The sequence below is a fragment of the Oncorhynchus mykiss genome, chromosome 16, assembly GCF_013265735.2.
Source record: "Oncorhynchus mykiss isolate Arlee chromosome 16, USDA_OmykA_1.1, whole genome shotgun sequence".
NCBI classification, from domain to species: Eukaryota; Metazoa; Chordata; class Actinopteri; order Salmoniformes; family Salmonidae; genus Oncorhynchus; species Oncorhynchus mykiss.
The window spans coordinates 56,682,457-56,970,814 of record NC_048580.1 but is presented as its reverse complement, the minus strand read 5'-3'; the positions used below and the strand labels follow the sequence as shown (position 1 = coordinate 56,970,814).

Here is a 288,358-nt window from a genome sequence, read left to right as displayed (position 1 = left end):
CATCAATAGTTGTACAATGCCTTTAAGTCCAGGGATTTTCAGTGAAGTACCAATCAAGATCACCTTTCTGTCTGTGAGAATATGACTCAGAGGCAAAAATGCAACTGATTGGCATTTGATCTGTGATGTCAGTGATGGCCACTCTTCCATAGAAGGTCAGAGGACTGGACATGTCTGGTATTTGATGCCTAATCTCTTTCCTTGATATCCCCACCTATAATATAGTAATAATAATAATATATTCCATTTAGCAGATGCTTTTATTCAAAGCAACTTGCAGTCATGCAGGCATACATTTTACATATGTGTGGACCTGGGAATCGACCCCTGACGTTTCAAGCGCCATGCTCCAACAACACACACACACACACACACACACACACACACACACACACACACACACACACACACACACACACACACACACACACACACACACACACACACACACACTTCACCTCTCCATCAGAGTTTTTCTCTCCTCGTTGCGCAGCATTATCTGTGCTGGTCTGTCTGGTCAGTTAAGCCGTAAAGTCGTGAGGAGCTCACGTGGCTCAGACCGTAGCCACAGTGACATTTCAGCTCTGACTGTTTTTCCATTAATATTCCCCTTATGGGACTGAGCCAGGGTTATTTTCCTCCAGCAACTCCACTCGCTCTCACTGAAACACATTGAAGCACACTATTATACTCTGAAACACACTGAAACACTCTCGAACACTCCGAAACTCACTGAAAAGCATGGAAACACTACAAAACACATTGAAAGACACTGTTACACTCTGAAACAAAATGAAACACACTGCAAATGCTGAAACACACTGAAAAACATTAGCTTGAGCATATGGGACATTTTGTTCAAGTTAAAATCATTAGAATCTGACATTTGAAAGTACATTTTGACCACTAAAATTATGACATTAAGCTGGAACTACACTCAATGTAATGAAAAGCAATGAATCGGCTTGCACTGTATCATACTGAACATCAGTGATGACAACGGCAACAGCATACTCAGTTGGTTCATCATGTTCTCTCTTTGTACACTCTCTTTGTACACTACATTCTCTCCCTCCACATCTCACTGAGAAAAAGAGAGAGTCATGAGAGAGAGCTAGAATGATGGGGAATGAGGGTCAAATATCTAGAAGGGAAAGAAGGGGGGAAAGGAGACATGGAAGGAAATGTATCTGCTCACCAAGCGCTCACTTTCCAATACGTACCCATCGCATCTGCTCAATCTCTCTCCATTATGGCTCAGATGTCTCCCCTGGCCTGTGAAACACTGATATCACACAGTCATCTCCCCCCAGTCGGCTCTCGCTTACCTCAGTCGCAGCATCTTCACAGTGAAATGACAGAAACTGAAGACAGAGAGAACTTTCTGTTCCACCCGCCCGCAGCGCTGAGAAAATTGCCCTCTCTTCCCTATACCCATTCTCTAGAAAATCTAGGTGATTATCTTTCCTGGATGCCGAGACTGAGAAGGTTCATTTTCATCACGACAGCCAGACTTTTGACCTCTGTGAACTCAAAAAGATATCATCGGGGCAGCCGTTGGAAATCTGATGTCTTCTTACATTATTTTGCCAACATATGCCGTTATGTGTATGAAGGTTAGTGATTTCCTCCAGACCAAGGCGATGATAAAGGTGGATATGCCAAGTCAGAAGGCGAAGCTCAAAGTAAGCGTTATTCAGTGTTTAAATCAAAGTCAAGGGATTAGTTCTCATCCTCATTGTTTCTCATGTCTTTACATGTCTAAGGGGTTACACTATAGTAGGTGAGGTGAGGTGCTGGTCAGCTCGTGCATTCATCCCTCAAGAGCTCACAGAGATACACATTGAATGACATCTACATGCTGCACAATTAGATTGTTCCATTGTAGTAAAGTATCTTTGTCACCCAAAAAAGTGACATTTTCTCAGACAGGCTTGCTTGAAACTCTACCTGATGCGGAGATGAGATTGTTGGAGCAATGAGTAAAAGTCAAATCAAAGTTTACTTGTCATGTGCGCTGACCTTACAGTGAAATGCTTACTTACAGACTCTAACCAATAGTGCAAAAAAGGTATTAGGTGAACAATAGGTAAGTAAAGAAATAAAACAACAGTAAAAGGACAGGCTATATATAGTAGCGAGGCTATAAAAGTAGTGAGGCTACATACAGACTCCGGTTAGTCAGGCTGATTGAGGTAGTATGTACATGTAGATATAGTTAAAGTGACTGTGCATATATGATGAACAGAGTAGCAACAGCGTAAAAGGGGGGTTGGCGGGTGGTGGGTGGGACACAATGCAGATAGCCCTGTTAGCCAATGTGCGGGAATAGTCCGGGTAGCCATTTGATTACCTGTTCAGGAGTCTTATGGCTTGGGGGTAAAAACTGTTGAGAAGCATTTTTGTCCTAGACTTGGCACTCCGGTACCGCTTGCCATGCGGCAGTAGAGAGAACAGTCTATGACTGGGGTGGCTGGGGTCAGCATCAACTAGCCAGACACTGATACACTCTTAGAAAAAAAGGGTTACAAATTGGTTCTTTGCGGAGGGATAGGGTTCTACCAATAACTGTTTTGATCAGAATAACCATTATTGGAAGAGAAGGGTTCTTTGTAAGGAAAAGGGTTCTACCTAGAACCCTATACATCCTAAGAATGATTTTTGGAAGAAAGGATTCTTTGATGATTCTTTGGACTGCACGAAGTGTTATACATAAACTCAGCAAAAGAAGAAACATCCCTTTTCAGGACCCTGTCTTTCAAAGATAATTCGTAAAAATCCAAATAACTTCACAGATCTTCATTATAAAGGGTTTAAACACTGTTTCCCATGCTTGTTCAATGAACCATAAATAATTAATGAACATGCACCTGTGGAACCGCCGTTAAGACACTAACAGCTTACAGACGGTTAGCAATTAAGGTCACAGTTTTGAAAACTTAGGACACTAAAGAGGCCTTTCTACTGACTCTGAAAAACACCAAAAGAAAGATGCCCAGTTTCCCTGCTCATCTGCATGAACGTACCTTAGGCATGCTGCAAGGAGGCATGAGGACTGCAGATGTGTCCAGTGCAATAAATTGCAATGTCCGTAATGTGAGATGCCAAAGACAGCGCTATAGGGATACAGGACGGACAGCTGATTGTCCTCGCAGTGGTGGACCACATGCAACAACCCCTGCACAGGATCAGTACATCTGAACATCACACCTGCGGGACAGGTACAGTATGGCAACAACAACTGCCCGAGTTACACCAGAAACGCACAATCCCTCCATCAGTGCTCAGGCTGTACGCAATAGGCTGATAGAGGCTGGACTGAGGGCTTGTGGGCCTGTTGTAAGGCAGGTCCTCACCAGACATCACCGGCAACAAGGTCGCCTATGGGCACAAACCCACCGTTGCTGGACCAGACAAGACTGACAAAAAGTGCTCTTCACTGACAAGTCGTGGTTTTGTCTCACCAGGGGTGATGGTCGGATCCGCGTTTATCATGGGAGGAATGAGCGTTACAGCGAGGCCTGTACTCTGGAGCGGGATCGATTTGGAGGTGGAGTGTTTGTCTTGGTCTTGGGTGGTGTGTCACAGCATCATCGGACTGAGCTTGTTCTCATTGCAGGTAATCTCAACACTGTGCGTTACAGGGAAGGCATCCTCCTCCCTCATGTGGTAGTACCCTTCATGCAGGCTCATCCTGACATGACCCTCCAGCATGACAATGCCACCAACCATACTGCTCGGTCTGTGCATGATTTCCTGCAAGACAGGAATGTCAGTGTTCTGCCATGGCCAGCGAAGACCCCGGATCTCAATCCCATTGAGCACGTCTTTGACCTGTTGGATCGGAGGGTGAGGGCTAGGGCCATTCCCCCCCAGAAATGTCTGGGAACTTGCAAGTGTCTTGGTGAAAGAGTGGGGTAACATCTCACAGTAAGAACTGGTAAATCTGGTGCAGTCCATGAGGAGGAGATGCACTGCAGTACTTAATGCAGCTTGTTGCCACACCAGATACTGACTGTTACTTTTGATTTTGATCCCCCCTTTGTTCAGGGACACATTATTCCATTTATGTAAGTCACATGTCTGTGGAACTTGTTCAGTTCATGTCTCAGTTGTTGAATCTTCTTATTTTCATACTAATTTACAAGTTAAGTTTGCTGAAAATAAACACAGTTGACAGTGAGAGGATGTTTCTTTTTTTGCTGAGTTTAGAACCATACATAATATTTGTTATGCAGAGTGGAACAGGGGAACCCAAGAGCAGACTCAGATGAGGAGACTGGGATGAAGTAACAAAGGTATTTATTGACACACAGGGGGAGATGGATTGCAGGTCAGGGAAACCAGGTGCGGAGGCTGAGGCTGGAGCGAGAGGGGTTGGGACAGGGTAAGCAGATCCGGAGGGGAATGCAAGGGAGCAGTAGAGTGTGGAATCCAGGGCAGAGTAGCAGGATGACGAGACGTGGGACTGGAGACAGGGACCAAAGTCAGAGCGGGCAGAAATGTAGCGGCAAGGAAAACAGGCACAAGAGGATCTGAATAGTAACAAACAGCTAGGAACATAGACTGACTGAGCAGAGATTACGATCTGGCAGCGTGGAAGTGGTAGGGCTGAGTATTTGTAGAGGTCTTGATTAGAACAGGTTGCAGCTGGTGGGGATCTGCTCTGACTCCAGCACACCTGTCTCCGCCCACACAATCTCACACACACACACAGAGAGGGAGAGAGAGAGAGCACTGGGGGAGTGGTGGCAGGTCAAGGAGACACAGGATGAGCGTTTCAGGAGCAGATGTGACAATATTTCCCAGCATGCTCTTTTGCAGGGAGATTTTCAGAATGGTTTGTTTGACTGTATTATCTGTGTTTTTACATGTACATTTATTGGTTGATTAATTTTATGTTACACAAATATAAATAACATGCTGTTTTCTAAACTAATCCAATCTATTAATAATTTAATTTATTGCACCAGTTACTGAGATGGTTGTTCCAGTTTAGATGATTGAGGTAGTCTCCATTTTCAAACCTCCTTACCCTGATAGTCATTTTAAATGCAGGTTGCGGGTGATTAACAATTCCACTTGTTGGCTATCCTAACTCTGGCTGGATTCCAATAGGAATTACACATCACTTTACAAGCCAGTAAGCCAGCGTAATGTGACTTGCAAACCTGATGTGGCCTGTAAACCAGGAGATTCCTAACACCACTGTGTTAGGGTATAACTAGGCCCTCAAAGAAAGGCCTTATGATATATTGAATGTATTGTCATAAATAATTTAATTTTAAAGGCTAATAAGGCTGGTGGAACCGTTCATAGAGGGTCCTAGGAAGAACCCTCCTAAGATAAAATGGTTCCAAGTAGAACCCTTCATAGAGGGTTCTAGGTAGAGCCATATACAAGTGGTTCTTTGAAGAACGCTACATAGACGGTTCTAGATAGAACCCTCTGCAAAGGGTTCTACCCATCACCAAAAAGGGTTCCCCTATGGGGACAAACTGAAGAACCCTGTATGGTTCTACTTATAACCTTTTCTTCTAAGAGAAAGCGACTTTACAACCAAACTGTTTCCATCAGTTCTGTATTTCTCCACTCCCCGTTTACACTCAAGAGTATGTGAAAAAGAGAGAGCGAGATAGAGAATACTCAGGGTTTAATGAATGTACTATCATAGTCACAAGCTTATGAATTCCTCATCATACGAGTGACAAGGTTGAAAATGATACGGGATGTCACATTTTAATGGAGAGCGAGCTAACGAGACAAGAGAGAAAAGAGGGTGAAAGAGAGAGAGAGAGAGAGAGAGAGAGAGAGAGCGAGCGAGAGAGAGAGGGAGGGAGGGAGGGTTGCCATTGGCTCTTCTGATGATGTGGTTGTCACGCTGATAACAGCTGTGGCTCATATGGATCATATTTTATATTATCTGCTGTATCTGTTGTTGGAGGGGACCAGAGGGAGGAGTTCATTGCCAGGGAGTTGACCGTGTCTCCAAATAAAACACTAGAATGATTTATGAGTCTGAGCTGCTGGAGGGGAGACACACACATACTCACACACACACATGCACACACACTCACGGGCATCTGCAACAAGCTTTTCCTAAGATGTACTATACCGGTAGACCCTCCAACCCCAGGATAGGACGAGGCATCAGGAGAGGACAGAGCGAGAGAAAACACAGTTCCATCACGTGGAGCCAGAAGCCTTATCTTGCACACAGACTACACACAGACACGCCAGTGGCATTCGGTGCAGTTTAAGATGAGGGAGGACAATACATTTTTTTATGAGCATGGCCTTATTTCTATTACAGCATATTGGATGACTGTCATTCATATTCCGTTCACCCAGTTCAATGTAACATCAGTAATGTTTATCCCTGCTTCATTCCATTTGCTTCCGTTTAAGAAATAGTTTTCAACAGTATCGGCAGAATGAATACAACACCCTGATCACATGTTCATGTTCATAGCCACATACAAACAGCTTGTTGCATTCCTTCTCGCATCTAAGCGCTCTCTTCCTCTCACCTTTTCTCTTCGTTTGTAGATTTCAATGTACAACGCATCAGCTGTCTGTGACCAGGCATAAAAGCCTTTACAAGCCAAACCTTCGTATCATAACCTCTACACGCAGCCAACATCGTTGTCAATGTCACCATATTAGCTAAATTAACGTCATAGTCAATATAGCTAATAGAAGTAACGCATTAGTAATCCAGCTACAATCATGCAATACACTGTACAATCAGTAAGCAAGTTAGCAGTTACACTGGCAGGCCTATAAATAACACCAAAAGCTTACCTTGACTTAGAAGAGTTCCAGTGTTGGATAGTCATAGCTAGCTAGCTAACGTAGCATCCCTCTGTCTTAGCTGGGTATTTGAGTAGGCTAAACTAGCTAGCTGCATTTGCTAGCTAAGTAAGTGAAAGTGAAAGCCCCCCAAAAAAGACTGAATATAGCTAGCTCTCTCTCTCTCTCTCGCTGAAGAAAATTATTTGTTTATAACTGTTCAACTATTGTCTTTCTCTCTCTTTGAGTCAACTACTCACCACATTTTAAGCACTGCAGTGCTTATGCTTTCAATACTAGATTCCTTATCTGATCCTTTGATTGGGTGGACAACACGTCAGTTCATGCTGCAAGAGCTCTGATAGGTTGGAGGATGTCCTCCTGAAGTTGTCATAATTACTGTGTAAGTCTATGGAAGGGGGTGAGAACCATGAGCCTCCTAGGTTATGTATTGAACCAGAGGACGGAGGAAGCTAGATGTCCTCTGACTAAACCATGGTGCTACCCTACAGAGTGCTGTTGAGGCTACTGTAGACCTTCATTGCAAAACAGTGAATAAAATTATTTGGTGACGTGAATATATTTTATGTAGTTATATCTAAAAAGGATACCTTTTAAAATGTTTTACTATTTTTATTTTTATGAAATTCACTTAGGAGGATGGACCATCCCTGCTCTGAGGAGCCCCCACTGACGCACGCACAGGTGCACACACACACACACACACACACACACACACACACACACACACACACACACACACACACACACACACACACACACACACACACACACACACACACACACACAAGCAAGAAGAGGAGGGCAATACAGATGGGCATAGAATGAAGGAGGAGAAAGTGAAGTGCTAATAAAAGGAAATAGCCTTTACTTTCTCTCCCCTTCAATCAGACCACGTCTGGGCTAGGGAAGCAGAAGAGTACTGTCACTTAGGTGGAATTCATTCCAAACTGTCTTTCGGCTTGAGTTCCCTATGTAACTGTGCCGCCACAAATTAATCTAATTCAAAGTTAACTAAAATGTACCAATGTTGATTGCCTTGGCAACCAATCATGCCATGTTTTAGTGATTGGTGCATTGTGCTGAAATGTTTACTAAGAATGCAGACTTGTGGTTACCCTGTTGTGTGGAATGACAGCATAGGGCACAGAGTCCCTGTGTGTAGGACTCTTTACTGATTCACTTTGTTATTTCCACTGATCTCTGTCTGCATCGTGACAGTACCAGGAAGTAAACATTCATAGAACAACAAACGTATACTCATTCCCTGGAAATGCTCGTTTAAAAAGTCAAACTGACGTGTTGTTGACACTCCAACTCAAGACTGTGCATGCCCGCGTTTCTCCTCTACTCTAATTTATTTAACGTTTCACTCAGATTTCATTGAACGCAAAACAAATGATTGGGTTTCGTGCTCCGTCTTCTGCGCCTCCTCTAACAATGTTTTATTTACACAATTTAGATAGGATGCATTCGAGTGGAGACGTGTGAACACACACTTTGATTTGTGATCCATACGTCTACACCAATCATTATCCACATTTAACACCCAGTATTGATAGCGGATCTATTGGCTGATGGCGAAGAAGAAAAAAAAGCAAACAGGATTGACTAGAATTGACTCTGGGCTGAAAGAATATCTAAACAAAGCCAAGAGGCCAATTCCATGCCAACTCTGGAAATTTGACATGTTTGAAAAGTATATTGTTACAAACAATACATGTACTGTGCCTTCGGAAAGTATTCATACTCGATTTTCCACATTTTGTTATTCTAAAATTGATTAAATAGTTTTTTCCCTTCATCAATCTACACATAATACCCCATAATGACAAAGCAAAAACAGCTTTTAAGACATTTTTGCATTTTTTACTCAGACCCTTACTCAGTACTTTGTTGAAGCACCTTTGGCAGCAATTACAGCCTCAAGTCTTTTTGGACATGACGCTACAAGCTTGGCACACCCGTATTTGGGGAGTTTCTCACATTTTCCTCTGCAGATCCTCTCAAGCAGGTTGGATGGGGAACATTGCTGCACAGCTATTTTCAGGTCTCTACAGAGATGTTAGAACGTGTTCATGTCCAAGCTATGGCTGGGCCACTCAAGGACAGTCAGAGACTTGTCCTGAAGCCACTCCTAACGTGTCTTGGCTGTGTGCTTAAGGTCGTTGTCCTGTTGGAAGGTGAACCTTCGCCCCAGTCTGAGGTCCTGAGCGCTGTGCAGCAGATTTTCATCAAGGATCTCTCTGTACTTCGCTCCATTCATCTTTGCCTCGATCCTGACAAGTCTCCCAGTCCCTGCCGCTGAAAAACATCCCCACAACGTGACGTTGCCTCCACCATGCATCACCATAGGGATGGTGCCAGGTTTCTTCCAGACGTGACGCTTGGCATTCAGGCCAAAGATCTGCGTTTCATCAGTCCAGAGAATCTTGTTTCTCATGGTCTGAGAGTTTTTAGGTGCCTTTTGGCAAACTCCAAGCGGACTGTCATGTGCCTTTTACTGAGTAGTGGCTTCTGTCTGGCCACTCTACCATGAAGGCCTGATTGGTGGAGTGCTGCAGAGATAGTTGTTGTCCTTCTGGAAGGTTCTCCCATCTCCACAGAGGAACTCTGGAGCTCTGTCAGAGTGAACATCAGGTTTTGGTCACCTCCGTGACCATGGACTTTCTCCCCCGATTGCTCAGTTTGGCCGGTTGGACAGCTCTAAGAAGAGTCTTGGTGGTTCCACACTTCTTCCATTTAAGAATGATGGAGGCCATTGTGTTTTTGGGGACCTTCAATGCTGCAGAATTGTTTTGGCAGCCTTCCGCAGATCTGTGCCTCGACACAATCCTGTCTCGGAGCTCCACAGACAATTCCTTCGACCTCCTGACTTGGTTTTTCTTCTGACATGCACTGTCAGCTATGGGACCTTATATAGACAGGTGAGTACCTTTCCAAATCATGTCCAATCAATTGAATTTACCAGAGGTGGACTCCAATCAAGTTGTGGAAACATCTCAAGGATGATCAATGGAAACAGGATGCACCTGAGCTCAATTTCTGTTTTTTATTTTTAATAAATTTGCAAACAATTCTAAAAACCTGTGTTTGCTTTGTCGTTATGGGGTCTTGTGTGTAGATTTCTGATGATTTTGATCCATTTGATCCATTTTAGAATATGGCTGTAAAGTAACAAAATGTGGAAAAAGGCAAGGGGTCTGAATACCTTCCAAAGGCACTGTATGTCTGACAATAAGCAACATCTAAAAGGGTAGATTTAAGATATGAATATGTTTTATGTTGAAAAATGAATGTTAGAATGTGCATTTCGGGAAACTAGACTTCCTCCATATTTGAGAGAACACTGTAAGGAGTATAATGACACCATGATGTTGTCTGTATCATCTGCGGTTCACAGATCATAGGGTCTCATAGGTCTAAAGCGGGATTTTCAACAACAACAAAAATGTTAGGGATAGAAATGTATAAAGCATGTTAAACATCCTTCGTCCCAATTAAGCATCTATGTGAGAATTGCCAGAATAATCTGAGATCACAAAAATATTTGACGCTCCAACTGGCATGGAATCGCCCAACAGTAATATGTAGAGGTGTGAAGGACAGCCTGCCTCAACCCAAGAACATTACGCACCTGTATAAGTCAACCAAGACACTGCAGCGCCAAGAGAGAAAAGCTCCTCTTCTCCCCAAAAAAAGTATTTTTAGCCCTAACGATGAGTGCCTGTAATTCTTGGCACCCAACAGCACTTCAGAAAGCTAATTATATAACCCATTAAATTAGCTAGACCTTTTAAATGAAGTGATTCTGGTAGAGAGCGCTAGCAATTAATACAGTTCTGAGAACAGCCCAGACACTAACGAAACAATCCCCAAAAAATCTGCACAGCAGACTGTAAAAGTGATAGTCATCTTGAAAATGAAAGCTTTAAAGCCAATAACCTGACGCCTGAATGTTTGGCATTTCAGGAGACCATTAGAGCTACAGAGGTTATGATAATGTGCAATCTGCATAGACATTATCCATGTTTTATCTAGGAGCATGGTGGGTAAAATGCTCTATGTCAACACTTCCAGAGGCCATTAAGCGTCATTAACAGAGAGAGAGGCATTAGCAGCCATAGAACATTCAGCGAATCACAAATGTAATAGTCCTTGTTTATTTGAAGAAAATGAATGTGATTATTGTTTACATTTGTTTCACTGACGTTTTATGCATAATGTTGTTCGCTTCTGAAAACATACCAAAGATGAGGTCAAGATGTTGAATTTCTTACATATTGTATAAAAGCACTGCAGCAAAGAAGGAAAACAGTACCCAAATACAAAAAATGACAAGACTCCACTGAACAATGTAAGAAACTATTCTCAAATCAATTTCCTGATAATGAGAGATTATCTATGGTAGTGAGATGAGAGAAAGCATAGAAACGTGTTTAGTCTCTCTCTTCTATTGTTTTGAGAGCTGAAACTGTGAATAATTCTCATAATTCCATTTTCAGTTTTTTTGCCTCTGACTTTTTTGAATTTTTTCCATGGCCATCATCTCCCTTCTCTTTTCTTTCCATTTGTCTTTTTGTGGGAGGAGAGTGAATGCATGAATTATCTTTCAGTGTAGAATGGTTGTGCTTTAATGAGTTTTATCTTCCCTCGCTACATTTATCGCTCTCATTCAAACTCAGCCGTCGCTGCACTTTAAAAAAATGTGTTTCCTTAATATATGATATTTCAAAAGCCGCCTAGTGTCCAACAAAAGCCTTCATTCTTTTCTCTTTTTTTCCCAGAAGGAAAGAGTTTCTCGAATTCCGAGCAGAAAACAATAGAGTTGCCGAATGAAAGGTCTCCACTGCTGCGTACAGGATGAATAGAATAGGAACAGTCCCTGGCGTTGCCTCTGAGCCACTGTAAGAAAAGCTAAGTCTCCTACTCCTGTTATTACTTCTATTAAAAGCAGTGAAATACTGTCCTTTACCCCTCACGACTAGCCCCAGGAAGAAAAGCAGGTGTGAATGTGAGTCTTAAATTCATGTTCACATTTACATAATACAGTATGTATGGAGGAGGATGCATGAAAAAATACCATTTCAACAATTGTCCATAGTTACCAGGTTAAAGCTAAGAACCAATAAGCAAACAATCAAAAATGTAAAAGTGCATGCCTCCTCGCTGAATGACCCTTGCATGCTGACATACTGACTGAAATGGGTTCAAAAAGGACAGAACAAAGTACTGTGGCACTTTGAACTGTGGTACTTCATTGTTATACATTAATAATTGATTTGATTCATGTCAAGTTTTTCCATTGCCAAAATTGCATTGTGACATGCCATGCCTTACAAACAGTGTCAAACATGTCATTACAGAATTAAGAGTAGGATTTTGTTGGACTTTGTTCAGTTGTTTGCATGTTTCCTCTGGGAATAATACATGATTCATGTAGTGTTCAAATTTGATTTTGTATTTATTTATTTATGTATTTATTTATTTTATTTAACCTTTATTTCACTAGGCAAGTCAATTAAGAACAAATTCACAATGACGGCCTACCAAAAGGTAAAAAGCCTCCTGCGGTGACGGGGGCTGGGATTAAAAAATAATAAATAAAATAAAAAATATAGGACAAAACACACATCACGACAAAAGAGACACCACAACACTACATAAAGAGAGACCTAAGACAACAACATAGCATGGCAGCAAGACATGACAACACAGAATGGTAGAAATACAACATGGCAGCAGCACAACATGGTAGCAGCACAAAACATGGTACAAGCATTATTGGGCACAGACAACAGCACAAGGTGTAAGAAGGTAGAGACAACAATACATCATACGAAGCAGCCACAATTGTCAGTAAGAGTGTCCATGATTGAGTCTTTGAATGAAGAGATGGAGATAAAACTGTCCAGTTTGACTGTTTTTTGCAGCTCGTTCCAGTCGCTAGCTGGTGGCAAATCTGATGGCCAAATGGTAAAGAACATCTAGAGCACCCTTACCTGCCGATCTATAAATTACGTCTGTATAATCTAGCAAGGGTAGGATGGTCATCTAAATCAGGGTTAGATTGGCAGTTGGGGTGAAAGAGGAGTGATTACAACAGAGGAAACCAAATCTAGATTTAACCTTAGCCTGCAGCTTTGATGTGTGCTGAGAGAAGGAAAGCGTACAGTCTAGCCATATTCCCAAGTACTTGTATGAGGTGACTCCCTCAAGCTCTAAACCCTCAGAGGTAGTTATCACACCAGTGGGGAGAGGGGCATTCTTCTTACCAAACCACATGACCTTTGTTTTGGAGGTGTTCAGAAGAAGGTTAAGGGCAGGGAAAGCTTGTTGGACACTAAGAAAGCTTTGTTGTAGAGCGTTTATCACAGAATCCAGGGAGGGGCCAGCTCATTATAAGACTGCACTGTAAATGATTCATGTAGTGTTAAAATTTGATGAGTAATCCTATCCAGGGTGAGCAGTATATGACTTACAGTATTTCATGTAAAAGACAAACTCCAACTCTGACAGTTGAAAGTGGAAGCTCGTGATGTGTTTAAATCAACAAGCTCATTCTTAAAATGTAATTATAATTTGATTACATCTCTTATGGCGCACCAGTAAACACAATACATCACTTAGAGAGATATTACCATCAGGCTCAGTGCCTCTTCAGAACAAGGCTACGGCAGAGCCAGTCATCTGAACACCATTCAAATCTACATCTTCAGGATGCCAGCATGGGTGCCATGCCATCATGAGTAATGGTGCTAATTTATATAAAGTATTTACAATCTATTTGTAGACTGTCATGATACGCAACTTCAAAGGTGTGAGGACGAAGGGGAGGACTGTCCTATTCAGTGAATTACAGAAGGAAAAAAAATATGAAACCTTATATCAACTTATCCTTTTTAGATAAAAATATACTATAAAACTATACATTCTGTGGTTGCCATAGTGCCATGAGGTAACCTGGGCAGAGAGCTCTGTAAATATTTTACATATTTGATTGCTTTTACGTGTTTTTTAATTGCATTTTTGTGTCAACTTTTTCGTTTTTAATAACTTGTTGAACGATTAACTGTAATATCTGGAACCCACGGAATTGGAAGAATTATTTTTTTAATTACATTTTTATTTCACCTTTATTTAACCAGGTAAGCTAGTTGAGAGCAAGTTCTCATTTACAACTGCGACCTGGCCAAGATAAAGCAAAGCAGTGTGACAGAAACAACACAGAGTTACACATGGAATAAACAAGCTTACAGTCAATAACACAATAGAAAAAAATAAAGTCTATATACAGTGTGTGCAAATGGCTTGAGGAGGTAAGGCAATTATGGCAAGTCAGTTTATTTATGGCTTCGCTAGCTAGCTAGCTCGATTTGAATGATGCAGCAGCAACACCTGATCATAGGGGGATTTTCAGGACTGCTGTTGAGGTGTGGTGGTCTTACTGACGCTTTTACAGTCGCCGAAGCATCACCCAGGTGGGTGCTACATTTCAGAGAGTGAAATTGACTACATTGACTTCAATACAAAACCTAGGAGGCTCATGCTCCTCACCCCCTTCCATAGACATACATGGTAATTATGACAACTTCCAGAAGACTGCTTTTGCAGTATCGACTAACATGTTGTCTATCCAATCAAAGGATCAGAGACTGAATCTACTACGCATGTGTGATTTAGAAGCTTGGTGAGTTAGTGACAATGTTGGATAGGTTGAGAGATTGAGATAGTGAGTAGTGATAATTGAGCATTTTTGGGATATTATGCCATTCAAATTAGTCTCTTCAAACTACAGGAGATGGAGGAGGTAGATTATATATAGTTTTTCTTGGTTTTATAACTTTATTGTTGTGTCGAGTTAGTGCAGTTTTTTTCGCCAGAAGGGCTAGCTTAAGCTAATGACAATGTAGTGGATTTTTTGTTGAAGAACCCCTTTATTTGACCACATTAGATTTATGCTTCTGGAAAAAAAGACCTCATGGATCATGTAATGAAGGTCTGCGTATTCAAACTGCGCAACACGACGAGAAAGTAAGAAACAGGAATGTTCTCAAGCAGCTTATCGACTCTACTGTATTTTTGGGCATGTAAGAGTTGGCTTTTAGGGGCACGATGAGAGGGAAAGTCTTGCTAACAAGGGCAACTATAGTAAAAAGAGCTTGTAGAGTTAATTGCACATTATGATGCTTTACTTGCTGAGCATATGGATGTTTCTACTGTCTTCTCTGGGATATCAAAATCATTTCAGAATGATTTGATAGCTTCCATCTCACTAACTATTAAAAGTGAGATTAATAGAGAGGTTGACAGAGCTTTTTTTTGTGGCAATTGGATGAAACCACAGACATCAGCTGTCAGCCATCGTTAGGTATGTAGATGATCAGGGCTTTATTCAGGAATGTTTCTTGGGCTATTTTGATGTGTCAAGTGGGCGAGATGCTCAGTCTCTCTATACGCAGTGTTTGACTGTGTGAATTCTGAAGATTAACTTCATGAAGAAATGTGTTGCCCAAACCTGTGATGGCGCTGCTGAAATTGAACTTATCTGCTATTTGTATTCCCCTCCTGGTCCCCGATTTAAGAGGGGATGACCACTACACTCCAATACCAGTGTCAACTCTCTCCTGACATGAACTGAAGCCATGTCTCATTTGCCCTCTCATCCACTGGCACATTGAATGTTTCCTCTCCAAGCACTGTGAGTAGCCCTATCAATTTTCTCTCATTACTGTAGAGTGTATCACACACAAACACAATCACATTATTAGAGATGAATGTGATTTTAATCTTTGCTTGGACTAACAAATTCTTACCGATTTTGTGTCTAACTGTGTTGTGTTATTGTTTTGTGTCTTCCCAGTCAGATCCTGCCCTCAGTGGAAGAGTTGAGCTCTTCGGCAACAACCATCCATGATGACCATGAAGCCTCTGAACACCTTAACTCCTGTCCTGTCCTGAAGTCAAGCCTCTGAACACCTGAACTTTTGCCTGATACCCTCATTCAATAACTGCTGTGATCCCATCCCAACACTGTGTAAATAGACCTCTCATTCCCATTCCCATAATATTTTACTATAAATGACTTTATTAAATGTTTTAGGTTAAAATAATTTGCCTTTGACGTTTTCTGAAACACACTTTGTTGTCACTGTGTGGTCCAAGCCTGTACCATCAGTCTCCTATCCTCCTACATTTTTTGAGCCACCAGCCTCCAATGGTTTCAAGATGGGAGAGAAGGGGAGGGGTGAGATGGGGCGAGAGATGGCTTTGATGGATGAAGAGAGAGAAAATGGGATAAAATAAAAACGGATGGGGAGAAGGACACAGATGGGGGATAATGGAGAAAGTCAAAGAGAGAGAGACAAAGAGAGTCTGCAAAAATAAGAACAATTCTGAAATAGAGAATAGATGATGGGGGGCTGTGTGAATGTGTGTGTGTGTGCTTGTATGCGCGTCATGTGTCCATTTATAATATCCATCATCTACACAAAGCTATTGTGAATCATCTCAATTCTCAATGCTCTGCATTGTCATCTACTCTTCCTTCCAAATGTACTTAGCAAAACAGAAATACCTTTATTTAGCAGACTGCCAGGCAGAAGCTGGACTTATTTACTGTAACTGTGACCATGATTGGTATTCAGCTAACTTTCCATTCCTATTGACTAGATCCTATATAATCCATGTCCATCCTCTTTTACCTGTTAGCTGGAGTTGGAGCTGTTCCAAATCTGTTGAGTTTTGTTTATATCTTGCACAAAATTGAAGAACTGAACCCCCCCCCATTGCATCCTGTCATTTCCCGAACCATCCTTACTTCTTTCCGCTCTTGCACCCTCAAAACACTTTTGTTGTCACCACCTTCTCTCTCCCTCATCTCCTCCCATTCCTCCCCCTCACACCCTCTTGTCTATGAACAAGGTTCACTGAAGATCACATCTAAGCAGGAAGCCATTGATGCATACGCTATCGGGGCTGCACTGTGCGCGACGCATGTGGAAATGTGGCATTTGAAGAAGAGGAGCTTGCGTGTTAAAAAAGACAAGGGATGAGTGTGAAGGGTGGGGGAAGAAGCAGAAGAGCGAAGGAAAGTATGACGGCGTGTTGCTTGCCAACAAAGCGCCTAGTGTCTGTCTGCTTCCGGGGAGCTGCGGCAGCATGCGGGAGCGGGGAGGGAGACGTGACCTGTCAGGGAGTGAGGGTGGCTGGCTGAATGACTCCATATCACCCTTTCAGCTCCAGCAACTTCCCATTTATATTGTAATGCAAATCCAATGCGTATCCCAGATGGTGCTTTTCCAGCATCGTGGGTGCATAAAAATATGATTATTTATCCACAGCGCACTCGCGGAGTCCTTACTCCACCCTCCCTCTCTCTAACCCCCCCCCCCCTCTCCTCTCCCCTCACACTCGCAAAGACAAACCTGTGCTCTGTATTGTCTCTCATTAATGATAGAACTTCAGGTAGACAGTGAGGAAAGGTGGATAGAGAGAATGGATGTAGAAATAGGAAGAGAGGGTAATGTAGAATTTAGCAGAAGAGAGACAAGACAGAGAGAGGTGAACGAGCAGCAAGAGTGTGATAGAGAGAGGGAGGGAGTAATAGAAAGACACAGGTAGTTCCTCTCCTCCTCTCCTCTGGCTGACCATTAGGCTGAGGAGCGTGAGCAATAACTCTCCCAACTCAAGTGCTCTGTTAATCATCTCCAGTGAGAAAATACAGCTTCCTCCTCAGCGCATATCGCTGTTAAATGTCACGTCTCTGACACAACAAGGTGGGAATCCTGGTGGAATAATTCACCCTTTGTCTCTGTGTGTGAGATATGGCTCACCAGCTGTATGTTGCCTGTTAGAATAACTCACAGCTTGTTGGTGTTACATACAATAACCAGTTTTGTCACAACATGGCCATAAGAGGGCTTTGTTTGTTTTGTAATGGCTGTTGCATGCAAAAAAAAACGTTGCATATCTGTCTTAAAATGAAATAGAATGGTAACTCATTAGACTTTTGAGGCCTTGGTCAAAAACACCAAAAATATCTAAGGCATAACCTGAGTGAAAGTCTGAGACAAGTTACATTACCCGAATGTAGTGAATATACTGTCTGCAAATACAATCCCTTCTCATTTCCAGTCTCTTCTAAGCCCCTAACTAACTAATGTAATAGCATTATGGTGTCATACGTGATGGAACTTGCTCCTGTTGAAGTGAGGGCACACAGCACAGTGAGCAGTGTTTTGCTGTGAAAGTGCAGCATCATAGGGGATTGAGTTCTCTGTAATCAGCTCTGTAACTCAGCCTGTTGTGTTGTCATACCTGTGCTTTTATCACACAATCCTCACCATACCTCCCTGTCTGTCTGCCTCTGAGATTGTTTTAAAGAAGCCTTCAGTGCTGTCATAGCTGAGTAATCAAATCCCATTCTGGTGTCAGAGCAACTCATCCAACCCCATCACCTCCTTCAATTAGGAGTTTTGACAAGGTGCCTCTCACTTGAACTCCACTTACTTAAAGCACAATGTTTGAGTGATGCAGCAGCAAGTAGAAAATAGAGGTAATTATGGAATATGATGAGCAGTACAATAAGGATGTGTCTGACAGTACAGACATGATGTTTGGGAGGGGTGCGAGATGGGTGAGAACTAATCCTTAAAGGGTAACAGATGTTTTCTTTAACATCGTTTGGCATATAACAGTTTATTCGCCTGTATCAGCCACAACACGAAGACGACTCCTTCATGTTCTTCCCCATTTTTCAAATTCAAATTGTTTCTATAAGGCAGAAGAGTATTCACGTACAAAGATCGTGTAGGTTTGTTCATGAGTAAATATGATGATACTGTTATATATTTCAGCCAGGGAGGGCATCCCGGTCTAATTCATAATTAACCCATTGCCTATCTCTCTGGAGTGGGTGCTCCTACACTCACCTGATTGATCACTGATAATTAGTAACACAGCACAGTCATTATGGTTGGTCTGCCTGCTAGCAACTTCTCTGTTTCTGTCATTTAGTGTTTCCAAACTCCATAGTCCTCCACAGTTTTGTGTTATTTGTTAACGTTAAGCTAAAATGACTGACAATCTAAGATGACTTCCCTCTTGAATATTTGCAGTGTTGCCAAAATAGAGAAAGCAAGAGAGTAACAGATGGACACAGAAATAGCCAACAGGGTCAAACAAAGAGAGAATGTAGAGAAACTCTACACATTAAATCAGCAATTAAGATAAGTAGTTCCTCGAAATAAATCCCATATAAACCACAGGTTCTCTGAGCTCCTTCGGGCTTACATCTATAATGTGCATCTTTGTCTTGTCGTACTCTACTACCCAACCATCGTCCACAAATAGAACAGATTCTAGGTAATCTAATTTAGAGCAATGTAAATGGTATAATGGAATCTATCTTCGGTAATGGCCCTACTCAGCCAAGCAGTCATTAACCGCGAGTAGGGAAGAGCTGGCTGCTTTCTGCCATAGCCTACTGAAGACAAAGAGTGACAGATCTCCTCCTCGTGAGATGATTCTCTCTTTGTTGCTTTTTCTGTTTGAGAGCAAATTACCTCTTCAACTGTGTGATGGGGAACATGAAACTTGGAGTTGACAGGGAATCAGAAGATCACAAAGTTCATCATGAACTTCTGTCCTCCTGATGTTTGTCTCTGCCTGACCCCTTTCTCTCTATTACGGCCGACCGAGCTCAGACAATGAATTGTGGATATTCATGGCTGCACTGACACTCGGATGAACTGCACTTATTGAACATCTCAAGCATGGGGATCAATTGTTAATTGGCAAAGGTTCTGCTGGACTTTCTTTTTTTGCTGACGATAGATGGAGAGATGATGACTATTCACCACAACAACGCAAACCATGACGTCTTTCTTCTGTGTAGAATATTATTTCTTCATAACAGTCAAGCCCATTTCAGCTCTGTCCCTGACCAATTGTTGCGAGAACTAAAACATTTCAATCGGCTTGAATTAATCACCCTCTTTGCAAAAGGATCACGTCTTGCTGATGAGACCATTGTTTATTTCCAAATCTAATTGTTTGTTTTCCAGATCATGAGATTAGAACATTCCTCTGTGATAACTGTACTTTTTTCTGAATGATTTATAATTTGGTTGATATTGTTGTATTCCTGATCTCTGCTGGTTGTCATAGTATCTCTACTCTTTACCTCCAGACGCCCACACAAAGAGGAGCTAGCAAGCTAGCAGTTGGCCATTAGCCTGGGTAGTCCATGTAGCTCCCTGTAGCTCGCCATCTGTGCTCAAAGAAAACCTTCACAATGATCACCTCAGCCAGAGACAGATAAAAGAGACAAGAGTGTGAGGTGACTGGGAGGTCAGTGTTGGTGGTCTTTGCCCAACGCCAAACTAAACGTAGGGAGGGAGGGGAAACATTCCCTGATTAACGAGTGAAGCAGAGAAAAAGAAGGGATGAAAAGACAAGCAAATAGAGAGAGAGAGAAAGTGAGAGGTGAGAAAGTGAAGAGAAAAAGTGAAGAGGCAGCTAGAGTCATAGGACACTGGTCGAGTCTAAAATAGATACACAGCTAGCATTGTTGGTCATCGACTTCCTTAAATCTGCAGGACACATTAAATAAATACACAGATGAGGGGTTTACTACGAAAACTCAGGGTTTTCTAAAGCCAGAGAGTTTCAGTTAGCTTCACACTCCAGCTCAGGCTTCCTCCGTACTACGAAGGTGGATATTACTCATCCACCTGACCCTAACTCTAGCAGGCTTGTAACTGCATATGCACCTCGTATGTGGCTAGTCGAACGCCATATTATTCATTAAGATAATGCTTAAACATCAATCCATGGGCCACATTTTCATTTGTGCTGAAATCTTGCAAGTTCAGCAGGCTATGGTGTGAAAAAGGCTTGTTAAAGTGCCATCTTTATTGTGTTACTTTTATGTGGTTTGATGTGGTTATCAATGCAACTACCTTTTAACTCCTATTGATAAAATATCTTGTTAAAGACAAAAGTTTTACTGTTCTTGAAGTTTCAAGTTTACTATTTTTTTACACATAAAAACACATAAGTTTAATAAAATATTTAGTCAGTTGTCACCGGCTTCAAGTGCATTGACAACGTCGTCCCCACAGTGACTGTATATACATATCCACATCATCCCAGACACCCTGGACCCACTCCAATTTGCATACAGCCCCAAAAGATCTACAGATTACGCAATCCCTATTGCACTCCACACTGCCCTTTCCCACTTGGACAAAATGAACACCTATGTGAGAATGCTGTTTATTGACTACAGCTCAGCGTTCAACACTATAGTTCCCTCTAAGCTTATCACTAAATTTAGGACCCTGGGATTAAACACCTCCCTATGCAACTGGAGCCTGGACTTCCTGATGGGCCGCCCCCAGGTGGTGGGGGGTCGGCAACAACACATACGCTAGCACTGACCCTCAACACGGGAGCCCCCTACCTGTTCACCCACGACTGTGTGGCCGTGCACAACTCTTCTCACCATCATTAAGTTTGCTGATGACACAACAGTGGTAGGCCTGATCACCAATTCCGATGAAACAGCATACAGGGAGGAGGTCAGAGACCTGGCAGTATCGTGCCAGTACAAGAGCCTTTCCCTCAACGTCAGCAAGACAAAGGAGCTGATCGTAGAATACAGGAAACGGAGTGCTGAACACGCTCCCATTTACATCGATGGGGCTGTAGTGGAGCGAGTTGAGAGCTTCGAGTTCCTCAGTGTCCACATCACTAATGACCTATCATGGTCCAAACACACCAGCACAGTCGTGAAGAGGGCACGACCACGCCTCTTCCCCCTCAGGAGGATGAAAGATTTGTCATGGGCCCTCAGATCCTCAAAAAGTTCTACAGCTGCACCATTGAGAACATCTTGACTGGCTGCTTCACGGCTTGGTATATCAACGGCTTGGCATCTGACCGCAAGGCACTACAGAGGGTAGTGCAAACAGGTGCCGAGCTCCCTGCCGTCCAGGACCTCTATACCAGGTGGTGTCAGAGGAAGGCCCGAAAAAGGTTAAATGACTCCAGCCACCCAAGTGGCTACCGCACGACAAGCGGTACCAGAGCACTAAGTCTGGGACCAAAAGGCTCATGAAAAACATCTACTCCCAAGCCATAAGACAGCTGAACAATTAATCAAATGACTACCCAGACTATTTTCATTGACCCCTTTTTTTTTGCACGGACTCTCTTGAACTGGCTCTATGCACACTCACTGGACTCTACCCACAAACTCACACATACTACACTGACACTCCAACGAACACATACACACACATATGCATACTGATGCCACACACACTCACACATAGACACACCTTCACACTCTTCACACACGCTGCTGCTACTCTGTTTATGATCTACTCTGATCTATGATCTAGTCACTCTTACCCCTACTTACAGTGCCTGCCTTGCAACAGTATTCATCCCCCTTGGCGTTTTTCCTATTTTGTTGCATTACAACCTGTAATTTAAATAGATTTTTATTTGGATTTCAAGTAATGGATGTATACAAAATAGTCCAAAATGGTGAAGTGAAATGAAAAAAAATAATTGTTTCAAAAAATTATTACAAATAAAAAACGGAAAAGTGGTTGCCTGCATATGTATGAAGCCCCTAAATAATCCCCTTTGCTATGAAGCCCCTAGATAAGATCTGGTGCAACCAATTACCTTCAGAAGTCACTTGATTAGTTAAATAAAGTCCACCTGTGTGCAATCTAAGTGTCACATGATCTGTCACATGATCTCAGTATATATACACCTGTTCTGAAAGGCCCCAGAGTCTGCAACACCACTAAGCAAGGGGCACAACCAAGCAAGTGGCACCATGAAGACCAAGAAGCTCTCCAAACAGGTCAAGGACAAAGTTGTGGAGAAATACAGATCAGGGTTATAAAAAAATATCTGAAACTTTGAACATCCCCCGGAGCAGCACCATTTAATCCATTATTAAAAAATGGAAAGAATATGGCCCCACAACAAACCTGCCCACTAAAACTCACGGACCAGGCAAGGAGGGCATTAATCAGAGAGGCAACAAAGAGACCAAAGATAACCGTGAATGAGCTACAAAGCTCCACAGCAGAGATTGGAATATCTGTCCATAGGACCACTAACCTATACACTCCACAGAGCTGTGCTTTACGGGAAGAGTGGCCAGAAAAAAGCCATTGCTTATGGAAACAAATAAGCAAACGTGTTTGGTGTTCGCCAAAAGGCATGTGGGAGACCCCCCAAACACATGAATGAAGGTACTCTGGTCAAATGAGACAAAACTTTAGCTTTTTGGCCATCAAGGAAATTGCTATGTCTCGTGCAAACCGAACAACTCACATCACCCCGAGAATACCATCCCCACAGTGAAGCATGGTGGTGGCAACATCATGCTGTGGGGATGTGTTTCATTGGCAGGGACTGGGAAACTGGTCAGAATTGAAGGAATGATGGATGGCACTAAATACAGGGAAATTCTTGCGGAAAACCTGTTTCAGTCTTCCAGAGATTTGAGACTGGGACGGAGGTTCTCCTTCCAGCAGGACAATGACCCTAAGAATACTGCTAAAGCAACACTCGAGTGGTTTAAGGGGAAACATTTAAATGTACTGGAATGGACTAGTCAAAGCCCAGACCTCAATCCAATTGAGAATCTGTGGTATGACTTAAAGATTGCTGTACACCAGCAGAACCCATCCAACTTGAAAGAGCTGGAGCAGTTTTGCATTGAAGAATGGGCAAAAATCCCAGTGGCTAGATTTGCCAAGCTTATTGAGACATACCCCAAGAGACTTGCAGCTGTAATTGCTGCAAAAGGTGGCTCTACAAAGTATTGGCTTTGGGGGGGTTAAGAGTTATGCATGCTAAAGTGTCCAGTTTTTTGTCTTATTTCTTGTTTGTTTCACAATAAAAATATTTTGCATCTTCAAAGTGGTAAGCATGTTGTGAAAATCAATTTTTATTCCAGGATGTAAGGCTACAAAGCATGAAAAATGTGAAGGGGGGTGAATACTTTCGCAAGCCACTGTACTTGTACATATTACCTTAATTACCTCAACCACCTCGTATCCCAGCACATTTACTCAGTACCGGTACTCCTTGTATATAGCCTTGTTATGTTATTGTGTTACTTTGTAACCCTGCATTGTTCGGAAAGGGCTTGTAAGTAAGCATTTCACAGTAAAGTTTACACCTGTTGTATTTGACCCCTGTGACAATTTTCTTTATAGATTTTTATTCAAATGGGCAAAAATAGCTTTTTAGGAAGAAAAAACATTGCAAGAATTTTTCTGACTGTCTGGGTGATCTGAGTGGGAGGGGGAAACTGAAAACTAGCTGTTATTGGCAGAAATATTTGGAACTCTCTTTGTTATTGCTCTATTAATCAATTTACCGCATGGTGATGTCACAATGGAAAGCTGAAATTACACCCATGCAAACCTGCTGATTAGAAGGTCCTGTGTAGATTGTATTTTCAACCAGCAACTACTGTATCAGGAACAAACTTTTACAGTGTTGGTTTTGGCAGCTGATTTTACAACACAGGAAAAACTGCATTTTGACTGCACTGGGCCTCTGTTACACTGGCATTGTTGGTCATCGACTTACTCCTTAACTCTGCAGCACACATTAAAGCTTAATCCATAAGAGCCCCTACCTGTAGCTTTTGAACACCCTGTGGTCCATAACCCTTTCCTTTGGCAGCTCTGACTGAATACCCTGCAGCTTCAACTGTAGGCCGTCATTGTAAACAAGAATTTGTTCTTAACTGACTTGCCTAGTTAAATAAAGGTTAAATAAAAAATAAAATAAATAAACTGTGAGGTTACCAGGAAGTCTTTTCACAGAGAGGAAGAGTACCACCCCCATCCACAGGCTTAAAGAGTAACTACAGCTTCATAGTCACAGAAACAGCAACTGCCTGCTCCACATTGCCCGCTCACCCAACCAGCAGCAAGCCACACACACATGCTCACAAACGCATCCATCACAATCAATTACTCACTCAATGCAGGTCTCACAACAGTTCGTTAATGTTTAATTACCAGTAAATGTTCGATAGCGAGCCTAAAACTGGGAAAAAGTTGCAACTCTGACAAGAACCATTAGAGTAAGTATGATAATAAGAACGATGATGATAATATTAAGGATGAGCACAAGAAGAGCACAAATAAATGCCCTGAAGCAGATGTACTATAAAAAAGGATGTGTTGTAACAACACTTGAACTAATGGCAAATTCTGTATTAAAATTATGACTACAGTATGTAATAATTATGAATATCCTTGGTATTATTATTAAAGTCCTGTAATCTCACTGTCCTAGTTTAATAACTTTTTAATTTAATAGACAAAAATGTGTGGGCTGTCCTAAATTTCAATGCCTGCTCAGCAAAAAAATATATAATTATTTTGTACATTTGTCTGAATGTGATCTTATCTGCAATTGCTATCTCCCCTCCCATGTATGCCTCTATTCTGTCTTTTGAAATAATTTATGACCGTGACTTCCCATTCATCTAGCTGAGATTTTGCTTCTGGCCTCAAGAGCAGCCATTTGCAATGATGGCACTTTGCCATCAAACTGAAAACCTAATTTCATGAAACAAGGGCCAAATGCTTCACAACCCCTCAAGTCCCACTAATTATACAGTAAAATCACTGATGTTTTCAGTATAGGGGAAAAAAAACATGCCAGTACCTCTAGCTCTTTTCTCATATACCCAGACTTCGCAGGAGGTTGGTGGCACCTTAATTGGGGAGGACAGGCTCATGGTAATGGCTGGAATCACATGTTTTCCATGTGCTGTCCCCCCCTCAGCAGCATCCACTGCCAGACTTTGACTCTGGATGTTGTTTTGCAGACACAACTGGTATACAGAAAATGCATAGTTTAAGTTTTGACTGTTTATTGGGTTTAGTTGTGTTTTTCCTGTAGTAGTGTTATGTTTCATCATCATCCTCCACATCCCCAGATCCCAGAGATTCTCAGCCCCTAGAGAAGCCAGTCCTAGCACTTGCCTCAAGTTTCATCAGATGGTATTTGAGGTAGCCTAGTGGTTAAGAGCATTAGGCCAGTAACTGAAAAGTTTCTGTTTGAATCCCTGAGCTGACCAGGTGAAAATCAGTTGATGTGCCCTTGAGCAAGGCACTTAACCCAAGTTGCACTGGATAAAAGCATCTGGTAAAATGTTTATTGAAATTAGAAAAAAACTTTTCTGAATAAATAAAAAATGCTTCAAGTGTTGACTGAAAGAAAATGCCTTTTGATCTCTATCTTGAACTCTTCTGTCTACTTTATGTTTTTAGTGGGAAAGTTCCCATTTTCTCAAGGTCTTACAAAAAGCACTTGAGTTTGAGGGACAAACAAGAGTTGGCCTACTTCTTATAAAAATACACATGACAAGTCTATTTCTGCATTTTCTCAAGGACATTTAAAAGTAGACTCCGCTACATGACATAGCTGCACAAAGTAAACAGTATTGTGGGTCATATTCCGCAACAACTAAGAGTGTTGAAACATGAAGCTAATGCTCTGACAGTGTGAAGCGAACTAATCCTTGCACATGTGCAGATACTGTGTGTGACTGTGTGAGCGCTAAGTCTTGCAACTTGCTCATCGCAATATCTGCAGTGCTGCTCGTGGCAACATAATTTAGATGATTCTACATATAATAAAGAGCGGCTGAACTAACCGATTCTGCATGTGTTTTTCTGTGGCTCATTAAGAAAATGTGAGTCTTTGGGGTGTGTAATGTTCGCTTTATCATACCCTGGCAGTTACTGCTGTTTGTCCCTCTTGAGTCATGGTAGCAACCACATAGTCACTACACTTCTTCAAAATAGTCAGATTTAACATAAGATAAATCAATAAATCTGTGATGAATTTTGACAATGATTATTTCTTAGTCATGCAATTTTACATCTAGCTAAGGAGTTTGGTGCAGTATTTCTCCCCAAAAAATGTGCATGAAAAAATGAATCAGTGCACTGCAGACAGTATGGAGTCAGCTTAGTCATGCAATTTTACATCTAGCTAAGGAGTTTGGTGCAGTATTTCTCCCAAAAAAATGTGCATGAAAAAATGAATCAGTGCACTGCAGACAGTATGGAGTCATCTGCTGCTGGCTGCGTGCAGGACTGATTTCTGAGAACATGTCAACAACTTCATCATCAGCAAGCTGTCAAACTATCATAAATAAAGCACAAGCGGCTACACACTGTTTATCTGTGCCCAAAATCACTAGCTAGCTAGCTACGTTCCATCTCTGTGATTGTCAATGAAGTCAGGGATTTTCCTTCCATTGAAATCCATTGAAATTCCATTGAAATCATCTAAGCATTTTTCCAGGGGAGCCTAAGTCCAAAGAGTGTAAACTGGGTATTGACAAGTGGCAGTTGGGATGCAAGTGTCCATCTTTTCAGGACTCGTTTTGTATTGTCTTACGTAATCAAGTCAGATTCCAAGGTTCCCCACTGGGCACAGACGTCAATTCCACGTTGGCTCAACGTAATTTCATTGAAATTATTTGGAAACAATGTTGATTCAACCAGTGTGTACCCAGTGGGTCTGTGTAATGGGCAGGTCTGCCTTGACTGTCTAGAGCAAGGGTATTAAACTCTTACCCTACGAGGTCCGGAACCTGCTGGTTTTCTGTTCTACCTGATAATTAATTGCACACAGCTGGTGTCCCAGGTCTAAATCAGTCCCTGATTAGAGGGGAACAATGAAAAAATACAGTGGAACTGGCTTCTAGGTCCAGAGTTGAGTTTGAGGGGTCTAGAGGTTTGCTGCTATGACTGGACAGAGCGTACGTTTCTAAGGGCATTAAAATTCTCCCTAGTTGTTACAATCCTGTGTTAGTGGGCAAGTGGGCATGATTGTAAATCAAACCCAACCCTCATGTATGTCGTGCAGCGAAATGTGTAGCGAAATGCTTGTGCTTCTAGTTCCAACAATGCAGTAACAACCGACGAGTAATCTAACCTAACAATTCCACAACTACTACCTTATACACACAAGTGTAAGGGGATAAAGAATATGTAAATAAAGATATATGAATGAGTGATGGTACAGAACGGCATAGGCAAGATGCAGTGGATGGTATCGAGTACAGTAAATACATATGAGATGAGTAATATGGGGTATGTAAACAAAGTGGCATAGTTTAAAGTGGCTAGTGATACATGTATGCAGTAGATGATATAGAGTACAGTATATACATATACATATGAGATGAGTAATGTAGGGTACTATGGGGATAAATGCTGAGCTGTAGTCGATGAACAGCATTCTCACATAGGTATTTCTCTTGTATATCATATTAAGTGCCATTGTTTAAAGTGCTAGTCATACATTTTTACATCAATTTCCATCAATTTCCATTATTAAAGTGGCTGGAGTTGAGTCAGTATGTTGGCAGCAGCCACTCAATATTAGTGGTGGCTGTTTAACAGTCTGATGGCCTTGAGATAGAAGCTGTTTTTCAGTCTCTCGGTCCCTGCTTTGATGCACCTGTACTGACCTCGCCTTCTGGATGATAGCGGGGTGAACAGGCAGTGGCTCAGGTGGTTGTTGTCCTTGATGATCTTTATGGCCTTCCTGTGACATCGGGTGGTGTAGGTGTCCTGGAGGGCAGGTAGTTTGCCCCCGGTGATGCGTTGTGCAGACCTCACTACCCTCTGGAGAGCCTTACGGTTGTGGGCGGAGCAGTTGCCGTACCAGGCGGTGATACAGCCCGACAGGATGCTCTCGATTGTGCATCTGTAGAAGTTTGTGAGTGCTTTTGGTGACATGCCAAATTTCTTCAGCCTCCTGAGGTTGAAGAGGCCCTGCTGCGCCTTCTTCACAACGTTGTCTGTGTGGGTGGACCAATTCAGTTTGTCCGTGATGTGTACGCCGAGGAACTTAAAACTTACTACCCTCTCCACTACTGTCCCGTCGATGTGGATAGGGGGTGCTCCCTCTGCTGTTTCCTGAAGTCCACAATCATCTCCTTTGTTTTTTTGACGTTGAGTGTGAGGTTATTTTCCTGACACCACACTCCGGGGGCCCTCACCTCCTCCCTGTAGGCCGTCTCATCGTTGTTGGTAATCAAGCCTGCCACTGTAGTGTCGTCCGCAAACTTGATGATTGAGTTGGAGTCGTGGGTGAACAGTGAGTACAGGAGAGGGCTCAGAACGCACCCCTGTGGGGCCCCAGTGTTGAGGATCAGCGGGGTGGAGTTGTTGTTACCTACCCTCACCACCTGGGGGCGGCCCGTCAGGAAATCCAGTACCCAGTTGCACAGGGCGGTGTCGAGACCCAGGGTCTCGAGCTTGCTGACGAGTTTGGAGGGTGTTATGGTGTTAAATGCTGAGCTGTAGTCGATGAACAGCATTCTCACATAGGTATTCCTCTTGTCCAGATGGATTAGGGCAGTGTGCAGTGTGGTTGCGATTGCGTTGTCTGTGGACCTATTGGGGCGGTAAGCAAATAGGAGTGGGTCTAGGGTGTCAGTTAGGGTGGAGGTGATATGGTCCTTGACTAGTCTCTCAAAGCACTTCATGATAATGGAAGTGAGTGCTACGGGGCGGTAGTCATTTAGCTCAGTTACCTTAGCTTTCTTGGGAACAGGAACAATGGTGGCCCTCTTAAAGCATTTGGGAACAGCAGACTGGGATAAGGATTGATTTAATATGTCCGTAAACACACCAGCCAGCTGGTCTGCGCATGCTCTGAGGACGCGGCTTGGGATGCCGTCTGGACCTGCAGCCTTGCGAGGGTTAACACGTTTAAATGTTTTACTCACATCGGCTGCAGTGAAGGAGAGTCCGCAGGTTTTGGTAGCAGGCCGTGTCAGTGGCACTGTATTGTCCTCAAAGCGAGCAAAAAAGTTATTTAGTCTGTCTGGGAGCAAGACATCCTGGTCCGCGACGGGGCTGGTTTTCTTTTTGTAATCCGTGATTGACTGTAGACCCTGCCACATACCTCTTGTGTCTGAGCCGTTGAATTACGACTCTACTTTGTCTCTATACTGACGCTTAGCTTGTTTGATTGACTTGCGGAGGGAATACCTACACTGTTTGTATTCGGTCATGTTTCTGGTCACCTTGCTCTGGTTAAAAGCAGTGGTTCACGCTTTCAGTTTTGCGCGAATGCTGCCATCAATCCACGGTTTCTAGTTTGGGAATGTTTAAATCGTTGCTGTGGGTATAACATTGTCAAAGCACTTTCTAATGAACTCGCTCACCGAATCAGCGTATTCGTCAATGTTGTTGTTGGACTCAATGCGGAAAATATACCAATCCACGTGATCGAAGCAGTCTTGAAGCGTGGAATCAGATTGGTCGGATCAGCGTTGAACAGACCTGAGCGCGGGAGCTTCTTGTTTTAGTCTCTGTCTGTAGGCTGGAAGCAACGAAGTGGAGTCGTGGTCAGCTTTTCTGAAAGGAGGGCGGGTGGAGGGCCTTATATGCGTCGCGGAAGTTAGAATAACAATGATCAAGGGTTTTACCAGCCCTGGTTGCACAATCGATATGCTGATAGAATTTAGGGAGTCTTGTTTTCAGATTAGCCTTGTTGAAATCCCCAGCTACAATGAATGCAGCTTCAGGATATGTGGTTAGTTCAGGGCCATAAATGTGTCTGCTTGGGGGGGAATATATATGGCTGTGATTATAATCGAAGAGAATTCCCTTGGTAGATAGTGCGGTCGACATTTGATTGTGAAGAATTCTAAGTCAGGTGAACAGAAGGACTTGAATTCCTGTATGTTGTTATGATCACACCACGTCTCGTTAATCATAAGGCATACCCCCCCGCCCCTCTTCTTACCAGAAAGATGCTTGTTTCTGTCGGCACGATGCGTGAAGAAACCAGCTGGCTGCACCGACTCCGACAGAGCCTCTCGAGTGAGCCATGTTTCCGTGAAGCAAAGAACGTTACAGTCTCTGATGTCTCTCTGGAATGCTACCCTTGCTCGGATTTCATCAACCTTGTTGTCAAGAGACTGGACATTGGCAAGTAGTATGCTAGGGAGTGGTGCGTAATGTGCCCGTCTCCGGAGCCTGACCAGAAGACCGCTTCGTTTGCCCCTTTTACGACGCCATTGTTTTGGCTCGCAGGCTGGGATCCGATCCATTGTCCTGGGTGGAAGGCAGAACACAGGACCCGCTTCGGGAAAGTCATATTCCTGGTCGTAATGATGGTGAGTTGACGTTGCTCTTATATTCAGTAGTTCCTCCCGACTGTATGTAATGAAACCTAAGATACCAATGTAAGAAATAACACGTACAAAAACAAAATACTGCATAGTTTCCTAGGAACACGAAGCTAGGCGGCCATCTCTGTCGGCCCTGGAAGTACAGGTCAGAACCGTCCAGAGTAGTGATGCTAGTCGGGCGGGAGGGTGCGGGCAGCGATCGGTTGAAGAGCGTGCCCTTAGTTTTACTAGCATTTAAAAGAAGTTGGAGGCCATGGAAGGAGTGTTGTATGGCGTTGAAGCTCGTTTGGAGGTTTGTTAGCACAGTGTCCAAAGAAGGGCCCGATGTATACAGAATGGTATCGTCTGCATAGAGGTGGATCAGAGAATCACCAGCAGCAAGAGCGGCATCATTGATATGTATAGAGAAAAGAGTCGACCCGAGAATTGAACCTTGTGGCACGCCCATAGAGACTTCCAGAGGTCCAGACAACAGGCCCTCCGATTTGACACACTGAACTCTATCTGAGAAGTATTTGGTGAACCAGGTGAGGCAGTTCTTTGTGAAGCCAAGGCTATTGAGTCTGCCAATAAGAATGTGGTGGTGCAGTGGTCTAAGGCACTGCCTTGCAGTGCTAGCTGTGCCATTAGAGATTCTGGGTTCGAGCGCACGCTCTGTCGCAGCCGGCCGCGACCGGGAGGTACATGGGGTGACGCACAATTGGCCCATCGTCGTCCGGGTTGGGAAGGTTTGGCTGGCAGGGATATCCTTGTCTCATTGTGCACTAGTGACTCCTGTGGTGGGCCGGGCTCAGTGCATGCTGATCAGGTTGCCAGGTGTACCGTGTTTCTACTGACACATTGGTGCGGCTGGCTTACAGGTTGGATGTGCATTGTGTCAAGAAGCAGTGCGGCTAGGTTGGGTTGTGTTTCGAAGGACGCATGGCTCTTGACCTTCGCCTCTCCTGAGTCTGTACAGGAGTTTCAGTGATGAGACAAGACTGTAACTACTATGAAAAGGGGTAAAAATAAGAATGTGGTAATTGACAGAGTCAAAATCCAGGTTGATGAAGATGGCGGTTATGATATCGTTTAGGACCTTGAGCGTGGCTGAGGGGCCCCCATGACCAGCTCCAAAACCAGATTACATAGCGGAGAAGGTACGGTGGGATTCAAAATGGTCGGTGATCTGTTTGTTAACTTGGGTTTTGAAGATTTCAGAAAGGCAGGGCAGAATGGATATAGGTCTATAACAGTTTGGTTCTAGTGTCTCCCCCTTTGAAGAGGCCCACGGGAGCTTTCCAGTCTATGGGTATCTCAGACAATACTAGTAATAGGGGTAGCAACAATTTCAGCGGATAATTTTAGGAAGAGAGGGTCCAGATTGTCTAGCTGAGCTGATTTGTAGGGATCCAGATTTTGCAGTTCTTTCAGAACATCAGCTGTCTGGATTTGGGTGAAGGAGAAGCGGGGTGGTTGGGCAAGTTGTTGCAGGGGGTGCTGAGATGTTGGCCAGGGTAGGGGTAGCCAGGTGGAAAGCATGGCCAGCCGTGGAAAAATGCTTATTGAAATGATTGATTATCGTAGATTTATCGGTGGTGACAGTGTTTCCTATCCTCAGTGTAGTCGGCAGCTAGGAGGAGGTGCTCTTATTCTCTATGGACTTTACAGTGTCCCAAAACGTTTTGGAATTAGTGCTACAGGAAGCAAATTTCTGTTTGAAAAAGCTAGCCTTAGCTTTCCTAACTGATTGAGTATATTGGTTCCTGATTTCCCTGTGGCATAAGATACTACAAATCAGTCAGATCAAACTCTGAAGTAAAAGTGAAGTTCAGCAGCTCCTGATGATCATATTCGATTAATTCCTTCCCTCTAACATGCATGAACTGTAGTAGGCCTAGAAACTTACATGTGCGCACGCACACATACTTGCAATCAAACATATCAATGACATACAGGAAACTATCAATTGTGCTCAAACCATCATTCAAAACTGCTGTTGCCCTATTGAGTACCTTGAGAAATGAGATGTCACTTAGCAATATTCCACACCTTCTAACCACCCTCATCAGAGCAAAAGAGGGGGAGGGAACAGGTGTGTCCAGGTGAAGGTGTAATTACATTTAGCAGACACTCTTTTCCAGAGTGACTTACAGGAGGAGCAAGGGCACATTGACAGATATTTCACCTATTTAGCTCTGGGATTTGAACCAGCAACCTTTCAGTTACTGGCCCAATGCTCTTAACCACTAGGCTAGGTTACCTACCTGATTACCTGAGAAGGGAATAAATGTTCATACAGGGAGACATTTTCATTGGAGAATCACTGAAGAATATGGAGATACTCAAAGCCTTGCGTTACAACCTCTTGGTGAGTACAATGTGTATGTGTAGGGTTGGAATAATCAGTTACCAATTGGTTATTAGTTAGATGGGGCTTTAACCCTGTCACTCAGGCTTAAAGTAAAGTGTACTTCATAAACATTAGACCTTAAACCAAAGTTTTGCAACGGAAGGCAGTGGTCAGTGATAATGTAATACATGAAAATCCTCTACTGTTCATGTAAGAACAAAGAACTTCCATGGTGTGTTCAGTGTTCCGTGAGAAACAGAAATAGAGGTGGTTGTGTGTTACTGCTTAAAGCCATTGCTGTGTATATATAAACACGGCAGTTGCCCTACACAGTGATTGGTGTTTAGTATTTTTTTTAAGATGTCCTTTGACATTGTAGACGATATAGGGTAAGTGCTAGTGTGTAGAAATATATTACAATGACGTATGATAATATATGCCAATAGCACTGTGTATCATTACCAGAATAAAAGAGCAGTGTTGATGGGAACATATTGTGGGAACATAATATTGTGTTCTGAATGGTTTGTCTCTAGTTACTCACTTTCCAGTATAGTTAATGATGTCAATTCGTTATGGAGGGCTGGCAGATATGTCAATTCTATATTAATCAGAACATTTTCTGTGGAAAGAGATGCTATTAGCTGCCATTATTCCAGGGAAAAGAGGGGTGACAGATCAAGGTGATGATAAAGCTGTTATCAGTTCTATTAATGTCGCTATTATGTAAAAGAGATAATGGCTTCCATTTGTTATACAAGACACAGCTTCAATTCCACACTGCTGGGAAAAATATATATTATGCAACGATTACTTAATGGATTCATCTTTCCCAGAAGTTTCCTTTATAAAACAGTAAAATCTTTGTAGGATATAAAAGGGAAATGGAATAAATACATTATCAATCTGAGAACTTGAAAAATCAAACAACACAATAATGTCACAATATTGGATTGTTTTTGAGAACACTGTGCATTTGATCACTCCTTCCTATCAGTCCAGAAAGACTATTTCCTTCCTCACACGGCTCCCTGCAGAGAATGGCCTGAGAGTAGAGAAAGAGAGAGCGAAAAAATGTTTTTTAAAGAATGACACAACTTGGCTGGCAAACGTTTGTTTCCCCACCTCCGTCTATCTGAGCGCCCAGCCAAGATGACCATATTGTGTTTCTACACAAGCGCAGTCGCTGGCACTGTGACAAGCGAGTCTCTGCGTGGCTTATTGCCACACAGGCAGCACGTCTGTGCTCCCCTATTCGCAGGTCACCGCATGCAGAAAGACAGCAGGGAGCTGTTTACTGTACATTCGTGTGGAAACCATTTCATTGATTTATTCTTTTTGGCTGGGACTGGGAGGCAAAGGAATAGTTAGAGAAGAGTTCAGTGCACTTAAACACTTGATACTGTATAGTTATTATGGATTATAGCTTGCACACTAACCAAAGTTTTTCTGGTATTTGGAACAATACCAGGCATGTACTCTCATCCCTATGTCAAAATGTGTAGAATATCAGGAAATTTGCTTTAAACGGCAAAATGAGCTTTCAGCCTTATGAAAAAATTGTAGAATAGCATTAAAAAATGCAAATCCTTCTCTCGGCCCCATGGCAAAATGTGTTGAAATGCAGGAAGCTATTTTCCCAAAAATCTGTTTGGGGGGGCCCCCTGGAGGTAGGTGCCCCGGGACCCCAAATGCATAATTCCAGCCCTGTGCTTATGGTACATTTTCAAACATCAGAACATAGCTTTTGTCCACCAGAACTGAAGAAGACCATTACCCATAGAGCAAGCTATTGAGGAAAGAATGGACAATCATAAGCCAGTTAACTGACTGTAAGGCTTTGTGTTGGCTATAGATCCATAGGGAAACCATTGCACTGAAGTCCTGATGGATATAGACTGTGAAAGTACACACAGTCACAAACACACACACAAAGCTCAGCACTCTAAAGCTGTGATTGCGTACTGCAGCCTGCCAGATCAGCAGAAGGATGCAAAAAGCCTCTCACTATGGGAACAGAGAAGGCTACCCTCGGGGTTGATGAATGTTCTTTAAGACTGTGAAGTAAAGAAGCACACAAACACACACACATCCCCACAGACATATACAGAGTGCATGCGTGCACGAGTACACACACACACAAACACAGTAAAAACTCCTTTTCTCTCTCTCACACACACACAAACACACACACACACACACACACACACACACACACACACACACACACACACACACACACACACACACACACACACACACACACACACACACACACACACACACACACACACAGACACACATCCCCACTCAGACATGCACACACAGACACAAATCCATTGCTGTCTCCCTACAACAGCCCTTTGCAGAACAACAAAGGGTATTAGTGTTGGTTTTAAAACACCTTCGGTTATGGGTGTCGGACAGCCAAAGCCACCAAGCACTTTCCAGAGAGGGATAAAGGAATTGATCAAGAAAAGAGGGAGAGAGAGGAGGGAAACATGTAGCACTGTGCACTCAGTGGAATGCTAGTTGGCTAATTGCTTGGAGACCAAAGTGAGGAGCAGCGATGGAGAAGAAGAGAGAAAGCAACGCAAAATCGATTGTTGGAACTTTGAGTGATGTCTGATGGAACTCTGAGCTGTCTTCCTACTCCTCTCACCAGGTGTGTGTGTGTGTGTGTGTGTGTGTGTGTGTGTGTGTGTGTGTGTGTGTGTGTGGTGTGTGTGTGTGTGTGTGTGTGTGTGTGTGTGTGTGTGTGTGTCACACAGGTCAACCGTGTCAGACAGGCCTCACCCTCATTCCAGCGGATCAATAGTAGGGATGAAGAGAATCAGGAAAAAGATTTTGAGATTGTCGAAGTGGACAGTCTTCATACACAAAGACGGTGCCTTTCAGACAGGCAGGATTTAGACTACCTCAGCTCGGAGGACCCAACGAAGCCTGAGCTCACAGACCAAAGCAGCCTCCTTCACATTGGTCAGCTATGTCAGGTATGACTTCCAGCTCTCAAAGACAGTTATGTTTGCCTGCTTCCTAGTGGCCAAATTCAGAAGTTAACCAAATGCAAGTGACACATAACAAAATATGCTTGGTGATGATAACTGCAATGCTTGACTTGAGTACTTAGCTTGACATAAATATGGCTACAACATTGGTTTGGTCAACTGAGCAACTACATGTTAGTATATTAACACTACAAACAATGCCAAACTATATACTAATGATGAGTTCAAGACAACTGAGGACTGAAAAACCTAGGTCAAATTATAATGTCAGTGATCTTTAGGTTGGAAAGTCAAAGCTCTACAAATAGGTTTCTCGAGTTTCCGACTTGGAATTCCGACATAGATGACCGTTCAAAACGAATTCTTCCCAGTCAGTGCTCATTTTTATCGAGTTTCCACCCACTGGGCAAAAACTGGTTGAATGTGATAACTGCAAAACTGATTTGATTTGAAAAAAAGTGTTTTACCCAAATGTTAACCTAAATCCAATGACATGGTGCATTTTTTGTTGATTTCACGTTGAATTCAGGTCAGTTGACTTACAACCAAATGGAAATCAAAACTAGAGGTTGAACTGACGTCTGTTCATAACCACGAGAAGTATGGGTGCTAATAATTCAGAATTTAAAAAATTGTGCCTGGCCCTTTAATACTCGGTATGAGTATACCCTTTAATTTCTCCGTATGAGCGGAGAAAAAAAGTCAACAAACAGCACACCCACCCCTAAACATCTTCCTCCAAACCAGATGAAGCAAGACGGTGGATGGTAATTGGAAGAGCGCACTTGTTTGAAATGGAAAAGCGGTGTGGTAGCTTTTGATAAAGAAGGACATCAAGACAAAGCAGCTGCTTTATAATTGGGATGCACTGTTGAGCGCTACATCCCGAGGGTACAGAGATTGTGACAGCCAGTTAAATGGCGTCCCTCGAGAAGGCAAGAACAAGATACATATCAGGAGAACTACAGTATTATCATAAGGAGACGTATACTTGGAATATGGAGAAGGAATGGAGGGAAAAAGAGAGGCAGAGGAGGTCTAAAAGAGAGAGGGAGGAAGAGGGTGAGCTTGAGTCGGTTAAAAAGGGCAGGGAAAAGGGAGATGGTTTGTTAAAGAAGAATGGTAGAAAGTGTAAGTAGAGTGAGCTGAAGACAGGAAGAGAAATGGAAGTGAATGAGGCCAAAGTATCGGAGGTGGTAGGTGTGTTAAAGTTCTCGTAGTCCGAGGCTTGCACCGAGGGTCAGGATAAAGATAAGTATGTGACAGTAGGAGTAAAGTTTTGGGAAAAAAGTGGACCCTTGCCTTTTGGCTGATCCATTTGTGGTTTCAGGGTGGGTGAAAGCAGAGTTGGGTGCTGTGGAATCGGTGAGGGTAACCAGAAGTGGTCTGGTGATAATTGTTTGTGTTTCTGCTGGTTAGAGGGAGAAGGCGTTCCGCGATAAATGAATGGGGGCAAGAAATGTGAATTGTTTTGCTCTCAGGAAAAGGACGCCATTGAAAGGAGGGATTACTAGGGTAGAAGTAAATGTAAAAGTTGACCAACTGAAGGGAAAGACTTCCGGTGTTTGTGATGGTCGTCGTTTGGTGTGACGCACCCAGGGTGGCGTGAGTGGTGAAACATAAGTGTCATTGTTTGTTCTTTTGAGTTTTGATGTTGAGTCTTTGCCCGACAAAGTGATGTTAGGATATTTAAGTTATCCTGTACAAGCTTTTGTGCCGAATACATTACTTTGTGACAGGTTATGGGCATGTGGCAGCTGTGTGTAGGAGGGAGGTTCCTAGGTGTGAGAAGTGTGCAGAAGGTCATTAGGCAAAGGTAGCATTGGGGAAAGTAGTGGTATGTGTCAATTGTAAGGATGCCCATGGGGCTGGGAATCAGAAATGTCCCGTGCAAGAGCGGCAGGTTGAGGTTTCCAGGGTTAGAGTAGTGCAGAAGTTGTCATATGCTGAGGCAGTGAAGAAAGTAGAGGAAGATGGGTCAAGGGGGAGGGTTCCTGAGAGGAGTGGTGTCAGTAGTAGATCTGTACCAGTGCAGAGGGATAGGCCAACAAGAGATATACACTACCGTTCAAAAGTTTGGGGTCACTTAGAAATGTACTTGTTTTTGAAAGAAAAACACATTTTTTGTCCATGAAAATAACATAAAATTGATCAGAAATACAGTGTAGACATTGTTAATGTTGTAAATGACTATTGTAGCTGGAAACGGCTGATTTTTAATGGAATATCTACATAGGCGTACAGAGGCCCATTATCAGTAACCATCACTCCTGTGTTCCAATGGCACGTTGTGTTAGCTAATTAAAGTTTAGCATTTTAAAAGGCTAATTGATCATTAGAAAACCCTTTTGCAACTTTGTTAGCCCAGCTGAAAACTGTGGTCCTGATTAAAGAAGCTATAAAACTGGCATTCTGTAGACTAGTTGAGTATCTGGAGCACCAGCATTTGTGTGATTGATTACAGGCTGAAAATGGCCAGAAACAAATACCTTTCTTCTGAAACAAGTCAGTCTATTCTTGTTCTGAGAAATGAAGGCTATTCCATGTGAGAAATTGCCAAGAAACTGAAGATCCCTTCACAGAACAGCGCAAACTGGCTCTAACCAGAATAGAAGGAGGAGTGGGGTGCACAACTGAGCAAGAGTACATAAGAGTGTCTAGTTTGAGAAACAGACGCCTCACAAGTTCTCAACAGGCAGCTTCATCAAATAGTACCCGCAAAACACCCATCTCAACCTTAGCAGCGAAGAGGCGACTCCGGGATGCTGGCCTTCTAGGCCTTCTAAGATTGGATGTTTTGCATTTATAGCAATGGTTATCAACTGTACTGCAGGGATGGAACGTAAGTCGCAGAAAATTGGGGTCGTGGTGGCAGCTGCAGATGTCACGACTTCTACCGAAGTCGGTTCCTCTCCTTTTCGGGCGGTGTTCGGCGGTCGGCGTTACCGGTCTTCTAGCCATCGCCGATCCATTTTTCATTTTCCATTTGTTTTGTCTTGTTTTCACACACACCTGGTTTTCATTCCTTCATTGCGTGTTGTGTATTTATCTTTCTGTTCCCCCCATGTCTTTGTGTAGTATTGTTTGTTGTAAGTGCTTGTGCATATTGTTGTCTGGTGTGTGACGGGTTTTGTACCCATTCTTTATTATTCTGGATGCCGGTGGTTATATATATATATATTAAACTGCTCCGGTTATTAACCAGTTCTGCTCTCCTGCGTCTGACTTCGCTGCCACCAGTTAAACCATTAATAAGCTAATTAGCTACCACATGTTCTTGTCAAGCTGTCAACAGAGTAGATAGCAAGCAACAAGATATGACAAATAAGTCTAAAAACCTCTTCAGGGCAAATAAATCAGATTTGAACATTCAGATACAAGTTGCATGGCCAGTATTCAGATTTGGATCTGACTTCAAACTACCTACAAAGGTGGTTTGCAATTTGGCTTAAAATATCTGATTCTATGTGGTTTTTGGCTGTACTCTGAGTCAGACTCGAGTCACAAATATGATGACTTGCAACTCGACTTTGAGTTGACCAATGAATCGTGACGTGACTTCGACTTGAGCCTTATGACTCGACCTGACTTGATACCATCCCCAAGCCCAAATATAAAAAATTGTGCTATTAAAAAAAGTGTGCAGCGCATCAACTCTTCATTTAACAGATTAAAGTTTGAATCGGACAGCAGCCGATCAAATTGTGCCAGCTGAGAAAAAGTTGTGCGTGGCAGTGTAGAGGAACGTCGGCGGATTAATTCAGATGGAGCCCTTGGAAAGATGAAAAATGATACCCAAAATTATTATTTTCGGATATAAAGACGACGCTGTATCAACAAAAAATGGATTGCAACTTGCAAAACATGCGGGAAGAAAATGGCAGACGGAGGCGCAACAATTTCCAACTTTGTTCGACATTTGAAGCTGCACAAAGAACGGTAGGTCATGGCTAATATAGCAGACAGCAATATATTTTATTACTTTACTAGTGTATCATGTAGGCTAACGTAACGTTAAATCAATGAGCCTCCACACAATCAGTCAGTGTGGGAACGTGATCATTGCACCCAAGATTGAGCTACAACTGACTAGGCAGTTGGTAGCCTAAATCCTGCCTGATGCTACTGCTGTTCCTAAAACCATTGACATACATTAGCCTACTGTAACCACACAGAGAGCGAGAGAGTGTGTGTTTGTGTCTGTGTGTTAAGGTTGAGCAATTGTGTACAAGCCTACATCGTCCGATTGCGCCCCGTAGCGATCCTTGATAGTCGATCACTATGGGGGGGGGGGGGGGGGGGGTCTTTCTCATGGCTACCCAGGTATTTCCATGGAAATATAACGTTTATTTGGAAGGAAATAAATATATAGATATTTTTAAAAGCATTCATGATTTGCGTAAATGTAATATACTAACAATTACTCTTGTTAAAAATATGTAATGGTATTACATTTGGCGAAGAGCACATTATAACTTGTTTAGGACTCGAAACTCAAAGTTTAAGACTTGAGATTTGACTTGATACTTGACGGTCTTGACTTGAGACTTGACTCAGACTTGTCTGTTTTGACTTGGGACTTGAGTGCGAAGACTTGAGACTTACTTGTGACTTGTAAAACAATGACTTGGTCCCACCTCTGAGTGACTGCCAATGTGAACAAGGCTTTAGACTTTTTAATAAGAAATCCAGCCTGGGCCAAGATTAGACAAGCTGACTCGTTAGCTGATTGTCAGCTATTTAGGCATTTGAGAAATAGATGCACTGCCTCGTTTAAACAGGCCAAATCCAACTACTTCCTTAGTGCTATGACAGACTGTTAGTGATCCCTCTAAATGGAAAACCGTTAATTCACTGAAGAGGGGTAATTGCTCTACTTCCCTGCCTAAGCAAGTAGTTTTAGGCTCCTGCATTGTTACAAAAAAAGTTCAGATTTGTGATGCTTTTAATCAGCATTTTATCTCAGCTGGTTTCCTATTTGAAAGTAATGGTGGTCATGCTGGTCTTGGCCAGTCAGTTGACTGTTCTTCCCATGTACAGCCTCCAGTTGCCTCGATGGATGATCATTCAACCTCACGTGACTTGGGAAATGGTAGTCAGGGTTTTTCTTTTGGGCAACTCACAGAAACAGAAGTTCTTGCTGCCTTATTAGCTATTGACACCAAGAGCTTTTGATACTGTAGTGTAGACCATATTCTTCTGTTGAATAAGCTGTCCTCGATAGGGTTGGGTACTGATGCTTGTCAATGGTTTCATAATTATCTCAATGACACAACTCAAGCCTTCAAGGTAGCTGGGGTCAAATCTGAGTTCCTTGTATTACATAGAGGAGTGCCCCAAGGTTCGATACTCGGCCCACTACAGTTTACAATCTATGTAAATAACATTGGGAATGCTGTAAAAAAAAATATACAAATATATATACACACACATTACCAGTTAAAAGTTTGGACACACCTACTCATTCAAGGGTTTTTCCTTATGTTTTTCTATTTTCTACATTGTATAATAATCGTGAAGACATCAAAACTGTGAAATAACAAATATGGAATCATGTGGTAACCAAAAAAGTGTTAAACAAATCAAAATATATTTTAGATTCTTCAAAGTAGCCACCCTTTGCCTTGATAACAGCTTTGCACATTCTTGGCAATCTCTCAGCTTCACCTGGAATGCTTTTACAACGGTCTTGAAGGAGTTCCCACATATACTAAGCACTTGTTGGCTGCTTTTACTTCACTCTGAGGTCCAACTCATCCCAAACCATCTCAATTGGGTTGAGGTCGGTGATTGTAGAGGCCAGGTCATCTGATGCAGCACTCAATCACTATACTTCTTGGTCAAATAGCCCTTATACAGCCTGGAGGTGTGTTGGGTCATTGTCCTGTTGAAAAACAGATGATAGTCCTACTAAACGCACACCAGATGGGATTGCGTATCGCTGCAGAATGTGATGGTAGCCATGCTGGTTAAGTGTGCCTTGAATTCTAAATAAATTACAGACAGTGTCACCAGAAAAGCGCATCCTCCTCCATGCTTCGCAGTGTGAACCACACATGCGGAGATCATCTGTTCACCTACTCTGCGTCTCACAAAGACACGGTGCTTAGAACAAAAAATGTCAAATTTGGACTCATCAGACCAAACAACAGATTTCCACCGGTCTAAAGCTTCTTAGGGATAGGGTCTATTTTTCTCCATTTCCGCCTGACTGACATGCCCAATGTAAGCTGCTTGTTACTCAGGCCCAGAAGCCAGGATACGCATATAATTTGTAGCATTGGATAGAAAACACGTTGAGATTTGTAGAAATGTTAAAATAATGTATGAGACTATAACACAATTGATATGGCAGGCTAAAAATCCAAAAGAAAACCACCAAGAATGATTTATTTTTTGTTGAGATCCCAGGCTCATATAATGGAAAGCTATGAGTCCTATGTAATTCCAGCTCCCAGATTGCAATTCCTATGGCTTCCACTAGATGTCAACAGTCTTTGTTCATTGTTTCAGGCTTGTTTCTTCAAAAACGAGCAAGAATTTTGTGGTTTTGTAAAAGGGTCCTGGTACAATATCAGTCTGTCGGCATGCGACGAAGAGGACGAGCCCTTACTCATTTTACTTTTCTATTGAACATACTTCTTTCCGAATGAAACATTTGTTTATTTACATTTTAGGATACCTGAGGATTACATAGAAATGTAGTTTGACTTGTTTGAACAAAGTTTAGAGGTAGCTTTTTGGACTCCTTTGTTTGCAAGTGGATTACTGAAATCGATGGCGCCAACTAAACTGACTTTTTGGGATATAAAGAAGGATTTTATCTAACAAAACGACCATTCATGTTGTAGCTGGGACCCTTGGGATTGCAAACAGAGGAAGATTTTCAAAAGTAAGTGATTTATTTAATCGCTATTTGTGATTTATAAAGCCTGTGCTGGTTGAAAAATATGTTGATGCGGGGCGCCATCCTCAAACAATCGCAAGGTATGCTTTTGCTGTAACGCCTATTGTAAATCGGGTAATGCAGTTAGAATAACAAGAATTTAAGCTTTTAAATGAATTAAGATACATGTATGATCATAAATGTTTAATATTACGATTGTTTATTTGAATTGAGCGCACTCCAATTTCACAATCTCCTCTGAACAGTTGATGTTGAGATGTGTCTTTTTAATTGAACTCTGTGAAGCATTTATTTGGGCTTCAATCTGAGGTGCAGTTATCCTATGCAGCATAGGTAACTCTGGGTCTTCCTTTCTTGTGGCGGTCCTCATGAGATCCCGTTTAATCATAGCGCTTGATGGTTTTTGCGACTGCACTTGAAGAAACTTTCAAAGTTCTTGAAATGTTACATATTGATTGACCTTCATGTCTTAAAGTAATGATGGACTGTAGTTTATCTATTTGAGCTATTTGAGCTGTTCTTGCCATAATCTGAACTTGGTATTTTACCAAATAGGGCTATCTTCTGTATACCACCCATACCTTGTAAAAACACAACTGACTGGCTCAAATGCATTAAGAAGGAAAGAAATTCCACAAATTCACTTTTAACAAGGCAGACCTGTTAATTGAAATGCTTTCCAGGTAACTACCTCATGAAGCTGTTTGAGAGAATGCCAAGAGTGTGCAAAGCTGTCATCGAGGCAAAGTGTGGCTACTTTGAAGAATCTCAAATATACAATACTCTTTTTTGGTTACATGACTCCATATGTGTTATTTCATAGTTTTGATGTCTTCACTATTATTCTACAATGTAGAAAATAGTAAAGGAGAGGGCAACATTTTCTTGTGTTTATCTACAAAGCACTCATGCAGAAACTTCCAATGTATCTATCATCATTAATTCAATTTAGACTTAGAAATGACCTAACTTGGTCTCAGGCTTGGATATCACTGGAGGCCACTTCGGTCTCCAAAGAGTTAGAGGTAGCCTAGTGGCAGGTAGGCCTTGTGGTTAGAGGCTAGTGGTTAGAGCGTTTGGCCAGTAACCGAAAGGTTGCTGGATTGAATCCCCGAGCTGTCAAGGTAAAAATCTGTAATTCTGCCCCTGAACAGGCAGTTAACACATTGTTCCGCAGTAGGCCATCATTGTAAATAAGAATTTGTTCTTAACTGACTTGCCTAGTTAAATAAAAAATAAGCAGATTTGAGTTTTTTTTGTGCCCTTTATGTGGAACAACTTCCATAGCCCTCTGAAATTAGATGTTCTGGTCCCCCTTGGTCAGTTCAGAGTCATGATTGGAGACCTCTATGTTGATGTTTATATTTCTTTGTTTTGTAATTTTGTATATTGTATGTGTTTGATGTATTTATGCTGTAAAAGAGATCCTAGTCTCAGTATGACTTCCCTGTCAAAATAAAGCTTAAATAAAAAGTTTTATTATATGGAGGTTGGAACCAATGTTATTATTAATGACGCATTACCACCAAACTCCCGTAAACCAGGGGGATTATTTATCAAAGGTGCATGCGCACAAAAAAGACTCTAAACCTTGAGTGCGCCAATTCTCCCGCAAAGGTTGGTATTTATCCATTTAGAATTTGACAGTAAAGTGTGTATCTCCACGCAAATCTCAGACCATACGTAAGCACAACTTCTAGTGATTGATCAACTGTATTGCAAGCAAATACTGTTATTTTGGGGGAAATTGTGGTGTTTAATGCACAGGAATTATAATCATGGTAGGGTAATAAACATTCAAACGTAGGCCTAATGATAAAACAGATAATTTGCCATTGGTGAGAAGATTACATTGCAGGCGTATTGCCTAATATATTTATATTACTTTTATTATATAGGCCTAAATCATAATCATATTTGCAGAGCATGTGTCTCCTTTTCTGACATCTGGTTTGTTCCTGCTACACAACAAATACAATTTATCCATCGCTTTTTGAATAGCCAATCATGCTCGAAAGTAAATAGTCATGTAGTCTATTTAAAATCTGTGCGTCAATCTAAGTAACATAAAAATAAATAAAAAATGTGCATTGGCTGCGTCTACGGGGTGTTTGTCAACCGAGGTAAAGACAGTTTGAAGTTGGATATTCAACGAATATTCGCACATTCAAACCTCAATAGCTTTCAAACCACTTGATCCACAGACTCCAAATAAGTGCCATGATGTTGGAAAAATTGCGCACAACATTGCATTTCACGATTCGGACATTAATTCGCTTTCCAAAGCTAATAAACATGAGGAAATTTGAGCAGCATTTTGTATTCCTAGTTTAATTAGTTAGGGAGTGTAAACAAAGTACAAACTTTTTTTACATTCAAATTTCAATAGCTCCTTGGTCATGTGACCTACTTGACTCAAACAAGGTTAAGAATGTCCACTGACTACCCTTGTACATTGCACACCCTTTGGGTTGTCCATTTTCATTTCACGTGTTTTTACATTCATTTTTCAAAATTTACATTTTCAATAGCTCCTTGATCATGTGACCTACTGGACTCAAACAAAGAATGTCCACGGACTAGCCTGATATATTGCACACTCTTGTTTGAGTACTGTAAAATCACGCAGTGTAACGTACATTTTCATAGTTTTAAATTTCGATAGCTCCTTGGTCATGTCAATTACACATCTAAGAAGTGTGCAGTGGATATACACCCATATTGCATAACCTCTAGTCATATATCTATATTGTTGTACATTAATATTAGTTTGACAATTAAGGGGTTCAGTCCAGGGTTGTGTTTACCCTTTTCTTTAATATTTATCTATAATAATTGGTAGTTCTAAGTACTTATTTTCCCTGTTTTTTTTATTTTGCCACAGTATTTAACAGCGGTATACATAGGAGGCAGATAATATCTCCTTTCATCGTTAATATCAACCATAAAGGAAAAGGGCAAAGTACGAGAGTCATGTTATTAATTGTCCAAAGCAGGGATGGAGGGTGAGCTAGTGAGGTAGGCTGCAGTGGGTTTGCTGGTCAATACATATACTGAACAATGAACCACAGTAATGGTTGCCAGAAAATCAATTAATAAAAATGTAATATTGACAAATTAAACAGATATTGTAGACCTTTAATGTTTTCCAACATGTCAACTTTACTTCAAATAAGTACAAAACATTTCACAGTGTTAACTTTCTCTTTATCCCTGGTTGAATTACATTTCAGAGGCTCTTCAGTGTGGATGGGGTATAGCATACATTTTCAACAACACAGACAGCACTTCCAGTTTGTGTTCTTCACTCTGTTGAACTCTTTTGTCTTCATTCCTAGGCACAGCACATGGAACCACCGTTGGCATGCAAAACATTCAATCCAAAACAAAACAAAGCGTAACACGTTATAAGTAATATCTAATATCAATGCAGTATGATGAATTAGCCATCCATTGTGTTATATCATAACTTGTCTTATATGCCATCACTGTTGTCAAAAGATTATAAACATGTTAAATAAAGTTACTAGGGCCTCCCGGGTGGCGCAGTGATCTAGGACACTGCATTGCAGTTGCTAGCTGTGCAACCAGAGACTCTGGGTTTGCGCCCAGGCTCTGTCGCAGCCGGCCGCGACCGGGAGGTCCGTGGGGCGACGCACAATTGGCCTAGCGTCGTCCGGGTTAGGGAGGGTTTGGCCGGTAGGGATATCCTTGTCTCATCGCGCACCAGCGACTCCTGTTGCTGGCCGGGTGCAGTGCACGCTAACCAGGTGCACGGTGTTTCCTCTGACACATTGGTGCGGCTGGCTTCCGGGTTGGATGCGCGCTGTGTTAAAGAAGCAGTGTGGCTTGGTTGGGTTGTGTTTCGGAGGACGCATGGCTTTCAACCTTTGTCTCTCCTGAGCCTGTACGGGAGTTGTAGTGATGAGAAAAGATAGTAACTACTAACAATTGGATACCATGAAATTGGAGAGAAAAGGGGGTAAAATTCAAAAAAATAAAAACGAATAATAAAGTTACTAACCCAGTCGGTCTTTGGGCCACATCCAGGTTCTTTATCAGTGGCACACATGAAACAGTTGTTGGCTTTGTTGAACTCTGAAATCATAGGTGTCCCACACAACAACAACAACAACAAATTTACATTTACTTTGAATTAAATGTCATTACATACCATGGGCCTCCTGGGTGGCGCAGTGGTCTAAGGCACTGCATCGCAGTGCTAGATGTGCCACCAGAGATTCTGGGTTTGAGTCCAGGCTCTATTGCAGCTGGCTGCAACCGAGAGGCCCATGGGGTGGCGCGCAATTGGCCCAGCGTAGTTAGGGAGGGTTTGGCCGGCAGGGATATCCTTGTCTCACTAGCGACTCCTGTGGTGGTTTCCTCCAACACATTTGTGCGGCTGGCCTCTGGGTTGGATGGGAGTTGTGTCAAGAAGCAGTGCGGCTTGGTTGGATTGTGTTTCGGAGGACGCATGGCACTTGACCTTTGCCCCTCCCGAGTCCATATGGGAGTTGCAGCGATGAGAAAAGACTGTAACACCTACCAATTGGGGAGAAAAGGGGTAAAAAAAATATATATATTTTACAAAATTTAAAAATGTCATTACATACCAGACATTTTTGGTATATCCTCCACCATTTATTTTCGCAGTTGCTCCATGTGTTTTTGTGAAGGTTCTATACCCCATATTGTTGGGGATGTTCTGTGCAACTTCCTTGGCCATCTACACCAAAAAATAAAATGGTTTCTCACCTAATTGTCAGCTAACCAACAGCTAACCATTCATTTATTGAAAATATAACTATCAAACCTGAATTATAAAGACCCCACAGCTGAAGGTGTCCTGCTGCATGGTGTGAGTTATTTCCCCTTCTTTCCACTTTATGTCCACCCAGTCGTCTTTTCCATGGCAGGATCTTCTCATTTTGAAGTATTCTCTTTTTTATGTAAACATAATGGAATTCTGATTAGTTATAGGCAAATGGATACACAAATGGATACACCAAAACTGTATGGTGATTTCTTTATCACTTTAATCTAGTAGAGGTAATTTCCTTTATGCCCCATTCTACACACAGCCTAAATTATAGGCACTGAACCACTTACAGGACAATAATAAAAGTAGCATATAGGATCAAACCCTATCCCAGAGTGAATAAATGTAGAGCATTTGTAGACTTTAAGAAAAAAATATTAAGTGACAGTTTCATCAGTGCGTGCTTAAAGAAAGTCATATCACAAAGACCACAGGTGACAGTGCCCACCAAGTCTATGACAATAAAGAATGAATTGTAAGCACCAAAGTGTGTTAAAGTGTGTTTGTCAAAATAATATCTGAAAATGTCCGTAGTTAAACATAATACTTCTATTTGCAATAGCAATTTATGATATATGCAGTTGAGGAATATTCCACGTACCAACACTACATGTAGGACGGACATAAGACATTCCCACATACAGTATACACATAGAGGCATTTTTCAGCTATGATTTTACCACAGCACAGAACGTAATACACCCTTACAACAATCTACTTTTTGATCTTCTTGAGTTCTTATCTGGTAAACTGCTACTTTGTGTCAAGAAAGAGCCCCACTTAGGGGTTAGTGTACTCCAGTAAAAAAGGTCTGGTTTAGATGAAAAACTATTGCCCTGTGTCCCCGTTCGTATGGGCATGAGAGACTAGTCAGTGGTAGAATTGAGTTGGCACTTTATTGGCCCAAACACCCACAGACACATAGGGTTGAGGTTACTCATGTACAGTAATTAATAAAAAATAACTAACTAACTGTCCAAGAATAGAATCCAAAGTGTTAGGAAATATTTGTTTCCACAAATACAAAGGAGGATGTCTGTTCTCATACCTCTGGCACTTTAGTCAGACTGTGTAAAAACTTTATGATGGGGTCTGCAACGGAGTGCCCAGTGACTAAGCACCACAGAGACCAATCAGGAGAGAATGCATACAGGTCAAGGGATGTGTCTGTGCCTTTTGGATTACTCTCTCTTTGCAGAGAACCCCTGTGGTTCAAGTCAAGAGCTACCCTTCCCTTTTCAGTCTGCTCTGCGCATGTCTGAAAGTGACAGTCAGCAGCCAAGAGTATTTCACAGTATGTCATAAAAAATTATTACACTTAGGAATGTATGTAAAATGCTAACATGTATTTGATCCAGTACAATGGAATAACTATAATCCACTAAACATTCTGAACCTTGTTTGAAGTCAGGTCACATGACCAAGGAGCTATTGAAATTAGAAAGTTTACACATTTAATGTAAAAATGTGTGAGATGAAAATGGACAAACTAAAGGGTGTGCAATATAGGAGGGTAGTGGACATTCTGAACCTTGAGGTCGGTAGGTCACATGACCAAGGAGCTATTGAAATTATAACGATTGAAAAACATTGAATATTCATGTAAAATTGCGTGATGAAAATTGACAAACTAAAGGGTGTGCACTGTGTAGGGCCACTGAATGTACATTCTGAACCTTGTTTGAAGTCAGTAGGTGATATGACCAAAGAGCTATTGAAATTAAAACATTTAAATAAATAATAAAACAATTGTGCGAGATGTAAATCGACAAAACAAAAATGTGTGCAATGTGTGTCTATGCTATCGGGTTAGCTACAATAAGTCTTGGAAGTTTTAGGAGTAATGGTTAAAGAGCTATTGAAATTTTAACATTTTGATTTGTCACTATGTTGACGGTCCCTAACTGCTGTTTGTGGACTTAAAGAAAACTTCAGGCAACTATCCGTCGACTATCCAACATGAAACTGTCTTTATCTCGGTTGTTTGTCAGACCATGAGACATCCCAGAAATCGGTCTTCCTAAAAAAAACGTCTGTAGTGTCCGAACGGTTTGGCCTAAAAAACTATTTTGACCCCATGATGGTGTTTTCCATTTTGCTCAACGACCCCCACAATTGTCATGGGACTCATCTGAAGGTAATCCATACAAACTAATGGAAGTAAGAAGATAGTTTTGTGCCCCCTCTCAACAGCTTAGACTTTTAGAGGGTAAATTATTTAACATCATGTGTAGGCTACAGTGTTGTTGTGAAATAGTAGCGCTACATAGCCTATTTAATCTCATAGCCTATTATACCAAGGCAGGAGATAGAAACAGTCATGTGTTTGGGTCATGTTGCATGTGACAGATTTTTCCAATCATTTGTTTACCCGCACACAAATCCTAGAATCTCCACCAAACCAGAATTTAGTGAAAAATGTAAACAAGGTTGATAAAGAGGCCCCTGACACCCAGGGACAGGGCACCACACACCAGCGAGGTGATTGGCAAAAATACGGGAGCAACGATTGGCTGACTGGCTTGTCAATAAATACCCTGGTGCAGCTTTTTTTTCGCATAGATTGGTCAGGTGATTGGTCATGCAACAATTTCAAAGATTTTACTGAGTTACAGTTCATATAAGAAAATCAGTCAATTTAAAAATTCATTAGGCCCTAATCTATGGATTTCACATAACTGGTCACAGATACCTTGTCACAGTATCTCTGTGCATTCAAATTGCCATTGATAAAATGCAATTGTGTTCGTTGTCCGTAGCTTATGCCTGCCCATAACATAACCCCATCACCACCATGGGTCACTCTGTTCACAGCATTAATATCAGGTACTGCTCACCCACACCACGCCATACACGTGAGGCTGGTTGGATGTACTGCCAAATTCTCTAAAGCGACGTTGGAGGTGGCTTATGGTAGAGAAATTAACATTAAATTCTCTGACAACTGCTCTGGTGGACATTCCAGTAGTCAGCATGCCAAATGCATCTCCCTCAATTTGAGACATCTGTTGCATTGTGTGTTGTGACAAAACTGCACATTTTAGTGGCCTTTTATTATCCCCAGCACAAGGTGCGCCTGTGTAATGATCATGCTGTTTAATCAGCTACTTGATATGCCACACCTGTCAGGTGGATGGATTATATTGTCAAAGGAGAAATGCTCACTAACTGGGATGTAAGCAAATTTGTGCACAAAATTCGAGATAAATAACGTTTTTGTGCGTTCTGGGATCTATAATTTCAGCTCTTGAAACATGTGTCACGAACCGGCTTAAAGCCCGTAACAAAGGGAGACAACGTGGAGATAAGGAGTAACAAAATATATATTTATTAACTAATGCAACGAAGGAAAATATACAATGGTGTGTGTAATCAGTAATCAGTAGTGTAAGTGAGTGTTTTGCATGCATGAATGTGATAATGCAGGGTGTTGAAAGGTGCCAAAGCAAACAAACAAAAGGCCACCAAGAACCACAACACAATCTACAAAGCTGTCTGCATGGAGAGAGTCTCCTCCATGAATGTGGAAGAGGTCTATTTATCCTGGGACACACCTGGCCCAGGTGTTTCCCATGTAGCTGACGACCCTCCCAACTCCGCCCACCGGCATCCTAATAAGGAAACAAGAACAAAGAGAAAATACGGCAGACAGAGTGGGAGGGTCGTCACACATGGGACCGACACTTTACATGTTGTGTGTATATTTTTGTTTTAATGTATATGGATGATCTGGATGAACTGCAGAGATCTACAGCTGAGGTTGGAGACTCTGTCCATAGGACAACAATCAGTCGTATATTGCACAAATCTGGCCTTTATGGAAGAGTGGCAAGAAGAAAGCCATTTCTTAAAGATATCCATAAAAAGTGTTGGTTAAAGTTTGCCACAAGCCACCTGGGAGACACACCAAACATGTGGAAGAAGGTGCTCTGGTCAGATGAAACCAAAATTGAACTTTTTGGCAACAATGAAAAACGTTATGTTTGGCGTAAAAGCAACACAGCTGAACACACCATCCCCACTGTCAAACATGGTGGTGGCAGCATCATGGTTTGGGCCTGCTTTTCTTCAGCAGGGACAGGGAAGATGGTTAAAATTGATGGGAAGATGGATGGAGCCAAATACAGGACAATTCTTGAAGAAAACCTGATGGAGTCTGCAAAAGACCTGAGACTGGGACGGAGATTTGTCTTCCAACAAGACAATGATCCAAAACATAAAGCAAAATCTACAATGGAATGGTTCAAAAATAAATATATCCAGGTGTTAGAATGGCCAAGTCAAAGTCCAGACCTGAATCCAATCGAGAATCTGTGGAAAGAACTGAAAACTGCTGTTCACAAATGCTCTCCATCCAACCTCACTGAGCTCGAGCTGTTTTGCAAGGAGGAATGGGAAAAAATGTCAGTCTCTCGATGTGCAAAACTGATAGAGACATACCCCAAGCGACTTACAGCTGTAATCGCAGCAAAAGGTGGCGCTACAAAGTATTAACTTAAGGGGGCTGAATAATTTTGCACGCCTAATTTTTCAGTTTTTGATTTGTTAAAAAAGTTTGAAATATCCAATAAATGTCGTTCCACTTCATGATTGTGTCCCACTTGTTGTTGATTCTTCACAAAAAAATACAGTTTTATATCTTTATGTTTGAAGCCTGAAATGTGGCAAAAGGTCGCAAAGTTCAAGGGGGCTGAATACTTTCGCAAGGCACTGTATATATCTGTCATGATTAGAAAACCAAGCATATTGAAACAGCAGGACGCCCCGAAATGCAGGCTGCAGTTGCACCATTCTCCGTTAAATCAATGCATCACGTATACAGTGGTAAATTATTGCTGTGCTAAATATGCTCCCTATACAAGTCATGATAAATTGCCACATGAATATCAGTGATACAAATAGTAATGTCAGTTTAATTCCCTGTGGTTTCCAGCTAAATGAGCATCTTCCTGCCCGGCTAGAGCAGTGCCCCTGGTCTCTGGTTTACAGCACCCAGAGACACGGCACCAGCCTGGGCACTCTGTACAAGAGCATGGGGGGCATGGACTGCAGCACCAGTACCCTCACTGTCATCAGAGACAACTGTGGACAGGTGAGGAAAAGCTGAGGCCTTTTACTTGCCTAAACCAAGTTTTCCCACCTATGCCATAAGGCTGTCTGGGATTTTTATCCCTTGCTCTGTAACTCTATTTCTTTGTCCTAGGTGTTTGGTGCATTTTGTCCTACTACTCTTCGAATCAGTCTGTCATACTATGGAACAGGACACACATTCCTCTTCTCCTTCTCTCCACAACTCCAGGTGAGATATCCCCATGTCGAGTCTCAGTATCACTGGTTTAGGGCTGGATTCAATCTAACCTAAATTACCAATACTGTATTACTGCATAATGAGTGTTGCTGTTTCCAAACAACAACTGACAACAAGCTATGATCATTGTTTATTTTACAGGTTTATGAATGGAAGTTTAGTAACTCCTTCTTTGTGAAGGGAAGTCCAGACTACCTGGCATTTGGTGGAGGAGGGTAAGTGAAAATAGGTCCTCTATCATTAATAAACTATAACTACTAACTGGGCAAAAACTGGTTGAATCGCCATTGTTTCCACGTCATTTCAACAATAAAAAATCTATGTTATGACGTTGAATTAACGTGGAAAACCGATTTGATTTGAATAAAAAAAATCTTTGACTAAAGGACATTGTCTTTGTTTCACCCAACTTGTAACCTAAATCCAATGACATGGTGAATTTTTCTGTTGTTGATGATTTCACGTTGAAGTCTCATTAGTTGGAAACTCATGTAAATCAAAACTGGACTTTGAAATGACGTCTGTGCCCAGTGGGTAGGGCCCTGTGTTTTGCTTCATCGCGGCACATGACCTAGATTTTAACCTTTAAATGAAAGCTTTTTCATAAAACTGTCCTCTTTTATTTTTATGTCAGATGGTCCAGTACCATCCTCAGACAATTGCTTTCATTTTAGGTCTAATTCTGATTTCTGGAATAGGTGCAAAAGAAATGTTAAAATCCTGATCATGTGACATAATTAACCAAAACCCAGGGCTCTAACTATAATTCAACAAAATATGGAAGTAACTAGTGGTTTAAAGGAGTGCTTGAAAGTTGAGGGATTATGCTCTCTTTTGTTTCTCTCCCTTCCCCCTTCTCCTGCTCTATCATGCTCCCAGGGGTCTCTTTGGCCTGTGGTTAGACGATGGCCTGATCCGTGGGCAGAGCCATAGGTGTGACACATTTGACAATGACGTGTTGTCCTCCTCTGACGACTTCCTAATCAACGACCTGGAGGTTTGGGCCATCTCCTGAGACAAGGGACTGCATGCTACTGCTTACTTAAACGTTATACAACGATTGTGACAGTGGATGGAATTGAAAAAGACTGTACCTCTCATCTGAGGATCCAAAGCATGGCTCCCTGTGCAAGGTGATTCAACTCCATCACCTCAATATTTTCCATTACAAACAGATAAGGCCCCTAACTCACCAGCAATAAGGCCCCTAACTCACCAGAAATAGAGTACTACTGGCCTCTGGTGTTCAATGATTTAGACCATGTGTAATAATCACTCCTCTCTGTTGGCCTTATTTTCTGCTTGGTATGTCTGTATCATTCTGTGGAGATTTGGATTACTTCAGAAATATTCTGCTGGGAGTTAAACAATTAAAGGACAGTCAGATTAGCACAGCTGACTGGTCAATCTCAATCAATAACACATGATTAGGGAAGTTGTCTTTATTGGCAAAGTGCCCAGTGACCGTTGATTTACAACTCTAGAGGGCGCCCTTGTCACAGAGCTCCTTTCTGTCTGGCTCTCTCTCGCTCTGTTTTGCTCTCTCGCTCTCTTTCTATACATTACTTTCAGAAAGTATTTACACCCTTTGACTTTTTCCACATTTTGTTGTGTTACAGCCTGAATTTAAAATTGATAAAAAAAGAAATAAAAATTGTCACCAGCCTACATATAATACCGCATAATGTCAAAATGCAATTGTGTTTTTTTATTTATTTTGACAAATTACTTACAAATGTAAAGCTGAAATGTCTTGAGTCAATAAGTATTCAAGCCTTTTGTTATGGCAAGCCTAAATAAGTTCAAGAGTAAACATGTGCTTAATAAGTCACATAATAAATTGCATGTCTTTCTGTGTGCAATAATAGTGTTTAACAACATTTTTGAATGACTACCTCATCTCTGTACCCCACCTATACAAATATCTGTAAGGTCCCTCAATCGAGCAGTGAATTTCAAACAGATTCAACCACAAAGACCAGGTATTAGTAGATGTTGGTTTTTTTTAAACAGACATTGAATAATATTTTGAGCATGTGTCAAACTCGTTCCACTGAGAATTGAGTGTCTGCGGGTTTTCGCTCCTCTCTTGTCTAGGTTTCAATTTAAAACAAAAACAAGCAGACACTAGGCCCTCCATGGAATGAGTTTGACACCCCTACCTTTGAGCATGGTGAAGTTATTAATTACATTCTGAATGGTGTATCAATACACCTAGTCACAAAGATACAGCAGTCCTTCCTAACTCAGATGCCGGAGAGGAAGGAAACCGGTCAGGGATTTCACCATGAGTCCAATGGTGACTTTAAAACAGTTACAGAGTTGAATGGCTGTGATAGGAGAAAATGGAGGATGGTTCAACAACATTGTACTCCACAATACTAACCTAATTGACAGAGTGAAAATAAGGAAGCGTGTACAGAATAAAAATATTCCAAAACATGTATGTTTGCAACAAGGCACTAAATTAATACCGCAAAAATTGTGGAAAAGCATGTGGTGGTTAATTTCTTTATCAAATGAGGAGACAAACTTATCACACAAGTCAGTTATACTTAAACTAAATATTTATTAACTTATTAATAAGGGAGCAGGTCAATACTAAACACATATAAAGTGAATCTATTGAGAGCTCTACGATAATGATGGCTGGACGACGAATCACCCTCAGATGATATGTTGAGAGCCCTGAGACAAATGTACAAAGGTCTTTTATAGCCAAGATACATCCCCTTCAGTCTACTTGACAAACAACATATGTATGGAATGGGTCCCAGGGTTAAGATTTGAATGAAAGATACTTATAATTCACAGCAGACAATATCTGCTGTAAAAACTGTTCTCATTGTGTATAAACCAGGTTCTGGCCCTGGAGTCATCTCTCTCTGATACCTTATAAAACAGAAACATTAACTCATTCTCTGGAATGTGTATTACCCAAAGACATCGTAAATCTCCTGTCAGTGTTAAATCTCCCAGAGGCCCACTTTCAGTTCACACAGACACAATATAGTTATAAGAACCCTCTTCTGTTGCATAAAACAACCATTTGATGGAATAAAAGTATTATAACAATCTTGTAATTGCTCTCACAAGCAATTCACTTTTTTCCATGAATACAAGGTGTTATGTTTGGAGAAAATCCAATGCAACACAATACTGAGTACCAGTCTCTATATTTTCAAGCATAGTGGTGGCTGCATCATGTTATGGGTATGATTGTAATCATTGAGGACTGGGGAGCTTTTCATGATAAATAAACAGAATGGAGCCAAGCACAGGCAAAATCCTAGAGGAAAACCTGGTTCAGTCTGCTTTCCACCAGACACTAGGAGATTAAGTCACCTTTTAAGCAGGACAATAACCTAAAACACAAGGCCAAATCTACACTGGAGTTGCTTACCAAGAAAACAGTGAATGTTCCTGAGTGGCTGAAGCAGATTTAAGTAAAAACTATGGCAAGACCTGAAAATGGATGTCTAGCATTGATCAACAACCAGGGCTTGAAGAATTTGGAAAAGAATAATGGGCAAATGTTGCACAATCCATGTGTGGAAAGCTCTTAGACTTACCCAGAGACTCACAGCTGTAATCGCTGCCAAAGGTGGTTCTAACATGTATTGACTCAGGGGCTTTGAATACTTATCTAATCAAGACATATTTGTGTTTTATTATATGTTAAAATTTGAATTAAATCCATTTTAATCCCACTTTGTAACATAACAAAATGTGGAAAAAGTCAAGGGGTGTGAATACTTTCTGAAGGTACTAAACAGTGCATTCTGAAAGTTTCCAGACCCTTTCACTTTTCCACATTTTGTTACATTACAGCATTAGTTACATTTGTTACATTTTTCCCCTCATCAATCTACACACAATATACCATAACGACAAAGCAAAAAATGGTTTTGAGAATTTTTTGCAAATGTATTAAAAATAAAAAACAGATACCTTATTTGCATAAATATTAAGACTCTTTGCTATGAGACTCGAAATTAAGCTCAGGTGCATTCTGTTTCCATTGATCATCCTTGATGTTTCTACAACTTGATTAGAGTCAACCTGTGGTAAACTCAACATGATTTGGAAAGGCACACACCGGTCTATATAAGGTCCAACAGTTGATAGTGCACAAAAACCAAGCCCTGAGGTCGAAGGAATTGTCCGTAGAGCTCCGCGACAGGATTGTGTCAAGGCACAGATCAGGGGATGGGTACCAAAAAATATCTGCAGCATTGAAGGTCCCCAAGAACACAGTGGCCTCCATCATTCTCAAATGGAAGAAGATTGGAACCACCAAGACTCTTCGTAGAGCTGTCCGCCTGGCCTAACTGAGCAATTGGGGGAGAAGGGCCTTAGTCGGGGAGGTGACCAAGAACCTGATGGTCACTCTGACAGAGCTCCAGAGTTCCTCGGTGGAGATGGGAGAACTTTCCATAGTGAAGTGGCCAGACGTAAGCCACTCCTCAGTAAAAGGCACATGACAGCCCACTTAGAGTTTGCCAAAAGGCTACTAAAGGACTCAGACCATGAGAAACAAGATGCTCTGGTCTGATGAATCTAAGATTTAACTTTTGGCCTGAATACCAAGCATCACGTCTGGAGGAAACCTGGTACCATCCGTACGGTGAAGCATGGTGGTGGCAGTATCATGCTGTGGGGATGTTTTTCAGAGGCAGAGACTAGTCAGGATCAAGGGATAGATGAATGGAGTCAGGATCGATGGAAAGATGAAGGGAGCAAAGTACAGAGAGATCCTTGATGAAAACCTGTTCCAGAGCGCTCAGAATCACAGACTGGGGGCGAAGATTCACCTTCCAACAGGACAACGACCCTAAGCACACAGCCAAGACAATGCAGGAGTGGCTTTGGGACAAGTCTCTGAATGTCCTTGAGTGGCCCAGCCAGAGACCAGGCTTTTACCTGATCAAACATCTCTGGAGAGACCTGAAAATAGCTGTGCAGCAATGCTCCCCATCCAACCTGACAGAGCTTGAGAGGATCTGCAGAGAAGAATGGGAGAAACTCCCCAAATACAGGTCGGCCAAACTTCTAGCGTCATACCAAAGAATACTTGAATCTGTAAGTACAAAGTACTGAGTAATGGGTCTGAATACTTATGTAAATGCTATATACACTGCTCAAAAAAATAAAGGGAACACTTAAACAACACAATGTAACTCCAAGTCAATCACACTTCTGTGAAATCAAACTGTCCACTTAGGAAGCAACACTGATTGACAATAAATTTCAAATGCTGTTGTGCAAATGATATAGACAACAGGTGGAAATTATAGGCAATTAGCAAGACACCCCCAATAAAGGAGTGGTTCTGCAGGTGGTGACCACAGACCACTTCTCAGTTCCTATGCTTCCTGGCTGATATTTTGGTCACTTTTGAATGCTGGCGGTGCTTTCACTCTAGTGGTAGCATGAGACAGAGTCTACAACCCACACAAGTGTCTCAGGTAGTGCAGCTCATCCAGGATGGAACATCAATGCGAGCTGTGGCAAGAAGGTTTGCTGTGTCTGTCAGCGTAGTGTCCAGAGCATGGAGGCGCTACCAGGAGACAGGCCAGTACATCAGGAGACGTGGAGGAGGCCGTAGGAGGGCAACAACCCAGCAGCAGAACCGCTACCTCCGCCTTTGTGCAAGGAGGAGCAGAAGGAGCACTGCCAGAGCCCTGCAAAATGACCTCCAGCAGGCCACAAATGTGCATGTGTCTGCTCAAACGGTCAGAAACAGACTCCATGAGGGTGGTATGAGGGCCCCACGTCCACAGGTGGGGGTCTTGCTTACAGCCCAACACCGTGCAGGACGTTTGGCATTTGCCAGAGAACACCAAGATTGGTAAATTCGCCACTGGCGCCCTGTGCTCTTCACAGATGAAAGCAGGTTCACACTGAGCACATGTGACAGACGTGACAGAGTCTGGAGACGCCGTGGAGAACGTTCTGCTGCCTGCAACATCCTCCAGCATGACCGGTTTGGCGGTGGGTCAGTCATGGTGTGGGGTGGCATTTCTTTGGGGGGCCGCACAGCCCTCCATGTGCTCGCCAGAGGTACTGCCATTAGGTACCGAGATGAGATCCTCAGACCCCTTGTGAGACCATATGCTGGTGCGGTTGGCACTGGGTTCCTCCTAATGCAAGACAATGCTAGACCTCATGTGGCTGGAGTGTGTCAGCAGTTCCTGCAAGAGGAAGGCATTGATGCTATGGACTGGCCCGCCCGTTCCCCAGACCTGAATCCAATTGAGCACATCTGGGACATCATGTCTCGCTCCATCCACCAACGCCACGTTGCACCACAGACTGTCCAGGAGTTGGCGGATGCTTTAGTCCAGGTCTGGGAGGAGATCCCTCAGGAGACCATCCGCCACCTCATCAGGAGCATGCCCAGGCGTTGTAGGGAGGTCATACAGGCACGTGGAGGCCACACACACTACTGAGCCTCATTTTGACTTGTTTTAAGGACATTACATCAAAGTTAGATCAGGCTGTAGTGTGGTTTTCCACTTCAATTTTGAGTGTGACTCCAAATCCAGACCATGGGTTGATAAATTTGATTTCCATTGATAATTTGTGTGTGATTTTGTTGTCAGCACATTCAACTATGTAAAGAAAAACGTTTTTAATAAGAATATTTCATTCATTCAGATCTAGGATGTTATTTTAGTGTTCCCTTTATTTTTTTGAGCAGTGTATATACACATTTTCAAAAATGTCTAAACCTGTTTTTGCTTTGTCATTATGGGGTATAATGTATAGATTGATAAGGGATTTTTTTTAAACCCATTTTAGAATAAGGATGTAACAACAAAATGTGGATCAAATCCAGGTGTCTGAATACTTCCCAAAGGTCATTAATACAGTATCTTTCTAAAATATCTTATTGAGATTATCTCTTTCTGACTCTCTTTTATCCTAACTTTTTCTGTGAAGTGAGAGAATCAATAGCATCTGGTAATTGACTTCATGCACAGAGCGTCTTATTCAGCACAAATGGGAAGTCCATAGAGAATCAGTTTTCTTGTTAGTCACATTTAAATGTGTTTTTGTGCCATAATAAACTGTTCTACCATTGTGTGTGTGTGTGTGTGTGCGTGCGTGCATGTGTGTGTGTATGAGTGTGAAACTACACATGACCTTCAAGCAGTCAAATGGTCTCAGTGTTGGTTCCTGGAGCATGTTATCTCTATTAAAGATAGACAGCTAGTTGTAGAGTTTATTATATAGAAATGTTAAGGGATTGGGGGAAAAACATCGAAAATATGCATTATTTTCATTTTGTTTATGATTCCTTCTCATCTTATCCAGGCTGTATCACATCCGGACGTGATTGGGAGTCCTATAGGGCGGCGCACAATTGGCCCAGTGTCATCAGGGTTTGGCCGGGGTAGGCCGTCAAATGTAAATAATAATTTGTTCTTAACTGACTTCCCTAGTTAAATTTTAATAATATGTTAGAATATTTTGTCAACATCAAGACAGGGCTTCCCAAGATTAAAAACCAAACCTGATATACATTTCAATGACAGTTGCAAGAAAAACAAGATTTGTCTCATCTGAAAACATAATATGGTTTAAAGGCCCATGGAGCATGGAAATAAATAGGCTTACATATTTCTGAAAGGTCTTGCTACATATCAGGCATGTGCTACATCCATAAAATGGAAATAAACACATAGAAGGCAAACTGTCTCTGTGCATGTGTTGCATGTGTTGTGCATTAGTACAGGGAAATGTATGCGGGGTTGTTTTTAACCTCCTGCTATAGGGACAAGTAATATGATGATTTATATACAGTGCCTTGCGAAAGTATTCGGCCCCCTTGAACTTTGCGACCTTTTGCCACATTTCAGGCTTCAAACATAAAGATATAAAACTGTATTTTTTTGTGAAGAATCAACAACAAGTGGGACACAATCATGAAGTGGAACGACATTTATTGGATATTTCAAACTTTTTTAACAAATCAAAAATTGAAAAATTGGGTGTGCAAAATGATTCACCCCTTTACTTTCAGTGCAGCAAACTCTCTCCAGAAGTTCAGTGAGGATCTCTGAATGATCCAATGTTGACCTAAATGACTAATGATGATAAATACAATCCACCTGTGTGTAATCAAGTCTCCGTATAAATGCCCCTGCACTGTGATAGTCTCAGAGGTCCGTTAAAAGCTGCAGAGAGCATCATGAAGAACAAGGAACACACCAGGCAGGTCCGAGATACTGTTGTGAAGAAGTTTAAAGCCGGATTTGGATACAAAAAGATTTCCCAAGCTTTAAACATCCCAAGGAGCACTGTGCAAGCGATAATATTGAAATGGAAGGAGTATCAGACCACTGCAAATCTACCAAGACCTGGCCGTCCCTCTAAACTTTCAGCTCATACAAGGAGAAGACTGATCAGAGATGCAGCCAAGAGGCCCATGATCACTCTGGATGAACTGCAGAGATCTACAGCTGAGGTGGGAGACTCTGTCCATAGGACAACAATCATTTGTATATTGCACAAATCTGGCCTTTATGGAAGAGTGGCAAGAAGAAAGCCATTTCTTAAAGATATCCATAAAAAGTGTTGTTTAAAGTTTGCCACAAGCCACCTGGGAGACACACCAAACATGTGGAAGAAGGTGCTCTGGTCAGATGAAACCAAAAATTGAACTTTTTGGCAACAATGCAAAACGTTATGTTTGGCGTAAAAGCAACACAGCTGAACACACCATCCCCACTGTCAAACATGGTGGTGGCAGCATCATGGTTTGGGCCTGCTTTTCTTCAGCAGGGACAGGGAAGATGGTTAAAATTGATGGGAAGATGGATGGAGCCAAATACAGGACCATTCTGGAAGAAAACCTGATGGAGTCTGCAAAAGACCTGAGACTGGGACGGAGATTTGTCTTCCAACAAGACAATGATCCAAAACATAAAGCAAAATCTACAATGGAATGGTTCAAAAATAAACATATCCAGGTGTTAGAATGGCCAAGTCAAAGTCCAGACCTGAATCCAATCGAGAATCTGTGGAAAGAACTGAAAACTGCTGTTCACAAATGCTCTCCATCCAACCTCACTGAGCTCGAGCTGTTTTGCAAGGAGGAATGGGAAAAAATGTCAGTCTCTCGATGTGCAAAACTGATAGAGACATACCCCAAGCGACTTACAGCTGTAATCGCAGCAAAAGGTGGCGCTACAAAGTATTAACTTAAGGGGGCTGAATAATTTTGCACGCCCAATTTTTCAGTTTTTGATTTGTTCAAAAAGTTTGAAATATCCAATAAATGTCGTTCCACTTCATGATTGTGTCCCACTTGTTGTTGATTCTTCACAAAAAAATACAGTTTTATATCTTTATGTTTGAAGCCTGAAATGTGGCAAAAGGTCGCAAAGTTCAAGGGGGCCGAATACTTTCGCAAGGCACTGTATGTCATTGATATGGTTAATTAAAGGCCATTGCTACCATATTCACATTCCTATCTATTAATCTCCTCATTAAAACAGAATTCCATTAAAGGCATGCAATATGAAGTACTTTCCACAGAATCCGCAGCAGCCATCACGCTGAGGACCTGCTTTACTCGTGTGTGTGTGTGTGTGTGTGTGTGTGTGTGTGTGTGTGTGTGTGTGTGTGTACTTAAAAAACAATCATAATACCCAAATATCTATAGTGATAGTCATTTGCATCATTACATTTTTGTTAATATAATTTTCATGCCATGTGTATCATCTCAATCATGCATCTCCACTCTTATTTGCATGCAAAAAAAAAATCTATAATGCAGATAATAATAATAAACTATCTAGGAGGAAAAAAATATTGGGGAAAAAACAAACAACTCATAGAGTATTACAATAATAAGTGAATTGATTCACAAGATACATCTCCAGCGGCTATAACGCAAAAACAACTTAAATTCATCCTGTATAAATACAGCATTGTAATCATTTCATTAGGGAAAATAGGTTCTAAAATTCCTGTTATAAAACAGATTATCTTGCCTCTGCCAATACTTTACACCAATTTATTTATAATGGAGTGTGTGCATCTGCAGTGTACTACAAAACCTTGCCTATGTAGTGTTTTAAAAATATGTATAAAATACTTTATTAATCCAACCGTTACAAACAAAGATTCTGTCCCATGTGGTGCTACACTGACTTCCTCCGGCAGCAGGGGTACTCCCTGAAGTGCCCAAGCGAGAGTGTGCTCCCTGGGGACGAGAGTCCTGTGTTGTCTCTGGGGCTCCAGCTCTGGATCCTGTAAGAGATGGAGTTGCTGTAGACCGAGTTAATGTTGCACCCAGGGTGCTCCCTGTGGGAAGGCAGGGGGCTCTCACACACCTCCAGACGGTAGCACATACAGGAACACAAGGAGCCCAGGGGAGACTCTGGCCTTCGTCTGCCAGTGCCATGCAGCTGTAAATGCAGCCTCTGCCTGCAGGGGGCACCCCTGGCCCTGTCCCTATCCTCCTGCTCCTCTGCTGGGGAGGAGATGAGGTTCGTGCGGCTAGTGCCCTCCTCCATGGGCAGGGAAAGATTGATGTGACTGCGGCTCTGCCCCATCCTGTCCCTCTCCCTGACCCTAAGCACTCCTCTGCCTTTCCCTGGTCCTCCTCCTCCTCCATGGAGCCCCATGGTCAGCAGGCCCCTCTCCCTCTTGATGGAGGCCCTCTCCTGGGCGTCCCTCTTCTCGTCCTCTGTGTTCATGGTGAGGAAGCGCAGCACTACCAGGTTGAGGAAGGCTCCTATCACTGTCAGTCCAACCAGGATGTACATGAAGCTGAAGGCCACATAGGGTGTCTTCTCCTGGAGGTCCTCCTTCTTCTGCAGGGCCACAAAGTCCCCAAACCCAATGGTGGTGAGCGTGATAAAGCAGTAGTAGTAGGCATGGAAGAAGGTCCAGGCCTCATAGTGGGAGAAGGCTGCTGCCCCAACACACAGGGTGCCGATGCAGGACAGGAAGCCCACCAAGACCATGTTCTCCATGGACACCTCAGTCCTTCGTAACCCTAGGCACTGCTTGACCCTGCGCAGGAGATAGCAGACAAACGTGTTCATCCTCTCGCCCAGGCTCTGGAACATGACCAGGGTGAGTGGGATGCCCAACACGGCATAGAACATGCAAAAGACCTTCCCTGAATCTGTGCCTGGAGCTGCATGGCCATAGCCTGTGGAGATAGATGGCCACCCAGAGGAACACCGTTACTCTTTACTGTGTGTTATTGTAGACTAATAATGATGCTGTTGAAGCCAATGGTTAAGGGATGCCGAGAATAAGTAATAACATGCTACGATATTCGGTATAGATGTGCACTGTATTAAATTAGACTTTACAATAGGCAAATGGCTGACTCTTCTGTACAGTAGCCTATTTGCCGATGCAGAACACTGCAGAGACACTGTATTATAAAACCATTTCCTGACACCTGTAACACTTAAACTCAGCCATGAGAAAAGTAGCCTAAGGGAAGCTAGCAAAACTTGCCAATGGTGGTGATGACCGTGATGGCAAAGTAAAAAGACCCGGCGAATTTCCACTGTCTCCCGGCGCGGTGGGGATCCGCTTGCAGCATCACCCGCTCGATCTCCCGGTAGTCGTCCTCGGAGAAGCGGTACTTCTTCTTCATCTCAGTGCGCTTCAGCTCAAGGATGCGTCGGCGGGAGCTCTCCGTCTCGGATTCCAGTGCGTCGAACACCGCAGCGCCCACCAGCAGGTAGGAGAACATGCAGAGGATAAGAGACAGGGTCCGCACATTTTGCTTCTTCATCTTCAAGCCCCCAGGGCGGAGAAACTCTTACAGGTGGGAGTGGTGCTCACTGTGGTTTAGCTCTCGCCTCTCTGGCTGTGGCGTAGAATCAATCCAACAGCAGGTGTAGCGTGGGGAGGAGGTGCACACAGATAAAATAGGAAGTGTATGGAAGGTTTCAAATGTAGGCAACGTTGGGTTCTTTTCCCCTTCCAAAAAAACGTGCGTTTACATTTCGATTATTCCCTCAATAAACATTTCCAGCACTGAGTCTGTACAGTTTCTAAAAATGTTCAATCACCATATCTTCCATGTATATTGTAGAATGTAGAGAGAGAATCATTGTCCTCGAGATGATTGAGATCCAACGCATTCTGTCCAAAAGATACGTTCCTCCAGCGTTTGCATCTAGTTTGTGCATGCGTGATATGAGAGCCTATAGGCTAGATTAAAAAATGTCTGACTTTATTATTCTACAAAATGCATAGGTTACTGTTGCGCCTGGTTTTCTATTGGAGTATCCAAACCTACTCACATTCAACAAGTGTCCCAACACAACCCTATAAGCCCACATAATAAAACATTACGTAAATCCCCAAGCGCCCACGGAATGTAAAAAAGCGAAGTCAATGCGCGACCACATGGCCGCTCTCTCTCTCTTATCACTCAATATTGACAGAGTGCTGACTCTCCGAATAAAAACATTCAGCATCGTGGATAGCGACTAGCGGAGGCGAGCATTGGCGACCTGCGCATTGGAACTCCTTTCTTCAAATCAAATCAAATGTTATTGGTCACATACACATGGTTAGCAGATGGTAATGGGAGTGTAGCGAAATGCTCGTGCTTGTAGTTCCGACCGTGAAGTAATATCTAACAAGTAATCTAACAATTCCCCAACAACTAACTAATACACACATCTGCTCAGGCTGAATGAGAATATGTACATATACAGATGTCCCGAGCGGCCCAGGCAAGGTGCAATAGATGGTATAAAACACAGTATGATATGAGTAATGTAAGATATGTAGACATTATTAAAGTGGCATTATTTAAAGTGGTATTGTTAAAGTGACTATTTATTAGTGGCCAGTGATTGGGTCTGTTTAGCAGTCTGATGGCCTTGAGACTGAAAAACAGTTTCTGTCTCTTGGTCCCAGCTTTGATGCACCTGTACTGACCTCGCCTTCTGGATGGTAGCGGTGTGAACAGGCAGTGACTATGGTGGTTGTTGTCCTTTAATCATTTTGGCCTTTCTGTGACATCGGGTGCTGTAGGTGTCATGGAGGGCAGGTAGTTTGCGTTGTGCAGACCGCAACACCCTCTGGAGAGCATTGCGGTTGAGGCAGGTGCAGTTGCCATACCAGGCTGTGATACAGCCCGACAGGATGCTCTCAATTGTGCATCTTTTATTTTATTTTTATTTTTATTTCACCTTTATTTAACCAGGTAAGCTAGTTGAGAACAAGTTCTCATTTACAACTGCGACCTGGCCAAGATCAAGCAAAAGCAGTGCGACACAAACAACAACACAGAGTTACACATGGAATAAACAAGTGTACAGTCAATAACACAATAGAAAAAAAAATTAAGTCTATAGACAGTGTGTGCAAATGGCGTGAAGAGGTAAGGCAATAAATAGGCCATAGTGGCAAAGTAATTACAATTGAGCAAATTAACACTGGAGTGATAGATGAGCAGATGTTGATGTGCAAGTAGAAATACTGGTGTGCAAAAGAGCAGAAAAGTAAATAAAAACAATATGGGGATGAGGTAGGTAGATTGGGTGGGCTATTTACAGATGAGCTATGCACAACTGCAGAGATTGGTTAGCTGCTCAGATAGCTGATGTTTCAAGTTAGTGAGGGAAATATAAAGTCTCCTGCTTCAGCAATTTTTGCAATTCGTTCCAGTCATTGGTCAAGGAGGTGTTGGCTTTGGGGATGACCAGTGAGATATACCTGCTAGAACACGTGCTACGGGTGGGTGTTGTTATCGTGACCAGTGAGCTGAGATAAGGCAGAGCTTTACCTAGCATGGACTTATAGATGATCTGGAGCCAGTGGGTGTCACGACTCCTACCGAAGGACTCCACCTGTTCGGGTGGAAGGAAGGAGTGTTGTATGGCATTGAAGCTCATTAGGATGTATACAGAGCCAGATGTATACAGAATGGTGTCGTCTTCGTAGAGGTGGATCAAGGAATCACCCGCAGCATCGTTGATATGTACTGAGAAAAGAGTCTGCCCAAGAATTGAACCCTGTGGCACCCCCATAGAGACTGCCAGAGGTCTGGACAACAGGTCCTCAGATTTGACCCACTGAACTCTGTCTGAGAAGTAGTTGGTGAACCACGCGAGATAGTCATTTGAGAAACCAAGGCTGTTGAGTCTGCCGATAAGAATACGGTAATTGACAGAGTCGAAAGCCTTGGCCAGGTCAATGAAGACGGCTGCACAGTACTGTCTTTTATCGATGGCGGTTATGATATCGTTTAGTACCTTGAGCATGGCTGAGGTGCACCAGTGACCAGCTCGAAAACCAGATTGCAGAGCGGAGAAGGTACGGTGGGATTCAAAAAAGTTTGTCTGTAAAAGTTTGTCAGGGTTTTTGAGTGACAAGACAAATGTCTTCAGCCTCCTGAGGTTGAAGAGGCATTGTTGCGCCTTCTTCACCACACTGGGGTGAAGAAGGCGCAATGTTTTGTTGATGTTGAGTGAGAGAGTGTGGTGTCAGGAAAACAACCTGAGTGCCCTCACCTCCTCCCTGTAGGCTGTCTCGTCATTGTTGGTAATCAAGCCCACTACTGTTGTGCCGTCTGTTGTGTCGTCTGCAAACTTGATGATTGAGTTGGAGGCGTGCATGGCCACGCAGTCATGGGTGAAGATGGGAGTACAGGCTCAGACAAGCCTCCCCCAGGTGGTGAAGGTAGGAAACAACATCTCCACTTCGCTGACCTTCAACTTTGACGGGCCTCCCCCAGGTGGTGAAGGTAGGAAACAACATCTCCACTTCACTGACCCTCAACACTGGGGGCCCCACAACACTGGAGGCCCGTCAAAGTCCAAGACCCAATTGCACAGGGCGGGGTTGAGACCCAGGGCCTCCAGCTTGATGATGAGCTTGGAGGGTACTATGGTGTTGAATGCTAAGCTGTGTTTAGTTTGTCTGGAAGCGTGACGTCGGTGTCCGTGATGTGGCTGGTTTTCATTTTGTAGTCTGTGATTTCCTGTACACCCTGCAACATACATCTCGTCTGAGCCATTGAATTGCGACTCCATTTTGTCCCTGTACTGGCAGTTCACTTGATTGATTGCCTTGCGGAGGGAATAACTACCCTGTTTATATTCAGTCATATTCCCAGACCTCTTTCCATGGTTAAATGCGGTGGTTCGCTCTTTCAGTTTTGCGCGAATGCCGTCATCCATCCATCCATCCACGGTTTATGGTTAGGGTAGGTTTCAACATCTCCAATGCACTTCCTTATAAACTCACCCACCTAGTCAGCGTATAGACCGATGATGTTCTCTGAGGCTGACAATAAATGCAGCCTCAGGATATATTGTTTCCAGTTTACATAGAGTGAAATTCCTTGAGGGCCGTTTTGGTGTCTGCTTGAGGGGGAATGTACACAGCTGTGATGATAACTGATGAGAATTCTCTTGGGAAGTAATATGGCCTGCATTTGATTGTAAGGAATTCTAGGTCGGGTGAGCAGAAGGACTTGAGTTCCTGTATATGATTACACCATGAGTTATTAATCATGAAGCATACACCCCCGCCCTTCCTCTTCCCAGAGAGGTGCTTATTTCTGTCGGCGCGATGCATGGAGAAACCCGGTGGCTTAACTGATTCAGACAACATATCCCGAGAGAGCCATGTTTCCGTGAAACAGGATGTTACAATCTCTGTCTCTCTGGAAGGCCACTCTTGCTCGAATTTTGTCTACCTTGTTGTCAAGAGACTGGGCATTGGCAAGTAGTATACTCTGGAGCGGTGGGCGATGTGCACGTCTTCGGAGCCTGACCAGGAGGCCGCTCCTTCTGCCCCTCTGCGGTGCTGTTGTTTTGGGTCGGCTTCTGGGATTAGATCCATTGTCCTGGGTGGTGGTCCAAACAGAGGATCCTCTTCGGGAAAGTCTTATTCCTGGTCGTAATGTTGGTAAGTTGACGTCTCTCTTATATCCAATAGTTCTTCCCGGCTGTCTAAACTAGTCTAAACCAAATTCAGTTGATAAACTCCTAAAAGAACACATTTCATAACCCCATTTTGTAATTTGCGACCCACTTGACTACATGGAGAACATGGACGTAGAGAGGCTGGTGTTAACAAAACTACCTATTCATCTAGTCTTCAACTCCCATCCCTGGTAGAGGAGCTGGTGAGAAAACAGGTGGCTTTTCCACTTGCACTGCTTTGATTGCCTTGCTTTGTGAAGCGTGTGCGCGGGAAAGGCTGACACTCTGATAATGTAGGCCCATTATTCCAAGTGAGGAGCGGCCCCACTGGCACAGATAACTCTTTATGAGGCGCACTTTGTAGCCTACCTGGTGGATCGATGTGATGCCCGCATCTATAGACTGTGGGTCAGCTGTGATCAGGGTAAGAAAACAGTACATTGGTTATTGAAGTAGGAGAACCAGCTTTTAAGGTTTACTAGCAACATTGTGTTACTTTTCTCATTGCTTTCTATAACTTTGCTATATAGTGTACTAATAACCAAATATTGACTATTCAGTTAAGTCAGCAGTCACCAGGGAAGCATAATTAATATCCCTGTGCCATTTTTATATATTTTATAGCCATGTGATCCCTTCCCACCCACACACTCAGCTCAATAAGAGACAAATTAAAACACACTGTGTTTGTTCCCAGAAAAAAATGTTCAAGAAGGCAGATGCTCTATCATTTCGTTACAGGCAACATGCTGGGTATTTTAGTGCAGTCATTCCAGAACTTGCAGCGTTTATGTGCCAATAGGTTTGATTTCATGAGATGACTATGTAATAGGCTTATTTCATTAAATGGGCACACATGTTATTTAGCCTAAAGATAAACAGGTTGGACTTTGTGTGTTCAGTTGGATAAAGGACTTGTTTGGCTCAAGCCCAGAAGAAATGACAGTTTAGAGACTATCAAAGAGCTATGCCAAGCCTATCTGAGACCATTTCCATTCTACACCATCACCCCTGAAATCCCTACCAAAGCCACACAATCCTCCCCAGTATCAAACTGCATCAGTGACTCCTCTCTTCTCCAACGGTGAATTTGGTCAACATTCTCATGCATAGCCTAATGGCTGTGGTGTATGGGAGTTACATGCTGATGGGATGTCCCTGCAATACATTTTGATACATAATGGCTACTGTACCAAAATCTAATTCATTAATATTTGAAATAGGCTATACTCATAATTATAAACTGGGTGGTGCGTCACCCCTGGAGGGGGTGCGTCACCTGAGTGGGCGCCCCCCCCCCCCCCCCTCCCCCTTAAGTTGTGCCGTGGCGGAGGTCTTTGTGGGCTATACTCAGCCTTGTCTCAGGATGGTATGTTGGTGGTTGAAGATATCCCTCTAGTGGTGTGGGGGCTGTGCTTTGGCAAAGTGGGTGGGGTTATATCCTTCCTGTTTGGCCCTGTCCGGGGGTGTCCTCGGAGTGGGCCACAGTGTCTCCTGACCCCTCCTGTCTCAGCCTCCAGTATTTATGCTGCAGTAGTTTATGTGTCGGGGGGCTAGGGTCAGTTTGTTATATCTGGAGTACTTCTCCTGTCCTATTCGGTGTCCTGTGTGAATCTAAGTGTGCGTTCTCTAATTCTCTCCTTCTCTCTTTCTCTCTCTCGGAGGACCTGAGCCCTAGGACCATGCCCCAGGACTACCTGACATGATGACTCCTTGCTGTCCCCAGTCCACCTGGCTGTGCTGCTGCTCCAGTTTCAACTGTTCTGCCTTATTATTATTTGACCATGCTGATCATTTATGAACATTTGAACATCTTGGCCATGTTCTGTTATAATCTCCACCCGGCACAGCCAGAAGAGGACTGGCCATCCCACATATGCTCTCTCTAATTCTCTCTTTCTTTCTCTCTCTCGGAGGACCTGAGCCCTAGGACCATGCCCCAGGAATACCTGACATGATGACTCCTTGCTGTCCCCAGTCCACCTGACTGTGCTGCTGCTCCAGTTTCAACTATTCTGCCTTATTATTATTCGACCATGCTGGTCATTTATGAACATTTGAACATCTTGACCATGTTTTGTTATAATCTCCACCCGGCACAGCCAGAAGAGGACTGGCCACCCCACATAGCCTGGTTCCTCTCTAGGTTTCTTCCTAGGTTTTGGCCTTTCTAGGGAGTTTTTCCTAGCCACCGTGCTTCTTCACCTGCATTGCTTGCTGTTTGGGGTTTTAGGCTGGGTTTCTGTACAGCACTTTGAGATATCAGCTGATGTACGAAGGGCTATATAAAATAAATTTGATTGATTGATTGATTGGTGGTTCGAGCCCTGAATGCTGATTGTCTGAAAGCCGTGGGTGGTATATGAGACCGTATACCACGGGTATGACAAGACATTTATTTGTACTGTTCTAATTACTTTTGTAACCAGTTTATAATAGCAATAAGGCGCCTCTGGGGTTTGTGGTATATGGCCAATATGCCATGGCTAAGGTCTGTATCCAGGCACTCTGCGTTGCGTCGTGCTTTAGAACAGCCCTTAGCCGGGGTATATTGGCCATATACCACATCCCCTCGGGCCTTATTGCTTAATTAATCATGTGTGTGTGCGTGTGTGTGCATGTGTGTATGTGCTGGGTGAATGTGCAAACCTACAGCTGATAGTGATTACCATAGTAACTCAGACCAGCACCACAGGCTTCACCAAGGTTGAAGCTGACAAATTAAGTGCAATGATCCTGTCCTTCATTTATCAACACCACAATGATGTCATCCATCCCACTGAACAGAGCTACTTGAGATGTACCCAAATTCTCCCCCTCCGCAAAGTATTACATATTTTGATAGGAAAAGGGAGCGAAGGGAAAGTGAAAGTTAAAACATTGTTTACTGAAATGGCCAACAGCCGCATCAGACTATTGCAGCTGGATTGTTTGTTCTATATTGTGTTGCTCTGGTCCCAGCAGCATCCTCCTCTCAGAACTCTGTGTTAAGTGGCTAATACAGCTCATTGAAGTCCTGGTTGTTTCATCCTTCCACCCAGTCCGCACTTTACCCCCTCTGTTGAATCTCTTTTACACCAGACATCTGGAACCTAGAATCCCAGCGTTGGTGAATGCATAGAGAGCGTGCCAACCTTTGTCAATGTTTTATTCTCCCACACATCAGGCAGTGAAAAGAAGGCTGTGAACCTGGAAAGATCCTTGTATACCCAGCAAAGTTGATCCATCATCAATTCCTGGAGAGAAATGTAAATGTGGCACAGCGGAGGAGAGCTTAGAAAATGAATCACCTTAGAATAAGTAAAATGTTAGGAAATAAATAAACGTCTAAGGTGAGGGAGAGAGGAGTAGAGAGAGAGGTGCCATGTAGGGAGATGAGGGGAACAGAGAGAGAGGGGGGCACCACAGGAATAAGAGAGGTGTTTGAATAAAAGTAATAATATAATGAGACAAGCCCAAAGGAGAGAGAGAGGGATCAGACAAGAGGATCTACCTACCGACACTCAGACAGATGAAAATGGCAAAAGGGAGACTATGAGAGCTTGTAAACCAAGCTCCTTTAGCAGATGTCTCCCTTGACTCATGACTTATAAATGCTACATCGTGATGATGGAGAGAGTGATGAGCATTCCATGTGGCTTGCGCACACATGTCACTTAAGCAGATGGGGTATTGTTGGAGAGGGGGTGGGGCAGGGGACAAGTGTCCCCCTTCGAATGTCTTGAGAGGAGCGAGAGAGTACCAAGCAGTGAGTCAGAACGTGCTGCCATAAATCTCTATGCACTACGATACTTCTGGTTGGCGCAGAGAGACCATGTCGCTACAGGAGACCAGGAGACGACGAGGAAGACTGGAGAGGTAGTGGGGCCCTCAAGTCTCTCCCTGGTACTGATGATAAGTGGAGAGATACACAGAGGGGGAGATTCACTGTGACAAGACCGCCCTCTAGAGGCGTAAACCAACCGTCACCAGGTTACTTTGCCTATAAAAATAACTTCCCTCATCATGAGAGAGAGCAAGACAGAATGGCAGATGAGGTGAGGACAGCATTAGAACGGAGATTGATACCCTGTTAATATGGTCTGCTTCAATCTGAAACGTAATCCACACTTCTTTTCTCTGTTTACAATAAGGTGGCTACATTTTAAAGTAATTGCTGTTATCAGATTTTGTTGCTTGCTTCTTCCTTTTGCTAACAAACTCAGTGGCCTTGTAGTAAGAGTGTCTGCCTTGAAATTGGAAGGTTGGGAGTTCAATCCCTGGCTTAGTCCATAGACTGCAAATGTTCTCTGCTAATTATCCTTTTTCAAAACTCAGTTAAAAGCACTGAGTTGAGTTTGCCTTTCAGCACAGTGCATTTTTATGGGAACGTCTAACACTTCTCCTGAGTCCTGAAACACTTGCACTAAGATCTTGAAAGAAACTAACCTTAATTACTCTCCATGTCCCTGTGTTAACTAGTCTCTAATGGAACTCAGGCAAAGCCTCTTAGAAATTATCCAGAGATTTTTGTACTGGGATAATTTCAATAAGAGTAAGAGTGTGTGTGCGTGCGTTCATACAGTGCATGTTGTTAGGTGAAAGCTTTACTCTAAAATGGATTAAATCGTATTTTTCCCCCTCATCAATCTAGACACAATACCCCATAATGACAAAGCAAAAACTGATTTCGATTTTTTTTTTGTGGCTAATTTATTAAAAATAAAAAACAACAATTTTACATAAGTATTCAGACCCTTTACTCAGTACTTTCTTGAAGCACCTTTGGCAGCGATTACAACCTTGAGTCTTCTTGGGTATGACGCTACAAGCTTGGCACACCTGTATTTATGCTGCAGTAGTTTATGTGTCGGGGGGCTAGGGTTAGTTTGTTATATCTGGAGTACTTCTCCTGTCTTATCCGGTGTCCTGTGTGAATTTAAGTATGCTCTCTCTAATTCTCTCTTTCTCTCTTTCTTTCTCTCTCTCAGAGGACCTGAGCCCTAGGACCATGCCTCAGGACTACCTGGCATGATGACTCCTTGCTGTCCCCAGCCCACCTGGCCGTGCTGCTGCTCCAGTTTCAACTGTTCTGCCTGCGGCTATAGAACCCTGACCTGTTCACCGGACGTGCTACCTGTCCCAGACCTGCTGTTTTCAACTCTCTAGAAACAGCAGGAGCGGTAGAGATACTCTTAATGATCGGCTATGAAAAGCCAACTGACATTTACTCCTAAGGTGCTGACTTGCTGCACCCTCGACAACTACTGTGATTATTATATTTGACCATGCTAGTCATTTATGAGCATTTGAACATCTTGGCCATGTTATGTTATAATCTCCACCCGGCACAGCCAGAAGAGGACTGGCCACCACTCATAGCCTGGTTCCTCTATAGGTTTCTTCCTAGGTTTTGGCCTTTCTAAGGAGTTTTTCCTAGCCACCGTGCTTCTACACCTGCATTGCTTGTTGTTTGGGCTTTTAGGCTGTGTTTCTGTACAGCACTTTGAGAAATCAGCTGATATAAGAAGGGCTATATAAATACATTTGATTTGAATTTGATATTTGGAGTTTCTGTAGTTTCTCCCACTCTTCTCTGCAGATTCTCTCAAGCTCTGTTCGGTTGGATGGGGAGCATTGCTGCACAGCTATTTTCAGGTCTCTCCAGAGATGTTCGATCGGGTTCATGTCTGGGCTCTGGCTAGGCCATTTAAGGACATTCAGAGATTTGTCCCAAAGCCACTCCTGCATTGTCTTAGCTGTGTGCTTAGGGTTGTTGTCAAGTCCGAGGTCCTGAGCGCTGGAGCAGGCTTTCACCAAGGATCTCCCTGTACTTTGCTTTGTTCATTTTTAAACATCCCCACAGCATGATGCTGCCACCACCATACTTCACCGTAGGGATGGTTCCAGGTTTCCTCCAGATGTGACGCTTGGCATTCAGGCCAAAGAGTTCAATCTTGGTTTCATCAGACCAGAGAATCTTGTTTCTCATGATCTGAGAGTCTTTAGGTGCCTTTTGGCAATCTTCAAGTGGGCTGTCATGTGCCTTTTACTAAGGAGTGGCTTCCATATGGCCACTCTACCATAAAGGTCTAATTGGTGGAGTGCTGGAGAGATGGTTGTCCTTCTGGAAGGTTTTCCCATCTACACAGAGGAACTCTGGAGCTTTGTCAGAGTGACCATCAGGTTCTTGGTCACCTCCTTGACCAAGGCCCTTCTCCCCAAATTGTTCAGTTTGGCCAGGCGGCCAGCTCTAGGAAGAGTCCTGGTGGTTCCAATCTTCTTCCATTTAAGAATGATGGAGGTCAATGTGTTCTTGGGGACCTTCAATGCTGCAGAAATTTTTTGGTACCCTTCCCCAGATCTGTGCCTTGACACAATCCTGTCTCGGAGCTCTACAGACAATTCCTTTGACCTCATGGCTTGGTTTTTGCTCTGACATGCACTGTCAACTATTGACAGGTGTGTGCCTTCCCAAAGTATGTCCAATCAATTGAATTTACCACAGGTGGACTCCAATCAAGTTGTAGAAACATCTCAAGGATGATCAATGGAAACAGGATGCGCCTGAGCTCAATTTCGAGTCTCATAGCAAAGGGTCTGAATACTTATGTAAATAAGGTATTTCTGTTTTGTATTTTTAAGAAATTAGCAAACAATTCTCAAAACACTTTTTCGCTTTGTCATTATCGGGTATTGTGTGTAAACTGATGAGGAAAATGTTTTATTTAATCTATTTTAGAATAAGGCTGTAATGTAACAAAATGTGGAAAAGGGGTCTAAATACTTTGTAAATGTACTGTATGTGTCTGTGTATGAGAGAAAGAGAGAGAGTGTGTGTTTTCTGTCATCTATGAGGCGATTGCAGGTGTCCCGGGTTCCCAGAACCCCAGAACCCCAGACCAAGGCCTGGCCTGAGTCAGGGTGGCTTGGATTGTCTTCTCCTTTCATATCCATAATGAATGTATAGACTCAAATCATTGGCCACTTTAATATATGGATCAGTAGTCACTTTAAATATTGCCACTTTCATAATGTTTACATATCTTACATTACTCATCTCATATGAATATACTGTATCTTGCCTATGCCGCTCGGTCATCGCTCATCCATATATTTACATGTACATGTTCTTATTCCATCCCTTTAGATTCGTGTGTATTAGGTCCAGTAGTTGTTGGGAAATTGTAAGATTACTTGTTAGATATTACTGCACTGTCAGAACTAGAAGCACAAGCATTTCGTTACACTCTCATTAACATCTGCTAAACATGTGTATGTGACCAATAAAATTTGATTTGATATTTTAAAACCTGACACATCAGTGATGTCAGCCCTTTCCTGCAGTCAAATGATAAAAAGAAGGATTTTATCTAACAAAGCGACACTACATGTTATAGCTGGGACCCTTTGGAGGATAAATCAGAAGAAGATTTTCAAAAAGTAAGTGAATATTTCATCTTTATATGTGAATGTATGAAACCTGTTTAAAATCCATAATTTGAATGATTATTTATTTGAATTGCGTGCCCTCCAGTTTCATCGGAAGTTGTCCTGCTAACGTAAACTCACGTAAACTCGTACATCGCCTTGGTCCGTACAATTGCCCTTATTTTAGCGCCCCAAAACTGTAACTGTAATGTCAATACCATTGTAAAGTACAATTTCTCCCCTTTCCAACATAATTAATTACATGACCTAAACGCTGTCCGTTTCTGCATAATTCAAGCAGGCAATGAGCTCCGTCGGGTCTTTTTAAAAATGGCGGGTGGGGAAGCGAAACTAATGCATGATAGTGAGAAGGAGAGATGTTGTGTGAGAAAATTGCTTTTTTTCACTCGATCTGTCCAACTTATCACCTTATCGCCTCTAAAATGTAAATAAAACACTATAAAGAGTTTATTTCATGTGTCATTACATACCTATTTGAAGGTTTGTGTCGAATTTAAATCGGGTTTTTAGGGCGGTGCTAAAGTGATCTTAGAAGTAAACAGCGGCTTTGAGAATGATGATTGCATGCAATAATGATGCAAAAAATAATGAAGTATCCCCCCCTTACCCCCGTCACTGTCCATTTCTTGTTTTTAAAGGATGAGAGAAGTGCTACACCTGGTGGAGAGAGATTGTAAGACAGAAATAGTTGCTTTATGCGTGCTGTACGTTACGACATGACACGTCTAGATGTAATGGAGGGTCCGTTTTTTCTACTTTTCCCCAATAATATAGAGCCATTACGCTTGAATAGAAACCTAGTTCACACCCCCGATTTTGAAGTCAACACAGTCGCTACAGTCCCATTAGTTTTCTTTGTAGCCTCGTTTGACACCGATCCTTAAGTGGTTTTTAATGGTCAAATCAGTTTAATTTTTTCAAATCCATTTTGGGATACTGACTGTCCATGTTACAAGTGACTAAATTGGATTTTGTGTGTTTGGACAACAGTCATTTGCTGACATGGCTACTCTCGTTGTCATAGCATTGACGGTTGTGTGCGCAGTGGTGTAGGCTGATTGGTGGTGGTGGTGCTCTTGCTTCCTATCACTCAGAAGTTACGTAGCAAGCTAAATCTCTGCCATAGACATTTCCAAAATTGCTTTGAATGTTAAAAATTCTAGAGTAAGAACACTTTTAAAGCCTCAAAGCATGATCCAACTTTCAAAAACAGTCATTTTTGTCTAGCCACATAAGTAATCTACGTAGCTAGGTAGCTGTTTAGCTTTCTAGCACATTCACTAATTTGTTTATAAACAATTAAAATGCTAGTTAGCTACCAGATGTTCTCGTCAAACTGTCAACAGAATAGCCAGCAAGCAACAAGTTATTCCAAATAACAGTCAACCACTTGAGGGCAAATAAATCAGATTTGACCATTCAGTCGTATGGGCAGGAATCAGATTTGTACCTGAAATGTGGCTTGAAATATATGATTCATGTGCTTTTTGGCAGTTCAGACTGTAGGAAAAAGAACAGAATACGCTAAATAAAATGGATTTGAGTCACTTAAACCTGGCTTAAGGGCCAGTGTGTTTCTACTAAATTAACATATGGAAGTGTTTTAAGAAGGTCATACCATTGATCTTTTAGCGATTTGATTTAGAATATTAGAATCCTTGTAGGTACAAAAAATATACATATATTTAATTAAACAAATATCGGATTTGTGAGAGTCTCATCATTCCATAGATGGGTCGTGAAGCATTGATGACATATGCGTGTACTCGGAAATAATGAACTTAAATTCTGAAGCAAACTTCATAAACCCATTTCCTTTTTAAAACCATTTACATAACACATTTTTTCTGTTGATCAGGCCAACCCTGTGACATCTATCAATGTGTTTTTTCTATTGAAACTCTCTGTAACTCCAGTGTTTAGCTCAAGCAGCTAAATGGTGGAGACATACAGTACACTGTATGTTTGTAACTAAATAATTCCTGAATCCATCCAATATGACCCAGCTATAGCAGCATCTGTGAAATTAACTCCAAATGCTGGATGCTGGCACAGCCCTGCAGTTTCCACAGTAACTAGGACCAAAAATAGCAACCCAAACCAGCGGCCATTACACACAGAATACCCACTTGATAGCACAGGATACTATTTATATCCTCTAATGGTGTGGTACCACGTGAGAAAGGCAGACACGTTCCTCGGCTAGCTTACAATTACTGCCAAAAAGATGAGCAGAACACAGTCTTTGTAAATCCAATTACATGTTCACATTAATGTCACCTCTTTGAGCAATCAATCCTTGTGTTTGGGAGAGCACATCCCAGAATGTCAAGGATAGATCCCAATTTAACTAGCATACTAAACATGGACATACTTTGTAACTCAGAACAGTGATAACATTCATCTTCTGTTGTGGGAAGGAGATACAGTGCCTTGCGAAAGTATTCGGCCCCCTTGAACTTTGCGACCTTTTGCCACATTTCAGGCTTCAAACATAAAGATATAAAACTGTATTTTTTTGTGAAGAATCAACAACAAGTGGGACACAATCATGAAGTGGAACAACATTTATTGGATATTTCAAACTTTTTTAACAAATCAAAAACTGAAAAATTGGGCGTGCAAAATTATTCAGCCCCCTTAATACTTTGTAGCGCCACCTTTTGCTGCGATTACAGCTGTAAGTCGCTTGGGGTATGTCTCTATCAGTTTTGCACATCGAGAGGCTGAAATTTTTCCCCATTCCTCCTTGCAAAACAGCTCGAGCTCAGTGAGGTTGGATGGAGAGCATTTGTGAACAGCAGTTTTCAGTTCTTTCCACAGATTCTCGATTGGATTCAGGTCTGGACTTTGACTTGGCCATTCTAACACCTGGATATGTTTATTTTTGAACCATTCCATTGTAGATTTTGCTTTATGTTTTGGATCATTGTCTTGTTGGAAGACAAATCTCCGTCCCAGTCTCAGGTCTTTTGCAGACTCCATCAGGTTTTCTTCCAGAATGGTCCTGTATTTGGCTCCATCCATCTTCCCATCAATTTTAACCATCTTCCCTGTCCCTGCTGAAGAAAAGCAGGCCCAAACCATGATGCTGCCACCACCATGTTTGACAGTGGGGATGGTGTGTTCAGTGTGATGAGCTGTGTTGCTTTTACGCAAAACATAACGTTTTGCATTGTTACCAAAAAGTTAAATTTTGGTTTCATCTGACCAGAGCACCTTCTTCCACATGTTGGGTGTGTCTCCCAGGTGGCTTGTGGCAAACTTTAAACGACACTTTTTATGGATATCTTTAGGAAATGGCTTTCTTCTTGCCACTTTTCCATAAAGGCCAGATTTGTGCAATATACGACTGATTGTTGTCCTATGGACAGAGTCTCCCACCTCAGCTGTAGATCTCTGCAGTTCATCCAGAGTGATCATGGGCCTCTTGGCTGCATCTCTGATCAGTCTTCTCCTTGTATGAGCTGAAAGTTTAGAGGGACGGCCAGGTCTTGGTAGATTTGCAGTGGTCTGATACTTCTTCCATTTCAATATTATCGCTTGCACAGTGCTCCTTGGGATGTTTAAAGCTTGGGAAATCTTTTTGTATCCAAATCCGGCTTTAAACTTCTTCACAACAGTATCTCGGACCTGCCTGGTGTGTTCCTTGTTCTTCATGATGCTCTCTGCGCTTTTAACGGACCTCTGAGACTATCACAGTGCAGGTGCATTTATACGGAGACTTGATTACACACAGGTGGATTGTATTTATCATCATTAGTCATTTAGGTCAACATTGGATCATTCAGAGATCCTCACTGAACTTCTGGAGAGAGTTTTCTGCACTGAAAGTAAAGGGGCTGAATAATTTTGCACGCCCAATTTTTCAGTTTTTGATTTGTTAAAAAAGTTTGAAATATCCAATAAATGTCGTTCCACTTCATGATTGTGTCCCACTTATTGTTGATTCTTCACAAAAAAAATACAGTTTTATATCTTTATGTTTGAAGCCTGAAATGTGGCAAAAGGTCGCAAAGTTCAAGGGGGCCGAATACTTTCGCAAGGCACTGTATGTCAGAAGTGTGTGTGTGTGTGTGTGTGTGTGTGTGTGTGTGTGTAGAGTACCGGTCACAAGTTGGACACACCTACTCATTCAAGGGTTTTTCTTTATTTTTAAGACATCAAAACTATGAAATAACACACATGGAATCATTTATTTTATTTTACCTTAATTTAACTAGGCAAGTCAGTTAAGAAGCAATTCTTATTTTCAATGACAGCCTGGGAACAGTGGGTTAACTGCCTGTTCAGGGGCAGAACGACAGATTTGTACCTTGTCAGCTCAGGGATTTGAACTTGCAACCAAATCATGTAATAACCAAAAACGTAGCCACCCTTTGCCTTTGACAGCTTTGCACACTATTTGCATTATCTCAACTAGCTTCACTTGGAATGCTTTTCCAACAGCCTTGAAGGAGTTCCCACATATGCTGAGCACCTGTTGGCTGCTTTTCCTTCACTCTGCAGTCCAACTCATCCCAAACCATCTCAATTTGGTTGAAGTCGGGTGATTGTGGAGGCCAGGTCATCTGATGCAGCACTCAATCACTCTCCGTATTGGTCAAATAGCCCTTACACAGCCTGGAGGTGTGTTGGTCATTGTCCTGTTGAAAACTAATGATAGTCCCACTAAGCGCAAACTAGATGGGATGGCGTATCGCTGCAGAATGCTGTGGTAACCATACTGGTTAAGTGTGCCTTGAATTCTAAATAAATCACAGACAGTGTCACCAGCAAAGCACCAACACAACATCACACCTCCTCCTCCATGCTTCACGGTGGGAACCACACATGCGGAGATCATCCATTCACCTACTCTTTGTCTCACAAAGACACGGCGGTTGGAAACAAAAATCTCAAATTTGGACTCATCATACCAAAGGACAGATTTCCATCATTCTAATGTCCATTGCTCGTGTTTCTTGGCCTAAGCAAATCTTTTCTTCTTATTGGTGTCCTTTAGTAGAGTTTTTTTGCAGCAATTCGACCATGAAGGCCTGATTCACGCTGTCTCCACTGAAGTGTTGACGTTGAGATGTGTCTGTTACTTGAACTCTGTGAACCATTTATTTAGGCTGCAATTTCTGAGGCTGGTAACTAATTATTTTATCCTCTGCAGCAGAGGTAACTCTGGGTCTTCCTATCCTGTGGCGGTCCTCATGAGAGCCAGTTTCATCATAGTGCTTGGTGGTTTTTGCGACTGCACTGGAAAAAAAATTCTAAGTTCTTAAAATGTTCCGGATTGACTGACCGTCATGTCTTAAAGTAAAGATGGACTGTCGTTTCTCTTTGCTTATTTGAGCTGTTCTTGCCATAATATGGACTTGGTCTTTTACCAAATAGGGATATCTTCTGTACACCACCCCTACCTTGTCACAACACAACTGATTGGCTCAAACGCATTAAGAAGGAAAGAAATTCCACAAATGAACTTTTAACAAGGCACACCTGTTAATTGAAATGCATTCCAGGTGAGTACCTCATGAAGTTGGTTGAGAGAATGCCAATAGTGTGTAAAGCTGTCATCAGAGTCTAACGTTACTCCTCAGTCCAAGGGCTTTAGCGTTACATGATCAGTTTAAACGGCAATTTGGCTCTGGTAGCCAAATACTCAATCTAAACATGAATCGATTCTCAATTGCAGTACAGTTCTATAAATATAAATTCCTTCACTTTCATATCACATCCAAAAACATTTTTCAAATACAGTTACTGTACCCCAGTGATGATGTGGTGCCTGGAAAGTGGACATACTCAATTTTTTCCAAAACATTTCCAAATGGCCCGCCCAGCGATGGAAATGCGACTTATGTATAAAAAAAGTGACATGTACTCTGAATGACCTAAAATAATTTATCTTATATTGGTCTTTCAGTCAGGCCAACCAAAGCAGTACTGTGCAAGTAGGCTAATAGCAGGCTTACTATTGAAACGGATAAAGGAGGCTGTCAATTATTAATTTTTGTACAGAAATACAATTGTATGTTCTAACACCATAGCAATGTTTGAACTACATCAGGGACATTTGAGTGCAGTTTCCTTTTAATTCAAGCGTGCAGGCACTTAGCACTGTGGTTAGCAGTGTTTCTATTGTACATGAGATGGAGTTAGCAAAATTCCTTAATTATTTGACACTTGGATGTTTTACTTCCTATTATGAGGCATGCCTTACCTTGCTTCAAGGTACCCTATAGCCAAAATCCCACCATAGAAACACAGAGGGAAAGATTTACTCATATGCGTTCTTTTGTTTTTTTTTCAAAACTTTCTTTCATTGTCTAGCAGCCAATCTCAAGGCCATCAGACTGTTAAACAGCCATCACTAACATTGAGTGGCTGCTGCCCACATACTGACTCAATCTCTAGCTACTTTAATAATAAAACATTGGATGTAATAAATGTATCACTATTCACTTTAAACAATGCCGCTTTAAATGTTACCCTACATTACTCTTCTCATTTGTATATACTGTACTCTATACCATCTATTGCCTCTTGCCTCAGCCGCACGGCTATCACTCGTCCATATATTTATATGTAAAAAATCGTATTCATTCCTTTGCACGTGTGTGTGTGTGTGTGTGTGTGTGTATAAGATAGTAGTTGTGAAATTGTTAGATTACTTGTTAGATATTACTGCATGGTCAGAACTAGAAGCACAAGCATTTCGCTACACTCGCATTAACATCTGCTAACAATGTGTATGTGACCAATTTAAAATTTGATTTGAAAGGCATTATCCTAGTCATATTATCAACCCATGATAGTTGTTGCAGCTTCAAATCCCCCCTCCTTCTACGTTTCTAATGGATACTTCCATCTCTGTCCATGAAACCGCTCGCATGTGCGGCGCGCATTTTGGAACGTTCACACAGACCTACTGTCGTGTGTGTATTGCTGCACCTAAAATGTGAAGAAATAATAATTTATCAATTTTTAGCTAAATATTCTGATCTGTTCCATCAGCCTTATTAATTTATATAGCATACACTATATACAAAAGTATATGTGGACACCCATTAAACTTAGTTGATTCAACTATTTCAGCCACACCCGTTGCTGACAGGTGTATTAAATTGACAGAATGGGACAGCTGAAGCGCATAAAAATCTACTTGCAACACTCACTACTTTGTTCCAAACTGCCTCTGGAAGCAACGGCAGCACAAGAACACAGATGGCTAATTAGCACAGGTAACGTTAGTCTTGTGTAGTACTGTTTTCAGTGAAGGGCAGTAATATGGCAGTGTAGGAAACCAAAACCTATAAAGTGTGTACCAACTTTAAAATATATATTTCTTTCTTCCAAAACTGTACTGCAAGTAATGTGTGTTAATATTAAGATCGTGCGTCGTGGCTCTTAACAAAACTGTACAGAAGACCCCCTTCGTCCAATAACTCTTTTTATTTTTTATTTTTTATTTTACCTTTATTTAACCAGGTAGGCAAGTTGAGAACAAGTTCTCATTTACAATTGCGACCTGGCCAAGGTAAAGCAAAGCAGTTCGACAGATACAACGACACAGAGTTACACATGGAGTAAAACAAACATACAGTCAATAATACAGTATAAACAAGTCTATATACAATGTGAGCAAATGAGGTGAGAAGGGAGGTAAAGGCAAAAAAGGCCATGGTGGCAAGGTAAATACAATATAGCAAGTAAAACAACTCTAATTTGTAATGGAACGGACTCATGATCGAGGGCTAATGGACGCCTAGCTAGCCAATTCAACTAACATTAGCTAGCTACCTCCAAAGATTTTGAATATTGTTTAATTAAAATGGCTCTAATCTTTGTTTGTTACAAAGCTACTATGCCAACTAGCTAGCACTCTATCTAGCCTTTAGCCTGTTAGCTAGCTAACATTACTGACTGGAAGTAGCTTTTCATCCCTTTGAACCAAACTAGTCAGTACATAATTAGTCAGCCTTGGCTAACAAGGGTTAGAAAGATAAAGTATGTTAGCTAATACGCACATTATTTATGGCAATATTAACGGTAACTAGTATTGACAAAGTCTGGCGGGAAGAAATTGTTGATAGCTAGCAATAGCTAATTGGCTAGCTGGTGTTAGAGGCTGCGTCTTTCGAATCCGGTATCAGGAAAAATAAAAGTCAGAATCTGTCGTTAATTATCTTTAATTAAATTCAAGCAATAAATGGCAAATGCAATTTTTCGTATATACGGGTTCACTGTAACACCACCCAGGGTAGAACAGAGAACTGACAGGATGTAAGTAAACAGCTGTTCTTATACTGTGATAGGCCAACATACGGGTTGGAACTATGTCTATCACTGTAGAGGCTGAGCCTGGTTTAGACTTACTCAGCCTATCGCAGGCGCTCAGGCTAGTCCCAGCCTCTTGGCGCTTCTTGGAGTCCACCCTCTGTCGATGTATATATTCTTATTGTTCTGGTATCACACCCAAGTTATAACAGTTGCTCAGTTCCTGCTATTGTGTTGTTCAGTATTTTTCCATCTCATTTAAACCTCGCGATGACCACCCCTCCCTATACCTGATTAACCACAACTTTGTAACATGCAGCAAGTCACACCATGTGCTCAATATTGTCACACACACAGACAGGCAAGGCAAATGTAGCAAACAGTACACCGCTTTGCAACATTCAAGTCACACCATGTTGCTCAGTTCTTGTCACACACAGACACAGACACATACAAAGCAGCTGTTGTTCAAACAATTCAATCTTACGTAATATGGTAGCGGGTTATAGAGCATAAGCATAAATCCTCACACTGGCTAGATGTGCCATTGTTGCCCTGTTGATTAGATGGCTAAGTTAGCTACAGTGTGTTTGGAAAGTATTCAGACCTGACTTTATCCACATTTTTTTATGTTACAGCCTTATTCTAATTGATTCAATTGTTTTTTGTTGTTGCTCAAACTACACACAATTCTGCATAATGACAAAGCAGAACTTTTTAGACATTTTTGCAATTGTATTGAAAATGAACTGAAATATCACATTTACATAAGTTTTCAGACCCAGTACTTTTGTTGAAGCACCTTTAGCAGCAATTACAGCCTCAAGTCTTCTTCTAGGTTAGACTACTGCAATGCTCTACTTTCCGGCTACCCGGATAAAGCACTAAATAAACTTCAGTTAGTGCTAAATACTTCAGTTAGGGCTGTGCTTTGGCAAAGTGGGTGGGGTTATATCCTTCCTGTTTGGCCCTGTCCGGGGGTGTCCTCGGATGGGGCCACAGTGTCTCCTGACCCCTCCTGTCTCAGCCTCCAGTATTTATGCTGCAGTAGTTTATGTGTCGGGGGGCTAGGGTCAGTTTGTTATATCTGGAGTACTTCTCCTGTCCTATTCGGTGTCCTGTGTGAATTTAAGTGTGCTTTCTCTAATTCTCTCTTTCTCTCTTTCTTTCTCTCTCGGAGGACCTGAGCCCTAGGACCATGCCTCAGGACTACCTGACGTGATGACTCCTTGCTGTCCCCAGTCCACCTGGCCTTGCTGCTGCTCCAGTTTCAACTGTTCTGCCTTATTATTATTCGCCATGCTGGTCATTTATGAACATTTGAACATCTTGGCCATGTTCTGTTATAATCTCCACCCGGCACAGCCAGAAGAGGACTGGCCACCCCACGTAGCCTGGTTCCTCTCTAGGTTTCTTCCTAGGTTTTGGCCTTTCTAGGGAGTTTTTCCTAGCCACCGTGCTTCTACACCTGCATTGCTTGCTGTTTGGGGTTTTAGGCTGGGTTTCTGTACAGCACTTTGAGATATCAGCTGATGTACGAAGGGCTATATAAATACATTTGATTTGATTTGCCGTCTGCATAGAGGTGGGTCAGAGAATCACCAGCAGCAAGAGTGACATCATTGATGTATACAGAGGGAAGAGTCTGCCTGAGAATTGAACCCTGTGGCACCCCCATAGAGAGAGCCAGAGGTCCAGACAACAAGCCCTCCGATTTGACACACTGAACTCTATCTGAGAAGTAGTTGGTGAACCAGCCAAGGCTGTTTAGTCTGCCGATTAGAATGTGGTGATTGACAGAGTCGAAAGCCTTGGCCAGGTCAATGAAGATTGCAGCATGGTATTGTCTTTTACCGATGGTGGTTATCATGTCGTTTAGGACCTTGAGCGTGGCTGAGGTGCATCAATGACCAGCTCGGAAACCAGATTGCATAGTGGAAAAGGTGCGGTGGGATTTGGTCGGATCTGTTTTGTTAACTTGGCTTTCGAAGACCTTAGATCGATAGGATAGATATTAGAGGTCGACCGATTAATCGGAATGGCTGATTAATTAGGGCTGATTTCAAGTTTTCATATCAATCGGAAATCGGTATTTTTGGGCACTGAATTTGCCTTTTTTTTTTCTTTCTTTTTTACACCTTTAATCTTTATTTAACTAGGCAAGTCAGTTAAAGAACACATTCATATTTTCAATGACGGCCTAGGAACGGTGGGTTAACTGCCTCGTTCAGGGGCAGAACGACAGATTTTCACCTTGTCAGCTCGGGGCATATAATCTTGCAACCTTACAGTTAACTGGTCTTTGTGCACTCTCTCGTTGCACTCCACAAGGAGACTGCCTGTTACGCGAATGCAGTAAGCCAAGGTAAGTTGCTAGCTAGCATTAAACTTATCTTATAAAAACAATCAATCAATCAAAGTCACTAGCACATGGTTGATGATATTAGATATTATCTAGCGTGTCCTGCGTTGCATATAATCTGATTGAGCATACAAGTATCTGACTGAGCGGTGGTAGGCAGAAGCAGGCGCGTAAACATTCATTCAAACAGCACTTTGGTACGTTTTGACAGCAGCTCTTTGTTGTGCGCCAAGCATTGCGTTGTTTATGACTTCAAGCCTATCAACTCCCGAGATGAGGCTAGTGTAACCTGTCGTGGAAATTTCCTCTATTTACCAAATCATGAGAGCAAACCACAACACAAGTCAGAGTTAGTTATCAAAGTCCATCTTTAATTATATGAGCTCTATCACAACCCTGTGACTCTCAGATCAATTCAGTGTCTATCAATGAATTATCTGAGAGCCCCTTACACATTGCAGCTGAGATCCTTTAATAGCAAAAAACACACATAGTCAGACAGCATAGACATAATAAATCGTTCAGCTTTGTCTCCTTACTCAAACCCAGAACCATAAACCAATCCTCCATATCAACAGGCATATATCAAATCCATCCTATTGTGACAAGATTACAGAGACACACTGACTGGCACACAGACATTGTGGAGCCAAGAGATACACGCTTGACCTCTCCCCTCTCTCCGGCCCAAGCAACTTAGTCTTGACATAGAACAGATACTGCAAACCCTGCCACAGTATTATACAAAAATAACATTCTGATGAGAAGTAATTTACAAACATATGATGAATATAAAACATCTTACCTATGTTACCACCTAATTCTGATTATTCCCCAACAAACCGAAGTGAAATGGCTGGCTAGTTAGCGCGCGCTAATAGCGTTTCAAATGTCACTCGCTCTGAGCCTGTGGTTGTTTCCCTTGCTCTGCATGGGTAACGCTGCTTCGAGGGTGGCTGTTGTCGTTGTGTTCCTGGTTCGAGCCTAGCGAGGAGAGGGACGGAAGCTATAATGTTACACTGACAATACTAAAGTGCCTATAAGAACATCCAATAGTCAAAGGTTAATGAAATACAAATGGTATAGAGGGAAATAGTCCTAGAATTCCTATAATAACTATAATTCCTATAATAACTATAATAACTACAACCTAAAACTTCTTACCTGGGAATATTGAAGACTCATGTTAAAAGGAACCACCAGCTTTCATATGTTCTCATGTTCTGAGCAAGGAACTTAAACGTTAGCTTTCTTACATGGCACTTTTACTTTCTTCTCCAACACTTTGTTTTTGCATTATTTAAACCAAATTGAACATGTTTCATTATTTATTTGAGGCTAAATTGATTTTATTGATGTATTATATTAAGTTAAAATAAGTGTTCATTCAGTATTGTTGTAATTGTCATTATTACAAATAAATAAACATTGTCCGATTTAAATCGGTATCGGCTTTTTTGGCCCTCCAATAATCGGTATCGGCGCTGAAAATCATAATCGGTCGACCTCTAATAGATATAGGTCTGTAACAGTTTGGGTTGTATCCACTTTTGAAGAGGGGGATGACCGCAGAAGCTTTCCGATCATTGGGGATCTCATACGATGCGAAAGAGGTTGAACAGGCTTGTAATAGGGGTTGCAACAATTGCGGCGGATAATTTTAGAAAGAGGGTCCAGATTGTCTAGCCCAGCTGATTTGTAGGGGTCCAGATTTTGCAGCTCTTTCAGAACATCAGCTGTCTGGATTTCGGTGAAGCAGGGGGACTTTGGGCAAGTTGCTGCAGGGGGTGCTGAGGTGTTTGCCAGGGTAGGGGTAGCCTGGTGGAAAGCATGGCCAGCCGTAGAAAAATGCTATTGAAATTCTCAATTATCGTGGATTTATCGATGGTGACAGTGTTTCCTAGCCTCAGTGCGGTGGAGAGCTGGGAGGAGGTTCTCTTATTCTCGATGGACTTTAGTGTCCCAGAACTTTTGAGTTTGTGCTACAGGATGCAAATTTCTGTTTGATAAAGCTAGCCTTAGGTCTCCTAACTGCCTGTATAAATTGGTTCCTAACATCCCTGAAAAGGTGCTTATCGCGGGGGCTATTCGATGCTAATGCAGTATGCCACAGGATGTTTATGTGCTGGTCAAGGGCAGTCGGGTCTGCTGGAATGAGGTCAATATCCCTCCAGGATAGCCGGGCCAGGTCAATATAGAAATGCTTGCTCGCTGAAGTGTTTTAGGGAGCGTTTGACAGTGATGAGGGGTGGTCGTTTGACTGCAGATCCATTACGGACGCAGGCAATGAGGCAGTGATCGCTGAGATCCTGGTTGAAGACAGAGGGCAGGTTGAGGGCAGGTTGGTCAGGATGATATCAATGAGGGTGACCGTGTTTACGGATTTGGGGTTGTACCTGGTAAGTTCATTGATAATTTGTGTGAGATTGAGGGCATCAAGCTTAGATTGTAGGACAGTTAAGCATGTCCCAGTTTAGGTCACCTAACAGTACGAGCTCTAAAGATGGATGGGGGGGCAATCAATTCACATATGGTGTCCAGGGCACAGCTGAGGGTTGAAGGTGGTCTATAACAAGCGGCAACGGTAAGAGACTTGTTTCTGAAAAGGTGGATTTTTAGAAGTAGAAGCTCGAATTGTTTTGGCACAGACCTGGATAGTATGACAGAACTCTGCAGGCTATCTCTGCAGTAGATTGCAACTCCGTCATTATAATAATGACAATTACAACAATACTGGATGAACACTTATTTTAACTTAACTAAATACATAAGCTTTATTTAGTCTCAAATAAATGATGAAACCTGTTCAATTTGTTTTAAATAATGCTAAAACAGTGTTGGAGAAGAAAGTAAAATTGAAATATGTGCCATGTAAAAAAGCTAACATTTAGGTTCCTTGCTCAGAACATTGAGAACATATGAAAGCTGGTGGATCCTTTTAACATGGGTCTTCAATTTTCCCAGTTAAGACGTTTTAGGTTGTAGTTATTATAGTAATTATGACACGTCGACTATTTCTCTCTATCATTTGTATTTCGTATACCTTTGACTATTGGATGTTCTTTTAGGCACTTTAGTATTGTCATCCTAATCTCGGGAGTTGATAGGCTTGAAGTCATAAACAGCGCTGTGCTTCAAGCATTGCTGAGAGCTGCTGGCAAATGCAGTAAAGTTTTAATGAATGCTTACGAGCCTGCTGCCTACCACCGCTCAGTCAGACTGCTCTATCAAATATTAAATCCTAGACTTAATTATAATATAATGAACACAGAAATACGAGCCTCTGGGCATTAATATGGTCAATCCGGAAACTATAATTTCGAAAGCAAAACTTTTATTCTTTCAGTGAAATACTGAACCGTTCTGTATTTTATCGAACGGGTGGCAACCCCAAGTCTAAATATTGCTGTTACATTGCATAACCTTCAATGTTATGTCATAATTATGTACAATTTTGGCAAATTAATTACGGTCACACAGTTCGCAATGAGTCAGGCAACCCAAACTGTTGCATATACCCTTACTCTGCTTGCACTGAATGCAAGAGAAGTTACACAATTTCCCTAGTTAATATTGCCTGCTGACATTTAATTTCTTAACGAAATATGCAGGTTTAAAAAAATATATACTTCTGTGTATTGATTTTAAGGCATTGATGTTTATGATTAGGTACATTTGTGCAATGATTGTGCTTGTTTCGCGAATGCGCTTTTGTTCAATCATCACCCGTTTGGCAAAGTTGAAATAGGCTGTGATTCGATAATCAATTCTGTGCCTGTTAATTTATCAACTACACATGGTTGATATTACTAGGTTAACTAGTGATTATGTGAAGATGGATTGTTTTTTATAAGTTAAGTTTAATGCTAGCAACAACTTACCTTCGCTCCTTGCAGCCACAATGTCCTTAACGCTGCACTCGCGTGGCAGGCTTACCACCTGTTACGCAGTTTCCTCATGGACTGCAATATAATCGTCATCCAAAAAGGCAGATTACAGATTATGAAAACTTGAAATCGGCCCTAATTAATTGGCCATTCCGACTAATCGATCGACCTCTACTCCAGAAATGTTTGAGCGGGTTCAAGTCCAGGTTCTGCCTGGGCCACTCAAGGTGATTCAGAGACTTGTCCTGAAGCTACTCCTGCGTTGTCTTGGCTGTGTGTTTAGGGTCGTTGTCCTGTTGTAAGGTGAAACTTCGCCCCCAGTCTGCGACCCTGAGCGACCCTGATTTCTGTACTTTGCTCCATTCCTATTTCCCTCTCTTCTGACTAGTCTCCCTGCCACTGAAAAACATCCCCACAGCATGACGCTGCCACCACCATGCTTCACTGTAGGGATGGTGTCAGGTTTCCTCCGGGAAACATTAAGCCAAAGGTTTCATCAGATCAGAAAATCTAGTTGCTCATGGTCATCATCCTTTAGGTTCCTTTTGGCAAACTCCAAGTGGGTTGTCATGTTCCTATTACTGAGGAGTGGATTCCATCTGGCCACTCTACCATAAAGGCCTGATTGGTGGCGTGCTGCAGAGTTGGTTGTCCTCCTGGAAGGTTCTCCCATCTCCACAGAGGACCTCTGGAGCTCTGTCAGAGTGACCATCGGGTTCTTGGTCACCTCCCTGACCAAGGATTGCTCAGTTTGGCCGGGCGGCCAGCTCTAGGAAGAGTCTTGATGATTTCAAACGTCTTCCATTTAAGAATGATGGAGGCCACTGAGGTCTTGGACCTTCAATAGTCTGAATATTTATGTAAATAAGGTATATATATGTTTTTAATTTTAATAAATCTTGCGAATATTTCTAAACTTGTTTTCGTTTTGTCATTACGGGGTATTGTGTGTAGATAGTGACCCATTTAATCAATTTTAGAATAATGCCGTAAGTAACAAAATATGGAAAAAGTAATGTCTGAGTACTTTCAGACTGCACTGTATAATGTTAAAGGAAAAGTTGACCCAAAATCTAGAAACTCCCAAGTGGTTCCATATTGATACTAGTTCAGTGGAGTTTGCCCCCTCTCCCTGGATAGCATATTTGAGAACTGCAAAAACGGGTCATGTGACTTGTGATGTTGCTTGATTGCAGGCCTGCCTCACACTGCTCCATTGTCAGTGAATGCATGATTCACAAATTCGTGACCTGTGGACAAATTCATTGTTTTATTGAAAGCTTACAGGCCAAATTAGCAATTTGTCAAAAGTACTATTGGTTTTGGGTCAAGAAATGTGTACTTTCCTACCTAAAATATTTGAGATTATTTTGTATAATTTTATGTAGCCGACTGCCACAGCAGTGGAGATGGGTAACAATTTGGGGTTAAATTCTCCTTTAACATTAGCTATTGGGAAGATGGGTTTATATCAAACACTTTCTACCAGTGACCTGAAGTAGTGTGTACTTGATTTGTACTGTAGATTGAACTACGTCTCTAAAAGGCTTGCTAGCCCAGGTAGCTAGCTAATCAGAAGTGAATATGTGAACTCTCAGGGAGAGTCTCAATTGCATACTCTTCGTGTTCTCTCCTTGCCTCCTTCTCAAAACCCATTGGAGAAGATCAGAGGGGAGGGTCCTCTGGCTTTCTCATCCAATGGGTTTTTGAGAAGGATGTGAGTATGCAATTGAGATTATCCCCCAGTCTCTCAGTGGTGACCACCAACCACGGCGCCATGCAGAAATTTAACAGGTAGACAGTGGAATGTGTAGAATGCACAAACTCTGCTGCTGTTTGGAGCTGGTTCAGGTTGCCCCTACACTGTCATCCTTCTCTGCAACTGGCCAAACAGGGAAACTATGGGATGATTATTGTCTCCTCTTCGGTTCCATTGACTTGACACCCAGGTCAGTATTTTTAGGTACACAAAGGGACAAATAATGCCAATAGATTTCTGCCAAATGTAACATCCAGTATCTCTGATGTACCATGTCTTCCAGTGGTCAAACACGTCCTCCAGAAACATGAGGGCTGCGAAGGACATGCAGAACTACAGACGAGGGTATCCTGTAAGTATAAGGGCCCTTGTTATTACACAGGAATAGGGTCTGGAGTTTTTGTTGTCCATGTGAACTTGACAGGAAAAGCTAGGATAACCTGGGCTTACCAAGACACAATGTTTTTCCTGACCAGAACTCCAGGCCCTACACATCTGCTTATATCTTGTTATAGTCTTAAAGATGTAATCTAGACATCTGACTGTGATATTTCTCTCTCCGCAGAATCTAACAGATGAATGCTCAGGAGAAAGAATGTTTAATTTAAAATTCTATCTCAATGAATATCCCGCCTCCCCTGATGGTAGGTCACTTGCTATTTAATCAGTTTTCAATGGCTATAAAATGTGCGTAATGAGTAAAAGCATATACAATGCCTTGCAAAAGTATTCATACCCCTTGGATTTTGTAAGCATTTCACATTTTAAGTAAGCATTTCACTGTCATGTCTACATCTGTTGTATTCAGCTCATGGGACTAATAACATTTGATTTTCTTTGGAGACGAGGGTATAACCAGCCATATGGAAGCAAACTGAAACTCATATTATATATTGAGGCCCCTTTTTCCACAATGAAATGTGCCGCTATTCTGAATTTAATTGTGTGCCCTCATAATTTGCGTGGATGATATTCAGAGACTCAAGTTATAGGCTTCTGAAGGGCTGAACATGCTGGGTTGATGTATGACCTTTTAGAATGTTTTGATAATATGTTTGTGCTTTTCTGTTTTTATTTTACAATTTGTATCATGTTAAATGTTAGCCACTATTGGGAGCCACAGTCAGTAATACCACATACATTTTATTTTTGCATCATTCCATTCTGTTTACGTTTCTTTCCTCTGTCACATCCTTGTAAATTGTTCCTGATGGTCACTAGCATTAGTGGATCATATTAGGCTAACAGTGTACAATCATTTGGGACATGTAGCCTATTTGAATCATTATAGAACTCTTACCACACATAGCAGGTTTAACCAGTAGCCTGGCGCACGGTTCAGGATGCCTGGACCGTTGTCATCCTGTTCCATGATTGATCCCTATATTCTGAACCTGTACTCTTGATGTATTCCATTGAGTCTGTTGACAAAATTCAAATTAAAGTTACACCATATTTTAAAAGTGGAACTGACATCGTTTCAATTACTTTGTTTATCTGCAATCATATCAGTCAAATATAAAATGTATGCTACAAAACCAACTTTTTATAAGAGGGTTTTAAAACTAAAAAAATATTTCACTCAACATTCCATTACGTACAATACGGCATTGTTGGCAGAATGGATGCAGTTCAATGCATGATTAATATAATTCACCAATAGGTTTCTTGGTAGTCCAAAAAATGTTGCTATCAGGTTGTAAATCCTAGCTAGCCTGGTACATTGTTTGCTGCCTCCATTCGGGATGCACTGTTTCAGTTTCAATGACACAATATGTTGTACAAACGGACGAATGTAACTAAGGCTGGGATGTCAATACAATCAAACCTGCAAGGACAATGATCACAAGTCAGTCATAATGTGGATAATATGCTAGCGTATCTATGTAGCGAGCTAAAAACAGATGCACGTGTCATTTGGTTAGCTAGCAAGAAATGTGAATCGCTTCACTAGCTATCTATGCTGAACGGCGGTTATTCAGTTAGCATCTACTTCGATTTCAGAGCGCTCTTGTCTGGGTGTGCCGGAGTGCAGAATAACTGAATTAATGAACGTACAATACGCTCTGCGCCGACTATGACCGGTGTCATTAAACTAAAAAGTAATGAACACTCTAACATGTTAAACAGCCTAACCAGCTCTGCTAGTGAGTAAAATAGTCAGTGAGGTGTTCTCTCATTTGTGTCTGGAAGTAGTTAGCTAGCAAGGTAGCCAACTTTAGCCAGTAAGGGTTTATCTAATGTCCCTTCGTTTAGATTTGAGCTCATCTTGCGCTGGCTAGCATTACTTGTTGATATGCTCTCCCTATACACACACACACACACACACCTTTTTTTATGGTTTGATCAAAGTTTCCAAATGTAAAAGGATTCCTGTGGTATTTAGCTACGTATTTGCAGGAATCCATTCAAGTGTATTTTGTTGAACGCGTTCTAATCTAAAATCGCGCTGTTGCAACTGCTTGTTAATTAACACACAGTCCAGTTCAAAGTGAATGATGACAGGCCCTTGTGGCAAATGGCTTGTTTGCGTATAGTCTTCCTGTACCGTTAGCTATGGCGCACTGGTCTGCGTAGACTCCAGTTCTGGATTGTCCCAATGCACAGCCGCTTTCCCACTCTATATTACTATAGAGTTCTCAAATGCCTTAGTATATGTAATTCCCAAACATTCTAATCATGAAAACGTGAAAATGACCGTATCTAATTACTCGCTTGTCATATTTTTTTTTAAGTGTCATTCTTCATGGGGGTGTATATGAGCAGATTTTAATACGATTTCAGTTCCGTTTTAAGATAATTGTACTGAAAACTCCATTGAATGAAAACTCCAAGAAAATGTGTTGGCCAGCAAGTGGGAGTGTTTTCAGTGGTTGCATTACATTTATTTGTGGCGCACAAGTTAGCCACACCTGCAGATTGCGTTACACAACTGAAAAGGTAAATCTGAATACCAAATACTGAGAAGGGCGTAGGAAAGGCATAAATTCCTAAATCAGGATCGGGCCCTTAGACTTACTCAAGAACACTCCGCTGTATTTGCTCCCAAAGGTGTTTCTAACATGTATTGATTGACTCAGGGAGCTGAATACTTATGCAAAGACTATTTTAGATATTTAATTTATATGAATCTTAAAAATAAAAAAAAATCTTATACTTTGAAATCACAGAATATTTTGTGTAGATTGTTGACAAGATTACAACTAAATCAATTTCAATCACACATTGTAACCCAATAAAATGTGATGAAATCCAAGGTACTTTTTTAAAGTACTGTATGTAATGACCTTTTGTATTTTTGTTTAGACATTTTAATCGAGTCATTTCATAAAGAATGGAGGACTGACTATAAGAGGCTGGAGAGAGTTCACTCCTACATTCAGTGGTAAGTGTGGTCCTAAATGCTTTGCTTCTGTTATGGGCTAGTTGTATTTATTTCTAATGTACATCTTAAAAGGCCACATTTTAAAACGGAGTCCAATCTTGGTTTCATCAGACCCAAAGAATCTTGTTGGTCATAGTCTAAGGGTCTTTAGGTGCCTTTTTGGCAAACTACAAGCAGGCTGTCATGTGCCTTTTACTGAGGAGTGGCTTCTGTCTGTCCGCTCTACCATAAAGGAGTGCTGCAGAGATGGTTGGAGTGCTGCAGAGATGGTTGTCCTTTTGGAAGGTTCTCCCATCTCCACAGAGGAACTCCAGAGCTCTGTTAGTGACCATCGGTTTCTTGGTCACCTCCCTGACCAAGGCCCTTCTCCCCCGATTGCTCAGTTTGGCCAGGTGGCCAGCTGTAGGAAGAGTCTTGGTGGTTCCAAACTTCTTCCATTGAATAATGATTTAAGGCCACTGTGTTCTTGACCTTCAATGCTGCAGAAATGTTTTGGTACCCATCCCCAGATCTGTACCTCGACACAATCCTGTCTCAGGGCTCTAAGGACAATTCCTTTGACCTCATGGCATGGTTTTTGCTCTGACATGCACTGTCAACTGTGGGAGCTTATATAGACAGGTATGTGCCTTTCCAAATCATGACCCTATCAATTGAATTTACCACAGGTGGACTCCAAGTTGTATAAACATTTCAAGGATAATCAATGGAAACAGGATGCACCTGAGCTCAATTTCGAGTCTCATAGCCAAGGGTCTGAATACTTATGTAAATACGTTTTTCCTGTTTATTTTTCATACATTTGCAAAAAAATTTAGAAAACAGTTTTCCCATTGTCTTTATCGGGTATTGTGTGTAGATTGCGTAGGATTTTTTAAATATAAATTTTAGAATAAGGCTGTTAACGCAACAAAAAGTTGAGTTCAGAATACTTTCTTTCCGAAGACACTGTTGCAGATATGTTTGACTTGCTTAAACAAATGTGGTTTCTACCGACAATTGATATGTACAAACTATGCCCTATAGCAACGACGAGCAGATAAGAGGCAATCCGTAATTTGGATTAAGACATGAGCGAGCTAGGACGGACGTAATCAATATAACTATTTGTTCGGCACTTTTGAAATGTACTGCGACAGAATTCAGAACATGGGTCGTTCTTACAGTATTCTTCCTGTACACCAAATCAGAACTGTAGGATAAACAAAGGGGGCCTATAATCGACGCAGTTAGCATTGAACCTTTCTGGCGCAGGTGTTCTGCTAGCGACCCACCTCGACAACATCCGGTGAAATTGCAGAGCGCCAAATTCAAAATACAGAAATAGTCATAATAAACATTCATAAAAAATACAAGTGTTATACATCGGCTTAAAGATGAACTTCTTGTTAATCCAGCCGCTTTGTCAGATTTCAAAGAGGCTTTACATTGAAAGCATACCATGCTTACCAAAAGCATACAAACATTTTACAACCATGTAAAGGAATTACAAAAGACAGAAATAGCGATTTTAAAATGAATCACTTACCTTTGAAGATCTTCATATGGTTAGAGTCCCAGCTACACAAATGTTTGATAAAGTCCCTCTTTATATCCCAAAAACTCAGTTTTGTTCAGTAATCCACTGGTTCAAAGGCGGTCAAAACATGCAATATGGGTCCTAACCCATTAGATACTCAAAAGGCATTCAATTGAAAATACCCATATCAAAAAAATCCCACTTCCTGGATGGGTTTTCCTCAGGTTTTTGCCTGCCATATCAGTTCTGTTATACTCAGATATTATTTTAACAGTTCTGGAAACTTTATAGTTTTCTATCGCAATCTACCAATTTTATGCCTATCCTAGCTTCTGGGCTTGAGTAACAGGCAGTTTACTTTGGGCATGCTTCTAATCCAGACGTCGAAATACTGCCCCCAAGCCATAAGAAGTTCTGAACCACCCATACCGGATCCGGGATAATTGTCATCAGCAACGCTGAATAGCACAGTCAAATAATATTAATATAAAATATTCATATTCATGAAATCACAAGTGCAATATTACAAAACACAGCTTAGCCTTTTGTTAATCCACCTGTTGTCTCAGATTTTGAAGTTATGCTTTACAGCGTTTAAGTTTATCGATCGCTCGACAAAAGTACACTTAGCATCAGGTAACTTGGTCACAAAAAGCAATCAAATTAATCGTTTACCTTTGATCTTCGGATGTTTTCACTCACAATACTCCCAGTTACACAACAAATGCTCCTTTTGTTCCATAAAGATATTTTTTATATCCAAATACCTCCGTTAGTTTGGTGCGTTATGCCCAGGAATCCACCGGAAAGAGCGGTCACGACAACGCAGACAAAAATGACAAATGATATCCATAATGTCCACAGAAACATGTCAGACATTTTCTATAATCAATCCTCAGGGTGTTTTTCAAATATCTATTTGATTAATATATCAACCGGGACAGTTGGCTTTTCACTAGGACCAGGAGTAACAATGGCGCCTTTCTCTTTTTGCGCACAATTCACTCTGAGCCCCCACCTATCCATTTACGCAATGTGGTCATTCACGCTCATTCTTCAAAATAAAGGCCTGAAACTATGTCTGAAGACTGACACCTTGAGGAAGTGATAGGAAAAGGAATCTGGTTGATGTCCCTTTAAATGGAGCAATGGGAGGCTATGGAACATGGAGTTTTCAAAATAGAAGCCCCTTCCTGGTTTGATTTTTCTCAGGGTTTCGCCTGCAATATCAGTTCTTTTATACGCACAGACGCTATTTTGACAGTTTTGGAAACTTTAGAGTTTTCTATCCTAATCTGTCAAGTATATGCATATTCTAACATCTGGTTCTGAGAAATAGGCCGTTTACTTTGGGAACGTTATTTTTCCAAACATAAAAATAGTGCCCCCTAGCTTCAAGAGGTTAACTTGTTATGGCTGCAATCCCAATACCGGGATCGATATGACAACTACCAGTGAAAATAGCGCCAAATTCAAACCACAGAAATCTCATAATTACAATTCCTAAAACATACACGTGTTTTATATAATTTTAATGGTAATCTTGTTGTTAATCCCACCAAAGTGTCTGATTTCAAATAGGCTTTTCAGCGAAAGCACTACAAACGATTATGTTAGGTCTCCACCAAACCACAATAAGCACAGCCATTTTCCAGCTAAATATAGCATTCACAAAAAGCAGAAATAAAGATAAAATGAATTACTAACCTTGAATTATCTTCATCAGATGACACTCATAGGACTTCATGTTACACAATACATGCATGTTTTTTGATAAAGTTCATATTTATATAAAAAAATCTGAGTTTACATTGGCTATTTAGATTCACTAGTTCCAAAAACATCAAGTGATTTTGCATAGCCACATCATTTTAACAGAAATACTCATCATAAATGTAGATAATACAAGTTATACACATGGAATTATAGATATACCTCTCCTTAATGCAACCGCTGTGTCAGATTTCAAAAAAAGTTTTCGGAAAAAGCAGCACATGCAATAATCTGAGACGGCGCTCAGAACAGAAGCCAAATTAGCCGTCATGTTGGAGTCAACAGAAACCAGAAAATACATGATAAATGTTTCCTTACCTTTGATGAACTCCATCAGAATGCAGTCTTAGGAATCCCAGGTCCACAATAAATGCTTCATTTGTTCGAAAATGTCTGTTATTTATGTCCAATTAGCTACTTTGGTTAGCGCGTTTGGTAAACAATTCCAAAGTCACAAAGCGCGTCCACTATAATATGACGAAATGTCAAAAAGTTCCGTAACAGTCAGCTTTAAACTTCTTCACAACAGTATCTCGGACCTGCCTGGTGTGTTCCTTGTTCTTCATGATGCTCTCTGTGCTTTTAACGGACCTCTGAGACTATCACAGTGCAGGTGCATTTATACGGAGACTTGATTACACACAGGTGGATTGTATTTATTTATTTTTTTATTTTATTTTACCTTTATTTAACTAGGCAAGTCAGTTAAGAACAAATTCTTATTTTCAATGACGGCCTAGGAACAGTGGGTTAACTGCCTGGATTGTATTTATCATCATTAGTCATTTAGGTCAACATTGGATCCTTCAGAGATCCTCACTGAACTCCTGGAGAGAGTTTGCTGCACTGAAAGTAAAGGGGCTGAATAATTTTGCACCCCCAATTTTTCAGTTTTTGATTTGTTAAAAAAGTTTGAAATATCCAATAAATGTCGTTCCACTTCATGATTGTGTCCCACTTATTGTTGATTCTTCACAAAAAAATACAGTTTTATATCTTTATGTTTGAAGCCTGAAATGTGGCAAAAGGTCGCAAAGTTCAAGGGGGCCGAATACTTTCGCAAGGCACTGTATATCTTGAATTACTAATAAGCATGCAACCATTAAGAGAATTACTGTAAATACTGTTACATCCCCATGGATTGATGAGGAATTTAAAATGTGTTTGGTTGAGAGGGATGAGGCAAAAGGAATGGCAAATAAGTCTGGCTGCACAAATGATTGGCAAATGTTCTGCAAATTGAGAAGTCGTGACCAAACTGATTAAAACCTCTTTGGGCTAGGGGGCACTATTTTCACGTCCGGATGAAAAGCGTGCCCAAAGTAAACTGCCTGTTACTCACGCCCAGAAGCTAGGATATGCATATAATTGGTAGATTTGGATAGAAAACACTCTAAAGTTTCTAAAACCGTTAAAATAATGTCTGTGTATAACAGAACTGATTTGGCAGGCGAAACCCCTAGGTCTAACCATCCAGGAAAAATAAAAACATTTAGGTCACTGTGTTTTCAATTAGTTTTCTATGGGAAACCCTATTTATGAGGAACCTGGTTGCAGTTCCTATGGCTTCCACTAGATGTCAGTCTTTAGAAATTGGTTGTTTTTCCTTTGAGAAATGAATAAGTAGTCCTGTTCTTTCCATGTGTCACTCAGATGGACTCTTGGTCCATCCAAGTCTTTTGGTGCGCGTGACCTGGAACGCGCTTCATGTTGTTTTTATCCGTTATTGAAAAACAGTATATCCCGTCTAAAATTGTATCAATTATTTACGTTTTAGGGTACCTAAGGTTGGATTAGGAACGTTGTTTGAAATGTTTGGACCAAGTTTACAGGTAATTTATTAGATACTTTTGTAGACATGTTGGGCGAGTTGAAACCAGTGTATTTCTGAATCAAACGCGCCAAATAAATTGACATTTTTGGGACATAAAGAAGGACATTATCGAACAAAAGGACCATTTGTGATGTTTCTGGGACATTTTGGAGTGCCAACAGAAGATCTTCAAAGGTAAGGCATGAATTATATCGCTATTTCTGACTTTTGTCACGCGCCTGCCTGGTTGAAATCTGATTTTCATGTGATTGTATGCGGGGCGCTGTCCTCAGATAATTGCATGATCTGCTTTTGCTGTAAAGCCTTTTTGAAATCTGACACAGCAGCTGGATTAACAAGAAGTGAAGCATTATTTTGATGTATAACACTTGTATGTTTTATGAATTTGTATTATCAGTATTTCTGTTTTTGAATTTGGCGCGCTGCAATTTCACTGGATGTTGTCAAATCAATCCCGTTAACGGGATTAGAGCGGGAAGGGATCACTAGGAATCTCTAAGAGGTTTTAAATAGAAGAATCTACACTATGAAACACAGAATGACAGTAAAATGCTTTGGAGCACCTACAGTGAAATTTTGGCAAAGGCAAACTCGCCTCCATCATTCATTAAATCCGATGGCTCATCACAAAACCGACTGATATTGCTTTAACTATTTTAATGATTGTTTTTCATTGGCAAGATTAGCAAACTTGGGCAATGACATGCCAGCAATAAACGCTGACAGTACAAATTCAAGTATATCTGACCAAATTATGAAAGACAAGAATTGTAATTATGAATTCCATAGTGAGTGGAAGAGGTGGGGAAATTATTGTTGTCTATCAACAATGACAAGCCACCGGGGTCTGACAACTTGGGATTTAAAATTACTGAGGATAATAGCAGGTGATGTTTCCACTCCTATTTGCAATATCTTCAATTTAAGCCTACTAGAAAGTGTGTGCCCTCAGGCCAGGAGGGAAGCAAAAGTCATTTAGCTACCCAAAAAATAGTAAAGCCCCCTTTTACTGGCTCAGATATCTGACCAATCATCCTCTTACCAACCCTTAGTAAGCTTTTGGGAAAAATGGTGTTTGACCAGATACAATGCTATTTTAAAGAAGAAAAAAAATAACAATTTCAGCATGCTTATAGGGAAGGACATTCAACAAGCACAGCACTTACAGAAATAACTGATTGGCTGAGAGATTGATAAAAAGATTGGTGGAGCTGTTTTATTTCAACTTAGTGTGGCTTTTGACATTATTGATCATAGTCTGCTGCTGGAAACTTGTGTTATGGCTTTACACCCTCTGCTATATTGTGGATAAAGAGTTACCTGTCTAACAGAACATAGAGCGTGTTATTTAACCTTTCTGATCTCCCCATCCCGGATCCGGGATCGTGAATACAGACTCAAGCTCATTACCATAACGCAACGTTAACTATTCATGAAAATCGCAAATGAAATGAAATAAATATGCTAGCTCTCAAGCTTAGCCTTTTGTTAACAACACTGTCATCTCAGATTTTCAAAATATGCTTCTCAACCATTGCAAAACAAGCATTTGTGTAACAGTATTGATGGCTAACGTAGCATTTAGCATTAGCATTCAGCTGGCAACATTTACACAAAAAAACAGAAAAGCATTCAAATAAAATCATTTACCTTTGAAGAACTTCAGATGTTTTCAATGAGGAGACTCTCAGATAGCAAATGTTCAGTTTTTCCTGAAAGATTATTTGTTTAGGACAAATCGCTCCGTTTTCTGCGTCACGTTTAGCTATGAAAAAACCCCTGTATCCAGGATTGTGTAAATCTATCAGCAAGCTCATTAGCATAACACAACGTTAACTATTTATGAAAATCGCAAATGAAATGAAATAAATATGCCATCTCTCAAGCTTAGCCTTTTGTAAACAACACTGTCATCTCAGATTTTCAAAATATGCTTCTCAACCATAGGAAAACAATCATTTGTGTAAAAGTAGCTAGCTAGCGTTAGCATTTCGCGTTAGCATTTAGCGTTAGCATTAGCGTTAGCATCCAGCACGCAACATTAACAAAAACATAAAAGCCTTCAAATAAAATCATTTACCTTTGAAGAACTTCTGATGTTTTCAATGAGGATACTCTCAGTTAGATAGCAGATGCTCAGTTTTTCCAAAAAGATTCCTTGTGTATTAGAAATAGCTCCGTTTTATACATCACATTTGGCTACCAAAAAAAATCCCAAAATTCAGTCCTCAAAACGCGAACTTTTTTCCAAATTAACTCCATAATATCGACTGAAAACATGGCAAACGTTGTTTAGAATCAATCATCAAGGTGTTTTTCACATATCTCTTCATTGATACATCGTTCTTGGACACATGCTTTCTCCCCTGAATCAAATGGTAAAGTAGAAGCAGCTGGCAATTGCGCACCGAATTCGACGCAGGACACCAGGCGGACACTTGGAAAATGTAGTCTCTTATGGTCAATCTTCCAATGACATGCCTACAAATACGTCACAATGCTGCTAAGACCTTGGGCGAACGACAGAAAGTGTAGGCTCATTCGTTGCGCAAGCACAGCCATATAAGGAGAGAATGGAAAACAGAGCTTCAGAAATTCTGCTAATTCCTGGGTGATGCATCATCTTGGTTTTGCCTGTAGAATGAGTTCTGGGGCACTTACAGACAAAATCTTTGCAGATTCTGAAACTTCAGAGTGTTTTCTTTCCAAAACTGTCAAGAATATGCATAGTCGAGCATCTTTTCGTGACAAAATATCGCGCTTAAAACGGGAACGTTTTTTATCCAAAAATGAAATAGCACCCCTAGAGCTCTAACAGGTTAATGGAAGCCTCCAACATAATCCAGGTAGAATCAGGAATTCCCCAGGGCAGCTGTCTCAGCCCCTTTTTTCAATCTTTACTAACGACATGCCACTGGAGTAAAGGCAGTGTGTTTATGTATGTGGATGACTCAACACTATACACGTCAGCTACTACAAAAACTGAAATGACTGCAACACTTAACAAAGAGCTGCAGTTTCAGAATGGGTGGCAAGGAATAAGTAAAAAATATAAAAATAAAATCATTGTATTTGGGACAAATCATTCACTAAACCTCAACTAAATATTGTAATAAATAATGTGGAAATTGAGCAAGTTAAGGTAACCCTGGATTGTATACTGTCATGGTCAAAACATATTGATTCAACAGTAGCGAATAAAGTCTGTCCATAATAAAGTGCTACTCTACCCTAACAGCACTATCAACAAGGCAGGTCCTACAGGCTCTAGTTTTGTCGCACCTTGACTACTGTTCAGTCTTGTGGCCACAAAGGGATTTAGGAAAATTGCATTTGGCTCAGAACAGGGCAGCACAGCTGGTCCTTGGATGTACACAAGAGGGCAAACATTAATAACATGCACTGGCTGAAAGTAGAGAAGAGATTGACTTCATCACTACTTTTATTTGTGAGAGGTATTGACATTGAAAGCACCAAGCGGTCTGTTTTAAACGATTGGCACACAGCTCAGACACCATGCATACCCCCACAAGACATGCCACCAGAGGTCCCTTCACAGTCCCCAAGTCGAGAACAGACTATGGGAGGCGCACAGTACTACATAGAGCCATGCCTACATGGAACTCTATTCCACATCAAGTAACTGATGCAAGCAGTAGAATCAGACAAAAATAGATTAAGATAAAAATAGACCTTTATGGAGCACTGGGGGCTGTGAAGCAACACCGACACATACAGTTGAAGTTGGAAGTTTACATACACCTTAGCCAAATAGATTTAAACTCAGTTTTTCACAATTCCTGACATTTAATCATTGTAAAGATTCCCTGTTTTAGGTCAGTTAGGATCACCACTTTATTTTAAGAATGTGAAATGTCAGAATAATAGTAGAGTGATTTATTTCAGCTTTTATTTCTTTCATCACATTGCCAGTGGGTCAGAAGTTTACATACACTCAATTAGTATTTGGGAGCAGTGCCTTTTAAATTGTTTAACTTGGGTCAAACGTTTCGGGTAGCCTTCCACAAGCTTCCCACAATAAGTTGGGTGAATTTTGGCCCATTCCTCCTGACAGAGCTGGTGTAACAGAGTCAGGTTTGTAGGCCTCCGGGCTCGCACACGCTTTTTCAGTTCTGCCCACAAATGTTCTATAGGATTGAGGTCATGGCTTTGTGATGGTCACTCCAATACCTTGACTTTGTTGTCCTTAAGCCATTTTGCCAGAACTTTGGAAGTATGCTTTGGGTCATTGTCCATTTGGAAGACCCATTTGCTGCCAAGGTTTAACCTCTCTGGGATATGTGGGACGGTAGCGTCCAACCTGGCCAAAAGCCAGAGAAAATGCAGAGCGCCAAATTCAAATAAATTACTATAAAAATCTAACTTTCATGAAATCACACATGCAAGATAGCAAATTAAAGCTACACTTGGTGTGAATCCAGCCTTTCAAAAAGGCTTTTCGGCGAAAGCAAACAATGCTATTATCTGAGGATAGTACCATAGTAAACAAAGAAAGAAAAGCATATTTCAACCCTGCAAGCGCGACACAAAACACAGAAATAAAAATATAATTCATGCCTTACCTTTGACGAGCTTCTTTTGTTGGCACTCCAATATGTCCCATAAACATCACAAATGGTCCTTTTGTTCGATTAATTCCGTCTATATATCCAAAATGTTAATTTATTTGCCGCGTTTGATCCAGAAAAACACCGGTTCCAACTTGCGGAACGTGACTACAAAATATCTCAAAGGTTACCTGTAAACTTTGCCAAAACATTTCAAACTACTTTTGAAATACAACTTGAGGTATTTTTTAACGTAAATGATTAATAAAATTGAAGACGGGATGATCTGTAGCATGCTTTCTGGTCACGCGGCTCCATCTAACGGTACACTTCAAGTTACCCTCGTTCAAGATGGCCATTACACAAAGGAAAACCTCAACCAATTTCTAAAGACTGTTGACATCCAGTGGAAGCGATAGGAACTGCAAGAAGGTCCCTTAGAAATCTGGATTCTCAATGAAAACCCATTGAAAAGAGTGACCTAAAAAATCTAATAAATCTGAATGGTTTGTCCTCAGGGTTTCGCCTGCTAAATAAGTTCAGTTATACTCAGACATGATTCAAACAGTTTTAGAAACTTCAGGGTGTTTTCTATCCAAATCTACTAATAATATGCATATTTTATCTTCTGGGGATGAGTAGCAGGCAGTTGAATTCCGGATGAAATGCATGCCCGATGTGAAAATACTGCCCCCTGTCACCAAGAAGTTAACTTCCTGACTTATGTCTTGAGGTGTTGCTTCAATTTATCCACATAATTTTGTGATGTGCACCAGTCCGTCCTACAGCAAAGCACCCCCACAACATGATGCTGCCACCCCGTGCTTCACGATTGGGATGGTGTTCTTCAGCTTGCAAGCCTCCCCCTTTTTCCTCCAAACTTAACGATGGTAATGATGGCCAAACAGTTCTATTTTTGTTTCATCAGACCAGAGGACATTTCTCCAAAAAGTATGTTCTTTGTCCCAATGTGCAGTTGCAAACCGTAGTCAGGCTTTTTTACGGCGGTTTCGGAGCCGTGGCTTCTTCCTTGCTGAGCGGCCTTTCAGGTTATGCCGATATAGGACTCGTTTTACTGTGGATATAGATACTTTTGTAGCCGTTTCCTCCAGCATCTTCACAAGGTCCTATGCTGCTGTTCTGGGATTGATTTGCACTTTTTGCACCAAAGTATGTTCATCCCTAGGAGACAGAACTCGTCTCCTTCCTGAGCTGTATGACGGCTGCGTGGTCCCAAGGTGTTTATACTTGCGTACTATTGTTTGTGCAGATGAGCGTGGTACCTTCAGGCATTTGGAAATTGCTCCCAAGGATGAACCAGACTTGTGAAGGTCTACAATTTTTTTTGTTTAGGTCTTTGCTGATTTCTTTTGATTACCCCATGAATCAAGCAAGTTTGAAGTAGGCCTTGAAATACATCCACAGGTACACCTCCAATTGACTCAAAGTATGTCAATTAGCCTATCAGAAGATTCTAAAGTCATTACATAATTTTCTGGAATTTTCCAAGCTGTTTAAAGGCACTGTCAACTTAGTGTATGTAACCTTCTGATGCACTGGAATTGTGATTCAGTGAAATAATCTGTAAACAATTGTTGGAAAAATTACTTGTCATGCACAAAGTAGATGTCCTAACAGACTTGCCAAAACTATAGTTTTTAACAAGAAATTTGTGGAGTGGTTGAAAAATGAGTTTTAATGACTCCAACCTAAGTGCATGTAAACTTCCGACTTCAACTGTACATACACATGGATCTTGTGTTGTAGATATGTGGTAGTAGAGTAGGGGCCTGAGGGCAAACAGAGTGTTGTGAAATCTGTTTATGAATGTATTGTAATGTTTTTAAAATTATATAACTGCCTTAATTTTTCCGGACCCCAGGAAGAGTAGCTGCTTTCTCAGTAGCAGCTAATGGGTATCCATAATAAACACAAAGCTCTCAGGATCATGAAATGCTTCTTACGAAGCCACTCCTTCGTTGCCCGGACGGTGTGTTTGGGATCATTGTCATGCTGAAAGACCCAGCCACGTTTCATCTTCAATGCCCTTGCTGATGGAAGGAGGTTTTCACTCAAAATCTCACGATACATGGCCCCATTCATTCTTTCCTTTAAACGGATCAGTCGTCCTGGTCCCTTTGCAGAAAAACAGCCCCAAAGCATGATGTTTCCACCCCCATGCTTCACAGTAGGTATGGTGTTCTTTGGATTCAACTCAGCATTCTTTGTCCTCCAAACACGACGAGTTGAGTTTTTACCAAAAAGTTATATTTTTGTTTCATCTGACCATATGACATTCTCCCAATCTTCTTCTGGATCATCCAAATGCTCTCTAGCAAACTTCAGACAGGCCTGGACATGTACTGGCTTAAGCAGGGGGACACGTCGGGCACTGCAGGATTTGAGTCCCTGGCTGCGTAGTGTGTTACTGATAGTAGGCTTTGTTACTTTGGTCTCAGCTCTCTGCAGGTCATTCACTAGGTCCCCCCGTGTGGTTCTGGGATTTTTGCTCACTGTTCTTGTGATCATTTTGACCCCACAGGGTGAGATCTTGTGTGGAGCCCCAGATCGAGGGAGATTATCAGTGGTCTTGTATGTCTTCCATTTCCTAATATTTGCTCCCACAGTTGATTGCTTCAAACCAAGCTGCTTACCTATTGCAGATTCAGTCTTCCCAGCCTGGTGCAGGTCTACAATTTTGTTTCTGGTGTCCTTTGACAGCTCTTTGGTCTTGGCCATAGTGGAGTTTGGAGTGTGACTGTTTGAGGTTGTGGACAGGTGTCTTTTATACTGATAACAAGTTCAAACAGGTGCCATTAATACAGGTAACGAGTGGAGGACAGAGGAGCCTCTTAAAGAAGAAGTCACAGGTCTGTGAGAGCCAGAAATCTTGCTTGTTTGTAGGTGACCAAATACTTATTTTCCACCATAATTTGCAAATAAATTCATTAAAAATCCTACAATGTGATTTTCTGGATTTTTTTCCCCGCATTTTGTCTGTCATAGTTGAAGTGTACCTATGAAAATTACAGGCCTCTCTCATCTTTTTAAGTGGGAGAACTTCCACAATTGGTGGCTGACTAAATACTTTTTGCCCCACTGTATATAGCCCTTCGTACATCAGCTGATATCTCAAAGTGCTGTACAGAAACCCAGCCTAAAACCCCAAACAGCAGGCAATGCAGGTGTTTAAGCACGTTGGCTAGGAAAAACTCCCTAGAAAGGCCGAAACCTAGAGAGGAACTAGGCTATGAGGGGTGGCCAGTCATCTTCTGGCTGTGCCTGGTGGAGATTATAACAGAACATGGCCAAGATGTTCAAATGTTCATAAATGACCAGCATGGTCAAATAATAGGTCTGGGACAGGTAGCATGTCCGGTGAACAGGTCAGGATTCCATAGCCGCAGGCAGAACAGTTGAAACTGGAGCAGCAGCACGGCCAGGTGGACTGGGGACAGCAAGGAGTCATCATGCCAGGTAGTCCTGAGGCATGGTCCTAGGGCTCAGGTCCTCCGAGAGAAGGAAAGAGAATTAGAGAGAGCATACTTAAATTCACACAGGACACCGGATAAGACAGGAGAAGTACTCCAGATACAACAAACTGACCCTAGCCCCCCGACACAAACTACTGCAGCATAAATACTGGAGGCTGAGACAGGAGGGGTCTGGAGACACTGTGGCCCCATCCAAAGATACCCCCGGACAGGGCCAAACAGGAAGGATATAACCCCACCCACTTTGCCAAAGCACAGCCCCCACACCACTAGAGGGATATCTTTAACCACCAACATACCATTGTGAGACAAGGCCGAGTATAGCCCACAAAGATCTCCGCCATGGCACAACCCAAGGGGGGGTGCCAACCCAGACAGGAAGATCACATTGCTTTAAGACATGAAGGTCAGTCAATGCGGAACATTTCAATGACTTTGAAAGTTTCTTCAAGTGCAGTCGCAAAAACCAAGCGTTATGATGAAACGGGTACTCATGCAGACCGCCACAGGAAAGGAAGAGTTAACTCTGCTGCAGAAGATAAGTTCATTAGAGTTAACTGCACCTCAGAAATTGCATCCCAAATAAATGCTTCAGAGTTCAAGTAACAGACACATCTCATCTCATGCCTTCATGGTTGAATTGCTGCGAATAAACCACTACTAAAGGACACCAATAAGAAGAGACTTACTTGGGCCAAGAAACACAAGCAATGGACATTAGAGTGGCAGGAAGCCACTGGTTAGATCGTTGGGCCAGTAACCGAAAGGTTGCTGGATCAAATCCCTGAGCTGACAAGGTAAAAATCTGTCGTTCTGCCCCTGAACAAGTCCAGTTAACCCACTGTTCCCCAGTAGGCTGTTATTGTAAATAAGCATTTGTTCTTAACTGACTTGCTTAGTTAAATAAAGGTTACATTTAAAAAATAGACTGGTGGAAATGTGTCCTTTGGTCTGGAGTCCAAATTGGATGTTTTTGTTTCCAACCGCCGTGTCTTTGTGGTGTGGGTGAACAGATGATCTCAGCATGTGTATTTCCCACTGTAAAGCATTGTGACACTGTCTGATTTATTTAGAATTCAAGGCACACTTAACCAGCATGGCTAACACCGCATTCTGTAGTGATAATTCATCCCATCTGGTTTGCACTTAGTCCCACTATCATTCGTTTTTCAAGAGGACAGTGACCCAACACACCTCCAGGCTGTGTAAGGGCTATTTGACCCAAGAAGGAGAGTGATGCATCAGATGACCTGTTCTTCACAATCACCTGACCTCAACCCAATTGAGAGAGTTTGGGATGGTAGAGTGAAGGGAAAACAGCCAACAAGTGCTCAGCATATATGGGAACGCCTTCAAGAAGTTTTTTTTTTTTTTTTTTACTATTTTCTACATTGTTGAATAATGGTGAAGATATCAAAACTATGCAATAATGCATATGGAATCATGTAGTAACCAAAAAAGTGTTAAACAAATCAAGATATATTTTAGATTCTTCAAAGTAGCCACACTTTTGCGTAGATGACAACTTTTAACACTCTTGGCATTGTCTCAACCAGCTTCATGAGGAATTATTTTCCAACAGTCTTGAAAGAGCTCCCACATACTGAGCACTTGTTGGCTGCTTTTCCTTCACTCTGCCATCCAATTAATCCCAAACCATCTCATATGTATGTGTGTGTGTGTGTGTGTGTGTGTGTGTGTGTGTGTGTGTGTGTGTGTGTGTGTGTGTGTGTGTGTGTGTGTGTGTGTGTGTGTGTGTGTGTGTGTGTGTGTGTACATGTGTGCATGCATGTGTTCAAAAGTTTGGGGTCACTTAGAAATGTCCTTGTTTTTGAAAGAAAGCTTCTTTTTTTGTCCATTTAAAATAACATCAAATTCATCAGAAATAAAGTATAGACATTGTTAATGTTGTAAATTACTATTGTAGCTGGAAATGGCAGATTTTTTATGGAACATGTACATAGGCATACAGAAGCCCATTAGCAGCAACCATCACTCCTGTGTTCCAATGGCACGTTGTGTTAGCTAATCCATGTTTATCCATTTAGAAAACTATTTTGCAATTGTTAGCACAGCTGAAAACTGTGTTCTGATTTAAAAAACAATACAACTGGCCTTTCAAAAAAGGACATTTCTAGGTGACCCCAAACTTTTGAAAGGTAGTGTATATGTGTGTGTATATATGTTATTTTCTGTTACTCTGTTTATTTAGTAAATATTTTCTTAACTGCATTGTTGGTTAAGGGCTTGTAAGTAAGCATTTAACGGTAAGGTCTGCCTACACCTGTTGTATTCGGCACATGTGACAAATACAATTTTGATATGTAGCCATCTCAAGTTATAATTCACTGTTGCTCTCAGGTTGTTTCCACTGCGGGAGCCTGGAGTGAACTACATGGCCTCTGAGCTCACCAAGAAGGAGATCCTGGTGAGTGCTTCACCATAACGTTTTGCTTGATCTTTGTGGTGTATTAGGGGCACATCAATGCTCCTTTCTCAAAATGAGTTGTTTAATGAAATCGTAAGCATAGGGTGACTTGTCGAAGGACTCCCTTGGGTCCAGTAAGCAGACAACTTTGATATGAATGGAGCTTCTCTTCCATCAAAGCAATGATTATAATCTGATCTCTGTGCTCTTGTCCCTCTGTGTAATCAGGCCTTCCGGGAGAGTGAGGGGGCCAAGAAGAGGCTGGTAGAGTCCTACGAGCTCATGTTGCGGTTCTATGGCATCCAGCTGGTCAATAAAGACACAGGCGAGGTCAAACGTGCCGACAACTGGAAGGAACGCTTCGCCAACCTTGAACGATGAGTTGCTGAAGTCATTTCTTGGCCAACTTTACAGGGTGTGGTTTCTTGGGGCCATGTTGAAGCACTTATGACCATTCTTGGTCCAATTTCTAAATGAGAAACACTAATTTATTTGTCTTAGTAGTATGTGGTGTTCACTGTAAATAGGGGTCCTCCATCTAAATATTGGTTGTGTCTTCTCTTGTTTTGCCCCCTCAGGAACATGCACAATAACCCCTGCATCACGCGCATCCTGAAGGGCCTGGGGGAGCTAGGTTTTGAGCATTACCAGAGCCCACTGGTGCACTTTTTCCTGGAGGAGATGCTGGTCAAAAAGAACCTGAGTAGCATCAAGCGCAACGTGTTTGACTACTTCCTGTTTGCAGTGCGTGACAAGCAGAAGCGCAAAGAGTTGCTGCGCTACGCCTTCCAGCACTTCGAGCCCAAGGACAAGTTTGTGTGGTGCCCCCGAAAGATCCAGAAACAGCTGAAGAAGGCAGAGAAGGGAAACGGAGAGGGAGTAGAGGAGGGCTTCCCACGAGCCAAGGCTAGAGGAGGAGAGGCAGGGGGAGCCCAGAAGGAAGCGAAGGATGTCACAGAGGAGGTGACAGAGACGGCCAAATTGACTGATGAAGCAGTGAGTAGTGACCGAGATAAGCAGGCCGAGGGGTCTTCTGTTGATCCTCCTGGGCTAGCGGTCTCCTCAGAGGACTCTGAACCGCTGGGAAACAGGAACTGTAATGATACTGACAATGTTGACATGGACCATTCAGGCAGCCCTGAGTCTGTTAAAGGAGACCACAGTATGGAGGAAGGACTCAAAGAGAACAGTCAAGCCAAGGACAGCGTCCAGAACTCAGTCAATGTCAAGCCAGCTGCATCTGAAATGGAGTCTGAGAAGTTGGAGCAACCGACCAAGAAGAAAAGGGAAGGTCACAAGGCGTGCCTAGCAACAGGCGGGAGGAAGGCATGGTTGTCCCCAACAACAACCACCACCACTCCAATCAGGTGAGCCTGTCCGTGACATCATCCCACAAAGTCAAGACTGATGATCCCAAAAAGGATTCGCCCAAGAAGAATTTGACCATAAAGGATTCCCCCAAAAAGCACTTGCCATCGGACTCCTCAGAACGAGGTGAAAAACACCCAAGGACTGACTTTAGTGATGTGACTGATAACAAAGCAGTGCCAGTGGATGGGGACAACACAGAGAAAGCTTTAAAGGGACAGACAAATGTAAAAGAAGTGAAAAATGGAGTGGAGGTGATGGATGTGGAATCCACCTACCAGCCAAGACATGGGATCTTCCTGAAGGAAGGAAGGAAGGAAGGAAGGGAGGGAGGGAGGGAAGAATCCAAGGCAGACTAAAGGGACATATGTTCACTTGTGTACATTTATGGCCAATCCCAAAATTGACTCCATCAGATAACATAGGTATAAGCCATACGTTAAAAACGTAATATTGCTGTCTATGCCAAATTAAATTCTCTGCATATTGCTTACACTTTTGCAATCCTCTCAGAATGGCATACATTCTGACTCTACAGAGATTCCTAGGATGTTGGGTATGGGTGGTTTCCACTGATTTTTAACAGTACATTTTTCATGCCGTATTATATTCACATCTACTGTCCTCAGTGTTCACATTCGAGTGGGTATGTTATTTTTGTTGGTATGGATTACTGAATTTATTTGTTCACATGTCTGAATTTGTGTTGGGGAGGGGATTATGGTAATGACTGCAAAATCAGTTCTCCATGGTTGATACTGCAGGTAGTTAGGAGCTTTGTACTGAGGAGATTGATAAGGAATGTCTAACATTGAAATGATAGATTCCATATCATACAGTGAAATGTTGCTTGCTTGTTACAACTTTACAGTTTTGCACAGGTGGGAAAAATACATTTTGGAAATATACTTTGTATCTAGTATGATGTATCATGTGTCAGATGACATTGTTTTATTTTTTCACTGAAAGCCCATACTGTGAAATGGGAACAGGATTGTAATGTCATTTTGTTTATTTCAAGAAAGTTGCACAATTATTATTTTGAGTATGAGAGGTGTGATCTATAGATGACTGCCAAAAAAATAAAATAACATTTGACTGGTTGATTGTATTGTCTTCTTGGCAGTATTGGAATAATGAGACGTAGCTATTTGGTAAAACAACTTTTGCTTTGTTGGATGATGTCATCAATAGGATGTGGGTGTACTTTCCTTATGTTCTGGAGCATATTTGTATTTATTGATTGTTTAATTGTTTCTTTTTCTAATGTATTATATGATTTGCCAGATGCCTTTTTACTCAGGAAAACCCTGTGGGAGATGGTACACAACATTTCTTCCATCTCCGAGGTTATGTTTGGGACAAAACCACGTTTCCATCCTGTTTGCATGCTAGTAAAAATAAAAATCAAGACCGCTTTGATGGAAACAGGAACTTTTGGTGCAAGTTTGTTCGACATGGTGGGATCTTTTTTTTTGTGTCTAAAATTAATTATGCGCGTTATGGCGGCGGAAACCATCATGTCGAAGTAAACTAGGAGTCACACGTTAATATGCTGTGTGGTCCTCCCACAATGACTCAGAAAACCATGCAGTTTGTGAAATGATTTATGATGAACGTCACAGGCTGGTGAAAGTGCACGTTGATGAGCTTGATGCTAATTTCCAATAGATATCAAGGGTCTTATTCTGGTGACGTGATGATCGACACTTGACTTCAGTTTGGTGTTTCCTCCAAACTGAATAGTTGTGCATTAAAATCAGTACGTGATGACATTGCACACAAAATGTACTTTCACCAAAAGGACAACTCCATTGTTGATACAGTCCCAAAATGTTTTGCATGTCAGCATGACCCATTTTGCATCATATGATGCTGGGTTTTGCAGCATTATGATGCTGGGTTTTGCAGCATTATGATGCTGGGTTTTGCAGCATTATGATGCTGGGTTTTGCAGCATTATGATGCTGGGTTTTGCAGCATCATGATGCTGGGTTTTGCAGCATCATGATGCTGGGTTTTGCAGCATTCGATGCAAAATGCATCATAGTGTTTTTTGAAAGTTTCTTTATGTAGATGTTTCTTCCATCTCTGAGATTGTTTGGGTCATCTTTGTTTTTCAGCCTGGTGAAGATTTTGTCATGAATTCCATTTTAAAATATTAGGCAAATGAATGAACCTATTAATTGTACATGTATTGAAATTGTGTATAGAAAGTGTTGTTAATGAAATATACTCCACTTGGGTGGGGTGAGGGATGGGATTTCAGATTCCTTTGTCCATGCAACCTCAACTACCCTTTTCCTGTTAAATAACAAAATAAAGATTGTGCAACTTATTTGAATTTGTTTAAAAATATATATTTCTAGAATGATACATTTCTTCATATTCCAACCTTGGTTTTGTCTGAATACTGTACTATGCTAACCGCTGAGGAGCAGTGTAGTGCAGTGGCATGGATACTGTCAAAATTGTGAATGTATTCAGAGTAGCTTGCTTATCCAATGTGCTACCTGGTATGAAGAGCCAGTCTGTAAGCTTTACAAACTGAAGTTGCATGTTGGTGGAAGGGAAGCTTAGTTGTGGATCAAGGAAGGGTCAGTCCTCCCAGGAGTTTCTGATTTCAGGTCCAATACATTCCAAAAGCTAGTGTAGCTTCTACCCTATGGGTGGGTACTTCATGTTGCTCTCAATGGTTTGGATATGGTGTCTCTCCTCTAGGCGGGTGAAGTTTCCACCATGTTGCTTTCACCTACCCAAACATTTTAGATCTGCACAACCTGGAGATAAGATTGTAGAGGTCGGTTTCGGATTGGGCAGTAGTGCCCCCATATACAGTCATTGGCCCCCGTGGATTTGCAAGAAAGTTTTTGCGCTTTTTCTGGCTCAGAAATCGTGCCCCTCTACCCCGCTCTTCCCTCCATCAATCGTCCCCACCCCTCCCTCATCCCTCTCTACAGTACGACTGAGCTCAGCCCCTTCGGCTGGAGGCTCGGGTTTATCTGGAATCAACGTCAAAGCCATTCAGGAGCCGCGCGCTGTAAAGTGAAGGAGCGGTCTGTCACGAAACCTGGGGGAGAGCGAGCGATAAGGACTGGGAACGGAGCTTGACTTTTTCCGCGTAAACTCGGATTTGAGGGGCAAGCGGGGAGCCATGGCTATGTTTTCAGCTCTCGGGCTGCTCTTGCTGTGCCAGCTTTTGACATCATCCACAGCCCAGGTAAGTGGTGGCTTTGGGGCGCCCGTTATCAATCCATGCCTGCTGTTTTCATCCGCTACCCTGTGTTCGAAGTTGCGGGAAGTAGCTACTTTGTAAACCGCCTGATGTATTTAGAGGCATTTGATAACTAGCATGAGGTTATTCTCATTCCGTTCCTAGTTTCTGCTTTAGGCTACCCTGTCGGTGTAAATGTGACAGTCTAATCCTTTCATAGTAATTAGGATACCTGTAAACTACCTGCACGTTTGTTAGGCTATTTACCATCGATTTTGACATGAACATTTGACCCAGTTTTAGACAGCGGTGATATAAAGACGATTTCGTTTATGTTCCTGCGTTTGTATTTGTTTTATAAGGTGTCGATTGAAGCAATGCGGTCAAATTGTACAGATTAAGCAAACTCACTATCCATTTGTTTATTTAATCGTACACAGGTGTCCGTGAAGGACTGTCTTTGCAGCAATTCTTTTTCATTTACTTGCACGTTTCTGGAGTCGGGGTTATGTTTTCCTTGAGGTTGAGGAATGCAGAACCTGGAGACCAGTGGCCTGTGCACAATGACACCTTTGTTCATTCAGCCGTGGTCCTGGGAAGCTCTGGGAAGAACGAAAGCTTATTTTTGCAGTCTTATATCAAATACTCTTTGTATGAATTATTTGTGATATGTTCATCCTTTTATTACACTTAAATTCTGAGTTTGTGACCCCAAGATTTATTCGCACTGTCTATGCGTCATTTGGGGCATTTCTGCGCCAGTGCGTGCGCATGGTTGTTTAACGGTTATTTGATTCGCATAGCTTTGGCATCATATTTTGTAGTACATATTCATATTTTTCACATTCTTACAACGGAATCAGGGAAATGTATGTTTACTTTGTTGTAGTTTATTGTTTAGGAGATTAAGAGAAATGCATTATAACCTTGCCTACTGCAACCTGCAAAATGTGACCACTTATTTGTGTTCTGAATAATGATGTACGATCAATTCACACTTATTCGACCACTTTCAAAGCATTTTAGGCTTTTTTGTTGTTGGTGGTGTAATTGTATCCTGTCTGTTTTCATCCTTAATGCGCACATTCCTTCCATGTCCATTTTAACAGTAGCCTAGACATAAGCAGTTTGATTTTAGGCCATTTATAGCATGATGATCACTGTTTTCCGGGAATTTTTGTTGTATTGATTTTTGAGATCATGGTTTTGTGTTGCAGAGACCCGGCCCACGAGGAGCAGTCGGGCCGCCAGGACCCCCGGGACCCGATGGAAAGGATGGCACTGATGTGAGTTAGCCAGACACCGATGCATGTGGGGTTCTCTTATTGGTTTTGAGACCACTACCACTGTAAGGTAGTGGAGTGTTGTAGTAGAGCAGAGGTTTGCCATCCAATTACTGATTTAAATTGTCGTCATGGCTGAGGCAATCAAGAAACTTGTCACTTTAGCACTTTCTTGTCACAACGAATTTGAACAGTTACCTACGTGGATCTAGGGTACATTAAGCTTTATGCCAAGTGTTTACAGGGAAGGTGTTGTCTTTGATCCTAATAATAATCAAAGTCGTTTAAGTTTCTACAATTTATTAGAGAAAAATGAGTTTTTTACCCCCTATCTAAATCAAATGGACTGAAAATCCAAGTATGACTGATATTCTTTTTCTAATCAAGTTTGATCAAGTATATTAAATTTCCCATCATTGATAGCGGTGTTTCAATATGGCTCTTGCAGTAAAATTGTGGTCAAATGCTCTCTAGTAATCCAGTTTATAACATATTGACTCCTCCCACTGAGAGTCAAATCCCTGTGCCACAGGTATTTATTTGGTAATCATTAAACACTCTGCACACAGGCCTCCTATTGGCCAGACAGACAGATATGGGAAAAGCCATAAATCGCAACTTAAACCAGACATCAAGTCCATATTATTATATATTAGAGGGGAAATTGGATTATGTGCTTAAAAACAAAAATAACTTCTACAAAAATGTCATATGTTAACAACTTTACTGATCATAACAGAAATTCCATACATTTGATATACATACTGTATCTTTATGTCTATCAATTTTGTGTGTAATATCTTTTATGTCTATTATATTTGGGGGATTGAATACTTGTGTTGCTTTGGTGGAGTAAAGTCAATTCACCACAGCTTGGAAGACCAGCCAGCCATACAGAGGACCCATTCATTCATACTCTACGAGAGCATCTAAAGTTACCCCTCACACCTCCTCCCCCTCCCCTTCCCCTGTCCAAACCAACTGGAGGCTTTCATCATGTGACCACTCTGCTCCGTCAGGTCCATTTTAGCACTGTTTATTTCTCTCCATTGCCCATTGGGAGATTTAGGGCAGAGGGTTACTACAACCAACTGGCTACCAGTCGGTCTATCAACTTTCTGCTGAAATGGTGTTAGTCTTTAAACACACACACACACACACACACACACACACACACACCACACACACACACACACACACACACACACACACACACACACACACACACACACACACACACACACACACACACAGAGTAATTGAGTAACATTTGTAACTAGATTTGTATTCACAGACAACTTATTTAAGAGCATGGTATGTTCCAAATTTGTCCAATTTTCCAGACTGAAATCAAAGGCAGATAGATGCCTCTTAAACGTGTCCTTTTGGAATTTTATGTTGTTTCTTGTGATTAACAGGGCAAAGATGGCCCGGCTGGACTTTCAGGAAAAGCTGTGAGTATAACAACAGAACAGAGCCTTTTACAACAACGGATCAACAACCCAATTGTGTAGGGTGTGTGATTATTATAACACTGAGCTGTCCCAATGTTTCAGGGACCCAAGGGGAAAGCAGGGGGAGCAGGAGGACCAGGGAACCCAGGCCTGCCTGGCCTCCCTGGGGTGGACGTAAGTGACCTGTAGAAACTCACACACACAAACTGGTCCTGTTATAGATGCGTAAAAGATTGGCTGAATTGCTGTAGAACAGTTGCTGTAGAACCTATTAGATAAACAGTAGTTTGAGGCTATTTATCTCAAGCTGTAGTCCTTGACAGTTGCTTAGACTGCTTCCCAGTATTCAGTGTATCCCATTGTATAATTAACTACCTGGAGTCGACTGATTTTGACTGAACCGATATTACCTGCATTCATGCATACAGAGCGAGTAACCTGTCTTCTAGAACAAGTGTGAGCAATTGGCTCATAGCTTCCTCTTGTTAGAGAACTTGATAAGAACATTATATGTCTGCCATCTATCTAAACAGTTGAATTTAGCAATTTACAGAAATAGCACAAAATAATGTCTAATAATGTTTCCATGATGTTGTCATTCTTCCTCAGGGATTGACAGGTGCTGATGGGCCTGCTGGGAAAGACGGTCCTCCGGGGGAGGTGGTAAGTGAAGTGCCTCTCCCTCTCCGGGTTCCTGGCTGTTTACCTCTGGATGTGCCCCATTGACTTTAATGACCTCTTCAACTGAAGACTGCCCCTCTGGGCAGTTAAGTGTATATTTCAATCACCCACTAAAAAATAAAAAAACGCACAGAGATACAGGTCCAGAGTGACAAAGTCAATAACCATTCGAGGTTCTTTAGTTTGCTCAGTTTATCAAAACACATACAGAGAGCTGGTCACATTATGACCTGGCTGAGGAAGGTACCATTCTTTCCTCTATGTATCATTACTGTATGACCCTCCAGAATAGAGAGAAAGGGGGTTAGTTACAGTGTGCTTCTTGGAGAGACCTTGGTGGGCTAAAGCTGGTACCTACTCAGGCCTCTGTTTTCTCCCTGTCGGGACGGATTTGTCGAACAGGCTCTGACCCTTTGTGGGAATGTTTTTAATGAGAGATCGGGCGATTCTGAGTCAGATTTATCTGCCGCTGGCCGCTGCTTCCCTAATCCCACCCGGAATGCGCACAGCTTCCCACCAAACCGGCACAGACTGTAGGAAATAGAGGGATCTGCAGCTTGGTTGCTATTGGAAAAAATAAATATCGTTATCCCCAGAGGAAGGCTTGAAGGAACTACACTAATGTTATCTAGCACCACAGGACTGGTTATGGTTAAGTGTTGGGAGTTATGCATTAAATAGTAGGTTAAAGGGTGTTAAAAAGGTTCTGTGATTACAACTTGAAGGGTGTAAATGGCTCCACTGTCAAGGTGGAGGCAGCCCTCTGCAATTCAACTAATTAGTCCCATTAATCAGGATGTGAGTGTTAACTGACTGCCTAATTACCTGGATTAAATGTGCCGTGCCGCAATTGGTTTAAACCCTGTCTGATATTTCCTGGCTAACATCCATGTACTAATGGGGTGAAGGTTGACAAGCTTGGGCGTTCTCTCCCTCCCCCTGAGGAATATGGACTGAAACTGTTTTCAGAGAAGAACTCCCTTTCTCTGTCAAGACATATGGACCACCTCCCCAAAACATTCAGTAGATAATGAGATGCACCGATGCTCTTTGTTACCCATATCCTTCCCTACTCTAAGCAGTCTTTACTGCTTAGAGTAGGGAAGGATACTGTATATTTTTACTGTTAAAAGTAATTAATGTGTGCTTTGTTGTGGCAGTGAAGACTTCAGCCTCACTTTGCACAAAGGTTAGTGTAGTTTCATGGACCTTAGTTCAAATCAAGCAGATAACATCAGAGATACTGAGAATAACAGTAAAGAGAGGAAAAGGGAAAACTAACCACCATACATTACATTCCATACATCACAAGAGACATACAGGCGTGTGGCGTATGTGTACAGGTGCATGAGTGATGTGACTGTACATGCGTGAGTGAGTGTGTGCAAGTGTCTTACTGTGTGTGTGTTAGTATGTGCAGTTGTACACCGGTCTACACTCATCCAATGAAAAGTCAGCGGACACAGGGTGGAATGCAGTGTGGGTTGCTGTGACACCACTGTGTTAAGTCTGATTGTAAGTCTTTTTCTCCCTCACACCACACAGACACTCCAAACACAGCTGAGATCGAGTGGGATTGAGGAGGACAGAGGAGGGGTTGGAGGGGATGCAAGGGGAAACAGGGAGGGGGGAATGAAAGTGTGGACAGGAAAAGCGAAATAAAATAAGGAAAGCATCGGATGGAGTGGGGGGTGGTACATCTTTATTAGGCTCTTGCTGTGGGTCATATGAGTGTCACTGCAGCACAGGGTCTGTTGTTTATAATAATGTAATAATTGCAATTGTTTCTCACCTATGTGGACCAAGGCAGTTGCTCTAGTTTTGGCTCACTGATACATGACTCAATGCTGACACATGTCATCCCCTCCCAAAGTTCCCGAAACAATTTTGGCACAAGAACATGGAACTAATGTTTTAGGTTTTTAACCTAGTTCTCACCTAGTCTCATGTTTCATTTTATCTGTTGAAGTCGTCTGAGGGGTTGTCTCTGTGTTTCTACAGGGCGACGCTGGACCTTCTGGGCCAGGTGGACCTCCTGTAAGTACTGTTAAATCTTCCACCACTGTTACATGCCATCAACGTCACCTATATCAGAACACCCCCCCAACTGTCCACATTCATAACCTCCATTACACCCCCTCATCTGTCTACAGCTAAACCCATAACTAGGGCCCAGAGTGTTTCCTGGTCAGGTCACATGGCCAAGAAACATGCTGGGCCCTACCTACAAGAGACACACCGATGTGGGAGTGTACACAAACTGATGTGTATGTATGTCTTAATATGCCTTTCCCTGTCTTCCATAGGGCAGAGGGAGACCAGGAGCTCCAGTGAGTACAGATGATTATAAACAGTTTTCTTATGTTGTCACTGTGTGTGTGTGTGTGGATCTTTTTGCATGTATATGTGTGTCTTATTATACATTTATGCATGTGTTTGCGTGCATGAATGCTTGCGTGTGTGTGTGTGCTCTCACCTAACCCATTTCTATTGTTTCCAGGGGCCACCTGGAGCCAATGGGCTTGAGGGCGGAATCGGGCCACAGGGACCAGCGGTGAGTGAAGACCAATTAATTAATCAATCCCGATTTTAAGAAAGATGTCAAACAGACAGAAAACAGGGAAATATACACTTAACCAGTTGTGTAATATGCTCTTTGACTGCCGCTACTGGATATCTAGTGGACTCACTGCTAATTCATGATTAAGTAATCAAGTTGGCGAGTTAACTGTTTAACCACTGAATGACAAACAAACAAAGTCTGCAGTACCAGAAGCATGATCACTCCAGGACCAACGCTAGAGACCTCTGACAGACAGGCATGTCACTTCAGTCCAATCCTTAAAAAAAAAAACTCTGCTTGAATCAACCAACAATGACCGTTTACAGTAGTCAAGTGGGAGAATCAGAATGCCCATGAGTGGAGGGGGTCCTGTTAGTGGGCTACCCCAGCATAAGGTCTCATCTCTGTGGGGAGAGGTCCCTGGAGAGAGAACTAGGACTGATTGGAGTGATCATGATTTCAGTTGAGTTTCTTATCAGAGTCGCTGACCAGGGGTGCAGCAAGGAAGAGTCAGCTTTGATTTAGTTTAACATGATGAGGGTAGGGGAAATGTGACTCTATGCACTGATTTTGTGCAGTTTATATGCAAATTAATCCTGTTGATTGACCTGTGTGTTCTCTCTCTCTCGCAGGGCCCTGAGGGTCTTCCAGGATTATCCGGGCCTCCCGGCCCTGATGGACCACCAGTAAGAACAGAACATCCACATTATCTGCTGATTTCTCACATTAGTGAAATCCCCCATTGTCATTGTTTAACTGTCATCAGTCAGTGCATCCATGTACTACCACCTAGTGGATTTCTAGAGCATAATTGCAGCTTTCACAAGGAATGGAGATAAATGGCCTCAGATGTGGGGTGAAGAAATACTTAAAGAAAGAAAGGTGGAAACGTTACTCATTCATTTATATATCAATCTAAATGTCATTCTCTATCTTTCTAAGGGTCTTCCTGGGGCTCTCCCTGATGGCAGTGGAGATCTGTTGGTAAGTGTCAGAATGTTTTTTTTTAGACCCAACACATTTAAGGACATGAACCCTGTACTGTACTGTACTGACTGCTATGCACAACATTGAACAGCAGTGTGACATTATTTTTACTACATAACTACCTAATGCAGTGTTGTCTGTCCCCTTTATAGTGTCCTGCCATCTGTCCTCCTGGCCCCTCTGGCCCTCCAGGAATGCCTGGATTCAAGGTGGGTACAGGACATTGTCGCCGCAGATAAAACAATGAGCCAGATATTTCACCGGGTGTATAAATGTGAAGCATCCGGTTGGCGTTTCCACCACTCACTACCAAACGTGTCAGCAAAACTAACTGTTGTATCTCTCCCTCTCCCATCATCTACCCCTCTCTCTTTCTCTATATCTCACCATCCATCTCTAAATATGTATGCCTTGCTTCTTCTGTCTGTCTTTCCTTTCATCATTCCCTCTCTCTATCTTTATTTAGGGTCACACAGGGCACAAAGGAGATAAGGGAGAGCTCGGGAAAGATGGAGAGAAGGTGAGATCAGAGTTGAAAGAGTGAAAATCAGAGTATTTGACTAGTCTGAAGTCTTTATCCAGGTGTTAACTATGTGTTGTTAACTACGTGTCCTCTCTCCCAGGGTAATGCTGGCCCACCTGGTCCTCCAGGGATTCCTGGCACTGTCGGCCTGCAGGTGAGTTTTGTCACCTAATGTGGTTCAAAACACGGACATTTCTGTTGGCTGTCCGTTTACATTGTCGATTCCTTTCTGCCTGAGCCCTGATGTGTGAATGCTATGCACTGTTAAATGTTCTGATTGGTTCCGATGGTGATTATGATTGATTCTGCTGGTCCCTAACCATCCTGTGCTGTTGTTTCCCAGGGTCCTCGTGGTTTGAGGGGACTTCAGGGCCCAATGGGGGCAGTAGGAGACAGGGTGAGTACCACGCCGCTGAAGGTCTTTGTCAAGATCTCTGGAATTTACAGACCAGCACTTCAATGGGCTGCAGTGGAAACTTGATGTGCTCTCAGTTTTACTGATTAAAATGCATTATCTCTCTTTGTCTCTCTCTTTTTAGGGTTTACCAGGTTTCCGAGGCAAACCTGGTACTGCTGGCATCATCGGCAAGACAGTGAGTCTCTCCTTGTTTGTACTGTCTGTTGAGGAGTGTATAACTCGTACTGCACAAGGCATATACTGCTCACTTCGTTGCTGATCTTTATGTCATTGTGTTAGATGTCTGCCATTGGTCCCATCAATAAAAAGCTCTGTGTGTGTCATTTGATAATTCCAGGGTGATGCTGGAGAGAAAGGACCAGAGGGATTTAGAGGGCCAAAGGGAGAGATTGTGAGTAAATAATACACATACAGTATACATTTTTGTATTTATATTTGCATGTCTGATAACTGTCATTTCTAATCCAACAGCAGACTAAACAGTCATATGATGGTAAATGGTGTGAGTACAGGGGATTTTAAAGGATCTAATGTTGTGCTACAAACAGTTCATTGCAGGTACTGTAACATTGTTTCTCATCATTTCTCAACAGGGCAAAATTGGTCCAAAGGGAGTTTCTGGCGGAGCAGGACCCAAAGGGGAGCCCGTAAGCCATAAAATACAAATCTCTCAAATGATAACAGATATCTTGGACCCCTGACCAACAGTGTTTCTCTCTCCCGCAGGGCATCCCAGGCAGAGACGGGAAAGATGGCACCCAAGGACTGGACGGTGAGAAGGTAAAGTGGCACCCTTTTCTCCCAACATGCTCTCTGCTCTCTTTCCCATGAGTCCACAGTGAGGGTGTGGCTGATATATTTTTACCAGGTTAGTCTCATTGAGATTATCAATCTATTTTACAAGGGAGACATGGCCAAAATAGCAGCACACACAGTTGCAAACACACTTATAACATAAAACACAAAGCACTATAGTTTTAAAAACATAAATGTACACAGCAAGATGGTTTGGGAAAGTGTGGTGCAACTATAGATGTAGGATTTTTATTTGAGCCAGTTTGCTACATCAGGAAGATAATCCTCTTGCAGCAACAGGAAATGTGAATTATAATGTGGATTATAATTAGTGGACATTTTTGTATGGGTTGATCCATGTTCATTATGGTAAATCAAGCTTTTTTAAACTTCGAGTACACTAAAATTCTCAGCAACAAAAAAGTTAGCAAATTAAGATCCTACAAATGTATGGGTCAAAACATTGACAGCCCCCCAGTTCATTTTCTATCATAATGTTTATCCTACTGTAGCATTAAACTCATTAAAAGGGACGAGCTCCTGTAAGGGACGAGCTCCTGTAATTTCAGGACCTTTTGAAGCTTGTTCCAAGTGGAAGGGGCAGACAACTGGAAAGAACAATCAACAAAACACAGTCATGTGGACGCAGGCGATAGTTTTCATTTGTCAGCTCCACATTGTCCAGCAATCTCCATTTTTTTATGACATAGTGACAGTGTTTCTCTGCGTTGCCAGGGAGACGCTGGACGGAATGGGGTACCCGGTGAGAAAGGACCCAACGGCCTTCCTGTGAGTATCGAGCATTACATTATCTAGCGTCCCACTGTGTAGGGTTAGTTGGCCATTATCGGTTAGTGTCCCACTGTACCTCCTACTGGGAGATGCCCTTACACTCCTCTGATTCTCTTACACACTCTAATGACTACACAGACAGAGATGCTTTCCATTTGGTTAGTACCTCTGTACTCTGTATGGATTTTTTTCAGAGTTGGACTAGTAACCGAAAGGTTGCAAGTTCAAATCCCTGAGCTGACAAGGTACAAATCTGTCGTTCTGCCCGTGAACGGGCAGTTAACCCACTGTTCCAATGAAAATAAGAATTTGTTCTTAACTGACTTGCCTAGTTAAATAAAAGGTAACAAAAATTAAATATAGACATTCTCACATCTCAAATAGACAACAGTTAGTGCCTCTATGCTCTGCAGTAAAGAACACAGGACAGAGTAGACTAAAGAAATATATACTAACTAGCCCTTAACTCTGTCTCCCACCTTGTGTTAACCAGTCCCGAGTCCCATGGCATCATATTACTACTGTGGACACTACTCCAGAGTCATGTTTCTATGTCTGTATTTCAGGGTTTACAAGGAAAGGCTGGCGCAAAGGGTGCCAAAGGAGGAGTTGTGAGTATGCATAACTAAGTCATGAAGATAGTGATTTCATAAAGACAGGGATATGATGTCAATGAGGCCATAAAGAGAAGGATATCATAGTTATAAGAGCAATGTCACAATCAGTGGGTGTCAAACACACAACATAAATGCCTAGAAGGACCTAATAATGTCCATTAGTCCACACTGTGACAGCTATGAATAAACAGTGACGTTAAAAAGATTGTGGCACAGCATACAGACAGTGATGTCATATGTCCAATGATGTCATATGCACATAATCCAGATAGGAATGTCATAAAGACTCATAGCAATAATGTCATACAGGTGTGCCACATCATTGGTCATGTCAGAAATGTTTTGTGATGTCATAAAGCCAGTGATGTCACCTTGATATTGTGTAATGAAAGGATGGAATCATACTGAAAAATAGGGGTAGGGTTACGATTGTAGTGAATCAAAGGACCATGAATGTAATAAGAAACCTTAGGTGCTGGCTTAAGGCCGGGTAGCAACCACTTTAGAATTTCTGGTCAGAACAAGGATGAGGCGGATGTCCAGGTTAATGGGAGTTTAACGGAAGAAGATGTCCACCTTTACACACACATCTGACCACTCATGGTTCAGATAACTGAGAATCATGTCCAGTGAGAACTGACTATGCGATCGTTTAGATGCACACATAATTAAACATCAGACATACAGAGATTCAGTCCAAAGGAGAAAAAGTTCAGCCCGAGGGAAAACTTTGGGTGTCCTCATCGGGATGGGGAAAGCACGTTTCTGACCACACAGCGTGCTGGGGTCATAGACTAACTGAAACTGAAGTCCCGGGAATCAAGGCCACTGATAAGCTGAAGGTGATGTGGTGATAATTATTTGGCGTGACCTTGACCAGTAAGGCACTAACAAAAGTGGGGGTCCTCTGAATGGGAGACTAAGCTGCCCGACTAGAACTAACCATAAAAGATGGCTAGAATCAGCTGACAGAAGCTGGATGTTTTAACACATACAGCTAATGATGTCACAACTGATATCATAGGATCAGAGAAACAGCCAGTGATATCATAATCAGTGATCTCATAAATATGTACAGGGATGTCATACAGCCAGTGATGTCACAAATTGTATCATACAATCATAGAAACCATACAGACAGTGATGTCACAAATTACATCACACTTTCAGGAAAAATATATAGACAGTGATGTCATAAATGATATCATACAATCAGATGAACCATTTAGCTAATTGCAGTAAAGATCATAAGCCACCACATAACCATTCCCCTTTCCTTCCCAGGGTGACCCAGGAGAGATGGGAGAGGCAGGGCCATCTGGAGAGCCAGGTATTCCTGTATGTATCTGATGGGCTTCTGGGGCACTTGTGGGGTATTTCAGGGGTTTCTATATTGTGGGTAATTTTGTTACAATGCAGTCATGGTGTATCAGCTCCTCTCAACTGCTTGCACCATCATCTGACTCCTCCCACAGGGCGACATTGGTATCCCAGGAGAGAGGGGCGAGGCGGGACCCAGAGGAGTGGCTGTAAGTAGTCTAGGTCAAAGTACAATACTATGGAAACATGGCAGCATCCACCTGTTAAGATGCCAGTGGGTAGAGTGGAGCCATACACCAATCAGAATAGTAGTCAACATAGCATTAGAACGCATGGTTAAAACAGACTCCTGGTAGGAAAAATCTGTTGTTTCATATTTTCATGGGATGATTGAGAGAAGATAAAGATGAAAACTTCCACTTATTAGTTAAATGATAAAACACAATAGTTTGTGATTAACTAGGAGACTGTTGCATAGTAACATACAACATGTTCTTACACACATGGGAAAATATAGTCCCATACCACCCCATATACAGCTATTCTCCTCCAGTGAGATGGAGGCAGTAGGGAAGATGGGAATGTAGGAAATGGGGATGGAGGAAAGAGGGTCAGAGACAGAGGGGTCTTTGTCTTTGGTTCCCCATCAGAACCCCAGAGGGAGGGAATGCAGGATACAGCCTTGGGTCTAAAGCCAGGTGGCACTTCCCCATCACAGCTGGGTGCAGTGTCACTTTCAAAGCATTCCTCAGATAAGACATATTCAAACAAATGATTTTATCAACTTCTACACAAATTATGACTCTTGTGCCTCTTTCGTCACACACAACTGCAATATCCTCCTCTTTCAAAGTTATAAACACAATCATGTCCTGCTTTATTGAAGTCTCATAAAGGCAAGGTTTGATAATATTGGATGAGGGAATGCAGGTCTGTGTCACAGGTCAGGCTAAGATTTACTTCCATTGTCTTTAGGCCCTCGTGTACTTCCTATTGTGCTAACATGATGTGCGTTTCCTAGGGGGGCGTCGGACCAGTGGGCAACATCGGGGTTCAGGGCAGCAAAGGCTTCCAGGTCAGTAGCATGATAGGATACGGAATGAGGTGTCCCACCAAATATCAATTGAATGATGGAGTGTTGGAGTGTTGTTATGGTGTCTATGTCATATTCAACAGGGAATAAAGGGGGCTCTTGGTGACCCTGGCCTTCCCGGACCAACCGGGATTCGCGGCGGATTTGGTGAGAGGGTGAGTGTGACTCCGAACAGAATGCTTACTGGCCAAAGACCTCTCTGAAGTGACCAAAAGTGGTGTCCACCCCAGAGATTTGAACCGCTCACCATGTGGTTCCAAGCCCAAACATCCCTATCAACTACACTGATATCCTTGTGTGAATAAACAAGGCCTTTTACTTGTAGCTATGCCTTTTAAAACTGATTAGAACTCTTGACCAACTGACCCAATATTGTCTTGAGTTAATGAGTCCATCCACTGGAGACATATCTGTCAATGAAAATCCCTTAACTAGAGAGCCTTTAACACACAACCTAACACACACACACACACACACACACACACACACACACACACACACACACACACACACACACACACACACACACACACACACACACACACACACACAGAACATGTTAGGGCATGATTGTTAAGGCTGCATTTACACACAAACACCAACTGGACTTTGAAAGACAAAAATGTCCCCTAGAAGGCACCCCACCACTCCTAGTCCAATACCTACATTTGAAGTCGGAAGTTTACATACACTAAGGTTGGAGTCATTAACTCAATTTTCAACCACTCCACAAATTTCTTGTTAACAAACTATAGTTTTGGCAAGTCGGTTAGGACATCTATTTTGTGCATGACACAAGTAATTTTTCCAACAATTGTTTACAGACAGATTTTTTCACTTATAATTCACTGTATCACAATTCCAGTGGGTCAGAAGTTTACATACACTAAGTTGACTGTGCCTTTAAACAGCTTGGTAATTTCAGAAAATTATGTCATGGCTTTAGAAGCTTCTGATAGGCTACTTGAAATCATTTGAGTCAATTGGAGGTGTACCAGTTGATGTATTTCAAGGCCTACCTTCAAACTCAGTGCCTCTTTGCTTGACATCATGGGGAATCAAAAGAAATCAGCCAAAACCTCAGAAAATAATTGTAGACCTCCACAAGTCTGGTTCATCCTTGGGAGCAATTTTCAAACGCCTGAAGGTATCACCTTCATCTGTACAAGCAATAGTACGCAAGTATAAACACGATGGGACCATGCAGCCATCATACCGCTCAGGATGGAGACGCGTTCTGTCTCCTAGAGATGAACATACTTTGGTGCAAAAAGTGAAAATCAATCCCAAAACAGCAGCAAAGGACCTTGTGAAGATGCTGGCGGAAACAGGTACACAAGTATCTATATCCACAGTAAAACGAGTCCTATATCGACATAACCTGAAAGGCCACTTGGCAAGGAAGAAGCCACTGCTCCATAACAGCCATAAAAAAGCCTGACTACGGTTTGCAACTGCACATGGGGACAAAGATCGTACTTTTTGGAGAAATGTCCTCTGGTCTGATGAAACAAAAATAGAACTGTTTGGCCATAATTACCATCGTTATGTTTGGAGGAAAAAGGGGGAGACTTGTAAGCCGAAGAACACCATCCCAACCGTGAAGCACGGGGGTGGCAGCATCATGTTGTGGGGGTGCTTTGCTGCAGGAGGGACTGGTGCACTTCACAAAATAGATGGCTTCATGAGGCAGGACAATTATGTGGATATATTGAAGCAACATCTCAAGACAATAATAAGGAAGTTAAAGCTTGTTCGCAAATGGGTCTTCCAAATGGACAATGACCCCAAGCATACTTCCAAAGTTGTGGCAAAATGGCTTAAGGACAACAAAGTCAAGGTATTGGAGTGGCCATCACCAAGCCCTGACCTCAATCCTATAGAAAATGTGTGGGCAGAACTGAAAAAGTGTGTGCGAGCAAGGAAGCCTACAAACCTGACTCAGTTACACCAGCTCTCAGAAGGAATGGGCCAAAATTCACCCAACTTATTGTGGGAAGCTTGTGGAAGGCTACCCGAAACGTTTGACCCAAGTTAAACACAATTTAAAGGCAATGCTACCAAATACAAATTGAGTGTATGTACACTTCTGACCTACTGGGAATGTGATAAAAGGAATAAATCATTCTCTCTACTATTATTCTGACATTTCACATTCTTAAAATAAAGTGGTGATCCTAACTGACCTAAAACAGGGAATTTTTACTAGGATTAAATGTCAGGAATTGTGAAAACTGAGTTAAAATATATTTGGCTAAGGTGGATGTAAACTTCTGACTTCAACTGTACAAATAAGGTTGAATTACTTGTGTCATGCACAAAGTAGATGTCCTAACCGACTTACCAAAACTATAGTTTGTTAGTAACCTCTTGATCCTCCTTGAGACGCAGACGTCTCATCTAGACACCTGGAAATGCAAATGCGCTACGCTAAATGCTAAATGTACTCGTTAAAACTCAAACGTTCATTAAAACACACATGCAGGGTATTGAATTAAAGCTACACTCGTTGTGAATCTAGCCAACAAGTCAGATTTTTAAAATGCTTTTCGGCGAAAGCATGAGAAGCTATTATCTGATAGCATGCAACACCCCAATATACCTGAAGGGGACGTAAACAAAATAATTAGCGTAGCCGGCGCTACACAAAACGCAGAAATAAAATATAAAACATTCATTACCTTTGATGATATTCTTTGTTGGCACTCCTATATGTTCCATAAACATCACAATTGGGTCTTTTTCCCGATTAAATCCGTCCATGTATGCCCAAAATATCCATTTGTATAGCCTGTCTGGTTCAGGAAAAAAGCTCTCTTCCAACACGCAACGTCATTTTTAAAAATTATATAAGTTGCCTATATTCTTTGACAAAACACTTCAACCTACTTTTGTAACCCAACTTTAGGTATTTGTAAACGTTAATAAGCGATCAAATTGATCACTGGGCGATCTGTATTCAATAGCAGCTACTCAAGAAAACAATGTCTCTTTTTCTCTCTTCCAAAATCGATTGCTGTATGCTGGACGGAATGAAGGATCTATTTGTCATGACACAAAGGATTTTTGTCAATGAAAATGACGTTTTTGGCTACATTGTGTGGAAGCTGTAGGAATTGCAATCTCGGCCCTATTTAATTTGGTGCCCCTTAAACAATACATGCAAGTGGCGCATGGATATTTTTTTCCGTTTTCAGTGACCAGTTTTTCTTGCGCTTTTCGATGAAACACACGCTCTGTTATAGTCACAGCCGTGATTTAACCAGTTTTAGAAACTTCAGAGTGTTTTCTATCCACACATACTAATCATATGCATATACTATATTCCTGGCATGAGTAGCAGGACGCTGAAATGTTGCGATTTTTAACAGAATGTTTGAAAAAGGAGGGGGTAGACATAATTAACAATAAATTTGTGGAGTGGTTGAAAAAGGAGTTTTAATGACTCTAACCTAAGTGAACTTCAACTGTATAAACTTCTGACTTCAACTGTATTTTTACACAGAAACATACACTGCAGCGTGCGTGCGTCCACACACACACACACACATAGTTCCTCCTGCCAGGCCCATGAAGAGCAGAGCAGTATGTGCTTATAACCTGGGCAGTGTGGGCTCATTCAGAATCAGAACATTATTATAGGGTGGAGCCTTGGCAGTGTGAATTCATACTGTAACGAAAGGTAACATAGCCAGCCTCCTGTTCAGGAGCCGAGGGCAGAACAAAGCCTGGCTTTATCCAGTTCCTAGGCTGCCCCACTCCACTCCACATCCCACCACACCTCCATCCCTCTCTCCATCTCACTCCGCACACACAGCCTGCCATCTATCGAGCCATGCACTCTGCTACTGGACTTAACAACCACGGACTCATAGCCATTTCTCTCTCTCCTCACTCTCTCGTTCTGTTTCTCTCACAGGGTCCAGTTGGAGCATCAGGCCCTAAAGGAGACATGGTACACTTGTAGCTCCTTACATTTGGGGTCAAATTAAGCTAAGAATGATAATACCATAGTAACACCCTTCCCACTATCTTCATTCAGTTTGATATTGGGGATTTTCTGTCTCTTAAGGGGTTCAGAGAGAATATTGTCAAAAAGATAATGGAAAAGGTTATGGAGTTGGGGATATGGATTTATGGGCTCATTATGGAAGATAATGTGAGGGTATATTTGACTTTTGTAGGCACATAACGATACATTATATTTTCTATGGAAGCTCCCATGCACACCCAATTGTTGTTATTCAAATATTCACTTGTGTTTTCTGTTCAGGGCATGGCAGGAGCTGATGGTTTGCCCGGGGAGAATGGAGAACCTGTAAGTTATCCTTCATATTTTAAATTCAGTCAAATTAATATACATTCAATCAATGAAAACATGTATGTCATCCAATTTCCTTTGTCTTATTCGTCAACAATCTTTTGGTCATTCTCAGGGTCCATTTGGTCCAGTTGGCCAAAAAGGAGAGGTGAGTTATCTTTTCATCTTTATCCAAACTGTGGAGTATATCCTTGCCAGTGAAAAATGTATAGGTCCTAGTTCCCAACTCTCTACATTGAGACACATTTTACTGACAACTTTGTCTCTCAAATACAGTAGATAACGACCAAAAACATTGCAATCACATTCATTTATTAGGAGTACAGCCAAACCCCTACTTAGTTGGGCTTACTAGACCAGTCTATCATTGTCCCGTTCTCACTATCTTACATAACATCTTTAGCTGCTCTTTCCATTATTATTGCCTCTCTCCCATCTATCTTTTCCCCCTCAAATCAAATTTTATTGGTCACATACACATGGTTAGCAGATGTTAATGCGAGTGTAGCGAAATGCTTGTGCTTCTAGTTCCGACGGTGCGGTAATATCTAACAAGTAATCTAACAATTTCACAACAACTACCTTATACACAGAAGTGTAAAGGAAAGAATAAGAATATGTACATATAAATATATGGATGAGCAATGGCCGAACGGCATACATATGAGATGAGTAATGTAAGGTATGTAAACATTATATAAAGTGGCATTGTTTAAAGTGACTAGTGATACATTTATTACATCCAATTTGTAATTATTAAGGTGGCTAGAGATTTGAGTCAGTATATTGGCAGCAGCCACTCAATATTAGTGGTGGCTGTTTAACAGTGTGATGGCCTTGAGATAGAAGCTGTTTTTCAGTCTCTTGGTCACAGCTTTGATGCACCTGTACTGACCTCGCCTTCTGGATGATAACGGGGTGAACAGGCAGTGGCTCGGGTGGTTGTTGTCCTTGATGATCTTTTTGGCCTTCCTGTGACATCGGGTGGTGTAGGTGTCCTGGAGGGTAGTTTGCCCCCGTTGATGCGTTGTGCAGACCGCACTACCCTCTGGAGAGCCTTACGGTTGTGGGCGGAGCAAGTTACCAGGCGGTGACACAGCCCGACAGGATGCTCTCGATTTTGCATCTGTAAAAGCTTGAGTGTTTTCAGTGACAAGCCTGTTGTGCCTTCTTCACCATGCTGTCTGTGTGGGTGGACCATTTCAGTGTGTCTGTGAAGTGTACGCCGAGGAACAATCCACATTCTCCACTACTGTTCCGTCGATGAGGATAGGGGGTGCTCCCTCTGCTGTTTCCTGAAGTCCACGATCATCTCCTTTGTTATGTTGACGTTGAGTGTGAAGTTATTTTCCAGACACCACACTTCGAGGGCCTTCACCTCCTCCCTGTAGGCCATCTCATCGTTGTTGGTAATCAAGCCTACCACTCAACCTTGATGATTGAGTTGGAGGCGTGCATGGCCACGCAGTCATGGGTGAACAGGGAGTACAGGAGAGGGCTGAGAACGCACCCTTGTGGGGCCCCAGTGTTGAGGATCAGCGGGATGGAGATGTTGTTTCCTACACTCATCACCTGGGAGTGGCCCGTCAGAAAGTCCAGGACCCAGTTGCACAGGGTGGGGTTGTGACCCAGTGTCTCGAGCTTAATGACGAGTTTGGAGGGTACAATGGTGTTAAATGCTGAGCTGTAATCGATGAACAGCATTCTTACATAGGTATTCCTCTTGTCCAGATAGGTTAGGGCAGTGTGCAGTGTGATTGCGTCCTCTGTGGACCTATTGGGGCGGTAAGCAAATTGGAGTGGGTCTAGGGTGTCAGGTAGGGTGATATGAGCCTTGACTAGTCTCTCAAAGCACTTCATGATGACGGAAGTGAGTGCTACGGGGCGATAGTCGTTTAGCTCAGTTACCTTAGCTTTCTTGGGAACAGGAACAATGGTGGCCCTCTTGAAGCATGTGGGAACAGAAGACTGGGATAGGGATTGATTGAATATGTCTGTAAACACCAGCCAGCCAGCTGGTCTGCGCATGCTCTGAGGACGCTTCTAGGGAATGCTGTCTGGGCCGGCAGCTTTGCGAGGGTTAACACGCTTAAATGTTTTCCTCACGTTGGCTGCGGTGAAGGAGAGCCCGCAGGTTTTGATAGCGGGCCGTGTTAATGGCACTGTATTGTCCTCAAAGCGAGCAAAGAAGTTGTTTAGTTTGTCTGGGAGCAAGGCGTCAGTGTCCGCAATGGGGCTGGTTTTCTTTTTGTAATCCGTGATTGACTGTAGACTCTGCCACATACGTCTCGTGTCAGAGCTGTTGAATTGCGACTCTACTTTGTCTCTATACTGATGCTTAGTTTGTTTGATTGCCTTGCAGAGGGAATAGCTGCACTGTTTGTATTCGGTCATGTTTCTGGTCGCCTTGCCATGATTAAAAGCAGTAGTTCACGCTTTTAGTTTTGCATGTTTGCTGCCATCAATCCACGGTTTCTGGTTGTGGAAGGTTTTAATAGTCACCGTGGGTACATCATCGATGCACTTGCTAATAAACTCGCTCACCGAATCAGCGTATGTTGTTGTCTGAGGCTATCCGGAACATATCCCAGTCTACGTGATCGAAGCAATCTTGAAGCGTGGAATCAGATTGGTTGGACCAGCGTTGAACAGACCTGAGCACAGGCGTTTCTTGTTTTAGTGTCTGTCTACAGGCTGGGAGCAACAAAATGGAGTCGTGGTCAGATTTGCCGAAAGGAGGGCGAGGGAGGGCTTTGTTTGCGTTGCGAAAGTTAGAGTAGCAATGATCCAGAATGCTGCCAGCTTGGTCGCGCATTCAATATGCTGATAACATTTAGGTAGCATTGTTTTCAGATTAGCTTAGTTAAAATCCCCAGCTACAATAAATGCAGCCTCAGGATATGTGGTTTCCAGTTTACACAGAGTCCAATGGAGTTCTTTCAGGGCTGTCGAGGTGCCCGCTTGGGGGGGATATACATGGCTGTGATTATAATCAAAGAGAATTCTCTTGGTAGATAATGCGATCGGCATTTGATTGTAAGGAATTCTAGGTCAGGTGAACAACAGGACTTGAGTTCCTGTATGTTGTTATGATCGCACTACGACTTGTTAATCTTAAGGCATACACCTCCGCCCTTCTTCTTACCAGAGAGGTGTTTGTTTCTCTCGGCGCGGAGCGGGAAGAAACCGGATGGCTGTACCGACTCTGATAACGTATCCCAAATGAGCCATGTTTCCGTGAAACAGAGAATGTTACAATCTCTGATGTCTCTCTGGAAGGCAACCCTTGCTTGAATTTCGTCTAACTTTGTTGTCAAGAGACTGGACATTGGCAAGTAGTATACTCAGGAGCGGTGAGCGATGTGCCCATCTAAGGAGCCTGACCAGAAGACCGCTCCGTCTGCCCCTTCTGCGGTGCCGTTGTTTTGGGTTGCCTACTGGGATCCGATCCATTATCCTGTGTGGTGGTCCAAACAGAGGAACCGCTTCGGGAAACTCGTATTCCTGGTCGTAATGTTGTTAAGTTGACGTTGCTCTTATATCCAATAGTTCTTCCCGGCTGTCGGTAATAAAACTTAAGATTTCCTGGGGTAACAGTGTAAGGAATAATACATAAAAAAAAAAACACTGCATAGTTTCCTAAGAACGCAAAGCAAGGTGACCATCTCTGCCTGCTGCACCATGTCTGATGTGTTGCCAGAGATGTGGTGTTGCTACTAAGCGCTGGTGCCCAGGCCAGACTGCAACGCACTAACTCATTGCACGGGATCCTCTCAGCTCCCATTCTAGGATTAGCTGGATTAATTGGCTTGCTGTACGGTTGCTTTAGTGTTATTAGCTCACTCTCTGCCATCCCCACAGAAGAGAAGGAAGCTACGCTAATCTGCAGCACAGTTTGCCTTACAATTAATGTAATTACAGCCAAGGCGCTGATGTGGCTCAACAACTCTCCATGGTGCTAGCTAGCTACAGTAACTCTGACACTTATGAGCTATTGTTGTGTTCATTAGATTAATTATCAAGTGATACAACGCCATATACACTCCCACACTGATGTTCTCAAGGGACTGCACAACTTTATTTATTATTGTGGAGGGAAATGGCCAGGCCTACAGTTTTTACTTCATAGAAAGCTTTTGACAAGTCAGGCAGTTTCTTTTTCCAGGGTCACCTAAAATTAACTGCTGAACCAGCTCTGAGGCGAAGGGAACAATTGAGCTGTCTGATTCCCTCAGATCAAGATGTCGGAGAAGTTAATTTTTCCAGAGTGCAATAGACCAACACTTTCATTCCTCACAACTGAACATATGTTTGACATTTACTGAGTGAACGCAAGAGCTGTAGATTCAATTTTTGTTTGTTTGTGTTTACAGTCTGGGAAGCGTGGCGAGCTGGGACCTAAAGGTGTTGTGGGACCACAGGGAGAGCTCGGAGCCAGAGGGGTTCCTGGGAAACCAGGCCTAATGGGCTTCCAGGGTGAACAGGGTCTGCCTGGAATCGCTGGCAAGATTGGTGTTCCCGTGAGTAACCAGGGATAATACCTTGATCCCTGTAAACTTGGTGTCCCTGCGCCAAGAATGCCTCAGATTGATGACACCTGCTGAATGAAATGTCTGTCTTTTCTGCATCTGTTTTCAGGGTAAACTGGCAAGTGAACAGCACATTAGAGAATTGTGTGGATCTATGATTGATGGTGAGGATTTTGGAGATCAAAAGGGCTGTAGTGTCCTTGTCTAAATGACCAAAAAAGGACATTAGCTTATTTTTTTACATGGATGTGTTAGCAAATGTATCTTCCTCTGTCCTTCCTCAGATCAGATTGCACAGCTGGCTGCCAACCTCAGAAGGCCCCTGTCCCCTGGCCAAGTGGGTCGCCCCGGTGCTGCCGGACTTCCAGGAAAAGTAGGAGAGACTGGGTCTATCGGTCACCCCGGCTCCCGCGGACCTCCTGGCTACAGAGGACTGCCTGGAGACCTGGGAGACCCCGGTCCCAGAGGTAAGTAACAGGAGATACACAGGTCCATGTCAAGAACATACTCAAAATGTCTGCCTTTCTGATCATCACAGAGCAACTTTGCAGCATAGAACATACTGTATATCTCATAAGTGTACAGACAAGTGTGACCATCTCTATGTTGGGCCTATTGCAATTTGTAGCGCCAATAGATTACCTTCTTATAGTAACATTTGTTTTCTGTCTCTTCAACAGGTGATCTTGGTGAACAGGGTGACAAGGGTCCCATTGGAAAGGCCATTGAAGGGCCCATTGGAGACCAAGGATACCAAGGTATGACAGTTTATACACTGTGCATTCACAGTGAGTGGTTTGGGGAGTTGCATTAGTATACTGTCTCTGCCTGTGTATAAACCCTTTTGTGGGACACCTGAACCTATATTGGAGAGAGTAGTGCCGGTTTCCCTGTTTAAATCAATGTATCCCTGTTGGGAAACTTGGCTCATTCCCTACATTGTGCCCGTAGGTATCCCAGGAGTGCTTGGAATCGTCAAAGACGGGCGTGACGGATCCCCAGGAGATCCAGGTGAGCCTGGAGAGGCAGGTAGGACAGGAAGGACTGGGCACTCGGGCTCCCCAGGAATCTGTGACACTACCGCCTGCCAGGGGGCAAATGTCCATGGGAAAACCTCCAATCCCAAGAACCATTAAACATTACTTCCCCGGAACTAGCCCCCCCGGGAGGTGAAAAAGAGGAAGAGAAGGAGAGAAGACAAGTCACAGTTTCCTCTTGAATGTATTTAAAACAAGACGGGAACAGTAACAACAGATGTGAGATTTATTTTGAGAGGAAGAGGACATCCCAAAAGGAAAAGAGCAGTTTGGGAAAACAGAGAAGAAACAAAGACAAAAATCTAGAATCCATCCATCTATGAAGTGGACAAAGCTGATTAAACGTTTCACAAGAGCACTAGAGAACACATGCAATCATGTCAAATACCATTGAAAGTAAATTACAATTTAACAAAAAAACTGAAAAATAACTTTACTGGAAAAGTGCTTATAGGCCATTATTTTCAAAAACATTTGTGTAAAAATATGTACTTTAGTTGTTTCACCCCCTGTCTGGAAGATAACTCTCCAACACCAAAACTGTGATTGTCCTTGCAGTGAATGTGTCAAGGTCCTTTCTGCTTAGACCCGAGTGTTCCCTCACAGGACAAGCTTACAAAATGTAAAATAAGAAGATATGTGCCAGTGAGAAAAATGAAGTCTCTGCCATGGAGCTTTGGGTGTACTGTAACAGGCAATGAAGAAACCTATGTGCCCCGATTTTGTATATTGATGCAACCACGTTATTTTTCAACTCTTGCTAGACTAGTTTTTTTTATGTTGTCAAGTTTATTTGTTGCCCTTTTCCTTTTTTCACATTTCATGATTACATGTTTGATTTAAAAATCTCTTCCATTAAGTTTTGAAAATAAAAAAATGTGGATGCATCAGAAATTGTAATTGTAGAATAACTCATTAACGATTTGTGCTTTTTTATTTTGCAATGACCACATCCACTTTGTACCGGTGCTGTAACTATTAAATATACATGACTTTAAATACTATTTATTATTTGTGGGTGACTGTTGTATGTACAGTAAGTTGCTACAGCACCATGTTGTAAGAAATAACAAATAAAGCCACTTTTCAGTAAAACATTACTCTTTTCTACATATCAAGTTAACCAACTGAATGTTTATGCAATCAAACAATCAGGAGATAAACACAAAGGCAAGTACATTAAGTCACATTTATTTTAAATATCTAATATTAAGGTAATATGAAAAACTGTCACGGAAACTGAACTTTTTCCAGAGTTGTATATACAGAGTGGAGCAACACTGAACAATATACATTTAGAAGGCTGCATTTGTTGTTAATGTGGTTTACTGTTGCCACAAGTACCAAAAAACCCTGTATAAAACACATTCAAATTACAATTGCAGATAAAGATGCACGTATGATTAAAAATTGAACTATATTACATCTGTTAACTAAACTGAAATCTAGTCAGTAGATCATGTTCAACTCCTATCCTAGAGAAACAGTGCCTTCTGTGCATGACTTTCAGTAAAGCATTTTTTTAATAAAAAGGTTTGTTGGCTCAAAGAATCACAATTATGTAAAGTTGTATAAAAAAACATCTCTCCTTCCTCATCATACACACTAACCTGATCCATAGGAGTCCTGGAGTGCAGTTAAACTTGCATTGTACAATCAAGACCCTCAAAACCACGTTGGAATGTTACTTCCATGGTCAAACTTAAAACCTTCACCCATTTTAATTATTGTCAATCATGAGGTTTGGAAGGGAAGCTCGTTTCAAATATTAGTCGAACTTGAACACTTTTAAGCAAAAGTAAACATTTATGAAATCTCTTGATACAAAAACTGTGCCCAAATAGATCAAGATGGAAAATTACATGTTGGAGTACATGCTCTGTCAAGGGGGATAATAATCACAGAGGAGAAATAAAGCAATAAACAGAACACCAAAATCCCCTTTCTCCCCCGAAAAAAAACAATCAAATGGATGTCTGTCCCTCTGGCAATACCTGATGCTTTCGTGATAGCTAACATTCCAAAGCCAAACCCGATGGATCACAGCTACTCTTGAGGGTAAAATAAATTAATAAATAGAATAATTATTAAATAGGTGCGTGTATTTACTGCTCCGATGCCTGTAGGGTGCTAGATGGCTCTGCTGTCTCCTGGCGGACCATGACCTGGCCTGAGGCACTGCTGGGCTTGAGCCGCTGGCCAGTCTTGCCACAGAACGTGCCCTGAAACTCCTGAGGAAGAGGGCAGAGTCAGTCACCACTTTAGGAATACCTGTGCATCAGGACACTACAGCAGCACAACATTGCAATATGTCTGTTGGTGAGGTCATAGCCACATAGGGACTATCAACTTAGATCAGGCACTCACTCACCTGTTTGATGGAGTCCCCGTACACCTCTCTGACGTACTTGAGGAAGGCGGTGGTCCATTGCAGGGTGGTGGCTTTGTCCGTCTCGTGGTTACAGAATGGCGCCAGCACATTCAGCTCATCACAGCAGAAGCGGATCCTCCTCCTAGAGTAAAAGGTGTCACTGACAGGAGCTTCTGTTTGAGGTGTGTACTAAGTGTCAGTGTGTTTTTTTTATTTTATGGTTTAGGTATGGTTTGCTGTGCTGTGAAGCCCTTTTTGACAAATGTACCATGTAAAAGTGTGAATGCTAATGAGCAAAAGTAATAACGTGCCCAAGAGAGTAAAACAAGCAACAGTTTGTGTGTCTGAGTATAAGTGTGATGGGTTCAGATTTCTAAAAACTTTGAATATTATTAATCATTAGTTATGCTAGAGACATGAGGGGTGCCATAGTCGAGGGTCTAACCCAGGAGTTAATGGTTATCTGTAGAAGGAAGGGTTATGGTGGGTGCAATTAAGCTTAGAATGTGATGAGTGCAGGGAAAACAATCGCATGTGGCAGTACTGATAAAGGGAGGGAGCTGTGGATAAGAGGGCGAGGTCAGGTAAGATTAAGGGAAGAGGAACCATTTATTGCCTGTATCACTTTGTATCTTTATTGCTAGGCAGGAAACTATGTTTAGCGAGAAGGAGGAGACTCCACCCAAAGTGGGGTACATATACCACCACTATTGTAAACATGTTTTTTGTTGATTCAGCTGTTCGATTCTTTGGGAAGAATAAACCTGGTCTAAGCTTTCATAGTGTCCGTCAAGTTCTTACTCTGATAACTAAAACCTAACAAGTGTAAGCACAAGTGTGGGTCTGATTACCTGCGGTCTCGCTCCTTGCTGTTGTGTCTCTCTCTGCGCTGGCTACTTTCCACTGGTGGCCCTCCTCTCTTTTTTGCGCCTGCTCCTCCAGTTGCTCTTCCCTCCACTGAGTCTGTGACAACGCCAGAGGTCTTGACAGCACACGTTCCACGGGTCCTACCGCGTTTAGCAGGCTTCGCCACAGCATCATCTGAAAGAGATAAAGAGGGTGTTAAGAGTTACAACAAAAAAAAAGAGTTGGATGTTATGTTCAGCAATACTACAATACATGTACAAAATAAGCTGGAGAAAGACTGTACATTAAGTTTTGTTATGAGTGCCCTCCAAATCAAGCTGAACAGTGAACATACATACCTTCCACCTTCACCCAAACTTTCTCCTCTGTTGGGTTGGGGCTGTTGACGCATGGAACTTTGTCAGGCATCTTGTCTTGCCGATAGCTGAATGTGAAGTTCTTTGGAATGATCAACCCTTGATGCTTATTGGGGTCAAGTATATGAGGGACATTCCCAAATCCCTAAGAATAGAAGACTTGTCAAAACATAGCACTGAATCCCTTCCTTGTAACAATATAAAACAATTACATTTTTATGATTTAGTTACATCAGTAGTATGTTGCTCATACTTGACGGGCGCCAGCGATGGGGTTGAACATGCTTCCATATGGGTATGACAGCTCAATAGGGTTGCCCCGATCTGACCTCACCCACTTCTGTGGTTGTGAATGAATTGCTGCTTCTTGCGCCTCATTAGATTGATGAAGCATTGTTAAAAAACTGTAAAAGAAAGACAAATGTTGAGTAACTCAGTACTTCTATGACAATGTGTTTTTAGTAGTGTAGTAGAGAATTTACAGCTGTAAACAAAGTATGGCTAGTATAGGCCTACATTATCATCACTCAAAATGTAGGGATAAAACGTACTTGCTAAGAGCTGCTGATTGCACATCCTGTTGTCTGGGGATGTCACAGGGGGTGCAGTTGAACCTCTTCTCCAAGCGAACTCGGGCGGGTGGGTTGGGCCTGGACAATAGCTGTGTGCTGCTGTTGTTGTATGCTTCCAAGCCACGTTCTTGGGTCGCATCCACTGCACCCCTGATTTTAGCCAACACGGAGCCGGGGACTTCACCGCAAGTGGTGGGGGTCCGTTCTCCAGGTATAACGTTCCCGTCACTGACCAATACCATTTTAATTTCCTTGATGTCAACCTGTCCACCCTGGTTCAAGCCGCCGAGAATGTACTGCTGCTCATCAGTTGAAGTTGACATAGCATCAGGTGGAGTGTTCGGGGGAGACTTGGCTGGGTATTCTGCTTCGCAGTTTGTAGGTTGGGGTGCAGAGTTTTCCACGGTGAATACGGTAGTGTTGAACCGGGCATCTCCTGATCCCTCTGGACCAGCCGCTTGTGCCTCCATGTGTGACTGGATTATGTGCTGAAGGTGGGTGTACTCCACTTCTGTCATCTCCATCAGGTTGAGCTCTGTGCCCAAAATCTGGCTTTGATCATTTGGAACACACCCGTTTTGGCTCATGATCACCTCGACAGAATCTGGGTTGTACTGCCCCAATGCAGGTGACACATGAATGGTTTTACAAGCAGGTGACACATTAATGGTTTTACATGCCACGGACATCGACATCCTGTTGAGAGAAACACATGCTTAATGTCAGCTTAGAACAAGAACACTTACTTTCATGTTCAACATAGCTATCTATCTGTCTGTTACCGGGGTCTATAACCTTAGCTAAATCAATGGGCTGATCTCTGGCTAACTAGCAAGATACTTTTCCCGCTCTGACCGATCAATCAAGCTCGCGCGTCTTAATCTAAACTGCGCTAACGTTACACTCCAGCTACTATATGTCAACTCACTTCACACTGCAGGCAACCTAGTGGTTAGAGCGTTGGGCCAGAAACCGAAAGGCTGCTAGATCGAATCCCCGAGCTGGCATGGTAAAAAATCTGTTGAACAAGGCAATTAACCTAACCCACTGTTCCTAGGCCGTCATTGTAAATAAGAATTTGTTCTTATTAACCGACTTGCCTAGTTAAATAAAAATACAGTTAACGAGCTACACTTATTCTTACTGAAATGTGGAATATAGCTAGCTATCCAACTAAATAGCTTTTTGAAATTGTACTATTTGGTCAACTTAAAAAGAGTAAACGTACAAATATGCGGTAATGTTAGCTAGCAGATGTTAGCTAGTTAAAGTTAGTTACTGTAGCCAGAAACTTTTCCAATAATTCACTGACTGAAAAGTCACCACCCTTACAATTGTCTCAATTAAACATTTGATAACTACCTGAATAGATGGATATATTTGTATTTAAAATAGTCTTCAATTATAAGTTCATTAATTTATCAAAATCGTCGTCTTAAAACAGGCTCGTGTTTAGAATTTTACCAACCGACTTTGACAGACAGACAAGAGAGCGAACGTGATTAGAAAATAACTTGGGTGGCAACTGACGTCAGGCATTTTCATTGGCTCAAAAACAGAGCCTCTGCTGTCAGTGTCCATGAAAGTTGTTCTAAAATATTTTTTGAGATTTGGTAACTTGCTTGACTGCTCCCATCATTAAATGCTAGTAAATCAAACATTCAACGATGTTAATTATACTGAACAAAAATAAGTGGCGCAGCAGTCTAATAAGACACTGCATTTCAGTGCTAGAGGCGTCACTACAGACCCTGGTTTGATTCCAGGCTATATCACAACCGGCCGTGATTGGGAGTCCCACAGGGCGGCACACAATTGGCCCAGCGTCATCTGGTTTAGGGTTTGGTTTGTTCTTAACTGACTTGCCTAGTTAAATAAATGTTAATTTAACAAAATAAAGCTAAAAATGTTGGTCCCATGTTTCATGAGCTGAAATAAAAGATCCCAGAAATGTACAGACTCACAAAAAGCTTATTTATCAAAAAGAAATTGCACAAATATGTTTACATCAATGTTAGTGAGCCTTTATCCTTTTCCAAGATAATCAATCCACCTGACAGTTGTGGCATAATCAAGTAGCTGATTAAACAGGTGCACTTTGTGCTGGGGACAATAAAAGGCCATTCTAAAATGTGCAGTTTGGTCATACAACCCAATGCCACAGATGTCTCATGTTTTGAGGGAGCGTGCAATTGACATGCTGACTGCAGGAATGTACACCAGAGCTGTTGCCAGAGAATTGAATGTTAATTTCTCAACCATAAGCCGCATCCAACTTAGTTTTTGAAAATATAGCTGTACGTCCAACCGGCCTCACAACCACAGACCACATGTAACCACGCCAGCCCAGGGCCTCCACATCCGGCTTCTTCACCTGCGGGATGGTCTGTGACCAGCCACCCGGACAGCTAATGAAACTGGGTTTACACAACCAAAGAATTTCTGCACAAACTCTCAGAAACAATCTCAGGGAAGCTAATCTGCATGCTCATCATCCTCACCAGGATCTTGACCTGTCTGCGTTCGTCGTCGTAACCGACTTCAGTGGGCAAATGCTCACCTTCGATGGCCACTAGCATGCTAGAGAAGTGTGGTTTCAACTGTACCGGGCAGATGGGCAGACGGCAGACAGCGTGCGTGGGGTTGCGTGGGCGACCGGTTTGCTGATATCAACGTTGTGAACGTTGATATCAGCAGTGAACGTTGATACCACCCATGGTGGTGGCGGAATTGGGTTATGGTATGGGCAGGCATAAGCTATGGACACCAAACACAAATGCATTTTATCGATGGCAATTTGAATGCACAGAGATACCGTGACGAGATCCTGAGGCCCATTGTCGTGCCATTCATCTGCCACCATCACCTCATGTTTCAGCATGATAATGCATAGCCCCATGTCACAAGGCTCTGTACACAATTCCTGGAAGCTGAAAATGTCCCATATCTGTATTTCCAGTCATGTGAAATCCATCGATTAGGGCCTAATGAATTTCTTTCAATTGACTGATTTCCTTATATGAACTGTAATTCAGTAAAATCTTAGAAATTGTTGCATGTTAAATGTATGTTTTGTTCAGTGTATTTGCTTATGTGACAATTACCTCTAGTGCTAAATAATTCAGCTTTCCAAACCACTTGTTCAACCCAACGTAGTTCTTCTAGCTGTGGTTCAACCAGTCACCTGGCCTTTTAACCGGTCAAGACTAGATGGTATACAGCTACGGACAGAATTTACTTTTCATGGCAGGTTAGGAGAACTTACGCAGCAGGTTAGGATAATTAATGTAGTAGGTTAGGAGAATTTGGTTATGGTTAGGAAAATGGTTTGGGGTAGGGTTGGTTAAAATCCTACAATGCAAATTAAGAAGTTCCGTCCGTATGTGTACACGATCTAGCCATATTTATTTTCCATCTAAACACCATCTTTCGACATAGAGCTCGACAGCTTGTAGTCACAGATATAACAATGAGAACATCTATGTTGTAGTCCTAAAACCCAGAAATTAGTTACCTCTGGTTCAGCCATCCCTATAGATGCCTCGTTCAAAATAACTGGGAACAAATCATGACGTCAGTGAATCTTCAGGTCGGAAAGTCGGGAGTTCTAGAAAGAGGCCAGAGTACCCGGGTTGGAATTTCAAGTTGGATGACCGTTTAATCGTTTTCCCCCCCAGTCGGAGCTAGTTTTTTTCCCCTAAATCACTTTGTCCGAGAAAGAGTTACATGGTTATCAAAACGTCATGCCAGTGTAAGCCTACACAAAACACAGCCCTTATTTTAAGTGTTTCTTAAATTCCCTATGGGAAAAATGAATGGTGAAAAATATATTGGAACCATTTCCCTTTTTGACTGCTCTATGGGGAAAATGAATAGGGAAAGAATAGGGTGGAACCATGGCGGAGTTAGTGCAGACAAAAAGACGGCATTACTATTTCACTCTACGCTTTTAACCAGTAGAGAGCAATAGTAATGAGATTTTTGTAGGCACTGAACTCTACCATTGCTTGTTAGCCAAAGCCTATGGTGAAATTACATTTTGGGGGGGGGGGATTTTTGGATAAAATGCAAAAGTAAGGTCTGTAGTAAATGAGTTACTTCTGGTTAATTCAGCCATTCCTATGAGGGAAATGAATTGAGCAATAGAACAGAGTTTTGGGATAAACGCTGAAAACATGGTTCACACAGACATAGGAGATCTTATATGAGAATCTTCATCAGCTAACAATGGATTTTGGAACATTTATGCAATCAAAAAAAGTATATAGACTTCATAATTCATAAAGGTCATGTTAACTGACTGATATTATCCCATAGAACAAAACGCAAAAGATCTACACCTGTGTGAACCTTGTTTTCAGCGTTTATCCCAAAACTCCATTATATTTCTCCATTAATTTCCCCCGTAGGAATGGCTGAACGAACAAAAGGTAACTAATTTCAGGTTTTAGGACGACAAGCTGGCGAGCTCTATGACTGTATACTTTTAACACGTGTAGTACGCCTATTGGTTGGGCAGATACATGGACCCTGTATGGATCTGAGTGATACATGTACAGTGCCTTCAGACCCCTTGACCTTTTCCACAGTTTGTTATGTTATATCCTTATTCTAAAATGTATATGTTTTTCCTTCCTCATAAATCCACACACAATACCCCATAATGACTAAGTAAAAACAGGTTAAGACATTTTTGCTAATGAATTAAAAACAGAAATAGCACATTTACACAAGTATTCAGACCCTTTGGCAGTGATTAGAGCATTGCATATTCTTGGGTATGATGCTACAAGCTTGGCACATCTGTACTTGAGGAGTTTCTCCCAATCTTCTCTGCAGATCCTCAAGCTCTGTCATGTTGGATGAGGAGCATTGCTGCACAGCTATTTTCAGGTCTCTAGAGATGTTCGATTGGGTCTAAGTACAGGCTCTGGCTGGGCCACTCAAGGCCATTCTGAGACTTGTCCCAAAGCCCCTCCTGCGTTGTCTTGGCTGTGTGCTTAGGGTTGTTGTCCTGTTGGGAGGTGAACTTTCACCCCAGTCTGAGGTCCTGAGCGCTCTGGAGCAGGTTTTCATCAATGATCTCTGTTCGTTCATCTTTGCCTCAATCCTGACTAGTCGTCCAGTCCCTGTGGCTGAAAAACTTCCCCATAGCATGATGCTGCCATCATCACCATGCTTCACCTTAGGGAAGGTGCCAGGTTTCTTTCAGACGTAACGCTTGGCCATTAGGCCAAAGAGTTAAATCTTGGTTTCATCAGACCAGAGATTGTTTCTCATGGTCTGAGTCTTTAAGTACATTTTTGGCGAACTTCAAGCGGGCTGTCATGTGCCTTTTACTAAGGAGTGGCTTCCATCTGGCCACTCTACCATAAAGACCTGATTAGTGGAGTGCTGCAGATATGGTTGTCCCATCTCCACAGAGGAACACTAGCTCTGTCAGAGTGATCAGGTTCTTGATCACCTCCCTGACCAAGGCCCTTCACTCCCAATTGCTCAGTTTGGCCGGGCGGCCAGCTCTAGGAAGAGTCTTGGTGGTTTCAAACTTCTTCCGTTTAATAATGGAGGCCACTGTGTTCTTGGGGACGTTCAATGCTGCAGAATTTTTTGGTACCCTTCCCCAGATCTGTGCCTCGACACAATCCTGTCTCGGAACTCTACGGACAATTCCTTCGGCATCATGGCTTGGTTTTTTCTGACATGCACTGTCAACTGTGGGACCTTATATAGACAGGTGTGTGCCTTTCCAAATCATGTCCAATCAATTGAATTTACCACAGGTGGACTCTAATCAAGTTGTAGAAACATCTCAAGGATGATCAATGGAAACAGGATGCACCTGAGCTTAATTTCAAGTCTCATAGCAAAGTGTCTGAATCCTTATTTAAATAAGGTATCTGTTTTCTTTTTAATACATTAGCAAACATTTCTGCAAAAACTTTTTTCACTTTGTCATTATGGGGTATTATGTGTAGATTGCTGAGGATCTTTTTTTTTTAATGCATTTCACAATATGGCTGTAACGTAACAAAATGTGGAAAAAGTCAAGGGGTCTGAATACTTTCCGAAGGCACTGTATGTAGCAGCAGATGATAGCCATGTAGTCGTGGGCTATACTCGGCCTTGTCTCAGGGTAGTAGGTTGGTGGTTGAAGATATCCCTCTCGTGGTGTGGGGGCTGTGCTTTGGCAAAGTGGGTGGGGTTATATCCTGCCTGTTTGGCCCTGTCCGGTGGTATCGCCGGTCAGGGCCACAGTGTCTCCCGACCCCCCATGTCTCAGCCTCCAGTATTTATGCTGCAATAGTTTATGTCAGGGGGCTAGGGTCAGTCTGTTTTATCTGGAGTATTTCTCCTGTCTTATCCTGTGTCCTGAGTGAATTTAAGTATGCTCCCTCTAATTCTCTCTTTCTCCTCCTTCTTTCTCTCTCAGGACCTGAGCCCTAGGACCATGCCTCAGGACTACCTGGCTTGATGACTCCTATGTGATGACCACTCTGATTATTATTTGACCCTGCTGGTCATCTATGAATGTTTGAACATCTTGGCCATGTTCTGTTGTAATCTCCACCGGGCACAGAAGAGGACTGGCCACCCCTCAGAGTCTGGTTCCTCTCTAGGTTTCTTCCTAGGTTTTGGCCTTTCTAGGGAGTTTTTCCTAGCCACTGTGCTTCTACACCTGCATTTCTTGCTGTTTGGGGTTTTAGGCTAGGTTTTTGTACAGCACTTTGTGACATCGGCTGATGTAAAAAGTGCTTTATAAATATACATTTGATTGATTGTTTAGTTTACCGTAGTTATTGGGGTCCATGTATGTGTAATTTCATGTCATTTTTAAATGAGGCGCAAAGACCCCAAAGCATCAACCACAGGAGCAAGAGTTGGAATTAAACTACAGCACAGAGCTGAGTGGATAAACTCATAACTGAGAAAGTGCTTTCACTGTGGGCCTGAGTTTAGGTTAATAATGCCCCAAGGCTTGACCAAAGATAATATGGCAGGACCTTTTGATTATGCATAGGCTACACAATAATTCTAATATTCAATCAATTTGCATTGCAAGCAAAACTCAAACATATGCATACTTAAATTATTAGGCAAAATGTCTATCAGACAAAGCTGATAATTGATTGTGGTTCAAATTAAATGCAAGTATGATCATTCCTTTACTGTTTTTATTGGCCTCGGTTCAACAAATTAAAACAGAGTAAAAAAAAAAAAGGTTTATTCTAAAACATAATTATCATGAGATGATCCAACATGAAGGCTTTTTCTAATCAGTGAATAGATGACAGCAGTATGGCTCAATAGGTTTGGACTTATAAAAAAAAAAAAAGACCAAAAAATATCCATAAACACAATGTACATATCTATTATGTTTGACTTGACATGAGTTTTAATCTGGAAATTCTGAAAAGCACATAATTTGTACAATTTTAAAACTAAATTGAATGAAACAAGGTACGTTCAGTCATGACATTCAAAAAGTTAAGGGTGTTTTATGATGTAGTGAAAACGACTACGTAGTACATTATGAACTGAACCAACTTCAAACTTAGTCCATGCATTTCTGTTAACAGTAGTCTCCAGTCAAACAGGCCCTTTGCTGTCCTGGGGCGTGTCTTCCTGGGGCGTGTCTACCTGGGGCGTTTCTGTTAATTCAACCGTTTTACCCTTTCCCTCCATTTGTTCTTCTTTCTTTCCACTTCCATCCTTTAAAATGTCTCGGTCATGGTCTTTTGAGAGTGAACGGTTGTGCAGACTAACACCTCTGTTTGCCTCTCCTTCTCTGCTTGTGGCTCTGCCAATGTCTCTGTCCTTTTCTGTGGGTGTCTTTTGCTTTTCATTTACCTCCTCTCTGGGCCTGTCTACTTCGCTCCCTCTAACCCTTTCTCTCTCCCTACTCACAAGCCTACCTGTCCCCCTGTCCCCCTGTCTTCCATGACTGCCACCCCGCTCTCTCCCATTGTCCTCAGGCAACTGCCTCCCCTGGGACAAGCAGGGCGCTGTGCCCTGGAAGTTAACCCTATCTCGGGGGTTAACACCACGGCCACGTTCTTCAGAGTTGTTTTCTCTGTCTCCATAGTTTCTAATTTCACAGTCTTCTATGGGTAGGCTTGTTCTCCTCGTATCAGGCGAGTGACTGTTCCGCCACTGGTCTTCTCTAAAAGCATCCGGGCTGTTGTTCGGCAAACTCATGAGGCCCTCCGGGGGAGTGGGGAGTAAACCTCCTTTAGGCCTTAACGGTCTTACCACTAGCCGTGGACCGTCAAACCGTGGCTGCCCCCCATTGTCTGGGAAATACCCTCGAGATGAGCCTCTGGGCTGGTTGAACCTCGAGGGACGAGGACCCCTGGGGCCATGGAAACCAGGACTTTGTACACCCCTTGATCCTCCAAAATGATTTGTTGTTGTGAAGTGATCTCCTCTTATATCTGGACTTCTCATGTCTGGATCTGGGGCTCGCATTTCTTGACCCATGTCTAGCCCTGGACCCCTCGTGTCAGGCCCTGGATCTCTCATGTTTGGCCCTCTCCTTTCACCCAACATGTCTGGCCCTGGGCCTCTCCTATCAAGACTAATATCTGACCCTCTCCTATTCCCCCTAATGTCTGGCCCTTGACCTCTCATGTCTGGCCCTGACCATCTCCCATCACCCCTTGAGTCTGGCCCTGGCCATCTCCCATCACCCCTTGTGTCTGGCCCTGTACTCTCATCCCACATGTCTGATCCTGCACCGCTCATGTCTGGCCCTGACCATCTCCTATCACCCCTCATATCTGGCCCTCTCATGTCTGACCCCAGCCCTCTCCTATCACCCCTCTTGTCTGGACCTCTCATATCTGGCCCTCTACTCTCATCCCACATGTCTGGTCCTGCACCGCTCATGTCTGGCCCTGGACCCCTCATGTTTGGTGAAGACCCTCTCCTATCATCCCACATGTCTGGCCCTCTCCTATCACCCCTCATATCTGGCCCTCTCATGTCTGACCCTCTCCTATCACCCCTTGTGTCTGGCCCTAGACCCTGCCCTCTGATGTTGGGCTCTTGCTCTCTCGTGTCTGGTCCTGGACCCCTCATGTCTGTCCCTGGCGCTCTCCTATCACCCCTTGTTTCAGGCCCTGGAACTTCCATTTCTGGCCCTGACCCTCTCCTAACCACCCTCTTGTCTGGCCCTGGATCTCTCATGTTTGGCCCTCTCCTACCACTACTTGTGTCTGGCCATAGACCTGGCCATCCCATGTCTGGCCCTGTATCTCTCATGTCTGGACCTGTCCCTCTCCTATCACCCCTTGTGTCTGGCCCTCTGATGTCTGGCTCTTGATCTCTCGTGTCTGGTCCTGGACCCCAAATGTCTGGCTCTGGCCCTCTCCTATCACCCCTTGTGCCTGGCCCTGGTCCTCTCATGTCTGGCTCTAGACTCCTCAAGTCTGGCCCTTGCCCTCTCCTATCACCCCTTGTGTCTGGCCCTAGACCTGGTTCTCTGATGTCTGGCTCCTGATCTCTTCTTGTGTCTGGTCCTGGACCCCTCATGTCTGGCCCTGGCCCTCTCCTATCACTCCTTGTGTCTGGCCCTGACCTTCTCATGTCTGGCCCTAGACCCCTCAAGTCTTTCCCTGGCCCTCTCCTATCACCCCTTGTTTCGGGCCATGTCCCTCTCATGTCTGGACCTGTCCCTCTCCTATCACCCCTTGTGTCTGGCCCTAGACCTGGCTCTCTGATGTCTGGCTCTTGATCTCTCATGTCTGGTCCGGGACCCCTCATCTCTGACCCTGGCCCTCTCCTATCACCCCTTGTGTCTGGCCCTAGACCCCTCATGTCTGGCCCTGGCCCTCTCCGATTACCCCTCATGTCTAGCCTTGACCCTCTCCGGTCACCTCTTGTGTCTGGCCCTAGGCCTGGTCCTTTGATATCTGGCTCTGGACCCCTCATGCCTGGCCCTGGTCCTCTCCTATCAACCCTCATGTCTGGCCCTCTCCTATCATCCCAAATGTCTGGCCCTGGACCCCGCATGTCTGGCCCTGGCCCTCTCCTATAACCCCTTGTGTCTGGCCCTCTCATGTCTGGCTCTGGAGTTCTCATGTCTGGCTCTGGAGTTCTCATGTCTGGCCCTGGACCCTGCATGTCTGGTCCTGGATCTCTCATGTCTGGCCCTGGACCCTGCATGTCTGGCCCTGGATCTCTCATGTCTGGCCCTAGACCCTGCATGTCTGGCCCTGGACCCTGAATGTCTGGCCCTGGACCCTGCATGTCTGGCCCTGGATCTCTCATGTCTGGTCCTGGATCTCTTCTATCACCCCTCATATCTGTCCTTGGGCCTCTGATGTCTGGCCCTCTCCTATCACCCCTTGTGTCTGGCCCTAGACCTGGCCCGCTGATGTCTGGCCCAGGACCCCTCAAGTCATGCCCTGGCCATCTCCTGTCACCCCTTGTGTCTCGCCCTAGACCTGGCCCTCTCATGTCTGGCCCTTGATCTGTCATGTCTGGCCTTCTCCTTTCACCCCTTGTGTCTGGCCCCGGATCTCTCATGTCTGGCCCTCTCCTATCACCCCTCATGTTTGACCCTTGCCCTCTCCTATCACCCCTCATATCTGGCCCTGGACCTCCCCTATCACCCCTCACGTCTGGCCCTGGACCCCTCATGTCTGGCCCTAGAACCCTCATGTCTGGCCCTGGACCTCCCCTATCACCCCTCATGTCTGGCCCTGGACCCCTCATGTCTAGCCCTGGACCTCTCCTCTCACCCCTTGTGTCTGGCCCTCTGATGTTTGGCCCTGGATCTCTCATGTCTGGCCCTAGAACCCTCATGTCTGGCCCTAGAACCCTCATGTCTGGCCCTGGACCTCTCATGTCTGGCCCTGGACCTCTCCTATCACCCCTTGTGTCTGGCCCTGGCTCTCTCATATCTGGCCCTGGACCCCTCATATCTGGCCCTATCCCATCACCCCTCATGTCTGGCCCTGGCCCTCTCCCATCACCCCTCATGTCTGGCCCTGGCCCTCTCCCATCAACCCTCATGTCTGGCCCTGGATCTCTCCCATCACCCCTCATGTCCGGCCCTGGACCTCTCCCATCACCCCTCATATCAGGTCCTGGCCCTCTCCCATCACCTCTCATGTCTGTCCCTGGCCCTCTCCTATCACCCCTTGTGTCTGGCACTAGACCTGGCCCTCTGATGTTTGGCTCTGAATCTCTCATGTCTGGCCCTCTCCTATCACCCCTCATGTCTGGCCCTGGTCCCATCATATCTGGACCTCTGATTTCTGGCCCTCTCCTATCATCCCTCATGTCTGGCCCTGGCCCTCTCCTATCACCCCTCATGTCTGGCCCTGGTCCTCTCCTATCACCTCTCATGTCTGGCCCTGGTCCTCTCCTATCACCCCTCATGTCAGGCCCTGGTCCCATCATATCTGGACCTCTGATGTCTGACCCTGGGTTTCTCCTTTCCTCCCCAATATCAGGATCTCTCCTCTCTAAACTGCTGGACCGCTCCCCCTTGTTGTTTGGAGAGGCCATGTGGGGAGGACCTTGTGAGGGTATCTGGGTTTCTATCAGAATTTCTGATGGGCTCTGTATACTGTGCTCCCTTGGTGTTACCAGCGAGGCATGAGCAGGTCTTACCACTACCTGTCGACCATCGAAACGGAACCGTGGTTGCCCCCCTGAGAAGTGTCCTGGATATGAGCCTCTGGGCTGGTTGAACCTCGAGGGACGAGGACCCCTGGGGCGGAAACCAGGACGATGTACTCCCCTTTGATCCTCAAAATGTCCTCTTTGAACAGGTGAGATCATCCTTGGACTGCTGAAATGAGTCGATGTTGGTCTCTGTCCTCCAAAGTTAGCTGTTGGTGTGAAGTGGTCCATTCTCATGTCTGGACTTCTCATATCTGGATCTGGGTCTGGCATTTCAGGAGCTGTCATGTCTGGTCCTGGACCTCTTCCATCATCCCATATGTCTGGCCCACCCCTCATGTCGGGCTCTGGCCCTCTCCTATCACCCCTCATGTCGGGCTCTGGCCCTCTCCTATCACCCCTCATGTCGGGCTCTGGCCCTCTTCTATCACCCCTCATGTCGGGCTCTGGCCCTCTCCTATCACCCCTCATGTCTGGCTCTGGCCCTCTCCTATCACCCCTCATGTCGGGCTCTAGCCCTCTCCTATCACCCCTCATGTCTGGCTCTGGCCCTCTCCTATCACCCCTCATATTGGGCTCTGGCCCTCTCCTATCACCCCTCATATCGGGCTCTGGCCCTCTCCTATCCCCCCTCATGTCTGGCCCTGGATCTCGCATGTCTGGCCCTAGACCTCGCATGATTGGCCCTGGACCCCCCATCTCTGGCCCTAAACCTTGCATGTCTGGCCCTGGACCCCTTCTATCATCCCACATGTCTGGCCCTCTCCTATCACCCCTCATGTCTGGCCCTGGACCCCTTCTAGCATCCCACATGTCTGGCCCTCTCCTATCACCCCTCATGTCTGGCCTTGGCCCTTTAATGTCTGGCCCTGGACCCCTTCTATCATCCCACATGTCTGGCACTGGCCCCCTCATGTCTGGCCCAGGTTCTATCATATCTGGACTTCTGATGTCTGGGCCTTGGTGTCTTCGTCCCTCCCTCATATCGGGATCTCTCCTCTCTAAACTGCTGGACCGCTCACCGTGGTTGCTTGGAGAGGCCATGTGGGGACGACCTTGTGAGGAAAACTGGTTCTCTCTCATAATGTCTGATGGGCTCTGTGCAATGTGTTGCTCCTTTATTTCTGGTTGAATAGGCTCACCTCCATTGTCATGATTCTGGTTGGTGCCTCTTTGTTTTCCGAGCAGCTCTAGAGGTCTTACTACTAGCGGATTATGTGGACCATCAAACCGGGACCGTGGTGGCATCCACCTTGAGGTACGAGGACCCCTGGGGCGGAAACCAGGACAAGGTGCTCCCCGTTGATCCTTAAAATTTCCTCTTGGAACAGATGAGGGGATCCTTGGACTATTAAAATGGGGCGATGGTGATCTCTTTCCTCCAAAGTAAGTTGTTGGTGAGAAGTGGTCCTCTCTCATATTTGGACTTCTCATATCTGGTTCTGGACCTCTGATATTTGGACTTGGATGCATCATTTGTGGCCCGCTCCTTTCACCCCTCATGTCTGGTTCTGGATCTGGACCTCTGATATTTGGACTTGGATGCCTCATTTGCGGCCCTCTCCTTTCACCCGTCATGTTTGGCCCGGGTCCCATCATATCAGGCCCTTGGTTTCTCCTTCCCTCCCTCATATCAGGATCTCTCCTCTCTAAACTGCTGGACCGCTCACCGTGGTTATTTGGAGAGGCCATGTGGGGAGGACCTTGTGAGGAAAACTGTTTTTCTCTCATAATGTCTGATGGGCTCTGTACACTGCATTGCTCTAGTAGTTCCAGTTGAGAGGGCCTATCCCTATTGTCTTGAAGCTGGATGTTGGGGCCTTGCTCGTTGTTGGGCCCTTTTGATGGTGACCCCAGCAAGCTTTGAGAAGGTTGTTGATCCGCAGGCTTCTGGGGAGTGGGATTCTCATGGGGCATTTGATGGCCTGTGTCCTCAATCTCTCCCTGTGGTGGACCTCCAGAATCACAACGATCACCCAGTGGTTCATCAATGTCCTGTCTTTCAAGAGGGGGCTGAGGTGAGTCATTAGCCTCCATGACCAGTGCTGGAGTTGGACTTATAGGACCCATGTCTTCAGGAGCCTCTGGGCCCTTTGAGTCATCCCACACTGGAGGAGAAGTCTCCCTTTGACCCTTTGAGAGTCCCCTAGAGCCAGAATCTTGTTTTTGTCTTGGTGAAGATGGGGATCTTCTATGGCTACCAGAGCTGCGTCGAGAAGTACGCTCTTTATGAGGAATATGGCGGCCTGGGCGCTCAGAGTGGTGACGACCTCTGTGATATGGTCGGCTCCTCTCACCCCGTCTGTGTCTTTCCCTTCGCCTATCAGAGTGTCCAGGGGACCGGCGGCCAGATCTACGAGGAGGGCTTTCTTGGCGGTCCCTGACTTTACGGTCCCGTCTTTTCGGTGAGTGAGTATCTGGTTGGCTGCTACGCTTACGCCTCCTATCAGGAGTGTCATTCCGCGATGCACCACGACACGAGCTAGACACTGAGGAGTCACGAGAACGCTCAGAACGCCTTGCTGAATCTGATCGAGTTGAGGTTTTCGCCTTTTCTTCTCCATTTGTGTCTTTCAGCTCATCAAAGATAGTGTCATCCTCTGGGTCGTAAGCTACATCAGAGTCCTGGATCTCACCAGCTTCAGGATCTGAATTGTCTGTTGCCTGAATACTTTCCTTTTTAATCTCTTTAACCCGCTTTGGTGATGCATTGGGCATTTCCACATTTCTTGACACTGAAAGAGGTACAGTCTTGGTCTCTCTCTTAATCTCCTGTTTTATTGGTACTTCTGTTTCCTCCGTTTTCAAAATACCTTTCAAAGCTCTTTGATTGACTGAAGGATTTGCCTCAGACAGCTCTCCTTCACTCTGCTGTGTTTGTAAGTGAGACAGCCCAGATTTAGTAGGGGGAGACATCAAGGCATCGGAAACAGAGAAATGGGCCATGAACATGCCCACTGCCTCTCTCTGCTGACGCAGTGCCTCCTCCTGCTCCTTCAGCTGCCGTTTCTGCTCTTCAATCTGCCTGTTGAGATCCTCAAGCATTCGCTGTTGTTCAGTCAGAGTAGCGGCTGACACAATCACAGCACCAGTAATGGGGCGGCTCAGAGGGGCTGGAGCTGGACTGGGATCTGGGAATGGGTCTTGTACTGGAGCTGGGACTGGGGTAGGAGCTGGAGCTGAAGTTGGGGCTGTGACTTTCCCTACACTGACCCCATCATTGTGCATATCCTCAAAGATAGTCTCATCCTCAGGGTCGTAAGCCACGTCGTCGTCATCTGCACACGTGGCCTGAGTGGCAGCATTCGCTTCAAACATTTTATCTATATTAATTGGGGCAACCCTTCCATAGCCCATTGCTGGATCATACTCCTCCTCTGGGTCATATGGTCGATCATATTCATTTTCCTCCTCCTCAATCTCTTTGACTTTGGATTTCTGCCCGTACTGCTGTACTATCGGATCTACCATTGGGGGAGGGGGCAAAGTGGTTGGAAGGGGCACTGCTGCAACTGCTGGGACTGCATGAGAGTCCTTCCCAAACAGTGACTTCAGGATGGTCTGCAGGGGAGTGGTGGATGTGCTAGTAATGGGGGGTGGGGCAGAAGCAGGGAGAGCAGCTCTGATGGAGGACAGAAGTGATGGAATAGTCAGTGAGCCAGAGGAGGAGGAGTCTGATGGGGATCCAGTGGAAGGAGGGGAACCAGGAGGGGTGGACATGATGGGCATCGCTGGGTCGTAGGGCAGGAATTCCTCCGTCCTAGGGTCAGACCCATACAGCGTAGGGGGTCTCGGGAGGCCAGTATCTCTGGAGTCTTTGGATATGTGGATCTTGGCTCTCTTCTCTTCAACCTCTTGTGGCAAGCTTCCCGCACGTTTGGGTTTCTGGCAAATAACCAGTCCCAAAAGAAGATTGGGGCGATTCTTCTCAAAGCCTGTTAAATAAACAGGGAGTAGGGAGATTAGTTTTGAATTATAAAAAAAAAAATGGCATCAAAAAATATATACCAGCATTCAAATGTCAGTGTGGCATCTGTGTAGCCTTCTACATACATGTTGGCATTTTCTTACCTGATCCTTCGAAGGGTTGGAGTTTGGAAGGAATGGACTCCTTGGCACTGAGTGGGATGAGGTAGATGTCTTTAATGCTGCGGCTGTTGTTGGCCACCACCCCGAAGCGCCGTCTGCTGCTGAAGTAGGAGAACAGAGACACATAGGCCACTTCCTCCTCCTCTGTCGCTGGGTGGAACCGGATCACACACAGCTCCTGTGGACCAATAATAATAATCTATTATCATTGAGACAGGGTCTGTGTATGTGTTTCTATCTAAATTGTATAGTTTCTTTCATAATGACATAGGGAGGGCTTGCCTTTGTAACAGAGGTCTTCACTCTCCCGATGTAATCCCACACAGTTTGAGGCATGATTCTTCCACCAAGCTGTATGGTATCAGGCAGATCCTAAACAAAATAAATGTTTTGTTAATATCCATATAGACCAAACTGCTAAGTTGTTTATGAAAGGTATTGACTTAAATGTTCACAAATAAACAAATCTAAAGACATCTGACAATGCTCTCCTATTTTTTTTCTTGCGGTCATGGTAGCAAAGTTATATGTTATATTCATTACCTCTTTGAGATATTCAGAAGGCCCGGAGACCAGATAGCCCTTGGTGACGAACTTGGCCACGCTGATCATGTTGAGGAAGCCCTTCCACACTACTTCCTGCTTGGCCAGGAACTGGGTTGTCTCCCCATCTTGAGGGGAGTGGGAGTTCACAGCCCTGCAAACACATCATCACAATTAGAGTCCATTACTGCCCATTCACTCAGCTATAAATCAAATATAACTCATGCACAGAGGAAGAAACAAGAGTTATATTCTGACTGAAATGAACATGCACTATGTGAGGGAAATTACAAGATTATGTTATAATACTGGCATTGCATCAAATGGTTGTTTTATGCAACAGAAGAGGGTTCTTATAACTATTGCGTCTGTGTGAACTGAAAGTGGGCCTCTGGGGGGCTTAATACTGACAGAAGATTTACGATGCTTTGGGTGATAAACCTAACAAGACCACATTCCATAGGATGGGTTAATGTTTCTGTTGGTACCAGGGAAATATGGCTCGGGGCCAGACCATGGTTTCTACACAATGAGAACAGTCTTTACATCAGATCTTTCATACAAATCTTAACCTTGTGACCCATTCCACACATCTGTTGTTTGTCATGTGGACTAAAAGGGGTGAATCTTTGCTATAAAAGTTATTTGTATCCTTTGTGTCGGGGCTCTCAATTAATCATCTGAGGGTGATTCATCGACCAGCCATCATTATCGCAGAGCACTCAACCGATTCACTTTATATGTGTGTGTTTTATTGACCTGCTCCCTTATTAATAAGTGAATAAAGATTTAGTTTAAGTATAACTCTGACTTGTGTGATAAGTTTGTCTCACCTCATTTGATAGTAAAGAAATTAACCACCACAACTAATTATCATAAAACACATTCTTATCAAGAATCACTTGTAGTGATGGTGGCAAGCTGAGAGGAGATACCTTGAAGAGGATGAAGAGGATCCTGAAGAACCATAGAACGATGAGGAGGATGGCTTCATCAGGATAGATTTGGGTAATGCTGGCATTGGTGGAAGGGATGGGGGTGGTGGCAAGGGCATGAATGTCTTGCTCAGAGTAACACTCTGTTTCGCTGGGACATAAGAGACTTGTGGAGGTGGGACTTTAGACATGGCGACAGTTGCCATGGCAGGAGTGCGTTTGCCAGCGGTGTGGGGGTCACCAGACATAACAGCAGAACGGTTGCCAGCAGTGCGAGGATCACGCCTTGTAATGGTTACCGTAGAAACAGCCGGAATCATGACTGGGGTATACATTCTGGATGATGTCTTGGCTTTGCGGGTTTCCAGAATGGGGGAGGCGGGAGAATCCATGACAGGGGAGGCAGGGGATTCCAAAATGGGGGAGGCAGGAGATTCCATTGGTGGAGAAGCGGGAGATTCCATTGTGGGTGAAGCGGGGGATTCCATGATGGTTAAGACAGAGTCATCCTCCATTAGGGGGGAGGCAGGGGAACCCATGGTGGGGGAGTCGGGGGGTGCAAGGAGGGGTGATTCATCTCCTGCTGGAGTTCTCCATCCTCTCTCCTCTGTTCTGGGATCTGTTCTGGCATACATCCAGGGTGGCCGAGACGGCCTGTCTTTCCATTCGTCTGGATTTGTGGAGGATGACGATGACCCAGACAGTTTAGACTTCTTGGGTAGAGGCTCCTCCTCACCCTCAACTGTTATCTGACCTGAAGGGCAGAAACAGATACCAACCCACACAAAACACTGGTTAGCAGCATCAGTACACTCAACACCATAGAAGTTCAGTAAATCATTCTTTTGACGTTGGGAGTGATTGTGGTTTATATCAACACTGTTGCCCTTCACTAAAATAGTTTGATACAGTGCAGAAGGCCAACATGATATTATGGTGTTCGTTAGATGTTGTTGTAGTGTGTACACTGTCATTTTACGTCATATTTTTTTAATTTACCTGTGCAGATCTTGCACTTGAGGTCAAACAGGTGAGCTCTGTGCTCGGCAGTTGTGTCTTTCAGCATGCAGCTGAGGATGTCTGGGACTGAGCTGTTCTGGCTCGACTGGTTAGGTCTGGCCTTAGGGGGAGCAGGGAGAGTGCTCTTCTGTTCCTGAGAAAAGAGGATCATGTCACACATGTATTAAAACATTAGACACAGATGCACACTCAGATACAGACACCCTGACATGCTCATCTAAAAGGTATGCTACATTTGAAGATGAACTGATCACATACTGAGGGCGATATAATTTCCTAGATATTTTATTGCATTAGTATGAGTAGACAATACATGTTATATAATACATGTTGTACATACCATGTGTCTACTTGGCCTAAAGGGAAGACTAGGTAGATCAACCTTCACTGGCTCAGGCGCTGGATTTGGCAGCACACATGTGGCTTTGGGACCAGACTCCCGGACCTGCAAGACACACAGACAACATCTCAATCAACTGGTAAAGTTTTGGATAATAAATATAGTTCTCAGTGAAGAATTATGGTGAATTTTGTATGTTATTATTTGTCATTTTTTGTATTTTAGTATTGTGCACGACATTAAAACTCAAATGGTCTTCTTTAGTTTATTATTATTATTATTATTATAGGTTTTTGGCTTAGATTAAGTTTCTGCATAGGCTATATTATACTGTACCTCAGGAGTGTCTTTTTTGTTCGGCTCTGAGACCTTTGTAGCCTGCATGTCCCGCTGGCTCATCCTGGCTAGTCTGAAGGGACTGACCTCACCACGGATGACGCTGTAGAACAAACCCTGGAGACCCACCCAAATAAGAGACAATCAATGAAGCGTACTACCACATGGTGAACTACAAGTCTAGTTTGTCAGACGGGGCACATTTGTTACATTGAATATTTGTTTTCATAACTTTTTGAATGAAATGCTGTATAGCAGAGAATTATATATGTGGATTTATTTTGTATGACAAGGCATATGTGATTTTTTTTGCTGTCTATAGACCAACCTTATTTTTGGGGTCTTTAAGGTTGAACATGATGGTTCGGTACTTGTTCATGTACTTGCTATCTGTATTGTTAAATATGTTAAACATCTCCGTCTCGATGCTGGTGACCAGCTTCGCCACTTCACTCTCAGACCTCTCCAAATCGTCACAGTCGCACACCCTTATAAAATCAAAATGCAATTAGTCATCTTTTAATAACATTTTTGCCCTACATTCAAAAGAGAGCTCAAGCAATGCGTGTGTCCGAAATGGCACGCTACCCCTATATAGTGGACTACCTTTGATGAGAACTATGGGCTCTGGTCAAACCTAGTGCACTATATAGGGAATAGGGTGTCTTCTCAGACTAAGCCATAATTTCTTTGTCAATCAATGTGATCCAGTGTGTGTGTGTGTGTGTGTGTGTGTAAGAGAGAGAGTATGAGTGTACTTTTCTAACCACCATGTATATTTTGTCATCTCTTTCTTTATATTCACCTCTTGAACATGATGTTGGTGAGAGAGCGTTGGATGCTCTGCCTGACTTGGTTGTTGGCTGGCTGAGGGGGTCTGGAGGAAGGGGCGATAGGGGCTGGGGACACGGGCAGGATCCTAGTTTCATTCATTGGGGTGGGGGGTGGAGGTGAGGGTAGAGTGGGAGTCATGAGGGGTTGAGGCTGCTTCTTGGGGATGGTGAAGGACGTCTTGCCGATCCTCAGGGCCCCTGTTTCGTGGTGTCTGGAGGCTGAGGTGCTTGGGGCCTCAGGGGTCGGAGAGTGGCTGGATTTGGGGGGATTGGGTGGTTTGACAGGGAATGTATCGACAGAGGGTTTCCTGGAGACACTGCAGCTGTTTGCTGGTCTCTTGGTTTTACCTGGAGCACTTCCCAGAGGGGAGGATTCAGTGATGATGTCTGAGGGAGAGTTATCTGGAGAATGTGTCTGAGGAGAAATGGGCTCAATCTCAACCTCTACCTGCTCACTGGCCTTTCCAGCTGTTAAAAAAATAGAATAACAGGGGAACTGAATCAGTGCTGATAAATCAATATGGCATCTGGCAGCTATGAATATAATCAACAAAACGTATAGGAAGTCAGTGTAATAAGCCATGAGGTCAATATGTTAACATATGTGTGTGTTATTGCCAGTTAATTAAGTATGAACAGTGCACGCATGTGATTAACCACGAACAATGAATCAGCTTCTTTCTTAGGCTGAGATGTACAGTGTGATGAGATTAGCTTTGTTCGACCTAATAATTACCAAAAACAATTACCTTTGACTCTGTAGCCAAATGATGTACAGCTTCAAATAATGTTATAAAAGGCCCTGTTGAGCTCATGGAATGTTATTCCTTGACCACTACAAAACTGTATCTGCATTGGAAAATGTGATGGGATGTATTTGCACTATTGTTTATGTTTTGTTGGGGGCCCACTCATTGATGGTATGTACAGTGTGGCTTTAATTGTTCCTCAATTCATTACTATAAAAGTGTCCCCATTTGTGATGTTGTGCCATTGCTTTTACAGCTACTAAAATCCCAGGTAGGAAAATTGTGAATTTTCTTCTTCCTTGTCAGCTAAATTGAAGTTTTTTGATTGAGAACAGTAAGGCAACGGCAGAGGGCAGGATATATTCCCACGAAAAAAAGAAAATATTTATGCAAAAAAAAAAAAGTAAGAACGGACTGTTCATAGCCCACTGAAATACGATTTGAAACAACTACAATGCAAATACATTTACATCAAATAACTAGGGGGTTGCTGGCATCACACCCTCTCCACAGGCAATGCTCTGCAGCTGACCCTGTGACGGGTTCAGCCTCTCGTCTGTGTGTGTGTCTCAGGCAGTTGGGTGCTGGTATTGTAACAGCAAAATATAATAATCTTTGTTGTTTAATGGACAATAAAGATATATCAATAATACACTTGTATTCATGTATCCATTTTTGACCCTAGGTGTTAAAGCAGTTGAGTGATAGATCAACCGTCATGTAAACTGACTGGTAGTGGGACTAAAATTTCCTGTGCTAAAACATTAAACATATAAATGAAAATCTAACTTGTACTGCAATGTAATAGAAGTACATCAAAATAACTGTCAAAACTACCTGACTAAAAGAGGCCGACAAGATGGAACCAATGTCATTCCACGCTAGAAAGGTGGTAAAGAAGACCTATATTGGGGGAGCCAGGGCCCCTCTGTTCTTCTGTGCAATGACAGCAGGGTAGTACTGTGATTTATGACTCAAATTATCTAAAAATACACATTTAAAAAAAGAGTAGGAAACCCATAGATATCCTATTAAATTAATTAACCCTCAAAGTTCCAAAATGGGTTAAAAACTGCAGCCATATTGGTCAGGGAGAATTCTAAACCAGTCTAAATAAAACGAATGGCAGTAGAGGCATAATCCTGATTTTACTTATACAGGGAAATTAAAGTAAGGCATGTGATATCAGAAATTGTGTAATAAAATGTAACCTAAAATACTATAATATAATTAATTATAAGTTAGTTTATACAGGTTTTATACACATTTTTTTCCCCATATAAATAGCCTCTAAAATATATGTAAACAGATCATAAATGTCTCAATTTTTGTGTTCTTGGAAAGCTGAGTGATATATGATACAATCAGTACTTGTTGCATTTATAACTTGTCCGAGTTGCATTGTTTGAATGGAATGTTGGCATATTGGCAGCTAATTTGAATGGAATCATAATGGAATCATTCCTTTAAAACTAGCCGGCTAGCTTGCTAACAAACATATATTCTTCAAATTCATTATTTTACACAATATCTAAATCACAGCACTGGCAAAGCATGGATGACCAACTCCCTGATCAAAATGGCTGACCTTTATACCATCATAAGAAGGTTAATGTTCATTTTAGCAGTTAAACACCCAACCACACGGTAACATAACCAGGGCTGGGTTTCACAAAAGCATCGTTGCACTGTCATCTTTTGTCCATTTATACTGAACAAACCAACGCAACATGCAACAATTTCAAAGATTTTACTGAGTTACAGTTCATAGAAGGAAATCAGTCAATTGAAATAAATAAATTAGGACCCAATCTATGGATTTCACATGACTGGGCAGGGGCGCAGCCATGGGTGGGCCTGGGATGGCACGAACCCGCAGGTGAAGAAGCCGGATGTGGAGGTCCTGGGCTGGCGTGGTTACACGTGGTCTGCGGTTGTGAGGCCAGTTAGATGCACTGCCAAATTCTCTAAAACAATTTGAGGCAACTTATTCTAGAGAAATTATCATTAAATTATCTGGCAACAGCTCTGGTGGACATTCCTGCAGTCATCATGCTAATTGCACGCTCCCTCAAAACAAGACAGCTGTGGCATTATTTTGTGTGACAACTGCAACTTTTAGAGTGGCCTTTAATTGTCCCCAGCACAAGGTGCACCTGTGTAATGATCATGCTGTTTAATCAGCTTCTTGATACGTCAGGCGGATGGATTATTTTGGCAAAGGAGAAATTATCACTAACAGGGATGTAAACATATTTCTGCACAAAATTGAGAAATAAGCTTTTTGTGCGTATGGAACATTTCTGGGATTTTTTATTTCCACTCATGAAAAATGGGACCAACGATTTACAAATTGCGTTTATACTTTTGTTCAGTATAGTTTAAATGGAATTAAGATCATCTTAGTGCTACAATGCTTTTGGGAAAACCAGTCCAGGGCCTTTAAAATGCCCCTCCCCATACCTATAAGTTAATGTTTCACTCAAAGTAAATTCCTCCAAATGATGCCCTTGCTAATATGAAATGACTACTGGCTTATGAAAAAGCTTGTTCATCATTAAAGAGCCAATGAACACGTCGATTGGCACGTGTGTTTTTTGGTTACTCATTAGGGGGGAAAAAACGAGATTTCAGTCTTGGAAGTGTGTTTCCTGACAGATTCCGCTTTTGGTAAATTATGTTTGTCCCCCCCCCCCGAGACACTGCAGATGCAGAAGCTTATTTCACTTCCTCAAAATGAATCTGAGATAGTTAGATGTAAAATTGCGCTACGGTGCTTGGTGCAGTATTTCTCAAGTTCAAATATGCGTGATGACTTGCCTTATGTTAACAAAGTCTGAGCTGTTGGGCAGGTCTGTCTCACTGTCTGTGCTATCGGATAGAGAGCAATCACAGCAGCAGTTCACCCCATGTTAGTAGGCAAATGGACATCAAAACCCAACCTTCATTTACCCCTTGAGAAGCACGGCTGTTCCAAACTCTGTTTTAGACGAGACTGACTTTATGACCAAAATGATCCAATTTACACGTTGTAGTCAATTTGGACACTAGAATAAATGTTTGACTCGAATTGATGCCACATAGGCCGTTTTCAAAGGGACTTGTTGCTTTTTAAAGACAGTCGCGCTTTAAAGTGCTTAACATCTATGAACCAGTGACACCAGGCTCCACTGCTCTGAACTAAACAAAAAATGTCTCCACTCCATAATAAAATATGCTAACGCATAATAACAAAAAGTGTGTAATGTCTCAGTGTGTTGATATGCAAAGGTGTCAGATGTGTTGTCCACATTTACATCTAATGCTCTGTAATGTTGTGAAGCTGAAGTAGGCTGAACTCAAGTTTACACTTGAGTAAATTAAATAAAGGATAAAGCCAAAATAAAGGAAACACGATACAGAGTACACTACATGACCAAAGGTATGTGGACACCTGCTCGTCGAACATCTCATTCCAAAATTATGGCCATTAATATGGAGTTTGTCCCCCCTTTGCTGCTATAACAGCCTCTACTCTTCGAGGAAGGCTTTCCACTAGATGTTAGAATATTGCTGCAGGGACTTGGTTCCATTCAGCTACAAGAGCATTAGTGAGGTCGGGCACTGATGTTGGGCGATTAGACCTGGCTCGCAGTCAGCATTCCAATTCATCCCAAAGGTGCTTGATGGGGTTGAGGTCAGGGCTCTGTGCAGGCCAGTCATGTTCTTCCACACCGATCTTGACAAACCACTTCTGCATGAACCGCACGGGGGCAATGTCATGCTGAAACAGGAAAGGGCCTTACCCAAACGGTTGCCACAAGGTTGGAAGCACAGAATCTAGAATGTCATTGTATGATTTATCATTAAGATTTACCTTCACTGGAACTAAGGGGCCTAGCCCAAACCATGACAAACTGCCCCAGACCATTATTCCTCCTCCACCAAACTTTACAGTTGGCACTATGCATTCGGGCAGGTAGCGTTCTCCTGGCATCCGCCAAACCCAGATTTGTCCGTCAGACTGCCATATGGTGAAGATTGATCCATCACGCCAGAGAACGTGTTTCCACTGCGGCGAGCTTTACACCACTCCAGCCGACGCTTGGCATTGCGCATGGTGTTCTTAGGCGTGTTGCTCAGCCATGAAAACCCATATCAAGAAGCTCCCAACAAACAGTTGTGGGGGTGATGTTGCTTCCAGAGACAGTTTGGAACTCAGCAGTGAGTGTTGCAACGGAGGACAGACAAGCTTTTACTTGCTATGCGCTTCAGCACTCCTATTCTATAAGCGTGTGTGGCCTACCTACTAGGGTGTCTACTCATGGTGCTCAGAATGACAGTAATCACATTTAGATTATGTTCATTCTATTAACAGAACATGCAAGTTGAGGATACAACGATGTGTGGTTCTTTTTACCAAATTCTGATGCACACTTTGAAGATGTTAGAATAACTGTCCAAAATGTACTTTTCCTCAGCCAGCAAGACAGGTAACGAACAGCAAAATCACTAGCCTATGGCAATCTACTATCCCCCATAGTAGAAACGTTTACCTATTCTATCGGTCAGCTTGTTGAGAAAGAAATAGCCTATTCCAAACAGACGCTGGGACAGTTGTGGGACGACAGATCCCAAATTCATACAACCAGTATGCCTAGGCTATGTAAAATAAACAAAACGTTAAAAAGCAATGAGTCTGATGTAACAGATCAGAATGTTTAGAGCGCAGCAATGCAGCAGGCTGTGTGTGAATGTATTTTCCATAGTGCAATTAGCGAGAAAACACTGTCAAAAGTGCACCGCACATGTGAGTGGTTTCATGTGACAGAGATTAAAATATCCATTTGAAATTTCAAAAGTGGGGAGATCTAATATGCAACAATTACCATGGGTTAATATGACTAGGATTGGGCCTTTGGCTAGTGGACAACGAAAGAAAGTTTATATAAAATAATTGCCTCCACAGATATGGTCTGATTTTGGCAAGGCCTACTTTGAAGCAATGTAAGGCACGCATCATAATATGTAGTAAAACATTCAGATTTCAAACAATGAAGTATCTCTTTTGAAAATGCATACTGCCTCCAGCTCATTGCGAAGTGGTGTGTGATGCGCTGATGAAGCATGCCTTCCATTGCCTATGAATTTGCTGTTTGAGATGCAACTCACGCTGTCCGACAGATTTTATACTCAAAGACTCTGTATCTGTGATAAATAAGAGCCTAAATCACTAATAAAATGTACATGCAACAATTTAATTCCACTAAACTATGGAAATTAACCTATTGACCAATAACCATGACCAGTCAAATGTATCGACTGGTATTTCTATGAATTTATTATTTCGCAATGGGATTCTCTTCTCCTGGACAATTGGCCGGTGCAAATTTTATTTATAACCTTTAAAAAATATATATATATTGACCAAAAGCCGGCTAATGGAAACCATGGGTCATGTATAAAAAATGCCCAGTTGCCCATTATTTTGGATACCATGGCTAGAAGAGATCTCAGTGACTTTGAAAGAGGGATCTCAAAAGAGCATAGGGGGATTAAAGGGTGTGTGTGTGTTTGTCACCAGATCTCAACCCAGAATGGTTTCGCATCCCTCCAAGAGTTCCAGACATTCTCCTTTAGTTTTTGCCTTAAGTGACCTCCTCTCTTATGTAACCAGTGCTTGACTTGGGCAGGAGCTCACATGAGACAAGTACCGGCACCTCAAACGTTCTACTGATTGTGCTCCTGTTCCGCTTGTTGATTAGCTCAAAAGTACTGTGGAGCTCCTGCTCCTAAATATAAACAGTACCGGCACCCAAAATGAGTACAGGCACGTATTTCTGTCCAAGTCGAGCACTGTATGTAACCATACCAAACGTAACATATCAAACTAATTTGAGTGTCCTGGATTTACATTTACTATGTTATGTCCAGTCTATTAGACCCGACACTGGGCATGGCAGATTTGTTCCTTATAGTGGAGAGGTACACAACACTAATAATTTATGGATGCCATAAACGCTGGTTTTCGTCTTTGCGTTTTCATAACAAGCCCAAAACCTGGATTGTCAGGTGGTCAATGGCTAATCAATGATTCAGACTGATCAGTGAAGTGCCAGGAAGACATGAAAACTAGTAGAACTTCAGCCCTCGAAGGACTGGCATGGTAGATCCCTGTCATGGAGGAACATACGGTACTTTCATTTCTCTTTTCTTCAGCTCCGTAGCCCCCTATATCATCCCTTTTATTGAAGTCTGCCTTCGGAAAGTATACTATGGCTCTTGCCATGAGGTCTGGAACTTTATGGCACAGGCAGTAGCGCAATTGAATTGTCCTCTGCTGGTTCAAGTGTTGCGTTAGCTGTTTCAGCTTCCAGCGCTATTGATGGAAGCATTGAAATTACATTTGTTCTTTGTTACTCTGGGCCTTTGAAGAAGTGTTTCCCTGTTTGCATTGGGGTGTGTGTGTGCAGGACACTCCTGGAGAAAGGGAGAGCCTCCCTGTATGTGAGCGCACAATGACATCTGCTAAGAGGTCTGGGCCTCGTTTCCCAGTTGCATTGTAACTTAAGCATTACATGATCATACTAAATGCATTGTTATTTACGAGCCAACGTTTCAAGAGTGTTTCCGTAAATAAGCAGGTGGTGTGAGCCTGTAATCATTGGGGCCGGGTTCAGTTTTTCACATGATCCCGTTGGGGGAGCTGTCCAGTTCCCTGGTGCTGAAATCGATGGCGCTGGCATCATAAGCAAACACTACTAATAGCCCACATTTCATGTGAAAAGTAGGCTAGGCCTATACATTTCGAAGACTAAGTTTTATGTATGAAAATATACTAACCATTTGTCATGTAATGTTCATAAATTTAAAGATTTGAACCACGGTCATCTTAACAGTGCTTTAGGACACTGCACACCACAATATATCTGTATCAGATCGTTTCCTTTTAGCACACAAATATATACAGTGACTAACCCTCTACTACACACATTTTGTTTTTTCATAAAAATATATATTCTGTGTCCATCACCAAAGCCTTGGAGGAAACACCACACTGAGTAAAAGCACAAGGCTGTTAGAAGCTGCACCTCAGGAAGACGTTTGGGGGTGGCGATGCTGTTATTATTTCGCCTGCTATGCCTCAGCTGGTTGGTCAGCTGATTTATACACAAGGTAGAGCAGTCTGAGTACCTCTTGTGGGAGCCTGATAGACTCCCAATGATGGGGCTGCAACGGACATGCAGATTTATATACACCAACTGACTGCGCAGACGGAGCCGCCAGGTATGTTGGATAAACAATCCGCTGAATAGCAGCCATACTGTATTATTGTTGTTCCAATGACCTGACAATGGCTTGTCATTTATAGACTTCCAGGTGTTTCTAATTTGTACCGATAAGATTCAGCTTTGTATCAAATAAAACCAAACTTGACAAAATGTTAAATACATATTTCAAATATTACATATCCTATACATTACCCATTACATTGTACGATCATGCCCATTCACATAAAAACACTTACATTGTTTTAGAAGGATTATCTTGTGAGGTAAGGCAGAAAAGAAGCCTATAAAGATGCACTTTGGCTGCTCTATGAGTGGTCAGGATCACTCCGTAGATGTGCAAAGGTTTTTAAGAGCAACAATACTAACGAAGGCTCTGGGAAAGACCTTGGCTACTAAAAGATATGATCTTGACGGTACGAATGCTCTGGGAAACAAGGTCCTGGAACGTTATGGCACAGGTGTTAATGGGCTTGCTCCATAAACACAGAACTTATGGTTAAATCCACACTTTCCTACTGAATCTCCATTCAGTGGTTGCATCTAGCAATATTACAAAACTTGCTTGATTAAATGATTCTACACAGATCCTGTTCTGATCCTACTATAAGATCACATCCAACCCAACCAACACTATACACAAAAAGTTGATCTATTGGAGAAACTACAGATTGCTATTTATGTACTTTATCGGACTGCTGTCATATGATCATTTGTGAGATTGAGGTTTAAGTGTGTCTAGTGTGCACCTTGGAGTAGTACATCCTTCTGTAAGGCATCTGTTTTAGATTGTAAAAGCAACAATCTGGTGAAGCTCTATGCTTGAGTCTTAACAATTCACATTAGCAAGTAAATGGAACTGCACCCTTGCAGCAATCAAGTGACTTAGATATAAAGAACATCATGAGCAAATAAACAAATTATGATCAGGGCATTAAATGTGTGTAGTTGAACAACTGTATAACATCTTACCCAGAATGCTTACAGTATTTGATATAATCGTTTCTACAATAGAACGCTATTCAAACATGAACAAATGTAAAATTATGTATCGTTAAAATATTATCAAAGACAGTAGAGTATGAAGATAGGCTAAAACTGCATCTCCAAATAGAAATCCCCGATCACACTTGTAGGCGATGTTATGTCGACGTTGGCATGCACAGCTCATGCATAGAAACACGTCATGGGCCAAACGTTCGTCTCGCGCTGAACTGCACATGTGCAGGATGTCAAATCAATGGCACTCCTTAATATAAAGTTTTTTTTGACGAAAACGTGTCACTTTCACGAGGTTGGAGTAATAACATGTTCAACTACTTAAGACATTGGCTCTAATCTAGGTTGTGCCTTCAGATTGAGAAAATGAACAACAAAGGAAGAATGTTTCTCATTGACTTCTAAATCCCCGGACTGGTCTGTCTGTTTCGCAAGTGTTCCCGGAAGTATCGCGATTTGGAACTTCTGGGTTTAGACACTCTGTGCTATCACCATTGGGGATTTATTACGACACTTTCTCAGGGGTACGGGAATATGATACATTCTCAGGAGAACGTCACACTGAATAATTGCACTTTTTTAAAACTATTATAATATCTGGCCAGTAGAGGGTGCTTGTGTTTAACAATTGGGGGCTCAAGACGAAAAGCCAAAACGGAAGATAACTGTTGAACAGATAGCAGAGATGCAAAAATAAAGGAATAACAGTTTTCCTTAATCATGGGGACCATGATGCTGCACAGGTATGTTAGTGCTGGGCTGGAATGAAAAGGTGCACCACCTGGATGTCCCCCATGAAAGTAGAGTAACACGGGCAAAATAAGCAATGATGATGTCTCCACCTAGCCTTGCTATTGTTCATTCAAATCTGTAAAAACTGAGGAGGTAGAGGTAGAGGTCATTTGACTGCCGCCTAAATCTTGGTTGTGACTAAAAACAGTATTTGGCAAAGGTGTCTCAGACCATAGTAGTGACAGTCACTCATCTCAGGTAGTGCGATAGACCCAGTCCACCTCTGCAAAATGGGGTGTGAATACTTGTATGTGAATCTGAAACATATCAGATCGATATAAAACAAATTCAGCTGGTCATCTACGTCAAATGTTTCCATGTGAATGGTGAGAACTGATGTAAGACACATGGTCACACTCTAAAGGTATTAGCGTTGAGGTTGCAATCCTCTAGTGTCAGATGTGTTCAGGACTTTTAATTGTCAAAAATAAAAACAGAACCACAGGAAAACAAAAATAATAAAAGGATGTACATAAAATATGGCTGTTTTGTGGAAGATCCTTCTATGGTACAGAATAATGCTTGTATATTTGACCAGGATACTAAAATGTGTAACTATTCTGATATTTTTTCAGAGCTGATCTGATTGGCCAAAATACCAATTAGTGAAAAAGAAGAAGAATTAGGCTGTTTGAAGAACATAACACAGCCTTAGTCATTGTTCCATGTATGCAATAACTAAATAAACTGCTGTACTCCTTGCACACTTTATGGCATTTCACTGAATCCCATTCACGTGCAGGATTCAAACAGGTGTTCACTGATGCAGGTTATTGAATTAACTCAAAATACAAAAACTGTAACCCAACTGTAGAGCAAAGGAGCAAGTGTATCCTTTTGTGAGTGATTTCAAATCAATAATTCAGGTCATGTTCCAAATTATTGTAAGGATAATTTCACAACTCCTGCTGATCTGCCAGGCATTGCAGTATTGATTATGTCAGTGGCATTGGCCAGCGGTGTACTTCAGTCTTCTTCATTGAAATGGATCTATGAATCTGGCATTCATTGTTTGTCAGGATCCTTGGAGAAATCCTGCATGGCATCTGAACATCCTCTCAGCAGCTCCATGCTCCAGCTGAAAAACTGCTCCGCTCTCCAAATCTTCCCGTCCCTATTTGCATAGAATCCTCTCTCCCTCTGGTCTGAGTGTAAAATATGTCTGTATTTGTTGGTATCCCGTGTCTGTGTGCATGTTGGGGTTTGTGTGTGAGAGCTGTAGAAATGTCAGAGGTGTAGTGTATAGCCAGCATCAGTCCAGTAAGGATTTGTGTGGCCAGACATAAGCCTAAAAGTGAGCCAAAGATTGACTAGTGCATCATTTGCTTATGTGTGTGTGTGTGTTTGACACCGCAATTGACAATAGTTTAAGTTCCAACTGCTGGTGGCGTGGAACAGCAGTCCCCCAGAACAGCATGTGATCAAATTCCACCACAACCACCACTTTCCTCCTGTTCTCCCCTCTACCAACCTCTAACCCATCTACTTGCCACCTGTCTGAAATAAAGATGGGGGGGGGGGGGTATATGTAAAAGGGTGCAGAGCTCCAGTTCCCCTTTAAAAAAGACCACACGGGGCCTCCAAAAAATAAAAATCCCATTTTGAATTATTTGAGTTTGTGTTTCCTCATGAACAAATTATATGTATTGCAATATTAATCGAGTATGACCATTTTTCCCGCCTCGGGGAACTGGGGATGCACTAGCTAAATAAAATCTGTACAATCATGTCAGATGCTGCAAGGTCTCTCGTAAGTCAAAAAATAGTGGAGAATAGGACTGATTGACACTGGCACCCTAACTGCTGAACATCGGTACGCTTGAATACCAAGTGGCTTGGATAAAGGGGCAGCATTACCAGAGGGCAAGACAGAGGACCCAGTCCTGCCTCTGGACACGAGTGACAATAACCAATGTCCAAAATCTACATTTCTTTAGCAGACTGGAAAGTTCAAACTCACTTTGAGGGAAAAACTTTGCTCAAGTATGAATCACATACTAGACCCTGTTATACTTATCCAAGTGAAATCACAGGTCCGCATTAAACAGCAGTGAACAGTTGTGAATGGTCTGGTATGGGAAAAGGTACTGGCTGGGACTGCCTTTGCTGTACTCAATTACTACCATTATAGACAGCTTTCCACCAACATGTCCAGATGCTGCCCTACTGCCACATTCCCTCCCTTTCTGCTTCACCCTACCTGTTGGTGCCTCCACATATTGGTCTGTCCCATCATGCTGTGTCAAAGTCTATATCCAAAAACTTTAGAGTATTGTAAGTATTTTATGGACAACTATCTGGCCAAAACGGAAATAACTGTGTGTGCCTTGCAGATACAGAAAACGGTCTGTATTTGCTCGTATTCTTTGAACATACATTGTATTTGTATGTAACTTCTACCTGGTACAGCCAGAGGAGGATGGGCCTCCCCTCAGTCTGGTTCATCTCAAGGCTTCTTTTTCTTGCCACTGGGGTTCTGCTTAGACTTTGGGGTCTAGGCCAGGTTACTGTCAAGCACTTCATGACAACTTGTAGCAAATATGGTCAACTATGGTAGCTTTCTTTAAAAAACATGCATAAATCCAAAGATGCAAATGTAGCGTTTATGAATAGATGCTTATGAAAACAAATCCCATGTCTGGATAGATAGTGCAGTGTCTGGGGCTCAGGTGAATATGATCCTGCTTTCCTTTGATGAATAGCTGATGCATTGTTTTAAAGGCCCAGTGCAGTCAAAATTCAGTTTTCCTGTGTCTGGTATTATTTTGTACAACAGCTGATGACACGTCACTAATACTGTGTATGTATGTGTTATTTCGTGATTGTATTTTCAGAAATTAACTATCTACACAGGACCTTCTAAATCAGCAAATTTGGATGGGTGGGAGTTTATTTAGGCTTTCCAAAGTGACATCGCCATGCAGTTAATTAGTTAATAGACCAATAAAGAGTTCTAAACCTCTACAGCTCGTTTTCTATTTTCCTCTTCCTCACTCAGACCACTCCCAGACCGTCCTAGTAAAATTATTGCTGGAGAAAGTTGTGCAAAAAAACTACACTAAACTAAAATGTAAGTACAATATGTAAAGTGTTGGTCCCATGTTTTATGAACTGAAATAAAATATCCTACAAATTTTCCATACACAGAAAATGCTTATTTCTCTCAAAGTTTGTTCACCAATTTGTTTACATCCCTATTAGTGAGCATTTCTCCTTTGTCAAGATAGTGCGTCCACCTGACAGGGGTGGCATATCAAGAAGCTGATGAAACATCATTACACAGGTGTACCCTGCTGGGGACAGTAAAAGGCCACTCTAAAATGTGCAGTCACAACACCAAAGAGGTCTCATGTGTGCAATTTGCAGGCGGACTGCAGGAACGTCCACCATAGCTGTTGCAAGATAATTGAATATTAATTTGTCTACCATAAGCTGCCTCCAATGTCATTTTAGAGAATTTGGCAGTACGTCCAACCGACCTCACAACCGCAGACTACATGTATGGCGTCGTGTGGGTGAGCGGTTTGCTGATGTCAAAGTTGTGAACAGAGTCCCCCAAGGTGGGGTTATGGTATGGGCGGCAGGCAGAAACTACGTACAACGAACACAATTGCGTTTTATCTATGGCAATTTGAATGCACAGAGATACCGTGACGAGATCCTGAGGGCCCATTGTTGTCATCACCTTTATGTTTCAGCATGATAATGCATGGCCCCTTAACGTAAGGCTCTGTACACAATTTCTGGAAGCTGAAAATGTCCCAGTTCTTCCATGGCCTGCATACTCACCAGACATGTCACCCATTGATAATGCTTGGGATGCTCTGGATCGACGTGTATGACAGCGTGTTCCAGTTCCTGCCAATATCCAGCAACTTCACACAGCCATTGAAGAGAAGTGGGACAACATTCCAAAGGACACAATCAACAGCCCAATTAACTCTGTGCGAAAGAGATGTGTCGTGCTGCAGGAGGCAAATGGGGGGGTCACACCAGATACCGAATGTTTCTGAAGCACGCCACTACCGTTTTTAAAGTAATCTCTGACCAACATATGCATATTCCCAGTCATGTGAAATCCAGATTCGGACCTGATTAATGTATTTCAATTGACTGATTTCATTATATGAACTGTAAATTGTTGCATTTATATTTTTGACCATTTTAAATGGGAACCCATTACAGTAAGGTACTTAATAATTGTTAACCAGAAATGATTTGATATTGATATATAAACAGCTGCATTGGGCCTTTAAAACAGCACAGCCCTGTAGAAGTGGTTTATAGCTAAAGCAATGGAGCTCAAGAGGATGAGCGCAATCTAGTAAGACTAAGGACAAGGGATGCATCTCAATAGTCCCCTCTCCTCCATGAGCACTGATCCGAGTCTGAATGTACAATATGGATGTGTGTGTTTTGGTGTCCCGTGTGTGCAAGTATGGTATGACACTGCACCTTGTTTAAGATACAAATTCTAAATTCTTCATTATAAAAAAAAGTTTCAAGTTGGCAACGTGGCGCTTGTCCCCTTCTCCATGAGCACTGATATCAAAACACATGTTACGTGAAAGCAATATTGTGAACAGCGCAGAAGAAGAGAGTAGGAAAAACAGAGACCATTGCAATGTGCCAATGGTACAGATGTGTCTAGCCAAAATCAGTGATTGTTGAGAAGTGGAAGCTTGAACTTTAGCCAAGGGTTTACACTACCCAAAGCAAACCTTGGCCTTTGCTATTAACTGGTGAACATTGCTCTATAAATCTTATAAGACTGGATGATTCTCTTCTGTTTTCCACCCTGAGTCACAGTTCAAACACCATTGCAAAGAATTCAAACCAGTTCCTCCCAAAGCTCAACTGGTCTGTAGCTTGCCATCTTTGCCATCTTTGAGAGGGAGAAAATGTGCTATTGCTATGTCACCGGTTTTTCATCCATTGTTTAACTAAACTATTTCTTATACCAGGCACTACTGGATGACCGGAGAGACCTTGTTTTTGGACCATAGTGACCAAGCATTCATTTTGTTTCATGTTTTTTTTCTTCTGAGAACTAAAACCAAATTTTTTTTGCGCTTTCCATCAAACAGTGATTTTTATCTGAACAACTTGTGTACCCTATTTTCTTTTTTAAAACATACTTCCACTGTATTTCCTAACAAAGAAAATATTTTTTTTAAGACAGACTCTCCTAATTTCAGCCTGTACCTTGTAGTTATGTTGTTGCCATGTAAGGCTGTCAGTGAACTAACGTACCGGTTTCAATATTTGCCAAATCAAAACATTGGCAACTATTAAAATATTGACTGTAGAAAGATGGTGGTATTGAAGTAGAAGCGTCTCAACCAGACTATAATAAACGTTCTACCATTTGGGAACTGAGGACATTTCATTTGGATTGTTAATTGGTTTGGTTTCTATTATTTTTCAACGTTTCCTGTTCAACTAGTTGAAGGAAAACATTTTATAAAGTTGCCAAAATGTGTACACTTACCCATTGCTGATGACCCCTGCAAATAACCTTGTCTCCCTACACCTACAGATTGGGGATGGTATAGGTAACATTATAGCTAGTGTCTGATGAATGCCAACTGAGTGAAAGTATTCTGTATGTGTTGGATATGCATGTGCTGTGAGTGATACATACTCGACTTGTAAAACATAGGTGATTCTATGGATGTGGCCTGTACTGCAGTGAGACTAGGGTCACAGGATAAGGCAGATGTGTCAGCTTCCTTGTCCTCAACATCTTCAGCCTCCTCTTCCTCACCCTCCTCTTCGGGCCGCTCTGCCAACAACCTCTGGGGCATCCTAGCTGACCTCTGACCCTGAGGTCAAAATATTCAGAGAGGTCGACATCAGCTTATTTGGGGTTAAATGTACTCATACTATGTGAGTGATTGTGTCAGGTGTCAGCTTTATCCATTTCAAAAGGTAACAATCTCAACATACATTCTTCACAAAAACAAAATAAGGACAACATGCAGAAAAGAAAAAAAATCTTAGGCAGTCACTTAACCAAAACAGCCTATTTTGAACCACGGGTTACCTTAGGGCCAAGTTTGGCTGCTGCTCTCCTCTGTGGGCGTTGCTTGGTTTTAGTCTCTTTGGAGTTGGAGAGCGTCTTCATAGTGGCAGCCGCGTGCCGCAGGATGCAGTCTGTGCCGCAGTAAACGGAGTCGGGCAGGGCGTGCTTACTGCACCCTGAGCCGATGCACTGGGGTAGGGAACCGTCCAACTCCATCTCAGCCTCAGCAACCATCTCTGTCACCTCCTGCACCACAGCCTCCTAGGACCAGACTCACGTCAGCACACATCTCAAACATGCAAATAAACACCATGGTTAAAATGTAGTCAAGTTTGTGCCGTACAAAGCAAGGAAAGCCATATAACACCACAAACTACAATTTATTTCCTTGCTTGCTAGCAAAGGAATCAGTGTTTTTTTTGTTGTTGTTCTCACCTCGCTGGCCTGCTCCTCATGTACAATCTCCTCCTCCCCCGAGTAGGGCAGTGTCAGGCAGTCAGGGGAGCTCTGCTGGGGGTCTGGCTGGCTCTGGCTCTTGTTGGTGCAGGTGGCGCAGATCCAGTCTCGTCCACTCCTCTCAAGCTTTCGGCCTTGAATCTCGCTGACGCCAACGCAGTCGCCATGGAACCACTCCAGACAATTGTCGCAGGAGATCATGAACCTGGATAAGGAATCAGAAGAGCAATAAGAAAATGTCAGCTAAAGAACAACTAAAATCAACAACCAGACAATTTTGGAATAGACGTGCGGCAGATGGAAAGAGCCGAGATGTAGAGTTGCTAAACCAAAAACATACGGCTTGCTTGTTTGTTTTCACAGATGAATACCGTCCAGGACAATGCAACACACATACCTTTTGTTGTGCCTCTGTCGACAGATGCAGTAAAGGGCATGGGGGTTGTAGCCCTCACTGTCCGATATGCTAGAATACTCAGACTTTTCTTCCTCGATCCTCTCCTCCTCTTCCACCTCGTCCTTTGCCTCTGTTACATTATCATTTTGGCTAGCCTTTTCTTCTGTTGTTTCTGGATCAGACTCAAGAGGTGGCATAGAGTCTGAGCTCGACTGTTGAGAAGGAGAAGGGCTTTGAGACTCTACCACAACCTTCTCAGGACTCCTCTCCCTTTCCTCCTGAGGCTGATGCACCTGCTGCGGTTCCAACTCATTTACAAAAATAACCTCCTCTTCATCCGCAGTGCTCGACTCTGGCTCTACACCCCTACCCCTCCCACGCCCCCTACCTCTACCACGTCCTCTACCTCTCCCTCTCCCTCTTCCCCTCCCCCTCCCTCTGACCCCCCTCCCCCTGGACTCCCCTCTCCCCCTAATGCTCAGCCGCTCCTGGAGCTGCTTCAGGGTCAGCTCATCACTGTCCTCCTCAATACTAGAGGCAACTTCCACGACCCTACTAGCCCCATAGCTAGGGGCAGGGGCAGCCATAGTTTGGGCAGGAGCAGTCATGGGCATGTAGTCCTCCTCCTTCTCCCCAAGTAGAGAAAAAGCAGTGCCAAATGCAGATCCAAAGTCCTGCCAAGAGGTGGGATCTAGGCTGCCACCTGGGCAGGGCTCTTGGGGATCTGAGGAAGGCTCTGTGTCCATTGGAATTGGGGAGGCCGTTCCAGAGTACTCCAGGTCGGCTGGGACGCTTCTTCTCCCCCCTCGCCCACGTCTTGAATAGGTCTTGGCTGGGCGGCCTCTGCCCCGACGTGTGGGTAGGGGTGGAGATTCTGGATCTTCAATCTCATCCAATCCCACAAACTCTCTTCTGGCAACCGTGGTCCGCCTGAAGCCCCAGGTCTTTTTGAACTCGCTGATGGTCGGCCTAGCACTCCTCTCGGCCCCCTCCACCTGCTCTGCATCTATTCTGTGCTCCTCTACACCAAGGAGAACAGCAAGGATAGAAAAACAATGACAGAAAATGTATCATCATCTCCATCCAATCACATCATTTGGACAGCTAACGCACAGTCCATTACATTAAGACTAAAAGGGGAAGGAAAATAGTTAAGGTAATACCTGTATCAGTGCCAGTGATGTCATGGATCTCATTGATATCCATAAAGCCCTCCATGGTAGACCTGTCAAATTAAGATAATTAAGATAAAAATACAAATGTTATCCAATCTACCAGAAATGCTGTTGATTGAAATGAAGCACATTTACACTTCGAGAGACTTGAAGAGCAGTCCATCACTTTGCATTAATCGTTAAGTCCATTGACACATGGGTGCGTCAGTATAGGTAACAAAACATCCCAATCAAAATCTGTCAGTTTAAGCTAGACATATCAGTCTTGCATGGGCTGCTTCTCAATCCAACACATCCACCGATGTCGGCCTTCCGCATCTGCGGTGGAAGGTGGGCAAGCTACAGTGGTGTTTGTCAGACCATGAGACATCCTGAAAATAGGTCTTCTAACAAAAACGTCTGTAGCGTCAGAACGGTTTGGCCAACAATAATATGGAAAATAGATTCTCACGATGGTGTTCTCCGTTTTGCTCTATAAACATCACGGGACTCATCTGAAGTCAGTAATTGATGTGCCAACATGTTTGTAGCGTCTGTACCGTATAGGATACAAACTAACGGAATCCCACTGTGGAAAGGGAAGATTCCAACGAACACGATGTTCATCGTTTTGCTTTACAACACCTACAAGTGTCAACAGGACTCGTCTGACTGTAACCAGTACCAGTTATAAAACAATTAATGGAAGTATAAAAAGGTAGAGTGCCCCACCCACAAAAAATAAATATTTTCCTTAGCTTTCTTATATCTCCTAGATATACAGTTAAAGTCGGAAGTTTACATACACTTAGGTTGGAGTCATTAAAACTCGATTTTCAACCACTCCACAAATTTCTTGTTAACAAACTATAGTTTTGGCAAGTCGGTTAGGACATGTACTTTGTGCATGACAAGGAATTTTTCCAACAATTGCTTACAGATTAGTTCACAAATAATTAACTGTTATCACAATTTCAGTGGGTCAGAAATGTACATACACTAAGTTGACGGTGCCTTTAAACAGCTTGGGAAAATTAAGAAAATGATGTCATGGCTTTTGAATCTTCTAATAGGCTAATTAAAATCATTTGTGTCAATTGGAGGTGTACCTGTAGATGTATTTCAAGGCCTACCTTCAACCTCAGTGCCTCTTTGCTCGACATCATGGGAAAATCAAAAGAAATCAGCCAAGACCTCAGAAAAAATAATTGTAGACCTCCACAAGTCTGGTTATAAGCAATTTCCAAACGCCTGAAGGTACCACGTTCATCTGTTCAAACAATAGTATGCAAGTATAAACACCATGGGACCACGCAGCCGTCATAACGCTCAGGAAGGAGACGCGCTCTGTCTCTTAGAGATGAACGAACTTTGGTGGGAAAAGTGCAAATCAATCCCAGAACAGCAGCAAAGGACCTTGTGATGATGCTGGAGGAAACAGGTACAAAAGTATCTATGTCCACAGTAAAACGAGTCCTATATCGACATAACCTGAAAGGCCGCTCAGCAAGGAAGAAGCCAAACCGCCAGAATACAGTTTGCAACTACACATGGGGACAAAGATCATACTTTTTGGAGAAATGTCTTCTGGTCTGATGAAACAAAAATAGAACTGTTTGGCCATATGTTTGGAGGAAAAGGGGGATGCTTGCAAGCCGAAGAACACCAACCGTGAAGCACAGGGGTGGCAGCATCATGTTGTGGGGGCGCTTTGATCCAGGAGCGACTGGTGCACTTCACAAAATAGATGGCATCACGAGGCAGGAAAATTATGTGGATATTTTGAAGCAACATCTCAAGACATCAGTCAGGAAGTTAAAGCTTGGTCGCAAATGGGTCTTCCAAATTAACAATGACCCCAAGCATACTTCTAAAGTTGTGGCAAAATGGCTTAAGGACAACAAAGTCAAGGTATTGGAGTGGCCATCACAAAGCCCTGACCTCAATCCTATAGAACATTTGTGTGGGCAGAACTGAAAAAGCATGTGTGAGCAAGGAAGCCTACAAACCTGACTCAGTTACACCAGCTGTCAGGAGGAATGGGCCAAAATTCACCCAACTTATTGTAGGAAGCCTGTGGAAGGCTACCCGCAACATTTGACCCAAGTTAAACAATTTAAAGGCAATGCTACCAAATACTAATTGAGTGTATGAAAACTTCTGACCCACTGGGAATGTGATGAAATAAATAAAAGCTTAAATAAATCACTACTATTATTCTGACATTTCACATTCTTAAAATAAAGTGATGACCCTAACTAACCTAAAACAGGGAATATTTACTGGGATTAAATGTCAGGAATTGTGAAAAACTGAGTTTAAATGTATTTGGCTAAGGTGTATGTAAACTTCCGACTTCAACTGTATGTGATAAGGAGGTGAAGATTTCCCAGTTAGCTGACGATACAACCCAGTTTTTGAGAAATGAAAATCAGGTTCCAGTAACCCTACATACAGCAAAATGTGAAATTTTACCAATATTTAGCACTTAAAAACACAGTGAGTCCTGGAATTTCTGTAAACGATGTTGTAACCTACTACTTAGGTGTCAAAATTAAATGTATTTGGCTAAGGTGTATGTAAACCTCTGACTTCATCTGTAAGAAATACATTTTTTTTTAAATGTAAAAAATGTGTTGTACTTTTATTTAACTAGGCAAGTCAGTTAACAAATTCTTATTTATAATGATGGCCTGTCCTGGCAAAACCTGGACAACACTGGGCCAATTGTGTGTCGCCATATGGGACTCCCAATCATGGCCGGATGTGATACAGCCTGGATTCGAACAAGGGACTGTAGTGACACCTCTTGGACTGAGATGCAGTGCCTTAGACCGCTTCGCCACTCGGGAGCCCCGAAGTAGCCACCCGTGGCAAAGTAACAGACACATCTCAACATAAACTGTTCATAGGAGACTGTGTGAATCAGGCCTTCATGGTCGAATTGCTGAAAAGAAACCACGAATGCCTTACGATTTATTTTTAGGACTGCCTGTTTTGCCATTTCTGAATGTGTTATTTAATGCTTTTCTATGGGCTATATTAGTAAAGGCCAAACGCAATATTTTGTATTTTATTTTTTGAATTTTACCCCCTTTTCTCCCCAATTTCGTGGTATCCAATTGTTTTAGTAGCTACTCTTGTCTCACCGCTACAACTCCCGTACGGGCTCGGGAGAGACGAAGGTTGAAAGTCATGCGTCCTCCGATACACAACCCAACCAAGCCGCACTGCTTCTTAACACAGCGCGCATCCAACCCGGAAGCCAACCGCACCAATGTGTCGGAGGAAACACCGTGCACCTGGCAACCTTGGTTAGCGCGCACTGCGCCCGGCCCGCAACAGGAGTCACTGGTGCGCGATGAGACAAGTATATCCCTACCGGCAGAAACCCTCCCTAACCCGGACAACGCTAGGCCAATTGTGCGTCGCCCCACGGACCTCCCGGTCACGGCCGGTTACGACAGAGCCTGGGCGCGAACTCAGAGTCTCTGGTGGCACAGCTGGCGCAGCAGTACAGAGCCCTTAACCACTGCGCCACCCGGGAGGCTAAACTCAATATTTTATCAAACAATAAAAAATATACACAGTCCCAGTCAAAAGTTGACACACCTACTCATGTTCTCTTTATTTTTTACTATTTTGTACATTGTAGAATAATAGTGAAGACATCAAAACTATGAAATAACACATATGGAATCATGTAGTAACCAAAAATGTGTTAAACAAATCAAAAATATACTCTTCAAAGTAGCCACCCTTTGCCTTGATTCCAGCTTTGTACACTCTTGGCATTCTCTCAACCAGCTTCATGAGGTAGTCACTTGGAATGCATTTCAATTAACAGGTGTGCCTTGTTGAAAATGTCTTTGTGGAATTTCTATACATCTTAATGCATTTGAGACAATCAGTTGTATTTTTACAAGGTAGGGGTGGTACACAGAAGACAGCCCTATTTGGTCAAAGACCAAGTCCATATTATGGCAAGAACAGCTCAAATAAGCAAGCTATCATGAAACTGTCTCTCATGAAGACCACTACAGGAAAGGATGACCCAGAGTTACCTCTGCTGCAGAGGACAAGGTCATTAGTTACCAGCCTCAGAAATTGCAGCCCAAATAAATGCTTCACAGAGTTCAAGTAACAGACACATTTCAACATCAACTGTTCATAGGAGACTGCGTGAATCAGGGCTTCATGGTCCATTGCTGCAAAGAAACTACTATTAAAAGGACACCAATAATAAAGAAGAGACTTGCTTGGGCCAAGAAACACAAGCAATGGACATTAGACCGGTGGAAATTAGTGATGCACCGATATTACAATTTTGTCCGATACCTGATATTTCCCTTGCCCAAAAAAAACAGATACCGATAACCGATTTTAAAAACGTTAAGCATTCTAGTTAGAGGTCGACCGATTATGATTTTTCAACGCCAATTCCGATAATTGGAGGACCAAAAAAGTGCTCTTCTTTTCTTTTTAAAAATATACTTATTTTAACTTTAACTTAACATAATACATAACTAAAATCAATTGTCTCAAATAAATAATGAAACATGTTCAATTTGGTTTAAATAATGCAAAAACAGTGTTGAGAAGAAAGTAAAAGTGCAATATGTGCCATGTAAAAAGCTAACGTTTAAGTTTCTTGCTCAGAACATGAGAATATATTAAAGCTGGTGGTTCAATTTAACATGAATCTTCAATATTCCCAGTAAGAAGTTTTAGGCTGTAGTTAATATAGGACGTGTTGACTATTTCTCTCTACACCATTTCTATTTCATATACCTTTACTATTGGATGTTGTTTTAGGCACTTTAGTATTGGCAGCCTAATCTCGGGAGTTGATAGGCTTGAAGTCATAAACAGTGATGTGCTTCAAGCATTGCTAAGAGCTGCTGGCAAACGCGGTAAAGTACAGTTTGAATGCTTACGAGCCTGCTGCTGCCTACCACCACTCAGTGCTTTATCAAATCATAGACTTAATTATAATATAATAAATAAAAACACAGAAATTCGAGCCTTTGGTCATTAATATGGTCAAATCCAGAAACTATAATTAAAAAAATCATAATGTTTATTCTTTCAGTGAAATACGGAACTGTTTCGTATTTTATTGAACGGGTGGCAACCCTAAGTCTAGATATTGCTGTTTACATTACACAACCTTCAATGTTATGTCATAATTATGTCAAATTTGGGCAAATTAATGACGGTCTTTGTTAGGAAGAAATGGTCTTCACAGTTTGCAAAGAGCCAGGCGGCCCAAACTGCTGCATATACCGACTCTGCTTGCACTGAACGCAAGAGAAGTGACACAAATGTCCTAGATAATACTGCCTGCTAACATGGATTTATTTTAACTAAATATGCAGGTTTAAAAATATATACTTCTGTGTATTGATTTTAAGAAAGGCATTGGTGTTCATGGTTAGGTACATTTGTGCAACAATTGTGCTTTTTTTGCGAATGTGCTTTTGGTAAATCATCACCAGTTTGGCGAAGTTGAAGTAGGCTGTGATTCGATGGTAAATTAACAGGCACTGCTTTGATTATATGCAACGCAGGACAAGCTAGTTAACTACACATGGTTGATGTATTACTAGGTTAACTCGTGATTCTGTGAAGATGGATTGTTTTCAATAAGTTAAGTTTAATGCTAGCTAGCAACTTACCTTGGCTCCTTGCAGCCACAAGGTCCTTCTGATGCTGCACACTGTAACAGGTGGTCAGCCTGCCATGCAATCTCCTTGTGGATTGTTTTGTAATCGGCCATTATCGTCATCCAAAATGGCCGTTTACTGATTGTTAAGAAAACTTGAAATCGGCCATCATTCACTTACTTGCTATGCTGGTTCGCTGTTCATTTGTTCAGTTGTTTAATTCTCAACCAGCATTTCTATGGACCGCCGTTTGGGTCTTTGCGTGTCAAAAAATACACTATTTGACATGTCAAAAAACCCTACTTGACGTGTCAAGAATCAATGAATCACAACGATTCATCGATACGTGTTCTATGATGCTGGTAAAGTTGTCTCGCGAAACTACAGTGCTGGTCATGAAAAAAATAGCTAGCTCATGGACACAATCAATGTTCTTCCCCAAAAACATAGCAAAACGACAATCTGTTTCAGTAGCTATAGTTTGCTAGATTACTAAACTCAGCCCAAAAAAAAATTCCTCTCACTGTCAACTGTGTTTATAAATATTTGTATGAACATAAGATTAAACATCTGAGACAAGTTCCACAGACATGTGACTAACAGAAATGGAATAATGTGTCCCTGAACAAAGCCAGTATCTGGTGTGGCCACCAGCTGCATTAAGTACTGCAGTGCATCTCCTCCTCATGGACTGCACCAGATTTACCAGTTCTTGCTGTGAGATGTTACCCCACTCTTCCACCAAGGTACCTGCAAGCTCCCGGACATTTCAGGGGTGAATGGCCCTAGCCCTCACCCTCCGATCCAACAGGTCAAAGACGTGCTCAATGGGATTGAGATCCGGACTCTTCGCTGGCCATGGCAGAACACTGGAATTCCTGTCTTGCAGGAAATAACGCACAGAACGAGCAGTATGGCTGATGGCATTGTCATGCTGGAGGGTCATGTCAGGATGAGCCTGCAGGAAGGGTACCACATGAGGGAGGTGGTGGACTTCCCTGTAACGCACAGCGTTGAGATTTCCTGCAATGACTACAAGCTCAGTCCGATGATGCTGTGACACACCACACAAGACCATGACTGACGGACCCTCCACCTCCAAAACGATCCCGCTCCAGAGTACAGGCCTCGGTGTAACGCTCATTCCTTCGACGATAAACACGAATCCGACCATCACCCCGGGTGAGACAAAACTGCTACCCATCAATGAAGAGCACTTTTTGCCAGTTCTGTCTGTGGGTTTGTGCCCATAGGCGACGTTGTTGCTGGTGATGTCTGGTGAGGACCTGCCTTACCACAGGCCTACAAGCCCTCAGTCCAGCCTCTCTAGGCCTATTGCGGACAGTCTAAGCACTAATAGAGGGATTGTGTGTTCCTGGTGTGACTCGGGCAGTTGTTGTTGGCATCCTGTACCTGTCCCGCAAGTGTGATGTTCGGATGTATCGATCCTCTGCAGGTGTTGTTACACGTGGTCTGCCACTGCGAGGGCGATCAGCTGTCCGCCCTGTCTCCCTGTATCCCTATCTAAGGCGTCTCACAGTACGGACATTGCAATTTATTGCCCTGGCCACATCTGCAGTTCTCATGCCTCAGGCACGTTCACGCAGTTGAACAGGGACCTTGGGCATCTTTCTTTTGGTGTTTTTCAGGGTCCGTAGAAAGACCTCTTTAGTGTCCTAAGTTTTCATAACTGTGACCTTAATTGCCTACCGTCTGTAAGCTGTAAACAGCAAGCTATTTATTTTTATGAACTGAAGTTCAATTTCAATAGGCAAACAACAAGTGGCAACCTAGCTAATACTTACAAGGATTCCTTAATCATTGCTAAGAATAATGAAAATGACTGCAGTTTCTACTGGTCATTGTTTTCAGGCTGGTTGTGTTGGTGCTAGCTAGGTACCAGGCTAAAGCTAGCTACCTCAGAAGTTGCGGTCGAACAAATGATGCTTTATTACCTACGCGGTATTGTAAACACATCGTTCATGGCCGGTGTTTGCTGACTTTGTTGTACAGCTTTTGACAGTGCTACTGTATATTTTTTTGACACGCAAAGACCCATACGGATATAGTATGTATGTCATGAAGCTAATAGCAGTGACGCTATTACTGTGTAACTCCGGTAGGGCAACATCTGAAAAATAGCGCACTTGGTAGTGTTAACCGGTGCTCGACCAGTCTGCGAAAGCCAACATCACCCACAACAGAAAACGGTTGATTTTCAAGGGCAATGAATTCCATTATCTTGGCTTTAATGGATTTTGCCTTTGAGTTGTCTCGCTGAAATGTTGTTACTCTTGTTACTCAAATGACTGCTTGACTTGTTGACTACTCGATCCACACAGCAGACATTGTGGGCTAGTTTAGGAATGCTGTGTTAGACTTATAGCGCAAAATTTTACTTGGCGTCATTACGCCATGTACCTTCGTTATATAGGTATGCACGTCAGCTTGACATCGATTTTGCACATCAGCCAATGCCGATGTTGACATTTTTAGCTAATATCGTCTGATTCTGATATGTTCACTGATATATTGTGCATCCCAAGTGGAAATCTGTCCTTTGGTCTTATGAGTCCAAATTTGAGATTTTTGGTTCCAGAATAGGTGGATGCAGAATAGGTGAACGGATGATCTCTGCTTGTGTCGTTTCCACTGTGAAGCATGGAAGGGGGTGTGTGATGGTGCTTTGCTGGTGACACTCAGTGATTTATTTAGAATTCATGGCACACTTAACCAGCATGGCTACCACAGCATTCTGCAGCGATACACCATCCCATCTGGTTTGCACTTAGTGGGACTGTCATTTGTTTTTCAACAGGACAATGACCCAACACACCTCCAGGCTGTTTAAGGGCTATTTGACCAAGGAGAGTGATGGAGTTGACCTGGCCTCCTCAACCACCCGACCTCAAACCAATTGAGATGGTTTGGGATGAGTTGGAACAGAGTGAAAGAAAAGCAGTCAACAAGTGCTCAGCATATATGGGAACTCCTTCAAGACTGTTGGAAACGCATTCCAGGTGAAGCTGGTTGAGAGAATGCCAAGACTGCGCAAAGCTGGCATCAAGGCAAAGGGTGGCAACTTTTTTCGTTACTACATCATTGCATTTTTGTGTTATTTCATAGTTTTGATGTGTTCACTATTATTCACCAATGTAGGAAACAGTAAACCATTAAGTAAAACCCTTGAGTAGCTGTGTCCAAACTTTTGACTGGTACTGAATATATCTAAAGGGGTCCTTAAATTTAAAAAATAAATAAATAGCTACCATCTTTAAATAACCACCTGTGAAATCACATCACCTGATGTAAATAACTGACAGTAGCTCACTACATGACGCTTGCTAACACTGGGCCTACCTGAGCCCATTGAAATATAATTAATCATTCTAGTTCACTGGCTGGGCCGCACTAACGCCCTGTACCAGAGTTATACACAAGCCAAGTTTGAATTCAGAATCAGACTAGCATAAAAAAAATAAGATGCATCTAGCTCGTAGACAAGACTATGAGCATTATGTCATGACTAGAAAGAGACATCACTTGGGTGTTCAAAAACCGTGCATCCCCCCATGTCCATAACATCAAACAAAGACCATTTCTGATCAAGTATTCCTCCCTCATTCATCCCGTTGAAAATGTGAATTTCAAGCAGGACTTGCTGTTTACTACAGAGGCTTGTAAAATAGACATACTGTTAATTTTAGAAGTTGCGTTGTAACACTGACACCGCAAAATTGAAGATTAATGAAGTCTACCACTGAAATATTACATTACTGCCACTGAATGAAACCATCGATGTAGGCAAGTAGCTAGCTAACGCTTTATCTAGTGACTAAAATAAAAGTATGCCGTTTTAAAAAACTAGACTAGACACCCTCCCCCCACCTAGCAAGCTAGCTAACAAGCTAACGTTAGTGCAAACATTCCACGAGCTGAAGTTAACTAACGTTAGCAACCTAGCTTGCTATCCAAGCGGCGTGTGTAGTGGTATTATATCTAACAGTAGAACTACCAAACATTATTGATATAAAATTAAAATAACATACTAGCTAGCAAGCCTACCTGGCGTTAGCTAGTTAACTGGCCTATGCTATTCACAGGGTCAAGGAGCCTTACCGCGTGACAATGTTTTAATGTAATTTAATTTGGCTAGCTTGCGTCTAACTAACTGTTGTTGTAAAATATAATTGTATTAATACATCTTACGATATATTTTAAACAATAGCTAGCTACCTTACTGGTTATCCAGTTGTGTTCTGTCGTAGGAAAACGTCTACACAGCCTTCCATTTTGTCTTCTCCTCCACTGTGTTGTTGCGTTCACGACAACTTGGAACTACGAAATCTCCGACCTACGACCTCAGTGCGTTCAAGACAACTGGGACCGCGGAAAAAAACGAGCAACGACTTGTAATACATTTTTGACCGGTCATCCAAATCGAAATGTATGCTGCGTCCATACCAAAGTGGGAAGGTGATAATAACCAGTTGTGAAGTTGTAAATACAAGTTGAATGCATTCACATGCTTTGAAATCCATGAGAAACATGATTGGCTAGTGGCAAATACGCTGTGTCAACCATAAACTAAAAGTACAGCTAGGGGTGAAATAAGTATAGCCAGTTATAAGTGTAATAATGTCTTAGCAGATTATAAGAAAAGGCAATCAGTTTAAAGTGGAGAAGGAATGTAACATCTACTGTTACAGGAAACTCACTCTACATCTAAAGATGAAGTTGCGTGAAAAAAAGACTGGGGTGGTGAAATCATTTTCTGTCATGGACAAAGGAACTCAAAAAAGGTAATGATACTAATTAACAATGATTTCGATCTGAATGTGTAAACTGTCAGGAAAGATCCACAAGGAAGATAATTTGGCTTATGGCTGAAAGGCCTGAAGGAAAAGAGATTGAGGCTTTTTTGTGCTATTTTTGCATATTGAAGACATTTAATGTTTCGGAAATGGGGGAGAGTAGTGCGGACGAAGTGGAGGAAATTGAGAAAAAGTTGGTGAAGCAACAGTTGTGCTGGAATGCCAACAATATGGGTGTCAGTTCTGATGGTATGGAGCGGGAGGATGAGGGTCAAGGACCGGAATGATAGTGAAAAGACATAGAAAGAAGAGAGATCATTATACCAAAAGCCGTAGAGCATCTAGTAGAGAAAGCATAAAGAGGGCCAATGAAGCAAAAGTAATAATGTGTTGCAGTGGAAAGTGGTGATAGTGTTTGATGAGACAACAGGGCCTCATTTACACCAAATCTGACCAACTAATGCCGCAGAGAAAGAGGTAGATGAAGTCAAATTAGCTTGGTTCATTGGAAATGGTAGACTGTTAATATTTTTTGCTTTGTAGCCAGGCTCATCAAGAGAAGATTCTGAAAATGGAAAAGCTTAATGGGAAGAAGATTAAAAGCCTTGTCCCTGGTGCTTATGCTAGATTGCGGGGAGTCATCACTGGGGTTCCCATATCTATATCCATAGATAATATTGAAGAAAATGTGAAGAGAGGAAGAGTGATTGAAGCCAAAAGGTTGACCAATAGAAAATCTTGCGCTCATGAATGTGCAGTGTTAAAGGACACTTTGATCATGAATAAAAGTAGAAATGCCAGGGTGAAGGTTATTGTGGAGATGGCAAAAGAGATATTGGGCGTAACAGATATTACTGTTGAAATGGTTGTTGATATGCTGAGCAATCCTAAGGGTGGAGTGTTTCAGCAATATATAGATGGGGTAAGGGAATGGGGAGGGGTTTTGGGATGGGGGGGTAGAAGTTAGTAGGGATTTATTTGGTTTTTATTATATTTTCATGGCAGTACAGAATTGGCCAGATCATGATTGATCGTACAATCAAGCACAGTAAGTGGCAGCATGCACTTAAATTATTGTTTGCGGACCGCCATGATATCATAGAAGAAGAAGAAGAAGATTTGGCTCATTAATCTATATGGTCCAAATCAGTATGATCCAAACTTCTTCCAAAATATTCATACCAATCTATTGAACTTACAGGCAACAAACGATCAAATCATTATGGTGGGAGGCTATAACAGTGTTAAGTACCTCAATGAACCATGAAGGAAATCACACTACAAACTATCATCCTCGTGCCCTTAAAGAGATTACAAATATCATGGACACATTAGAACTAGCGGATAGCATATATGTGGAGACAAAAAAAATGACATTCTTGTCTCTTTCTCTCTGGCACCAAAGGTTAAAGAAAGTATTAATAGGAGACAGAATGTGATCGGACCATCATCTAATTGGTCCTCACATAACTCTTACACATTTTCCACTTGGCCGGGGATATTGGACATTTTCATTAAAGTCTACTGGAGGACAATTGTTTCTTAATTAGGGCTAGGCCCCTTTTTTCTCAATTTCTGCCTGAATGACGTGCCCAAAGTAAACTGCCACCTGGCTACAATGCTGAAGAAAATCTTCCCTTCGACACTTAGCAAGGAGATGATCCTGAATTGGTTGATTCTCTCTGAATCTTCTTCCTTCAACTGCTGTGCAACCTTGCCTCTCCTCCAGAGGACCTTAAGGATCTTCTAGAGTAACAGAGGACAGTACTTGTAGACCTTGCACGGGACTCCGCTTGGTCCAGGAGCTGAGCTAGACCTTGCCCTCTTCACAACGTCCTGTACTTCTTTCAGAAATAGCTCCCTGTTGTCGAACTCTGTGACTGGTACTAGTGGGTGTATCAAGACATTGCACTGCCCCATCTCCTGCTCCTTGTCGGGGTCACTGTATGTGCTCTGGATGTGCTAGTCAATCTCCTCTTTGGAACAAACCAAGTTCCCACTGCGCTTCTGCCCTAGTAGCTGCTTTGTGAAACCAAAGGGATTAGCTATAAAGGCAGTTCACATCTTGGCTCTTTCTTTCCACCGTCTTCTATGCCATTCAGCCCTACGCATAGTCAATATCTTCTTTCTCAAGATGCTCCGTAGCTCTGCCAAGGGTGGCCGTTGCTCCTCACTGGCCTCCTTGTGCTGTTTCTTGAGGATATTCAGTTCCTGCCTGATCTTGTGGATTTTCGCAGCTCTCTGGTTCATGGTGTACGGTGTTCTCACAGGCCTCTGCTCCACTGCGCCAAACCTTTCCTCTGATAGGCTGACTAAGATTGTCATCATACTTTGTAGCATCCTGTCTGCACCTCCCTTTGCTGTTGCTTCCAGCACCTTGTCTGCATCCTCGTCAAACTGTTGCCACACTGTTGTCTTGCAGGTTTGCGGCCATTTGATTCAAACCTTCTCCGATGGTCTTCCAGGAGGGTCTTGTTGCGACACATGGAGGCTCCGGGCTCTTTGGTGTGACTCTGGGCCTGGCTCCTCCTGCGTCTCACCAGGTTCGCTACCTGTGTGTTGTGTCGCTACTACCTCCTCTAGACATTTAATCTAGAATGTATTAATTGTAAGGCCTCTGGCATTCTTGCAGACCTTTCCAAACACACATATTCCATGGTCATATTCAGTTGTCCGTTTCAATGCATCATTAGCCTTTGGTTCGTCAGGCTCCCATGGGGATATGTTTCATGTGTCGATCTGTAGCTTAGTTTGCGTGGTTTTGTTTGCCAATCCTCCCTGCCCCGGTTGCCGTCTTTCCAAGCTGTCCACAGTACAGGTAGATTGCAATAAAAATGGTACTATAGAGGCACAAAACAAGCTAGAGGAAAAGCAAAAAGAACTGGAGGACCGACCATATTCAAGAACAATCTAATGTAATAAATTACAAAAATAAAGCAAAATAGATGGAGTATGTCGAAAAATGCATCACATTTTTCCTTAATCTTCAACACAGGAACGCCACCAAAAATAATTGGTAGAAACTCACTACTAAAGACAGTCATTCAGGACTCTCCAACTTATTTTTAAAAAAGAGGAAGCTAAATATTTTAAGCAGATGTTTTCTTTTCGGTCTCTTTTCTTTTCGGTTTCCTAATAAATAAATGAACGAGTTAACAAATCCCTAAAAAGATCAGTGCGAAGGCCAAATTACAGAGAAATAACTTTGAGGCTATTAAATCCTTTCAGTCTGGAAAAACTCCAGGGCTTCATGGTAGAGGTAAAGGTAAAGTATATCAACTCTTTTTTTGATGTACTCAAAGCTCAATTTTTAGGTTGCTTTAACTAGTCTGTCAGGTACTCAGCAAGAAGGTCTGATTTCACTGTATCTTTAAAATATAAAACTTTTACATTACCCTGCAGTTTACCTATAAAATGGGCTGATGATGAGGTATACATGCAGTGCCTTAACATCTTATGGCTGGGGGCACTATTGAGTAGCTTGGATGAATAAGGTTCCCAGAGTAAATTGCCTTCTACTCAGTCCCAGAAGCTAAGATATGCATATTATTAGTACATTTGGATAGAAAACACTCTGAAGTTTCTAAAACTGTTTGAATGATGTCTGTGAGTATAACAGAACTCATATGGCAGGCAAAAACCTGAGAACAAATCCAAACAGGAAGTGGGAAATCTAAGGTTTGTAGTTTTTCAACTCTTGGCCTATCGAATACACAGTGGGATATTGATCATATTGCACTTCCTATGGCTTCCACTAGATGTCAACAGTCTTTAGAACCTTGTTTGATGCTTCTACTGTGAAGTGGGGGCGAATGAGAGGGGAATGAGTCAGGGCTCTGGCAGAGTGCCATGAGCTGACCACGCTCGTTCACGTGAGAGCGAGCTCTGTTCCATTGCATTTCTACAGACAAAGGAATTCTCCAGCTGGAACATTATTGAAGATTTATGTTAAGAAAGTATTCACAACCCTTTACTTTTTCCACATTTTGTTGTTACAGCCTGAATTTAAAATGTATAAAATGTTGATTTTCTGTCACTGATCTACATACAACCCCATCATGGTCAAAGTGAATTTGTGTTGTTGTTGAAATGTCTTGAGTCCATTCTGTATTCAATAATAGTAGTTAACATGATTTTTTAAACAATGACCACATCGCTGTAGACCACACACAATTATCTGTAAGACCCATCAATTGAGGAGGGAATTTCAAGCACAGATTCAACCACAAAGATGAGAGAGGTTTTTCAAGGCCTCGTAAAGAAGGTAGGTGTAAAAAAATATATCTAAAAAAATAAACCTTAGTATCCCTTTGAGCATGGTGAAGTTATTAATTCGACTTTGGATGGTGAATCAATACACCCAGTCACTACAAAGATACAGGCGTCCTTCCTAACTCACTAGCCGGAGAGGAAGGAAATTGCTCAGGTATTTCACCATGAGGCCAAAGGTGATTTTAAAACAGTTACAGAGTTGAATGGTTGTGATATGAGAAAACTGAGAATGGATCAACAACATTGTAGATACCTTACAATATTAACCTGAATCACAATTTGAAAAGAAGACACCTGTATATAATATAAATACTCCAAAACATGCATCCTGTTTGTAACAAGGCACTTAAGTAATACTGTAAAAAATGTGGCAAAGAAATTAACTTTTTGTCCTGAATACAAAGCACTATGTTGGGGGTAAATCCAACACAACACATCTGTGAGGACCGATGCTGGAGACGAGAAGCAAGTACAGGGAGTGAACATTTAATGGAAAACGGACATCAAACAAAACAAGAACAGCGTCTGGACAGGGGGAACAAAATTACCTTACGACAATAATGCTGACACGGGGAACAAAACTGAGGAACAGACAGATATAGAGGAGGCGGTCAACAACGTAAAGGAGTCCAGGTGAGTCCACTGATCGCTGATGCGTGTAATGAGGCGTCCCACCTGGGCGAGCCTGACGGGCCGGCCAAGGCATGGGCGCTGGACAAGCCGGCTGAGGTATATAAGCCCGACGAGCCGGCTGAGGTATATAAGCCCGACGAGCCGGCTGAGGCGTGGGAGCCCTTCGGGCCGGCTGAGGAGTTGGAGCCCTACGGGTCGGCTGAGGCATGACATGGGATGGGAGCCTGCCGAGCCAACCGAAGCAAGGAAACCTCTCGAGCCAGCTAAGGCACCCCTGGTTCCATCGGTGGTGGCACCCGGACCCAACGTCACCACCAACAACAAAAAACAAGAACTCGCTGATGCTTCAAATAGTGGTGTCAGCATTCTGTGAGGACCAATGCTGGAGACGAGAAGCAAGTATTTGTTACTTTTATTTCTTACTTTTTTATGTATTTTTCTTAAAACTGCATTGTTGGTTAAGGGCTTGTAAGTGAGCATTTCACTGTAATACACCTGTTGTATTTGGTGCATGTGACAAATTAAATTTGATTTGAAGTACAGGGAGTGAACATTTAATGGAGAACGGACATCAAACTAAACAAGAACAGCGTCTGGACGGGGGGAACAAAACAACATTACAACAATAATGCTGACACAAGGAACAAAACTGAGGAACAGACAGGTATAGAGGGGACAATCAACAACAAGGAGTCCAGGGGAGTCCAATGAGCGCTGATGCGTGTAATGATGGTGACAAATATGCGTAACGAAGGGCAGCCTGACAGCCTCGAACGCCAGAAAGGGGGAGTGGAAGCAGGTGTGACAACATCACTGAGTACCACTCTTCATATTTTCAGGCATGGTAGTGGCTGCATCATGTTATGGGTATGCTTGTCACCGGCAAGGACTAGGGAGTTTTTTAGGATAAAAAGAAGCAGACAGCACAGACAAAATGCTACAGGAAAAACTGGTTTAATCTTCTTTCCAACAGACACTGGGAGACAAATTCACCTTTCAGCAGGAAAATGACCTACATCACAAGGCCAAATCTACACTGGAGTTGCCTACCAAGATGACTTTGAATGTTCTTTAGTGGCCTAGTTGCAGTTTTGACATGGCTTGAAAATCTATAGCAAGACTTGAAAATTGCTTTCTAGCAATGATCAACAAACAACATGACAGAGCTTGAAGAATTTAAAAAAGAATAATGGTCAAATATTGTACAATCCAGATGTGCAAAGCTCTTGGACTTACCCCAAAAAACAAATATTTTATAGCTGCCAAAGGTGTTTATAGCATGTATTGTCTCAGGGGGGGTGAATTCAAATCAAATCAAATTAAACTTTAATTGTCACATGTCCCGAATACAACAAGTGTAGACTTTACCATGAAATGTTTACTTACGAGTCCTTAAAGCAACAGTGTAGTTCAAGAATAGATAAGAAAATATTTACCAAGTAGACAAAAAAATGTTAGATTTTTTTTTTTAAAGTAGCACAATAAGAATAACAATAATAATGAGGCTATATACAAGGGGCACCGGTAAAGAGTCAGTGTGCGGGGGTACAGGTTAGTTGAGGTAATTTGTACATGTAGGTGGGGGTGAAAAGTGCAAATCAATCCCAGAACAACAGCATAGGACCTTGTGAAGATGCTGGAGGAAACGGGTACAAATATATCTATATCCACAGTAAAGGGAGTCCTGTATCGACATAACCTGAATGGCCGCTCAGCAAGGAAGAAGCCACTGCTCCAAAACCGTCATTAAAAAAGCCAGACTACGGTTTGCAACTGCATATGGGGACAAAGATCATACGTTTTGGAGAAATGTCCTCTGGTCTGATGAAACAAAACTAGAACTGTTTGGCCATAATGACCATCGTTACATTTGGAGGAAAAAGGGGGAGGCTTGCAAGCCGAAGAACACCATCCAAACCGTGAAGCACGGGAGTGGCAGCATCATGTTGTGGGGGTGCTTTGCTGAAGGAAGGACTGGTGCACTTCACAAAATAAATGGCATCATGAGGCAGGAAAATTATGTGGATATATTGAAGCAACATCTCAAGACATCAGTCAGGAAGTTAAAGCTTGGTCGCAAATGGGTCTCCCAAATGGACAATGACCCTAAGCATACTTCTAAAGTTGTGGCAAAATGGCTTAAGGACAACAAAGTCAAGGTATTGGAGTGGCCATCACAAAGCCCTGACCTCAATCCTATAGAACATTTGTGTGGGCAGAACTGAAAAAGCGTGTGTGAGCAAGGAAGCCTACAAACCTGACTCAGTTACACCAGCTGTCAGGAGGAATGGGCCAAAATTCACCCAACTTATTGTAGGAAGCCTGTGGAAGGCTACCCGCAACATTTGACCCAAGTTAAACAATTTAAAGGCAATGCTACCAAATACTAATTGAGTGTATGAAAACTTCTGACCCACTGGGAATGTGATGAAATAAATAAAAGCTTAAATAAATCACTACTATTATTCTGACATTTCACATTCTTAAAATAAAGTGATGACCCTAACTAACCTAAAACAGGGAATATTTACTGGGATTAAATGTCAGGAATTGTGAAAAACTGAGTTTAAAAGTATTTGGCTAAGGTGTATGTAAACTTCTGACTTCAATTGTATGTGATATGGAGGTGAAGATTTCCCAGTTAGCTGACGATACAACCCAGTTTTTGAGAAATGAAAATCAGGTTCCAGTAACCCTACATCCAGTAGAGCAATTCTCTCAGGTGTCATGTTTGGTTTTGAATATTGCAAAATGTGAAATTTTACCACTTAAAGCACTTAAAGACACAGTGAGTCCTGAAATATCTGTCAACGATGTTGTAACCTACTCAAAATTACCCGAAATACTAATGAAATGAAAGATATTAATGTCAGTCCCTTAATTAAATCTATAGAAAATACATTTTATTCATGGTTGGCAAGAGATGTATATCTTCAGGGTAGAGTTATCCTGTTAAAGGCAGAGGGTTTATTCAAACTTCTTATCTTTTTACATCTTTAGAGATTCCCAAGTTTACGTGTACCACTCTCAACAAATTATTATTCTATTTAATTTGGAAAAATAAGCCACAAAAGATCAGAAAGAATGTTATTACCAACAAGATTTGTGATGGTGGTGTAAATGTTTTAGATTTTACACTGTTTAATCAGACTACAAAAGTGAACTGGATGAAGAAGTATCTAAAAAAAACTACTGTTTATTTTCCAGAAAATTGTGGGGCTTCATTTTTTACTCCAATGCCCTCATGCTGTGGTTAAAATTCCTGTTAAATTTGCAACATTTCCAAAACAAGCTCTAATGTGCTGGTCCTTGATATACAAGCACAACTTCTCTCCATATAAATGTTTTATTTGGAATAACGTCGATGTTAGATATAGAAATAAAACCTTATTTTTCCATTTTTAGTTTTCCAATAACATCTTTGGTTAGTCAACTTATAAATGATAATGGTAATCTTAATATGTACAATGAATTATTAGCCAAATATAGCTTTGTTATGTTGTGTAAGGAACATGACATTTTAAAGAAAGCTATTCCCAATGGAATCTTTACTTTACTGAAGGATCGATCAAGCTATTCATTATATGCACTAAGTTGTGTAGAAATGAATGACATCAATATATTAGAAATTTAAGAACAATTTAGTCAGAGACATTACAAACAGGACGTTTACCCCTGCTGCAAGTTTCCAATGGGCATCATCATTTTATGTGAAATGACAGCATGGGTGGACTAAAACTAATAAAGTAAGAAAAGTCTCTTTCAAGATCCTTCACAGATGTTATCCTTGTAATAGTCTTATTTCTAAATATGTAATTAATGTTGAAAATGAATGCAGCTTTTGTGATTGTTTGCATAGTGAAATATTTTGGACTGATAGGAAAATATATATTAGTGATAAGATGGGTAAACCTATAAGCATTAACATCTTTGGTAGTGGCTGCCAATAAATGGTGAATGTGTTTATTTTATTGGGAAAAATGTTCATCCATAAAATTAATTTCATGGGGGGGGGGGAAATGTTTCAATACAATATTACATAACATCTCTAAAATAAAGAAAAAGCTAATTATCAAAGAAGTGTCTACAGTATTTGTGACCGACCGGCTCGATTTGGTCTTATGCAGCAAAATTTGAAACAGTGTTTTTTACATTGGATAAAATTAGAGACACAACAGAGCTATAAAATGGTATATCATACACCACAACAATGGGAAAGTAATTCTGCTTTGAAAGTTTAATAACTTTTGAGAAAATGGCCCTTAAATGTTTTGGTAAACCTACTGAAGAGCTATTCTTTGTCTACACCCATTCAGCATCTTTTACACCCTCTTAAGCCTTATCTCCACCCATCTCTTTAAGGATTCACATGTGAGCCCATGTACTAAACAACCAAAGCTTTCAAGTCTAAAGGCTGGTTTATACTACGTCTATCGACAGTTGTCGCAGTGACATCATAAACATTCTATTGTCGTCAGACATCAAAGTTGTCGTTATGAAAAAGTATAATCACAAAAACTATTGCCTGCATGACATCGGCAGCACTGGTGGTCCAAAATAGCATAACTAGTGTATTTCAACACCAATAAACCCACCCATTTAAAAATGTTAGTTTATGTCAATCTAGCAAACCAGGTAACTAAAAGCAACTTTGTAAACAATGTTTCAGTTCGTTTCTAGCTTGTTAGCCAGCTAGCTAATGTTAAGTTAGCTGGCAAGCCAGTTCAAATAATGACAATATTATATAGCTGACAACGTCTTCACTTTAGCTCATTTGTCTTCATTATTACGGAAAAATAAACTCACGACAAGATCATTATTTACAAGTTAATGGCGAGCCAATTACAGAAAATAGCTTATGGTTGTGACTGTTGTGACAAAATAAAAGCAAGGCATTCTACCACAGAATTTTAGAACCTGGACACTGTCTCGTTGGCCTAACGTTATAACCTAATTTGAACCACATTGTTAGCCCACAAAATGTTATGTGTTATTACATACAGCCGGGAAGAACTATTGGGTATCAGAACGGCGGTAACTCACCAGTATTACCAGAGAGACATCAGGGATTGTAAACATACTCTGTTTCATGGAAACATGGCTCTCCCGGCATATACTGTCGGAGTCGGACCAGCCATCTGGATTCTCAGTCTTTTGTGTCGACAGGAATAAACATCTCTCCGGGAAGAAGAAGGGGGGAGGGGGTGTATGTTTCATGATTAACGACTCATGGTGTAATTGTAATAACATACAGAAACTCAACTCCTCAACTCAACTCCACCCGAACTAGAATACCTCACAATCAAATGCCGACCGTATTATCTCCCAAGAGAATTCTCTTTGGTTATTGTCACAGCTGTGTATATCCCCCCTCAAGCCGATACTATGACGGCCCTCAAGGAACTTCACACAAGCATTTTGCTACACCCGCAATATAATCTGGTAAACACGTGTATGTGACAAATAAAATGTGATTTTTATTTAATCCCAACTCATAATGTTACTACCCTGCATGAATCTTCAGGTTAGCTAGCCAACCAGGTTCAATGTTAGCAAGCTAGCTAACATTAGGCTATAACTAGCAATGCAAATGGCTTTGAGATACAAATAATATTACTACACAGATCATACACGTAACGTTAACTAGCGAGACAGCCAGCTAACGTTAGCTAGCTAGCGAACAGTATTCTTTAACTTGAAATGAAAACGGCTTTCTGACAAAATTAGAAACTTACTATATCTGAAAATGTCAAAATTTATCAAAATGTAATTTTTTTGTGTCTCTCTGGATTTATTGTATTTTGGGGGGTATTTTGTTATGTTTGATATTTGTATATAGTTTTGTACAATGTTCGAGCTATGCATCATTTTATTTTCTCACAAAAAAATGAGTAATTTACCAGTTGAAGGACTGTTCAACTGAATTGTTTCCTGTCATATGTGGTAAATACCACCTTCCCACTTGGTTATGAACGAGTTGTTATTATCAATGAAAATACATTTATTCAAAAATACAAGGTAGACGGGAAGAGGCAAGTCTGTCAGACCATTCTAGCCAATGAGAGAACAGACAGGCATAATGGTTTCCACTAGTTACCACAGCCACAAAGTACAAATAATCAACATTCATCGTAGCAAAAATGTGCATTTTGGTTTAATTTAAGGTCTGGGTTAGGAATAAGGTTAGCAGTGTGGTTACGGTTTGGGTTAGGTTTAAAATCCCATTTTAAGAAGATACGTTGTTGTAGACTTCTACAGGGTTTATGACTTTGTGGCTGTGGTAACTAGTGACGACCAGGCACAACACCGATATTAAGTGTTTTTTCTCAAAGTTGCCGGTATGTCATGTATCCTACTTATATCGCACAACACCGATATTAAGTGTTTTTTCTCAAAGTTGCCGGTATGTCATGTATCCTACTTATATCGCACAACACCGATATTAAGTGTTTTTTCTCAAAGTTGCCGGTATGTCATGTGTCCTACTTATATCAGTACGTACACTCGTAACAACCTAATCATTACGAAACTTCTACTCGATCAAATAATCCACACGTAGCAAATAAGCCATTAAATTTTTTGTTAACCAAATTCGACACTGTCTCATTGACCTCCATACAAAAAAGTATCCGCTTGGTGAGAGGAAAAAACGCTACCTGCTGGTGAAGACAGCTTTTGGGCAGTTATCCCTCTTGTTTCGCCTCTTCCTCTCTTCATGAGCGCTCAATCAAGCTCCAGCTCTTGAGATGGAAAGAAGTCGCGCGAGAAGTACGCACAATGCTCGCGAGGTCAATGGTGTGTGAAAGGCATGGACAAATGTTTTTTAAACTATACCAAGATAGACCATAGCCTGTCGTTTCCAATGGGAACAGATGAGTCATAGTGGCCAGAACAAGCAAGGAGGTGGGAAGAACCAAGCAAGCGATAGCGAGATCGGCCCGTGCTAGCATATATCGGCATATTTTCGTTAGGGAACGCCTACTCTGTGAAGTGCGCGTGTGCTCCTTCTAAACAACGCAATTTTTTTACAAATTTGGCAAAGGCTAAAGGCTACAAAACTTAGTCCACGCTGTTCATAACATATTCTAGTTTTGGGATCAGAAAACTACATTGAGATCAAATGTTTAATCGATGAGAAAATGTGCAGAATGTAGGAGAAAATCGATCTCCTTCCATCTTCTCCCACTGCAGGCCCCTGAGCTTACTCTCACTACCATATTTGGTAGTGAATGGAAACGTCAAGCAGATGCTTCATATTTATACATCCAGTGAAATATCTGTCTTATTGTTCTATTTGTGGCATAGAGCTAGGACTCATCTTTGTATCTGCCATTATAGGGTCTGTGATACCATGGTCAGCGCCATAGAGCAGTGAGGAGGAGGAGGAGCTCTGTGTGTCCGGAAGTAATTTAGCCATTCATTGTAGTCATTGTGCTCTATAGAGTTGCTATTTTCAAAAGTTTTCATGTGTCAATTAACTCGTGACATTCCTGGATTACTCATTATATTAATCAAGTTTAATTTAATCAACAGATAAGACTAGATTGTCTAGAGTAGCCTCAACAGCACTCAGTAGGGTAGTGGCCATGGTGGATACATTGACTTCAATACAAAACCTACAACGCACATGTCTCTCACACCCTTCCATAGACTTAAACAGTAATTATGACAACTTCCGGAGGACGTCCTCCAACGAATCAGAGCTCTTGCAGCCTGAACTGACATATTGTCCATGCAATCAAAGGATCAGAGAATGAATGTAGTACTGAAAGCAGAAGCTACAGCTAGCTAGCACTGCAGTGCATACAATGTGGTGAGTAGTTGACAAAGAGAGACAATAGTTTAACAGTTTTTAACCAAATATTTTATTTAAAAATGCAGCTAGCTAGTTTAGCCTACTGAAACACCTGGCTCAAACAGAGGGATGCTATGTTAGCTAGCTGGCTATGGCTATCCAACACAGGAATTATTTCAAGTCAAGGTAAGCTTTTACAGTGCCTTGCGAAAGTATTCGGCCCCCTTGAACTTTGCGACCTTTTGCCACATTTCAGGCTTCAAACATAAAGATATAAAACTGTATTTTTTTGTGAAGAATCAACAACAAGTGGGACACAATCATGAAGTGGAACGACATTTATTGGATATTTCAAACTTTTTTAACAAATCAAAAACTGAAAAATTGGGCGTGCAAAATTATTCAGCCCCTTTACTTTCAGTGCAGCAAACTCTCTCCAGAAGTTCAGTGAGGATCTCTGAATGATCCAATGTTGACCTAAATGACTAATGATGATAAATACAATCCACCTGTGTGTAATCAAGTCTCCGTATAAATGCACCTGCACTGTGATAGTCTCAGAGGTCCGTTAAAAGCGCAGAGAGCATCATGAAGAACAATGAACACACCAGGCAGGTCCGAGATACTGTTGTGAAGAAGTTTAAAGCTGGATTTGGATACAAAAAGATTTCCCAAGCTTTAAACATCCCAAGGAGCACTGTGCAAGCGATAATATTGAAATGGAAGGAGTATCAGACCACTGCAAATCTACCAAGACCTGGCCGTCCCTCTAAACTTTCAGCTCATACAAGGAGAAGACTGATCAGAGATGCAGCCAAGAGGCCCATGATCACTCTGGATGAACTGCAGAGATCTACAGCTGAGGTGGGAGACTCTGTCCATAGGACAACAATCAGTCTTATATTGCACAAATCTGGCCTTTATGGAAGAGTGGCAAGAAAGCCATTTCTTAAAGATAAAGATAAAGATAAAAAGTGTTGTTTAAAGTTTGCCACAAGCCACCTGGGAGACACACTAAACATGTGGAAGAAGGTGCTCTGGTCAGATGAAACCAAAATGTAACCTTTTGGCAACAATGCAAAACGTTATGTTTGGCGTAAAAGCAACACCCTGAACACACCATCCCCACTGTCAAACATGGTGGTGGCAGCATCATGGTTTGGGCCTGCTTTTCTTCAGCAGGGACAGGGAAGATGGTTAAAATTGATGGGAAGATGGATGGAGCCAAATACAGGACCATTCTGGAAGAAAACCTGATGGAGTCTGCAAAAGACCTGAGACTGGGACGGAGATTTGTCTTCCAACAAGACAATGATCCAAAACATAAAGCAAAATCTACAATGGAATGGTTCAAAAATAAACATATCCAGGTGTTAGAATGGCCAAGTCAAAGTCCAGACCTGAATCCAATCGAGAATCTGTGGAAAGAACTGAAAACTGCTGTTCACAAATGCTCTCCATCCAACCTCACTTGTTGTTGATTCTTCACAAAAAAATACAGTTTTATATCTTTATGTTTGAAGCCTGAAATGTGGCAAAAGGTCGCAAAGTTCAAGGGGGCCGAATACTTTCGCAAGGCACTGTATAAATGTATTGCTACCGGGGCCTGCCGGTGTAACTGCTAAACTGACTGCATGATTGTGGCGAGTTTACTAATGCATTAGTTCTAGTAGCTATGTTGACTATAATGTTAGGTAATATGGTGACAACGATGTAGGCTTTGTGTAGCGGTTAGCGTTATGATATAAAGGTTTGGCTTGGAAAGTTTTTTTTGCCTGGTTACATACAGCTGATGTGTTGTGCACTGAAGTCCACAAGCGAAGGGAAAAGGTGAGAGGAGAGCGTATAGATGTGAGAAGGAATTATACAACGAGCAAACTGATCATGCTGTTTATATGTGGCTGCTATGAAAGTGAACTGTGTTTGCATGTGATCAGGGGTGTATTCATTCTGCCGATTCTGTTTTTTTTCTTCTAAAAATGGAAGCAAACGGAACAAAATGGGGATAAACATACCTGAATTTGTCCAATAGAAACTCTCGTTTGCAACTGTTGGACTAATGATTACACCCCAGATCAGCTAGATGCAGGCAAGAGTGTGCAAGGCGGTTTTGAATGTGTCACTGTTTGTCACCTTGATTACTCAAAAATATATTTTGACCTGTGCACCCACATCATAGGCTAGGTTGTAGCAACCTCATAATGGGTATAGGGAAAATTTGAATATCATGTAGTAGCCTAAACCTAACGATGTTACATTGAGCTGGGTGAATGGAATATGAATTAGTCATCCAACAGTCATCCAATGTGCTGTAATAGAAATAAGGCCATGCTCATAAATAAAAAATTGTCCTCCCATCTTAAACTTTACCGACCGACCACCACTGCTGTGTACTGGCAGTGTTGGCAAAATCACTACATATCCCACAGAGCCAAGCGGGGTGAGGCTGCCCGTTGTCACAATTCCAAGACCAGTCAGTCCAAGACCAGCTAACACTACACCAATAATACAGAGACTGAAACAAATAAATCTGATTACTTATATTTAAGGGGAGAAAATTTAAAAACCATCTCCGAACTCAGCTATAACTGTCAATAGTAAAACAAAGCTTACAACGTTTGAGTGAAACCTGAATACCAAAATGGTAAAGTTGCTTCCTGACATGGAAGATTCCTCCTCACCACTCTGAGGTGATCTCCATTTTGAAGTAGTACATTTTCTTCTTCATTGGCTGATTTGCTCCCAATTCAAAGGAATCTCCAACCAGTTGACTACTTTCAAATGATGGAAGCCCTCAGTGGCAATGTCCATGCCAAACGGGTTATATGCATGATGAGTCATCTTTATGGTGAAAGGTGCTTCTACATAAAGCCTTTTGGAAGTATAGCTACAAAAATTCAAGTAACCACAAAAGCTGCCTTCTGTGCTCAAACAATAGCCTACCAATAAGTAGTCCTCCTACCTAACCTTTGTGGACTAAATAATTTATATATACACACACACAGTGCCTTGCGAAAGTATTCGGCCCCCTTGAACTTTGCAACCTTTTGCCACATTTCAGGCTTCAAACAAAGATATAACACTGTATTTTTTTGTGAAGAATCAACAACAAGTTAGACACAATCATGAAGTGGAATGACATTTATTGGATATTTCAAACTTTTTTAACAAATCAAAAACTGAAAAATTGGGCGTGCAAAATTATTCAGCCCGCTTAAGTTAATTGCATTCTTTGTCCTCCAAACACGACGAGTTGAGTTTTTACCAAAAAGTTATATTTTGGTTTCATCTGACCATATGACATTCTCCCAATCTTCTTCTGGAACATCCAAATGCTCTCTAGCAAACTTCAGACGGGCCAGGACATGTACTGGCTTAAGCAGGGGGACACGTCTGGCACTGCAGGATTTAAGTCCCTGGCGGAGTAGTGTGTTACTACTGATGGTAGGCTTTGTTACTTTGGTCCCAGCTCTCTGCAAGTCATTCACTAGGTCCCCCCGTGTGGTTCTGGGATTTTTGCTCACCGTTCTTGTGATCATTTTGACCCGACTGGGTGAGATCTTGCGTGGAGCCCCAGATCGAGGGAGATTATCAGTGGTCTTGTATGTCTTCCGTTTCCTAATAATTGCTCCCACAGTTGATTTCTTCAAATCAAGCTGCTTACCTATTGCAGATTCAGTCTTCCCAGCCTGGTGCAGGTCTACAATTTTGTTTCTGGTGTCCTTTGACAGCTCTTTGGTCTTGGCCATAGCGGAGTTTGGAGTGTGACTGTTTGAGGTTGTGGACAGGTGTCTTTTATACTGATAACAAGTTCAAACAGGTGCCATTAATACAGGTAACGAGTGGACAGAGGAGCCTCTTAAAGAAGAAGTAACAGGTCTGTGAGAGCCAGAAATCTTGCTTGTTTGTAGGTGACCAAATACTTATTTTCCACCATATTTTGTAAATAAATTAATTAAAAATCGTACAGTGATTTTCTGGATTTTCTTTTCTCATTTTGTCTGTCATAGTTGAAGTGTACCTATGATGAAAATTACAGGCCTCTCATCTTTTTAAGTGGTAGAACTTGCACAATTGGTGGCTGACTAAATACTTTTTTGCCCCACTGTACACACACACAATCAGAATAACTTATAAATGCCTCATGAGCTAAATTCAATTGTCGTACCACCATCAGAACCCAAAATATAAGCTTGTTTTACTCCAATGTTTGTAAACAATAAAATTGAAAACAAACACTGTATAGCCTAGCTTTGAATTTGAGCACACCAACAAATGCTACTTAGCTAAACCATTAAACATTGTTACCAGTAGGACAGCAGGTGGCAACAAAGCCCACTTATTCCAAGAAAGCACTTTCACAAGACAGGTTGGTCAGACCTGTTTTAATTGTTTTCTTTAAGACATTAACAATCCATTTACTGTATGTACAATATGTAAACAAGAGCACGTGAGACAAAAAAGGGGACAAATAAACATGCTCAGTATAATAATAACTTTTGTAGTTTCCTTTACCCTCCAACACGCTTTATCATAGTCCGAAGTAACCACAACAACGAAGGTAGATGCGAGAAATAGATCTGACAGAGTCCGAACAGAGGGTCCTAGTGACATTCATAGGAAGTCTTATAATGCATTTTCAAATACAACTGTTTTCCAGAGTCGAGCTGTTTCAAGACATTTGGAACATTCCCAAACAGTGCTATAAAAAAGAGAACCTCATATGCTTGTTGTAGCACTATAAATATTGTCCATGTGTCTTCTTACAAAAACATTGTACAGTTTTAGCCATTATGTTTTTTTTATACATCACAGTTGGTTAAATTCTATGTAAACACTGAGTTACTATATAATATGAGTATGAACCAATAATGCACACACAGGGGGAGAGATTGATAACTTAATGACAATTTACTAAATTATGAAATATTTTAAACTGTATTGACAATGTAGAATTTATATTTTAAATCTGTTGGGTGTCCCAAAAATGGCTGGCACAATAATGTGCCATTACACTTCCGTTGGCAAATAACTATAAAAACTTGGGGTATATTTTAAAGAGCAGCATCACAGTTTAAGATTGTCTAAAGGAAAATTCCACCCAAATGATGCAATACGCAGCATCATACTGGCTGTATTTCTGCATTTTAACATTTACATATCTTAAACTTGATTGCTGACATGCAATACATTTTGGGACTATATAAACCATGGGCAAATGAAACAAATACCAAGAGAGTTTTTGGGTGGAGTTTTCCTTTAAGAGTGCTGTCAGAATACAGAAAACTTTGATGTCTGATCTTTTGATGGGCTCTCCTGTAGATACCTATATCGTTAAGGTAGGTGGTTATGAGGGACATCAAATGGGGATGAAAGGAGGAGAGAGGTAATGAAAATGTATTACATCCAGATGAAATACAGTCACAAGGACAAGGTAAGTAACTCCTTCAGTCTAGGGCACAGACTTTGAGGAGGATGAAAGATGGCTTGAAATATCAGATCACGAAGCAGACATTGAACAAATCGAGACGGGACAAGTCAGCTGAATCACAGAGGAGCAGGCCTTCATGCAAAGAGTGTCCATGGCATTTAAAAGCCCTGAGCCTGACTAGGAGAGGTTGAGGGTGTTTGGTGGTTTAATTGCCTCTGTGGTCATACTGAGATTCGCTCGACATTCCCAGATTAGTTGGTCGCAGAGAGATTTGGTCTATTGTACATATCCTCTAGTCCCTTTCCGACAGATACATACATTTAACAGAATGTAGGATTGTAGAGTAAAAATGTGCAGTGCAGTGTAGTGGTTAGGGCACAGTAACAGAGGCCCTGTCCTTGCACTTGTCCACGCTGCAGGTAGGAGAGGAGCCTTTGTCTGTGGGGGCAGATGCTGTACCAGAGGGGGGCTGGTCGCTGGAAGAGGGACCTGGTGGTTTGGCTGAGGGGTCAGAGGTTGACTCCACCTCTGGTTCCTGTTGAGAAGCTGTTGCTGTCAGAACAGAGGGAGGAGGACATGATACAAGTTTAGATAGTAAAATACAGAGAAAGACGATGTGTATGTTTTTTTTTTGTGCGAGAGCAGGGACTTTTCTGCCATTGTAATCCTTGGGTGGGCCGCCTAAGAGTTTATTCGGGTCACGTAAGTCCAAAATGGTATATCTTTTTTAAAATATATTTTCCGGGATGGAAAAATTAATCTATATATTTGTGACTATAATAATCTTTGAGAACTAACAATTAGTGATGCACCGATATAACATTTTTGGCCGATACCGATATCCAAAATTTTCCTTGCCAAAAAAAACGATAGCGATACATTTTTTAGCGGCCTTTAAAGCATTCTAGTACAGTTAAATACTCAAAAACACACACATGGATGCAGCGATCTAAGGCACTGCATCTCGGCACTGCAAGAGGCGTCACTACAGTCCCTGGTTAGAATCCAGGCTGTATTACATCCGGCCGTGATTGGGAGTCCCATAGGGCGGCACACAATTGGCCCAGCGTCGTCCGGGTTTGGCCGGGGTAGGACGTCATTGTAAATAATAATTTGTTCTTAAATTAACTGACTTGCCTAGTTAAATAAAGGTTGCACACACACACACACACTGACCAAAAAGTTATTTTGTTGGCATTTACGTATGTCCCCATTACCAGTAAAACATAATCAAAACCTATTTTTTTCACTTACTTGCTGTGTTGTTAAGTTGTTAATTTGTTCAGTCGTTTCATTCTCAACCAGGATTTCTATGAAACACCGTTTGGGTCTTTGCGTGTCAAAACAAATACACTATTTAACACTATTTGACGTGTCAAATAAGTTTGTTGACCAAAGCTTGTGTTTGAATATATTTATTTCATTTCATTTGCGATTTTCATGAATAGGAAAAGTTTCTAGGGGTATTTATGTCCGTTGCGTTATGCTAATGCATTTGAGGCTGATTACGCTCCCGGATACGGGTTTGCTCGTCGCAAGAGGTTAAACACTGTTTCACATGCTTGTTCAATGAACCATAAACAATTAATGAACATGCACCTGTGGAACGGTCGTTAATTGCCTACCGTCTGTAAGCTGTTAGTGTCAAGGTCACAGTTATGAAAACTTAGGACACTAAAGAGGCCGTTCTACGGTCTCTGAAAAACACCAAAAGAAAGATGTCCAGGGTCCCTGCTCATCTGCGTGAATGTGCCTGAGGCATGCTGCAAGGAGGCATGAGGACTGCAGATGTGGTCTGGGCAATAAATTGCAAAGTCCGTACTATGAGACGCCTAAGACAACGCTACAGGGATCGTTACATCTGAACATCACACCTGCAGGACAGGTACAGGATGGCAACAACAACTGCCCGAGTTACAACAGGAACGCACAATCCCTCCATCAGCGCTGTCAACAATAGGCTGAGAGAGGCTGGACTGAGGGCTTGTAGGCCTGTGGTAAGGCAGGTCATCACCAGCAACAACGTTGCCTATGGGCACAAACCCACCATCGCTGGACCAGACAGGACTGGCATCACCAGGGGTGGTGGTCGGATTCGCGTTTATCGTCGAAGGAATGAGCATTACACAAAGGCCTGTACTCTGGAGCGGGATCGATTTGGAGGTGGAGGGTCCGTCATGGTCTGGGGCGGTTTGTCACAGCATCATCGGACTGAGCTTGTTGTCATTGCAGGCAATCTCAACGCTGTGCGTTACAGGGAAGACATCCTTCTCTCTCATATGGTACCCTTCCTGCAGGCTCATCCTGACATGACCCTCCAGCATGACAATGCCACCAGTCATACTGCTCGTTCTGTGCGTGATTTCCTGCAAGACAGGAATGTCAGTGTTCTGCCACGCCCAGCGAAGAGTCCGGATCTCAATCCCATTGAGCACGTCTAGGACCTGTTGGATCGAAGGTTGAGGGCTAGGGCCATTCCCCCCAGAAATGTCTGGGAACTTGCAGGTACCTTGGTGGAAGATTGGGGTAACATCTCACAGCAAGAACTGGCAAATATGAGGAGGAGATGCACTACAGTACTTAACCTCTCCTGGATATATGGGACACTAGCGTCCCACCTGGCCAAAAGCCAGGGAAAATGCAGAGCGCCAAATTCAAATAAATACTATAAAAATCTAACTTTCATTAAATCACACATGCAAGATAGCAAATTAAAGCTACACTTGTTGTGAATCCAGCCAACATGTCATATTTCAAAAAGGCTTTTCGGCGAAAGCAAACGATGCTATTATCTGACGATAGCACCTCTGTAAACAAAGAGAGCATATTTCAACTGTCGTGTCTTTACTATCATTTAATTGAAGACTTAGTTTTTATCAAAGATCCTCTGTAATTAGTATTACGCGATCAAACTGATTAATCATGTAACTGTAATTAACTAGGAAGTCGGGGCACCAAGGGAAATATTCAGATTACAAAATTATAATTTCCTAATATAACCTCAGATATTTTCATATCTGGTCAATAGTCTTCTGATTAATGAATTATTTATTTTACCTCATGTTAGGCTCATTCCAAACGTCATAAATGGTTGGTTATCTGCACGAACGCAGTCTTCACCACGAGTCATCCATACATCAATTATCTTAAATCATTTATTTATTAACTAACTAAACAATCACAGAAGTGCACACACAAACAAACAAAGTAAATATGGTTACAAGAAATGATAGGGGAATGTGCCCTAGTGGGCTAAACTGGCATGGCGGCTTGTTACACAAAAGGTAAGTGGGGGTCGACTGAGAAGTCACTACAGAGTTAATAATTATAACAATTGAAATGCTAATCCTTTGCACATGAACGCTCACTCATTCGGGAACAATTGCAATCAATATATATTTACGCTCAGTGTGTTGAAAAGTGTTGAAAAGTTAGTTTCTGTTGGAGAGTTTTCGTTCTCTCTCTCTCTCTCTGTCGTGGTTAGAGGGTATAGTTCAGAGCGACATTCATTCATGAGGTTGTAGAATGAATGTTTTCGGCGGTTGTCGTTCTTCGCGTTCAATGATACCGAATTCCTAGCTGCAGACTAGTATTTAATATCAAAGACTTGTTCTTATTCTGTCGGTATCGATAGTCTAAGAGTTTAACCACGTGGCATGGTTAAAAGATTCAGCAATGGTCTGCAACCTTTGTCCCTTCGTAATGGAGGAAAACATGGTCTACTGAGAACTTCTTAAAGTTGGGGTTTTATTCGGAATTGCAGAAAAGGGGCTGTCCCAGGATGCCTAACTCTAACTGGGTGGTTCTCTGATTTAGTTCAACTCAAAAGGGAATTGGGAGTTTCCTTCATTAAACAGTCCAACATCACATTACACAATTTTACAAACAGTATTATCCTCACTCAATCATCTTATACAACAATTAGATGTGAACCTCATATCTGAGGCTATTATATAAACAGCGTTATGGTAATGTGGCCACACCGTCTCCCATGAGCCTCACCAAAATGTAACAAATGGACCAGTTCATAGCTGGATTCTTCACCGATCTTTTATACCTTACACGGAACATAAATGTTGTTCGGACCTCAAGTTCTGTGAGGTGGAAGAAATGCCTTTGTTCTCTATCCCTAAGTTCACTCTGTCGTTATACTGTGTGGCCATGAGGAGATCCTCTCCTCAGGAATTTATGACCTCTCTCTGACCACAGCAGTCTGGTTGTAGGAGCAGAGAGCGGGGGATGGTGCTCGATGTACCCAAAGAGGGCAACGTCATGACACAGCCCTGCAGGCGCGACACAGAACGCAGAAATAAAAATATAATTCATGCCTTACCTTTGACGAGCTTCTTTTGTTGGCAATCCAAAATGTCCCATAAACATCACAAATGGTCCTTTTGTTCTATTAATTCCGTCGATATATATCCAAAATGTCAATTTATTTGGCAAGTTTGATCCGGTTCCAACTTGCGCAACGTAACTACAAAATATCTCAAAATTTACTTGTAAACTTTGCCAAAACATTTCAAATTACTTTTGTAATACAACTTGAGGTATTTTTTAACGTAAATAATCAATAAAATTGAAGACGGGATGATCTGTGTTCAATACAGGAGGAAAACAAACTGTAGCTAGCTTTCTGGTCACGCGCCTCTATCTAACAGTATCTAACTTCAAGTGACCCTCGTTCAAGATGGCCGTACTTCTTCATTACACAAAGGAATAACCTCAACAAATTTCTAAAGACTGAAGACTGCATCCAGTGGAAGCAATAGGAACTGCAAGAATGTCCCTTAGAAATCTGGATTCCCAATGAAAACCTATTGAAAAGAGTGAACCCCCCCCCAAAAATGTGAATGGTTTGTCCTCGGGGTTTTGCCTGCTAAATAAGTTCTGTTATACTCACAGACATGATTCAAACTGTTTTAAAAACTTCAGAGTATTTTCTATCCAATCTACTAATAATATGCATATCTTATCTTCTGGGGATGAGTAGCAGTTGAATTTGGGCATGCATTTCATCCGGACGTGAAAATACTGCCCCCTGTCACCAATAAGTTAATGCAGCTGGTGGCCACACCAGAGACTGACTGTTACTTTTGATTTTGACCCCTCCCCCCTTTGTTCAGGGACACATTATTCAATTTCTGTTAGTCACATGTCTGAATACTTATTTTCCACCATAATTTGCAAATCAATTCATTAAAAATCCTACAATGTGATTTTCTGGATTTTTTTTGTCATTTTGTCTGTCATAGTTGAAGTGTACCTATGATAAATTACAGGCCTCGCTCATCTTTTTAAGTGGGAGAACTTGCACAATTGGTGGCTGACTAAATACTTTTTTGCCCCACTGTATGTTAAGTTTGCTGAAAATAAACGCAGTTGACAGTGAGAGGACGTTTCTTTTTTTGCTGAGTTTAGTATTCATTTAGTTATCATGTTTGAGCAAAATAACACTGCATTATCCATGTAAAAATGCATAGAATTGCAGGAAACTAGCTTGAAAACTGCAAAAAGAAATATCCGCTCTTTGGAGAGATTTGTAAACGCCCATCAACTAAGCCCCTTTATAATCAAGAAGAAACCCTGGAGTGGGGTTTTTCAGAAATGTTGGCGCATAGGACATTTTTGGTGCAAATTACATCTTTTGTGTGTGTAATAACTAAATTATTATTTTACCTGACTGTGTGCAGGACTTCATGTGTTCTGGCCAGTGGGCTTGCTGGCAGGGGTAGTCACAGTAGCTGGTGTTCCAGCAGCAATAGAAGATGGCCTCCTTCCTGCAGTTCGCACACCACTGCTTCTTCTTGGTCTCATCCACTGCCTGCAGTTTCTCCACCTCCATCTGCTTCTTCACCTCCGCCACCAGACGCTCCCTCTCCTGCTCCAGACTCTGCCTCATCTCTGCCATAGTCAGCTCTACAGGACATGACAGGACACATTTAGAAAATCTATGAATAGAATTCACTTGATATCAAATATAATGAATGAATATGAATGTAACATGGATAAAAATGTGTACTATGCATGTGTTTTATAAACTTCCTACAACACATGCATTGAATGAGTATATTAGAAACACAGCTATAATGCACACACTTGCATTATTAAAATGTTAGAAACACATAGATAAAATAACACAGTCAATCTCATACACTCATGAATTGGCTGACAAAGACAAACATACATGTACAAAACATTAGAAATGGCAGGTGGTTAGTGGTTAGAGCTTTGGGCCAGTAAGCAGAAGGTTCCTGGATCGTATCCCGAAGCTGACAAGGTAAAAATCTGTCGTTCTGCCCCTGAGAAAGGCAGTTAACCCACTGTTCCCCGGGCGCCAAAGACGTGGATGTCGATTATGGCAGCCCCCCAGAAGACACATTTCAGTTGGACAACTGACTAGGGATCCCTCTTTCCATGACATAGACTAACCAGGTGAATCTAGGTGAAAGCTATGATCCCTTATTGATGTCACTTATTAAATCCACTTCAAATCAGTATAGATGAAGGGGAGGATTTTTAAGCATTGAGACAATTGAGACATGGATTGTCTATGTGTGCCATTCAGAGGGTGAATGGGCTAGACAAAATATTTAAGTGCCTTTGAATGGGGTATGGTGGTAGGTGCCAGGCGCACCGGTTTGTGTAAAGAACTGCAACGCTGCTGGGTCTTTCACGTTCAACAGTTTCCTGTATGTATCAAGAATGGTCCACCACACAAAGGCCATCAGCTAACTTGCAATGGCGTCAACATGTGCCAGCATCTTTGTGGAACGCTTTAGACACCTTGTAGAGTCCAAGCCCTGACGAATTGAGGCTGTTCTGGTGGCAAAGGGGGGGTACAACTCAATATTAGGAAGGTGTTCTTATTATTTTGTACACTCACATTGATACCAACCTAAAATATGATTATATTTTTAAGGAAAGGGCAAGTATAACAAACCAAGATTGTGTTTCATCTCCGACAGCTCTTGCTGATGTAGCCACTGAAGCTTCTCTATCTCTATCCTCAGCCGTCGGATCTGGGCAAAAATATTCAACAGTTATCACAATGCAGTGAGACAGGAGAGAAATTTACTTATGTTACAGACTCAACCAAAAGTCTCTTCAGCAGCACTCACCTCTGCGATTGTGTTTCCTGAAGTGCTTTTGGAAAGGTCGTTGTAGATTTCTGTCATCGTCCCTTTAATCGTGTCCATCATCTGAAGAGATCAGGTGAGATTATAACAATTCACAGATTGATCACAGTCAGGTAACTTTCCATATCAATATAACACAAAAATCTGTGAATCAATAAACTTTCCCCTGTAAAGTTTCCATCTATTTATTCTGTTTAGACATATAGCATCAGGCTAACTCACTTTGCTGGTGTACTTTGCGATGTCAGCTGCCACATCTGCTGAAGCTGTGGGGATCTGAAAGTCTCCTGCCAGGTAAGAGGAGGAAGAGGTGGAGGAGGCACCAGAGGTGACCAAGGTAACTGATGAGGTTGAGGTCTGGGGACCATCTCTAGGCTGCACAGCTGCAAACCACAGAAGAAAAGAGGAATGAAAGAAAACTACAATTCAGCTCATATGAACTAATATGAGATAATTGTGTATGCGTTTACAGATGTTGGGGAGTTGTGTTTAGTGGACTGGGTTTCTATGTACCTTTTGCTGCCTGTCTGGTCTGGTAACGTGTACTGGAGGATGCCTGCAACTGCTGCTGTGACTGGACCTGCTGTGGGCTGCGTGTCTGTGCCTGCGTCGGAGCCTGGACAGGAACCTGTGTCTGGTTTGGCCCAGCCGGCTGCTCCTCCTGCTGCATGGGCCACTTCTGGGAGGACGTCTGGAACTTGTTGGCGGGGTTCCACACCACTGCCCTCTGCACTGCCTGAGCTGTCTCTTTGGGCAGCAGGGGGCGCTGTTTCTTCGCTGCCAACTGGGCTGAGGCAGCTGTGGAGGAGAGGGTGGTGGCTAGGGTGGGAGCTGCAGGGGGGGTGGTGAAGGCTGTGTTGGGCTGGCTAGAGGACAGGTTGAGTGTGGGGTTGATGAGGGGCTGACTGGGGTCTTTGGGGTTGGACAAGGTGGCGGAGGCTAGAGGGGGGGTCACTACGGTGGGGAATTTACCTGGTCAGAGAGAAAAAAAACATTGATTAAATAAAGACAGACAAACTGTATTTTCCTTCCATCTGATGAGCCTTTAGGCCTCAGTCTCTCAAAAAATTATAATACGAAGCAACTAGAGTACACAAAACAAAATAAACAAGACTTGAAATGAGCCCTCACCTTCCAGCTTGGTGCCAGGGGGCTCCTTCGTGGGCTTAGTGGCTACAGCCCCTGGCTCCCTCCTGGCTCTCTTACGGTCTCTGCCCCCCTGCTCATCCCCCAGGTCAATCACCAGCTCCCTCTCTGAGTCGGAGTCCTGGTCTGGGCCAGCAAGGGCCCGGGGTGCGCCTGCCCTACCCACCTCTAGAGCCTTGGGCCTGTCTGTGGGGGGCTGAGTCTGGGGAGTCATGGGCTTCTCCCGGGAATCTCTCTCTGGACCATTGCTGCCATGTCTGTCTTTGAGCAGGGCTTCAGAGTTTTTTTTATCCCTGGTCCCTGTGACTGCCCCCTTGTCCTCTACCGGTGTGCTTGCCTTGGGCCTCTTTCTAGACTCCCTCTCTGCTTTGTCCTTGTTGTCATGGGCGGCGCTCTTCGGTCTGTGATCCTCGTCGCTAAGGTACTCGCTGTTGCTGGAGTCTGACTTTTCAGAATCCTCAGAGTCACTGTGTTCCACGCCCTTATATACGTCCTCAGAGATCTCATCAATGCCTGCACAGGGATAAAGAAACAACATATAAATCATAGAATTAATACATGATGAACATGAGCGTATCATTTATAGGTCTTCAAATGTGTTCCTCTAGACTAGGGATGGGCAACTCCAGTCCTCTGGGACCTGATTGGTGTCACACTTTTGCCCCAGCCCCAGCTAACACATCTGACTCCAATAATGAAGATCTTCAGTTAGAATGCAATTAGTTTAAATCAGCTGTGTTTGCTAGGGATGGGGAAAAGGGTGACACCACTCCGGCCCCGTGGACTAGAGTTGCCAATCCCTGCTCTAGACACAATTCATGGATGGTGTGTGAAAGTGTGTGAATGTATGTGTGTACCTAGTTGGGCCTTGCAGCTCTCGATGGTCTTGTCCAGGCTCCTCATGGGTCTCTTGGGGGTGGTGAGGAGGAGTGATGACCCCTGTTGTTGTTGTTGTTGATGCTGTACTGTCTCACTGAGCTCCTTCAGGTCCATCTCAGCCTTCACACGATCTGTGACAAACACTATAGGTTTCATAAACATTTTGACAGATGGAAATTCATGACTTCTCCATTACTTTTAACCAAATTTCCATGACCAACAATTTGTGGCATCTATGTACATAAATGTAGTACCGACACTGGGAAGCTGCTCTCTGATCCCATGTACCATTTCCTGTTGTTGTGCAAGGCACTTAACCCACCCCACCAAGTAGAATACCTATTAGGCAACTGAATAATACACATGGGGTCAATCCAAGGTGTTGGGTTAAATGCGGAAGACAGATTTTCGGTTGAATGCATTAAGTTGTGCAACTGACTAGGTATCCCCCTTTCCCTCAGTCTGGAGAGGTACTGGATCATACACATAAATGTTCATTTATCAAGGCCCGGTTGAGCAGCTCATTTCTAAAATGTGTTTTGTTAGAGGGGGACTGGAACAAAAGCCTGCACACCCAGTAGTTCTCCTGGAGGATGGTTGACCACCCTTGATGTAAAACATTGCAACCAAATATGTTTTATACCTTTATACAATAATGTACTCATTATTCAATATACCAAAGATCAAATGGCTAACTGTATGGTCGGTTACTAATATTTTTATTCAGCTGAAACAAGCCCACAAATTTTCTTCAGGAAATTCACCTTTTCTAGTTTAGTCATGTTTCTCTTAGCTACCTTAGAAGTGTTTACTTTGCAGGCTGATTAGTATCTATTGACTTGCAATGTCTCATACATCGGATGCCCAAATCAACTGGAAGTATCTACAAAACCAGTTCATAAAACTACTGATCACAATTCACACATTATTATTTTGATTAACATGACACGATTCATCGAAATTAAAAATAATCCCAACTAATACAATGACAAAGTTAATTGTTAGTTTCGTCAAAAATAATAATTTAAATGAATAATCTGTATGACACTTTTTATGGCCTTATTCGCAAGTGTACCTACCGTAAGTGGAAAGTTTTCTGGGACATGACTAATAACAACTAAACAGTTCTCTCTCTAGTTAACTGGCCAGGCTACAATATATGTTTTGAATTGGCTACCCAATTAGTCTGTTCTCTATCATATTTTATAGGCTAGGCCTACCTACTGCTGCAATCATAGAGGGAATGTAATGTCCGACTGTCTCTCTCCTTGAGCAAGGCACACTGACACACATGCAGGTGACGCTTGCGCACACACACATATGCACTGAAGTGTCATATTCCGATCCTGTCTGATATGTTTATTTTATGTTAAATATTTTAAAAACTGTGCCTAAATTATTTACATTAACAGAAATGATTTAATTAATTTCCATGACTTTTCAAAAACTTTTTGGATTTGATCATTTTCCTAAAACATTCCAGGCCTGGAAAACATCATTTAAAAATTCCATGACCTTATGAACCCGGACACTAAAACTCAATCAAAACCAAAACATAACCCCTAACCCAGGGGTGGGAAAACATTTTGGCTCAAGGGACACATCAGGATTTTTTTTTAAATGTCAAAATCAATTTGCAGGCCAGAAAATGGGCAGTAATTTGAAAATATATAATAATTTGTACATACTATATAGTTTTAGACGTTCAGGTGCGGAGTGTGTTTTTTATTATTATTTTTTTTTTACTCCAAATAATAATTTACTAATTATAACCCAAAATAAAATGTAAAAAATCTATACTCAAACCTCCTGCCGGGCCATAGTTTACCCAACCCTGCCCTAACCAAACAGACTGCACAAGACAAGGTGCTACATAAGGGGGTGGGGTTAGATGGGACTCACCCAGGTTGAGATTGAGGATGCTGCCTGTGCCTGGGGCCCTCTCCTGTTTGGGCACCAGACCAGGGGAGAAGGGCTTGGGGCTGCCCGTCATGCTGCCTGCATGGCCCATCTTCACTGAGGCAGGGGATGCTGAGGCAATAACGCATAACACTTTAACCTCCACAAATGGTTTGAGTCTTGATCCTAACCTGTGTTTTGAATGTGACTATAGGGTGTTAGTTAGTTATATGATGCGTTATATAGTTATATGATTCAGGAGCATGTTAATTACCGGTATAGTCCATAGAATCCTCCCCAGCGCTGTAGTGGAATGGGGGGTTCCTAGGCCCTCTCTCCATCCCATCCTGCTCCACGTCAGAACCTGTGTGTACAGACGAGTTGGTGCTCATGGGAGAGCGAGGCATGTCCGTGAGAGAGATCCTCCGTCCCATCCCGCTCGACAGAGAGCTCTTGCCCAAGAGCATCTTGGGAGATGCAGTCATGTCGAAGTTGAAGCGCATCTTGTCAGGTTTCTCCGTCTTCACAGTCCCTGCGTCGGGGTTGGCTGGGTCCAGCAACATCTGAAGCTGGTTGTTGGGCGTGTAGGGGGTGCGGAAGGGGGCGTAGTTGAACACCCCAAACTTCTTGCGGATGTTCTCCACATAGACCTCCATCTCCTGCATGGCGCTGTTGAAGATGCTCTTGGTCTTCTTCACAGAGAAGGGAATCTCCTTGGAAATGAGGTAGCAATTGTTAATGGGAACCCACGCCCTGCAGAGAAAAAACACAGGGAGACAAGTTAGGAGTAGGATAAGCAGAGAGACCTATGATTACCTTCAGAGGAGTCCAATACCATACGAATGCAAACAGTACTTCAGTAATTACTATGAAAAGTCTCTTCCATCCGCCACTTTCATTAAATAGCAAGGCTCACCGGTCATGCTGTCCGAAGAAGCGTGCGTCCACCTGTCCATCCTTCTCCCGTAGTGCTTTGGCTGGCCAGAAGGGGAAGCCCTTCAACTTTGCCCATACCAGGGGGTGTGGGTGACCCTGAGAGGGGGGGCAGACCGGGGGTCACGGTTAGATAAAATAACATAAACACAAACAGAGGAATAGGATTCGCAAAGACTTGTGTGTTGTAAAGAGTATTTTTGAGATTTGAAACATTACATTTAGGCTAACCTACAATCTACATTTGTCTTCAGGACAAACCGAATTGTGACCTTAAGTCACGGGACAAACATTTACATTTATATCCATAAAATGTCCTTTGCAAAAGAAGATGAGGAAACATTTGTCTTACACATGGCTCGCAAAACCAGTTGTCCCTCTTTTGGCACGAGGACAGGTAGCACTCCGGACAGACCTCAATTTCATTCACCTGAAAAAAACAGCATTTTCCACATTACTGAAATACATTTAGAAAGGAGAAAACAAAACACACAACCGAATGACATTTCAGTCATCATGTAAAAATGATACTCACTTCATGTTCACAGATCTTCACAACAACCTTTGCTGTTGCTGTTAGTTTGTGATTTCCTGGAACAAACATGTTTGTAAGAGCCAAGTTTTATTTCCAAAGCATGTTGCAAGCAGTATAGTGAGGAAACTGTCTTAAACATGTGTTTTTGACCTACCTCCATTGTAGATGATGCAGTTGTGTAAGATCCATTTCATGTCAGCCAAAAAGGATTCTGTGCAGCCATACATTTTCTTTTTCATATTCTACCAATATAGCAGAGAAAAATATGATTTGATTACACCAGAGCCATGTATTTAGAGAGTTGGGCCCATTGAACAAGGATGGTTAAAACTATCCTTTTGATATCATGGATGGTCAGTCCTTGTAGCCATAGCTCTGTCTTTGAATTTGAGAGTGGTGACATTTCTCCAGCCCCATCCCCCCCCCTGCTTTTTACCGAAACAATGGTGGTGAGTACGCTTTATTGTTTTAACTGCTGATTGACGCTTTAATGTTTCTGCATAATGATGCATTTACATGACAAACTTCTATGGCAGCTATGTTAGCGCCCCATTAACATTACATGGGGAATATTTAAACAACGCTATGTTTAAAAAAAAATTTGGCCCAACTCTTAATGCCTTTTTTCCACACAATACCTCATAATGACAAAGTGAAAACATGGTTTTAGACATTTTTAAGATTCTTCAAACTCTTGTCAAAGTTGGTTGTTGATCATTTCTAAACAACAATTTAAGTCTTGCCATAGATTTAAGCCGATTTAAGTAAAAAATTATGCTATCTGAGCAGCTGCAACCGATCGCTGCAGCTGTACATAGTCCATCGGTAAATAGCCCACCCAATTTTCCTACCTCATCCCCATACTGTTTTTATTTATTTACTTTTCTGCTCTTTTGCACACCAGTATCACTACCTGCACATGACCATCTGATCATTTATCACTCCAGTGTTAATCTGCAAAATTGTAGTTATTCGCCTACCTCCTCATGCCTTTTGCACACAATGTATATAGACTTTTTTTTTCTGTGTTATTGACTTGTTTATTGTTTACTCCATGTGTAACTCTGTTGTTGTCTGTTCACACTGCTATGCTTTATCTTGGCCAGGTCGCAGTTGTAAAAATGAGAACTTGTTCTCAACTAGCCTACCTGGTTAAATAAAGGTGAAATAAATAAAAATTTAAATTTAAAAAACTGTAACTAGGCCAATCAGGAACATTTAATGTTGTCTTTCTAAGCAACTCCAGTGTATATTTGGCCTTGTGTTAGAAACACTTTGGGCTTATTTTGACAGATTTTGGCAAGAGTGAAACCTCTCGGTTCGTCTCTTTCTCCCAAGCCAATCCCCCTACCATAACAACAAAGATGAAAGATCACTTCTACCTCTCTGACAAAACGGTTTTAACTCGCCATTTGCATTTGAGGTTCGATCCAACAGAATCGGTCATATGGACACAAACATATTGAGACATTATTTTACTGTAATAGAGAAGTTAATCTTTTGAACCATACCCTGTTTGTTTCAACTCCTCAAATTTCAAGCAAGAGCCAACACTACTAAAACAGATGTACCAATGAACATTCATTCTAGAAAATGTATGCTCAGTTTGTCTCGCCCGCATTATGGTACCACGTATCGCTAGCAGCATTTTTGTCAAATATTGTTATACTAGCTATTTGGATGACTGTTTTATAAATCTGCAATAAGCATAAAACAATTATATAAGGAATTGGCAACTCATTCTGAGAAATAAGGTAAGCCACTTGATTTCAACATCTGAACAAAGTGGACAGACTAGCATGCTGTTCAAACAGTTGGAGATGGACAGAAGGGTGTGTTCATAACAATTCAACTATTTTGCCTTGTTAGCTGAATTCAGAGCTTGTGAAATTATATATTTGATCCAAGTTGGCTAAACTTAAAATATAAATATTAGCTGACTTCTAACTAGCACATGGGCTTGTGCTTGAGAGATGATTTATGAGATTGGTGTTAATTGACTATAATAACTGCTACATTGTTAGTGAATGTGCATTATGCATGGTTCTGGTTAAATGTAATAAAAAGTACATTTTATAGACACACCTGAAAGCCAGATCAGTGATCATAAGAAAAACAGTAGGTACAACTATTTTGATAAAGTAATTAAACTATTAGTGCGTCTTTCACAACAATTTTTGTTGTGAAATTGTTAGACATTACTTGTTAGATATTACTGCACTGTCGGAGCTAAAAACACAAGCATTTCGCTACACCTGCAATAACAATCTGCTAAAACGTGTATGTGACCAATACAATTTGATTTGATTTATAGTTGTGGAAGGCATATATTCAGTCTAGGTATAATTTCACAAGCTCTGAATTCATTAGCTTATTTTTGACTGTTTTAAATGCAATGTATTTGACCTTTAATTGTACAACAAAGCTTATTTAGAGAAATTATGTTTTTAAATGTAGATAGTTTTATTTTTTTAAGATTACGTTTCAGGCCATATCGCCCAGCCATACTGTAACCGTTTTAAAATCACCATTGGTCTCATGGTGAAATCTCTGAACAGTTTCCTTCCTCTCCAGCAACTGAGTTAGGAAGGACTCTAGTATCTTTGTAGTGACTGGTTGTATTGATATGCCATCCAAAGTGTAATTAATAACTTCACCATGCTCAAAGAGATATTCGATCTGCTTTATTTTTACCCATCTACCAAATCGGTGGTGCCCTTCCTTGCAAGGCATTGGAAAACCTCCCTGGTCTTTGTGGTTGAATCTGTGTTGTGAAATACACTGCTCGACTGAGGGACCTTACAGATAATTGTAAGTGTGGGGTACAGAGATGAGATAGTCATTAAAATATCTTGTTAAAAACTGTTATTGCACACAGAGTAAGTCCATGCAACTTGTTTACAATTTTTACTCCTGAACATATCATGAACAAAAACATAAATGCAACATGTAAAGTGTTGGTCCCATGTTTCATGAGCTGAAATAAAAGATCCCAGAACATTTCAATATGCACAAATAGCTTATTTCTCTCAAATTTTGTGCACAAATTTGTTTACATCCCCGTTAGTGAGCATTTCTCCTTTGTCAAGCTAATCCATCCACCTGACAGGTGTGGCATATAAAAAAAGATGATTAAACAGCATGATCATTACACAGGTGCACCCTGTGCTGGGGGATAATAAAAGTCCACTCTAAAATGTACAGTCTTGTCAAACACAATGCCACAGATGTCTCAGGTTTTGAGGGAGATTGCAATTGGCATGCTGACTGCAGGAATGTCCACCAGGGCTGTTGGCAGATAATTCTGTTAATTTCTCTACCATAAGCCACCTCCAACGTTGTTTTAGAGAATTTGGCAGTACGTCCAACCGGCCTCACAACCGCAAACCACGTGTAACCACACCATCCCAGGACCTCCACATCAGGCTTATTCACCTACGGGATGGTCTGAGACAAGCCACCTGGACAGCTGATGAAACTGTAGGTTTGCACAACCAAAGAATTTCTACACAAACTGTCAGAAACCGTCTCAGGGAAGCTCATGTGCTTGTCGTCCTCACCAGGGTCTTGACCTGACTGCAGTTTGATGTAGTAACCAACTTCAGTGGGCAAAAGCTCACCTTCGATGGCCACTGGCACACTGAAAAAGTGTGCTCTTCATGGAAGAATCCAGGTTTCAACTGTACCGGGCAGATGGCAGACAGAGAGTGCCCCATGGTGCCGGTGGGGTTATGGTATGGGCAAGCATAAGCTACGGACAATGAACATAATTGCATTTTATAGATGGCAATTTGAATGTACCGAGATGCTGTGACGAGATCCTGCGGCCCACTGTCATGCTATTCATCCACCGTCCCATGTCACAAGGATCTGGAAGCTGAATTCCTGGAAGCTGAAAATGTCCCATGGCCTGCATACTCACCAGACATGTCATCCATTGAGCATTCTTGGGATACTCTGGATCGACAGCGTGTTCCAGTTCCCGCCAATATCCAGCAACTTCACACAGCCATTCCACAGGCCACAATCAACAGCCAGATCAATTATATGCACTGCATGAGGCAAATGGTGGTTACACCAGATACGGACTGGTTTTCTGATCAACACTCCTACTTATTCTTTTTTTTAGGTATCTGTGACCAACGTATGCATATCTGTATTCCCAGTCATGTGAAACCCATAGATTTGGGCCTAACTTATTTATTTCAATTGATTGATATGAACTGAAATGGTTGCGTTTATATTTTTGTTCAGTGTATTTAGGCTTGCCATAACAAATGGGTGGAATACTTACTCAAAACATATTAGCTTTTCATTCTTTATTAATTAGTAAACATTTCTTAAAACATAATTCCACTTTGACATTATGGGTTATTTTGGGTAGGCCAGTGACAAAATCTAAACGTAATCAATTTAAAATTCAGGCAACACAACAACATGTGGAAAAAATGAAGGCTTGTGAATACTTTCTGAAGGCACTGTATTATCTGTAGACCACGATTTATAGACTCAAAAAGCTCATCATTGCCTTGCTATTAGAGGGCTCCAAGTCGGGAATTGATAAACGTCTGCTCTAAATGACTGAAATGTGAATGTAATGGTACCTTCTCTAGTGTTGCGAGGTCCATTGGGTGGTATATGTACTCAGCATAGTCAGGGTGCTGCTCCAGAGCCACAGGCTTCCAGAAGGGCTCAGTCTGCCCACAGAAGAAATATGTATTAGTTCAACTCTCATAAACAACAGAAGCGATAGAACCATCTCTAGCCCACAGTGGGCACCTAGAGGGCATGAGAGAGACTTTCACTAACTTACCCCCGGCTGTTTCATCTTCTGGAGGGCAAACTTCAGCAGGTAGGACAGCTGGTCTATCGTTAGCATAGTCATGGCCTTGCTCTGTGTCTCTATGCACTCTGCTACTGTGATTTTCTAGAAAAAATGACGAAGTCAGGACAATGTACCATTGACAAATAGTAGCTGGGTAAACACAACCACTCACAGTAGGTCGCTGGGCTGGCTATTAACTATGCATCTACAGTATGTCATAATCTATAGGAGACTGTGGTACTAGTCCTCATAGGAGGCAACATCCATCTAGAGAGGGACGATAAAGATCCTGCCCACTTTATGTTAGCCCCATCTAAACAGGCCTGGGGTCCATTCCATTTAAATTCAATAATTAGGAAGTAACACATGTAGTACCATTATTATAGGATAATATGTTTATTTAATTATTTTACTAGAATGCAGAGTCGAATTGGAATTGACCCCAAGCATGCCTCCAACCCCATCACCTGACACCCCAAAGAGCAAGCGGACATTAAGCTAGTGATTAAGCGAGAATGTGCCCGGAACACTCCCATACCGCTTTCACACGTATATACACCTACACACCCACACGCACGGCACACACGTGAGTGAGTACCTCACACTCTGGACAGAACCAGTCACCCTCGGGCTCTGCTGGCAGTTTGAGGCACTTGGCGTGGTACACCCTCGGGCAGAGCTCACAGCAGAGCACCTGGCCCTCGCGGTGGCACAGCCAGCAGTAGAAGTCATTCCTGCTGTCCTGCGGGACAACATCAACAGGGTCTGTGGTGAGTGATGACTGCTTCACATAGTAAAAGGGACCATGTCTTAGTTCTGACTGAAATGCAGGCAAGAGAAACAGGGGGCGGGTTTCAAAACACACGCAGAAAACAAAACACAAAAGGTGCAGTGCAACAGAAACACACAGATAATCACAAAGTGGCAAGTAAGGCAGGGTAATAAGCAACATGTAAGGCAAAATAAGGCAGGCACCAAACACAAGACTGTTAAATTGGTCTAGTCAATATCAATGTAGGCCTATACGATAGTAATGTCATTGTTCTTGATCTAAACCGGAAGTTTGTGTTATTGTCATATTTTTAAGTTGTCAGACTTACAATGTGCAATTTCATTGATGACTTTCCCTGGTGGACCAATAACCAGTTTTGTGTTGGGTATCATGCTTGACACCACATCAACCCACATCAGCCAATCAGTGAACAAGACACAATACTAGTCAGCACATATCTACAGTGGGGCAAAAAAGTATTTAGTCAGCCACCAATTGTGCAAGTTCTCCCACTTAAAAAGATGAGAGAGGCCTGTAATTTTCATCATTGGTACACTTCAACTATGACAGACAAAATTAGAAAAAAAATCCAGAAAATCACATTGTAGGATTTTTAATGAATTTATTAGCAAATTATGGTGGAAAATAAGTATTTGGTCAATAACAAAAGTTTATCTTAATACTTTGTTGGCAATGACAGAGGTCAAACGTTTTCTGTAAGTCTTCACAAGGTTTTCACACACTGTTGCTGGTATTTTGGCCCATTCCTCCATGCAGATCTTCTTTAGAGCAATGATGTTTTGGGGCTGTTGCTGGGCAACACAGACTTTCAACTCCCTCCAAAGATTTTCTATGGGGTTGAGATCTGGAGACTGGCTAGGCCACTCCAGGACCTTGAAATGCTTCTTACGAAGTCACTCCTTCGTTGCCCGGGCGGTGTGTTTGGGATCATTGTCATGCTGAAAGACCCAGCCACGTTTAATTTTCAATGCCCTTGCTGATGGAAGGAGGTTTTCACTCAAAATCTCACGATACATGGCCCCATTCATTCTTTCCTTTACACGGATCAGTCGTCCTGGTCCCTTTGCAGAAAAACAGCCCCAAAGCATGATGTTTCCACCCCCATGCTTCACAGTAGGTATGGTGTTCTTTGGATGCAACTCAGCATTCTTTGTCCTCCAAACACGACAAGTTGAGTTTTTACCAAAAAGTTGTATTTTGGTTTCATCTGACCATATGATATGCTCCCAATCTTCTTCTGGATCATCCAAATGCTCTCTAGCAAACTTCAGACGGGCCTGGACATGTACTGGTTGAAGCAAGGGGACACGTCTGGCACTGCAGGATTTGAGTCCCTGGCGGCGTAGTGTGTTACTGATGGTAGGCTTTGTTACTTTGGTCTCAGCTCTCTGCAGGTCATTCACTAGGTCCCCCCGTGTGGTTCTGGGATTTTTGCTCACCGCTCTTGTGATCATTTTGACCCCACGGGGTGAGATCTTGCGTGGAGCCCCAGATCGAGGGAGATAATCAGTGGTCTCGTATGTCTTCCATTTCATAATAATTGCTCCCACAGTTGATTTCTTCAAACCAAACTGCTTACCTATTGCAGATTCAGCATTCCCAGCCTGGTACAGGTCTACAATTTTGTTTCTGGTGTCCTTTGACAGCTCTTTGGTCTTGGCCATAGTGGAGTTTAGAGTGTGACTGTTTGAGGTTGTGGACAGGTGACTTTTATACTGATAACAAGTTCAAACAGGTGCCATTAATACAGGTAATGAGTGGAGGACAGAGGAGCCTCATAAAGAAGAAGTTACAGGTCTGTGAGAGCCAGAAATCTTGCTTGTTTGTAGGTGACCAAATACTTATTTTCCACCATAATTTGCAAATAAATTCATAAAAAATCCTACAATGTGATTTTCTGGATTTTTTTTCCTCATTTTGACTGTCATAGTTGAAGTGTACCTATGATGAAAATTACAGGCCTCTCATCTTTTTAAGTGGGAGAACTTGCACAATTGCTGGCTAACTAAATACCTTTTTGCCCCACTGTATGTGACTGTTCAGAATGTGTGTATGACATGTTCATTGTCAGTGGAACTGAATTCAAAGGTTTTGGCTTGGGGTTGAATCATGTCATACATGTAAAACAAAGCATTCACAACACAAACAAACATATTTGGCAGGCATATCTACTCTTTCCAAAAAAGGCAGTTTAGAAAAGTAATTTTAAAGTATTCTACTCTATAAACAGTTATCATGATTAATCAGCAGACTGATAAATCATCTTAATAGTCAATCATCAATACATGGTAGACATTTTTGGGATATGAACAAATGCATCCGACCACAGAACATGAAGCAGTGTCTTTCATTTAAACCTGGAAGCACAATCAGTCATGCACAGGTGCACAATCAGTCATGCACAGGTGCACAATCAGTCATGCACAGGTGCACACACACACAGTCACAAACTACACCTCCACCCCACCTGGTCTTTGTTGTTGCTGTGGACGGCTCCAGGTTTCTTCTTCTTCTTCAAGGGGCTTGGAGGGGTGTCTGAGGGGTAGTGGCCGTTGGAGGAGTGGGTTGGGCTGGACACCTTCCTCTTCTGAGTTGCCAGCACCCGCTCTGCTGACCCGGGGTCAGACACTAGTGTCAGGAGCAGAGGGGACACCAGGTAACCATACATACAACACAGAGAGTAGCAGCTTATAGGAATCTTAGAAGGACAGAGACTAGATCCCTGGCATGAAAGGCTAGAGCGACAGAGGCACTCCCAGTCCCAGGCCACTCTACACAATGACACTCAGATGGGGGGGTATTTGAAGGTCAAAGGCAGAGTAAATCCTCAAGCATTCTTTTTGTTAGCAGAACCCCTTCATTGAGAGACTTAATATGGTGGTTGCCCAGGAATACTGAATCCAACCAGATAAGGGATTTTGGTCACCAAACCCTACTGCTAGGTTTCCCAATCTGGCAACAAATTTCATATGTTAAGTCAGTGTGGTCGGGCCCTGTGATAGTGATCACGTGTGAAGGATGCCTCCTAAATGGTGACATAGGCTAACATCCACAGCACGTGATGGTGAGGCTGAACCCGTGCAACAACCTCAGAGGTAGTGGTGATACGATTTTAACTGAATGGCACAATGGTTGCTCTGTGTAGCTCTATGAGATCCACATCAAACAACAAGTATGTTTAACGGTAAGATAAACACTAGAAGAAGAATACTAGAATATGCGGTCTTCTCAAAATACAACATTGGTCTTAGCATGCAGGGCCTTGTTCTTACCTTTGGATCGCAGTGCCACATCCATCCCCTCTACCACATCCGACTCCGTCTGTACCTCGTCCTCAGCCAGACTGCACAGCACAGAATGAAAGGAGGAGAGAGAGTCAGTCACAAACAGTGTTCACAAAACAAATCATGTCACACAGTAAACAAGTGGAACACCACCTAGGGCAGGGTCCCAGGGGACAAAGTCACCAGAGTTTCAGCAGGTTTCCATTGTGGTTACCTCATCAGCTTTATTGAGAAACATCAATAGGTTACTATTGTTACCAAATCTAAGGCGCAACCGGTGGCACAGAATTGACTTAAATCTCAGATCCATGGCCTTTAAGATCATTCATGATCACGAATTGTAAGTCACTCTCGATAAGAGTCTCCTAAATGACAACCACATTTTTTTTCAGAGTAATCATGTCTTCCTATGCATGTCTATAATCATTGGTAATCACAGTCAGATAAACTTTAGACGTTGGGAGTTTGTGTTCCATGGGGTGCCACCGGAGAGAATCTCCATGGCAACAGGACCTCTTTATTCAGCTTGCACAAGAGTTGCAATAAAACGCAACACTTGTGCTTCAGCACAACAAATAAGGCCATCCAACCGAGTAGGCTGTGTGCTCCTGTCCTCCAGGACACAATGGAGAGACAAGGGCTTCAGTCCTGATGAGGGCCATGCATTGACGAGTTTGTTTGCGTCCCCATTTGCCCACCTACCTACACTAAAGAAGATCTTTCTGTACAATGCAAGCTCATTCAAAAGAGCAACGCCTTAAACACATTTTGGGGTTTTCAATGATTACAAAAACACTTCCACAAATGCGTAGGCTACATCACAAAAGGGTTTTCACCTTCAAAATGGACGGTGACTCACAGAAGATTGCCTCAGACAGTCATGGATGAGAGTGTAAAAAGGTGATTTTTGGTAGCCACCCAAACCCCAGCTCTCACAACTGGCTATTCCTATACTGAACAAAAATAAACGCCACAATTTCAACGATTTTACTCAGTTACAGTTGATATAAGGAACTCAGTCAATTTAATACATTCTTTAGGCCCTAATCTATGGATTTGAAGACTGGTCAGGGGCGCTTTGCGTGGGACTGGGAGGGCATAGGCCCACTCACTTGGGAGCCAGGCCCACCAACTGGGGAGCCAAGCCCAGCCAATCAGAATGAGTTTTTCCCCACAAAAGGGCTTTATGACATACAGAAATACTCAGTTTCATCAGCTGTCCGGGTGGCTGGTCTCAGACGATCCCGCAGGTAAAGAAGCCGGATGTGGATGTCCTGGGCTGGCGTGGTTACACGTGGTCTGTGATTGTGAAGTCGGTTGGACGTACTGCCAAATTCTCAAAAATGACAGAGACGGCTTATGGTATAGAAAATAACATTAAATTCTCTGGCAACAGTTCTGGTGGACATTCCTGCAGTCAGCATGCCAATTGCACGCTCCCTCAAAACTTGAGACATCTGTGGCATTGTGTTGTGTGACAAAACTGCATATTTTAGAGTGGCCTTTTAAAGTTCTGGGATCTTTTATTTCAGCTCATGAAACATTGAACCAACACTTTACATGTTGAGTTTATATTTTTGTTCAGTATAGAAACCCACTACACCAGATCACTTCAGTAAGCTCTACGGAGTCCACCTTGGTCTGACTAGCTAGCTACAGGTTTTTACCTGTTACATAGGTCTGTTAACTAGCCTGTTCTTAACAGCCAAAATAAGATTTCCACAGCAAATCATATCAATAACAAACAATATTGTGCGAAAATGTAAACTATAGCCTCTTCCATTTACAGAAACGGACAAATCAAAGCCTGGAGCTTTTTGTGTATTTGGTTTTGCTCTCCTCTAATTCCCTCTCAGGAAGAAAAATGAGGAGAAGAAAGGGGAGGGGGTCCTTGGTGATGAATGGGGTTCTTTGAGAGTTCAGCCCCTCCTTTGTCAGGGCCACTGAGGGCCTCGTTCCAAGGATGTAGTCGTATTCATTGTCCGAAAATAATCCTCAGGATCCAACACAGGTCCCACTCTGAACCAGACCCAATACCCTGGTGGCTCCTGATAGGAGAACGTCTAGGTACAGGTAGCCTAACAGGCTAATATTCAGCACTAGATCTAGAATAATTTTTGTTTTCAAGAAGTGGACAAGTGGGAATGTTATAGATGTTCTCAGAGGAACATTTGAGACAAAGATTTGGATAAGATTAGAGTTGATATATTCTTCAGAATCCACATCCATAATGGTCATTGATCTGGAAGACAAAAAGGACAGAGTAGAAAAAGGAGATGCACAATGCTCCAGAGCCAGAGCTGAGGGCAGCCACTGATGCATCCAAGCATGACTACCACTGTGAGAGGCCATTAACTAAATCTACTAAGCCAATAAAGCCACCCTCATTAACACGCACTGTAAACCTTGACGTCCTGCTCATTAAACCAAGTCCATGACACTGAGCATTCATAAACCTATGGTAATGCTTAACAACCCTGTCACCACATTCACATGAGAAGTCTCAATCAATAAATCACTAGCCATAATCGCCATTATCAAAAAGACTGAGGCATAAAATCACCGATAATGCAATCTGAAAAACGAGAGAAGATCAAGAAGATACAAATGGAAGAAAACTCTAAAAGTATCCAGCATATGAGTCTCGTCTTGTTTAGACATGCTGCCCTTCAGGGCCTTCCTGTTCCAGGCACAGAATGAAAAAATGAACGAGGCCAACATGAAAGAGAGCAAATGTTAGCCAACTCTCTGTGCTACGTGTCCTACCAGCGAGAGCACTGTGAGAGGACAGAGCACTTTAATCATGCAACCCAGCAGTAAGCCAAGGTTCACACTCGTTATTCACTCAAAAATAGGCCCACCGAGCAGCCAGAGTGACACAAGAACCACCTGATCCTGTAGCGTCTAGCTAAGCAGATTGTTTAGTCATCCTATGTTCTTCCAGAGGGCATTTCAGACCAGGAGAAGAATTCCTGAAACCTGGCAGAATCACAGGAGAACAGATAGCAAAAAAATCTTCAGTATCTATGAATATTCCAGAAGACCAAAATTCAGGATAACATTAGCAAACACCACAAAAGATTAATGGCTGATAGAAGAAGAAGAAGAAAAGACACACACATTGAATCTGTGCCTTGAGATTCCACTGGCTCCTCAGAGACAGGCAAGCAGAGGCAGAGCAGGGTTCTCGTCACAGAAAATGGAGGCCACAGCCGACTCCTCTCCCTCCTCTCCCCCATGCCGACCGAGGCTCCAGTCACAGGCACACACGAGGAACAGGAGATCCGTGGAGATTACAGCTCAACATCCAAACACCAAAACACAGTTAAGCCAAACCACCGTCACTGCCGAGTACAACAGGAGGGAGACTGACGAGACAGGCGAGAGAGAGAGAAGAAATCCAGCTAATTGGAAATCAGTTATCCAATGTAACCCCCATATTCAGTTTCACTTTTACTGTGCCCACTGCTGTCGAATAATAATTAGGCATAATAATATGAAAGAAACTGAGAGAAAGATAAATTGTTTGACTATAAGAATAAAGACATCTGGCAAACTTAGGACCTATCCCTGGGGAGAATACACTGTTTCTCCGTCTCATGCAACACAGTTGTGTCTAGTACAGAGAGAGGGTCTGGGTCTGGGGGAGGGTCTGCTTTGTGTTGGTGTCCTTGAATCCACTGAGGATCAGTATTGTTGATGGAGAAACAACCTGGCGCCCTTGCCACCCTGCAGCCCCTGACCTCCAGAGAGAAGACTGACTCTGAGGGATATAACGCACAAACAACACCGTCAAGATTAAATTTACCATTCACTCAAGACCATATGAAACCACTAGTTTTAGGCACAGTCTTGCAGAAATAGGTTCTATGCTTTTGCCAGCATTTCATACTATAATCACTGCAAAAAGATTAGATTCATTATACACGATTAATTTTTGTACATTTTTTAAAACCAAAAAACATGTTCTTCATCAGAGATGATTCACACTTAGTAGCATACCTTGTCTTATACCACAGAATATGTAAGAAAAATCCTTCAGCCTGATTTTTACACTGGTCTGGAGGAGATGAAACAAAGATGGCTGTAGAATTTTCCAGAAGGCCCCTGCTCGCTCTGTGCTGCCGCTCTCACTGCGATTGTCAATCTTTAACCTCAACTGCTGCTGTAATTGGCTGGAGGGTCTGCAGGGCGGGACCGGATTGGTCAGCTGTGGTATGCCACACGACTCGCTGTGCGCAGGCTTCTTTCTTCCTTAAAACACATTTTCTGCTGCAATGCAGAGATTCCCTATGCATTAAAACGGTGTAATTTCACCTCGGTTTAAAAGGTTGTCAGTCTGTTTTGATTGCGACCGAGCGAATGGGTAGAGGTTTTAGAAGAGGGTTTTTGAGTTGTTCTTTGTGGTTAGGAGGCAGTAAATCACAAGCAGACCATATAAAAGCCTGGTGTCCAATTTACGAGCAATGCTGCCTCAGCTAACCCCAGAGGACTGCCTAAAGATAACCTGTCACCAGATTACTAACATTAGGCCTACCACTAACATAACGCTAATGGAGCGTGAATTTATACACATCTCCAAGCTCACCTAATGATTGTTCAAAATTGTCCATTTCTTTTTTTTTCCCAGGGGTGTTGGATCACTTTTGGCTTTGTCCATGAGTGTACTGAAATGTTTTACCTTTTTTTATTATTTAACTTGGCAAGTCAGTTAAGAGCAATTCTTATTTACAATGATGGCCTACCCTGGCCAACGCTGGGCCAATTGTGCGCCGCCCTATGGAACTCCCAATCAGGGCCGGATGTGATACAGCCTGGATTCAAACCAGGGACTGTAGTGACGCCTCTTGCACTGAGATGCAGTGCCTTAGACTGCTGCGCCACCCATCCCCCATCCTTTCATGAACCACAGTAAAAGAGGAAGCTAACGTAATGGTGGTTGATGTGCCATTCACATACTGTAATTAGAACATGCTTTGTATAGAGCCAAACCAAGGTGGTTGATAGTGAGGATGTAGAAATTCTAATATAGATTTGACACCAAAGTTAGCTCATAATTGCAAATGGAAATACATTCATTTTTCTAGTATTGTAGGCATATCAAAGTAAAATGTGGATTTTAAGATCTGCCATGCCATGGTAACTAATTACATAATTAGAACCTATGAATGACTTTCTGATTCATGCAAACATTTAATTTTAGGCACTATTGGGAAACAGGTAGGGAAGGGGCTAGTTATTCATTGTGATTCATTATTTGAATTAAGAACCATAAAGTAATGTCCTATTAAACACCAGTGGAAACAGTACTATAAATTGCTACCAAAAAGGATTCTTGTGAATTGAGAGCCAGATATGCAGTTTCTATAACCTACTTACAATAGGGGATATGATTATCTTAACACAAGTATTTCAGAAACGTCAAACCAGGCATTTAAATGAAGCAGCAGATCAATGGTGTTTTTGTCTCTACAGCTATAAATAGGTGAGAGGCCCGAGCGGTGCAAGGGGGGGGGGGGGGGGGGGGGGGGGGAGAACACAAGCACACAAATGCAGACAAGTATGAGTTGAGCTGAAGTCAAACAAACCATAACACAAAGAAGATACACACAATCAACAATCACTAAAAATATAGTGTTTCTCTGGGTGGCAGTTTGATTTGTAATGACATGAGTGGAGCATTACCCAGAGGGACAATCAGTTTCTAACACAAAATGGCCACTGTTTGAGGCACAGAGCAGAAGAAGCAGCTTTACAAGGATGAGTGCTAGCTACAGAGTCAAAGTAGCACTGGCCTGTAAACTGGAGGACTTTGGCCGTAAATTGAGACCCCATATTCCATGAGCTTCAAAACAACTAGACTACACAGGGCTACTAATGTGTGGAGGAAGAATGAAATGTACCAATTTCCCTCAAACCCTCCATTTTTGGTTTCGGAACACTGAATGAACTCTGAGGACTCAGTTCTGATGAGGGTGAGACTGGAAATTAATTTAGAGTCAATTGGTGAAGAATTATTTCATATTTTCGTATTACATTTTTTTTATTTAACTAGACAAGTCAGTTAAGAATAAATTCTTATTTACAATGACGACCTACCCCGGCCAAACCCTAACGACGCTGGGCCAATTGTGCGCCATCCAATCACGGCCAGTTGTGATATAGCCTGGAATAAAACCAGGGTCTGTAGTGACGCCTCTAGCACTGAGATGCAGTGCCTTAGATCACTGCGCCACTCGGGAAAATCTGCAGATATTAATTATGAAAGTATTAATTTTGTCCCCCAACACACTACTTACTGTAAGAAACCAGTGTTGAGTTAGCTATCAGCGTCTGGAGACCCCCCGCCCCGGTCAGTCTAACAGGCACATGTGTTTCCCCCACGACCATTCTCCCTGGCCTGGCATGACACACTAAATCACAACAACAAAAGATACATAACACCCTCCCCAATCCCGCCACCCCACTAGTCCTCCTCAGCCACCCATCCCCCAGCCTTGTGTGCCATGACACACAAGGCTGGCACAGCAGAGGGGAGATAGATAAGAGATTGCCCATTTGTAGCTTACTCTCTTTTGCATTATAAAAAAGACAAGGAAACCAAGAATTTGCCATGGTCCACTCTGCAGTCCACTGCATGGCAGCCTGGATGTCTGGGGAACACATGTGAGCCTGCCTGCCTGCCTGCCACACACAAACACACACACACACAGAGATAGACAGAGAGCGCAGAGGGGAGAGTCCTAACCCAACCCCCACCTAAGCTCTCTGTGGTACAGGGGCCTTGCAAGGACTCCCCTGCCCCCAAAGCCCCCCCCACCCCACTCCTTTGGGAAAGCAATCTGTGATTTTCAGGTATTCACATCCAGATTTGCACAGCAACATTCACACAACAGAGGAGGAGGAGGAAGGAATGTTGTAATTAGAGTTGAGATAAATAGACAGGGCTTACCTCTGTGGATGCATGGCTGCCTGACACACTGTTATGGCAACACTTATAAAACATGGAGGACACTCTCAGCCTGGGAAGGCTCTGTTCTTCAGGCAAGGCGATCAGGCCTGTCTGATGGTAGCCAGGCCCTGACTGGCCCCTTTGTCACAGGCGGGATGTAAGACCGCATCCGATTGGCCGAAGGGTTTCCTGAGTAATTATCTTTGTTCAGCGCTGAGTGCAGGAGAGACATGGAGATAAAAAAAGAGAGAGAGCTAGGCCCAAATCACAAAATAATACACACACAACAATGTAATACTGTTTCCTAAGGTTGCATCTGGTGCAAGTTATGTTATTTTCACAGATTATATAGTAGAAATGGCAGCATCTACTAAATGAAAAACAGACAGCTGCTCTGTTGTAACCTCCATTTTTGTAGAGAAGGCCTTTGTCTAAACCCCTCCCTTCTTCTCAGCCGTCTTCAGAGGAGAGAGGGCACATAGGCTCATTCTTCACCAAAACTACAACCAAGGCCTGGAGAAATTGCACACAATTTAAAATGTAGACCAGGGAATGTTTCCCTATAATATAAGTGGAATTAAAAGAAAAACTGAATGGTAAATCCAGATCATTAAAAAAAAATAGGATTAACATAAAAGGAAACAAGTTACAATTATTCTGAAATAAATATGAATAAATTCAAAAGAAAGGCTATTTATGGGCTTGTTCCAAAATAGAAATAGCTATTATGTATACTACAACAAGATGGGACTCATTTTATCTGCTAAGAGTTACATTACAACATTTTACAAAAATAATAATTTTATAATTAATAAATTACCAGGCCAAACAGCATTACTTGAAAGTGCAGTTTCTCTAAAAGAGAAACATACAATTAAAAAATAAATTAAAAAAAAAAAGCCAATACTTTGCAAAAAAATATTTGAAAAATAAATACATACAATAGGTTACATAATGTTATATACCAGGGGTCAGCAACAGGCTCATTAGTGATTTTTTTGGGGCTCCCCAGAGTAGTTTGGGGGTTGTTTTTGGTTTTAAAAAAATACTAAAATCACCAGTCCCCCAAAAAAGGTAATTTAGGAAATCTGTTCCCAAGTATTCCAATTTATTTTTAAAAATTAGGCGTGATTGTGTCTCAATGTAATCAAGGCATGAAATGATTGTTATTTTCAAATACAATCTATTTTTTGGCTGACTTGTGGTCAGTTTGAAGTGTACAAATTACTATAATTATGTTCCGGCCCCAGACCATCCACTCCGACAAAATTCGGCTATCGGCTGAATCTAGTTTACGGCCCGTTATAAACACTACCCGTAATCGCACATTTTGGGGTACAGTGTTGTTTGTTGTAGGGTTGTTTAACATTCTATTCTGTGGATGGTTAATGTTCTGGAGTATTTATAAGGCCTAATCCATAACATATAGGCTAATTTCTGGTCTTACAATTGAGGTTGGAAGTAGCACTTATTACATTAAAGAAAAGTTAGGAAAAGGGGAGACATTTTGTAATGCCAGACAATGCAGACCAGAACAAATTACAGTATGTGCATGTACGTGTGTTCCAAGGAACCTACCGCTTGCATCATGTGCTCCGTGAAAATCATCAATAATTCACTGTACCTGGGTAACAGCACCTGTCTGTTATTGTTAACTCTCAGACAGGCCAGTTTGTCAATTGGAGTATGTTTTAAATAGCTCACCAGGCCACACTCCCAACACAGTGGTTACAAGCAATGGTAACTAAGGCTCGCACACATTGAATGTGGATCTAACATTCTTCTGTTTCGTCTGTCAACATTTTTCACACAATTCCAAATGTAAAATCGGTGCGCACTCGGTTCTCAAATTTCATTCAGAGGTGCTAAATATTCTCGGCCAGCAAACGCTATTGGTGTGTCTGAGCCCTAACTCTCTGTGCTTGTAACTTCTACTACTCTTCACTGTGCCTTCACCATCTGCAAATAGCAAAGCCATTAGGCTATATCATTATAGCCTTTCCGACAGGTAGCCTAGTGGTTAGAGCGTTGGGTCAGTAACCGAAAGGATGGAATCCTCGAGCTGACAAGGTAAAAATCTGTCGTTCTGCCCCTGAACAAGTCAGTTACTGTTCCCCGGGCACCGATGACCTGGATGTCAATTAAGGCAGCCCCCCACACCTCTCTGATTCAGAGGAGTTGGGTTAAATGTGGAAGACACATTTCAGTTGAAGGCATTCAGTTGTACATCTGACTAGGTATCCCCTTTCCCTTTTGAAAGGATATGTTGTTGTGAGCACAGGACATGTGTGCTTGGTGGAGAATTGGGGCCGAAAGAACACAGAAGTCATTGGTTTCATAAAACAATCCAAGCACGTGCAATGCTGTCCTCTAGTGAATAAAATGAGAATAACGTCAGACAGATTCAGACGCCCCTGGCCCTCACAGGTTCACCATTTCCACCGGTGACTCTTCACGCCTGCCTCTATATGAATACTTATCTGACCCAACTATGCTAATGTGACAACTGTCTAGCCTAGATAGATGGACATACGCTCCTCTGAACTATGTGTGCGGTGTCTTGCCTAAAAGGACAACTGTTTGGCCAGAGGGTTATTGGTTATTCACGCTGTGCCTTTTTACCGCTTGCTCTGTTAGGGATCTTGGCTGGGTTACTGTGAAGCATTTGTTTGACAAATTTGTATGACAAATATTGTCGAAAGGACTAGGTCTATATTGATTGGTTTTCAATCAGCTCGTACTCCTGGTACCTTGACCATTGTGTAATGTTTCCGGAACAATTAACAGTTAGCTAGGTTTAAAAAGTTAAGTACAGAAAATGTAATCCATGACTGTAGCTACTCGGTACTCCACTTACAAAAATGACATATTAATACAGAAATGGACATCTATAAATCCTGGCATTTGTACAAATGATATGGCAGAGACAAATTATACCATAACAGCTCATATCAATATGGTTTGACAGCCTATACTAAATACATATAATTGTGTTAATATTGACTGTGAAGGCTGGGGTCAGGAGTGGCTGAATGAGTGACAAGCCATGGTGAAAGATTAAACCATCATTGACAGTAGGATTACACTAATGTGTACCTAGTTACCAAGGTTGGTTCCTTTTGGCTGTACAATTCCATATACTTAACAGACTTGTAATGGTGTAACTACGTAGCTATATCAAACGGGTTCACCATCACCACTAGCTACTTCCTTTGCGTAGTGGGCTTTGTTGGCTACAGTAACTAGCTAACGTTAGCTAGCTAACTAGCTGCTGACGTTAATAATAACAACCGTTTCCTGATTCACATTGAGAAATATTTCCTATTTTACACGATTTATTTTGCTAAAACTAACGGAATAAATGGTATTTCACGTAAAACAATCAATACGTACCCGATAATGAAGATAAGTATGTAAAATAGAATCTGACTGGACGGAATGAAAGATGGCTTGGAGGTATCCCTTCTTTCCCTCAACATTGATTGGGCGGATTCGATTACGCTGAACTTCGGGACACCGGTGCATGGTCCGTGACATGCATCCTGCAGAAACATAAACATCTTTTCCATAACATATATTTTCAAACTAGTTTTCATTGGGAAGGCAGATAAAGCGTTTTTATCAAAAGCAATACATTTTGCATGCGAAAATACAGAATCCTACTCTTTACTCCTCGTGCTTAACTGCGTCACTTTTGTGTGGAGCAGACTTCGCCGTGGGCTTTGAACGGGGCACCTGGCTCACGCCCGGGAGGCAGCCCGGGTCCAAAACGAATGGAATCAACTTTCACCCTGTGCCAGATTAATCGAATCCCCTAATTGACTTGATATGAAACCGACACCCTCCTCCACCAATTCCCTTGCACGTGATTTGTTCAGCATAGTGTCAACCATGAGTTAAACGAGGCGGGTTTTTCCTATCTACGTCAATGGGCGGTTTTTGAGTGTTAGGAACCGAACTGGGAGGGGACGTTTGACTGACCAGTAACGAAGTGCGTGGTGTTGTGTACATTTTTATCGTTTCTAAGCTAGTTAACACATGAACGGCAATTTACACCGTGAACTGGTAGTAGTGGCGGGAACAAAATAGGACAGTTTGCATCTGAATGCAAGCGGGGGCTGCGAGTGACTGAATAGCGGCAGGTAGGGAGAGCTGTATCGGTCAGCCATGGGTTTCCGAAAGAAGAACAAGAGCCCGCCGGTGCTGAGCCACGAGTTCGTGATCCAGAATCACGCGGATATGGTTTCATGTGTGGCTATGATAATTCTCCTCGGCCTGATGTTCGAGGTACGGTGTTAAACCCTGGAATGTATGCTGCACAGTATATAAGAAAACGCCTCGTCTGAACTGTGATGACAACGTCAGCAAGACTCAAAGGGGACTGGGCGCAAGCGTATCTCTTCTCATATGTCACACCGATTGCCAAGGAAGACAGGAGGCACACTGTGCTAAATAGTTGCTGGTCAACTAGCATGTCACACCAACTAGCTAGCTATCTAATATTACCAAATGGATAGATAGCGCTAGCCAGTTTGCTATCACATCCATGCATGTGACAGTAAACGATGGGGATTGTTTACATTACTCAACTCCCATTCAAGTCTGCAAAAACGTAATTAATTGAGTGCTTGTTGCTGTTAACTGAACTTGCTATCTAAGTTAGCCTGCTAGGCAACTTGTTCTGAAAATGAAACACGATCGCATGTTGGCTATCTAGCCAATTCCCCATCCAATTTGTCAGTCTCATTGAGTACGTTTACAATCATACACACTAATAATCCGATATTAAACTGATTATGGCAGTAGGCAGATTATGCAATAGTCATGTAAACGCCGTACTCTTTATTTTAATCTTATTAATGTCAAAATCGAAGTAAACATACGCCAATTAAAACACCTTGTTTTCTGGGCAATCTTTCGAATTATTAAATCATGTAAACACCCTAATGGCGTTCCAGCGGTGTATTTGGTCTGCGCATGTGCTTGCACCAGCGGAGCGAGCCTCCCTCTAGCACGAGTGAAGTATGTTAGGAACAACTGAATGTATGCGTCTTAGAAGTAGTTTTCACATACACACGTCATATGTTTGAAATCAGAACAACATTTGTTTCCCAAAAATAACATTCGCTGTGGTAGAACGTTTATTTTGATTGGCGATTTTCAGCAGTTATCAGAGTGCCATCAGGTAGCCTGGTTTCAGATGCATTCATGTAAATAGGATTATTAGGGAAATCGTTCTTCTTGCAACGCATGTATCGGTTTTAATCGAACCATTATATTCATCTGGCTATCCACAATAATCGAAAACATTTTATTGTGATTGAATCCTATGCATCTGCATTATCAGGAAGAACCACTCTTGTTACAAGGTACCATGACAATACCTTTTGCTACAACATTGCTTCTATTTGATATCTTTTGTTTATTGCAGGTCACAGCAAAGTTTGCTATCATGTTCATCACCATTCAATACAATGTGACTCAAAGTCTTGGTAAGTCTACATAATTTTTATTAGTAGTTATTTTACCAAGTAAGTTGACACGTTCTAATTTACAGCAATGACCTGGGGAATAGTTACAAGGGAGAAGACGGGGATGAATGAGCCAATTGGAAGCTGGGGATGATTTGGTGGCCATGATGGTATGAGGGCCAGATTGGGAATTTAACCAGGACACCAGGGTTAACACCTCTGCTCTTACAATAAGTGCCATGGGATCTTTAGTATCAGGACACCCATTAAACATTTCATCCGATTGATGGCACCCTCCACAGGGTAATGTCCCCAATCACTGCCCTGGCACATTGGGGTATGTATATATATTTTTTTTTAGACTAGAGGAAAGAGTGCCTCCTACTGGCCCAGCATCTGGTCTCCCATCCTGGGACTGACCAGGACCAACCCTGCTTAGCTTCAGAGCCAAGCCAGCAGTGGGATGTAGGGTGGTATGCTGCTGAAATATTTATTTGTATTTATTTCAAAAACGTAATATAATTTTACAGTATTTAGTGCATGTATCCAGTACCTTTTATTTGAAGCCATTGACTAAGTTGTTTTTTTGTTCATCTGTCTGTTATCAGATGAGAGGGCTGAGCAAGTGAACCTGTACCAGTACGGTCCTAAAGACATAGCCACTGTGTTCTTCTACCTGCTCATTGCTGTCATACTCCACGCCTTAATACAGGAATACATTCTCGATGTGAGTGTCTCTGCACACAGACCCCTGTTGTGTGTGTGTGACTGAGAGCGAAAGGAGGATATCTGTATAGGTAGTTAATCTACAGAACACAGTCACTGTGTGTGCTCGTGCGTGTCTCTCCCCCTTTTTTCCAGCCCAAGTGTGATCATAACTTAAGGTCTGGCCTTGTCTCGCTTAGCAGTCTTATCCTTCTCACCCTCTTAGGCAGTCAAATATTATCCTCCACGGCCATTTCCTTCTCTTACACAGCCCACAACAAATGATAACAGACACATTTTTCTTCGTCGGTATGCATGTCTCATGTCCTATTTTCTCTGATTTCAGAAAATGAATAGGCGGTTGCACCTGTCGAAAACCAAACATAGCAAGTTCAATGAATCGGGACAGCTTGCTGCCTTCTACTTATTGTCCTTCATCTGGGGCTGCAGCATCTTAACGGCGGTAAGAAGACCAATGAAACGCTGCCAGGAGCCTTGAAATATTATGTGAAGACAAGCAGTCCATCCCGTTGAATTTGTTCTTTGGCTCATGCCGTCTCTTCTTATCTGTTAGGAGGAATTTGCGACAAATCCTACTTTCTTATGGGAGGGCTACCCACACACCCACATGGTGTAAGTAAGGATTTCTACATACATTTTACGCATTCGGGTCACTCATTTATTATTTCAACATGTCAGAGGGACAGGGTTAGTACTGTTTTCATCACAACTTTTTGGGGAGTTACCAAGCGTTCTAGAACACAATAATTCCCCACAAGTGTTCTGTGACAGCTCAGGTTTTTGAGTTGGCACAGTGGAAAGGCCTTAGTGACCCAGGGTGGATTGCAGCCCTAGTATGGCGCATGGGAGTACACTGTCCGGCTGTCTCATCAAATCCATTTTAGACATCAGGTTCCCCTAAAATATTTATTCCAAATGTGATGTTTTACTCAAGCTAGACACAGTGCTGAGTGTCTGTCTTTTCCATCCCTCTCCTTATTTCTCATTGTGTAAAGAGGTGTTATTTAAATCCATTTTATTAGGGGAAATAGATTAAGCAGGAATACATAGATTGTGAACTGAATATTTTCTCCCAGGTTTCATATATTTTTCTTATTGATGGACTTTCATCTATCTTTTAAAATCATGTTTGTAAATGCATGTAACAGAATCTGTTATCATGATCAAGCGTTCATGTCCCATCATATCCACTCGCTCCCTGCATAGATAGACCGGGTCTCTGCCTGTCTGTAACCTGCCCTCTCTGCAGCTTTCAGGTGAAGTTCTTCTACATTTGCCAAATCGCATACTGGCTCCATGCCCTTCCTGAGCTGTACTTCCAGAAAGTGCGAAAGGTAAGGGTGCATGATCACACCTTGGGTTAGGTCCTAAAGATGACACATCTGTCATTTAAACATGGGAGGATACATCTTGTGATTCTGTAATTCCCCATTGTTGCAATACATGGTTCATATTCTTTATTCTCCTCTTACAAACCCATTTGTGACTGTAAAAGTAATGTGGCACTGAAACTGCTGTGGCACACACCTACACTGATACAGCAGTCATTAATAAAGGCTCTTTCCTGCTTGTGTGTTTCAGGAGGATATTCCCCGCCAGCTCTATTACATTTGTCTTTACGTCTTCCACATCACCGGTGCCTACATCTTAAAGTGAGTGTGCGTCATCTCAGGGAAGTGGTTAGATAAGAAGATAAAGACTGTATGAATGGAGCTACCGTTCAGCACTTCCTTACTTATGCACTTTAAAACCTCTTTGGGATAGGAACCTTCATCTCAATTTCCACCTAAAATTACATACCCAAATCTAACTGTCTGTAGCTCAGGACCTGAAGCAAGGATATGCATATTCTTGGTACTATTTGAAAGGAAACACTTTGAATGTGGAGATGTGAAATTAATGTAGGCGAATATAACGCAATAGATCTGGTAAAAGATAAAACAAAACAAAAAAACATGTGTTTTCTATTTTTATTACAAAAGGAAGGCCATACATTGAGAGAGGAATCTGGGGATAATTTAGATGTTGTCCACAACGGGGCAACAGACTGATATATTCAAGAAGGAGAGAGCCACATAATATGTTGTATGACGTCTCACAGGTGTCCCTCACGAGTTTGTCCAAATGTACCCAAGTGGCCGAATTGGTCAGTTGATACATTTTCAAGTTGATAAATATAGAGAAAATACAAAAATGCTATGGTAATAAAAAATAAAAGTTTACACACAAAGATGAAGGGGGCTGTACTTTCCAGTCATGTTCAGCTGAGGTCCTGGCTGCCTTTTAGGCCGACATGATGGTGGAAGTGACTCCACATCATCCTCTAGCACAGTTTGCCAACCTCCTCTCCCTCAGTGGTAGTTGCCCGTAGTGCACTGGCCCTCCTCCATTTCTGAGCTGGCCTATTCACACGTCTATATGGCCGGGTGGGGGTGGGTGTGGAGCCAGAGACGGCAGCAGGGGTCAGGCTGGAGGAACCAGTTCCTACGTTTGAGTGAGTGGGGGATAGAGGACTTGAGTGTGGTCTCTTTGGAGTTGGCTCCCCAGTGGTCACCTCTACCACTATTGAGGATTTCTTTTTTAAATAAAAAAGATCAGAACTCAAGTTTACTATTACTTATTTTATTTGACTTTTATTTTAGCAGGGTGTGAGCCCTGCATCAATACTTTTACGGATGAGCCCTGCATCAATACATAAAATACACAAGATATCTATAAACATATGTAGAGTATGGGGAACACAATCACTATAATGAAATATGTGGACCAATAGGCATTAAGACACTCAAGCTACAGCATGTCATAGCTAACATAAACATGCACAGTCAAAAGTTTTAGAACACCTACTCATTCAAGGGTTTTTCTTTATTTTTACTATTTTCTACATTGTAGAATAATAGTGAAGACATCAAAACTATTAAATAACACATATATCATGTAGTAACCACAAAAGCTACCCTTTGCCTTGATGACAGCTTTGTACACTCTTTGCATTCTCTCAACCAGATTCACCTGGAATGCTTTTCCAACAGTCTTGAAGGAGTTCCCACATATGCTGAGCACTTGTTGGCTGCTTTTCCTTCACTCTGCGGTCCAACTCATCCCATACCGTCTCATTTGGGTTGAGGTTGAGTGATTGTGGAGGCCAGGTCATCTGATGCAGCACTCCATCACTCTCCTTCTTGGTCAAATAGCCCTTACGCAGCCTGGAGGTGGGTTGGGTCATTGTCTTGTTAAAAAACAAATGATAGTCCCACTAAGTGCAAACCAGATGGGATGCCGTGTCACTGCAGAATGCTGCGGTAGCCATGCTGTGTGCCATAAGTGTGCCTTGAATTCTAAATAAATCACAGACAGTGTCACCAGCAAAGCACTCCCACACCATCACACTAGCTTCACGGTGGGCAACTCGCATGCAGAGATCATCCGTTCACCTACTCTGTGTCTCACAAAGACACGTTGGTTGGAGCCAAAAACCTAAAATTTAGGCTCCTCAGACCAAAGACAGATTTCCACCAGTCTAATATCCATTGCTCGTGTTTCTTGCCCCAAGCAAGTCTTCTTCTTATTGGTGTCCTTTAGTAGTGGTTTCTTTGCAGCAATTCGACCATGAAGGCCTTATTCACAGTCTCCTCTGAACAGTTGATGTTGATGTGTCTGTTACTTGAAATCTGTGAAACATTTTATTTAGGCTGCAATTTCTGAGGTGCAGTTAACTCTAATGAACTTATCCTCTGCTGCAGAAGTAACTGGGTCTTCCTTTCCTGTGGCGGTCCTCATGAGAGCCAGATTCATCATAGTGCTTAATGGTTTTTGTGACTGCACTTGAAGAAACTTTCACAGTTCATTACATTTTTCAGATTGACTGACCTTCATGTCTTAAAGTAATGATGGACTGTCGTTTCTCTTTGCTTATTTGAGCCGTTCTTGCCATAATATGGATTTGGTCTTACCAAATAGGGCTATCTTCTGTATACCACCCTTACCTTGTCACAACAAAACTGATTGGCTCAAACGCATAAAGAAGGAAAGAAATTCCACAAATTGACTTTTAACAAGGCACACCTGTTAATTGAAATTCATTCTAGGTGACTACCTCATGAAGCTAGTTGAGAAAATGCAGTGTGTAAAGCTGTCATTAACCTCTTGAACCTCTGGGGGCAGTATTTCATTTTTGGATGAAAAACGTTCCCGTTTTAAGCGCAATATTTTGTCACGAAAAGATACTCGAATATGCATATAATTGACAGCTTTGGAAAGAAAACACTCTGACGTTTCCAAATCTGCAAAGATATTGTCTGTGAGTGCCCCAGAACTGATGCTACAGGCGAAACCAAGATGAAACTTCAAACAGGAAATGAGCAAAATTTCTGAGCCACTGTTTTCCATTGTCTCCTTATATGGCTGTGAATGCGACAGGAATGAGCTTACACTTTCTGCCGTTTCCCCAAGGTGTCGGCAGCATTGTGACGTATTTGTAGGCATATCATTGGAAGATTGACCATAAGAGACTACATTGCGTCGAAATTGGTGCGCAAACGCCAGGTGCAACTGTTTTTCCATTTGATAGAGAGGAGAAACCATGAACGTTATATCATCGAAGAGATATGTGAAAAACACTTTTTTTGGTTACTTCATGATTCCATGTGTTATGTCATAATTTTGATGTCTTCACTATTATTCTACAATGTAGAACATAGTAAAAAATAAAGAAGAACCCTTGAATGAGTAGGTGTCCAAACTTTTGACTGGTACTGAAAATACAGTACCTTAGAAAAGTATTCCTTCCAATTTACATTTTCCACATTTTATTTGGTTACAGCCTTATTCTAAAATAGATTAAATGTGTGTGAGAAAAAAAAAATCTGCCCACACTACCCCATAATGATTTCTTTTTATTTAATTTTTTATTTCACTTTTATTTAACCAGGTAGGCTAGTTGAGAACAAGTTCTCATTTACAACTGCCGACCTGGCCAAGATAAAGCATAGCAGTGTGAACAGACAACAACACAGTTACACATGGAGTAAACAATAAACAAGTCAATAACACAGTAGGAAAAAAAGTATATATACATTGTGTGCAAAAGGCATGAGGAGGTAGGCAATAAATAGGCCATAGAAGCGAATAATTACAATTTAGCAGATTAACACTGGAGTGATAAATGATCAGATGATCATGTGCAAGTAGAGATACTGGTGTGCAAAAGAGCAGAAAAGTAAATAAATAAAAACAGTATGGGGATGAGGTAGGTAAATTGGGTGGGCTATTTACAGATGGACTATGTACAGCTGCAGCGATCGGTTAGTTGCTCAGATAGCAGATGTTTGAAGTTGGTGCGGGAAATAAAAGTCTCCAACTTCAGCTATTTTTGCAATTCTTTCCAGTCACAGGCAGCAGAGAACTGGATGGAAAGGCGGCCAAATGAGGTGTTGGCTTTAGGGATGATCAGTGAGATACACCTGCTGGAGCGCGTGCTACGGGTGGGTGTTGCCATCGTGACAAGTGAACTGAGATAAGGCGGAGCTTTACCTAGCATGGACTTGTAGATGACCTGGAGCCAGTGGGTCTGGCGACGAATATGTAGCGAGGGCCAGCCGACTAGAGCATATAGGTCGCAGTGGTAGGTGGTATAAGGTGCTTTAGTAACAAAACAGATGGCACTGTGATAAACTGCATCTAGTTTGCTGAGTAGAGTATTGGAAGCTATTTTGTAGATGACATCGCCGAAGTCGAGGATCGGTAGGATAGTCAGTTTTACTAGGGTAAGTTTGGCAGCGTGAGTGAAGGAGGCTTTGTTGCGAAATAGAAAGCAGACTCTAGATTTAATTTTGGATTGGAGATGTTTGATATGAGTCTGGAAGGAGAGTTTATAGTCTAGCCAGACACCTAGGTACTTATTGATGTCCACATATTGTAGGTCGGAACCATCTAGGGTGGTGATGCTAGTCGGGCGTGCGGGTGCAGGCAGCGAACGGTTGAAAAGCATGCATTTGGTTTTACTAGCGTTTAAGAGCATTTGGAGGACACGGAAGGAGTGTTGTATGGCATTGAAGCTCGTTTGGAGGTTAGATAGCACAGTGTCCAAGGAAGGGCCAGAAGTATACAGAATGGTGTCGTCTGCATAGAGGTGGATCAGGGAATCGCCCGCAGCAAGAGCAACATTGATATATACAGAGAAAAGAGTCAGCCCGAGAATTGAACCCTGTGTTATCCCCATAGAGACTGCCAGAGGACCGGACAACATGCCCTCCGATTTGACACACTGAACTCTGTCTGCAAAGTAGTTGGTGAACCAGGCAAGGTAGTCATTAGAAAAACCGAGGCTACTGAGTCTGCCGATAAGAATATGGTGATTGACAGAGTCGAAAGCCTTGGCCAGGTTGATGAAGACGGCTGCACAGTACTGTCTTTTATCGATGGTGGTTATGATATTGTTTAGTACCTTGAGCGTGGCTGTGGTGCACCCGTGACCGGCTCAGAATCCGGATTGCACAGCGGAGAAGGTACGGTGGGATTCGAGATGGTCAGTTATCTGTTTGTTAACTTGGCTTTCGAAGACCTTAGATGGGCAGGGCAGGATGGATATAGGTCTGTAACAGTTTGGGTCCAGGGTGTCACCCCCTTTGAAGAGGGGGATGACCGCGGCAGCTTTCCAATCCTTGGGGATCTCAGACGATATGAAAGAGAGGTTGAACAGGCTGGTAATAGGGGTTGAGACAATGGCGGCAGATAGTTTCAGAAATAGAGGGTCCAGACTGTCAAGCCCAGCTGATTTGTATGGGTCCAGGTTTTGCAGCTCTTTCAGAACATCTGCTATCTGGATTTGGGTAAAGGAGAAGCTGGGGAGGCTTGGGCGAGTAGCTGCGGGGGGGGGAGCTCTTTGGCCGAGGTTGGAGTAGCCAGGAGGAAGGCATGGCCAGCCGTTGAAAAATGCTTGTGGAAGTTTTCGATTATCACAGATTTATCGGTGGTGACCGTGTTACCTAGCCTCAGTGCAGTGGGCAGCTGGGAGGAGGTGCTCCTGTTCTCCATGGACTTTACTGTGTCCCAGAACTTTTTGGAGTTAGAGCTACAGGATGCAAACTTCTGCTTGAAAAAGCTGGTCTTTGCTTTCCTGACTGCGTGTATTGGTTCCTGACTTCCCTGAACAGTTGCATATCGCGGGGACTATTCGATGCTATTGCAGTCCACCAGAGAATGTTTTTGTGCTGGTCGAGGGCAGTCAGGTCTGGAGTGAACCAAGGGCTATATCTGTTCTTAGTTCTGCATTTTTTGAGCGGAGCATGCTTATCTAAGATGGTGAGGAAGTTACTTTTAAAGAATGACCAGGCATCCTCAAATGACGGGATGGGGTCAATATCCTTCCAGTATACCCGGGCCAGGTCGATTAGAAAGGCCTGCTCGCAGAAGTGTTTTTTAGGGAGCGTTTGACAGTGATGAGGGGTGGTCGTTTGACCGTGGATCTCTACAGTAGAATGCAACTCCTCCCCCTTTTGGCAGTTCTATCTTGACAAAAAAAATTATAGTTGGGTATGGAAATCTCAGAATTTTTGGTGGCCTTCCTAAGCCAGGATTCAGACATGGCAAGGACATCAGGGTTGGCAGAGTGTGCTAAAGCAGTGAGTAAAACAAACTTAGGGAGGAGGCTTCTGATGTTGACATGCATGAAACCAAGGCTTTTTCGATCACAGAAGTCAACAAATGAGGGTGCCTGGGGACATGCAGGGCCTGGGTTTACCTCCACATCACCCGAGGAACAGCGGAAGAGTAGGATGAGGATGCGGCTAAAGGCTATCAAAACTGGTCGCCTAGAGCGTTGGGGACAAAGAATAAAAGGAGCAGATTTCTGGGCGTGGTAGAATATATTCAGGGCATAATGTGCAGACAAGGGTATGGTGGGGTGCGGGTACAGCGGAGGTAAGCCCAGGCACTGGGTGATGATAAGAGAGGTTGTATCTCTGGACATGCTGGTTATAATGGGTGAGGTCACTGCATGTGTGGGAGTTGGGACAAAGGAGGTATCAGAGGTATGAAGAGTGGAACTAGGGGCTCCATTGTAAACTAAAACAATGATAACTAACCTGAACAACAATATACAAGGCATATTGACATTTGAGAGAGACATACAGCAAGGCATAAAGTAATCGCAGGTGTTGATTGGGAGAGCTAGCTAAAACAACAAAGGGCGATGACTATTGATGAAGCAAAAACAGGTTTAGACATTTTTGCTAATTTATAAAAAAATAAGAAACAGATATTACATTTACATAAGTATTCAGACCCTTTACTCAGTACTTTGTTGAAACACCTTTGGCAGAAATGACAGCCTTGAGTCTTCTTGGGTATGATGCTACAAGCTTGGCTACACCTGTATTTGGGGAGTTCCGTTCATTATTCTCTGAAGATTATCTCAGTCTCTGTCAGGTTGGATGGGGAGTGTCGCTGCACAGCTATTTTCAGGTCTCTCCAGAGATGTTTGATCGGATTTAAGTCCGGACTCTGGCTGTGCCACTCAAGAACATTCAGAGACTTGTCCAAAATCCACTCCTATGTTGTCTTGGCTGTGTGCTTAGGGTCATTGTCTTTCGCCCCAGTAGGTTTTCATCAAGGATCTCTCTGTACTTTGCTCCGTTCATCTTTCCCTCGATCCTGACTAGTGTCCCTGTCGCTGAAAAACACCCCCACAGCATGATGCTGCCACCACCATGCTTCACCATAGGGATGGTGCCAGGTTTCCTCCAGACATGATGCTTGGCATTTAGGGAAAAGAGTTCCGTCTTGGTTTCATGAGTCCGGAGAAACTTGTTTCTCATGGTCTGAGTTATTTTGGTGCCTTTTGGCAAACTCCAAGAGGGCTGTCATGTGCCTTTTACTGAGGAGTGGCATCCGTCTGGCCACTCTACCATAAAGTCCTGATTGGTGGAGTGCTGCAGAGATGTGAGAAACTTCCAGAAGTACAACCATCTCCACAGAGGAACTCTGGAGTTCTGTCAGAGTGACCATTGGGTTCTTGGTCACCTCCCTGACCAAGGCCCTTCTTCCCTGATTGTTCCGTTTGGCCGGGCGGCGAGCTCTAGGAAGAGTCTTGGTAGTTCCAAACTTCTTCCATTTAAAAGTGATGTATGCTACATTGTTCTTGGAGACCTTCAATGCTGCAGACATTTTTTGGTACCCTTCCTTAGATCTGTGCCTCGACACAATCCAGTCTCAGAGCTCTATGGACAATTCCTTCAACCTCATGACTTGGTTTTTGCTCTGACATGCATTGTCAACTATTGACAGGTGTGCCTTTCTAAATAATCTCCAATCAATTGAATTTACCACAGGTGGACTCCAATCAAGTTGTAGAAACATCTCAAGGAAGATCAATGGAAACAGGATGTGCCTGAGCTCAATTTCGAGTCTCAAAGCAAAGGCTCTGAATACTTATGTAAATAAGGTATTTCTATTTTTATACATTTGCAGAAATTTCTAAACCTGTTTTCACCTTGTCCTTATGGGGTATTGTGTGTAGATTAATGACGAAAACATTTATTTAATTAATTTTAGAATAAGTCTAACGTAACAAAATGGGGTAAAAGGTGAAGGGGTCTGACTACTTTCCGAATGCACTGTTTCCCCGGAGAGAGGGGTCTGAGGTGATGGGTGGGGTTAGTTGTAAAACCTGTATGAATGTATTTGCTTTGTCCTCAAAATACCTCCCATTACAGGCAACCTTTTTAATCTTCCAACATACAGGTCAAGTCTGACAAACTAATTTGTTGTGTGAAAGTGACTGGAAAAGTTCAGCAGTTATCACGGTAGTAGTGATATCCTATCAAAGTAGTATAATCAGCAGAAGTACCTCTAACTGTTTTAGCTGGCATCTGAACCTTCTTGACCCAATACTATTTTAATGGCCTTCTGTTACTCAGCTCCTCTCCTTCAAGACCACTGGTCTGGAAGATGGGTAAAGGCAGCGTAGTGCTTTAATTTCATCCTAGTGCTCCACATACCTCTTTCTGATCACTGGGCATGACTGACAGGATAGGGAAGGAAGGAGGTCATTCAAGTTTTTTTGCAAATGGCTTCAGTGTTGTAATGTATCCTTTTCCCATGCTGATGTTGTGGGCTGAATCCCTTTTCCTTGTGTCCTTTCCGTATCCTCTCTCGAATAGCCCTCGTGGTGGTGGTCTTACCCCAAAAAGAAAAAAAACTTTATATTTCTAATCGATGGGAGGACACCTACTTGTTGAGGGAAAACTCATTCAGGAATCAGGCAGAACTTATCAGCAATAGGAGTTTATTCAATCAATTGCAAGAGAGATCACTCTCAGGATGAACTGGAGAAGAACTCAAAAGTTACAGAATCACACAGTCATTATATACTTATTCTACTCAGAGATGATTGCCTCTCCTAGGGGAAAGCAAGCTTACATGAGAGATTAGGGGGACCTGGCTCCACTTCCTTAAAGCATTGTACCAACAAGAACATATTCTAACCAGTTCTCGCAGCCTACATGACTGAGGGGAGTGATGAGTTATTTTCGGTTAGAAGAAGAATTTGGCCTTGAGCTGGGCCTCTAGTGCCCGATTGATAAGGAGTCAGCAGCAAATCCCTCCTTTGTGCAGTGTGTGAAGAGGGTACTGGACAGCTATGGAAAATTACCTATAGTACTATTCAATTCAAGCATTTACGTAGCATTAGACTGTAACAGAACCATTTTGCCCAAACATACTAAACAACTATATTGGAAGTAGTGCCACTCATAATTGCATTGCATGGATCAATTATAGGCCCTTTTATGGTAGATATGCATAAATCGTTGCTTCTATCTTCTGGACAACTTTTAAAGATGCTTCCTCCTGCAAATGTGAATAATATTTAATTTTATTGAGTAGTTCAGTATGGTTAATCCCTGGACAGAGAATGTCATCTGATTAAGGTTTGTTATCCGTTTCCCCTGGTGTTTGCGGACTTCCTGTGTTCAGCCTCCACCGGCTGGGCCTGGTGCTGCTGGTACCTCACTACCTGGTGGAGCTCCTGTTCCACGCCTCACGCCTCTTCTACTTCAGTGACGAGAACAAGCAGAAGGGGTATGTATAAGTTGTATGCTGGACACCCCCTCCATTTTCATACCAGTCAATACAAGGAGGGTAGAAGTTGGGAATAAAACCTGCATACAGAGATAGGTTTGGAATTTAATTTTGTTATTATTGTCACCTTCAGCAAGTCACTTGTGTGATACAATGGGCGCTTTTCCTCTCTTATCGGACTAAACTGATTGATTTGAAAAACCGATAGTGTCTTACGTCAGCCCATGGACGATGTCACTGTTGTTGCCATGGTGACTAACTCAGATTCTCTTTTCTTTTCCAGTTTCACTCTGTGGGCGCTACTTTTCGTCATCGCTCGCCTCCTTACCCTCACCCTTTCCGTACTGACTTTTGGCTTCGGACTGCCCCGCGCAGAGAACCAGGGTTTCTCACTGGCAAAAGGCAACTTCAATGTGCTTACCATTAGGCAAGTCATGTTTCTTAAGATTGCTTAATTTGCCCTGTTACCCCCTCTGATTTGGCCCTTGAGAGCAAGTTTGAACTTTTCATCTATCAAAGAAAGTAAAATGCCTGTCATTGCTCATGGCTGGTCTTCATAATGTTTCCCCCCTTGCCTCTCAGGATGACGTGCCTGGCTGCCATTTGCCTGACCCAGGCCTGGATGATGTGGAAGTTCATCAACTTCCAGTTGAAGAAGTGGAGGGAGCACAGCCAGAGCCAGGCCTCCAAGAAGAAGGCTTTCAGCCCAAAGAGCAAGCCCCACAAGAAGGACCTGGCCCGGGGTGAGTCCGCCGCCGCTGCCGCCCACTTGGATCACCCACCTCCAGCCATTACAACTCTGTGATGCAGATATGTTTCTGACATGTTGTTCTTGTTTGTTTTGTTAGTAGGTTCTGCCAATGGTGTGGTGAAGTCCGATGACAAGACGTCACCCCGTGCGAGAAAAGCCAAAGCCTCATAGAGTTGGAGGGAGAGAATGGAGGGATGGAGTTAAGGAGAAGTGAGGGGGCTATTCTCAATGTGACATTTTGTCTTTTCATCACTTACATTTTTTTTATCTATTCCCCAAAAGAACCTTAACTGTCTCTTTTGTGTTAGAACCTATGTTTTAATAGTTATGTTTTTGTTTGTTTTGATGACCTCATATGTTTGTGTTCAGTTGTTATTTCTGTGGATGGGATGTAAGCAGGGCAGGGTCAACTGGTTAAATGTTTTAAAGTATGAATCTGCTACCTGTGTGTGCCCCACCAGCTGCCCCACTGCTTGTACTGTGTGTTCCTTTGAACGAAAACATGGGGTTTGGCCCTAAGCCACTCTTTGCTGGCCTTTTGGGCAAGGTGTGTCTGTGCTAAATCTCTCCCACTCAAATGATGTTGCTTGAGAGAGAGGAAGTGGGAAGTAACTGGATAGATAATTGGTCAAAAAGTCATTTTTGGAGAGGAATTATCTGTAGCGATTGCATCCAGCTTCAGGGCCCTAGTCAATCAAACTTTCCAACTGGATTTCTGAGGAAGTCAAACATGCACTGTTCAATTTTTACAGCAAGAGTGCATGTCACGATTCATGTTCTCAACATAACATGTAAAACAAGAAGTGTGTGAAACGTTGGACTAAAACTTTATTTTACCTTAATATTGGTTTTGTATAGGGACCTCACCATTAACTCCTAACGGTGTCCGTTTGATGCCTGTATTGTTACTTGCTTTTGCCATATGAAATCTGTGCTATTATGGAATTGAGGCACTGTTAGTAGTTAGTCATTGAGTAGCCCCATCTCACAGATGGACCAACTCCCTATCAGCCATATTCTGACTCAACTGGCCTTTATCCAAAACTCCATTACTGGAGATACTTTCTTTATCCATGCAGACAGAACTAGATCTCTTGAGAAAATGATGCGTTGATGTACAGTCCCAGTCAAAAGTTTGGACACACCTACTCATTTCATGGTTTTCTTTATTTTACTATTTTCTGCATTGTAGAATAATAGTGAAGACATCAAAACCATGAAATAACACACATGGAATCATGTAGTAACCAAAAAAGTGTTGAAACTAATCAAAATATGTTTTAGATTTTTCAAAGTAGCCACCCTTTGCCTTGATGACAATTTTGCTCACTCTTGGCATTCTCTCAACCAGCTTCAAGAGGTAGTCATCTGGGATGCATTTCAATTAACATATGTGCCTTGTTAATTTGTGGAATTTCTTTCCTTAATACGTTTGAGCCAGTCAGTTGTTTTGACATGGTAGTGGTGGTATACAGAAGATAGCCCTATTTGGTAAAACACGAAGTCCATATAATGGCAAGAACAGCTCAAATAAGTAAAGAGACAGTCCATCATTACTTTAAGATGTGAAGGTCAATCAATCTGGAAAATGTCAAGAACATTTAAAGTTTATTCAAGTGCAGTTGCAGAAACCATTAAGCACTATGATAAAACTGGCTCTCTTGAGGACCACCACAGGAATGGAAGACCCAGAGATACCTCTGCTGCAGAGGATGTTCATTAGAGTTACCAGCTTCAGAAATTGCAGACCAAATAAATGCTTCACAGAGTTAAAGTAACAGACACATCTCAATACCAACTGTTCAGAGGAGACTGTGTGAATCAGGCCTTCATGGTCTTATTGCTGCAAAGAAACCACTACTCAAGGAAGGCAATAAGAAGAAGAAGAGACTTGCTTGGGCCAAGAAACACGAGCAATGGACATTTGACCAGTGAAAATCTGTTCTTTGGTATGATGAGTCTAAATTTGAGATTTTTGGTTCCAACCAATGTGCAGTGTAGGTGCGTGAAGCATGGAGGAGGAGGTGTGATCATGTGGGATTGCTTTGCTGGTCACACTGTCTTTGATTTATTTAGAATTCAAGTCACACTTAACCAGCATGGCTACCACAGCATTGTGCAGCGAGACGCCATCCCATCTAGTTTGCGCTTAGTGGGACTATCATTTGTTTTTCAACAGGACAATGACCCAACACACCTCCAGGCTGCGTAAGGGCTATTTGACCAAGAAGGAGAGTGATGGAGTGCTGCTTCAGATGACCTGGCCTCCACAATCACCCAACCTCAACCCAAATGAGATGGTTTGGGATGAGTTGGACCACGGGGTGAAGGAGAAGCAGCCAATGAGTATGTGGTAACTCCTTCAAGACATGGAAAAGCATTCCAGGTGAAGGTGGTTGAGAGAATGCCAAGAGTGTGCAAACCTGTCAAGGCAAAGGGTGGCCACTTTGAAGAATCTCAAATATAAAATATATTTATATATTTCTTTGGTTACTACATGATTCCATTTATGTTATTTCATAGTTTTGAGGTCTTCACTATTATTGTACAATGTAGAAAATAGTACAAATAAAGAAAAACCCTTGAATGAGTAGGTGTCCACATTTTTGGACTGATACTGTATGTGGAGGATTTGTGCAGGAGTTCAGGTGAGGTTTTTTGTGTTTCGGTTCAGGATTTCAATCTCCGATAAGATTATATTAATTAATGAACAATGCCAATAATTAATGCCTCAAGTTATAGAGTTAAGCCTAAAGGGTCATTGTTAGGTTTTGACGAGCCGTTGAGTTCGCATCTCAGAAGCATTCAGTGACTTTTTTTCACATCCACTGGAAGAGTTGAGTTATTTATTTCAGTCGTATCTTTTTTTTTTAATATCATGCTTTGGCAACTCTATAACCAGCATAGACGAGGTACAAAGCGAAACGCTTTGTCTCAACCCAAATGATACAATCCTCCTTTTAAGTGTCCTTAAAATGTCAGTGGCGTGAGCCATGGAGTTCTCCTCGGGTTTCCTTTTCTTTTTTTGCCTTTTTTATATCTGGGTGTATGGCACAGGAGGCTGAGGGGAGGACGGCTCATAATAATGTCTAGAATGGAATGGTATCAAACACATGGAAAATATGTATTTGGTGTGTTCAATACCATTCCATCAATCCGTTCCAGCCATTACTATGAGCCCGTCCTCCCCAATTAAGGTGTCACCGGCCGCCTGTGGTGTATGTTGGCAGGCAGCTGCCTCCATAGACACCCGCTTATTATACTGTACATCCCATTCTCAGATAGATAGTCTCTTGCCAGACGGCTTACTTCCGCAATCTTTGAATGTGCCGTTGCCCAAGGTCTGGCTATAAGAGACTAATTCTCAGATGGGACGTGTGTGTGTGTGTGTGTGTGTGCATGCATGCCCGTGTCTAGTTCTACCTGTGGTTATGCCTACCTGTGTGTGCCCGTGAGGAAGTGAAGGCTCTGCATGATTCATGCTTTAGTGTCTTTGCATTTTCACTTTTAAAAAAAAGTTGTTGCCCTTGTGGCTTCATGGAGCTTGACAGACAGTTTAACTCCCCCTGTTTCCTTTTAAATCCTTTACCTTGTTTTCATTTCACCTTTTTGTTAATTTACAAAAAAGGCTTTTGTAATGAAGACAGTGAGTGGTAACTGAGTTATATTTTATATAAAGTCTTATTGGATGTTTGCTTACAACCCCTGACCCTTCCTTAACCCCTGTCCTGTGTGAAATAGATTCTGTGACTTCTGTTTGCCACATTTGGGCTGAAGGGGCCTTCTTGCTCCACCTGTCCAGTGATTTGGACATTGCAATTGGACACTTATGTTATGTCCTGTAGAGACCCAATGCTGTTGTCACAAATGGGACGAGTTACCATTCCTAGCCTGAGCTCAGATCTGTTTGTGCTTCGCCAACTTCTCTGACTAGCATTATAGTTGGCTGAAGCATATACTGATCTGGGACCAGGCTGCTTGTTTGGTAGGTTGAGTAGTAGTATTGCTTCGGCAGGAAATAGATGACTTGAGTTTAGTCCTCATGTTGCTCTATCTAAAGCGTAAGTTGAAAGTGTGGAGGACTTCTGTTTTGAGTCTGTTACATGGCAATGTCTTAGGAGGAAAGGAGGAGCAGATTACTTTTATACCAGCCTTTTACTTTAATGTATCTGATATTTAAAATAAAATAATCTATATGAATTTAATGCTACTCTGTACTAAAAATACCTGTCAGATTTTTTTAGCTATTTTTATAGTTGAAAAAACTGTTAAAGTTCACTAATATTCACCACACACAGAGAAATATATATGAATAGTATTTTGCATCCTTATTGGAATGAGTTGTTTTTATACATCAAAAGACAAAGCTTGCTCCCCTTTAAGTCAGGGTGCACATTTCAGTGTGAGAGAACTAGTCCTATTTCATAGTTTCACCATCTTATACTCTATTTCATAGATTAGGCCCTGTATTGAATTAGAGTAAATAAGAACCACTCTGCCATAGGACAATGCTCTGAAAGCACTATACTGAAATTGTGTCTTCTGCAGTAATTACAGTAGAATACTATAAAACGATCTGCTATCCATGTAATTAGATAGCATTGGATCAGGATCAGCAAGGATCCTGTTATGTTTCTGTGTTTTATTGTTCTAAGGTGTGTCCTGCAGGGGTATTTAATTGGGCCGGAATGATACCAGTATCTCAATGGTTTTTTTCCCATGGCAAAAATGAAAACACGAAGCAGATCAAGTCTTTGGTCTTTTAAAAACCTGCTGTATGACACATTGTGTGCTATAGCTTGGAAAATAAATGTGACAACATAATGAGGTTTGTTTCTAACATTAGGGTTGTTTTCTTAAAGAAGTTAAACCTGCTTTGTTTCCTTGCCACGATACTAACGAGTATTGCGGTATTGGTATCGTCCCAGCCCTAGTATTTAACTTGAGCATTTGCCCTTCATCCATTCCTTTACTGATTGATTGGATATCATAGTTCGTCATGATACACCGTGCAAGGGACTGAGTAACATGAGCCTCCTTCATCCAGGTTAGGAGACATGATATTCCCCTCTGAGTTGTCTTCTCACTCGTACCACCACGCACACTATTGAAATATTCAGCATAGTGAAGCATGACACCAATGGATGCCACGGTCTGCACTATCAGCATTTTGGGTTGTAGCACTGATGTCTATAACCTAGCTCTTGACTGCAATGACCATTTGATCTCTGGTAAGGTGGCAATTTATCCACACAATGCAAAGACCCATGCTAATAGTTTATTAGTTTCATATTAACATTTTGAGTGGCAACTACCATTAATGCATTTGAGATGATGAGATGCATACATGCTTCATAACAGGCAGGAACAGAAAAAACACGACATTATTTCAGATAGTTTTGTTGGGTTATTTGGCTGCTTGCGTCTAAATGTTGTTGTATAATCCTTTTTTAAATGTGTCGTCTCTGATATGCTCTGGACCAGATGTATTTATGCGAAACCTTGTGATTTCTGTTTTTTGTTTGTTAGTATTTTTTTATTTCATGTTTGAATAAAGCCTTTGTTGACTATCCTGAGTGATGCTGTCACCTTCAGTGTGATTTGTTGCTTAAAGGTCGAGGAGTTAAGGAGTTGTTTCTATTTCTGTTGAAACTGAAGATAATGTGAGAGAGAAAAAACTGTAATTCCAGTCTTGACAGTGTTAGAATGATGATCCCACATGAAAGATATCAGAGGATATGTATAGTCAGTCATACAGCAGGGGTTTATGCAAAACATTTAACTGATGTTGATATGGCTATGACTGCCTTCCCACTGATTTCTTATGTTCAATTGCAGATGAAAGTAGGCCTACCATCACATTCTACTTCATGAATCCCTAACTTATTTTTCTGTTTATTTATGAGAATTGCAGACGAGGTTCAAGTTTCGAGGAGGTCTTCGGACCTAAGGATTTCCTTAGGTCCATATTTTTTTAAATACTGCTGCTTATCATAATTTGGATAAAGTAAGTATGCATGCCTGTCTGCACTTTGTAATATATTGTCCTATGCAACCAAATACAACATTATTTTGGCAATGGTTCTCGTTGTTCATGTTTTACATGTATGTTCTTAAAGAATAGGTAGCTCTAATGTAACAACCTTATTTGAGGGCAAGTAACTGATGATTTGTAAATGGTGAGCAGAGAACACTAGAAAAATATATGAATATAAAGCCATTTTTTTTCATTATGTGAATGACTTAAAAACAATCTATGAAGTCTATAGCAGACCATCTGGATGGGCTACACTTTAAACAGTGAAACTTAATTGCATTACTGCTTTTAAAGGTTCAATCAGGATTCAAAGCTACTTTGGCCTAAATGTTTCTGTATCTTGAAAATAGTGTTATATGTGTGTATTGTAACTGATAGTTATTGTAACAATCCTTTACAGGCTCTGCTCATTACATCATTGATGGAACAAAAAGCCACAAAAGAGTTTGCAAAAGCAGAGAATGGTTAACCAATAGCTAATAGTTAAGGACATTTAAATCAGACAAATGTCATTTCAAGTAGGTATAACTACATATATTTCCTTTGTTTCAATATTGTCACAGGACTTTGACTGAATCCATAATTCCATTGGGGAAAAATTGTCATAACTTAACCATTGAAAACCTATTAAACTAGCCCTACCTTCTGGTTTGTGTCAGGTGTTGCTTCCAATATTACCATTTGACATGTGTAATTGTTGTTGTTGCTCCAGATGACCTCCACACTGAGATTGCCAGATGTGTGTCCCTGGCCCCCATGCCTTCCTTGTAGTCATTGTTGCTCCAGATGACCTCCACACTGAGATTGCCAGATGTGTGTCCCTGGCCCCCATGCCTTCCTTGTAATCATTGTTGCTCCAGATGACCTCCACACTGAGATTGCCAGATGTGTGTCCCTGGCCCCCATGCCTTCCTTGTAGTCATTGTTGCTCCAGATGACCTCCACACTGCGATTGCCAGATGTGTGTCCCTGGCCCCCATGCCTTCCTTGTAGTCATCCGGCACGGCCACTTCACTGAAGAAGATGAGATGGTTGTGGGGAAAATTACTACAATTTTTAGGGAGAAAGCGGAGCAGAACTACGGGTTGGTTCTTTTCACCACAAGGAGATTCTGGATGGCATGCAGATAGAAGAATACATAGGAGTCCCCAAAGGCACTCAAGGCTCTGCTGAAGAGGTGCCAGAACAGATACCATGTCTTCAACAACAAGGACCTCACCAAGACCTCGCCAACCGAGAGCAGGTGAAAGGGCTGCTAGAAAAGGTAGAGAGGATGGTGGAGGGAAACGGAGGAGGGTGCTATACCAATAAAATGTTGAGAAAGGCAAAGGAGCTTATCATCAGGAAGGTGATCATAATGAAGCAGTCTCCCACCTCTGACTTCGACATCTGAATGATGGCCATCAACTGCCTTGAGATCCTGGCAGAAATTACTAAGTAGGTGGTGCCATTATTTGTAGGGGCAGCAGTAGGAGCTGTTGCTGGGCCTGTAGTTGTGGGGGCAATCACATGTAAAGCTGTGTGGTGTAGTAGTAGGAGGGGCTGTAGAAGGGATTGCAGGGTTGGTGATGGGGCCTGATGCAGACCACCACAAATGCCCACAGGTCATAACAAGCAGCAGTGAAATGAGTGGCCGTGTTAGGGACTGCAGCAGTTAGCGGAGAAGGAGCTATAGCTCTGGGGTGAGGAGGATGTACAGGAGGCAGCTGCAGGAATCATTTATGTGCGTACATAACTTATAGCTCTCTATTTGTAACAACTGAGTGAAGAGTTAAAGAAACACCAGCCTTTATCAGATCTGTTGTTGCTCTGTTCTGGAATGTGCACTTACAAATAAAGCTGTTGACTAAACTCAAATTAAACTTTTGATTTGGAGGGTTTGGGGCCAGGATATGTATGAGTGGATGCAACACACAAACACAGAACACAAGAGACACATTCAAAATTAAGCACAACTAAGGAATTATGGCCTGTATTTCAATTAATACATTTGGTTTTATTTATTCAAGCTAACTAGCTTGGGTCCTTTGCGCTTAACAATTTTTCATTGTGGATCCATATAAAGTCTTCAGTGTGTGTGTACGCTTGTGAGTGTGTGTATAATGGCAACAGGTTAGTGTGTGGTGATGCACTTGTGAAACAAGCGTGTGCTTCCTCCGATCCTTGTTTCCTCTCCTAGAGTCCTCCCTCATTTCCCTCAGATATTTAAAGTATTTCCGTCTTAAAGTAAAAAAGAGGAGAATGGTACAATCCTCAAGACAAAGTGAAAAAACAGGACTGCAACAAGCATCTTCTACCATTGACTGGATGTCTTCTACACCCTTTAGCCCACCAGAGGGCAATGATGAGTTTCTCACCTGAGAGGCCGAAGCAGTCTGCGAGGGGGTATCTGCAGGCAGCTAGACCTGCATTAATAAATCACCACTCAAAGAGAGAGAGACATATACAGAGTCAACCACATACACACAGTAGCATACGCACTCACACACAGTCAACCACAGAAACGCAGAAGCACAAACACACAGAAGCACACACACTCTCAGACAGACATAGAGGCTATCTGAGTAGAGTTAAACCAACACTACACATCTGTGCAGGGCAGAAATGGAAAGAGGGAGGGGAAAAGAGAGAGGAGAAAGAAGGAGTGGGAAGGAGAGAGAGCAGAAACACACCTCTACCTCAGTTTTAAATCGTCTCAGTATGGTGCTTTGTTTCAGAGTGAAGGGGATTTTCTCAGTGATCAGACAACATGATGGATCAGTGGGAACCAGACAATCAGACTGGAGCTCTGCAGGGTCGTCAGGAGGACACCAGTTCACACATACACTCTCCATCAAACACGCCAGGCTGAAGTATAACAGCTCTTAGCATGGCCCCCAAACCTGGTGTGTGTGAGTGTTTGTGTCTGTCTGCATGCCTTTATGCCTGTGAATACCTCAAAACATTTTCTGCCTGAACATTACAGCCCTAAAAAGACAGGAGTAATCACTCTCATGCTCTTTTCCTCTAATTCCTCCCTATCATCCAATGAGGATCAATCTTTTTCTGAATTGTGCGTATTATGTGTAATTTCCATATAAATTAGCTTCATTAAAAGGGGAGTACTTTCTTATTTAACAAGGCTCATTTGGAATTCTGTATTTAATAACACATGTAATCCTAGACTCGCAGATAAATAGCCAAAGATTAGCAGGGCTGGAGCATCAATTATGTCAATTCTGTTTGTGCGCATGTGTATGTGTGTTTGCATGCCTGCATGCATGCGTGCCTGCGTGATTTATTGAGTAAGACCCTCCTCTGTCCCCATCTGGCAAGGCAGAATCTGTCTCCTATGGATTTTATACAAGAATTTCAGCGCTACAGGAGATGCCATTGAACTATCACAGTATCCAGAGTTGTGATGGTGACACCAAGGCTGCTGGTGGGAGAGCTGAGCAGGAAGGATAAAGAGACGAGGCCAGACAGGGAGAGTATGAGCTAAAGCAGGTGGATAATGATGAAGGACAGAGAGTGGGAGAGGAAGAAACATCTGCGGAAGAACAGAGTAGAAGAGATAGAAAGTGAGGAAAGGGGCCAGTGAGGACAGACAGATTAAAGGAGAGGGTGAGAAAGAGGTGGTGTGAAGGAAGGAGAGGGTAGATGGTGGAAAGGGTGTTCGATTTAGAGTGCCTCCTCTCCTCTGAGTGTGTGCGTGTGTGTTTGCATGTATACAGTGCCTTCGGAAAGTATTCAGACTCCTTGACTTTTTCCACATTTTGTTGCGTTACAGTCTTATTCTAAAATGTATTAAATTGTTTTTTTCCCTCATCAATCTACACACAATACCCCATAATGACAAAACAAAAACAGGTTTTTAGAAATGAAAAATAAGAAATATAACATTTACATAAGCATGCAGACCCTTTACTCAGTACTTTGTTGAAGCACCTTTGGTAGCGATTACAGCATTGAGTCTTCTTGGGTATGACGCTACAAGCTTGTCAAACCTGTATTTGGGGAGTTTTTCCCATTCTTCTCTGCAGATCTCAAGCTCTGTCAGATTGGATGGGGAGCATTGATGCACAGCTATTTTCAGGTCTCTCCAGACATGTTTGATCGATCGGGTTCAAGTCCGGACTCTGGCTGGGCCACTGAAGGACATTCAGAGACTTGTCCCGAAGCCACTCCTGTGTTGTTTTGGCTGTGTCCTTAGGGTTGTTCTCCTGTTGGAAGGTGAACCTGATCTCTCTGTACTTTGCTCCGTTCATCTTTGCCTCGATCCTGACTAGTCTCCCAGTCCCTGCCGCTGAAAAACATCCTCACAGCATGATGCTGTCACCACCATGCTTCACTGTAGGGATGGTGCCAGGTTTCCTCCAGACGTGACGCTTGGCATTCAGGCCAAAGAGGTCAATCTTGGTTTCATCAGACCAGAAAATCTTGTTTCTCATGGTCTGAGAGTCTTTAGGTGCCTTTTGGCAAACTCCAAGCAGGCTGTCATGTGCATTTTACCGAGGAGTGCCTGAAGTTTGGCCACTCTAGCATAAAGGCCTGATTGGTGGAGTGCTGCAGAGATTGTTGTCCTTCTGGAAGGTTCTCCCATCTGCACAGAGGAATTCTAGAGCTCTGTCAGAGTGACCATTGGGTTCTATGGTCAACTCCCTGACCAAGGCCCTTATCCCCCGATCGCTGAGTTTGACCGGGCAGCCAGCTCTAGGAAGAGTCTTGGTGGTTCCAAACTTCTTCCATTTAGAAAGATGGAGGCCACTGTGTTCTTGGGGATCTTCAATGCTGCAGATTTTTTTTTGCTAACCTTCCCCAGATCTGTGCCTCGACACAACCCTGTCTCAGAACTCTACTGACAATTCCTTCGACCTCATGTCTTGGTTTTTGCTCTGACATGCACTGTCAACTTTGGGACCTTATATAGACAGGTGTGTGCCTTTCCAAATCATGTCCAATCGATTGAATTTACCACAGGTGGACTCCAATCATGTTGTAGAAAAATCTCAAGGATAATCATTGGAAACAGTATGAACCTGAGCTCGATTTCGAGTCTCATAGCAAAGGGTCTGTATAATTATGTAAATAAGGTATTTCCGTTTTTTATTTTTAATACATTTGCAAACATTTCTAAAATTTTCACTTTTTTTATGGGGTATTGTGTGTAGATTGATTAGGAAAATGTTTTATTTATTCAATTTCAGAATAAGGCTGTAACATAACAAAATGTGGAAAAAGTTAAGGGGCCTGAATAATTTCCAAATGCACTGTATGTGTGGGGGTGAGGCGACTCTGGCAGCAGGAGACAGACAGGCTGGTGGACTCAAAGTGCGGAATTTGTAATCTGTTTCTGCCATAAATCTCTGACTTATGATACTGTTGGCAGCCGACAACTGCCCTCTCTCTCCCTCTCTCTCTCCCTTACTCTCTCTCCCTCACTGTCTTTCTCAGCCTCCTTCTTAATTATCCTATGTCTCTGTCTCTCTCTCACACACACACACACACGCAGCGATAGTGCTGATTCAGGCTCCATTGTGCAGTGGGGAGGAGGATGTGGTGAATCAGTGTCAGTGTCCAAGCCAATCGGAGAGAGTGAGACAATGAGGGAGGAGAGAAGGAGAGGACAACAGAAAGGTGGGATAGAGTAACTGGGAGGAGGGAGAAGGAGAGAGGTATGGAATATTTAACCAACCAGACTAAAGGAAAAGGGATGAGGGTGTGAAGAGACAAGGGGAGGGACTGAAAGATGGTCAGAAGTAAGGGAAGTGAGGGAGGAGAGGAAGAGAGGGGGAGGAGGAGGAGGAGGGAGGGAGCATGGCAGTGCTCTGAATCTAGGACACAGATACTCCAGAGCTGCATGAGCCTGGTTGCAGAAACACAATGTTAGCAGACATTCATTGTGGTCCACCTGGATCCATGTAGGACAGCTGTTGTTGTGTTGATGGTGTCTAGTCTGAACGTTGGCCCACAGCTCTTTGAGGGGAATTCTGACAAACACCTCACTGACTATGAAGTGTCACTCAAACAAACCAGTGAGGAAGAGGAGCAGATGTAGTGGATTCTTCGACAGCTGGGATTCTTCCACCTACTTACTTTGAAGACACAACGAAAATCAAAGTGAATATTGGGGGGACAAAAGCACTTGATTTACGCATCTATATCAGACACTAACCACATTTCCATCCACAGTTTTAAACATTTCAACATTCACAAGGCCGCAGGGCCAGACGGATTGCCAGGACTCCGAGCATGCGCTGACCAACTGGCAAGAATCTTCACTGACATGTTCAACCTGTCCCTGACTGAGTCTGTAATACCAACATTTTTCAAGCAGACCACCATGGTGCCTGGGCCCAAGAACACTAAGGTAAACCTGCCTAAATGACTACCGAACTGTAGCACTCACGTCTGTAGCCATGAAGTGCTTTGAAAGGCTGGTCATGGCTCACATCAACACCATTATCCCAGAAACCTTAGACCCACTTCGTTTTGCATGTCACCCCAACAGATCCACAGATGGTGCAATCTCTATTGCACTCAACACTGCCCTTTTACACCTGGACAAAAGGAACACCTATGTGAGAATGCTATTCATTGACTACAGCTCAGCGTTCAACACCACAGTGCCCTCAAAGCTCATCACTAAGCTAAGATCCCTGGGACTAAACATCTCCCTCTGCAACTGGATCCTGGACTTCCTGACGGGCCACCACCAGGTGGTAAGGGTATGCAACAACACATCTGCCACGCTGATCCTCAACACAGGGGCCCCTCAGAGGTGCATGCTCAGTCCGCTCCTGTACTCCCTGTTCACCCATGACTGCATGGCCAAGCACGACTCCAACACCATCATTAAGTTTGCCGACTTCACAACAGTGGTAGGCCTGATAACCGACAACGATGAGACAGCCTATAGGGAGGAGGTCAGAGACCTGGCAGTGTGGTGCCAGGATAACAACCTCTCCCTCAATGCGATCAAGACAAAGGAGATTATCATAGATGGGGCTGCAGTGGAGCAGGTTGAGAGGTTCAAGTTCCTTGGTGTCCACATCACCAACGAACTATCATGGTCCAAACACACCAAAACAGTCGTGAAGAGGGCAAGACAACGCTTATTCCCCCTCAGGACACTGAAATGATTTGGCATGGGTCCTCAGATCCTCAAAAAGTCCTACAGCTGCACCATCGAGAGCATGGTTGCATCACCGCCTGGTTTGGCAACTGCTCGGCCTCTGATCGCAAGGCACTACAGAGGGTAGTGCGTATGGCCCAGTATATCACTGTGGCCAAGCTTCCTGCCATCCAGGACCTCTATAGGGCCTTCCTCTATGTCAGGGGAAGGCCCTAAAAATTGCCGAAGACTCCAGCCACCACAGTCATAGACTGTTCTTTCTGCTACCACATGGCAAGCGGTACCGGACCGCCAAGACTAGGTCCAAAAGGCTTCTTATCAGCTTTTATCCCCAAGCCATGAGACTCCTGAACAGCTAATCAAATGGCTACCCTGACTATTTGCATTGTTCGTTAGACATGGTAGGATCTTTTTGTGTCGGTAAAATTAATTATGCGAGAAATGGCAATGAAAACTCCTTTAGCACAAATATTGATATAATAACCATCATATCGAAGTAAACTGAATCATGTGATGATATGGTGTGAAGTCCTCCCACTACGACTCAGGAAATCATGCAGTTTATTAGGCTACAGATGAAATAATTTATGATTAACTTCACAGGGTGGTGAAAGTGCACGGTGAACTCGATGCTCCTTTCCAATAAGTGCACAGTGATCTTGATGCTCCTTTCTAATACATGTCAAGGGTCTGATTCTGGTGACTTGATTATCGATGCTTGACTGCCGTTTGGCAAATAATATTTTTCTCGCTCTTATCCATAATAATCTCATCATGTAGACTAGCCTACCCACACTGTGTCTGTGAGCTGTTGGCTAGTGCACATGTGCCAAGACCAGAGTAGGCACATTTGCTATTTAACTCAACAGTTTTTGTCACAAAACTATCTGTAGAGTTGAAAATGCGTTGGAACCACATTTAACTTTAGAATTTTATTTGGTACATGAAAACGTACGCAAAAAAGTACATTTTGTGTGCATTAAGTTATCACACACTGATTTTTTTATCCGCAACAATTATTTATATCCGCAACAAATCCATTTGGTGTGTGTGTGTGTGTGTGTGTGTGTGTGTGTGTGTGTGTGTGTGTGTGTGTGTGTGTGTGTGTGTGTGTGTGTGTGTGTGTGTGTGTGTGTGTGTGTGTGTGTGTGTGTGTGTGTGTGTGTGCGCGTGTGTGTGTGTGCATGTGTCTGTGTCTGTGCGTGTTTGATCATTTTGAACATGTCTGTGCAGCTGGGCTCCAACAAGCTGTGCATCTGGCACAGTGAATATTTACACACACAAGCAAACATACACGACACACACAACAGGGAGGTGGCCAGCTGCATGTGTTTGTTTAGATCAGTCTCACTCCTGAGACGCATGTATGTGTACTGTTTGGTTCGTTTTCTCCATATATGGGTGATTCTACAGAAGTGGTGCAAATCTAACTCCCACCCAAAACAAAATTAATTTACATCATGATATGTTCTAATTCAATCCAAGGCAAACATATTGTTGAATTAATATTGTACAAAGCAATTGTTCATACACCTACTGTTGAAGTCAGAAGTTTGCATACACTTAGGTAGGTGTCATTAAAACTTGTTTTTCAACCACTCCACAAAATTCTTGTTAACAAACCATAGTTTTGGGTCTGAGGTTTACATACACTAAGTTGACTCTGCCTTTAAACAGCTTGGAAAATTCCAGAATATTATGTCAAGGCTTTAGAAGCTTCTGATAGGCTAATTTACATCATGTGAGTCAATTGGAGGTGTACCTGTGGATGTATTTCAAGGCCAAGACCTCAGAAAAGAAATTGTAGACCTCCACAAGTCTGGTTCATCCTTGGGAGCAATTTCCAAACGCCTGAAGGAACCACATTCAACACGGAAGTATAAACACCATGGGACCACGTTGCAGTCATACCGCTCAGGAAGGAGATGCGTTCTGTCTCCTAGAGATGAACGTACTTTAGTGCGAAAAGTGCAAATCTATCCCAGAACAACAGCAAAGGACCTTGTGAAGATGCTGGAGGAAACAGGTACAAAAGTATCTATATCCACAGTAAAACGTGTCCTATATTGACATAACCTGAAAGGCTTAAACAAAAATGTGAAACAAAAATAGAGCTGTTTGGCCATCATTATGTTTGGAGGAAAAAGGGGGAGGCTTGTATCGTCTCTTTGGCATCATTAAACAGAATACTTATTTATCAAATAACTCTCTGTAATTATTATTATGCGATTAAACTGATTAATCATGTAACTGTAATGAACTAGGAAGTCGGGGCACCAAGGAAAATATTCAGATTACAAAGTTATAATTTTCCTAATATAACTTTCAGATATTTTAATATCTGATCAATTAGTCTTTGAATTAGTGAATTATTATTTACCTCACGTTAGTCTCATTCCAAACGTCGTAAATTGTTGGTTATCTGCACAAACCCCGTATTCACTATGAGTCATCCATACATCAGCTGTCTTAAAATCATTTATTTGCTAACTAAGTACTCACAGAAATGCATAACACAAACAAACAAAGTAGATATGGTTACAACGAAATGATAGGGGGATGTGCCCTAGTGGTCTAAACCGGCATGTCGGCTTGTTAAACAGAGCGATAATTATAACAATTGAAAATGCTAATCCTTTGCCCATGATCGCTCACTCGTTCGGGAATAATTGCAATCAATATATATATTTACGCTCAGTGTGTCGTTGGGATCTCTGTTGAAAAGTTTGTTTCTGTTGGAATTTGTCCGCACTCTCTCTCTGTCGTGGTTAGAATTTCTGTTGATTTGTATTTGGTGCCCTGCAATTTCATTGGCTGTTGGCGAGGGGATCCGCTAGCGGAAAGGGGTTAAAAGATTCAACCCTCTACTCAAACCTTAGCTTATACTCAGGTTTATGGTCTCTTCTCAAACCTTGGCCATCTCGTGGTAAGCTGGTCTGCAACCTTTAGCCATCTCGTAATTGAGGTAAGCTCGGTCTCCTCTCGGTCTCCACTCTCGTTATCGAGGTAAGCTGGTCTGGTGATAGAAAACCCGGGTGGGGGTTTTATTCGGAAGAGCAGAAAAGGGCCTGTCCCATGACGCCAGACCATAACTGTGCTCATGGGCGGTCCTCTGATTTAGTTAAACTCCAAAGGGAATTGGAGTTACCTTCATTAAACAGTCCAAAATCACATTACACAATTTCACAAACAGTATCATCCTCACTCATTCATCTTATACAACAATTAGATGTAAACCTCATAACTGAGGCTATTGTATAAACAGTGTTATGGTAATGTGGCCGTATTGTCTCCCATTAGTTTCACAAAATTGTACCAAACGGATCAGTTCGTAGCTGGATTCTTCACCGATTTTTTATACCTTCCCCAGAACATAAATGTCGTTCGGTTCTCCAGTTCTGTGAGGTGGAAGAAATTCCTTTGTTCTATGAAACTCACTCTCTCTCTATACTGTGGCCATGAGGAGATAATCTCCTCCAGGAATTTATGACCTCTCTGACCACAGCAGCCTGGTTGTAGGAGACAGAGAGAGATGGTGCTCGCGGTGTCCAAAGAGGGCAACGTCATGACACTTGCAAGCCAAAGAACACCATCCCAACCGTGAAGCACAGGGCTGGCAGCATCATGTTGTGGGGGTGCTTTGCTGAAGGAGGGACTGGTGCAGTTCACAAAATAGTTGGCACCATGAGGAAAGAAAATCATGTGGATATATTGAAGCAAAATCTCAAGACATCAGTCAGGAAGTAAAGCTTTGGTCGCAAATGGGTCTTCCAAATGGACAATGACCCCAAGCATACTTCCAAAGTTGTGGCAACATGGCTTAAGGACAACAAAGTCAAGGTATAGGAGTGGCCATCACAAAGCCATGACCTCAATCCTATAGAAAATGTGTGGGCAGAACTGAAAATTCGTGCGCGAGCAAGGATCCTACAAACTTGACTCAATGGGCCAAAATTCACCCAATTTACTGTGGGAAGCTTGTGGAAGGCTACCTGAAACGTTTGACCCAAGTTAACCTTTCTAGGGCTGGGGTTCCGCTAGCGGAAAAGGCAGTGTGCGAAATTCAAAAATATTCTTTAGAAATATGTAACTTTCACACAGTAACAAGTCCAATACAGCAAATGAATGATAAACATCTTGTTAATCTCCACACCGTGTTCGATTTAAAAAATGCTTTACAGCTAAAGCACAACATATGATTATGTTAGGTCAGAGTCAAGTCACAAAAACACACACAGCCATTTTCCAGCCAAAGATAGGAGTCACAAAAAGCAGAAATATAGATAAAATGAATCACTAACCTTTGATGATCTTCATCAGATGACACTCATAGGACATCATGTTACACAATACATGTATGTTTTGTTCGATAATGTGCATATTTATATCCAAAAATCTCAGTTTACATTGGCGAGTTACGTGCAGTAATGTTTTGATTCCAAAACATCCTGTGATTTTTCAGAAATACTCATAATAAACATTGATAAAAGATGTAAGTGTTATTCACAGAATTAAAGATAGACTTATCCTCTATTCAACCGATGTGTCAGATTTCAAAAAAACTTTACAGAAAAAGCATAATCTGAGAACGGCGCTCAGAACCCAAAACAGCCAGAGGAATATCCGCCATTTTGGTGTCAACAGAAGCTAGAAAAAACACTAAATATTCACTTACCTTTGATGATCTTCATCAGAAGGCACTCCCAGGAATCACAGTTCGACAATAAATGACTGATTTGTTCCATAAAGTTCCATAAAGCCCATCATTTAGCCACTTGTTGTTAGTGTGTTCAGCCCAGTAATCCATCTTCATGAGGCGTGAACACTTCCTCCAGACAAAAACTCGAAAACTTCCGTTACAGTCCGTAAAAACAAGTCAAATGATGTATGCAATCAATCTTTAGGATGTTTTTAACATAAATCATCAATAAGGTTCCAACCGGAGAACATGAGACCAAGGCTCTCTGCCAGACCACTCACTCAAAGAGCTATTATGAGCCCCTCCTTTATAGTAGAATCCTCAAACCAGTTTCTAAAGACGGTGACATCTAGTGGAAGCCCTAGGAAGTGCATCCTCATTCATATCTCACTGGGATTTCAATAGGCACTCTTTTGAATATCGATTTCTCACTTCCTGTTTGGATTTCTTCTCAGGTTTTTGCCTGCCATATGAGTTCTGTTATACTCACAGACATGATTCAAACAGTTTAAGAAACTTCAGAGTGTTTTCTATCCAATACTAATAATAATATGCATATATTAGCATCTGGGACAGAGTAGGAGGCAGTTCATCCAAAAGTGAAAATGCTGCCCCCTATCTTAAAAAGGTTCAACAATTTAAAAGCAATGCTACCAAATACTAATTGAGTGTATGTAAACTTCTGACCCACTGGGAATGTTTGCTGGGATGTACATACTGTATGTCCAAATGAAAAATAGCCAGCCATATGTTAGCTATGGGGATTCTTTGCCTGTGTACGTGTCCAAAATAATTATAAAATTGTCCAAACCGAAACGGTCACAACCGAAACAATTGACACCATAGAGATATACAGAGATCTCATCTTTGAATCTGTCCCATTATGGCATCTGTGACAGCACGGGCAGCGCCATTGAGGCTATCTCCATTTTAAAGTTGCATTCCACATGCTCTACCAACTGAGCTACCAAGAACCACCATGTGGGTAGCGGACAAGAGCACACTTCACGAAAAAGAGTATTGAGATACATAGCCAGCAGGGAGGCTCCAAACCTCCAAGAACACAAACATTGACATCTACAAACATTGACATCTACTTTACTATCTACTATGTATTGTACTGTACTCTACTGTACTGTACTCTACTGTACTGTGCTCTACTCTACTGTACACTACTGTACTGTGCTCTACTATACTGTACCCTAATCTACTGTACTCTACTGTACTGTGCTCTACTATACTATACTGTACTTTACCCTACTCTACAGTAATCTACTGTATTCTACTTTACTGTGCTCTACTGTACTGTACTGTACTCACGTTTACTTGTGTTTCTTACAATTCAAGAAAGGGCCCATGGACTGTTGATCTAGCAGTCTTGGTCTTGAGATCACCACATTAATTCAAGTTTTAACTTGTCATGATATCAACTCACTGGGTCTGGATCTTGGGACCAATATCCTGGTATAAATATTGGTCTTGCCTCTTATCCTGGAGGAGCTGCAGCCCCCCTGATAAATTGAAATACATTTGCCAAAGTTATAGAGTTACTGCTGTCTATTCAGAAATAAATTAAATAATTCAGAATAGCCTAGTACACCACGAAAAAGCATACAATTAGTTACAAAGGATCAACAGCTTCTTTAAAAAAAATGCCTAGCTGTCTAGGAGTGTAGTCCAGTAACAAGGCATAGCCTACAGTCAGGAACACGTTACAAATCTGTCAGTGAACAAACAGCATGCAGACAAAAGAGGCCCTTTCACAATACTTCAAAATAAATAGCTGGAAAACAGGTTGAAAAGCAAATACAGTGGGCTCCAAAATTACTGGCACCCCTGATTGGCAATGCACAAACAATACTTAAAAAAATAGAAACCATATAATTATAGAGAAACTCAAAATACCAACATGTGAGAAATACTGTACTTTATTAATGTTTCAATGGAACTCACCAAAATCATACAACTATTTAATACAAAATACATTTCACCAAAATCAAGGTTTCATAATTATTGGCACTCCTCGTTTAGTACTTAGTGCCACCACCTCTGGCAGGGATAACAGCATGTGTAACGGTTTTCCTTCTCTTCTGACGAGGAGTATGAAGGTTCGGACCAATGCGCAGCGTGGTAAGTGTTCATGTTATATTTATTTGGAACCATTCCTCCAGATCCTTTCAAGGTCCTTCACATTCTTGGGTTTGCGCTTATCAACTGCCCTCTTCAACTCAGCCCACAGGTTTTCAATTGGATTGAGGACCGGCGACTGAGATGGCCACGGCAGAACATTGATTTTGTTGTCACAGAACCATTTCTGTGCGGATCTTGAGGTCTGTTTTGGGTCATTGTCTTGTTGGAAAGTCCACATACGGCCAAGTCCCAGCCGTCTGGCAGAGGCCACCAGATTGTCAGCCAAAATGTCCTGATACTTGGTGGAATTCATTATGCCATCAATCTTAACCAGTGCCTCTGGAACTCTGGAATTAAAACAGCCCCAAAACATCACTGACCCACCACCATATATCACCATGGGTATGAGGTGCCTTTCCTTATATGCATCTCTGTTTCGACGCCAAACATGCCGATGCTGTATCTGACCAAAACGTTCAATTTTGGTCTCATCTGACCAGAGCACCTTCTTCCAATCATAATTTAAATTACGCTTGGCAGACTCCAAGCGCTTGCGTCTGTGTCTTGGGGTCATTAAGGTCTTTCTTCTGGCAACCCTTCCAAAGAGCCTGTGGTTGTGGAGGTGGCGTCTGATGGTGCTTTTTAAACCTGGTGACCCCAAGACTCCACCAAGTCCTACAATTCTTTCACAGTGATTCTTGGGAATTTTGTTGTTTCTCTCACGATCCTCCTCCCTATCCTGGGGGGCAACATGCATTTGCGTCCTCTACCCATGAGGATTTCAACTGTTCCATATCTTTTGAATTTTTTAATAATTGCCCTGACAGTGCTCAGTCATATATTCAATCGTTTGTGGATCTTCTTGTAGCCATTACCATATTTATGAAGGTCTATGACCATCTGTCTCTTTTGAACTGCCAGTTCTTTTCTTTTCTTCATGGTGTTGGATGACAAAGGGATATTGCATGCATGTTACCTCATTTTTATACCCTAGTGAAAAAGGAAGTGATGTAATGGCTCAATATAGTTCCTTAACACTTAGATAAACTTAAATAAGTGGATTATAATTCCTGGTTTAATTTTGGTAGATGTTATTTACAATAATATTTAAGGGTACCATTAATTGTGAAACCTTGACTTGGAGGACATTGATTTTTAATTAAATCAATAAATTATTTTGATGGGTTCCATTGAAACATGAATAAATTACACTATTTTTCACATGTTGGTATCTCTATAATTATATTGTTTCAATTTTTTTAAAGTATTGTTTGTGCATTGCCAGTCAGGGGTGCCAGTAATTTTGGAGCCCACTGTAGATCCTGCTGAAAAGAGAAGACTCTAATCTTTCTGCTGTAGGCTACTAAAATATTTGATCAACTTCCAAGTAGGCTAATTGTTTTACAAAGTAAAACAAAAGAGAGAGAGGCTTTTGGCACGAGCGCATCGGCCATCACCAGCGAGTAAGCGGCGCATCATTGGGTGAGTCAGTGAAACTGGAAAGCATTTTTAGGACTTTAATTTCCTGCCTTCTTGCTTGGTACACCCACTGGAAAATGTTTCCATTATGATTTTCTTTTACACAAACTTATGATCATAAATATTTTTGTACGTGGCTGTCAGTTTCATATTTGAGACTTGTATCAGCAAAGAACAGTCAATAAGACTAAGGTAACCCATAGACACTGCAGTCCAAAACTTTGTGAAACCAACGTAAAAGGCAGTAACTGACGTGAGTGATGGCAGTGACTGCTCCTTGGTTTCACTGTAACTTTTTGCAGTTACTGAAAACATGACTTCACATTTGATCCATAACACAAGGCAATGGAGGCAAGATATTTGTCCACATGACAAAGCATGTATCTAATGTATCAAAAATGTAATTAACAAATGTTTGACCAAATGTGCATTTACTGCTCTTTTGCTTTGTAGGGCAGTCTACTGCTCTATGCCACTACGCAAATGTAATGATATACATGAAATGCTTTACTATAGAGGTGATTTTGTTTCTCACACATTCAGGTACCTCAGAGCTCCCATGTCACCACCCTCTCCCACTTACATTTTGCTCAGGCACTTCCCGATTTACAAATGAAGCACTGTCTCACAGTGGGCTTTAAAAAAGAAGACACCTGTAGAATGTCAGATATACACTGTTACATGAGATGACGCTGGAGAGACGAAGCACGTACGGGGAGTCAAACACTTAATAAAGAACGGACATAGAACGAGACAGGAACAGCGTCAGCAAACTAGTAATACAAACAAAAGACAACTAATGCAGAAGCGGGGAACAGAGCTGGGGAACTGACAAATATAGGGGAGGTAATAACAGGTGATTAGTGAGTCCAGGTGAGTCCAATATCGCTGATTCACGTGACGAGGGAAGGCAGGTGTTCGTAATGGATGATCGGAGTTCGTGATGCAGGGCAACCTGGCTCCCTCAAGCGCCAGGGGATGGGGAGAGAGGATGCAGATGTGACATAAACTTTATATACATCACAGAAGACTGAAATATAACAAAACCGGTTGACATAGAAACACCAGATTTACAGCTCCCTTTTTAAAATAATGTTTATTAATGATGAAATTATGAAAAGATTAATAACATTCCACCCATGAGGCCACTAGGTCATTTGACTGCAGGAAAGGGCTCAAAATTATCACTGTGCATGGTTCTTCCTTTATTGTAACTTTTTCACCATATTCCAGTAGTGACACATTTAGTGGGGTGGAAGGAATTCAGGTAAATATTTCAAATATCCAATACAATCAAAGTGTGGGAGTAGTATACAGTGCATTTGGAAAGTATTCAGACCCCTTCCCTTTTTCCAAATTCTGTTATGTTCCAGCCTTATTCTACTGATGAAATGGATTCAATATTTTTGTTCCTAATCAATCTACACACAATACCCCATAATGACAAAGCAAAACTGTTTTTTAGAAATGTTTGCAAATGTATAAAAAATAAAAAACAGAAATACCTTATTTACATACATTGGGGAGAACAAGTAATTGATGCACTGCCGATTTTGCAGGCTTTCCTACTTACAAAGCATGTAGAGGTCTGTAATTTTTATCATAGGTACACTTCAACTGTGAGAGACGGAATCTAAAACAAAAATCCAAAAAATCACATGGTATGATTTTTAAGTAATTAATTTGCATTTTATTGCATGACATATGTATTTGATCACCTACCAACCAGTAAGAATTCCGGCTCTCACAGACCTGTTTGTTTTTCTTTAAGAAGCCCTCCTGTTCTCCACTCATTATCTGTATTAACTGCACCTATTTGAACTCCTTACCTGTATAAAATACACCTGTCCACACACTCAACCAAACAGACTCCAACCTCTCCACAATGGCCAAGACCAGAGAGCTGTGTAAGGACATCAGGGATAAAATTTTAGACCCGCAGAAGTCTGGGATGGGCTACAGGACAATAGGCAAGCAGCTCGGTGAGAAGGCAACAACTGTTGGCACAATTATAAAAAAATGGAAGAAGTTCAAGATGACGGTCAATCACCCTTGGTCTGGGGCTCCATGCAAGATCTCACCTCGTGGGGCATCAATGATCATGCGGAAGGTGAGGGATCAGCCCAGAACTACAAGGCGGGACCTGGTCAATGACCTGAAGAGAGCTGGGACCACAGTCTCAAAGAAAACCATTATAAACACACTACGCCGTCATGGATTAAAACCCTGCAGCGCACGCAAGGTCCCCCTGCTCAAGCCAGCGCATGACCAGGCCCGTCTGAAGTTTGCCAATGACCATCTGGATGATCCAGAGGAGGAATGGGAGAAGGTCATGTGGTCTGATGAGACAAAAATAGAGCTTTTTGGTCTAAACTCCACTCGCTGTGTTTGGAGGAAGAAGAAGGATGAGTACAACCCCAAGAACACCATCCCAACGGTGAAGCATGGAGGTGGAAACATCATTCTTTGGGGATGCTTTTCTGTAAAGGGGACAGGACGACTGCACCGTATTGAGGGGAGGATGGATGGGGCCATGTATCGCGAGATCTTCCCTCAGTAAGTGCATTGAAGATGGGTCGTGGCTGGGTCTTCCAGCATCACAACGACCCGAAACACACAGCCAGGGCAACTAAGGAGTCGCTCCGTAAGAAGCATCTCAAGGTCCTGGAGTGGCCTAGCCAGTCTCCAGACCTGAACCCAATAGAAAATCTTTTGGAGGGAGCTGAAAGTCCGTATTGCCCAGCGACAGCCCCGAAACCTGAAGGATCTGGAGAAGGTCTGTATGGAGGAGTGGGCCAAAATCCCTGCTGCAGTGTGTGCAAACCTGGTCAAGAACTACAGGAAACGTATGATCTCTGTAATTGCAAATAAAGGTTTCTGTACCAAATATTAAGTTATTCTTTTCTGATGTATCAAATACTTATGTCATGCAATAAAATGCACATTTATTACTTAAAATTCATATAATGTAATTTTCTGGATTTTTGTTTTAGATTCCGTCTCTCAGAGTTGAAGTGTACCTATGATAAAAAAATTACAGACCTCTACATGCTTTGTAAGTAGGAAAACCTGCAAAATCGGCAGTGTTTCAAATACTTGTTCTCCCCAATGTATGTAAATAAGGTACCTGTGGTAAATTCAATTAATTGGACATGATTTGGAAAGGCACACATAAGGTCCCAAAGTTGACAGTGCATGTCAGAGCAAAAACCAAGCCATGAGGTCGAAGGAATTGTCCGTAGAGGTCTGAGACAGGATTGTGTCGAGGCACAGATCTGGGGAAGGGTAGCAAAAAATGTCTGCAGCATTGAAGATCCCCAAGAACACAGTGGCCTTCATCATTCTAATTGGAAGAAGTTTGGAACCACCAAGACTCTTCCTAGAGCTGGCTGCCTGGCCAAACTCAGTGATCGGGGGAGAAGGGCCTTGGTCAGGGAGTTGACCAAGAACCCAATGGTCACTCTGACAGAGCTCATGAGTTCCTCTGTGGAGATGGAAGAACCTTACAGAAGGACAACCATCTCTGAAGCAGTCCACCAATCATGCCTTTATGGTAGAGTGGCCAGACGGAAGCCACTCCTCAGTAAAAGGCACATGACAGCCCACTTGGAGTTTGCCAAAAGGCACCTAAAGACTCTCAGACCAACAAGATTCTGTGGTCTGATAAAACCAAGATTGAACTCTTTGGCCTTAATAAAAAGTGTCACATCTGGAGGAAATCTGGCATCATCCCTATGGTGAAGCATGGTGGTGGCAGCATCATGCTGTGGGGATGTTTTTTAGAGGCAGGGACTGGGAGACTAGTCGGGATTGAGGGAAAGATGAATGGAACAAAGTAAAGAAAGATCCTTGATGAAAACCTGCTTCAGAGAGCTCAGGACCTCAGACTGGGGTGAAGGTTCACCTTCCAACAGGGCAACAACCCTAAGCACACAGCCAAGACAACGCAGGAGTGGCATCGGGACAAGTCTTTGAATGTCCTTGAATGGCCCAGCCAGAGTCCGGACTTGAACCTGATCAAACATCTCTGGAGAGACCTGAAAATAGCTGTGCAGCGACTCCCCATCCAACCTGACAGAGACTGAGATAATCTTCAGAGAATAATGGGAGGAACTCCCCAAATACTGGTGTGACAAGCTTGTAGCGCATACCCAAGAACACTCATTGTTATAATCGCTGCCAAAGGATCTTCAACAAAGTAAAGAGTCTATTATCTGAACATTTATGTAAATATGATATTTCAGTTTTTTGCAAAAATGTCTAAAAACCTGTTTTTGCTTTGTCATTATGGGGTATTGTGTGTTGATGATGTGGGAAAAAAACAATTTGATCAATTTTGGAATAAGGCCGTAACAAAATGTGGAAAAAGTCAAGGGGTCTGAATACTTTCTTTTTTACAACACCAAGCCATGCATGAGGGCTTTCGATGTTCCCTATCACTGTGTGATATCGCTCTCTGTGGCTGACGTGAGATTTTTTTAAAGATTAAAAATCGTAAGGCCGCGGGACCAGATGGGAATCAGCCATTTACAGCAACAATAGTAATTTACAACATTAACAATGTCTACACTGTATTTCTGATCAATTTGATGTTATTTTAATGGACAAAAAAATTGCATTTCTTTTAAAAAACAAGGACATTTCTAAGTGACCCCAACATTTTGAACTGTAGTGTAGATTAATAGTGAAGACATCACATTTATGAAATAACACATATGGAATCATATAGTAACCATAAAGTGTTAAACAAATCAAAATCTATTTTATATTTGATGTTCTTCAAAAGTAGCCACCCTTTGCCTTGATGACAGCTTTGCACACTCTTGGCATTCTCTCAACCAGCTTCATGAGGTGCTCACCTGGAATGCATTTCAATTACCAGGTGTGCCTTCTTAAAAGTAAATTTGTGGAATTTCTTTCCTTCTTTATGCGTTTGAGCCAATCAGTTGTGTTTTGACATGGTAGGGGTGGTATACAGAATATAGTCCTATTTGGTAAAAGACCAAGTCCATATAATGGCAAGAACAGCTCAAATAAGCAAAGAGAAACGACAGTCCATCATTACTTTAAGAAATTTAGGTCAGTCAATCTGGAACATTTTAAAAACTTTGAAAGTTTCTTCAAGTGCAGTAGCAAAAAAATGTCAATTGCTATGATGAAACTGGCTCTCATGAGGACTGCCACAGGAAAGGATACCCAGAGTTAGCTTTGCTGCAGAGGATCGGTTCATTAGAGTTACCAGCCTCAGAAATTGCAGGCCAAATAAATGCTTCACAGAGTTCAAGTAACAGACACATTTCAACATCAACTGTTCAGAGACTGTGTGAATCAAGCCTTCATGGTTGAATTGCTGCAAAGAAACCACTACTAAAGGACATCAATAAGAAGAAGAGACTTGCTTGGGCCAAGAAACACGGACAATGGAAATCTGTCCTTTTGGTTTGAACCGCTGTGTCTTTAAAAGACATTGCCAAAGCAGCAGCTACTCTTCCTGGGGTCAGCATAATTAAGGCAGTTTATACAATTTTTTAAATATTACAATACATTCACAGATTTCCCAACACACTGTGTGCCCTCTGTACCCTACTCCACCACTACCACATATCTACAGTACTAAATCCATGTGTATGTATAGTGCGTATGTTATCGTGTGTGTGTGTATGTGTATGTGTGTGTGTGTGTGTGTGTGTGTGTGTGTGTGTGTGTGTGTGTGTGTGTGTGTGTGTGTGCATGTGTCTGTGCCAATGTTTGTGCTGCTTCACAGTCCCCGCTGCTTCATAAAGTGTTTTTTTAATCTGTTTTTAAATGTCATTTTACTGCTTGCACCAGTTACTTGATATGGAATAGAGTTCCACGTAGTCAGGGCTCTATTTAGTACTGTGTGCTTCCCATAGTCTGTTCTGGACTTGGGGACTGTGAAGAGACCTCTTGTGGCATGTCTTGTGGGGTATGCATGGGTGTCTGAGCTGTGTTCCAGTCGTTTAGACAAACAGCTCGGTGCATTCAACCTCTCATAAATAAAAGTAGTGATGAAGTCAATCTCTTCTCCACTTTCAGCCAGGAGAGATTGACATGCATATTATTAATATTAGCTCTCTGTGTACATCCAATGGTCAGCAGTGCTGCCCTGTTCTGAGCCAATTGAAATTTTCCCAAGTCCTTTTTTGTGGCACCTGACCACATGACTGAACAGTAGTCAAGCTGCGACAAAACTAGGGCCTGTAGGACCTGTCTTGTTGATAGGTAGAGCATCACTTTTTTATAGACAGACTTCTCCCCATTTTAGCTACTACTGCATCAATATGTTTTGACCATGACAGTTTACAATCTAGGGTTACTCCAAGCAGTCTAGTCATCTCAATTTCCACATTATTTATTACAAGCTTTAGTTGAGGTTTAGGGTTTAGTGAGTGTTTTATTCTAAGTACAATGCTTTAAGTTTTAGAAATATTTAGGGCTAACTTATTCCTTGCCACCCACTCTGAAACGAACTGCAGCTCTTTGTTGAGTGTTGCTGTCATTCCAGTCACTGTAGTAGCTGATGTGTATAGTGTTGAGTCATCCGCAGACATAGACACTCTGGCTTTACTCAAAGTCAGTGGCATGTCATTAATAAAAATTGAAAAATGCAAGGGGCCTAAACAGCTACCCTGGGGAATTCCTGATTCTAACTGGATTATATTTGAGAGGTTTCCATTAAAGAAACCCCTCAATGTTCTGTTAGACAAGTAACTCCTTATCCACATTATAGCAGGGGGTGTAAAGCCATAACACATAAGTTTTTCCAGCAGCAGACTATGATCGATATTGTCAAAAGCATTACTGAAGTCTAACAAGACAGCCCCACAATCATTTTATCATCAATTTCTCTCAGCCAATCATCAGTCATTTGTGTAAGTGATGTGCTTGTTGAGTGTCCTTCCCTATAAGCATGCTGAAATGCTGTTGTCAATCTGTTTACTTGTATCTGGTCAAACACCATTTTTTTCAGAAGTTTACTAAAGGTTGGTAACAGGCTGATTGGTCGGCTATTTGAGCCAGTAAAGGGGGCTTTACTATTCTTGGGTAGTGGAATGACTTTAGCTTCCGTCCAGGCCCGAGGGCACACACTCTCTAGTAGGCTTAAATAGAAGATGTGGCAATATCGTCTGCTATTATCCTCAGTAATTTTCCATCCAGATTGTCAGACCCTGGTGGCTTGTCATTGCTGATAGACAACAATATATATATTCACCTCTTCCACACTGAGTTTACGGAATTCAAAAGTACAATTCTTGTCTTTCATAATTTGGTTCGATATACTTGGATGTGTAGTGGCAACATTTGTTGCTGGCATGTCGTCCCTAAGTTTGCTTATCTTGCCAATGAAAAAGTAATTAAAGTAGTTTGCAATATCAGTGGGCTTTGTGATGAATGAGCCATCTGATTCAATGAATGAAGGAGTGATACAGATTTTATATAGATTTTTCTACTGTATTATTGATTGTATGTTTGTTATTCCATGTGTAACTCTGTATTGGTGTATGTCGAACTGCTTTGCTTTATCTTGTCCAGGTCGCAGTTGCAAGTGAGAACTTGTTCTCAACTAGCCTACCTGGCTAAATAAAGGTGAAATAAAAAAAATAAAAAATACGCCATCCAATCTGGTTTGTGCTTAACAGGACAATGATCCAAAACACACCCCCAGGATGTGTAAGGGCTATTTGACCAAGAAGGAGAGTCATAGAGTGTTGCATCAGATGAGCTGGCCTCAACAATCACCCAACCTCAAACCAATTTAGATGGTTTGAGATGAGTTGGACTGCAGAGTGAAGGAAAAGCAGCCAACAAGTGCTCAGCATATGTGGAAACTCCTTCAAGACTCTTGGAAAAGCATCCCAGGTGAAGCTGGTTGAGAGAATGCAAAGCTATCATCAAGGTAAAGCTATCGTCAAAGGCAAATGATGGCTACTTTGAAGAATCTCAAATGTAGAATATATTTTGATTCGTTTAACACTTTTTTGGTTGATACATTGTTCCATATTGATACATTACTCCGTATTTCATAGTTTTGATGTCTTCACTATTATTCTACAATGTAGAAAATAGTAAAAAATAAAGAAAAACCCTTGAATGATTAGGTGTCCCCAACTTTTGACTGGTACTGTACCTTCCGTGAGGGCTTGACATTAACCTGTTCATCCACGTCCTTCAGACAAGGTGACTGAAAATGTGTTGTTTTATGCAACCACTTCACAAAAGTGAAAATACGATTATTATAGAGAATCAGAAAAAGGATGCTACGCTCTGCCTATTGGCTACTTAGCTTATTTAAAGCTGTCTCAAAATACCACACTGCCACGTTAAGACAGAAAAAAATGTTCTTTACCTGACTCACTTTTCAATGATGGCTAGAAATGCACATGTTTTGTGCTCTTGTAGGAAGCAACCACTCCATATTGGTGACTAGAAATTATCTATAACTTGGCTAATAACTCTGTTACTAGCAAAGAATTTGAACAAATTTGAACACATGGCTACATGCAACTCTGGCTTTGATCTCAAAACAAGCACATCTACTCTAATCACTCATGCTGTAAACCCAGCCCGGTGCATTCTGCCTACAATAAATTATTTTGCATAGTTTGTTTTGTTTCGGTATTGTCAAGACGTTGGCCTGGGGGTAGGTTTATGACAGTCATTAATACCTCTTCCCCCCTTTTTCCCCTCTCTACCCTACTGATGTGACATTTGAAAATCCTTGGTTAACATAGAGATTCTGGGAACATCAGAAGGTGGTGGGAAATTAACTATATTCTGGTTATCCGACCAATTGAACATATGCGGTGGTACTTAATGAATATGATGTCAGTTCGGTTGTCATCTGAGACATTCTCATCAATGATAGGATGACATTAACTCTACAGTGGAAAGTCTACACATCCGAGTTATCAGATTAACATGGAATTGTTGTTCAATTTAAATGTTTGAATATAAAATTATTGGTGAAGAGACTAAATGTAATTTTAGCTTCCAAATGAGAGCTTTGGGTTTTCATAAGGTTAGGGCTCTGCTCAGTCAGTGGCCCGTCCCTGTGAAGAGACATGGGTTATAAAACTTTTCAAACACACCCTTCTCGCTCCACTATATAAAGCCATGACGAAAATGTAACCTCCTGTTCCATGTACGTGAGGTCTGCAGCCTCTGTGTTAAAAGGACTAACATGTCAACTACAGAACTAAGCCAACCTCAGCGTGAGCTTAGGTTGCAAATGGTATGAACTTTGAACTCTTATTCACTACAGAAGTGATACCTCCTAGCCATTGAGTTAGCAAAAGCAGCTCCAAACGTGGGCTAGGAAAGAACAGACAGAGCATCCCGTCTACCACACAACAACGTTACTACAACGTGTACAATTTACCACCACGGACATTCTTTAAAAGACTCGGTTGGGCAACAAGACCTTCCATCTACCACCAACCTACCGAAGCGCAGCTCAGAGTAAATATTTATTGCATTTTCCTTTTCCAAATGGGCGCTAATTTAGAATGCATAAGATACTGTGTTTACGATAGCACAGCTTCTCCCTTTGTTCCTCAGTCTTCCCGCTCTTTCACTCAAACTCAAACCCAGACCCTTTTCTTTTGTGTAACCAGCTGTCATATCTGTTCCGCCCGCTAGGGACGTTCTCCTTTATGACGTAATTTGTAATCATGGTATGAGTCATTCTGTGAATATGTAATTCTGTGTGATTAGTTAGGTATTTAGTAAATAAATAATTAAACCCAATTTTGTATTGCTCATTCAACTTGTTAGCCAGGGTTCGTGAAGATAACCAAGAATTTACAACTTTCAGATGAGACTGAATTAAGGTGACGATTAATATTGACTGCTATTGATGTAAAATATTACTAGGTCTTTAAGAGTTTATTCGGATGATAACAGCTCTATAAATATTATTTTGTGGTGCCCCAACTCTCTAGTTAATTGCATTTACATGATTAGCTCAATCAGGTAATATTAATTACAGAGAATGTCATATCACTTAATCCGGCATAGCCAAAGACACGACAGTATGTTGAATTGAAAGTGGCTAATAGTGGCATATCCCACAGTAGAGGGAAACGTTGATAGTGTTAACTAAAGGGGAAAACTAGAAAGTTGAGTGGTTCAATCTCGTGCTTCTCTGCACTGGCTGATATTTCTTCTGCATTGCAGTCCCTGGGGAGCAGAGCGCCAGCGCACAACTTAGAGGGAACATTGCTCACATACCTTAGTTAAGTATGTTTTCACAAAGGACAACCACATAAGAGTCTCTAGAAGCTTTTTCTGAGGATGGTCTGAGAGCAACATTCAGCTGGTTTATCTCCTCTAACCTACAGTATATTATCATGTCCTATTGATTTGGCATTGGGTGGTTGTGCTGACAGGAACTCCACAGGCTGCAATGAGAGGTGGCTGTAGTAAGAGGTGTCTGCAGGAGTGAGATGGTAGCTGAGGCTATAAAGAGATGGCCAATATTAAGCATAGAGGTGGTCAGCATTCCTTATATTATCTATGCTTCCAGTCATCTTTTTGTCTCTGCTGTCAGTCTCTCTCTCTTTTTCTTTTAAGGTGTCTGTGCTTTTTTCCACCTATCTATCCTATCCCCTTTTCGTGTATCTCTTTTCATCTCCCTTTTGTGTCTTTACTCATCTCCCCTCTCTCCCCTTATCTCACTCCCTCCTTCAAAATGCTGTTTGATACACCTGAGTGCCGGCGAGCTTCTCTATTCACCCCATGCTCTCTCTCTCTGCCTCTACCTGTCCCTCTCTCTACCAATCTCCCATTACTCTCTACCCCTCCCCGTCTTTTCCCTGCACTACACCTATGTGCAAGTGGACATTTCCAAACCCATCCCTCTCCTCTGCACTCTCCTTCTCATTATCTTTCTCTCTCTCTGCCTCACCCTCTCGCTCTCCCTCTGAGGCCTTTGCATTATACCTGTGTGCCGATGGCTGCTCTGCTGCTCCTGAATTCTCTCTACCCGTTTGGAATGTTAAACAGCTCCTTTCCGTCTCACTCTCCCTCCCTCCCTCACTCTCACTGTCACCGCAGTAGTGAAAACTTTTTT

At 42.3% G+C, this 288,358-nt stretch overlaps 9 protein-coding genes and 2 long non-coding RNA genes across 35 annotated transcripts; 5 read left to right on the top strand and 6 right to left on the bottom strand.

The window, feature by feature from the left end:
* Positions 1–33,153: 33,153 nt before the first annotated feature.
* On the top strand, positions 33,154–55,156 carry LOC110492388 (TLD domain-containing protein 2-like). 2 transcript variants are annotated; one of them, XM_021566657.2, is made up of 6 exons: positions 33,173–33,392; positions 36,146–36,367; positions 53,042–53,200; positions 53,312–53,407; positions 53,558–53,631; positions 54,296–55,156. In XM_021566657.2, the coding sequence occupies exons 1-6, from the start codon at positions 33,312–33,314 to the stop codon at positions 54,429–54,431; spliced, it is 768 nt and encodes a 255-aa protein (XP_021422332.1). In that variant the 5' UTR covers positions 33,173–33,311; the 3' UTR covers positions 54,432–55,156. The 2 variants fall into 2 exon arrangements, with proteins under 2 accessions (XP_021422333.1, XP_021422332.1); XM_021566658.2 differs by lacking the exon at positions 36,146–36,367 and having other exon boundaries at positions 33,154–33,392.
* A 7,924-nt stretch (positions 55,157–63,080) lies between these two features.
* Positions 63,081–65,872, bottom strand: LOC110492387 (potassium channel subfamily K member 15-like). The gene is made up of 2 exons (XM_021566656.2): positions 64,907–65,872; positions 63,081–64,589 (listed from the first exon to the last, which is right to left on the bottom strand). Exons 1-2 carry the CDS (start codon positions 65,187–65,189, stop codon positions 63,571–63,573), a joined length of 1,302 nt encoding a protein of 433 aa, XP_021422331.2. The 5' UTR covers positions 65,190–65,872; the 3' UTR covers positions 63,081–63,570.
* Positions 65,873–93,025: 27,153 nt separating this feature from the next.
* On the top strand, positions 93,026–94,517 carry LOC118939559. The gene is made up of 3 exons (XR_005036560.1): positions 93,026–93,245; positions 93,339–93,407; positions 93,621–94,517. It is a non-coding gene; the product is annotated as an uncharacterized LOC118939559 (long non-coding RNA).
* Positions 94,518–94,894: 377 nt separating this feature from the next.
* LOC110491121 (opioid growth factor receptor-like) lies at positions 94,895–113,744 on the top strand. Its single transcript, XM_021564477.2, has 5 exons — positions 94,895–94,904; positions 96,362–96,440; positions 111,990–112,056; positions 112,285–112,431; positions 112,633–113,744. Exons 1-5 carry the CDS (start codon positions 94,895–94,897, stop codon positions 113,425–113,427), a joined length of 1,098 nt encoding a protein of 365 aa, XP_021420152.2. The 3' UTR covers positions 113,428–113,744.
* Positions 113,745–116,295: 2,551 nt separating this feature from the next.
* Positions 116,296–140,055, top strand: col9a3 (collagen, type IX, alpha 3). The gene is made up of 32 exons (XM_021566654.2): positions 116,296–116,644; positions 117,856–117,924; positions 119,340–119,375; positions 119,478–119,549; positions 119,985–120,038; positions 122,058–122,093; positions 122,363–122,386; positions 122,557–122,610; positions 123,252–123,305; positions 123,562–123,603; positions 123,759–123,815; positions 124,073–124,126; positions 124,230–124,283; positions 124,473–124,526; positions 124,669–124,722; positions 124,885–124,938; positions 125,141–125,194; positions 125,274–125,327; positions 126,078–126,131; positions 126,701–126,745; positions 128,036–128,089; positions 128,227–128,280; positions 129,093–129,146; positions 129,248–129,319; positions 133,084–133,119; positions 133,438–133,482; positions 133,601–133,633; positions 137,859–138,005; positions 138,124–138,178; positions 138,299–138,481; positions 138,695–138,772; positions 138,966–140,055. The coding sequence occupies exons 1-32, from the start codon at positions 116,579–116,581 to the stop codon at positions 139,148–139,150; spliced, it is 2,037 nt and encodes a 678-aa protein (XP_021422329.1). The 5' UTR covers positions 116,296–116,578; the 3' UTR covers positions 139,151–140,055.
* A 166-nt stretch (positions 140,056–140,221) lies between these two features.
* LOC110492385 (transcription factor-like 5 protein) lies at positions 140,222–145,028 on the bottom strand. 3 transcript variants are annotated; one of them, XM_036947371.1, is made up of 7 exons: positions 144,968–145,028; positions 143,197–143,913; positions 142,899–143,049; positions 142,628–142,790; positions 142,274–142,463; positions 141,423–141,564; positions 140,222–141,282 (listed from the first exon to the last, which is right to left on the bottom strand). In XM_036947371.1, exons 2-7 carry the CDS (start codon positions 143,910–143,912, stop codon positions 141,157–141,159), a joined length of 1,488 nt encoding a protein of 495 aa, XP_036803266.1. In that variant the 5' UTR covers position 143,913; positions 144,968–145,028; the 3' UTR covers positions 140,222–141,156. The 3 variants fall into 3 exon arrangements, with proteins under 3 accessions (XP_036803266.1, XP_021422330.2, XP_036803267.1); XM_021566655.2 differs by lacking the exon at positions 144,968–145,028 and adding an exon at positions 144,580–144,933; XM_036947372.1 differs by lacking the exon at positions 144,968–145,028 and adding an exon at positions 144,146–144,204.
* Positions 145,029–150,369: 5,341 nt separating this feature from the next.
* si:ch73-181d5.4 (death-inducer obliterator 1) lies at positions 150,370–180,032 on the bottom strand. Of its 3 annotated transcripts, none has more exons than XM_036947369.1 (16): positions 179,631–180,032; positions 179,213–179,438; positions 178,799–179,038; positions 178,397–178,577; positions 178,244–178,285; positions 162,917–163,412; positions 162,440–162,599; positions 162,112–162,228; positions 161,776–161,880; positions 161,415–161,568; positions 160,416–161,169; positions 159,481–159,634; positions 159,220–159,309; positions 158,920–159,115; positions 152,046–158,783; positions 150,370–151,922 (listed from the first exon to the last, which is right to left on the bottom strand). In XM_036947369.1, exons 1-16 carry the CDS (start codon positions 179,825–179,827, stop codon positions 150,805–150,807), a joined length of 10,968 nt encoding a protein of 3,655 aa, XP_036803264.1. In that variant the 5' UTR covers positions 179,828–180,032; the 3' UTR covers positions 150,370–150,804. The 3 variants fall into 3 exon arrangements, with proteins under 3 accessions (XP_036803264.1, XP_036803265.1, XP_036803263.1); XM_036947370.1 differs by having other exon boundaries at positions 150,370–153,771; positions 154,414–158,783; XM_036947368.1 differs by lacking the exon at positions 178,244–178,285 and having other exon boundaries at positions 150,370–158,783.
* On the bottom strand, positions 179,886–190,827 carry LOC118939462 (death-inducer obliterator 1-like). The gene is made up of 4 exons (XM_036945791.1): positions 190,687–190,827; positions 180,794–180,855; positions 180,037–180,651; positions 179,886–179,923 (listed from the first exon to the last, which is right to left on the bottom strand). Exons 2-4 carry the CDS (start codon positions 180,846–180,848, stop codon positions 179,886–179,888), a joined length of 708 nt encoding a protein of 235 aa, XP_036801686.1. The 5' UTR covers positions 180,849–180,855; positions 190,687–190,827.
* A 4,909-nt stretch (positions 190,828–195,736) lies between these two features.
* Positions 195,737–203,169, bottom strand: LOC118939558. The gene is made up of 3 exons (XR_005036559.1): positions 202,826–203,169; positions 201,213–201,345; positions 195,737–196,551 (listed from the first exon to the last, which is right to left on the bottom strand). It is a non-coding gene; the product is annotated as an uncharacterized LOC118939558 (long non-coding RNA).
* Positions 203,170–208,332: 5,163 nt separating this feature from the next.
* On the bottom strand, positions 208,333–241,316 carry LOC110492382 (protein kinase C-binding protein 1). 15 transcript variants are annotated; one of them, XM_021566647.2, is made up of 22 exons: positions 241,174–241,306; positions 238,185–238,293; positions 237,781–237,993; positions 230,817–230,887; positions 230,012–230,172; positions 227,350–227,571; positions 226,740–226,853; positions 226,531–226,623; positions 222,081–222,168; positions 221,927–221,982; positions 221,744–221,821; positions 221,375–221,490; positions 220,733–221,211; positions 220,462–220,590; positions 218,538–218,702; positions 217,666–218,193; positions 217,048–217,506; positions 216,757–216,917; positions 216,517–216,597; positions 216,339–216,417; positions 215,075–215,314; positions 208,333–209,947 (listed from the first exon to the last, which is right to left on the bottom strand). In XM_021566647.2, exons 3-22 carry the CDS (start codon positions 237,792–237,794, stop codon positions 209,766–209,768), a joined length of 3,516 nt encoding a protein of 1,171 aa, XP_021422322.2. In that variant the 5' UTR covers positions 237,795–237,993; positions 238,185–238,293; positions 241,174–241,306; the 3' UTR covers positions 208,333–209,765. The 15 variants fall into 15 exon arrangements, 14 of the variants coding, with proteins under 14 accessions (XP_021422322.2, XP_021422320.2, XP_021422325.2 ...); XM_021566645.2 differs by lacking the exon at positions 238,185–238,293 and having other exon boundaries at positions 241,174–241,316; XM_021566650.2 differs by lacking the exon at positions 238,185–238,293 and having other exon boundaries at positions 227,350–227,493; positions 241,174–241,316.
* Positions 241,317–241,640: 324 nt separating this feature from the next.
* On the top strand, positions 241,641–257,033 carry LOC110492380 (translocating chain-associated membrane protein 1-like 1). Of its 6 annotated transcripts, none has more exons than XM_021566642.2 (11): positions 241,641–242,067; positions 243,212–243,272; positions 243,860–243,978; positions 244,303–244,419; positions 244,531–244,589; positions 245,227–245,311; positions 245,559–245,629; positions 254,952–255,056; positions 255,340–255,483; positions 255,639–255,799; positions 255,908–257,032. In XM_021566642.2, the coding sequence occupies exons 1-11, from the start codon at positions 241,948–241,950 to the stop codon at positions 255,976–255,978; spliced, it is 1,113 nt and encodes a 370-aa protein (XP_021422317.1). In that variant the 5' UTR covers positions 241,641–241,947; the 3' UTR covers positions 255,979–257,032. The 6 variants fall into 6 exon arrangements, with proteins under 6 accessions (XP_021422317.1, XP_021422316.1, XP_021422319.1 ...); XM_021566641.2 differs by having other exon boundaries at positions 255,905–257,031; XM_021566644.2 differs by having other exon boundaries at positions 241,649–241,771; positions 255,905–257,032.
* Positions 257,034–288,358: the final 31,325 nt, after the last annotated feature.

What these genes read in the sequence shown, in the direction of transcription:
- col9a3 (XM_021566654.2), top strand. Translation starts at nt 116,579, where the DNA reads ATGGCTATGTTTTCAGCTCTCGGGCTGCTCTTGCTGTGCCAGCTTTTG. An exon ending in AGGGTGCCAAAGGAGGAGTT is followed by an intron (nt 126,746 to 128,035) that starts GTGAGTATGCAT and finishes TTTCCTTCCCAG; the next exon opens with GGTGACCCAGGAGAGATGGG. An exon ending in GGGAGACCCCGGTCCCAGAG is followed by an intron (nt 138,482 to 138,694) that starts GTAAGTAACAGG and finishes TCTCTTCAACAG; the next exon opens with GTGATCTTGGTGAACAGGGT.
- LOC110492382 (XM_021566645.2), bottom strand. An exon ending in ACAGCAACAACAAAGACCAG is followed by an intron (nt 227,572 to 230,011) that starts GTGGGGTGGAGG and finishes CCTGCATTTCAG; the next exon opens with TCAGAACTAAGACATGGTCC. An exon ending in GAGCTGCAAGGCCCAACTAG is followed by an intron (nt 218,194 to 218,537) that starts GTACACACATAC and finishes ATCCCTGTGCAG; the next exon opens with GCATTGATGAGATCTCTGAG.
- LOC110492380 (XM_021566641.2), top strand. Translation starts at nt 241,948, where the DNA reads ATGGGTTTCCGAAAGAAGAACAAGAGCCCGCCGGTGCTGAGCCACGAG. An exon ending in CAATGTGACTCAAAGTCTTG is followed by an intron (nt 243,273 to 243,859) that starts GTAAGTCTACAT and finishes GTCTGTTATCAG; the next exon opens with ATGAGAGGGCTGAGCAAGTG. An exon ending in ACCGGTGCCTACATCTTAAA is followed by an intron (nt 245,630 to 254,951) that starts GTGAGTGTGCGT and finishes TCCTGTGTTCAG; the next exon opens with CCTCCACCGGCTGGGCCTGG.
- LOC118939462 (XM_036945791.1), bottom strand. Translation starts at nt 180,848, where the DNA reads ATGGAGGGCTTTATGGATATCAATGAGATCCATGACATCACTGGCACT. An exon ending in CATCACTGGCACTGATACAG is followed by an intron (nt 180,652 to 180,793) that starts GTATTACCTTAA and finishes TCCTTGGTGTAG; the next exon opens with AGGAGCACAGAATAGATGCA. An exon ending in GGGAAGAGGGAGAGGGAGAG is followed by an intron (nt 179,924 to 180,036) that starts GTAGAGGACGTG and finishes GAACCGCAGCAG; the next exon opens with GTGCATCAGCCTCAGGAGGA.
- LOC110492388 (XM_021566657.2), top strand. Translation starts at nt 33,312, where the DNA reads ATGTTCATACAGGGAGACATTTTCATTGGAGAATCACTGAAGAATATG. An exon ending in CCTTGCGTTACAACCTCTTG is followed by an intron (nt 33,393 to 36,145) that starts GTGAGTACAATG and finishes TGTGTCACACAG; the next exon opens with GTCAACCGTGTCAGACAGGC. An exon ending in ACATTGGTCAGCTATGTCAG is followed by an intron (nt 36,368 to 53,041) that starts GTATGACTTCCA and finishes TGTGGTTTCCAG; the next exon opens with CTAAATGAGCATCTTCCTGC.
- si:ch73-181d5.4 (XM_036947368.1), bottom strand. Translation starts at nt 179,827, where the DNA reads ATGCCACCTCTTGAGTCTGATCCAGAAACAACAGAAGAAAAGGCTAGC. An exon ending in CTTCTGAATATCTCAAAGAG is followed by an intron (nt 159,310 to 159,480) that starts GTAATGAATATA and finishes TATTTTGTTTAG; the next exon opens with GATCTGCCTGATACCATACA. An exon ending in TGAAGACCTCTGTTACAAAG is followed by an intron (nt 159,116 to 159,219) that starts GCAAGCCCTCCC and finishes ATTGGTCCACAG; the next exon opens with GAGCTGTGTGTGATCCGGTT.
- LOC110492387 (XM_021566656.2), bottom strand. Translation starts at nt 65,189, where the DNA reads ATGAAGAAGCAAAATGTGCGGACCCTGTCTCTTATCCTCTGCATGTTC. An exon ending in CACGGTCATCACCACCATTG is followed by an intron (nt 64,590 to 64,906) that starts GCAAGTTTTGCT and finishes CTATCTCCACAG; the next exon opens with GCTATGGCCATGCAGCTCCA.
- LOC110491121 (XM_021564477.2), top strand. An exon ending in GTTCACTCCTACATTCAGTG is followed by an intron (nt 96,441 to 111,989) that starts GTAAGTGTGGTC and finishes TGTTGCTCTCAG; the next exon opens with GTTGTTTCCACTGCGGGAGC. An exon ending in AACGCTTCGCCAACCTTGAA is followed by an intron (nt 112,432 to 112,632) that starts CGATGAGTTGCT and finishes TTTTGCCCCCTC; the next exon opens with AGGAACATGCACAATAACCC.
- LOC110492385 (XM_036947371.1), bottom strand. Translation starts at nt 143,912, where the DNA reads ATGTCGATGTCCGTGGCATGTAAAACCATTAATGTGTCACCTGCTTGT. An exon ending in CAATCAGCAGCTCTTAGCAA is followed by an intron (nt 143,050 to 143,196) that starts GTACGTTTTATC and finishes TTTCTTTTACAG; the next exon opens with TTTTTTAACAATGCTTCATC. An exon ending in AGTTTGGGTGAAGGTGGAAG is followed by an intron (nt 142,464 to 142,627) that starts GTATGTATGTTC and finishes TATCTCTTTCAG; the next exon opens with ATGATGCTGTGGCGAAGCCT.